The sequence below is a fragment of the Emydura macquarii genome, unplaced genomic scaffold (genome assembly GCF_026122565.2).
Source record: "Emydura macquarii macquarii isolate MOO-44397 ecotype Brisbane River unplaced genomic scaffold, CSIRO-AGI_Emac_v2 contig_2205, whole genome shotgun sequence".
Taxonomy (NCBI): Eukaryota; Metazoa; Chordata; order Testudines; family Chelidae; genus Emydura; species Emydura macquarii.
In genome coordinates this window covers 5866896-6093373 of record NW_027132342.1, presented here as the reverse complement: position 1 = coordinate 6093373, position 226478 = coordinate 5866896, and the positions used below count along the sequence as shown (strand labels likewise).

The 226478-nt window shown below is 40.0% G+C and overlaps 2 protein-coding genes across 26 annotated transcripts; one reads left to right on the top strand and one right to left on the bottom strand.

Annotated features, from left to right (window-relative positions):
• Window positions 1-667: 667 nt before the first annotated feature.
• Window positions 668-121161, bottom strand: C2CD5 (C2 calcium dependent domain containing 5). Of its 24 annotated transcripts, XM_067559228.1 has the most exons (29): window positions 120931-121155; window positions 114574-114660; window positions 112236-112407; window positions 104726-104821; window positions 103259-103414; window positions 96690-96885; window positions 93824-93975; window positions 89963-90154; window positions 87578-87663; window positions 86311-86343; window positions 79717-79825; window positions 77714-77779; window positions 56306-56420; window positions 46800-46988; window positions 44411-44602; window positions 35614-35800; window positions 32532-32696; window positions 29677-29817; window positions 28482-28545; window positions 22999-23060; window positions 22008-22106; window positions 15898-15987; window positions 14730-14817; window positions 13300-13386; window positions 7528-7578; window positions 6389-6490; window positions 5288-5478; window positions 2382-2528; window positions 668-2031 (listed from the first exon to the last, which is right to left on the bottom strand). In XM_067559228.1, the coding sequence occupies exons 1-29, from the start codon at window positions 121018-121020 to the stop codon at window positions 1900-1902; spliced, it is 3537 nt and encodes a 1178-aa protein (XP_067415329.1). In that variant the 5' UTR covers window positions 121021-121155; the 3' UTR covers window positions 668-1899. The 24 variants fall into 24 exon arrangements, 21 of the variants coding, with proteins under 21 accessions (XP_067415329.1, XP_067415330.1, XP_067415311.1 ...); XM_067559229.1 differs by lacking the exon at window positions 77714-77779 and having other exon boundaries at window positions 120931-121154; XM_067559210.1 differs by lacking the exons at window positions 77714-77779; window positions 86311-86343 and having other exon boundaries at window positions 14712-14817; window positions 15898-16017.
• A 48895-nt stretch (window positions 121162-170056) lies between these two features.
• Window positions 170057-222302, top strand: ETNK1 (ethanolamine kinase 1). Of its 2 annotated transcripts, none has more exons than XM_067559208.1 (8): window positions 170057-170337; window positions 197289-197548; window positions 198171-198311; window positions 198868-199010; window positions 206369-206452; window positions 209934-210094; window positions 213395-213468; window positions 214498-222302. In XM_067559208.1, the coding sequence occupies exons 1-8, from the start codon at window positions 170182-170184 to the stop codon at window positions 214568-214570; spliced, it is 1092 nt and encodes a 363-aa protein (XP_067415309.1). In that variant the 5' UTR covers window positions 170057-170181; the 3' UTR covers window positions 214571-222302. The 2 variants fall into 2 exon arrangements, with proteins under 2 accessions (XP_067415309.1, XP_067415310.1); XM_067559209.1 differs by lacking the exon at window positions 170057-170337 and adding an exon at window positions 179643-186987.
• The last annotated feature ends 4176 nt before the right edge of the window (window positions 222303-226478 follow it).

Below are 226478 nucleotides of genomic sequence, written 5' to 3'. Positions count from 1 at the left end.
GGCAGCTGTGCCAGGGAAGATTTAGCTTCTTACTCAGCTAAGAGTATTATTATTTATTTAAGTAATTTAGTGTTGTTATATATGTTTATAGAGGTTATATGTTATGGCTGGTGAGGGGCCAGGTGGGGGGGGGGGGTGTATGTTTTATCTAGTGTTAACTGGTGAGGCTTTCACTCAAAAAGGTTGGAAACTACTGTCTAGAACCAGTGATGCTCAGACTGAGGCTTGCAAGCTGCAAGTGGCTCTTTGCAGCACATATTAAAACACCGATTTAAATATTAACCAAATCTGAAACACACACACACACACACACACACACAGTCTAGTGAATGAAACAACGAATTCATACTACTGGGGCTCTTTTGGGTAATGCTGATCGCTAATTTGGCTCCTGAACCATTGAGGTCTGAGCATCACTGCTCTAGACATTAAAGAAGAGAGGCCTTACTTATCACTACTGCAAAATTTAAGAAAATATAATTAAGCTTGATGAACAAACTTCCCCTTAAGGGCGCCCAATTCAAAAACTAGGTAAAGAGATTACTAATCTCTGCCCGTCTTTATATTTGAAGATGAGTTTGCCATGCCATTCAAAACAAAAACTACTACCAGCAAAAACCTTAAGAATGTAGCTATTATATGCTTACCTACATACAAACAAAATAAATAGTGGTTTTATACAGAAATTTATTGAGCAAGGAGGAATGTGATTTTCATGCTCATTTACAATGGGATATTTGGGTCTGACTACACAGAATATTTACATTCAAGTTTACACATTTATTCAAGTTCTATTTTAGATTAAACTTGTCTTCAAATTTAAAAAGCCAGTCTTTATATTGTTCTGCCAAAGTCTTCAAAAGATTTGCTGGAAATGGAGTGTTTCCTTTTCCTGCAGTACCCATCATCTCCCAGTTATAGTGTTTGAAACAAAACCTGACTTGCAGACGTTAATATCTTAAAAATACTTTTCTCCACATTAGCCAGGCATTTCCAAATAGCAAAATACAGAAGGCCTGATTCTGTGTCCATATGCAGGTGACTGTCTCTTTGACTTTGTATTATTATTGCAAAAGCATGCCCTAAGAAACTGGACTTCAGTAGTTTAAGACATTATTTTGCATAATCTTTCAAAAAAAAAAATTGCACAAATGTTAACATTGAAATGAACTTAATACCTGAACCAGATATAATAATTTATTTTGTTTTACCATAGTTATGCTTAAAATGCAGCAACAATATTGAACATTTAAAATAAAAAAATATGTTGTACAATTAAAAATATTCACTAGTTCACAAACAGCTGAAAAACATTTTAGCATGCTGCTAAATTCAGACTGTCATTTATGGTGCTTTTTTCCTCTTTAAAGTCCCATGAGCTAAAGTTCGTCACACATCCTTAATTTCAGACTACTGCGTATTTGGTAATATTTGTAAAACCAGTTCATGATCTCTTGCTCATTCAACAAAGGCAGCTGATTCCAGTTTGATTTCCTTCCAGTCTTTGTTTCTTAAAGGAACTAAGAGTAAATTAACATGAATAAGCATCATCAGACTCAGCGTGTGAGTTGTTTGTTCTGGCCTTGTCAAACAACTACATACATTAAAAACAGGAAAGTTCCTGTCTATTTCAGGAGTTCCATGGAATTCCTTTAGATCAATGCCTGAACTTCTTTCTAGATTTCACAGGGGCTAGTAATTAAAAAATTGAATTACAAGGTACTCGCCAAAAATGCTGCTCTGGCTATTCTGTAAAGTTGATGGACGAAGTTTAGTGATTGTCTTAGATTTAGCTAATTGTAATATGGGGGAATTATTTATTTTGAAGAGGCAAAGCTAAACATTCCCACACTTGGAGATCTTTTTACTTCTTGCAGAGCCATTCTATTTCTTCTGGCTTCATGTTGTAACGTCTCCTCCAGCGCTTGTGGGTTGAGAGGCAGCAGCAGATGGTTGCGCTGACACCATTTCTAATTCAGATTCACGTAAAACAATCACTGCATCCCCACTGACATTTATTAGACACTGTGCCTGCAATGACAGAATGTTTTTAAATATTGAATATATCCTTTATGGAGTATATTTTTAGCCTTTGGACTAAATACTAAAATTAATGAAATTCATTCACCTAAACTCTTGTCAGAACATTCTGGTATGTTAACTCTAATCCTAAAGAAAATATAAAAAAACCCCTCTAACCAAAAGCTTCTTGTTGAGTCAGGCACCCCCCTTTCCCCCAAAAGCTTACTCCTTGTAGTTAGATGGACTGATTAGAATAACCTCATCCTACATAGATATTTTCCTTTAAGATTGGTTACATATGACATCAACTGGTCCTTTAATTAATTTACAAAAGAATTGTCATTTTAATCACAATTTACCTGATTTTTGTTTGGGTTCTCCATGAAAACACATTGTTTCATTATGTATGAGACAACTGCATTCCCCCCTAAAGCTGCAACATGAGCCCTCACCATTGCAAACACTTCAGCAATGAAAGCATGGAGAAAGCCACTGACACCGCCCTCCTAAAAAGAAAACAGACACAATTGGATTTTATGTAACTGTCACCAAATAGCACTGAATATCTGATGTTTTTTTTCTTTCAAATTATGTACTTCCAGTGAATGCTGATTGGTATATATCTTAGAGGTGCTGCATCAAGTGTCCTGTAAAATTGTGCTTCCATGTAAAATAGAAAGACTGAACTTGTTCTGATAGTTATGCATAATCTGTTTCTGGCTGAATGGATGTCTGCTGAAAATCAAATGGAAAAAATCCTGCTACATGAGTAAGCAGGAGAAGAATAAACAGGTTATTTACCTATAACTGGAATTCTTCAAAATCATTACCTGAATATATCCACACACTTAGGACACTCCTGCACTCGCCACATTTTTGCTTGAACTCCCTAGAAAACTGGCTGTTTGGAATCGTGTGCATATTCCTCAGGGGACTGGATTTTTCTGATCTGAAACTATGTAGAGCTGCAGGCAAGGCCAGCCTCTCAGTTCCTTCCAGTAACTCAAAGTCCAGACAAGAAGTTGAAGAAACAGGAACTAAGGGGGAGCTATGTGGAGCTGTGTAATCATCTTCAAGAACTCCAGTTACAGGCAATTAACCCCACTTTTATCCCATTTTAAAAGAGGAGGAGACACTCTGGCTAGTTTCCCCTTAAGATAAGAAGGTGGCTTTATCTTTCAGGGAACTTCCTCCAGAATTTCTGCAGGAGAAGCCCAGTTTGTGTGTCTATGGTCCAGCACCTGATGATGACAGCCTGCTTTTTCCAGTCTCTCCTGCATGTGGTAGGAGGAAAACCAGACATAGAAGCTGTGCTCCTTGCCCTGCACCTGGGTTGAATGAAGTCCCTACCCAAAACAGTTGTGACTGAGCTTTCCTTCTGTTGACCCCAATAGGACTCCTCATACGTAGAGCATATTTTGAAAAACTTCGGTTTTTTTGCTTGTTTATCTGTTGTGCCATGCCAACTAAATGGGGGGGGGGGGGGGGACTCTGACACAGACTGCTCCACAGATGACTCCTGAGAGGGGAAGAGAGTATCCATTAACAGCCACTTTGGAGGAAAACAGAAAGGAATGAGGAAAAAAAACTGAGGTCAATATAGCTTGCACCAAAACAGCTGCAAAAGCTAGGAATGGAAGATGAAAGGCAGGAGCACTGGACTTTCCTTGTGTCTGCACCGCTGGCAGGCAGCAAAAGGGGCGCAGCTAATCTCAGAAACCTGGACGACAAGTTTTGATTGATTGCCCCAGTTACTAATGGGTGATGCCTCTTCCAATAGTACCAGCTTGGTGTATATATATTAGGAGCCAGAAAATAGGAAATATGATTAATTGATAAAAGGCCAGAAATATTTTATTTTTCCACAATATTTCCATGCAGACAGCCTAAAGAAAGTCAACTGCAGCTAGAAACCCAAAATATGGACACCAGTTTATCATCCTACATAAGGCATAGCCTGTCAAAATCTAAATCTACACAAATTACTGCATCAGTGCAAACAGATCAATAGAATAATCATCTAAGTAAGTGGGTATGAAAGTTTAATGATACACAAAATCTTTTCCTTTCTCGGTGTATCTACATGTAGACTGCAGTACCTAAAAACACAGGATAAACCAGACATATAGCATCCTTCACTTTTTGAAGCACAAAGTTTTGCAAACACATCTGGAAGTGTTAAAGGGCCATTGAAACACTCAATATTCCATAAAGGAACTGCCAAACCATTGTTATAAATAATAAACAGAAAACACTATACATATGCTATCTGTACATCGCAGAACACTTTACAACAGTGGATATCATTACCAACCATTTTTTAGATATTATGATTATCTAACTGTATTACATTACACCCGAGGGCAATACTGTGTTAGGCACTGTGTAAATAGAGTAAAAGATGATCCTTATCCTGAAGAATTCCAGTGGGGAAACTGAGGCCCAGAGAAATTAAGACCACAAAGGTGATAGATTAAATCACATCATATATCTTTTTGAAAAACAACATGTAGTTTACAATTTAATGTTAAAAATATGTAAATTGGAAGGCCATAATTTCTAAGATTCAAATGTGAAGTTTGGCTGTTCAAAGTTTCTACAGAATAGCCACTAAGAGTAAACTGCTTCCACAGGTCATAATACACACAGTGACAGGCTTTTCAAACATTTATGGCATTCCTGAAGCAGCTCCCATACCTGGCTGGGAAAGCGTGGGAATGCTGTCTGTTCACACATAATTTGGGAATTTTTGCATCAGACTCTAAGTGAGGAACCACAAAAGCCATTCATGCTCTGAAAGCTTACCACTGACCTTTTCCTTCAGACAAGAACCAGTTTTTAGCATTTGAGGAAATCTCAGTTTTAGGGCCCAAAGGAGCTCCCATGGCTATTGAAATAAAGAGACATTTTTCCATTTTCTTCTTTAACTTTGTTTAGTTGGTGTGTTGTGTTTGGCCTATACTGAAATGGCCACCAATGATAATGGACTCACCGGTAAGCTCTCTTACCTCGAAATACTATTTTACTGGCTACATGGTTGAGTAACACTTCTTCCTACCAATTTGAAGAATAAACCAACGAAAGCAGCCCTTTTTAAAATGTGGGAGGAACAACAAATAAGAGGATCACCTTTATGTGACTCCCACTCACTTAGGACACAGTCAGCTCTCTTCCTGTGCCATATATTTATTCAGACAGTAAACTCATTTAGCTTTGTTGTTATCAATTCACAAAAAAAGTACAAAGCCCTAATATGCAAGCTCACCTCACGTAAAGAAGTGGTTTCTCGTATAAAAAACATGTTGATAATCCCAAGATACTTGGTTATTTTTGCCCCAGGGATAAAAGAAAGAGGGGTCATCTTAACAACCGAGACAGTGGAATTGGTGTATGATGGAACAGAACGGTGACGCAAGTGTCCTTCAGCCAGCGGACTTGCTTTGTCAAGAGAAGCAGCTAAAAAAGGTGGGAAAGAAAGAAAGTAAAAAGTAAGTAACTATTGAATATGATCAATGACTTGTTCTTAAAATAAAACAACTCTTCTTTATGGTTTCCAAATAGCATGGTGAATATATTCAGCTGCCTGTGATGTTCAGCCATGTCATGAAAGAAAGGAAATTATCATGCAAGGCATGCAAAAAGAGACACACAGCTGCAATGGAATTTATTTGGAAGAGTGGCATTCCTGCAAAAGAAAACATTGAGGCCAGCAGCTGCACATACAACAATCAGAGTTATCAGTGAAGGTAAAGGAAAAAAAGGTGCCAACATTTTGAAATAAATATATACTGGAGAAACAAATTATTACAGGAAGAGTGTGAAAGATGTCATGTTTCCCCAGTGCAGCATTTTCCATTAAAAATTCTTCATTGTCAACTTCCAGGTAAATTAGTCAAGATTAAGGTTAAGTAAAACATACAGACCATCGACCAAAGAACTACTGAAGAACAATTCACAATTTGCTAATTTAGTGATCACTGCCTTGACTGTTGCCTAAGTGATTGATACCTGTTTCTCACCAATAATTTTCCAAGTTTATGCATACATCTACACCCACACAGTGTATGCATGTATGTTACACAATTAATATGCCTATTTATAGCTACATACTTTATTGGTAGCTGTTTTTTAGTAAGTGATAACTTGAATAGAAATAGTATATACTGCATTTAAACTACTAACTCAAAATTCCTAAATTAATTTATTTTTAAACAGACACCAGAAATTGTCTGCAGTTTTTGTGCTCAGATATTTGTTGTGCTTTCGAATTGCAATGCTTTTACTGGGTAGGAAACTCCACCCTCCACCACTGGGAAATCAGAGATATGCCTCAGATTATCATAATGTGGTAGAAACATCCGCCTACTTGTCTTAATTGATCCGCGCCTTATGGTCTGAGCTTTCAGTTTAATGAGCTCTATCCAGCTGTTGCATCTGTCTGCAAAGGAACTGTAATCAACTGACGTTGCTGAAAACACAGACAGAAAAACAAAAGAAAAAACAAAGAAAAATATGGATGATGTCTCTTGCCCACCTCAATGCTCCTTCTGATGAAGCAATTATCTGTATCTGAGAAAGAATGAATATTCCTTTCCACATCTGTTTAAAGGAAAAATTGTAAGATACGGCTGGACACTTAGTCCAAAGCAGTGTACTGATTACTGCTGATGTCACAGCTGTGAACCAACTGACTGGGACTTCATCACTGGAAAAATGTGTAAATAAAATGACCACACCTTGTTCTAGCTCTTCACCTGAAGTTAAGGAACTAGTTTTAGTTTATTAATGTTATTTTAACTCTGTTTAATCTCAATTTGTATCCCTATTTTTTTCACAAGGAGCTGTTGATCATGAATGAAAGATCCTGGATGTAACTATCAAACACTTCCCCTGCCTTCAGCCTGAAAACTGAAAAACTGTTTGGCTTAGGGTAAAGAGTCATGAGTTGAAACAACCTCTCAGTTTTTAATGTGAAAATATTTTAATTTTAAAACATTACTTTTCCCCAAAAACCTCATTTTTACAATTAAAACGGAAGGGTTGTTTTTCTGCTATGACACTGTCTTATTTTTAGGTAAGTACCCCTGAAACTGGTCTTGTGAACAATTTGGCAAGTATCCAGGGACCCTTTAATAACTGATCATTAGCACATTACTCTGTAAAAACAAAGGAATACAAATTAACAATAAAGACAAAAAGAGTTAAACAACAAAAGTTTTCTCTGAGGAACTACTTCTCTGGGAGATATAGTGATATCAAGAAAGTCTTATTAGTGCCAATGATCCCAACTATATTTTGTGATTTTTTAAAAACATATTCTGATATGAGTTATCTGATTTATATATATTTATATATCTGATTAATCAATAAGCCATATCAGAGCACGCATTCCTAGGCAACTGGCAAACACGTCCTGGGTGAATGAAGACAAAGCCAAAGTATGAACCAGCGACCCAAGAAATATTACACCCTGTTCTGATTTATGGCTAAATTAAATAAACTCACCTCTCTGTGCAGCTGGTATACCTGTGTGGGAACTTGCACTCTCCAGGACCTCTAATAAGACAAAACGAATTCCACTCTTGTAACATATAAACAACATTAACTGCACAGATACATTGTACAAAGAATCTTTTTTTCTTCTATTAAAGGACTTTATAGATTAAACTGGCAGGAAAAAAAATCTACGGTGGTTTTAGAGTTTCATTACAAACACAACGGCAGTAAATACTACACTCTGTGGATTTGATGAATGAACTTTTGTAGCGTAGTAAAAATCAATCAACTTCACCATTAAGTCTAAGACACACACTATGATATGAAACAATTCTTACTCCTTGGCATTCATACTTGGGTACCATTTAGAGCAACTTATTAATAAAAAAAAAAGACAAAAACGAGAGAATTGACAATGGGTAAACAAAATTATAAAAATATTAGAGTGTGATTTACGAAGAAAGATTAAGTGAACCTAATCTGTATAATTTAGATAAAAGATGACAATGGTCTGGGGATGAATATAACAGTCTATATATGCAATGGAGCAGATTAATGCCTAACCTAGATAACTAGGTGCACATAAGTACAGAGAATACAGCATATGCATAAAGCGACTGTTACATAGAAGAGAGAGCAGTAAAATTGTAATACTTTAATTCAAATTAAGGTATTTAAATTATATTTAACTATACTCCAAACTTTGTAATAAAATTGTTAATGGGGAACTGGTTAAGGCTATATATTCCGACCACAAAACATTACTTTTAAAGTTTTTACATAATAATCATGTAATTTCTCATCCCCAGCTATCTGAAACTGAACAAGACTTCCAGGAATTTTTTAACTGTTGACTTTTCTTGGAGAGGAGGTGGGGGAGGATGACATATTGCACTTCCTATGGACTCAATTGTGGCTTTGTTTCAAGCCTCAAGCTATATGCAGCTATCCCTGAAGAAGGACGCAGAAAACGATGCTCAGTTCCCCCTGGCTCCTAGGAAGAAATACTCTGCACAGAGCTATACTTGGCACAGCTTACTACCCACAGCATGATGACAGTAACACCAGCCAATACTTATTATCAGCTCATCATAAAGGTGCACTCATCATAAAGGTGAACAAGACAGACTGAGGTAAAAAACAGCCCCATGAAGGCTGCTTCTTCCAATGCTGGTATCCATATCTGGGTAAACAGCTATAACAACAGACATGCCAAAATTATGAGTTGTTATTTAAGAAATACCCATCAGGGTCTTTTTAAAAATTATTCAGAATTTAATGGGACAAAAAAAGGCCCTAGTTTGAGGCAGTCTTTTTTGCAAAACAACATAGGTGTGAAAACGCCTCAAAACAGGTCTCAAAATTCTTTCATAATAGAAAGTGTTGGGCAACCTAAACATGGGGGCAATCAGTTCCTCCTAAAATGTTTTAAGCCAAGCTGTATTTGAGTTACTAGTGCATAAAAATTCAGATGCTTTAGTTGAAGACAGATAGTTTTAACTTGCATGTAACTCAAATAACCGAGTAATTTTATTCACATTTTGAAAAAAAATGTCAGGCCAAGATGAGTAATCCTTCCCTCAAAAATAAAGCAAGAGAGCCACCTAAGGCCCCAATTTTGCAATTAATTGTGTGTGAGCAGACTGTGGTGCCCATATCGAGTTCCACAGAAGTCAATGGGGCTTCACAGGGGCACAGCAATACTTCCACACACAATGAACTGCAGGATCAGGGTGACACAACCAGCGATCTCTAAGATATTTAGTCCTACAATCAATTTTTACACTAACCTGACAGTGCTTTCTTTGCTCTGAAATGGGATCGGTTTCAGGAGGACCCTACCTTCTGTCAAATTATTCATGCTTGATAAGAAAAACTGAATAGGCTAATATTCTGGTCCCAAATCACCACTGTTACTGAAGTTATTTCCTTTGGGAAAGATCCAGTTTTTGATGGCTCCTCTTGAGACTTTAAATGCCTTTGCACAATTTATTATTGCTTTAGTCCAATCTCATTTTACTCAATGGGTAATAATAATATTAATCCAAAAAAATCTGACACATTGAAGATATTCACACAGCTCTCAAAATTGTTCAGAGAAGGAATGAAACTAAGACCATAGGACTCTCCCTCTCCATAGGTTCATATACTTGTCCATTGTACTCCATCCTCCCAGACAAGATTATTTCTAGTACTTTCCAACAAATTCCCCATGGATTTTACAAGGCATTCCTTATCACATGAATTACACAAGAACAATTGTGCCTGAAAATGAATACATCATGTTTGTATTCCCATGATTTCAGATACAGTGCTTTTTCCACATGGTTCACCTTTGCTGAATTTGCCTACAGACCTTGTTGCTCTATGAAACAGTCCATTTATTTTGTTTCTCTTTTTTCTTTCTTTCGCCTCTGAGATTAGACTATGTTTTCAGTAGTATACTATATAATAAGCTATTATACAGTACTTGTTTCTAGTTTAGGCAATTTCCTGCTCAGCCTTCTGAGGAAGAATAAGACACTAACAGTAGAACACAGAAACATATTTAACTCAGCCCTACCTGACACTGGGATTAAGCATTAAAGAGCTAGTATTTAATAGGAAATTGGCAGACATCCAATACCTTTTCAACAGATACCATGTATCTGTCTCGCTCTTTCTTCTACATTCATTTGAAAGCACAAGAAGTGTTCTGCTCAAATTACAGAAGACTTCATAAAACATTTTAGAAGAAAGGCTCACTTAGCTGAACTCATCTACAAATAGCTCTACTTGAGAGACTACATGGAATTCAGCCTCCCTCCTTTTGCTGATTTTTACATTAAATTGTCATGAATGAGATACAGGAAGCAAGGCACAACAGCCTTTCCCTCCTCCCCATCTATAATTTACTCAGTAAAAGTCTGAACTGTTACTACTATAGTATCGCCAACACACAAAGTTAAAAAATCATCAGCTAGGTGTCAAAAAGTCATAATATTGGTTTAAAAATTCATGAATTTTTTGGCAGAGTGAAGAAAGGCCTTACCCTTAACTTGATGGCATTTCTGTCTGTAGGTCTGTCTGTAAGGCTGATTTCCACTGATATGAGAGGAAAATCAGGCCCACAGCTTAATATATGAGTCTCTCTCATTGGGCGTACAGCTCAGCCTACATAAGCAAGTGTGCGATCCTCTACTTAAAATATAATACATTTGGGGTTCTTTTTCTTTGCTTTCTAAGTCTTTAGGTGCATTCAGGTCACATTTTCAAACTTTTCTCTATAATCATGAGGTTTAGGAATTTATTTTTTTTAAAACGAAAGCAAAGATTCTCATATAATCACGATTCTAGGAACTGGAGCTTTAAGTAAATCCATTAACTATCAAAAGATTCATGATGAAATCAAGAAGATTGGCAACATGGCAACTATTAAGATTACTTAAACCAGGGCCTTTCACCAAACAGTAAATGCTGCAGGGGCTAAGGCCCAGATCTTGCAAGGAAAACCATGTGGGCAGACTGCGTCAGCATGTTTGGAGCTCAAGTTCACCTATCTTGTCCTCCTTGCATGATCACGGTGTAGTTATCAAACTACAAAATTAGTGGACTTTCATCTGACATTCTCACCACAGTTTTACAAAAGTCATCCAATTCTCTCCTATAAAACCTGCATTTCCAGTCTGTTAAAAACCTGTCATAGTTATAACTGAGATAGCACTGTTAACATTTGATCATAGCTGAATGGATTATCACTGGTCCCTGGCTCCTCAGAATGGCTAAAGGAAATAACTAGCACAGTACCACATGATGCCACTATAGCCTTGTCTACAAAAATATTGTATTATGAAAGCTTTAAAATGAGATAATATATAAAAGTCTGCAGGCTATTAAGTGAATATGAGTCTTTGTAGACTTCTGTTGGAGGGATGATAAAAGCACTCTTTTTTCATTAGTGATTTCATTAGTAGTATATTAAGGAAAATATGGGGGATCATCATCAGAGTAGCTAATTTACTTTTGAGGTAATTATATAATTACATTGAGACCCTAGTGCCTATATTTAAAAAGCCAAAAGAGATTAAGTAACTGTCTAGTTAAAAGCTTCCAGAACGGTGTACTGCACAATATGACAAAATGTGAAAAAAGGTGATTTACTTACATATTAGTAGACTACCCTCTACTGGCCAGAGGCTAATATGCAAATAAAGTGTTCTGATATTAACAGAGTGAAAAGATATTGAAGACTCACTAATGATAAAGCGAGTTAACAATGAAATTCATATTGAGAGAAAGCTAGTTTGTGTAATAAAATAATGGAACCCAAGAACGTACCCCTTATTTGGCAGATCAAACAGGGATGCCATCATACTTAATTTAATGGAGAATTAAGGGAGCCAGTTATCAAAAGAATAGAATGTAATCTTTGGAGAACAGTTTCCTGCTGCTATGCAAATGATGAAGGCTTCACCTCTCCCTTCAGTGTAATTACAGTTGGGGAGAGAGGCTTGAAGGGAAGAAAACAAAGGTGGAAATGGCTATGCCTGAGAATGACAATAGCAACCATATTTTCCCTTTCCTTTTCCTTCTCAACTGCTCTTTTTGTTGAACTGGATAAACTGTAAAAGCATTGACTCTCAAAGACGTGGGAGATCTAAGGCATCAACCAATGGACACCAGAACTCTTGGAAGGCTAAATAATACACAAAGCCTTAGTAAAACAATAGAAGAAGTATACATGACTTTGAAATATCCACGTGGAGCTTAAAATATAGGGAAACATCTCTATTTTGCACAGAATTTATATATGTACACAAGACTTTAAAAAAAAAAAAAAGTAACAAGGATATTGTTCTAAATTGACTGTACTGACCTCTGAAAAATCTGAACAAATCGTAAAACTTCTTTTATAGCATATGTGACATTATACAATTGTTGAACAAGGGAGCTCTCTAACAATCCAGAAAGGAATGTTCATAATAAACAATAATCTCCTTCATTTATTAAATTTCTTTCATCCCAAAACAATTTGGATTAGACTCTCAGCTACTGTACATACTGAAGTAAATGGAGCTGATTTACAGGAGCTGACAGTCTGGGCCTTTGCATATTTATACAGGAAACACGTCATCTGTTGTGGAAATGCAGCTACCTCTGGGGTAGAATGCAACAGCTCTTTAACAACTCAAAGCACCACTAAACAGCAGTATAATAACCATTTGTCAGGGAACCTTAAGTTTCCTTTCATTTGCTCTCTATTAAGTATTGAACACCCTTCATTTAAAAATTTGTTCAAGGAAAATTGTAAGCAATTTTGCTCAGCACAACAGTCAGAGTTCACAAGATAAAACATTCTTTGTCAAGAATAAACTGTGAAATGCATTTTATTAGTTATTTGAATTTCTGAGACTGGTACTGTGTGGGCAGTCATTTTACATGTGCTACTTTCAGAAGCATAGCAGCATAGGACAGGGTGACAGAAGTCTAATAAACTAAATGCCGCACTGGGACAAAGACTCCACTCATGATTATTTAAGTACAGTAAAGGAACAGAAGGTGGAAAATTCTTGGTAAGTAACAAATGAGATCAAAGGAAGGGGAGAGAAGTGTGCTAACCAATCCTTCTTATCTAATGCTTGAGAAAATCTGACTGAAAGGCAGAGCATTTAATTAAATCTGAGGTAGCACAGAATGTCAAAGCATGGTACCTAGATGCTTTCAAGAGAATACAATCCACCAGCAATGAGGGAGCGAGTGGAACACCAAATAGAAATATTTTTTTCTTCTCATTTAACCAACCTTTAGCCGGTGAGAGTGGTTGAGGCACAAGAGGATCAGAGCAAAGTTCCAGTGGAAATTGTAGCTGCTCTTCATTGTCTGTAGAGGCTTCAACAAAGAAGAAATACACACATACATTAAACAGATATTTAACTAAACCCCCCAAATCTTGCCAGTATAAATAAGCACTACAGATTTAATTTAGTAAGTATTGACTAGAACACATTTATTCAACATAAATACATAGTGATGGACTGAGTGCAGATAAGCAATTAGATGTTCGCTAATAAATACAGCTGCAAAACTGCTTGGACAGAATCTAAATTCTGCTCAATAGGACTCGACTTAAATAGGAATATTTTAGCTAAACCAGCTCACGTGCTTTAAGTCTGCCTTGACTGAGTTAACTGTATCCAATAGCCATTTTGTTCTTATATTTTATCTAATAAAAAATTCCTATTTATACATAGTTCTTATATCTATTTCTTTTTAAAAGTGAATTTAGTGCTAGTGAAAGAAGCTGAATAGGCCTGGACACTTAAGTTCTCTAACCACTTAAGAGAAAGAACACAGGTGCAGAAGAAATCCCACTTCTACCCCCCAACTGGCCAATTAATGATTTGGACTCTTTCAACCTTAGCTTTGAAGGGCCATCTCTAGAGATGAGAAAAGAATTCAAACTTCAAAGCTCAGTACATTTTTGCAGAGACAGCAGCAAGGATACCAATTGTGACCTGAACTCAACACTTCAGTGCCAGAAACTAGACTAAAATTATCATCTTAATTCAGAAATGCTACTGAACAGTCATAAAATGACAACTGCTTTCAGTTACTATTGAACTGATCTAGATTTAAACCAGTAAAGGTGCATGGCTCTGTATCTCATTACCAATCTCCATCATTAATAGTTCATTCCATAAATAAAGTCTACCTACATTTTTTAGAAAATGCATCCTTCCTCAGTTTAGCATGGGTGCTCTTTTAGCAAGCTCATACACAAATTGCATACATCTTTTCTATTCCCTTCAGAATATTTTACATTTTACTGTGTTCCAAAAAGTCAGCTAACCTGGTTTTCTAAGCACTGTGAATAATTAATTTTCCAGAATCTTGTGAAAAGATTTTGCAATTTATAAGTAAAAACACAAGCATTTCATGATAGCCTCATCCTTTTATCCAAAGCACAGTGGTAGCAGAAAAATGCATGAGTAATTAAACCATTCATTCTTTGGAGTCCATTTAAAAATTTGTTTAAAAAATTGGAGAGTTGAATAAGGCTAAGGATTTCTTTCAGATAGTTGCAGATCTGTTGATTAGAGAGAGCTGTCCAGTGAAGAAGTGTGTGGTTGAATTGATAAACTAAAAGTGATATCATCTGCTACACAGTAAACATCTTTCTGATACAAATGATTAACAAGAATTAATAATTTCACCTCCCTCAAAATGATTACCCCTTTGCAGTGTTTTTTCTGCAGGAACTTTACTGGTTTGTAAAGCTTGATTTTTGTCAAATGTTATTGCAACCGCTGTGACTGTGACCTGCAATCATAAAGATACAGTACATTTTGTCAGTATAAAATCTCTCTTGTACAATCTTCCAATAGCTTTGCCAAAATTAACACTTTAGTATGGGAAAAATCATGCAGGCTATTGGGAGTAGCAATAAGTTGTTTTTTTAGCAGCACTTACATTTTTGTTACCTATATTCAAGGTGCTGTTTTGTGAGCACAGATATCTATGAAATGCCGTAGCCCATTAATGGCAATGTATGACATAAATAACAATATTTAAGACCCTTAATCATAGTAATTAGATGCTAACAAAGCAGCTTTCATTGCTAGAATGAAGAAATACAAAAGATATCATTCAAAACGACCTTCGATAGCAGAGATGATCTGAGAGCTGATATTGTCTAGGATCTGTCATCAAAAGATCCATCTAACAATGTTGAGCCAAGTTTAAAAAACAAAAGTGTGTGTGAATAAAACCAAACATAATTAGGTCTTTAACTCTATTTTCATCAATTCAGAGGATTGCAAAACATCTTATAAACGTGAGTTAATTAAGCCTCATTGTACTTTGAGGTAGGTAAGGAGTATAAAGGAACCTTTTCACTGGCCACAGAAATGAAGCAACACTTTTGTTGTAAACACAGGGCCTGCTTAATAGCTCACACCAACAAAACACACAATGTATCAAAAGTAAGTGAATAAACATAATGCATCCTCATGAAACTGCAAGAAAAAATTAGGTAGCCAAAACGAAGTTACTAAATTTAGAATTTGAAAAGGATGTTGGGTTAAGCAGCCATATTTTTATGGTATGTGCCAAGGAGCCTTCAAAAGCAACTAGTCAGAACCTTCAAATTCATATTTCATTGGAAAGATGGAATTCCATCAGAACAATAACATGCTGTGGTGCTGTTCTATATAATCAAAGGGAGAGTGTGAATTGCTGAATGAACAACACATCTTGTGGCACATAGTTCTTCCTTGAAGCTCCCTCAGCATACTAGTGACTCAGTCTAATCTAGGCTTTTTTTGTGCATGTTTTAATGTAATCAGAAAACGAAGTGGAATGGCTGCAGGCTTTAATTAATAAATTAGCAAAATTAGTTACCTGAATTATTTCATCCTCTGGAAGAGCAACTGTAAAATTTACGTGACAAAGGCAGCAGGGAATCATAGATCGTAGCTTAAAATATAGGCTCTGTTGAATACAAGATATTATTGTGTTATTCTAAAAAAAAAAAAAAAAAGTTAATTCTATATCTGGTTTATTCTGGAAAGAGAAAAGTCTGGATTTCTTTTTTGTAGTAAATATAATTACCCTATTACTTTCTCTTACTTAAGACTCAATTAGTGATTTCACTTGAAGTTTAAGGTTTCATGGTATGTTTTCTGTTCTATGAAAAGGTTTAATACTGTTGTTTCTATAACACATTGAGTCAAAGATTTGATTCTGATCTGATGTGTCTTAGGAGCTATTAGCATCATATCCAGCATTTTAAATATTGTAGAGCTGCTCAGGAACTAATTATAGATACAACCTAAAACAAGTCTATAAGTTTGTAAGGTAATCCTGAAGAAAATACAAAATGTTGTTTGCAATATAAAAAACGGTTCCTAACCTTCTGTAACTGTTATTCTTTGAGATGTGTTTCTCATGTCCATTCCAAGTAGGTGTGTGCGTACCACGTGCACAGTCACTGGAAGGTTTTTCCACTAGTCATATCCATAGCCATAGGGCCGGCTTTGGAGACCCTGGAGTAGCATCTTTATGGCGCCATATATAGGGCCCTGCCAACCCCTTACCTCTTCAGTTCCTTCTTGCCAAATGGCTCTGACAGAGGGGTAGGTGGGTGGGTCTTGAAATGGACATGAGCAACACATCTCGAAGATCAACAGTTATGGAAAGTTGGTAACCGTTTTTCTTCTTCAAGTGCTTGCTCATGTCAATTCCAAGTAGGTGACTCCCAAGCAGATCCATAGGAGAAGTGGTCTGATTTCAATGACCTGCAGATTGCAGTACCGCTCTACCCAATGCAACATCGTCTCTGGCTTGCTGTGTAATAGCATAGCGTGCAGCCAGGTGGGCCTTAATTGACGACACCGAGAGCACCTGCTGTTTGAGATGTAACAGATAGTCCGAGATGAGAGGGAGTACCCTTCTGCATTGGCCAGCTGGATAACTTTTTTCACTTAGCTAGGTAAATGGCCCTGTGGAAGGTTTTCTGCTGCAGAGGAGGATCTCTGACTGGTTCTGGGCATTCTAGTTCCAGAGGGTTCAACCATGGAGCTTCAACCTCATGGCATGGAGAGACTCTAGAGTGGGGTGACGAAGACGGCCATGGTTCTGAATGATCAAGTCTGGAACCAGTGCCAGACTGATAGGAGTTTCCACTGAGGTGGAGGAGCATGGTGTACCAGTGTTGGTGCAGCCATGCTAGGGCTACCAGAAATACAGAGGAACTTTCTTTCCTGACCTTCAGCAGAACATTAGAACAAGCAGGATGGGTGGAAAAGTGTAGAACAGATGGCCTGTCCAAGGGATGAGGAATGCATTTGCAATTGATCCTGGGTTGTGGCTTTGGAAGGAGCAGAACTGCATGCATTTCCTGTCTTGTCGCAAACGAATCTATGTCATGCACCACATCTGGGCGGAGAGACCACTTTGGTTGGGGAAAGACCTGCTGAGGTGGCTCCACCAACTCAATCTGAGACTCGGGCAGGTAGGACACCTCAAGGTGAACTGAGTGGGCTATGCAGAAGTCCCACAGTTTGAGAGCTTCCTGGCACAGGAGACAGGAGCATGCTCCACCATATCTGTTTATATAGAACATTGCTGTTGTATTGGCCATCATGACCGATACACATTTGCCTTCCAAGTGTGCTTGGAAGGTCTGACAGGCCAAGTGTACTGCCCTCAGTTTTCTTACATTGATGTGAAGTGAGAGCTCTGACTGGGACCAGACACCTTGGGTCCTGAGCTCCCCATCAGCTCAATGCTAAGGCACCACTGACCAGGAACAGTGAGGGGTAAGATGTAGAGTAGGGGACCCCTGTGCAGAACAACTGCGGATTGAGCCACCAGTAGAATGGGGACAGATCATACACTGAGGCTAGCGGGGCCTAGAGTGGTCTGAGATGTAGTCTGGCATGCTGAATGACATATATGCATGCTGCTAATTTCAGGCAGTTTGGGGCCATGATAAGGGGGGTACTGTTTTAACTCCTTCATGGTGGAGAATATAGTCTGGAATTGAGATTCTGGAAGAAAAGCCCTGACCTGCTGTAGTGGCAGGGCTCGGAAGATTTTGTAATGTGCTGGAGATAGTGACGCCGCGGGGCTAGTCTGAACTGGTTTGATTAGAATTGCTGGCACAGCACCCTAAGCAAGTTGCAGGGCTGGTTTCGCAACCTGCTGTGTAGCTTGTTTGGGTGCCAAAAGGAGGAGAAAGTGAGGAAAGAAGGTCATGTGCTGTAAATTAGCCAATACTTGCTGTTCCCTAGAGAATGCTGTATAAAAGCTTGAAATGCAAACTGCGCAATGAGACTCGGCCATGAATCCACTAGGATTGAGTGGCACAAACCCCCTGCAGCCGACTTCGCAGAGCTCGTTAGGGTCTCCCTCTGCTGTTTGGAGCGTAAGCTGTGATTAAAGATAAGTGTACCTAACTGGTGTGGGCGTGTTTTTATTCCTCACCTGGTATCCAGAATCTGCAGGCAGCAGTAATTGGGCTCTGCCTGGCATAACACCTGGTTTGAATCTAGTTCTGCCCCTATGAACTCTATCCTCTGAGTTGGAGTTAAGGTCCACTTCTGCATATTGACCAGGAGGCCCAACTTGGTGAAGGCTGACCTTATTAATTGTATGTCCGCTTCCACCTGCAACTTGATGCAAAATTTGCCAACCAGTCATCGAGGTACAGATAAGACTTGTACCTTCTGCTTCCTCAGGAATGCGGCAACAGACGCCATACGATTGGTAAACAGTCAAGAGGCCGCAGAAAGGCCAATGAAAGTAGCGTGAACTGGTTGTGGATCTGGTTGACTATGAACCAGAGAAATCTTTTGTGACTTGGAATGATTGACATGTGTCTTTCAAGTTGAGGGCATCATACCAATCCCCCGGATCCAAGGAGGGAATAATTGAGGCCAAAGGAACCATGAGGAACCTCAACTTCCTCATGAATCTGTTGGGGTTTCATAGGTCCAGAATGGGTCTAAGACCACCTTTGGCTTTGGGGATTAGGAAGTAGTGCGAGTAAAACCTTTTGCCCCTTAGCTCCCGAGGAACCTCCTCCACTGCTCCTATATTTAGGAGCACCTACACTTCTTGGATTAGAAGTTGCTTGTGAGAAGGCTCCCTGCAGAGGAACTGGGAGGGTATGGGATGAGAAGAAGGGGGAAGCTGTGAAGGGAGTATCCCACTTCTACCATGCCTACCACCTGACGATCCAACATGAACTAGGCCCATGCATGGTAAAAGTGCTATAGCCAGTTCGAAAAGAATAGGGGTGAAGGACCAGAGTCCTGAATTTGTATGCCACCCTCAGGCACACCATCAAAAGTTCTGTTTGGAACTGGAGGATTGTCTCGCCAGTCCTGGGCCTTGGTTGATAGAAGGCTGAGAGGATCTCCTCCTGTAATTCCTGCCTCGCTTAAGATTATACTCCTGCCTCGGTTGGGATTGGTAGAACCAAGGTACGGGCTGAGGTTTGAAATGCCTCCTCTGTGGCACTGGAATATGGAGGCCCAAGGATTTTAAAGTGGCCCGAGAGTCCTTAAGGCTGCGCAGCTTCGAGTCTGTCTGCTCAGAGAACAGTGCCAGACCCTCAAAGGGAAGGTTCTGAATTATCTGCTGGACCTCATGCGAAAGACCTGAGGCTTATAGCCATGAGCTCTGAAGCATTGCTACCACCAATGACATGGTGCGAGCTGCAACATCTGTGGGGCCACGTCCAGCGCCGCCTAAAGTGAGCTGCCTTGTCTTCCTCTATTAGGACTGAGAACTGGCTGCTGGACTCTGACAGTATAGACTCAGAGAACTTTCACACAGACCCCCAAGAGTTAAAATTGTATCTGCTCAAAACCGCCTGCTGGTTCGCAATAACAGAGTTGGAGCCCCCCAGCAGAATACACCTTTCTATCGAAAAGGTCCAATTTTTTGGCATCCTTTGCCTTTGGCGTGGGGCCTTGCTGTCCTTGCCTCTCTCGCTCATTAGTCGCTGCAACTATGAGCGACCCTGGTGGAGGGTGAGTATATAGATATTCGTGGTCCTTGGAGAATACAAAATATTTTCTCTCTACCCTCTTTGTAGTTGGAGGCAGAAAAGCAGGAGTCTGCTACACAGACTTCATTGTGTCACGAATGGTTTTTATTAGTGGCAGTGCTATCCTGAATGGGCCTGCAAGGGCTAGTGTGTTTATGATAGGGTCTGCGTTGTCGGAGACCCCCTCAGTTTGGAGCCCCAAATTCTGCGCCACTCTCCTTAAGAGCTCCTGATGAGCCCTGCTGTCATCCACAATCAGTGCCGCTGAGGACATCCACTATAACTTCATCTGGAGACAAAGATGACGACGCTCTGACTGGGGCAGTCTCTTGACCTTCTGCTCCTAGAGGATCCAGCGGTGCCAGTTCCTCAAACTTGGTGCCAGCATCGACATCACGCTCGGTGCCTGGCTTGACATCATATTCGGTGCCGGTTCCAGTACCATACGGTGGCACACCACCGACTGACGTGAGTGATATCTGCTCCCAAAGGCAGGTGATAGCTACCTTTCCGATTGCTAACCCTGAGCCTGGTAGAACACCCAAGCTGTCCAAAAGGGCCATTGAGATGGCATCTGCCCCTGTGGCAGCCAAAGCATGGGGAAGGGCTGACCAACCTCAGTCCTCTGGTGTCGCCTCTCTGATCAGTGCCAGCTTGTCATAGAGGAGCAGGACTCTGCTGCAGAGTCAAAGCCCAACAATTCACTTCACAGGGACCATGGTGGTGCGGTTCCCGACGGTGCTGAGGAGCGATGCCTGGGAGATGGCAACCGTGGCATCATAGCCTGCTTTTCCCTGGGTAGCAGCAGAGTTTTTTCAGCACCGGTGGTCTGGCATCCGGGGCACACTTGCAACTGGCAAGGGATGGCAGCGCTGTGTTTTCTATCAGCTCCCTGACTGCTTCAAAAGCTTCTAGCATGGAGGGGAGCTGTAGGTCTTCCTCGCTGGTCTCCCTGGGTGGGGAGTCCGAAGGCACCAGACTTGATAGACCCCTCCCTGTGGCCGGATTCAATGGTACCACAGCCAAGAGTACGGCACCTGAGTGGCATGATGCGGGTCGCACTCACTTCAAGTCCTTACATCCCATTGTTTTGGGCATCGGAAAGCATCCCCAGTCTGTCTTTCTCTGCTTCTTATGCAGAAGAGGGGAATGCAAGCAGTGCCGCATGAATGAGGTATCTCTTGGTGCTGGTGATCCATGGTGGTGCTGAGGGTTTTTAGATGCAGATTCCTTCCTTTGCGCCATCTCTCTATGGATGCCGGTGTGCTCTGCACCAAAGCTGACATACTAGGTGTCAGCTCGCCCAGGCTTGGCACTGAGTGTTCAGGGAGCAGTCTTCATTAGGATGAACTTTAGTCTCTGACTCCTCTTTTTCTTTGTCCTAGAGTGGAATCCCCTGCAGATCTTACGGCGATCCCTTTGATGGATCTCCCCAAGGCACTTTAGACAAGTGGTATAGGGATTGCTCTTGGGCATGGGCTTTTTGCAAGCCCCATGTGGGTTAAAGCCGGGGGAACAAGGCATTCCCAGTCCCTGGAGAAGGGAAGGTGACCCCAATAAGCGAGGTCCTAACTAACTAAACCAACTATAACTATAAACTACAAACTAACTCAAACTATTTGACTATTTACAGGTATTAGTTTAAAATAACCACTAAGAAAATGCTTGCAGAGCAAAAGAAAATTTATGTTCCAGCAACCATCACGGGCGGTAAGAAGGACTGAAAAAATGGGGGATTGGCAAGGCCCTATATACGGTGCCATGAAGGTGCGACTCCAGGAGGCTCCAGAGCCGACCCTACATATACCATTAGGGGAAAAATCTTCCGGTGACTGTGCATGTGGCGTGCACACACCTACTTGGAATCAACATGAGCAAGCATTCAAAGAACCACCTAAATTTCATGTTACCTTTGTTTAAATGAATACATACATCTGGAAACTAGAATGCTTACCTTAAGTAGATTCTCACAGAGATCATTAAAGTTCTTGTTAAGTGTTTGATTTGTCAGGTTAATGTTGCTTAATCTGGATACTCTTACTGAGGTGAACATCTGAAGCAGAAACATAAAAGTTTATCTTTATCTTCCTCAATTTTAAATCCATATGTTCCAACAGTGGGAACAAAGCAATTGATTAAAGACATTAATTATCACTAGTAGCCATGGTGAATAGAGAAAAAGGAAGAAACAAAAATGACAATCTGTGATCAGACACTGGAGGAATGTATCTGTCCTTTATGAAATTTTACAAACAAAAGGAAGTGTCCAGGGAAACTCTATAAACAACTGTATATCATATACAAAAATGATCAGTGACAAAGTAGTGCTATGGAAAAAGGACATGTATTTTTTATTTGCCTCACATGTAAGTGTATGTGTGTATATAGATTTATTATCTAGCATTAATATTTTGTGAAAGCATGTGTGATACAGATATATCTATACCCTCTCACTCCCCCCCATAGGATGTCCTTCTCAAAAACACAACTTTTTTTTTTTTGTAAACATAAGCTTAGGTATTCAATCTCATCTGCAGATCTGAAAGCTGGCCCAGGTTCTAAACGTGTCACTCATCAACAGCAAACAAGGTTCTGCAGGCCAAATGATACCCGCAGTTACACCCATGCAACCCCTTTACCTTGAAAGGAATTGCACAGGTCTAACTAAGTGGACCTTCTAAAAACTATTCTGTTGATTATGCACAATACGGCTCACATTTTCTTGGCTGAAATGACTCTGCAATGCAAAAGAAGTACAAAGCAGTAAAAACTGATTTTGGTCACTATTCAGTTATCTGGTTAAACAAAAGGAATGAGTAAGGGGATGTCATTTTAAATTCATTTTTCAGAGTACAACTGCTCTCTAAAATTTATTGTAATGTCAACAGTATATTTGTATACAAGTTTGGTTAAGAAGGTCTTTTTGTTTTTAAAAGCAACTTTACCTGTATATCAGAAGTCCAGTTATTTATGCCAGGCATAATTTCTGTGTTACAACTGTAAAAACCTGTTAAAGAAAATATTCACATATATAAAGGGCTGTGCATTGAAGTAGTGCAAGGTTTTCAAAAGCTAAATTAACTTTCCACAGTACTTTTTTCAAATGTTACTACGCATAAATTGAATAATGTACAGCAGTACTACAGGAATATACCAGCATTCTAATATAAGGTATTGCATACTAAAGAACAAAGATTAAACATATTTTCTGCAAAAACCTACATAGCAGAAAAAATGTAAAGCATTAGTAAATAAACAATATTCTTAAAAGTATAAAGCTCCATTAATATAGTTTTTATATTATTAATCTTTTTTCATTTGTCAAAAATGCCTCACTGAACAAGAAAGTCAGGCCTAGAAGAGCATGTAACCTAAAAATGGGGTATTATACAGCAAGTCAAGACAAAGTGTTATAGAAGTTCTGACCATTTTGGCAAGCAGCTCCTAATTTCTATATTACATATGACTACATTAATCATATATAATTAATAAAGTATGGACAGGAACGAACTGGATGTTAAATCAAAATGGAATTACAAGTAGGTTTATTTTGAAAGTGATAATAAGTATACTTTGTTTTTAATGTAAATACAATGGCTATGGTCTTGACTAACCATGAAACAACAGACATTGATAAAACTCATATGTACATTGTCTGAACATCATTCATAAAAGTACTATGTTATACACCACAGATACAATAATTATACAAACTCAGGGTCAACTTCTACAAGGAGATGGGCACCCTCAGTTCCCACAAGTTTAGTGAAAGCTGCAGGCACTCAGCTTTTTCCAAGAAAAGCTGTCCGTTGGAAAAGAACAGAAAAGCTGTTCCCAAGAAATCAACTCTTGGGATTGGGCCCTAGGGAATTATTCCATGTCATCGTTGATGCAGAACATAATTAAAAGGAGTGCCATTTTAATGTCACTGTAAATAAAAATGAAAGGAGTAGTGCAAGTGTATATGGGCTATCAAAATATAACCAAGAGGAAAAGACTAAGGATATGTCTACACTACAATCTTAAGTCAACCTAGGTTAGGTTGACTTACAGTCACTGCAGTAATTACTGCGGTGGCTGATGTCCACACTACCTCCCCTTCTGTTGATGAAGCATGTCCTCACCAAGAGCGCTTCCACCCACTGAAGAGGGGCAGTGTGGGGAGCTGAAAGCCAGGACTTGCAGCTCCCCGCTGGGAACCCAGCTGCCCTGTCCCCCGCCCTCCTCCGGGCTTCTCACCTTCTTGCTCCCACCTGGGACCAGAGAAGAAGCCAACCGGGGCTTCTTGCTTCCAGAGGGGAGATCCGCGCCCCAAGTATGGCTGCCATGCTCCCAGCGGGGAACCAAGAGCCCGGGAGGGCAGCTAGGCTCTGAGCCAAAAGCCTTGGTGCAGCTGGGCTCTCTGCCAGCAGTGGGGAGTCAGGACCCCAGGGGGTGACAAGGCTCCCCAGGAAGCAGCCAACAGCCAATGTAAGGAGCACAGTGTTTGCACTGTGTAGACACTGTGTCGCCCTAACTACACTGTCATAAGCCCTACCTACAGCTCTTGTGGATGTGGAGTTATGACGTCAGTGTAGTAGAGCACTTACATTGGTGGGAGCAAGGCTGTAGTGTGTATCCTAACATAGAAAGGTCAACATAAGATGCCTTATGTTGACCTAACTGTGTAGTGTAGACCAGGGCTAGAACAGGACTAAAGGAACATAGCACAAGTCAAAGTTGCTATCTTGGGTATATGGCCCTCATCACCACAGTATCTGTGGGCCTCATGACCTTTAATTAATTTTATCCTCAACATCCCTGTGAAGTAGGGAAGTACTATTATCCCCATTTTACAAATGGGGAACCAAGGCATACAGATTAAGTGATCTGCCCAAGATTATACTGAACATCTGTGTTGGGGTAGAAAATGAACCTGGTTTGTTTTCTATGGCCCAGGCTAGCACCACTGGACCATCCTTCTTCTCTGCTAGACAATCAAGCAAATGGACATAGAGAATCATTGAAAAATATGGCAAAAATAAAGAAATAAAACACAATTTTTGAAGCAAGTGACAATTTATTTTGCTCTCTTAAGCATATTAAACAATCCTTTTAGTTATGTTTTTATAACTAAAATAAACTCCTCCTTTTCCCAAATACGGTTTCTTTTGTCCATCCTCTGTGTTACTGGTATTATCTATGGTAGTACGAATGTATGCCCTAAAAAACAAAACAAAACAAAAAAACCCTTCAGTTATGTATTCTCATAATAGAGCTTTTCCAACTGCCAAATTATGCTACAAAAGTGGAGCATTTTCTTTTCAAGGCAAACATTCGGGGCTTTGCCAGTGATGTCCATTTGAACATATTATCCACCAGCTCAAAACCAGGGGAAAGCCTTGATCCTCAGCAGACCTAGGTGCTTGTGATTTGTGGCAGAGACATCTATACCATTGGGAATACACTGCACCCTGTTTTATTAGTTATAAATACAAAGTAGTAATAAACACATGAAAAAAATGCTCACTAGATAACCCAGGGACCAATCCTGCACACTCTTACTCAGGTGATTAGTCCAGTTAACCTCAGCAAAAGTATTCATTGCAGGTTTGGACCCTAGAACAACAGGAAAGAAACAGCCCTCTTTCTACTTCTTTGGGCATGCAGACCGAATTAACCTTTCTGAACCAATAGATTGGACACAAAGTTAAGTTGATAAATTTGATCTTTCTGCTTTTAATACAGAAGGGATAAGAACACACTATTTTTAATAATCTTCTCCTTAAAATATTTTTTCTAGTTCAAACTGGCTAGTGGAAATTTTAGGAAGATGTTAGTTTTTGCTTTAGTTTCACAGATTCAGACCAAATGTTTTGTAAAAAGATATATGGGAAGTGCTTATTAAAACTACTGCATTAAGTAGGTCTTGCTGTATTAATTCATGCAAGTGAATTATAATTTCCAGTTTCAGTTTGGTAGACATTATGAGGTGAGAGAAAAGTGCTCTTACACTGAAGGACTGCTCACACATGATATACACAAACACAATATAGATACCATAACATAGGATAATTACCTTTATTCCTATGGTTGTCATTTCACAGGTTCAGAAGTTAGATGTTTCTTCAGATGAAGATTTCCATATGTCCAGGCATGCCGTTAGCTTCCCGAAAGAAACACAAAACCTCTGTCTTCTAAGCACATGAAAAACCAGCCAAACTTCTCTTCATAAAGTTTAGTCACTTTAGTTGTTACTGATGAACTGGATAACTTTTCACAAGAAAATACAGCAAAAGAAGTGTCCTTTCAACTAGTGCAGCCCTGCCATGATGGCATGGAAAGAATTATTTGATTATGAGATTAAAAATCTATGTCTTGTGAAACTAAATAATCATTGGAATAATCTGCTTATCACCTTGCATAATATAAACAGAATCCTCAATTATAACAAATGACTAGTTCCAAAAATGCCTTATTTTTTTTCCACCCCAGGATTCTTTTTCATAAATGTTGCCATTGTTTGACTGTTATATAAATATGATCACAGTATTGTATAACTGATAACATTTCTTGTTGCTTTCAAATAAAAGTCTGTATTTCGTGAAAGCTATACTTAAAAGAAATTAACAACAAGTTCTGTAACTGCATTTCAAAGTTCATACAAGACTGGATGCTATGGATACCATGAACATAAAGCAAGCTGGAAGACATGATAAAAGAAGACTATGTGTAACAACATGAAGATGATATTTCACAACTATGAAGAACAACTGCAGTTCTTATCTACAAGGACATTCTTGAAAGCTCAGAGCAAGTGTGTTTTAACTAACTGCTTGCTATTAAATGTAAGTTTATAATGGAGTTGGGGCCCAGAATGCTGAAGTTCCATGAGAAGCAAGGAAATTGGTCCTAAAGAATTCTGTTTTAAGCTTAAGTGTATATACATTTCTATAATCAACCATATCAATACTACACATGAAGAGAGACAAAGTTTGAACTAACAGGCTGCTACAACAAAGAAGAAAACCAATCTGAATTTTGGAAAACAAATAAGTACTGTTTCAAAAAACAAAAGGAAAGTACAAGTTCCTTGAAAAAAGATGTTGAAACCAGGGGGGAAAAAAGCAAACAAAAAGATTATTTATAAGTGCGAATCGAAAGGTAGGAATATTTTTTTCAAAGAAGAAACGGGCATAATGTTGTATAGTAGCTAGCATATTATGCAATATATACATTGTTTTTTTTAATAATGTTGCTAAATAACAAAAGTATAGGCCACTAACATCTCATGAAGTTCTAGCATCAATTCTGCTACACTGTCAATATTCATCTATGGAATTCTGAAAATCTAATTCTCTTGTTCAGTACCAAGCTTTGATGTTGCTAAAGTCCTTGTCAATCTATAAAGTATTGAAGAAATTAGTACCCGGTTTGCTATTATTTATTACACTGCTGCTTTCTAGACAAAATAAGCCTTGTGGATTTGGATGAAAAACATGATATTGTGGGTGAAATAATTAAGAAACCCACACTTTGTCTTCTTGGACTGTGTCTTCTCAACAGAAACAGACACAGTTTAGAAAGCTCCAGTGGAAGATACAGGTAGACTTTCATATGGAGAGCAGCATGGAAATGAATGCTGTCACATTGAATGGAAAAAAAATAAAAACTGTTGAACGCCACATGAGATCTAACAAGTAATACTGTTCAATTTAAACAACACTCCTGGAATAAAACACAATATCTAATGGAGATGTCATATTATATGGCTAAAAGTTACTGCAACAAGATAAACACTACCTACTCATTACAAGAGGTAAATTGCTTTGCTCACCCATTCTCACCTCCTACTCAATGACTGTCTTTAGACCTCAAGTACCTGGCTTTCATCCACCTCCCCCATTGTTCCCTATGCACTTGTATATGTATATGATGATCCTATGTTTCTCATTTCTACCTCTGCATCTGACGAAATGAGCTGAGCCTCACGAAAGCTTATGCCTGCTAAAATTAAATTTGTTAGTCTTTAAAGTGCCACAGAACTCTCGTTGTTTTTACTACTTACATGTCAGCCATCCAGAATATAGCAATCTGCAAATACTGAATTACTAGTGCAAAAACCCAAGAATTTTTAAATGTTTCACTCTACAATGAAATTACTTGATTTCTTGATAAGATATAAGATAAGCATATAACTGCGTATTGGGAAGCAATCTTCCTTATCTCAGGTTTCAATCAGCACATTCTCAAGAAAGACAAAGTATTTGTCCTCTGTGAGATTTGACCCACACTAATCAATTGCAATACAAAGAATTTTTTTTTCCATTTGTGACCTTGCATGAAATAAAAAAATTCTCTATTATCCAGTATATTGTGAAAAAGACTGCCAGCAGTTTATAAAACTATTCATTTTAACCACATAGCATTCAAATTTTGTTTACTCTACCTGGAGGTGGTGGAACATCTGTCAGTAAAGAATGTACATCTTCCATTGCATCTGTATCATCAATCTGAAACAAATCATACTATATAAAACACATACTATGATTTCAATTGGCAGTATCAATATGACAAAAATTCTATAAGGTTATTACTAGATACAAAAATGTTTTTTTTAATAGGTGAATTTATTTAGATGCCTAAATAAATGAATAATTTGGGAATTGCTGGGTAGTTGGCACTTTTGAAAATCAGTCCACTTATTTAGGCTCCTAAATAAGGGCTTTAGCTGAACCTTAGACATCCAGTTTTGAAAAAACATACCGAAGTTTTAAAATTTCATGTTTACTTCTGAAAATATGAGGTGGATCAATAAATAGGCAAACTAAACAAAATACAAACCAATTGCTCAATTTTTTTACAATAAAAAACAAATATTCCATTTCTTCAAGTTTCAGTATAATTTTCATTTGTCCACTTTCAAGTTTAAAATTCCAGAATTTTTGATTTAGCACTTTCAGGGAAACAAAATTTTATATTAATGCTTCACAATACTTCAAAGTATTCAATTTATTTAAATAAATTGCTTTTTAATGAACCTATAACTTCAGAATACACACACATATTTCAAATATTAAGTTATAACATACATCTTTTCACTCCAGGTTTTTCTGTTTTCTGAAGGCCATTTAGTCTAACAAAATTTTAGACACAAAGAATTCTAGCTTCTCAGCCATTAAATAAAAAGACACTATAATAGGAGCCTCAAAAAGTAAAGGAATTTTATTAATAATCACAAAAAATTATGAAATTTTGGGAATATAGAACTGAATGCTGAGATGCTATCATACAAACTATTTTAGGCTTGCCTCAGTGATGACTGCCTCTCTTTTAGGTAGCTGAAAAGGAATTTCCAATTAGCTTTTTACCACCATCTATGTACTGTTTGACAAAGGTGACCAGAAGGAGGATCTCTTTCGGGATGTGGTTCATATGCAGAGACATATGTGCTCAAGAACAACAGGAGAGAGGAGTAGAGGGTTGCTTCAAATTTCAATTAACAGTTTCTATTGATACAAAAATTAATGAGCTGTTCTACAATTCAGGATGCTCTGGAAATAATTAAGAAGTCCTTTGTCTGTTTTTCACACATTTTTCAGGATGAAAGGTAGGACCATGTGCATCACAGACATGGATATTACCTCCAAGACAAAAGCATCCTTTTTCCCATGTGAAAGGTCCAGTTCCATAACTTCATCAGAACTTTCTGACTGAGATCTTAGCAGCCTGGAACGCTGTCTTGGTTCTGGAAAGGGAGACCCAATGATTTCCTCAGGTATCTCCTGAAAACAGTATTAAAATAAAATTCATTTATGTATTCCATGTCTTAAAACTCATTTGAAATTTTAACAACTTGCCATCACACAGTTTTAAGACCCAAAAACATTCGGAACATCTTTCTATTTAGAACTAATTCTATTGACAATGTAAATCCTATTTTCTGTTTTTAATTCCATCTTGCCCTTTTATTTTAGTATTTTCTTTATCACTACTAGGGATATGTGCATACAGGATTTATCTCCCTATTTCAGTCATTCCTGCCACTTATACCACAGACAGGGTTACTATTTCTGGTAAGGAGTAAGAATTAGCTCCACAACAGCCAACTGTCGTGACTTAAGGAGAGTTGTATATACAAAAATTATGTTTTTATACAACTTCCCTAGGTAATGATAGTGAAAAACTAATTTTTCATTATACACGTAGATAATGCAGACGGTGACTGTAAGAAGTATGTCAGATCTATTAATAACTAGGATAGATGACCCGCTGAAGTCTATTTAAGATATAAAATCTATTCACAAAAAATGTACTTTTTTGCAATTTTTTAAAAAATTTTAATTTTTTGCCCTTGTCAGTTTCCACTCAGGTTTAAGAACTGAGATGTTGCATATTCTGCACCAAATTGAGAGAGAGGAACAGAACTTATTATCAACGTTATCCCTATCAGCGATGAGTAGTGTTAACCATCCATTCTTCCTCAGTAGTTTCTGGATGCATTGGAGAATTATATGAGATGTACTTTATTCACTTATTTCTGTTCTTATATGAGGAACGTTAAGAACAAAAAAACTGCTAAGGATCTTCTCTCTGAGTTTACTAGGAAGAGTGTCTACTGGGGAAAATATGTAGGATGTGCAATGCAGAGAGCTTCCTGTAATCAAAGAAGTGGGAAGAGCTGAAGATTCCATGACATCTATTAAGAGATCTCACTATGCCAATCTATGCCAATTAACCTACAGGCCACTCCAGTCTGGTATACACTTAAAAATTAGATCAATCTAGATACATCGCTCAGGGCTGTGAAAAATTTCACACCCTGAGCACTGCAGGTAAGGTGATTTAACCACCAATGTAGACACAGCAAGGTTAACAGAAGAACACCTCTGTTGACCTAGCTACTGCCTCTCAGAATGGTGAATTAACTACCTCTTCCGTCAATGTAGGAAGTGCATATGCTGCAGCAGCACCACTGTCATGCTTTTAGCGTAAATAACCTCTGTTACTAAGAGGAATGGGGTGCCTTAAAAAACCATCAGATAGAAATAGAGAGGGAACTTTGCATGGAGCATTTCAACTTAGAATACATTTTTTTACAAGAGCTGCAAACCATAGAAAAATGAGATTTATATTGGAATTGTTGTTACAGGCTTAAGGCCCTATTTGGCAGAAAGCGAAATGTGTTCTGCCTCTCAATGGTCAATGACACCTCCAGCTACACAGCTGGAAAGATTATCTATTTAAAAAATATATTAATTTTCCTTCTTGGTAGTGGCTATTTAGTGCTGATTCATGTGCACAAGAATGCCACTCTTGCCAAAGAGTTTCAGCTTGGTTCTTGGGCAGGATGAGTTCTTCTCTAGCTGACAGCTAGCCAGAAAAGTCATGTTAAGCCCCTTCACAGTCCAAAGATCTCAAAGAGCTCCCATATTTCCCTTTCTGGAATCTGTTTCTCTATTGGGACCAGTGAATTCCTACAGCTCCAGTTCTAAGAAAGCAGAGGGACAGCAACTGCCAGCCTACAGGTCATTTTATGTAAAAATACCTGTATGGGGCAGAAGTCTCCCACAATATCCTTCTCCAGTGAGGTAAATGGAAGGATCAAAGCAGAAAAAGAGTAGGATAAATGCTTCCAGTTTCCATAAAAAATTAAGGATTTTTTTTTCCTTATATGTGTATTTTTTTAAGTCTGCCAGGACTTGTCCCTTCCCTATTTTAGGGCTAAAGAGCTAATCCAGCCAGAGGACAGTAGGAATATCCATGCAGTTACAGAATTGCATAGTGACAGAGATGGGAATCTTATTTGTACTATTTTTTCTCCCCTTCAAATGTTCTTCAACTCCTAGCATGTAATAATAGGAGATTTCAGGATGCTCTCTGCTCAGACTAACCTTTCTTTCTAGTAGGATGGTCTGCAGTGAAGCCATCTTGTGAAGTCTGGAAGGCTATGTATATCTGAGGCTAGAGTGGACTCTTACCTATACAACCATGGTATACCATATTAATATTTAGCTACTCCATAAACAGATGTATTTAAATGATAGTTTGAGAATGCTTCCTGGCTATGAGGCTACAACTACTGCTGGAGCTAAAATCTCTAAGCCAAAGGATACATTATTACCAAGTTAACAAAGAGTACATGCAGACTATTATAGTGAAAGATGCTTTCTACTCTTCCACTGCTACACTCTAACTGGCTACTGTTCTCAGAATTGCCTAATCCTCAAAGTGCTGAATCTGATTTGGGCAAATGGATGGGGAATTCTATAGACACCAGCCATTCAGAGCATAGAGATTTACATATCTGGAATAAGGTGATTATATAAATCTCTGCTCTGATTGCCTAAAACAGAGTTCGGGGATTTTCATATTGATAAATGACCATCCCCTCAAATCAAACCTCTTCAGCTAAGGATCAGTAACCATTCCAGTTTAGTATGAACTGAATTTGATATGGAATATTCTCCTTTTTGAGAGTTGTATAAACTTTACTTACAGGAGGGTTAATCTCATAAAGCTCCTTGTTTTTTGCTATTGTCTCATTTATTTTTTTTTGCATGTGAGATATATGCTGTTCATAGGTGCCATCATTTGGAGTCTTCCCAGCAATCTGAATACCACCAGGGGTCGGCAAAGCTGTCAGATACACACCTGTGGCAGACTTTTAAAAAATAAATAAATAAGTCAGTAAGAAAACAACAAAGATGTTCAAGAACAAAATATGCCCGCTGAAGTTTAATTATAATTTATTTTACTTCTAGTAGTTTAAAATATTTATAGTTTTCCATAGTGCCCAGGATTTTAATGTATTCACCAGTACAATTTATATGTTTATGTCAAGACTTCCTACTGTGGTAAATTAATCCATCTTTATTATTTGTAGATTCAAAACAATATGCTTTGCAGCACCCTTCTCTCCATGTTAGGGAACTCTCCCTTAAGGAAAATCTTTAAATATGAATTGAAATCTCTACTTTTTCTTAAGGTTTCTTGTGTGTGGTTCCATGTCCAAAAATAGTTCAGCACTAGGAAATTTGTGACTGGTAATCTATACACAACAAATATGCAAAATACTCATTTATTGATTTTATCCTCAACTTCAACAGGTGTTATAATGATGTAGACCCTACGCATTTTGCATAAATAATTTAGAAAATCAAAATTCCCCAACATCAAAGACTTAAAATTTGTCTTTACAGTCTACTGTACCAAAAATTTGATTAGTTTATATTCTAATCTGTTATAAACCAGCTAGATTACTGAAGCATCCCTTTCACTCGTTATTCAAAAGCAATAGAAAATGGAAAGTTTTCTGGATTATTGCATAAGAATTTCTACAGTGTGAAAGCCAGACAGATATTTACCAGAACCTTACAGCTCTTTAAATAAACCAACTTAAAAAATAAAAAAAGACTTACAACACACCTGAATTAAGTTATTTCAACTGTTTTCTTAACAAAATTCAAACCTCTGACAAAGAACTTCTGTCAAGACAGCAATCTTAGAAAAGAAAACATGTTTCAGCATACACATTTTCACGTCTGAGGACAGGGAAAATTAAGTTCTCGCTTCACTACCCATGGAGATTTGGAATGAATCTGAAGATAAAATTCCTAGGATCATCACATACATACAGGTAAAATCAGTTACTATGGTCTTACCATTAACTCCTTCATCCCAAGTATACATTCATCTACTGAACACATTTGAGTATTAGATGTATTTGTATAATAAATTACTGGAATTGAATAAACTACCACTGAAGTTACTGAAGCTGACACAAGTGGGATATGGTACCGGTGCCGATGCACAAGGCACACGCATAGCATCAAAAGCTCCAGAATCAGTATCATTACAGTGTCATGATTAGTGTGATTCAGTGCCTACATCTATGTAACAGCTGAAGTAAAATAGAGAAACAAAGGCATCAGGAAGTTCAGTAGGTCCTAACATACTCCTGACCCAGTGACATGACTCATCAGTACCATCATCATCAGACATAGAATTAATGGAAGCTTTACACAGGCCAGGCCAGCAGTCGAAGACACATAAGGACTAGAGTTGTCAAGGTTGAACCGCAACTAAGGCCTAAATCCATGCTTCCTGGGAGACTGTACAATGCAATGAGTTGCCACTAAGCACCTATAGAATTTTGCACCAACCACACAAAGAACAGTGATGCCTGATATGTCTCACTGGTTCCAAACACCTTCATCCAAGATCAGACAGAAGACAAAGCAGGCATCACTGTTCTTGGCACGGTTGGTGCAAAATTCTACTGGTGCTTTGCAGGAGTACTATAGACTCTCCCAGTAAGCACAGTTTGAGTCCTGAGTTGAGTTTCAACTTTGACTCCTCTGATCCTTGTCTGTCTTCAGCTTCTGGCCTGGATAGCTGTGAGACTTCTATCAGTTGATATCTACTTAAAAGGGCTAGTGCTGGGGCAGTCTCTTGGCACCTAATGGAGTTGACTGACTCATACACATTCAAATACCTGGCCTCTGAGGTCATCTGAGCCAACGTCTCATTGGAAGTGTCAGTCAGAAGGAGGAGAGCTGAAGCGCCTCTACTCAGGACCCATTTGGTTCACTGAGATGTCTTGGCACGGACAGAATTTAGATTGGCTATCCCAACCCCACACATCACAGGCAAAGATCAGAAAAACCGTGGTGCAAAATTTTATAATTAGGCCTGAGACACTTTCAAATCTATTTTGCTCATTACTTCCCTGCCATCAAAAGACCTAATAAAGGAGGGTATGGAATTAAGAAAAAATGCAATAAGGTATGTGTTTGTGAGGGATATTTATAAAATGTTAGTGGAAGTAAAAGAGTCTGGACAGCAGAGTAGGTCTCCAAAATTCAGTTTTTTTGGTTTTTTTTTTTCAAATTGTATTTTATTTTAAACTAAATAGAAAGAAGCACTCAAATTCATTCTATGAAAAACAGTACATCATAAGTACAGTTGAAAGGGTTTAAGTACTGTGTAGAATTAAGCTAATATAACCCCACAATGCAGCTCCTTTAGAATTAATAGATAGAAAGTGATAATTAGAGGCATTAGAGGGCATCAATATTCTAACCAGAGACAATGAGGTGGGGTTTTGGGGGTGCCTCTTTTTTACTAGCTGATAGCCAAATATTTACAAATACTCAGTGAGGGCATATCCCATCTGCCATGAACATGGAATGCAGTTTAAGGAGTCGAGATCTGTTGTGACAGTAACAGTTAGAGGAATTTATGGCTTTTCTACAGCATGCCTACTGAAATATTTTGGGAGGAGCCTCCTTTCCTTATGACATTTTCATCTACTAATTCAGTTTCAAGAGAGTCCAATCTATTGTACCTAGTATTCAAGGCAAGTCTATTCTGATCTATCAACAAGAAGGTGACAGTCTCCTTTCCTTTTCACCATCTCACTTGTTAAAAAAACCTGAATTTTTTAAATGTCTCCATTTGTCTAGAATTATACTGTCATACAAAACTGGCATAAATGGTTTTGTGAAATCAGAACACAGTACAGAACAGTATCGAATGGAATGAGAGAATCCCAATTTATGCACTGAAAAAACACTTACGGCCAAGCCCATCAGCATATTTTCGCCCACTGTAATCTGAATCCTCAAACCGAACAGAGCATTCATTCCCTTCAATTTAAGTTTATTCATTAGCTGGGTGTGTACTTCATATTCCATAAATGGCAACAGATTACTGATGGATGTTGCATTTGCTTCAGCTTGAGCTTTTTTTTTCAGGCGACATAACCTGTTGATGGAAATTGTCACATAAGTAGAATTAGTTTGTCTTAAGCATGTCAGCACTTTAAATTTTTAACCATTGATAAATTACATAAGTGATCAAAAGGAAATTTGCAGGTTTTTTATATTTGGCAAAATATGCAAGGTTATTTTCTGGAATTTAATTCTATTTTTAAAATAGCACATTAACAACTCTCAGTCAGCACATCAAATTGATCCTTTTTGACTTTTAACAAGTATTTGCTGTAAATCTTTACCTTAATTTTGGTCATATTTTTAATAGGAAAATATCTGTTTAAATTGAAAACTGGAAACCTTGAACAAAAGTAACTTAGAAAGCAGAATAATCCATGGATTTTAAATAATATTAAAAAATGACCCGTATTAAAACAGGTTATAAAAACTGGAAAGCATGGCTTTTTCAGTTCTTTATATGAAATCATGTTTACGTCTATTAATCAAAATATGCATAAGGATTGCTTTCAGAAGGCAAACAATGTGCTTCACCCACTATGCCACTTTTTGCATTTGTGGACCCCTAAACATTTCAAATGGACGTGTGGGCCCCTTTGGAAATTTTAGAACACCCCCACCCTCCCGCAGGGATCCATGGAACACAGGTTGAAAACACTGTTCTATGGTAATAAAATCCTTTTGCAGACCCCTTAGAAGAAGAGCTCTATGTAGTTCTAATGCTTATCTCTTTCACCAACAGAAGATGGTCCAATAAAAGATATCACCTCACCCACCTTGTCTTTCTCATATCCTGGAACTAACACAGCTATAACGCTACTTTAAAAATATTGTACCAACACCTAAAATAACTACGTAACTGGAGAAGTGCTAACATGGTAATTTCAAAATACACAAAGATGAAGTTTGACTGCATTATACAAGTATTTTATATGGGAAGCTGATTTTGAAACTGAAAAGCCATTAATTCTGAGACACTTCTTTGCTGAGCTCTGAAATCATAACTAATGTTGCTGAGGTGACCAGAGATGCCAATGGAGAGTGGTTAAAGAAATACTATAATTCCCACTAACTGTACAGTAGCACTTCATAAAGGTATTCAGGCTCACTGTCACAGCAAATATTGAAGGTGACACCCAGCATCCTTTGCTACCTCTAAATCCTTTGAAATTTGTAAGAACAGTCTTCCCTTTCTTGCAGACTTCCAACATATCAAAAAGCTTCTTTGATTTCTCTCTCACTAAGGACAATTCAGTATGCAGGGCTCTATCAGTAAAAAGGTTACTTACCTGTAACTGGAGGTTCTTCGAGATGTGTGGTCCCTATCTGTATTTCACTGAGGATTATATGCATGTGCCATGCATCCAAAGATGGAGATTTTGAAAGCAGTAGTATTCGTTGGTCCACGCTTGCACCCTTACTCTGTCTCATAGTTTCATCTGAGGTGATGAAGAGTAAGGCAGACCAACCATACTTTCAGTTCCTTCTCCACTGAAAACCAAAGATCTGCAGCAGAGAAGAAGGCGGGCAGGATAGGAATACAGAGAGAGACCGCAAATCTTGAAGAACCATAAGTTACAAGTAAGTAACCTCCTCTTCTTCTTCGAGGGATAGTCCCTATTGTATTCCACTGAGGATGAATAACAAGCAGTACCTAGGTAAGAGGAGGGTGTGAGGAAAATGATGGAACCATGAAACAGAGAAAAGCCATACTAAACAAAGCATCTGTTGCTATCTCACACCAAGGCATAATGAGAAGAGAAGGTATGTACTAAACTCCATGTGGCCACCTTAAGTATGTCCATAAGAGGTACATCGTGAAGTGCAGCCGTACATAGTTATGCTCTCATAGAGTGGGCTCGTATCCCACAGAGGGGAGACAGCCCCGATAACGGATAGCAGAGCATAATGCACCCTGAAACCCGCTTAGAAATCCGCTGAATGGAAACTGCTTGTCCCTTAAATCATTCAGCTATAGCAATAAACAGTCTAGGGGACTTCCTGAAGAGTCTCATCCTCTGCAGGCAGAAGACCAAGGCCCTGTGTACATTGAGGGAGTGAAGGTGCCGTTCCTCCACCGAGGCATGAGACTTTGGAAAGAAAGCAGTTAAGTGTATCAGTTGCTTGAAATGAAAACGAGCAAAAGCCTTTGGCAGGAACTTGTGGTGCAAGTTCAGGGAAACTCTGTCCTATGGAACATGGTAAATGGTGGGGGAAGTCTACTATCTACTAATGGTGGGGGAAGGCTCCCAGTTTGCCTACCTGTCTCACAAAAGTAGCATCTTCCAGAAAAGCAACCTTCATGGACAGATGAGAGAGAGAGCGCATGAAGCCAGAGGCTCAAAGGATGACTCCCTCCAAGGAGGACAAGCCTGAGGTCCCAGTGGGGAGTGATGGACTGAATGGGAGGATAGGTTTGTAGGAGGCCCTTCCGAAACCTGGAAGCCAAGGGGTGAGAAAAGGAGAGCCCTTCGACTTGGGGGTGGAAGGCACAGAAAACAGCTATGTGTACCTTGATGGAGTTGGGCAAGGCCAGATGTCTTTAGGGAGAAGAGATAGTCCAAAAGAAGAGGAATGTCCATATCCTCAGGGACAAGACCCTTCTGCTGAGCCATGAGGTGAAATGCTTCCATTTGGTCCTTTAGGATTGCTTTATGAACCCCTTTCTGCTACTCAAGAGGATGTCTTGTACTGCTGAAAAACATTCCTGCACTAATAAAGGTGCCCATCCAAAAACCAGTCTCTGAGGTGAAGAGTCTGGGGATTGGGATGCCCAATCCATCTGCCTTGTTGCGTGAGGAGTTCTGGAAGAGGTGGCAGTGGACATGGGGAACACACTGACATGTGGAGAAGAAGGGGAAAACAGAACTGGTGAGGCCAGAATGGGCCGATCAGAATGACTATTGCTCTCTCCCACCTGATCTTGTATAGGACTTGCAGCAGGAGAGGAAAGGCATAATTGAGCTGATCTGACCAGCAGAGGACTAGTGCATCATTCTGGGAAAGGGTGCTGAGCTTCCCCACCCCCAGAACAATACTGGATGCATTTGTTGTTGGTGTGGGATGTGAAGAGACTCCTGGTCAGAGTCTCCCAGCGGTCAAAAATGCTGGCCATCACAATGTTGTATAGCTCCCAGACTAGATAGTGGTGGTATTGTCTGACATGATGAGGACATAACAGGAATGGATGGAGGGGAGAAACACACGACACGCTTCCCTCACTGCCCCAAGTTCCAGGATGTTGATGTGCTTCCAGGACTCCCAAGCAGTCCAAGTCCCAGGGGTCATGCACTCACCATGTGGGCCACCCCCCATCAGATGAGCGATGCACCTGTGATAACTGTGGTGGAAGGGAAAGACGGAAGGAATAGTATCCTGGTGCAGATTTGACTTGGGAACTGTTAGTAGAAAGATTATAGTGTGGCACATGGGAGAATAGACCTCTGAAAGCACAGTTATAGGCAGTGAAAGTGGAGATGAGCAAAGGCAGTCACATATATGCAAGCCACCATGTGGCCAAGAAGAGAAAGGCAAGTCCTGGCTGGAACAGAAAAACTGGAGATCACCCTGGACATAAGCTCTTCCAGGGTCTGTAACCTGTCCTCTAGTAGGTAGGTGGATACCGAGATTGTATTGATGCCTGCCCCAATAAATTCTTGTGGGATCCAAAGTTGACTTTTCGACATTTACGCTCACCTCCAGGGAGGAGCATAAGTAGCATGGAGCTCAAGACTTGATCTTCCTTTCTCAATCATGCCACCAGCAATTAATCGTTAAGGAAATATAAAGACTCCCTGACACCACAGGTGGGCCTCTATTAATGAGAAAATCTTGGGGAAGACCCACGGAGTAGTGTTGAGTCCAAATGGAAGACCCCCATACTGGAAGTGATGACAGCCTGCCATGAATCTCAGGAAATGTCTGTGAGTAGGATGGATATCCACATGAAAGTAAGTGTTCTGCGTATCAAGAGCCATAAACCACATGACTCTTTCTTAGGAAGAAAGGATGGCTACTAGGGTGATCATCCAAAACTTGCGCTTGCATATGAAGCCATTGAGACAGCAGAGGTCTAGGATTGGTCTCCATCTGCCCTTCTTCTTAGGGAATAGAAACCTGCACCGCAACAGGTTGTAGAAACAGGTTCGATTGCTCCCTTTTGCAGCAGGGAGTCTACCTCTAGGGTGACTCTAGTCTCTGAAGTAGGACCAGAACGAGGGACATAGATGAGGTAACATTTTGAACTTGATCATATAGCCATGTAGAATGACATCCAGAAACCACTTGTCTGTTGTTATTGCACACCATGCTGGTAAAAAGAGAGTGAGAAGTGCCCTCCAAAGGGGTTGAGTTGGGTGCACGGTGTGAAGCAGGGTGGTGGGTGGCTCCCTAATTGCACTCATAGATAACACTTCTGGGAAGACTGGGTAAGAGACGCAGAAGGTTGTGATGATGAACCTGAGGGACGGGGTGTGATGTTCCCCTGTGCAATCTGGACTGGTGTATTGCTATGTCACCTAAATGCCTCAATCCTGGAGCCTGTCTTGCCATGCCCTACTGTGTGAATTGCCACTGCTGGGTCAGCCCATGCATACCCTACGGCAAGCAAGTTGCTCTCAACCATGTGAGTGCTTCTGGACAGCCACTCTTGGGATCATGAACTGGTCTGACCCCAATCAACACACCAGTCCCAGATGCAACCCTAGCCTTCCATTGTTCGCTGCACTCTGCACCACTGCACACTGCAAACTCATTGGTTCATCAATTTATCAAAGAAATTGATATGCAACAGCCTGGTCACTTCAAATGGAGTCTTAACACACCTTAAACCACATGCACTGCTTTAGCTAAAACAAATTTATTAAGTACAGAAAGATTTTAAGTAATTGGAAGTCAGAAGAAAACAGGTCAGATTTGATCAAAAGTATATAAAAGGCAAATCGCATTCTAAAACTAAGCTTAACACTTTCAGCAACCTTACAGTCTTAAGATGATTCTCACCACGGCTGGCTGGTTTGCCTCCAGCCAGGCCCTCCCCCTGTGATCAGCATTTCAGTTGCTTGGTAGCGTTTGCAGATGGAGGTGGAAGAGAGTAAGCAGCAAAATGTCTCTCTTTTTAAAAAATGTTCTCCCTCCCATGCCCCTCCTGCTTCAGGGTCAGGTGACAAACAATGTCCATGTATGGCTCCCTCCATGCCCTGAGTTACTGTAGTCCTTTGTGGATTCGCTTGTTGATGTCTGGGCCAGTCCTTTGTTCCTGGAATGTTGTTCTATACAGGTTCTAATGACGTGCAAATTGCTTCTCAGCTCTGTAGAGTTTTGCCTAGATCTGTCTCAAGCCAAGAGACACATATTCGGGAATATTACATAGCAAAGCCTCATAACCACACATATGACACTGCAACAAACATATTACTATAGCAATAATGTTCAGTATGCCATGAGCATTCCAAAACATCTTACATGACATACTTTGCATTAAACAATATAAAATTACACTATAAGAGTGAACACGAATGATACACAATCACACTGTAAGGGTGTACATGGGGGTTCAGTGTTACATGGGGTCACTGGGTCTTCTGCTGTTTATGAGGAGGCTCATAGGGCCACTTGCAGAAGAACTGGAGAGCTTTAAATTACTGTTATGGGGGCAGGTGGTAGAACTTGTGTGTGGGTGCAAGTGTGTAGATACCCAACGATCACAGAGTGGCTCTGGAGTCCTTGAGGGAATGAAAGGAGTCGTCAGTTTTCTGGTTGAAGAGATGAAACTCATCGAAAGGGGAGCCCTTTATGATGGGAAGGGAAATCTGACGAATGCAGCCATAACTCCCTTCTCATGATGAGTCCCGTAGCCACTGTGCGCGAAGTGACACCAGTTGGAAAGGAGAAACGCTTCCAAAAGCTGGCCAAAACACCGTCTCCAGCTTCCATTAAAGACATCTCGTTACATTTGTCAATGTAGCATGAACACTCAGAGTTCCTGTTTGACTCCTCAAAATGATCAGATGACCAAATAGCATCAGTTTCCATAAATGCCATCTTCCAATTTGCCAGGAAGCTTCACCCCTTCCTCCTGAAGGAGGATCTGGTCACAGTAATCCATGCATATTTCACTTCTAGGCTGGTTTACTACAACTCACTGTATCTAAAGCTGAACGTGAAGACAATATACAGGCTCCAGCGGGCACAGAATGCAGCTGCCCACCTTCCCCAGGGTTCAGGCCACTATAACCACTTCAGGCTTGTGCTCAAGTCCCTCTTTTGGCTCCTAGTCAGCTTCTGATGAGTTGAAGGACTTAGTCCTTATTTTCAGATCAATTAATAGATCACGCCCTAGCTACACCAAAGACTGAATGATCCCTCACAACAGCTTTGCTCTTTTGGGTCAACAGAGATTCCAAAGCCCAGGACGAAGCATGTGAGAGCTGAGATCAAAGTATTCTCTATCGAGGAGAGCTGGCTATGGAACAATCTGCCAGAGGAGATCAGAAAAACCTAATCTGACCATCTTTAGGAAAAAGTTGTGAAGATTGCCTCTTTAAGAAAGTCTCTTCACCATAAGTGACACAATTATAATACAATTCTGACTCCATGAAGTCCTTCATGGACTTTTGTTATTGCTATTGATTTTATGTGGAAGGTGCTCAGATACTACTGTGATGGGCAGCCATATAAAACTCTTAGATAAGATACATATTTTATTACCACATGATGTAAAATGCAAAATGCTGAATTTGAACTTCAAATCAGATTTCTTTCTAGTCTACCATAAAGACAAAGAACTGGACAGAAGCAGACAGGAATCCGCTTGGAACCACATAAAAGCACTATTCTAAATTACTACTAGCTATTGTGTCTCCCTCAAACACACCCTCTCCTCACACACACAGAGACACCAATAACCTAAAGGGAAAGAAAAAAAGGCAGACGATTGGGCTTATACAGCAATCTAAATTGAACAATAGTTCTAATACCTCTGTCTGTGGTAGTAGAAAAGGAACTGAAGGGTCACAGTCCCTTATGTAATCATACACCAAATGCTCAGATATGTAAAATAAGAGATATGTGGTCATTATTTCTAAATGGTTTTGAGACTTGCAACACATCAGGCACACAGTTGCCTCAATAGAGGCATCTTCCATCTGACATTATGAAATTCATAAACCTTAATGAATTAAACTTTACAATAAGTCACAGACAGTTATGTATTTTTGTATTTCAGTTGTGTAAACTGAGGCACACACAAGGTAAGTGACTTCTTCAAGATCACAAAAGTCAGGGGAAGAGCTAAGAATTGAACTCATATCTCATGACTTTCATTTCCTGTACTTTAGTCACATCCTCTACTTCTATTATAGTCCAGGGGTCAGTAACCTATGGCACACGAGATGATTTTGAGCGGCATGCGTCAGGGACAGGGAGAAGGGCAGAGGGGGGGAAAGGGCGGGGCTGGGAGGGGGGAGCGACCGCCATGTGGAGCTGCTTGGGTCTGGGAGTGGCTCCTGGCCAAGGTGCTGGGCCTACATCAGGTAGAAGAGAGGCAGAGGGAGAGAGGCCGATGCGCAGCATTGCTTGGGACCAGGAGCGGCTCCTGGGCAGGGCCAGTGGCATACCAAGAGGGGGGAGCCATGCCCCCAGGCCCTGGCCTTTGGGGGGTTGCCGTCCGGGCCCTCGGAGGAGCCGCCCCCTGCTGACATCCCCGGCGGCTGCACCAACCCGGCCCCTCAGTCTCTCCTCTGCCCACATGCTGGACGCATCGAGGGAGCTGCGGGAAACTTGGGCGCGCAGGGGCCAGGCAGCCTCACTCTCCCTCCTAGTGGCCCGGGGGCATCTGTCCCTCTCACTCCTGCTCCCCTATGAAAATCTAGAGACATTGAATTTGCCTCTCTCTCACACAATTTGTGCTGTGCTGTTACTGCATATGTGATTGTCTAACCAACACTGCTACATTTCCGGAAAATGGTACAGTACACAGCCACCTGTGTAAGTCCTTTTTACCAATATTAAGAACACATGGATGGAATTTGAAGTTTTAGTTAAAACTTTTAGTACAATATCATAATCTATTTGTAAAGAACCACCCAAGAAAATTAGTAATGCTTTTAGGATCCTCTGACAAGAAATATTCAGGGTATATTCTTGCATTCTCGAGTATAACAGGCTAAATGAAAAATGCTATAGTAGAAATGTCTTTTCTGCGACTATGATGTCTCACCTTAGTCATCACTTCAAATGAGAATTTTGTTTTACATCTTAGTACAATTATGGGACCTCCATTCTGACCAAACTACCATAGAATCAGTCACGTGACCCACTTCAACGGTTCACTGTTTTGAATTATTTTAACCTCAGCATATGTAGCATGCACAACCTTATTCTGTACATGCAAGTCTTTGCTCCCCATACCCACGTGAGAGCTGAATACAATAATTTTAGTGGGCACTATAGACTAGTACAAAGAAAAAGCACAGAACTAAAGTTAATGACATCATAACAGGAAAAAAGTTTACATTTAGCTGTCAGTTACTTCACATAATTGATCCTAAAATATACAATTTGCTATTTTGTTGAACTATAGTAAGAGGAAAATTTCTAATGACCTCCAGCACAGTGGCAAGAAAATAAATATTTGGACAGATACCTGGCTTGAATAAGACATCCTTTCCCAATAACCATTGCCTCTGCAGGCAGATCAATTGTTGTGAAAAGAACATCAGGAACCTTTTGCTTTCTGCAGTTGTAACAGTATGTGAGGTGAGCAGGAAATGGCATGTTCAGTTCATCATATGGTATGTGGCAAAATCCACAACCTGGTGGTGAAGTTTCTTCTACCCTAAAAGTACATTTTGGAAAAATATATTTAAAACATCTGTGTACCATCTTAACAAGAAATACTATGTGCATGTGCGTATAAAATTGGCCTGTACATAAAACTACATAAGCTATACATATTGAGTCAAATTCTGTTCTACTACATCTGTACAACGGGTTAATAGGATTGTTGTATCAGTGTAACAGAATAGAATGAAGTTACATGCTATTCACAAAAATGATACATATAGTATCCAGGCAGCTAACTGTTATCCAGGGATCAAGAAACAATAGCATAAAATGGCCAGTGGTTACATTAGCCTAAGGTATTACTGCAATAGCTTTAAGATCTCATTCTTGCTAGCTGCATGTGGTCTGTGGCATACCACATCTTTACAAAGATCTCTGTTGGATAAATACATATCATATCTCTCTTACATGGACTATGTTTGAATAACCTATATACAATTAAACAGCAGAAATTAAACATGACAGTCATCCTACTGGGGAACTGTACAATACAGGTAGTCATTAAAAAGGAAGAGATCCATAGAGACCTTCCCAAGCAACAGTATTAAGAAAAACTCACTAGGAGATGAAACAAAATATCTAGTCAGAATTGTTGCAAAAACATATGGAAGACTAGAAATACAGTCTGAACAAATTATAATTTTGTAACACACTATGTGAGAGCCTCATTGTAAAATTATATTGTTCTGCAGAGTAATTTTTCCACTCAAAGAACTTTGAGTAAAATTTTCAAAAAGAACTTTAGGAACCTAATTCCCATTGACTCTGAAAGAGATTTGGGCATTTTAGAGCCTAAGTCATTTTTGAAATGAGACAGACTTTCTGTATATATTTCACATTTGGTTACTTTATTATCTGTCAGCTTTTGTTATAGAAAATGGATGTGATTCTCCCTTTAAACAACACATTTAGCAAGCTTACAAAATATATTATGATCAAAAATTGAATTTATATTTTAACATTAAGAACTTGACATTTCTTTAGATGTCAGCAGGGGAAGGAGAGGTTGAGCAACAGTGTATTAAATGTTCTGTTGGAACAGGAAAAAAAGCAAAGTAAGATTTTTTATTTTTTTTTCCGGTTGTTCCAAGGGGTTAAAACTATAATTACAAAGAACTGATCAACAAGTAGTATTTGCAGGGAAAGATAATACTCTGTCTCTTCCTATTAAAAATGGGAAAAAAAGCAAAAGCTAAATACTAAGCCCTGGTCTACACTTACCTGGAGATTCAGCAGCAGTCGACGAGAGTATCAGGGTATGTCTACACAAAGTTGCCGCCATCAGATCGACCCATCTGGATTGACTGAGCGGTCAGTGAAGACCAGCTCAATTGATTCAGAAGTCGATGCATTAAAACCACCCCCTCAAGTGGCGTAGCGCTGCGTTGACGGGAACGCAGTTCCCATTGGCTCAGTGCAGTGAAGACGCTGCACAGAAGGGAAGCACAGCAGTCGACGATAGTTACGCAAGCTACTCCGCGTAGCTTGCATAACCCCCGCCGAATCGCCCAGTAAGTGTAGACCAGGGCTCAGAATGAAGTGATAAAATGTTATCTTTTGGACTGTACTAATAATCCCTTAGGATATGAGATTATTATTCCAGCGAAGATACTGAAAAAGTCCTATTGACATGCAATAGTTTGCATATCTTGACTGCCCTCAAATAACTATTTTGCAAGCCCCTCTCTCACTCTCAAAACAAAACAAACAAAAAAAACACAGAGGTTAAACTGAGCCAACAATCCATGTCAGTTGGCCAATTCAGTTTTTTTCTTTTCCTTCATGATTTTGTTTATAATCTTCAGTTTAAACATATATTTTTTAATGCTTGTCTTATTCACTTTTGTTTTACACTCAGAGGTATTTTATTTTCCATACAGCCACTGAACACAACAAAGACAATGCTCCACATACTATAGCCAAACCAAGATTTGGCTTATATAAATTATCATATGACTGTCACTTTTTTGTAGTGTGCTATAAAGGTAAGAAAGATATGTGAAGAGTGGCAAAGAAGAAGACTGAGTTATAATTCTGTGGTTAGTAGTCAGATGTGTTACCTTATTCAGGCTGTTAGAAATAAAAACAGAATATCTAATTTGGTGCAGAGTTCCATTACTTCTGTTGTTGTTAGTGAAAATCAGTAAAGTGGTTGGTCCCGCATCCTGCACTGTAACACTGTAACCTACCCTAATAGAGAAGAACTATCTTGGTTCTGAGGAAAAAAATCAACCTCTCCCTTCTCTGACCCTATGGAAAAGAAGCCAGGCTGCCATGACAACCTTTGTTCCAAACAGCCTTCCATGGTGCCATCCTGGAGAAACCTAGGGTTCAGTACAGCTGCTGTGCCAGACGCGGACAAAATACAGACCTCTTCACTATAAAAAGAAAAGAATTACAAAAAAGTGAATTTCTGATCTTGTGTTAAATATGCTTTTAAAAAAAAGCCATACATTTAAAATGCTGGTACAAAAACCACAGTGAATTAAATATAATTGTTAACCCTTTTGGAATCATGGTACCAGTAATAACAATACCTAGCAGATTAACCAATTAATCCACAGAAACAGTCCTATGAGATATTATGCCCATTTTAAATTGAGAGAAATGGATGGAGATAAATTAAAGAGACACGTCCAAAGCTATAAAGAGAAGCAATGTAGGAGGTGGAATTCGAAAAACAGGAGTTCCTGGCTCCTACTTCTGTTCTCAGCCCACTAGATTACCCAGGAAATATAGATTTAAGAAAGCTTTTGGATTCCACAGATTAGAGTGCTTTGGAATGTTGCAAAATAAGGTATAGTTGTTTACCAATGTTAAGGGTGGAAGCTGAAAACCCCATCATCCAATATCATTCACTGTCACAATGAAGTTACAAAACAATACTGACGAGATGCTTCTTGGTAAATCAGGGGATAAAAGACAGCAAAAAGTAAGTAAAATTTTAAACAGCAACTACAGTGACATATCTTGGTTTAAATTCTTGGTTTAAAAGTTACACAGTTATCAGAAATTAAAACAGTAGTGACCACACAAAAGACAGTTACTTACCTTGTAACCATTGTTCTTCAAGATGTGTTGCTCATGTCCATTCCATTGTAGGTGCGTGCATGCCCCGTGCATGGTTACCAGAAAGTTCTTCCCCAAAGCAGATCCCGTAGGGCCGACTTCAGCGCCCCCTAGAATCCCGCGCACATGGCGCGGTATATGAGGCACAGCCGGCCCTACGCCCCCTCAGTCCCTTCTTGCCAACAACTCTGACAGCGGGGACGGGGGGGTGGGTCATGGAATGGACCTGAGCAACACATCTCGAAGAACAACAGTTACAAGATAAGTAACCGTCTTTTCTTCTTCAAGTGTTTGCTCATGTCCATTCCATTGTAGGTGACTTGCAAGCAGTACCTTGGAGGCCGGTTTGGAGTTCATAGGTTGGTTGACTGCAACACCACCCTACCGAATCTGGCATCATCCCTAGCCTATTGTACAATAGCGTAGTGGGATGTAAAAGTCTGCAAAGCTGCTACGTGGTCATCGGTTCATATGTCCTGCATAGGCACCCATGCCAAGAATGCTGTAGAAGACACTTGCGCTCTAGTGGAGTGAGCTGTGATGTTGCCTGGGAGCGGAACCTTCGCCTGCACATAGCAGAAGTGTATGCAGGCGGTTATCGAGGAGGAGATTCGTTATGACAAGACAGGTAAGCCTTTCATCCTTTTGGCCACTGTGAGGTACAGCTGCAAGGACTTACGGAACAGCTTTGTCCTCTCCAAGTAGAAAGCCAGGGCTCTCCGTACATCCAGTGTATGCCACCTCTTTTCCTCTTCGAAAGGGTGCAGCTATGGGAAAAACACTGGCAGGAAAATGTCCTGGTTGGTGTGGAATTATGAAACCACCTTGGCAAGAAGGTTGGGTGAGGCCTCGGCTGGATCTTATCCTTATAAAAAATCGTATAAGGTGGCTCCTAGGTGAGTGCCCTGATTTCAGACACCCTCTTAGCTGTTGTGATAGCTACTAGGAAGGCCACCTTCCCTCACAGTAGCAGAAGTGGGCAAGTTGCCATAGGCTTGAATAGCGCTCCAGTGAGTCTAGAGAGGACCAAATTCAGGTCCCAGGAGAGTACGGGATCCCTGACCTGTGGGTAGAGCTTTTCTATGCCCTTCAGAAATCTCACCACCATGGCATGAGAAAAGACTGAGCTCCCATGAATTGGGGGATGGAAGGCTGAGATGCACTTTTAGTGAGGCAGTAGCTAGACCCTGAAGTTTGAGGTGAAACAGGTAGTCTAGGACCACCTGGATCAGTGCCTGGTGGGGCGTAATCTGCCGTGCTGCAGCCCAGCAAGTGAACCTCTTCCACTGGGCCAAATATGATGATCTCATGGAGGGCTTCCTGATACTCATCAGTACGGTCTGCACCTGAGATGAGCAAGCTTGTTCCTCGAAGCTCAGCCATTCAGACTCCATGCTATTAGGTGGACGGACTCCAGGTTTGGGTGCACAAGGCGCCACTGGTCCTGGGAAGGTAGGTCGTGCCACCTTTATAGCTCCAGGAGAGGGGCGACCGAGAGCTCCAGGAACGCAATGAACCTGTGCTGCCTGGGCCACGTGGGTGCAATAAGGATGACCCTCGCCTTGTCTTCCTTGATCTTTAATAGGACCTTGTGTTTTAAAGGAATGAGAGGGAAGGCATACAACAGCCCCCATGACCAGGGAATGAGGAAGGCGTCTGACATGGCCCCTTCATCCCGCCCGAAAGGAGCGGAACTGGCTGTACTTGTTGACCTTGGAGACGAAGAGATCCACTTGGGGAAACCCCCACCTCTGGAAGATCATGTTGGCGACTGACAGGTGGAAAGACTACTTGTGAGAAGGTACAAAGGACCTACTGAGCCAGTCCACTGTGGCATTCTTAATACCAGGGAGGTGAGAAGCCACCAGGTGAAAATCATGGCCTACCACCAGATTCCAGAGACCCACCACCTCCAGACAAAGGGCTGAGGAACAAGCCCCGCTCTGTCTGTTGATATAGTACCTTGCAACGGTGTTGTCTGTCAGGACCTGAATCACCTTGCCCTTCAAGAAGGGAAGGAACACCGCGCATGATAACCAGATCGCTCAAAGCTCCCTGACATTTATGTGGAGACCCATGTCATCTTCCAACCAGGTCCTCTGGATACAGTGACTGGAGCTGATGTGCACCCCCAATCCCAGTCCAAAGCATCTGTCACTAGTCATTGAGGGGCCCCTGTCTGCAAAGGGCATTCCCTCCATCGCCATCCGAGGGTCTAACCACCACTCTAGAGAGGCCAGGACTTGTGGGGGCACTGTGACAATCCTGTTCACCCTGCTTGGGGCATATGCCGAGGTCAGCCATAGCTGAAGTGATCTGAGCTTCAGGAGGGCGTGGCGGAGCACATAAGTGCACGCTGCATTATGCCCCAGTAGCTGCAGGCAGACTCGTGCCGTTGTAAGGGGGAAGGCCTGGAGGTTCCTGATCAGGCCGGACATGGCCTCGAACTGGGCCTGCGACAGAATTGCTCTGGCCTGTATTGAGTCGAGGACTGCCCCGATAAACTCTATCCTTTGTACAGGCACCAGAGTAGACTTCTCCTTGTTTACTAACAGGCTCAGCCTGTGACAGGTGGCTCGGATGAGATCCAGACTGGCTTGGGCCTGAGCCCTCGACCTGCCTCTGATTAACCAGTCATCCAGCTACGGGTAGATCTGTACCCCTCAATTCCTGAGATATGCACTTTGCGAACACCCTTGGGGCTGACGATACACCAAACGGGAGAACTGTAAACTGGTAGTGGGAACCCCCCACCACAAAACTGAGAAACCTTCTATGACTCAAAAAGATTGATATGTGAAAATATGCGTCCTTCAAATTGAGGGCAGTGTACCAGCAGCCTCCTGGATCCAGGGAGGGAATAACAGACGCCAGGGAAACGATGTGGAATTTTTGCCTTCTGATGTACCTGTTTAGGCCCTGCACGTCCAGGATGGGTCTGAGTCCCCCTTTGGCCTTTGGGATGAGGAAATATCGGGAGTAGAAACCTCGTCCTCTCATGTCCAGCGGGACCTCCTCTACGGCTCCCAGTATGAGAAGATTGTGCACCTCTTGTAAGAGGAGGTGCTCATGAGAGGGGTTCCTGAAGAGGGAGAGGGACGGGAAAGTGAGGGGAGAAGGAGAGGAAAACTGGAGGGTATACCCCGTTCCAACGGTGCCCAGGACCCAGCAGTCCAGTGTTATACGGGCCCAGGCCAGGAGGAAAGGAGCAAGATGGTCTAGGAAATATGGGGATGCAGGATCCAGGTGCAAGGCTGGAATGCTGTCCTCGTGTGCACCATCAAAATGAGTGACGTTGACTGCCTGAGCATCAGGAGGTAGGTGGCTGCGTGGTCGAGGAAGAAACTGGGCCTTGCCTGTGCCGCCTAATGTTCTTCTCTCTCTCTTCTCCTGTAGGCCCCAAAGTGCTGTGCCAGGAACCTGGGCTGCAGCTAGTGCTGGTTCTGCTGGGGCTGAAACTGTCTCCTGGAAGCCTGCAGCGTGTACAGACCCAACGAGCGCAGAGCTTCCCATGAGTCCTTAAGTCCTGGGACAACGCCGCCGCTGCCACTACATTAAAGAGGTCATCCATCTGCTCCTGCAGCTCCTCCACTTCTAGTCTGAAGTTGGAGACCACCCTTTTTAGAAACTCCTGGTGCACCCGGAAGTTGTCCAGGGGAGCCACTGGGACTGCCACCAGTAGCTCGTCTGGGGAGGAAGAGGATGTCTGACCCTGTGCCAGAGGAGCTGGTACTTCTGCTGAGTGCACCCCCACAGATGTACCTCCATTGGGTCCAACTCCTCCCCTGACTCGGAGCCATGGGCCTCTGCCAGTGGTGCTGGTGCTTCCCTGACGAGAGGAGGAAGTAGGGTCCCAAGATCATCTGCAACCCCCAGCGGTTCCAGTACTGCCACTGGGGTGGCCACTGACCCTGAGGTCACCCTGGAGGGACCGGGAAGGGACCTTGCCCTTGCCCCTCAGGTTGAGAAGGCTGAATGAGGGGAGCCGCTAGGTCCTTTCTTCCCCTGGAATCGCCAGACCCTCTTGCCGGTGACCAGTGTCACCTGGAGCTCGACCGTCTCCCTGTCTCATGGTACTAAGGGTTGGGGGAGCGATGTCTGCGTCTCCTATCCCGGTGCTCTCTTGACTGACCTCTTGAGGACGGGAAGTAAGAGTTTGGTCACCAGTGGCTTCGCTGCCTGGACCGATTTGGCGAGGAGGATGTCCCTGGGCAAGCACTGCGATGCCGGCAAGCGGGTTCTGTGTCGCCCATGCGCAGGTGTACTCATCGGTGCCAGTGACCGAGAACGGAGCCGGGCTCCTGACGGGGAGCATCTGCTTGATACTGCCTAATACTGCCGTTGATCGTGAGTGACGCTTCGGACTGTCTGGGCTCCTCCAGTACCAGTGTTCTGGCCCTAGAGACCACCTCGGTGGCAGGAAATGCATCCCAGGAGATGGTCTCTCGGTGGGATCAATCTCCACTGCGGTGACTCATTTTGCGGAGAAGTGCGTCGGAGATCCGGTGAGGTGTGCAGCTATTGAGGGGGATCCATCGGAGGTTTTCCCCTTGACACGGGCATCCTACCCCTCGCCCTTTCTGTCTGGGCTGACGGGGTGCAAGGAATGGATAGGGTCAACAGGTCAGTTGCTGTCTGAAGCACCTCCAGTGTCGACGGCGCCACAAGGTGTAGTGATCCTCTCCCACTCTGCGGAGTCGGGGGCGCTGTGCAGAGGGGCTCACCATCCCGGGCGAAACCTGCCCCTGTGGGGGATTGCTCAGCACACTGGCTCTGAGCTGCCCCGGAGCTCAACCCTGCATCTTTAGCCTTCTTTTGTGTGGGACAACAGTTGTCTGCCAGACACTGTTTTCTGGGTTTCTTCCTCTGCGGTGAAGAGGAAGCCCGGTACCACAATGGAGCTGGTGCCAGCAGAGCACTCTGCACCGACCCGGCGCTCGGTGCCAAAAGGGAACGGGACAGCTCCAATGCCAGTCTCAAGGCCGCCTCCATTAACAAGGTCTTCAGACGGGTATCTCGTCCTTTTGAGTCCTCGGTCTGAACGCCTTGCATATGCGGCACTCGTCTTTTCAATGATACTCCCCAAGGCATTTTAAACAGTCTTCGTGGGGGTCGCTAATTGAGAAGGCTTTCCCGCAGGGTTTAAAGCCTGGAGATCGGGGCATACCCTGACGCCGGGTAGAGATCCCTAACTGGACTACCTTATCTACTACTACAACAACAACTCACAACTATCTAAACAACTACTTAACAAGTACTTATAAAAACAAAGGCTACAGCTAAGAGGAACGCACCAAAGCAAGTAAGAATGCAGTTCCAGGAACTGTCAGTGCCGGAAAGAAGGAACTGAGGGGCTATAGGGCCAATAATACCTCATATACTGCGCCATGCGCGTGGGACTCCAGGGGGCACTGAAGCTGGCCCTACGGGATCTGCTAAGGGGAAAAACTTTCCAGTAACCATGCACGGAGCGCACAGGCACCTACAATGGAATGGACGCAACCAAGCACTCAAAGAAGAACATTTAATGTTTCTACAATTTTACGAATGTTAGACAGTGAACAGTGAAGCCTAAGGGAAAACACTAAATCAAACACACTATGTTGAAAAAGAAAAACTAAATGATGCCCTTTGTCCATCCTTAGAATGAGAAATTTGTCTTATTTACCTGTAATTCCTCCTAATTTATTTTAATTTGCCTGCAATTCCTCCTCCTGACCCACCACCTCAGATACAGCATGTGTGGTAGGCCAATACTGCAAATATGCAAGTCCCTCTTCTTTAAGGCATGGAATCAGGTTGAAATGAAAATCAGCAGGGGACTCCTATTTAACTCTTCCACCATCAATGAACAAGTATTGTCAATTCAAAGTCCTAGCAACAACTCAATGTAAAATACACTACTAACTGATTGGTTATATAAATGTATGAAAAAATTAGTATGTTCCTGCCTCCATACTAAAACAAAATTAAGTATTAACATCCAGAAAAAATAATGGAACTGGACTACTCATCGTATTATTTAGCTGAAGACTAATTTACAATCTAGATGAACAGATTCTCATTTTCAGTACAAGCCCTACTCTGCCACAGCCTGGAGAACTTTACTCCCAAAGGCTGTATTTGAAAAGAAGGAAAACTTGTGAAAGTTAAAGATCCTTGTTTCTTCAGCCACTACACAAGTCCCCTTAGAATACAATGGGGCCAGGTATCTGGTGGAAACTGCCATGATGCTTTCAGATTGTCCATGTCTGCTCATCTTATACACTGCAGTGGTGCATCCTTTTACCCATCTTGTAAAGGTGTTCTTTGGATGCCTTTTTCCTTTTGCAGCTTACCACTGTCACTGCAAATAGAGACTGATTTTCTGTCTAGTTTTATTTTTTTAAATGCAAAATCTTAATATTGCTTATTCTTTCTGGTGGCTAGGATGGGATCATCTCGATAGTAGGATTACTTCTTGAGATCTATGCATCACCAGTAGGAAGGTCTAAAGACAGCTTTATCTTTATAAATATCCTATGGAGGGGATACTTAGTTCCAAGATCATCCTAGCTGATGCAAAAGCTATTTGGAAGGTCAATTTAAGAGCCAGGAAATAAAAAGATAGTTCAAACTGACTGTTCTGGAGCTTGTCAAACCATGCTGTAACTCCACATTGGACATGGATGAATAGGCAGGCTATGAAAGCATTGAGACCACCTTTAAAACCTTAAGACATCAAGGTGGACAAAAAGGATATCATAACATCACAAATATTTTGAGATTACTGGGGCATGGGTCCATATTCAGGCTAAAAATCCCCCAAACAAACATAGAACTGTGGTGTTCTCAACTGTGGTGTTGAGTTGGGGGGAAAGAAAAAAACCCCAGCACAAGTGCTCTTTCCTGTGACACTTTTAAGGAAAATGTTCAGACTTAGTCTAGCATTGAAAAATTCTTGTCAACTATCTTTTAATCTCTGATATAGCAATTGAACTGAAGTGAAAACCCTAACTCTCCTGTTCTGAAGATGTGAAAGTTTCCATTTCTAGTCATCCCAGGTCCCTAGTTATCCAACTGAAAACCTCCACTTTGAGACTCTATTCTCCCTTGGTTTCTTTTTAGCTTAGTCAGTCAGCTCTTATGTTTAGGATTCCTTTCAAATGCACTACTTTTATATAGAGGTTTGGTTCTGCCATATTGAACAGTATTTGAGCCATCTACGTGTGTGAGTTGCTCCTGATTCCTCTTCTCCTCCTTCCCCTCTGAATGATACTGTTTTACCATTGCATGAAATGACTAATGTTTGTCTTCGACTACGAAGGCCACCTGAAGCTGAGCCAGACAAGGGTGGTGCTTGTATGTCTATGGAACCTATGTAGATCCCTCAGCCTGTCAGGCTCAAATGTATCTGGTAATTTTCCCTCTCTGGTATTATGAAGGTGATGCCAACCATCAGCTCTTTCTGACTTTCCTTGGGAGAAAGTGCATCTCTTTTCCTTGCTCCTCTGTAATTGATCCCACTTAAATATCCTGGTATTTGGCCCATAGAAAGATTTCTGTACGGGTTGCTTTCCGGAGCGGGATGAGATATGACCTGTGAACCAGGGAGACTGGAAGTAGATAGGAGGATTCCATATTGCTCCCCACAAGGTTATGATAAACCACTTAAATACAGAAGGTAGGTGGGATAGTCTTATCCTTCAAAGGATAGGATAGGTCAGTGCAGTTCTGGCTTCTAGCTGAGCTGGTTGTACGTTCTTATACTTTCAAATAAATTGGGCTACTCTGTTTCTGTGTCCCTTGAATTCTAAGTGGATGGAAGACAGCCTACTATAGCTACTGGAGCCATAGCAGGTGACCCTAACTTCTCTCTATGGCTCAATCTCCGAGAGGCTCACTTGTCTTTGTAATTTTGGGAAACATATTACACTTGTGGAAGGAAGCCATTGCTATGACCAGTTTGATGTCTTTGTCCGGGAAAGTGCATCTACTGTGTCACGGAAGTGGAAAAACGCAATCCCTCAAATTTTGGCCCGAAAGGCTATACACATTATTTTCTCTGTGTGGTATTGGAGGAGAAAAATCATGGTCAATACATCTCAAAGAGAGATCCAGGATAGGAACACTCAGCCTGCAGTACTCCTGCTCTGGGTGGCAAGATGCTCTGGCTCAATTTACGAGTAATTCCTAGAGAAGGATGCCCCTGCTTCCATGCCTTAAAAGTGTCTCTTTTACTTCTGACCTATCAGTCATTCCTTGACAATAAAGTGTAACTATAAAACATATTTAAATAAAATGCCCAGGTATTCTGGCAGATAAAATGTAGTGAACTTGAGAATTAGACAAGTTAATGTTATTACTGCCAAAAGTAAATATGTAAATTTAAAGTCTAGCAATAGCATGCTAAGGAATACTTATGACAATGGCTATAGAATAAATTCTGAAAAGCATGTGAAAACACAGCTGTTTTATCCTAAGTTTGAAACCTAAGATGAAAGATGTTTTAGCGAACTCTTCAAAACTTGTATGCTACACAGTATCAACACCTATTTTGAACTCTCTTATCCCAATTTTTAATCCATAGAAGATGGTACAGAATTATGTTCTATGGCATTTAGAAAATCAAATCATCATGATTTACCAAATGCTAGTTGATTCACTGTAGCCCACCACAGCATGACAACCCAATGCCTTGGCATGGGATTTTATCTCTTGTCTGATTTCTGCCCACCACGCATCTCGTGTCTCTGGTTCATCTGAAAGACAAAGTATAAATCAGTTCACTATTCTGCAGCACATCAATTTAAAGAAGTATGTGATTAAACTATAAACTGTCTATTAATTGCTGTTTTTAAATTGTTACATTCATTGTAGTATACTTGCACCTTTGAATTTTTTCCCGTATCTATTTTGTCCTTTTACCAGTTAGCAAACAATGCTTCTTCTTTATGTTGCTTATTGAGCAAAAGCCAGCATGGCTCCGTTTCATTTATTTCCTTGTTTCTAACAAGTGGAAATAGGATTTGTTAGATTAACTGTGTTCTTGTTGCTATTCCTGCAGCAGCAGAAACCAAAATGTTGTAGCCACTGCTTCAAGCTTTACCTACTTGAAGGTCATATTGGTAACTTGCCAAGAGCCTGAGGACTGCAAGTAATTTACAAAAGTGTAGATTTTAGGCACCCTCATCTTTAATACAGAGCTGCAGCTTGTAAAAACAAATTATAGCATTTATCTTGGTCCAAGCAGACTTGTTATCTCTGTTGAACACATCTCCATATTAAAGAGTAGGTCATAGGCCAACACAGAGCTTTGTGGTCCACATCTCATCTGCATTTTCAGTAACTCGGTCCTAAGGAAACTGAGTGTGTTTTAAACTCTTATTTCTCAAAAACTGTTTATTTAGAATCCAGACGTTATTAACCAGATTAATTTTATAAACTTTAAAGTAAGGCCAAGAAATTAAAAAAAAAAAAATCATCTACACTTCCTGAGTACCACTTATATTAGACATTCAAATGCAGTAATAAATGCTACCAAAAAAGCTTTAGAGTAACATTCATTAACTTTAAATATCAAAACAATTACTTTTTAAACAAGGACTCTAATTCTGCAAACCCTCTACATGTGGAATCAATAGATGTTCTGGTGAAGGGTCTGCAACATTGGTCCCTGTTCTTTCAAAAGTGCATTGCTATGTCTGCAGCACCTATAATTAATAGTCATTTACATTTTTGATAAACAAAATATGGTTAATAAATCACTAATACCCAGATGCTACATAGGGATCTGTCTATGTAGACCCTTATGATTACAGAGTCCCACTGAAGTCAATGGCACTTTGCACAGGCACAAGCACTTGCCTGCACAGATCTCTTTGCAGGATCGGGGCCCAAAATACCAGTTCCAAAACCTGAGCCATACTGGGAACTGGCCAGGTAAATGCTTTACTACAAATGCAGCATGGTGAATCTTTGTATATATTGTTTACAATACCTATATACCACGTTAGGCCCATAATTGGGCTGTGATGCAACATAAATGCACCAAGTTAAAAAGGCAGCTGCTTGGAAATTTGTGAATTAAGTCCAAAATTCTATTGTGCAAACATATTTGTTTTTTAATTGGACTTCTGCATATCTAAAATAGAAACTAACAATTATTTTTTTCTATAAATAAAAAGATTAAAAGGATATTTTTTTGGGGAAAAATAGTGTACTTTGCTGAGCTTTACACTGTGTTCTCCAACTATTCCTGACCTTTAACACTTGAATCCACAGCACTGTAACAACTCTGTGCATGCTTCCTCAGCAGAAAGAAAAATGTTAAACAGCAAAAAATTACAGAGAAATCTTATAGTGAAATGTGTGTGTATGTCTGTAAAATAAATATTATATATATATACATACACACAAAAATTTCACTCTTCATAGGAATTCACTAGTCAGAAGTGCAATTTACACACTAAAGAAATTTGTTACTGTTATTGACTTAATGATAAATCAAGTTTCACTACACCCAGTTTACTAAAAGTAGGGTTCCACTGTGTTTACTAATAAAACCCCACACACTCTGCTTAGTAATAGCAGTGAATAGACCGGTTATACACTTTCAGTGACATCACTGTAAGTTTTATATGCTGTCACTAATGGGAGCATTGAGTCATCATTAAAAGCTATTTTGACTGCAAGTTTGAACACAGAAAACCTGGCTCACACTGAGGATCTGCATTCAAACACTCAACAATGTCCCATGCTTTTCACCTGTCAGAAGCTGGGAACACTACAGAGGCAGTTCTTTCAAACTCTAGGGAGAGTACTACAAGTGCCAGCCATATGGGTGGCAGGTGTAGAAGACAAAGCAACTAATACATTCTGAAAGGTGCTATCCCTAATCCTCACTAGCCTTAGAGAGGTTCACAGTGATGCAGGTGCCAAGGTTAGTAGAAATCTCAAGAGAGATCCCTCTACCCACACCCAATCAGAGACAAGTACTTCAATTATTAATGTCTATTACACAACTAAGTTTACTAACCTTGCAGTTTACAAGTGAGGAGCACAGGGCATCCAAAGCACTTACATGTGGCTAGTTAGCTACTCACTACACCTGATCAGTTAGAGTGGGCAACAGGTATGTAGCTAGATTAACAATCCTCCAATACATTATAACTTTGCACAGAGAAATATTCGCAAAAATATCTCATGATCCTAGTCTGTTCCTTTTTGCAGCTATGCATAAAGAGTTTGATGCAAAAGGAAATCAACTTGTGCTAGGATGCTGGTCAGTTTCCCTCTGCAGCCCTAAGTATGGAAAGCGTTACAGTTTGGCAGCTGCTACTGCTTACTGCTGTTGGCCTCAGACAAAAAAAGTGCAAAAGAAAAAAGGAAGGGAGAAGGTGGAGACAAAGTATTGAATAGTCAGGAGAAAAAACAAACAGGAAAAAAGAAAAAAGGTGAGAGAAGAAAGTACAATACAAATACAACCAGTAAGATGACACAAACAAGAATGGGGTGGGAACAAAACCAAAAGAGAAGGAATTGGGACAAAGAGAAACAGAAAAAGTAGAAATAATGACAGGTCCCCACATTGGTACCACATATCACTTTCCCCCATTGAGATTTTGGGCATGTGGATCACAAAGTTTAGGAGTGAGCTTCCTAAAAAATTACAAGAAAATGTATTCAACTCACCTGACTCTAAAACATTGTATATTATATTGGGAGATGATGCAGACTCAGCACCCTAGAGATTCATAGCTATTTCTTTTGGCTGTGGGGTGTTCAGACAACATTTTACCCCTGATTCTTTCCCCAGATTTTTGTCAACATGTCAGGAATAGTAAGATATAAAGTAAAAGCACTATTAATCCACTGTCATATAATGGGCCTGATCCCATTCCCATTAAAGTCAACACTTTTTTTCTCCATCACAGACAATGGGCAATAGGACTAGGACCAATACCGTGGATAAAAGTCAACCAATTGCCACTGCACAAGATTAAAAAGAAATCCCACAGGAGCCATGTTTGTCAACAAGTGTGTATGAATGAAGAGATCATCTTCTTCTGTCATTTAAATGTAGGGCTAACTAATTTTTTTTCAAAATGTGGTAAGATAATGTGAACCAAGGTAATTTATATATATGTAAATATATAAAACACTGCATATTTAGTATACACAAACTTACCTTTGCATATTAAAATACAAAATGATTTTATACAATTAAAGTCAAACACCATGACATTGGAATAGTAATTGATACAAAACACTAAATGCAGTGCAATGTGTAGGCATTCATATTTTTCAGACAAATATATTCACCACAAGCAGCCTTTTATTTTGACACATGAGCCACACAATTCCACATGGGGATGCTGTTGTAGCATTTACACGTTTGATAAAGCTAAGGATTTACATAAACATTAAAGGAGTTAGGGGAAGCAGGATGGCATGTGTCCAGTACACTCCAAAGGGGTGTCTGTGTTGTTTTTGGTTAAAGCAAAAGCTTAAAGAACTAAGGGTTCGCAAAGCAGATTCAGCAGACATTAGCCAGAAACGGTGGGTATTTTGGCGCATGCTTGGATCAGGTGACAGTACAGACTGAAAACTATGGCAGCTCACTGAAATGGTTACAGAAAGTAATGGCCCTGAATTCTAGGTGAAAGCAAAGGCAAGCATACATAGCACTCAATCACAAGCTTTTCTAGCAAATCTATTAGTTTAGCAAGGGTTTTCTAAAACTTTAAGCAAAAGGTTTGCAAAAATTTCTATTGCTATTTAACTGTCCTTTATTGCAAACCCGATGTTGTGAATATCAAGGTATTTAATTAATTATTAAATAACATATTTGTATTAATGTTTCAACATCAGCATGATGCTTATATCAAAGTGGAAGTGTAAACATATTGTTTCTAGAGCTGAAAGATTTGAAAAATGATGTAAATGGGAAGGTATTCTCATAGAGACAGTGCAAACTACATCCTGCTCCAACTGAAAAGTCTCAAACTTACTGTTTATTGAACAGTCTCGGAAAGTGCAAAAAAATGCATCACAACTGTATTATAAAAGTTATTACTTGAGCCCCATATGTTCTTTCCAGTCAATTCCAACTATAGTCAATTTAGCCCTTTTCTCCTTTAGAATGCAAGTTTGATCTCTATTAGATTGTATACAGACACAGGACAAAATCCTGTCTCCCTGGATGAAAGCCCTAGACAGAACAGAACTGGTACAGTTCTTTTATTGCGGGTGGCAAGGGGAGTATATTTCCAGAGCCCAGATTCCTGGGGGCTTCCCTGAACGAGAGCCGCATTTCTTTTCAGGAGTTAAATTAGGCCAGCTCTCAGAGGCTCAATGAGCCAGTACTATTTTCTGGGAGCTGCCATCTTGCACTGGAGAATTTGAACTTTAAAAAAAAAAAAAAAAAAAGTTTCTAGATCCTTAAGTTGCAAATAGAGCCATCAAATATCAATTGAATGTAAAATGATGCAGAGATGTCTGACAGAGAGGCTGCAGACAGCCTGAAATAATAGCTCTATGAAGTATGAACTATTGCAGTTAATTTCAGTTGTGTTAACACTGAAGTCTAATAATGAACATTTAGAATATCAGCATTAAGAAAGGAGAAGGACAATCAGATTATGAAGATTTTTACAATCTACTGAGTGGCATTTCTTGCTGATGTCTGAAAAGGGTGGAGCTTTGGAGAACAACACTATATATTTCAAATTCAACCTTTGGATTATACAGATCAACCACCACACATCTTGTGGAGCAGAGATTCAGTAGCAGTGAGGGCTACTATATTCTCAAAATTGTAGGGGTGGACAGAGTGGTTCTCTTTTGCTCTGTACTCCCTTGCTTGAACTCCCTTGCTTCCACCTTTCAGAACTCCTTTCTGGCAAATACTCCTGACTGGGCTTGAGAGTGAAAAGTAGAAGTGCGGGGGACGAGATCCTGCCTCTAGAGTATGATCCAGATCAAAGCATGATCATTCTTTTTCCATTGATAGTAGCAGTTAGCTTATCTGCTGATCTGGTACTGGAATGGATTTCCAATACAATTCAATAGTGTATTTTGCAGAGTGCATTTTTGGGAAACAAACTTTTGGTTTTTTGTACAGGAATTCTCGTCTGGTTTCCAGTCCAAGAACAGATCCTTAGGATCATATCTGATCCTCAACAGTGACCATATGCACATCTAAGACTTTCTACTGTTATTCTAAAATCTTTTGATTACTAGACACTCACCAGATGTAGACAGGGCCCAAATCTCCCAGGCCTACCCACATACAAACAAACAGAGGGTACTGTGGACTGAACCTACTGTAGAACAAGAGGAATCTAAACCTTATAGACAGAGATTTTCAAACTATCTGTTTTGAAAATCTCAGTCTATCAACAAAGCTAAAACGTGTGCGAATAAAAACATTGCTTTTGGTGAAACAGAAACTGGATAAAGTAATTTTAATTGATAAACCCAAACAACCTAGAATACACTAAAATAGCAAAGCCAGTGTAAGCATACCAGCAAATGAAAAAGCTAAGAAAATTTAATATGCTCATTTTCAAAGTTTATACAATGGACAAAATATTCAGTGCTCGACTAATGGTTTTATGGTATTCATATGGTATTCATTCATTCATATGGTATTCATTGACAACTCTTGACACACATGGACAGTATCTCTCATACCACTGAATCATTACAACAAATGAATTGCTACAAGCAAATCAGGTATAGAGGAAGAGTGGCAATTAGCTCAATTACCTCTGTTGTCACAATGGCCCCAACTAAGAGTCACCTGAGCTGTTGAACTGACCCTGTCAGTATCCTACATAATTAGGATTACCAAATTCATGGCTGTGAAAAACATATCACAGACTGTGAAATCAGATCTCCAATGTGAAATCTAACTATTGGAAGGAAAATGGGAGAGGCAGGGCTGAGGGGCGCCATAGGTGGGGGCTCCTACCATGCACCAGGCTCCAGCTGCTAGTCCTGGAGGGGCTGGAGAGGAACAGCACTTCCTCTTCCCCTGCATGGCCACTCATAGAGGGAGATCAGACCACCTTCAGAGTTGGGCTATGAAGGCAGCAGCCGTGGAGCTTCCTGAAGCTGAAGGAGGTACCAGAGAGCAGCTATGCCTCTGAAGGCAGTGAAGCCACAGAGCTTCCTGCAGCCGGGGGAGATACCTGGAGATACCTGGGTTCATCCCTGATTGGGCTGCCTAATGACTGACTGACTCTCCAGCCTGAAATGCCAAAATGGTTTCTATTACTGCCTTACCCCAATTTCACACTCTAACAGCTCTCACAGTACCTGCTCCTTGTCTCCCATGAATGCCACTTAAGCAATTTTTGACAGGATGCTTAGATACGAAAGTGATAGGCACCTTCTAAATACTTAAGGTAGGTGCTGATTTTCATTGGTGTGATAATACAGCTGTGAACTAAAATACGTTAACTTTAGAATTCTAAGCAGAATATTCCAAATATCAAAGGGAAGACAACAGTTTGACTGTTGGCACTGAAAAAAAAGACTGCCCCTATGGCTCAACAGTTCTTATATCAGCAACACTCGACAAATTACAAAAGATGTACTACGTTGGTATTATACAACCAGGAATCACCTGGACAGAACTAAGTATGATTTAATCTGTTCTGAAGTCATAAGTACTACAAATAACATTCAAAGGGATAGTTCTCCATCAATTAGCAACAGTTCAAGTAAATAATCTGTAAATCCAGTAAATAAGCTCTAACACAGGCAAGCAGTCTGCTAGTAAAAAAAAATAAATAAATAATTTTTTTAAAAGTCTACATTATCTACACACTGAGGGTTTGATAGTAACCAGCATTAGCTAGAACAAGCCAGTTACTGTTACCTATTTTAAAACAATCTAGCCCCAGCAATCTCAGCAATGCAGACATGAGTAGATAGTCTGATGATTTAGAATGCAAGGAGACTGCTGCAGGGTGCGACTGTAAGAGTACTGAAGATACAGACCCTCATGGAGATAAACAAGAAATAATTTTTAAAAGAACACAAAGTATGTTTCATATATACACACTTTTAAAATTAAACTCTCTGCTGATTAGTCCTTGAGGTTTAAGGCTGAAATGTTACCATATTATATTATTTATTATTTGTATTAATTAATGTCAAAAATGGTCATGACAATTACACATATTACATGGCCAGTATGTAATTTTTAAATGCTTACATTTGCAAACTTAAAAAAAGCCAAAAAAACACTTCTTCTCAGTGGACCAGGTCCAAATTAAGTGCCAAATTTAAATATTTAGCTCTTTCCTATTTTTTTTCAGGCTTTCAGTTATTATCTTGATCAGTCACCTATATTATACTGCTGAATGCCGCACACTCGTGCATCAGGATCCTCTAGCACAAATCTCCACAATGAAGTCAATGGGACCGCAGAGGAGCACAGGAACAGTGAATCTCAGTAGAGCATCAGGGACAAAGTTTGCAACTATTGCTTTGGAGCACAACTAGTTATTGAAGAAAGATACCTAATTTGTCATACATCTGTTGTTTTATCACCCAGGCACAATTAATAATATAATTTAAAAACACCTTTAAATAACAGCACTACCTTAAAATAGAGGTATCATCTCTATAAGAAGATAAAGCCTGTCTTCTTCTCTCCATAAAGTTTGTTAAAGTGTAGTTAGTATGTAAAGAGTATACCAAAACCAACTATATACAAGCACTTTCTAAAAGATTAAACAAATCCAGCTACGTGCACACCTTAAAAATGAACACAGACCAAGTATTTTGATATGTAATAACCACAGACCCATAGAAATGTAGAACTGGAAGGGCCCTCAATATGTCGTCTTGTCCAGTCCTCTGCATTGAGGCAGGATTAAATATTATAGACTATCCCTGACAGGCACTTGTCTAACCTCTTCTTAAAAACCTCCAATGATGGATATTCCACAACCTCCATAGGTAATTTGTTCCAGTGCTTAACTACCCTTACAGTTAAGAAGTTTTTCCAAATGTCTAACCTAAATCTCCCATAGTGTAAGGCTACGGCTACATTGACGGCGGGAAAGTCGCTGCTGTCAGATCAATTGCTCTGGATTGACTGAGCGGTCAGTGAAGACCCGCTCAGTCGATCCAGAAATTGACATACTAAGACTACCTTCGCAAGTGGCGTAGCGCTGCATCAACGGAAACCCGGTTCCCATCGGCACAGTGCAGTGAAGACGGTGCACAGAAGAGGAGCCCACAAGTCGACGGGAGTTACGCAAGTTTTTTGTGTAGCTTGTGTAACTCCCGTCAACTGCCGCCGAATCCCGGAGGTAAGTGTAGACAGGGTCAAACTTAAGCCTTTTATTTCTTGTTCTGTCCTCAGTGGATAAGGAGAACAATTAATCACCCTCTTCTTTATAACTTTTTACATACTTGAAGACTGTTATGTCTACCCTCCATCTTTTCCTCCATATTAAACAAACCCAGTTTTTTCAGTCTTTACTTATATGTCATGTTTTCTAGAGCTTTTATCATTTTTGTTGCTCTTCACCAGACTTTCTCCAATTTGTCCACATCTTTCCCGAAGTGTCCCCAGAACTCCAGCTGAGGCCTTATTAGCGCTGAGTAAAGTGGAAGAATCATCTTTTGTATCTTGCTTACAATACTCCTGCTAATATATCCCAGAATGTTTGCTTTTTTTGCAACATTGTTGATTCATAATTTAGTTTGTGAGCCACTATAACCCTCAGAACCTTTTCTGCAGTACTCCTTTGTAGGCAATCATTTCCACTTTTGTATTTGTGCAATTGATTATGCCTTCCTAAATGTAGTACTTTGCATTTATCCTTATTGAATCTCATCCTATTTATTTCAGACCATTTGTCCAGTTTGTCACGATCATTTTGAATTCTAAGCCTGTCCTCTAAAGAGCCTGGAACCCTGCCCAGCTAGGTATCGTTTGCAAACTTTATGAGGGTACTCTCTATGCTATCCAAATCACTGATAAAGATATTGAATAGAACCAGACTCAGAACAGGTCCCTATGGGACCCCACTTGATATACCTTTTCAGCTTCGCTGTGAATCATTGATAACTACTCTCTGAGTATAGTTTTCTAACCAGATATTCACCTCCAATTGTAGATTCATCTAGGCTATATTTCTTTAATTTGCTTATGAGGTCACATGAGACAGTATCAAAAGCCTTATTAAAGTCGAGATATATCACATCTACTGCTTTCCACCATCCACAGGGCTTCTTATCCTGTTGGTTTGACATGATGAATGGGTTTGGGACAGGAATCAGAAACATGCAATCCTAAAACTATTCTAAGGAGACTATACATAGAATTGCAAACACAGAGGGACTTAACTTCTCTTACTGACACCAATACAGAATAGGAACAATAAAAGTCGTATATGGAAAGAACACTATATATGTCAGTAGTCAGCAAGAAAGCGACAACTTACATCAGCACACAGTTACAGAAATAAGATGGATTTATTCACAGGGCTATGTTCCTCCACACTTTCTATTCATGTTTATGTTCCTGATGCTTTTACACATTAAGTTCACAAAGTCTCCACAATCACAGCTCTGGGTACCACATATGTTCTTGGATAAAAAAGGAAAGGACTCCAACTCTAAATGCCCAAATTTAATACCCAGTGAAATTAATGGAAGCCCTTCCATTTACTTCAATGGGAGTTGGATCAGGCTTAAGTGAGTGCATATTAACAAGCTAAATATCTTTTGCGGTTTTTTAAAAAACACTGAATAAAGTACTACCGCATAAAGTCAGAGTTACATTGCTGAGTGGAGTCTTAACCACAATTCTATTCAAGAGACAAGGAATACAAGCCTGTATAGCTACAGTATCTCTAGAAAAATTAAGGATGGGACATAATTTTAAGATAAAACAGGAATCAAAATGACCTTGCACTGGGCATTACAAATATATTTGTTTTAAAAGAAAATACAGATGAAGCAGTAAAACAGCAAATAGACAGATAAACAAGTGAAAGGAAAATCTGTTGCGTCTACTAGATTGGAAAAATTATTCAAGAATTGTTAATGTTTACATAGAGTCATTTCTGTAATGCTGCCAAAGTCAATTAGACCTTGGGTTATCTGCCATCTCAGTTCTAGCTGCATACATAAACTGCCTGTGGGTAATTTTAACTACACGCTTAGCTACACTTTCCTGAAAGTTTTCTAAGGTTTGTATTAAAAGATTTCTGGTGGGCCCATTCTAGCTCTTTTTTAATTGCCCTTTTCAGGCTTGCACATAGTTCCACCATTGCCCATCACCCTTTATCATCTTAAGCCTGAACCAAAAGTCAGAGAAGGAATTTACATGGACTTCAGTTGGCTTTAATCAGGCCCCATGTTTCCAAACCTAAAGAGTCCGTGTGTATGAATAATGATTTTGTGCAATAATAGGAGAGCAGTGATCTGGCACTTTTCCATTTAATTATGCAAACACAAACTGTGACTTTGTTATAGTGATGCAACTACACTGATTTAAAAGAATTTTGCCGGTGCACAGAAAAGAGAATTTGGCCCCCAAAGAATTTATGCAAAGTTTTAATTTAAGGATAGTTTTAAAATCAGTATGCTTAGCTCATACAAGAAATCACTTTAAGCAAAGATTAAAACCAGATAAGTGTTCTCTTTTTTTTAAGACACTCTTTACTGAATTATAAATCTTGAATGTAAACATACAATGAAATGACTAAAAAATGGTTACTAACCTTCTGTAACAGTTCTTCAATGTGTAGCTCATGTTCATTCCAAGTAGGTGTGTGCATCGCGTGCACAGTCACTGGAAGGATTTCCCCTTACTGTTATTCATACGGTTGGCTCTGGAACCCCCTGGAGTCATGCCATCATGGCACCTTATATAAAGCCCTGCCAACCCCCGCCTCTTCTGTTCCTTCTTGCTGGCTGGCTCCAACAGAGGGGTAGGCGGGTGGGTCTTGAAATAGACATGAGCAACACATCTTGAAGATCAACAGTTATGGAATATTAGTAACTGTTTTTTCTTCTTTGAGTGCTTGCTCATGTCAATTTCAAGTAGGTGACTCCCAAGCAGATCCATAGGAGAAGGGCGGTCAGAATTCAATGACCTGCAGATTGCAGTACCGCTCTACCAAATGCAGCATCGTCTCTGACTTGCTGTGTAATAGCACAGTATACCACAAATGTGTGAACAGACAACCACATCATGATTCTACAAATATCTTGGATCGGAATCTGAGTGAGGAACGCTGCCAAGGACGCTTTTGCCCTTGTGGAGTGAGCTGTCAGTGCTGGGGCTGGTATTTTTGCCAAATCATAACATGTCCTCATATACAACGTGATCCATGAAGAGATTCTTTGTTATGATACTAGATGGCCTTTCATCCTGTCTACTATTGCTATGAAGAGTTGCATTGTTTTTCTAAAGGGTTTAGTCCTCTCAATATAAAAAGCCAAGGCCCGTCTAACATTCAGAGAATGCAGCCTCTGCTCTAGGCTGTTAGATTGTGGCTCTGAGTAGAAAACCAGAAGGAATATTGTCTGGGTTTGAGTGGAATTGTGACACCACCTTCAGAAGGAAAGCCCAGTGAGGGCTCAGCTGAACCTTGTCTTTGAAGAAAACCATATAAGGAGGCTCAGATATAAGGGCCCTGAGTTTCAAGTCTCTCCTGGCCAAAGTTATGGCTACTAGAAAGGCTACCTTCAAGGACAGATAGAGAAGCGAGCATTGTCGTTAGAGGTTCAAACTGAGGACCCATCAGTCCTGACAGTACAAGGTTGAGATCCCACTGGGGAATCGGCTGACATGTTGAGGATATAACCTAGCTTGATCTTTAAGAAAATACCCCACCATGGGGTTGGCAACGACTGAACAGCCTGCAACCCAGGGATGAAAAACAGAGATTGCAGCCAGGTGGGCCTTAATTGACGGACACCAACAGCCCCTGCTTTTTGAGATGTAACAGATAGTCCAAGATGAGAGGTATTGATGACAATGCAGGCAGAGTACACTTCTGCATTGACCAGATGGAAAAATATTTTCCACTTAAGCTAGGTAAGTGGCCCTGCTGGAAGGTTTTCTGCTGCCAAGGAGGACCTCTCTGACTGGTTCTGAGCATTCTAATTCCAGAGGGTTCAGCCTTGAAATTTTCACACCGTGAGGTGTAGAGACTCTAGATTAGAGTGACTAGGGCAGCCTCAGTCCTGTGTGATCAAGTCTGGAACCAGCAGCAGACTGAAATCAGCTTCCACTCAAAGGAATGTGGTGTACCTGAGTTGTCGTGGCCATGCTGGGGCTACCAGAATTACAGAGGATCTTTCCTTCCTGATCTTCAGCAGGACCCTGTGAATGAGCAGGATTGGTAGAAATGCATAGAACAGATGACCTTTCCAAGGGATGAGGAATGCATCTGCGATCGATCCTGGGCTATGATTCTGGAAGGAGCAGAACTACAATGCACTGCCTGTTGCGTCTTGTCTTATACAAGTCTACGTGGGGAACTCCCCACCGTTAGAAGATGTCATTCGCCACATCCAGGCAAAGAGACCACTCGCGGTTGGAGAAAGACCTGCTGAGGTGGTCCACGAACTCGTTCTGCAAGCTGGGCATGTAGGATGCCTTGAGGTGAATCGAGTGGACTATGCAAAAGTCCCACAGTTCAAGTGCTTCCCGGCATAGGAGAGAGGAGCGTGCTCCACCCTGTCTGTTCATATAGAACATCACTGTTGTGTTGTCCATCATGACTGATACACATTTGCCTTCCAGGCAGGCTTGGAAGGACAAGCATGCCGCCCTCAGTTCTCTCACAGTGATGTGGAGCGAGAGCTCTGCCTGGGACAAGAGGCCTTGGATCCTGAGTCCTCTTAGATGAGCTCCACAGCCCATCGCTGAGGGGTCGGTGATCAGGCATACTGAGGGGTAACGACTGTGAATTGAGCCACTAGTGGAGGGTTTCTAACATGGGGGAGGGGAAAGCAAGACTACCCTGTCAATGTGGTCACGCAACAGATGATACACAGAGGCGAGCCAAGCCTGGAGTGGTCTGAGACGTAGCCTGGCATACTGAATAACCTATATTCATGCTGCTAAATGCCCCTGCAGTTTCAGGCAGCTTCAGGCCATGATGGTGGGGTACTGTTTCAACTCTTCTATGATGGAGCACATAGTCCAGAATCAAGATTCCGGAAGAAAAGCCTTGGCCTGGTTTGAATCTAGCACTGCTCCTATGAACTCTATCCTCTGAGTGGGAGTTAAGTTTGACTTCTGCACACTGACCTGGAGACCCAATTTGGTGAAGGTTGACCTTATCAATTGTACATCTGTTTCCACTTGTGCTTTGGTGCGACTTTTGATCAACCAGTCACGGAGGTATGGATAGACTTGCACCTTCCTCTTCCTAAGGAATGCGGCAATGGCCACCAAACACTCAAGGTACCGCAGAAAGGCTGAACGGAAGTACAGTGAACTGGTAGTGGGTTTAGTTGATTATGAACCGGAGAAATCTTCTGTGACTTGGAATGATCGACACATGAAAGTACGCGTCCTTCAAGTTGAGGGCGGTGTATCAATCCCCCAGATTCAAGGAGGGAATAATCGAGGCCAAAGAGACCATGTGGAACCTCAACTTCTTCATGAATCTGCTGAGGTTATGTAAGTCCAGAATGGATCTGAAACCACCTTTGGCTTTTGGGATTAGGAAATAGCAGAAGCAACTCACTCTTGACCCCTTAGCTCCCTATGAATCTCCTCTACCGCTGTAGGAGCGCCTGCACCTCTTGGATTACAAGTTGCTTGAGAGAATAGTTCCTGAAGAGGGACAGGGAGGGAGGAGAGGAACTGAATTGAAGAGAGTATCCCAGTTCTACCATGCATCGCACCCAACGATCCAATGTGATTTGGACCCATGCATGGTAGAAATGGGATAACCGATCCATATAGAATGGGGGTGAAGAATTTGAGTCCTGAAATTATAGGCCATCCTCAGGCACACCCTCAAAGTTCTGTTTGGGAACAGAAGATTGCCTCGCCAGTCCACAGCCTTGACTGGTAGAAGGCTGAGAGGATTTCCTTCTGTAAACATTCCCCTTTTATGATTATACTTCTGTCTGGGTTGGGATTGGTAGACTTGAGATAGAGGTTGAGGTTTGAAATGCCTTCTTTGGGGTGCTGAAGTGGGGAGGCCTAAGGACTTTAAAGTAGTCCGAGAGTCCTTAAGTATGTGCAGTTTTGAGTCTGTTTGGTCAGAGAACAGTGCCGGGCCTTCGAAGAGAAGATCCTGGATCATCTGCTAGATCTCAGGTTGTAAGCCCAATCATGAGCTCTGACACAGCACTACTGCTGATGACATGATGCGAGTTGCAGCATCCGCTATATCCAGTGCCATTTGAAGCCGGGCCCTTGCAACTGACTTATCTTCCTTTATCAGGGTTGTGAACTCTGCCCTGGAGTCTGATGGTACAGATTCCAAGAACTCTGACATAGACCCCCCTCAAGAGTTAAAATTGTATCTATTCAACTCCGCCAGTTGGTTCGCAATACAGAGTTGGAGCCCCAACTTTCTCCCGAAGAGGTCCAATTATTTTGCATCCTTTGCCTTTGGGCCTTGCTGACCTTGCCTCTCATGCTCATTAGCTGCTGCAACTACAAGCTGTCCTGGGGGCGGGATGAGTATACAGATATTCATGATCCTTTGAAGGTACAAAATATTTTCTCTCTACTCTTTTCGCAGTTAGAGGCAGGGACGCTGGGGTCTGCCATAGTGACTCTGTTGTGTCATGAATGGTCTTTATTAGTGGTAGTGCTACCCTGGATGGGCCCACAGGGGTTAGAAGGTCTACCATAGGGTCTGTGTTGTTGGAGCACTCCTCAATCTGGACCCCTAAATTCTGCACCATACTCCTCAAGAGCTCCTGATGGGCTCTGCTGTCATCTGCAAACAGTGATGCTGAGGACCCCGCAACTGCTTCGTCTGGAGACAGAGACAATGATGCTCTAACCGGGGCAGTTTCTTGACCTTCTGTCCCTAGAGGGTGCACTGTGCTGGTTCCTCAAACTCGGTGCCGGGCATGGCATTGTGCTCGGTGCTGGTTTTGGTACCAAGCGGAAGCACGTCCTCTTATTGAGGTGGGTGATATCTGCTCCTGGAGGCGAGCGATAGCGACAGCGACCGTCCCGGTTGCGACCCTTGAGCCTGATGGAATACCCAAGGGGTCCATAAAGGTCACTGAGCTGGCATTTGTCACTATGGCAGCCAAGGCATAGGGAAAGGCTAACCAGACTCAATCATCTGGTGCCACCTCTCTGACCAGTGCCAGCTTTTCTAGAGGAATAGGACTCTGCTGCAGAGTCAGAGCCCAATAACTCACTCTGCCGGGACCAGAGTAGTACAGTTCCCAGCAGTACCAGGGAGCAATGCCTGGGAGATGGTGACTGCATCATAGCTGGCTTTCTCCTGGATGGCACCGGGTGCTTCTTTGGCACCGGTGGTCTTGAGTCCGGAGCACGTTTGCACATGGGAGGGGACGGCGGTGCTGTACTCTCTATCATTTCCCTGGTCACTTCAAAGGTCTCTGGCATGGAGGGAAGCTGTAGGTCCTTCTCGCGGGTCTCCCTTGGTGAGGAGTCTAAAGGCACCAGACTCGATGGACCACTTCCAGAGGCCAGAGTCAACAGCATTGCAGCCAAGGGTGCAGCACTTCAGTGGCCCGACACAGGTTGCATTCTGCTCAAGCTTTTACACTCCATCGTTTTCAGCATCAGCGAGCACCCCGTTTGTCGTCTTCTGCTTCTTACATGGTACAGGGGAATGCAAGCGGTGCCATGTCCGTGAGGTCTCCCTCGGTGCTGGGGATCCATGATGGTCTCTATATGCAAGGGGTCTCTAGATGCAGAGTCCTTCCTCAATGCCATTTCTCTTACAGATGCCAGGGTGCTCTGCACTGAAGCCGACGTAATAGGTGTCAGTTTGGCCAGGCTCAGTGCTAACTGCAGCCAGGGAGCAATCTCCATTAGGATGAACTTCATTCTGTGGCTCCCCTCTTTTTTTGTCCTTGGGCAGAATCCCTGCTGTTCTTACAGCGATTCCTCTGATGGGTCTCCCCACAACGCTTAAGACAAGTGGTTTGGGGATCGCTCCTGGATATGGGCTTTTTGCAAGCCCCTCATGGTTTAAAGTCGGGGCAATGAGGCATGCCCCAGCTGCGGAGAAGGGAAGATGACCCCGATAAGCAGGGTTGTATTTAACTAGACTAACCATAACTACAAACTAACTCAAACTATTTGACTATTTACAGGTATCAGTTCAAAAAACCAGTAGGAAGATGCTTCCAAAGCAAGAGAAGATTGATGTTTCAGAGAGCATCATGGGCGGTAAGAAGGAACTGAAGAGATGGGAGGTCAGCAGGATCCTATATATGGCACCATGAAGCGAGACTCCAGGGGGCTCCAGAACCGACCATACAGATACCACTAAGGGAAAAACCTTCTGGTGACTGTGCACATGGCACGCACACACACTTTTGGAATCGACATGTGCAAGCACTTGAAGAACATCATCTGCCCGATAATCTAGCCACTGAGTCAAAATTATCTGAAAGGAAAGTAATGCAGATTTCCAAAGCAAGAAATAACTTCATTAATTTCAGGATACATCTGGTGTACAAATAAACATACATTGTAATTAAGCCATAAAAATTAAAGGAACACTCAACCCTCCAAAACATCTGTAAAAAACTATAATTCTTATTAAATATTATAAAAAGGTGAAAACACAAATGTTACTAATTATGGACAGCCAAAGGTCCATGTAGGCATAGAAAGGATTCTTCTTATCACTCACTCCAGTCATATAACCCTCTGACATCTGCCTCAACTCTGAATAGCCACACCAGCACACACAAGTATTACAGCTCAAATCAAGAGATTTTAAATGAAAAGGCTAAAAGTGCTTGCCATTTGTACATGTTCTGCTATTTGACTGCATTAAGACAGCTATGAATTCATGCCATTTTCTGTTGTACTGAATTTTCCATTGTCCCCTTTGAACACCAGATGGCAACATTAAATGCAATTCATATATACACTATAATTAAGTTTGATTTTTGTGAAAGAAAATCCTCTGTTTATGAGGTTAGCTACTGTATATGTGGGATCAAAACCTAGTTAAGCCATCTCTCCCATCACCTCAGACAGACCTCCCAAACTAAGCCATCTGGAGGATTTTCAAACATGAAAAGTTTATAAGGAGGTGTTTTGGGACTATAAGATAGGGGAAGCTCAGGGGATTTCTGTTTTTTTTCTAACACCATTTTCCCCTTTTGTCTGTCTTTCAAGTCACTGTTGGAGCAATTTCCTGAAGGGGAAGATGTAATGTGTGTTAAAGTGTGTTAACAAACAAACAAACAAACAAAAATGTGCATATTAACCCATATATAATTTAGTACATGGAAAGTGGTCTGTAATCAACAACTTCCTTTCTCTTAATGATGACCCCTCTTGCTTCTCATTCAGTTGGCCTCAGTGCTGCTTTTGACATGATGGATCAACCCAGTCCACTGAATCTACACAAGTGTCTTAGATTCTCTTCTGTCATAGTTCTGCTCCTACAGTACCTAACTGTTATTCCATTATCTAATGGTGCTTCCTCTACTGTACCAAGTTCTTCTTCTATGGAGCCCCTCAAAGCTCTGTTACTGGGTCACTTGTTCTTTCCCCACTTCCTTGACTGTCTTATTTCTACTTTTAATCTTAGTTACAATGTACCATTTTTGCATTGATTATAACTCAACTGTACAAAGTTTCAACACTTTTAATTGCTTCTTTTTGCCCATTTTCTTCCTGTCTTGACAAAGTAAACTTAGTCTCAATTTTTTTCAGCTCAACTTCTCAAAGACAAAATTGACTCACAGGCATCCTCTGCAACTGAGACCTCCTATTTGCCTCCAACATCATTCGTCTTAGTGCTATCCTTGATGCTAAACTCTCCTTGCTGTCCACAAATCTACCTATTTCCATGTCTGCGCACTACTTTATGATACTGCTTTAACTCTATGTCTGCTTAAATTCATGCTTTCATATCCTCATACCCGGAGTACCATATCTCCCTTCATTATGGCCTGATCAGACAGCTAGTTCAGCTGAATTAGGCCAAACTGCATAAGGAATTTGTATGGACCGCAGAACTAATTTATTATTTACCGTATATTTCAACTCTAATATTCAGTGATGAAATATCAGTGCATACTGTATCCTTTTCTCGATGCCCAATACACAAATAGACTGAATCTACAGAAACTCTCTTTATTACGAGAACAAGATCATGAATGACTTCTAGTTCTATTCTAAAATTTGAATTTTTAATGACCTGAGTATTTTACTGCATATATAAATTAGAAACTGCTTAGGATCTTAATGCACTGTGCTCGCGTCCTAGTTTGAAACTACCTTATGTTGGCCTTTTCAAAGTAGAGATTACTAATACAGATTTTCTGTGGCAATATGGACTGAAAGCATTAAGTGTTGTACATTAAGTTTTATACATTATACATATATCATTTATACATACGAAAGGTAACTCCAGTAGGAACGGGGATATCTACCTGTAAATAAACCTAGGGCTGGACAAATCCACTTGCCAACAGTCAGAAAGAAATATTCCTTGGAGACTGAGGAAGAATCTTACCAATGTTTCTGAGGAAATTATGATTTCATTTAAAAGAAAAAAAATTCTAGCCTCCTTATGGTTGTGAAGATAAACTTCCAAATGTAACCAATGCAGTGTTGTCTTCCTGAGTCAGCAGATATCCAGCATTACACCACTACGTTTCATGCTTTGTGCTGGGGAATTCTTTCAAGGCCAGAGGGAATCCTTCCAATCAAGCAACTCCATGGCAGCAGAGCTGCTCAGCATGGTCATTACTCCAGTCTCATGACTGGATTAGCCTTTGCCTGACTTGCACCTCCATTACAAGTAGTGAGATGGGCAGTAGATTTGTGTAGTGGCTGATCTGCTGTCATCCTCAAATCTTCAAAGAGCAGCAGCATACTTCGCATCCCAAAAGAAATGGGGCTTCATGATGTGTAAGTGCACATCTTTTGCACAGGCTCCTCCTATATCCTTTCCACTCTCTGAGCAACAGAGTGACACCAATATTGTTACAAGAGGATCTTTGACCGCTGCAAAGGAAGGGAAAGGATTTTCTAAGATAGGTAAGAACTGCCTCTATTCATCTCAGCAGGATGTTAACTCTAAGATCTCTGTGCTTGACTTAGTCCTATGCTCACAAATTCTGTATTACTGAAACTTCATCATTTACATGGCATCCAATATCCTATCTCCCCCCTGCCTAGCCCAAACCATGCAATGCACATACTTCAAACACTGATACCAAGTAGGATAAACATTCTAGATAGTGACCTGGATAATTTGCCAAGAGCTGAATTAAAGACTCTAGCCTTAACTCACTGTTTCTTCCATTGTGGGTCATTTCTTGAACCACAACAAAAATGCTTCATCCAAACATTTGTTTTGCATTTTGAGAATATGTACAGTATTTTGTATCGTTAGAATTCCTCCAGTGCAGCACCTCTTCAACACCCACTCCAAGAAAGCCTGTATCTTAAAACCACAATCTAGCTCTTAAACTTTTCACCACATTATATAAAATGCTGACTTCCTTCAAGTTTATATCATCTTGGATCAGGGTATGGTGCAGTAGTATTAAGTCAACATGAGAATTTCATACCCTTTGCGATCACTTTAATATTTAATGTAAACATGAATTTAAAACATTTTTATATTGGGGAGGAGGCGCATATAAAAATTGCTGAAAATAAGAACACAAATTATTAAACCCAAAACTACTTAAAGTACTTATGACATATAGATGAATAATTCTCAAAAAGAATATAAAAAATATGAGCCCATGCTTATGAGCCCATACTTATGACGGAACTATTTGTAAACCAGAGAAAACATACAGCAGTTAAAAATATATAACTGATTCATTAATTTCAAAATATAACGGGTCCACTGACATCTAGAGACGAGACTGTACTATTTAGGCACAGCCCATAACAAAGAATGGCATGGAGGTAAAATATATCCCTCAAGCTCCCAGATGTACAGAGGCTGCATGCTCACCATTACATTCTTTTATGTGGCCCATTCTACAAACAGCAGCAGCTGGCAAGCTCTGCTAGCCAGAGTATATGAGAGAGAAAAGCCATGGCTTTGTCTTCTCCAGGGCATCATGTGCCTCCAGAAGAATACAAAAGGAGTATCCCTACACTTTCAGCAGTACAGAGACTGGTATTCTACCTGGCCTTTCTGAAGGCCATGCCAGGGTGGAGGCGCAATGCAATCTTCCTCCCATTGTGCACCCATATATGGACTGGCAAAACTGGGCCCACGGTTACAAAAGAATAAGACTTTTTACTTTTGGTTTTGATTAATTAAAAATTCGAACAATTAGCATCAGGAATGCCATTTTAAAGTGTTTACAAAACAAGATTTATTAGCCAACTCACATTGGACTGCTCCTCTACCCATTAATTTCTAAGTAGTAAGTTTGTCCTCAAAGTCTCTTCTTTTAGATTTCTTTTGAGCAAACATATTCATCTAATATCTGAAGTCCTTGGAAGTTTCATCTTTGTAAGAAGGGCAGAATCAGGCTAGAAATGGTTCTGTAGACAAGAATCCATCCCCTCCCAAAAAAACATTGTTTATGACTCGTTTTCAACTGTGATTTTAAATTGAAAGCCACTAAAATCAACTGAACAACAATTTTTCAGGTTGATATTAAGTAATTCTAACAGTAGTATTTTATAATAAATCATTGTTTTGTATTTTGACAATGTATGGAAAACCTTTTTTAAGAATGTTATGACAATTAGACATTGACTTATTTGGTGGCTAAACAGATTTAAATTTGAAATATTAACCTAATTAATGATCCAAAACATTTCTAAGAACTTCACTGAGCTGCCATAATTTCTGTCAGCATATGTAGTACTGAATGACTAATAAAATACCTGAATTGAAACTATTCCAGTCTAGCAGTTTGTATGATCTTGTGTTACCCATAATTCCGACAAAGGCTGAGTTCAAAACAGCAAATTAGTAGATCAGTTATTGGAGCAGAATAGTGAAAAAAAAACACTACCAACAAGAATACAATTGACAACACCACTCCACAGGAACTGGAAAGACACAGACAGCAGAGTTAATAAGAGGTTGAAATAGAAAGGGAAGAAAGTAAGGAGCATGCTATAGCACTTAGCGTGATCCAGTGTACAGTATACAGCAAATTACCAGATTTTTTTTGTTCTGTTTTGTTTTCAAACAACCCCTTTAAATATTATTTCCTTTTCTATGGTTTCCTTTTTATTTACTTAGCAGTTTGTTTTCTTTGAGAGTATAACATTTTACAAAATTATTATTTGACTCAAAAACCACACCAGGTACTGTGGTTTCAGAATTGTTTTCCTTCTCTCTCTCTTTGGCACCATACTGAATTTGAGGGATCGTGCATCCTACATTCACTTGTCAGGAGCAATCAAAGTTCTTCAACAGATGCTGTTAGAGCCACTTGAGTGTGCAAACAAGCACCAGTAAATGCATATGCTGATTAAAATCTACCATCAGTTTTTGTCCTGCTTTCATACAGTCTGATACCAGATGTCAATCAGTGAAAATAAAATGTGCATAGTGCAAGAAGTTATTTCTGAAAATATCAGAATACACTCTCCTCCCATTCCTTCTAAAAATACTTTTTTCTCTGATGCAGCCGTACAAGTAGCATACACAACTTTTTATAAAGAGAATACTATAATGATACTTTATTTATTATACTGTAAAATAATCAAGGATTTACCATTTAAGGTAAGTGTATAAAGCCCCGAGCTAACTGCAAGTCAGGAGAGTTGAGGTCATAAAAAATTGAGTATATCTGTCCTCTAACGTGTTAAGGTACTTCTTTTCATCTTCTAGTTATTGCATACATAGGAATAAAACAAAGCCTCAGAAGATTATAGGCAGGGAAAAGAAAATGTGTGTATTCAGTCACTTCAAAAAATAGTTTTCTTACATTTATGTGACTCTCTGATTTTGTTTCACATTCACTGTTACATTTTAGAGAGTCTTAAACCAATAACTTGAAATTATCTAGACCCCCCTTGCAGAAATCAGAGATAGGGTGGGGAGACAATGAGAGGGAAAGGATTTTTTTTTTAAAACACCGATATTTGAAAAAAATGTATTTGCAAACATTTTAAAAGCTTATTACTCCTGGCTAGTGAATGCAAAATCACAGTAGATGCTATTTTTATTTAATCTGCTTCTGTTTCAGGGACACTGACCAACTCAATTTTTTTATTTTTGGACATATTTTCATTTGATTCAGTGAATATACCAAGATGAAATGTTAACAACCAATAATTGCTCAACTCTGATGCCACAATTAGAGCATGCAAAATGTAGAATTGTAGTTTCCAGAGGAAACTTATCTACAGAAAGTTGCTTTAAAAATTTTACTTGTTGCAAAATAAAAAGTTGTTTTTATTTATATCACTTAAAGTTAAAAAACACTGGATGAGTTGAACTGTGTAGCCAATCCTTAAAGATTTGAAAAACTGCTGGAAATTAAACAACGTTTAAAGTTAAACATGATGGATTTCATCTGCTTTCATGGTTTTCACATAAAAGGTTTCACTTCAGAATTGCATCAAAGTTAATATTAAACCATGGCCAAAAATTAACCCACAGCTTCAAAATTCAAAGGCATTAATTCTGGTTCTACATTATTAGGTTCATAGTCCCTTACTGCTTCATTACACCAAAAACATTAAGAAGAAATTGCTGAAGAGTTTCTCACTAAAAAACTTTTTTTCTGTATGGCTATTATTTTTCAAATTTTATTCTTATCTGGAAAACTACAATGTTGTTTTATTATTATTTTTTTTAATTTAAAAAAACCCAGAAAATCAATGTCACAAAATGAAACATGACTGTGGAAAGATTTATTTAGTAAACATACCAGGATTGTGGATGCGGTCCAGAAGCTTCACGGAGCGTGCACTGACAACACCACCAACATGGACAAGGAACCCAGGTGGAAAGGCCGTCAAAGTAAAAAAGGGAAACTCCTGTTAGGATTAAAAAATATATAAACTTCAGGTGACCATTTGAAAAACATTGGGGTCTACCAATCAACATGCAGTTATTTATTTTGCTCCTTGAAATACAGGCAAAGCATTAAAACTAGGCAAAACACTTCTTTTAAGCTTACTATGCACTAAAACACTTGTATGCCATCTAAGTATCCAATACAATGGGATATTAGCCAAAGTATTCTGAGCAGTAAAATTACTTTTCCCCCATAGACTTGCATTCAGATATGGACATTAATTAACAATCCAAATCTTCTCATAAAAATGTTGACTTTACAAAGCCTACATTAGCCTTTTTTTTCTTTAAAGGGTCACTAAAAGGGTGAAATAAAAATGTTATTTATTTTCTGAAGTGATGAGGCTTAATATTTAACTTACTTATGCCTCTGCATTTTCTAATGCTGGTTGCTACAACTGAGGGTTGTTTGGTATCCAAATTTTGAGTGGAACTAATTTTTGCTCCTGCAGGCATAAATAGTGCCTTATTATATAAAGCATATCTATAAATAAATGCCAACAAAGGCAGGACTGAGAGCACCAATGGCTCTGGATATAACAAAAAGTATTCATGTCTTTAGAATAAAAGTGATAAAGATTTTGAAGTACAATTATTAGAGCATTCTTTATTAGATTAAGGAATAGTCACTATTGCTAATCATTCTAAATTCTTTTTCTTAGACACATTTTTTACTATCTATAGCAAAAATGAAAAAGCAATACTCCCCCACGACATGACCATCTACTCAACAGTCATCTGTGAGAAAAAAGGCTAAGGGCTGAACACAAATTTTCACAATATATGTGCTGTAATAAATTCCTCACATTCAAATGTGATGGGCCCAAAATGGACAGATTTAATTTTATAATTATATAAATACATACATACTGAAATATAGCATACTTATGGGGGAAAGGAGATGGATTTCCATCTGCCAATTCTATACACAGAGAGGCAAGAAAATAAATGAAAGTCATGCAACAATGGTTATTTTATACAGTTCTTACGGCAGATTAAGTGTAAAAAATAATATTGTAATTTTATATAAGATTCTCTTTTTCACACATTTTAAGGTGATTGCCTAAATTAAGCATTCCACTCAGATTCCAGTCAACTGGCAAGGTGCAGCTTAAACAGAGACTGTCAAATCTCCTTAGACAATGAGCAGCATTAAAAAAAAATCCAAAAAACCCCTTTGTCTAACAGAAGCTAAACAGAAACTTGAAATCCCAGCACCCCAGAACTTTTATAGTCCTCATTTTATAAGGACAGAATCACAGGTTTCAGGGGCCATAAGTCTTTCCTTTGACTTCAGTGGCTTCCAATCAGTTTCTTAAAGATTAAGACAAACCCTGGTATCACCTTGTGTATTGTAGAAGACCACAAATATTGCATATCTGTTGTATGGAGGCAAGAGAAAGCAGAAAGATTACAAAGAGTGACTCTGCAACCATACATGGCTGCTTGTGGACAAGTCAGAGAACAATCAGAGTACAGATGGTGGGTTTGCAACCTGCAGGGATCCACTGGATTACAATAGTTTGTGGAGGGAGGAGCCAGACAGCCACTACTACAACTCAGTGCGTACAGGTGTGCTATGCCTCACTGCAAGGGGGAAGATTCCATGCATGCCATCAACATCTTTCTAGTGGCCTCACAAATCTCTTTCATTCTGGCTTTACATTCCCACATAATTCTGTATCAATCTACATAATATTATCTCTTCATAATATTATGTTTATAATTGACACAGACTTTTGCTCAGTTAAACTTTACCAGTATTAAATACTAATGATGCTGGATAACTAAAGTGGCAGTAGAGCTTTTCTACTGGGGAATAGACATCGCATTTTAAAACATTTCTACTGTACATGAGTTTTAAAGAGTTTTTTAATTAAATGTATCCCATACTATGTTTATGTTATATTAATACCATATATTATAAACACCAAAAGAGATTATGCTTACCCACCATTGAAGAACAAGCAGACCTTAATTATTATGCTTTTATCCATCCGGAAATGTACAAATTACTTCAGTCTTTTTATTCATTTTGATAAAGTTATTTATAAAAGGTAATTTTTAGTTTATTTACAGTGTTTCCTGACATTTCATATACAGGGATAATCAACAACAACATACTATTAAAATAAAACTATAAGTCTACTAGTCGCTCCTATATTTTTTTAAAATTCAGAAATATTTTTAGTCAATGTATGTTATTTATGCCCCCAGTTCATCAAGATACCTAAGCATGTGCTGAAACATCTGCTTAGGTGCTATAAGTTATGTATGTGCTTCGGTACCCTGCTAAACTGAGGTCTATATCCTGTCAGATGAATCCTAGACACCTAAACAAACCTAGGTAACCGCATCCAGGAACCCTCAGTATTCTCAAGCGCTCTTGTTCTGCTAAGACCTGTGTCTCATTCAACTCTTATACCACTGAGAAAGTTTCATCTCATTTGTGAGATAACTTGAGGTGCCTCCTGACTGTTTTACTGATACCACTCAAATACAACATACTGTACCAACCCCACTGTATGTATTAGTCTGTAGAGTACTGCAAAATTTTAAATATATATTTTCCACTGTACAACCCTGCCAAATATGGATCCTAGAGTAACCACTTTTTCTAATATTTCAATAGTTCTTTTTTCTATTATTTGTTACCTCTTATGGTATGTCTACACTAGGAACTAGGGGTGTGATTCCCCTGCTTTTGTACACGTACTCTTGCTAACTCAGTGAGAGCTAGCATAAGTACAAATAACAGTGTAGCTGTGATAGCAGTAAACCCACCTGAAACCAGAAAGCATGTATTTGGCACAGGACAGCAGAGATACTGGAGGAATAATAGCACAGGTTGAACGTAATAAATTCAACTGGACAGTTACTTTAAAACTGCCACTCCTGGTCAATTTGATGAACTTGCAATAAGCTCTTCATTCATACTTATGTATCATATACCATAGTTTCTCAACCTGTGGTATGTGTACCCCTGGGGGTACGCAAGACACAGGCAGGGGATACTCGAGGAAAAACAGAGTGAAGGGGAGGCGGGCGGCAGCTGCTGACTTCTGGGGAAGCTGGGCGGCAGCAGCCCGCTTCCCACCCGGTCCCATCTCCTAGCTGGGAGGCATGTGGCAGCCCCCAGTTTCTGGGGAAAGTTGGGGGAAGGTGGGTGGCAGTTCCCCCTTCCCCACTTACTGCCCAGTCATAGCTCCCAGCTGGGAGGTGGGCGGCAGCCGCCACAGTCCCGGTAAACTGGGTTGCAGCTGCCCACTTCTCACCCTGTCACAGCTGGAAGGCAGGCAACAGCTGCCAGCTTTTGGGGAACATGCGCAGCAGACCCCCGCTTCCCGCCCGGTCGCAGCTCCCACCAAGGAAGCAAGCGGCAGCCTGCAGCTTCCCACCTGGTCACAGCTCCCAGCTGGGAGCCAGGCAGCAGTCTCTTGCGTCTTGCAAGCTGGGCTTGCAGCTGGGTGGCAGCCACCTGTGCCCCGGCTCCGAGCTGAGGGACAACCTCCAGCGCCCTGGCTTGAAGACGGGCAGCAGTCGCCTGCCCACATCCCTGGGTCCCATCCAGCACAGAAGCTCCTCTACTCCAGCTCGGATTGGATGGCGGACACCCACCTCCTGAGTGGGCAGCCAGGTGGCAGCCGCCTGCAACTTCCTCAGGTGGCAGCTCCTCTCCCTGGCTCAAAGCCCAGTGCCCAGAAAACGTGTCAATTTCACAGCTGTAGCTGAGCTGTGAAATTGACAACTATGATTTCACCAGGTACTCTCTTTTCCTGTCTCTCTCTCTTTCTCACCCCTTCCTCCTCTCAAATCTATGGCAAAATATTTGGTGCGGTGCTTTATATTCCCCAGCATTTGCATGCCACTCAAAGCCTCCTACCTTTGGCCAACATCACATCTAGCCCAGGTACATACTTGAGTTGTGCACCCCTGGTGTAAAGGTGGTAACCCTACCCACACAAGATCTGACATCTGTCATATCACGGCCAGATGTACTCAGCCCTTCTTCCAACATATGGCTCACATTACTCTGTAAATACAAAAGCCTGTGGAAAATTGAGTGTTGGGATACTTATTAAAATTTTCAGAAGTTTGGGGGTACTTGCTACTTAAAAGGTTGAGAAACACTGTCATATACTACTTCTACAGTGTCTATAAAATGTAAGAGTGCATATGTACGTGTGCGCATTTCCAATAATTTATTTTAGCGTGTATACATAAAACAGAAAATACAAAATAATGGAAACACACTAGGATGACAGTTCTCTAACCGTGCTCCATGGAGACCATCTTATTAGGAAACGAAGCAGTGGTGATAGAGGGTTCAGAGAAGTGATCCACAGAATGTGAGAACCATGTCACTGGTCTAAGCTATAGTCACTGGGATTGCACAAGTGTAACAAAGCAGCACTTAGCTCTCTTTGTAAGAAACGTGGGCTTAATCCTGCACCATAAAGTCCTTTGGAGTTTGTCCATTGAGAAGAACGGCAAGAGAATCGAGTCCTATATACAAATAGACACAAATATTTGTACACAAATATGTACAAAGTATATGTATTTGTACATAAATATCTACACAAAGAGCTGTGTTACAGTTGCAATTACTGTGAATATACATCCTGACACTAAAAATATATTAATATAAAAATTAATATACATGTATATGGAGAGGATAACACAAGACAGCTATATATTTTCAGAGCAGAATTGCTATCAAGATTATCCGTGCATCAAAATCTTTGTTGTTTTGAAGTTAAGGTTAGTTGAGTAAAAAAAAAAACCCAACAATGCAATCTCTGAAAAACATGGAAATTTCCAGATTAGGGTTACCATACATCCAGATTTTCCCAGACATGACCTCTTTTTTGGTCCACCAAGCTCCGTCCAGGCGGAGTTTTGAAATAAGAGGAAATGTCTGGGATTTTTCATTGCAGAGCAGACGTTACAGTTCAGAAAGAGTCATCTCCATGCCCTGATTGGTCCCTCCTCTGCATCCGCAGCTGGTCCACCACGTAAGCGGAGCAGCCAAGCACCTCTCAGCCGGGGTGCCTGCCCAGCTGCGGGGCCCCAGAGCTTGGCTGGGAGGAGTCACAGAACCAGGCCGCAGCTCCCCGCCCTGAGAAGGAGGAGAGGACTGCAGGAAGGTGCTGACAGCCAGCTGCCCTGCCGCCATTACAGGGAGCACGATACTGCCCCCCACCTCGAGACTGATGCCACAGGTACCCCCTCGATGACCGCCAAATGCCCCCTCCCAGTACACACACGCACACACCCCTCCGGCACCCCCCAAATGCACCTTCCCAGCACATACACATATACACCCCCCCAGCATGCCCCAAATACCCCTCCAGCAACCCGCAAACTGTACCACTGACCCTCAGGTTCCCCTTCCTCTCGACAGTGTCATCTATTTGGGAACTTGAAATATGGTAACCTTAGTCCAGACAAGAGAACCTTCTTTAAAATACCTTAATACTGACACATGATATCAACTAAAATACACTAAGAGATTCTACATCTCCACGAGACTTTTCTGCATTTCCAACATGTAAACAAGCAGTGTACATGGCAAATTAACTGACATGTTTTTCTAAATGCAAAATGTTAATACCATCTTAAGCCACACTGACCAGTATTTACTGTTGAAGTGCACTAGTTAGGCACATAATCTTATACATACGTAGGACAATTTATGAACTCCTGAAATCCTTTCAGCTACAAATCTCCCTCTCTATCTGCCCTCTAGGTTTTTTGATGCTGCAGAAAGATGGGAAATGTGTAGCTAAAGGCACCTCAGTCACAAAGCTCTTAGTGGTAGAATACTATCACAGTTTTGATACTCAACTAATACTCCACATGCTCTGCTCTATCCTTAAAAACATCATTTTATATAACTCCTTTTTATAACACGATTATTCTTCACTGGGTATTATAAAGCTATGTGTTATCAAACAATATATATAATAAGACAAACTCTCACACAGAAACACTACAGGTGCCTGGCATTTTCTTGACCTTTTAAAAATCTTATTTTAAGATGCTTTTTTATGAAATGATAGCTCCACAGCCACAAAATATCTCATATGCTAGCACAAACAAGAGCACTCAGTGAAAAGCTTTTTAGAACTGTTAGTTTATTTTCAGACTGAAGCATTACAAGCAAAAGCTATGTACTTGTATTTAAATAGAAATGAAAATTTTAAGTGAAATGTACAATCATGCAAAATATTAGTTAAGCAGAAGTATGTTGGTTTGCTAAATGCTCTTGAAATTAAAAAATATATATCAAAACCCCACATCAACAAGACTGCAAAGAAATCTGGCAAAACCTTACAAAAAAACCCCAACACTATTTTAAAATGATCGTTCAAAATCAAAAAAGTTTCCAATGCAAGAAAAAAAGAACTCAAAGAAAAAGGTCACACCATGTTTTGAAACATACCCGCCTTCTACAGAACCTATGAGGCGATCCTCCCTTAGCAATGGACAACAAAAAATGAAAAGAGAATCATCCACTTACTCATATAAGTAGCTATTCATTATAAAAGTATGTTTCATACATATAATTAATTTCTGTTTTTGAATAGACATACATTTGACTTCATGTAAGTAATTCAGCTACATCAAAGCTCTTATTAAATGAAAACTGATCTCCATTCTCTCTCTCTCCAAAGACTCCCTGATAGTGACCTTGTCTACACTAGAACTTTAGCATAACTCATGTTGCTCATAGGTGTGCATAATCCACACTCCTGAGCGATGTAAATTATATCGACTTAGGCGCGGACATAGCAACCGCATCTCATGGAAGGTGGAGCAATTATGCCAATGAGAGAGCTCTCTCCCATCAGCTTAGAGTGTCTTCACCAGAAGCGCTACAGTGGTGCAGCTGTGCTGCTATAGTGCTTCCAGTCTAGATGTAGCCAGTGTTAAATTTTAAAATATGTTTTGAGAATTGCAATATAATACATAAATATATAAAGCTACAAGAAGTCATTCTGACAAAGTTAAATACACACACACCTGTTTATTTACCAAATATTTCTACAATTTTAATTGAATGCATAGTGTTGCTGAACACTGCAGAAGGTTCTTTTTAATCCAATATCCCTTATTAGGTGATTTAAATGGCCATGCCTTATAGTTTGGGATTTATTATAAAAGATTATAACTAAAAAATAGAACCCATTCATACAATAGAGTATAGGTTAAGTCAAGCTACCAGTTCTGTTTTTATCTATAAATTCAGTAGGCCACATCTTCATCGTTCAAATCTGGCCCAATGTTTCTGAATAAATCAAGTCTGTCTTCTGCCAAAATTCAATTAAGTATAAAGCTATTACAGCAATAAAATGAGAGGTGCATCGGTAAGTGTGCAAGTCATTTAAACAAACAGTCAATTCTCTTTTTTTGCCACGGTTTCTTATAACAATAACTGCAGGATTTCATTACTGTGTAGATTAGAATTATTTGTTTCAATTTTTTCATGTTGTTTCAGCAATCTATTTAATATTACACTCAGAATCATTTATCTATATAAAAGGGCTAATAAACAATGTGTTTAACTAAGGTTTATTATGGTTGTCAGAAGAATCAAATATGTACAAAATAGTTCCGTCAAAAGGAAATATTTATTTTTATTAAAAGTTAAATCTCCACAAGGATTAGATTAGAAATGTAACTATAAAATATGATCATGTATTCCTTACCCTTTGCTCCAGAGCTGTCTGGGTCTGTTGTCTTAATAGAGCTTTAAATGGTCCCCCTTCTTTTCCAGCACTCCCACTGCCCATTCCTGAAGAATATCAGCATATAAATAACATCCAGAGAAACAAAAGTTATAGTCTATATTTATTAGTCTCAGATTTTTTTAAAACTATGATTCAAATTATAGTTAGAACCTTCTGAAAGCTTAGTTTTACCGGTCAGACACTATATTATATTTCCTTTTACAACACTATCACAGTGTAAAGGGGCATTAGAGTGAACATAAATTACACTTTAAGGTCCCCTTTATTCTAGAGTGGTGTACAGGACCTTAGTGTAAATGAGAATAAGGCTTTAGGGGGCTTGAATTTGCAACTCTGAGTTCTGCAGTATGGTTTGATCTTTTTCCCACTGATGTCAAAGGGAGCTTTTTGCTATCAATTTCAACAGGCACAAGATCAGATCTGTAGTCCTTATTTTCACAAGCAGTCCCATTATAGTCAATGTTTCAATTCACATGAGTGAGGATTGCAGGATTAGTCCTAATTCAAACGTGCTAAATTAGAAATAATCCTACTGGTGCAATTGGCCAAGATTTCTGCTATAAAGCCAAGTATGGATGCTGTGTCCAAGAAGTATTTACAGTAGCAGTTAAACATTCCATGTCCTGAGGTTAATACAGTTTCAGAGTAGCCAAATCATTTTTTTTCATGAGTTGGGGCTCAAATCTCCAGTATCAACATATACATAAACTTCTACTGAAGTCACTATAAGATTTAGCCCGAAGAGAAAACAGTAAGGGTAAGCATATAACAAATGTACATCTTTTAATTAAAATTTTAACTCTTTAAAAATATTATAACTTAGAATTGAAGGACACTCTCATTTAACATTTATGTAGTGTGTACATTCACTCATCTGAATCATTCAGATCAGATAGGGACTACTGCTGAGCATTCTAAACTGCCAAATTTATCTATGATTTGCTTGCTAAAAGACATTTGTTGCTTCACAGTTACTAAACCCAGGAAGAAAACATGTACCAAAGCTTTCTTTTTCCTAAAATAATCACAATTTTGGTAAATAGGATTTACTTGGTGGTATTTCATACCTAAAGAACATACATCACAGAAATTTCTCATAATCAGATCTGCCTACATGCCTCAGTGCTAAATGGATACACTGAACAAGTAGGTATCAGGAGTCAGACCTTTCAATACTCTCATAGATATCAATGAAAACACTAATATAAATGAAGGACAAAGAACTGAAAAAAGCAACAGGAACAAGGTGAATGAAGTTATGACTGAAGGAAATATTTTTAAAATTATCTTAACTACTATTTTAAAACAGACAGTATATTGCTACTTCCCTGTTCCTTTTCTTCTATTCAAACATCCAGTAGCAGTAAAGAAGGAAAGACTTTTTCCATGTAAATGTGGGGGAAGGGCCTTTTTGTTTTAAACAAACTCAGGGACTGCTGTTGTCACTTCATGTACCCACACGTTTCAAAACTGACAAAATGCTATCATAATGTCTAAAATGTTATTTATATACAGGAAATGAAATATTTTTAGCTGTTCTTGGATAAGGAAACAAAGATTAGCATCTGCATAGTCCCATTAAATAAAATTAAGTTATTTTATATTATTTTGCATTAGAACTAAACAGCATTTTCATGGAACTATACAATACTAAAACAGACTGACATGAAATAAAGAATATTTGTTGAAATGAAACATTCTTAAAAAACACAAAATAATCAAAACACTATCTGTAGAAAACAAGCAGTGACTTCAAGTATTTAATTTAACAGGACAATCTAGTGATCTATGTCAATGAAATGAAAAAAGGGAGTAGTACAAATAGAAAATTTGTGTACTGTCAGAATGAAACAAACCAATTTAAACAGTACAACAAACTAATATGGTTGCTAGCCACATGATGGTCAGATTTCAATAAAAGAATATGAATGAGTTGATAAGGAAGATGGTGTGCTTGTTCCATCTAAAATACAGGAACATTATTATAATGAAAAGAATATCAGTATTCAATAGTTTTCTAATGGTAGTCAATTCCATTACCAATATATAATGGAGACTTTTTTGGAAAAGGAAAGAGTTCTGCAATATAAGGTAGGCTATTTGTTTCAAATATTGATCAATTTAAGGAAGAGAGTCAAGAAATTATTGCAAGCCTCCAGAGGGAAAAAAATACCCTGTAATAGTCATGTAGCCAGCAGTTTTCAGAGGCTATTTTAGCAAAAAGTTATAGATGGTTATGTATTAAATGATGTATTAAATGCCCCCCTGACTGACTAACAACAATAACATTCCATTTATTTCTTAAAAGGCAATTTAAAAAAGGCTATTATAGATTGATCCTACCAGAAGCAGCCAGAAGCAGCTCTTCAGTGAAAGAAACACTTTTCCTCAGAACTGGGCTGACATGGCTAGAGTGAAGAGGGTTAAGGCTAGACCCCGAGAGGAGGAGACAGGACTTGTTAAGATGTGGGGAACCACAAGACAGAGTAGGGGAGCTGGGAAACAGGAAAATCCTAGGCCCCTGTGGGGAAGGTGCTGTGGAGGAAAGTAGTAGAGAGAAAAGATGTAGATTCAGAAGATGACTAATGAAACAGGAGGAGGAAAGAAAAATGAAGTGTAAACAAAAGACTGTTTTTGAAATGAACAGATATACACAGCTATTACCAGCATACAAAGAAATGAAATGACAATATAGCACCACAGTGTGGATGAGAAGCATGTTATCAAAAATCTGAGTATGAACTCTTTAACTTTGTTTTAAAATGAATTTAGTTTTATTAAAGAGCCAAGGTAATTGAACATTTATTTCAAATTTCAATTAAATTTTACGCAAAGTTTTAAAGGGAATACTTCTCAATAAAATCTATTAAAAAAAAAAAAAACCCTTCCCACATGCCTAAGGAAAATCAGACTATTTAGTTGCTATAACAGGTTCTCTTCTCCATAAGTTTTATGAATTTAAGTTGACCATTATCCAGAAACCTAAAAATTTTAAAGTCTGAAATCTTATAATAGTGTGTGTGCCTCCCACATAAAAAAGGGTGCCTATCTTCTCAATTTCCTCCACATGTATATTAGTTCGCTCTCTCTTTCTATATATAATGTATGTCACATATGTAATATGTAACTACTTTTGTCAGGTACTTCTGTTAGTTTGCAATGGCATGAAAAGTAGCACTACTCACAGCAGGAAGTCTCCAATTCCAAACCAGAAATATCTTTTTAAGTGCACCCTCAACTCTTCCTCTCACCTTTTACTACAGAGAATTTGGCTGACACAATCCATTCTACTCTATAACATCACATTATACTTTATAAAAGAAATGGTGGTAGTAGTCTTCTGGTTTGGAACTGTTGGAGGCGAGATAAATAAGCAGATCCATGTTTCTATCTCTTTATACAATGGTATAAATACCTAAATATTGCTGTATATGTGCTTCTTATGAAAGTTAAATAAAGTCTCAATCTGAAGTCAACATGTTAACATTGTTTCCTTAATCATATTCTATTCCTCTTCCTTGCTCAGACAGCTTTAAAGGATCCTGATTTTTCCCTCTTCAACTGGTTTGAGTAGTTAGCACCCTGAATTTCAGATCTTTTTATATGTACCAAACCACGAATCAAATCATTCTCAGACACTGGAATAAATAGCTTGACACTAAAATATTGCCTGCTAAGCAAAACTCCCAAAAATGGAGAGAGAAGGCAAAACACAACTTTACTAAAATAATCTTTAAGAACAGTTTTCATTAAGTAAAACTAGAGCCACACCCTGTGCACATCATCTCAGCCATACTATACTTATTTCATTAAACAGTGATCAGACTTATTTTATAAAGATGTAAAAGAAAAACTAAAACAAGTTAGTCTATTCTAAGTCTCAATTTGTTTTTTTAAAAATATTACCCTTTATAGGGACAAAGCTTTAATCAGGGGTTGATGAGCCAAGAATCCTTTAAGAGTTGGTGTCCTAAGTACAGACTGTGTTCAGTTGTTCGTTTAGATTATAGAACCTTGAGAAAATGCTAGTGCCATCCTTGAAAACAATGCTATCTTTTTTATTTTAAAACAATGTACCAAACAAGTTTGGTAATGTCTGTTTAGAACTGCCATCTGCATGAAGAAAATACTTAACACAATTTATATCACTCAACAGTATTCCCTCTCCTTCTGTTGAAGACTAATTCTTATCAAAATTAAGGATATTTAAAGATAAATCCTTGAATTATCTCTAAAGATAAAATGATTATTACTCTTTCCTCCCAGAAAACTATATTATAGTTAAAGAATTATAAAAGTAAAGGTGAAATGTGACTCAATGTGCATACTGTATATTATCTTGTTAAGTGATTACTTTCTCAAAATTCAATGTGTAATTTTTATGTACATAATTTTTAGATATGACAAGCAAGCCTTCTGATTGAGACACGTTTTGGCAACAGAGAGCTGAACATACTGCCAAAACATAGCAACTACGTGATAGTGCCCTATTAGATAAAAGAATGACTGCCATTAGCTTAAATTTAAAAACCAAAACCAGATAGCTCAGTTTCCTCGACATACTAGAAAATTCCTCACCACAAAGGCCTCAATCTCGCAATCTTTTTCAATGGGGCTCTATGTGGACACAAGGGTGCATCTGTGTGGATCAGATTGCAAGACTGAAGTCTTTGTTGTGAGGGGCTCAGTGTAGATCCATCCATCCATGTCATGCAGAGGATCAGTCTAATATATAGCTGTTGCATAAACTTCTCAATTTCACTGCAGACCACTATCAGCCTGTGCCTTTGGAATGTCTACTAAGATGGCCACCTACCCTGAAATTTGATCAGATAAAAAGTATGTTTTCAAACAATCATCAGGCATTTAATAATACAAATGTATGAATTTGTGGGATGGTGTCTCTGAAAAATAAATATTGGCCTGTTTGCTTTTTAAATACACTTGCTTTCCATTTCTTTGAAACGTAAGTGGTCACCCTAGGTTGTCCACAAGACATAATCACTATTTACACAAAAGATAAGGAAGAAAAAAAGGCCAAAAAGGTAAAAAGAAATGAAGAGGGAGAATTACAATTTAGTAGATATAGCTTCTTATTTTTAGACTTTTCAGATTAAAAGTTTGAAAAATTAACTCTATTAGGAACACATTCAATCTACAACCTAATTCATTGTGTAAATCTTGAATCTGAAGTATTCCTGAGACACTGTGAAATACAATAACTGAGTCAAAAAAATTATTATGATTAGGGAGGTGGGAATGTTCTCAGATTCAAATATTATTCTTTAAACATCATATTTAGAATCAACATTTAAAATAGCAGCCATACTTTTATACATGAGCCTACAGTATTTTCACTCTGTTGTAGCAGAGCAAGACAATTAACAAATTAATGGAGAAGAGTTCAAAACTTTACTCCCAGGACTATATTAAAACAATGATGGATGCAGAGAAGAAAGTAAACGAGGCACAGCCATATTTGTTATTCTCCATATGAAATTGGAGGGAAATGGGGGAAAAGCAGCATTCAATGAAATTGTGAAAAGCCAGTTGAGAAAGATATTTTTAAGCTTTTAAAAAGGTGTTCTTAATAGCATTTTAAACTAGTTTTAAAAAATTACATGACAGTCTATATTTGATTTACCACAGCCACTTCCATAACTCTGAAGAGGTTCAGTAGACACTAGCAACTGCATATCTAGAATCAATTTGCAAACAGACAAGAGGAATCTACACAAAAATACGGATACATTTTCAGCAAAGAAGATTAGGCTTGGAAAAATAACAGTGTTAGTAAGATTTGATCACTCATTTCCCCATCATATTATGGTGAAAATGTACCCCATAATTTAAAATATGAAGTGGAGGAAATTAAAAAAAAAAAAAGACAATTCCTTAGGACTCTCTTTATAACACATTGAGATGCTTCTAGATGGCTATATTATAACTGCTATTCTTAAACCGCCATTATGGTATGGTTATAAAGTTTTAGAAAACAAAGTACAGTAAATCAGTGAGCTATACAAATCCTTTCATGCTTTGATTCTGCTATTTGAAATATCCAATTTCCACATCATTTTGATAACTTACATGCCAAAACGGAAAAAGGGTTTGAATGAAAAGATAAAACAGAAATACAAATTAACACACACAAAAAAAAAAAAAACCAAAAAAAAAAAAAAAGAGTGGGTGGAAGCACCTTACCAGTTTTGGGTGTCAAACTCAAATCTGTGTCAGAAGAAGAGGACTGTCGACTGTAGGACTTGGAAGGTGAAAAGGAATAGGTTTGATTTTTCAGAGGGGTGGAGGGTCCTGATGAATGAGTATTGGGATTGGGATCTTCATTGAAAGGAATCCTGCCAGAAGAAGGTGGAAACATATTCAGTAATCCTGTGCCAAAGGATCTGGCTGACAGCAGCATGATCCAAACACCAGGATGGGGTTGGGGAAGGGCCAGCAGTTATTTCTTAAGTGTGTTGCCGGGGATGAGGCCAAAGGCAAAGAAATGATGTTTACCCACTCAGCATTCTACAGATAGATGCTGATTATCTGCATTGAACAGTTAAGCCAAATAAAAGGCATGAAATGTCAGACCAAGAAAGAAATATATATGCAAAAGAAAACAAAACTCAAAACAATACATGGCTTTAAAAAAAATTGTTCAACTACACAGTTGTTAGATTATTAAAGAAAAATGATCTCAAACTATATTTTTGTTTATACATAAATATACATACATGTATATTTATGTATATACACATATATATTTTAAAAAAGAAAAGAATGTTTCCTTATCCTATAGCATCAGCAGCGTGCTACAGCTAAAAACAGCAAAGAGAAAAACCTTTATGAATACAACTGTATTGACAAACATGTCAGTTATGTGCAGATTGCCTTACCTGTTCTCCAGTACTGTCTCTTCCACAAAGCAACACAAACCCTTCCTCGTAGGCTTTAAAAACTCAAACAACATTTGGATTACACTAGAAAGCAATTTGAAGCCCAATGGTTTCCTATTACGACTAGTGAGAAAAACTTGTAAACTGTACTATGGTGGATCTTATTAAACTCAGATGTATGGTTGTTGGTTTTTTTTAAAGTAATCACAAGTAGTTAAAAGAAATGAAGAGTACAGCTCTGTGGAAGAGACTTTGAGGAAACACACACTCTTCGAAGTAACTATTGACTTTGTTTCAGCAGCTGAACATAGCAGTTCTTCATTGACAGAAGAAGGACTCCCAGTGAGAAAAAGAGGGAGGAAAAGATGGGTGGTACCTGCCTACACTGCCTGCCTGCCTGCACTTTGTGACCACTGTGCCTGTGGCCTGCCTCTCCCCAGCTCCTGAGTCTGAGTAGTCTCGTACCCGTGTAGATGAGAGTGGGAACAGACAGAGAGAAGTTCTGAGTAAGTCGTGAGCCAGAAGCAGTGTGAATTGGGCTGTTGTGAGTCGAACGGCATCCATGGCTTGGCGGATGAACCAGCGGAGACCTGAGAGAATGTGCAGCCAAGGTGGAAGAAAAGAAAACAATATATACAACAGATTGCAAAGTTATGTTAAAAATGATTTCAGGGAGTTCAAGTTAGCGGAGAGCTCTTATTCTTTAAGCAGACTCTAAGAGTCATAATTCCTAGCATGCAAGAGTCCAGATGAAATCAAAAGGAGCAGGGAAACAGCTAAGCATTAACTTGTTAACATATAATTGAATTTTTGGCATTAAAGGCTCAGGTTAATAAAGCCAACAACAAGACATGTGAATAGAACCTCCTGGTCTTGAAACTCACTCACAGTTCTGGGCAGGAAAATATACATTGTTTTAATCAACCTTATCAAAATTCAGCATGCAAGTTGCTGAACAATATTGCATATACATGGGTTAAGATAATGTTTTTGTCTTCTGTTCAAAATCGAATGCTACCAATTTATGGGTGGTGTTTAAATTGCTAGCTTCTGCAGCCAGTGTGCAATTTTCAACTGAGTGTGCTTTAATGTTGTAATATGCCCAGAAGCAATGTGATGATGTTTGCATGTTTCACAAGTCAATACAAATTAAATTAATAATTCTAAATAAGGACCAATAACGGGACTCCTCTGCTGAGGAAATTTTACAGTGGGTATTGTTGCTGCTTCAGAAAAGTGCTCTGATTACTTTATAATAATTACAAGATTACAATAATCTTAGTTATTGCATGATTAAAATAAAGATTATCTAATTCAAACAATATATATGTGGACATGGTACATAAGCAGTATATTTTTGTGTTCTATTTTTCTTCTAGTAATTGTGTAAAATGTAACACAAGATGAAATAACAAATAAATTGATGCATTCACAATGGTAATTTAGGACTGTGAATGGTTCTCCCCTCCGAATAATCTCACCCTGGAATTTTCCTAATTTTATTTTATTTGTTCCTGTTAAAAATTTGAATTCAAACTGTGTTATGTGTTGACTCAGCCAAAGCGAACAATTGGAATTAGGCCACACTCCTCACCATGAAACCTTTTTCAATCTACGAACAATATAGCTTAATTTGTTTTGTTTATAAAGAAAAACAAAAGACCAAAATGATTAAAAGACTTCAAGGATGTCCTTGCATCTCCTGAGCCACTCATCTATGTGAACTCAAATATACTTATCTTTCCCTAAACAAATGTACAGCAAACACACTCAGAATGCTAAAAACAGAAATCCCTGAAGAATGCATAATAATGTGAAAAGTACCGATGAACAAAAAAAGGGTTATTTGCATAAATGCAGAGATAAAATAGTGTAACTATTTACCAGCTAGACCTTGGTAGATCACAACCCAAGACTGTGCAATGCTATGGCTGCACAAATACAAGAGTTATGGAATTAATAGAAAAACATCTCTCTTGCCAAGGTTTACTGCTGCAACATCTAATGAAGCAATTCATCTTCTCAAAATTGTAGAATATAAACCAAGTTACAGAAAAGAAAACACAGTAAATAAGAAATAAATGTTGAAAAAACACACTGGATATGTAAAACTTAATGAATATGAATAGAAATGAAATTCATTCCATTACAATCTATTAACTCATACTTACTCCTTCATTTCTTTGGATGGGGAATTACATGCGGGTAAGAATGCTGTATTACTTAATTTATCCAAGGTACAGGCTGTTCCTATGGCTCGTACTACTAGTCCAGATTCTCCCTCCAGATCAAAACACTGCAAGTAACCAACAACTGCATTCCCTCTCATTTCAAGTACCTTCAAGCCAATCTTCCTTTGAAGTTCACCTACAAAAAATAAATGCAAGTTAACTGACATTTCACTTAGAAATAGGGCAAACATGTTAAAGAGGATGTTTCTTATTCTCTTCTGTGGATTTGGCCCTCTTTGTATTTGTAATAATTTCAGGGTAGGAAACTGGCCAATAGATAACATCCCACATGATTATACCATAAACATGGCCACAACCCCCACCTGTCAACTGAAGGCTCTTAATTCTGTGATCTTGTTAGAAGTACATCAGAGCCACTTACATTTAGAGCTTTTTGGAAAATGGGCAAGAACAGGAATTGGAAAAAAAAAAAAAAAAGACACTAAAATTATTTAACATTTCTTCAACTATTTATTCCCCTCAGGCCAGCTCTAACTGCCCCACTACTACAAAGAAGAAAAGAAGAGATTTAAAGAGGATTTTTCTTTTTCTTAGTGTTCATTAGGACCTTTGTTTCTCTTTTGTGGGAAGAGATATGAGGAAAATATCAAGGCTATGTTCAGACTGATGGTGGCATAATCGCCGCCGCCAGATCGATCTTTCTTGATCGATTGAGCGGTCAGTGAGATCTGCTCAACTGATCAGGAAGTCGACTGAGTAAGTCCACCCCTTCAAGTAGCATAGCGCTGCGCGTTCCCGTCGGCTCAGCGCAGTGAGAACAGCGCGCAGAAAGGAAGCACATCAGTCGACGTCAGTTACGCAAACTATTCTGCGTAATTTGCGTAACTCCCGTTGACTGCTGCCAAATCGCAGGATACATGTGAACCAGCCCCAAGACAGGTGGGTGTGCTAGAGTACACTGAAGTTTCAATCCAGGTACTGATGTGAAATGCATTCAGGCCTCAAACTTCTTTGAAATACAGACAAATAAAGGGATGCACAGACATCTTTAACCTCCTTTTTACTTTTGCAAACTTTCAAAACATATAAAAGCATATATCAACCTAATATCATGGTTTTTATTCCTTTTAAATTTCTACCTTAATATATTTATACCACATACATGATGCAAAATGTAGTCTATATTTCTACTATTCCCCGATATTAAAATGAAAAATCTTTACTGTACAAAATCAAGAAACTGAGTTGAATTTCCTGTAGAAATATGAATTTGATCCCTTTGCAAGACTGCACTACAATAGTTTTTCAGATGATCACACTATAGTGGAAATTGACATAATTAGCAAATAACATAGAACAATGGAACAAAATTGCACTTTTTTGCTTCCTTCATTAAGGCTGTAAATAAATTGAATTATGCAGTGTCAGTATTTTGATTACACCTTTTATAACTCTAGATGCATACGTGTTAATTTCTACTACCGTATATATGGTATCTGATCAAATTGGTAGGTTCCATACAGCACTATAGAAAAAATGCAGTTCACGGAACATTTATCAATTGACTTTTTACATAAATAAAATTGCAGCCCAAAGGTAATTTACATATTTATTAGAAGTCTCAGTCCAGTTCCTCATAAGCAGGAGTCAGCCTCACAAAACACACTGCTACAATTGCTACTCTTGTTAACCATAGTAGAGATGTCAGGATCAAATGGGCATGGAGAGTGAATCTTTTAAAGTGATTTGATCCACTAGATTAGGGTTAAATCATAAGATAAAAGCAGCATGAAGAAGCTTGCAATTTCCATGCCCTAGTTGTTCTGTGAATAAATGAAGTATTTCAATCTCCAAGGCTATTTGCCAAACAAAAAATTTAAAAAGGAAAAACGTAATCTAACATCAGCATGTAATGGTTAGTATATCATCATTTCATTTACATTTTTCTCTCAATGTGGTTAAGAGATTACACCGGAAAATATGTAATCGGAATTTTAAGTGCATCACATATTTAACGCTTCAGAAAATGTACAAAAAGTGTCTTTTGTAAATCAACAAGCTACATGCTATGCAGTTAACACCACCTCCTATTGATGGCACTATGGAGCATTCCATTATGCAATACAGAATGCTACTATTATGGGCTAATAACACCACAGCCATGCCAAAGACAACCACTAAGCAAACAGTTTAGTCCTATGCTTTCACACCTCATGATCTACATTTGGCGTTGTGAAGGACTTCCACCTGGCTGGGCAAGCCAAAATGACCTCTGAAGTTCCAACAGCGCCAAATGATATGTGGCTGTTTTATGATGTAAATGGTCGTCCGAGAGGAACTGAATTAAAATCATCAAACCAGCTCTAAGTAGAAACTGGACATGAGCCATATACTAACAGGCAAAAGACTGATTTATTCACATAAGCACCCACAACGTAGTTTAAATTTTAAAAAAGCAAATAGGACACGTGCAATTACAATTTGACTAACAGTGACTGGTTCCCCACTAAGTGCCTTTACTATACTAATGCTGCACACACTGCCTCTTTATATGTATCTGTTACATCTACAAAAAACACTATGCTAACATGTATTAGCCTTATCGCAATATTATTTTTCAGGTATCTCAAAAGGTCCTAGGCCCCTCACAAATAAGCGAAGAGATCACCTCTGTCCCGAAGAGAGCACAATCTAAATTTAATATGACATAATAAGTGAGAGTGGCAAACAGAAAAACAAGGTGGAATGGATGAGGAAAGAAAAGGTTAGAACAGTTATTTCATAACAACTGTGATTCTTTGAGATGTTGTTGCCTGTGTGATCCCAGGTTGGAGAAGGCTCTCTCACTGGTGGGTAGGTGCGTAGTAATCCTGTTACGGAACCAGGGTGTTGGGAAAAAAAGCTGAGCATGACTGTATAGGATGGTGGCATGCCAAGATTATTGCAAGGTGGACTTTGATGGTATTGAGAGTCCAGAGTTTATTAAATGCAGAATATAGTCAAAGATATTTGGTAGATAGGTCTTCAATAAGTGCTCCAACTTGCATCTGATCCATCTATGATCATTGTTTTTGTAGGAGCAAGGTGGTGAAGAACATTCTCAGGGTCTAACCCAGAGGTCCCCAACTGTGGGGCACGCTCCCCCCTCAGGGGGTGTGGAGGAATGTTGGAGGGGAGGGGACGGCAGGGCCTGGGCCAGCGCCCATGGTGGGTGGGAAGGAGTGCTACCCTGCCCAGAACTCTGCTTCGGTCCCGCCCCTTCAGCTGGGGCCACAGCCCCTGCTTCAGCCCCCCATCTCCCCTGGCTGCAGCCCCCAGCCCAGCCCCCTTGCCACAGCCCCTGGCCCAGCTGCGGCCCCGGCTCCCAGCCTCAGTGCCCAGCCACGGCACCAGCCTCGGTCCCCAGCCCCCCACCTCTGACTACCAGAGCCCCTGGGCATTGCAGTGCCCAGCTCCCAACCTCGGCACCCAGCTGTGGCCACTTGGCTCCCAGCTCAGCCAGGCCCTCCAGCTGCAGCCCCTGAACTGGCCATGGCTCCGGCTTTGGTTTATGGCACACACACCCCCACCCGCCCCCAGCTCTGGCTATCGCTGTCCCTGGCTGTAGACCCCTGTCTTGGCCCCCAGTTCCCAGGGAAGATGCCCTCCCTCCCTCCCCCCGGCTGTGATCTGGTCCCAGCTCCTGGCCAAGGAGTTGGCTTCAGTCCCCAGCATCAGGCCAGATCACGGTCCCCCAGCCAACCCCAGTCCCTTTTCCATTCCCAGCTTCAGCCTCTGCTCCCAGCCTCAGCCCCCGACTTTGGCCCGCTCCCAGCCCGAGCTGGAGGGGGGGGGGGCACTATGGACAGGGGTAAAAGAGAGCTCAATGTAAAAAGTTTGGGCAATACTGGTCTAACCACTTGTTCAGTGCGATAAGATCACAACTCGCATGCTCATTTGGTATCTTGCAGGGTAAGATACTGACTTCAGCCAGCTTTGTAACGAATGCCGTCTGGCTAGTAGGATCACGCACAAGCAAGCTGATGTGTGGCCTAGAAGTTTGAGGCAGTTTCTTACTGTAGTTGTATTTGATAATGGTAATTATCATCTAAAGAGAGGGAAATCTGTCCTTGGGAAAATTTGCTTTCAGTAATTTGGTATAAATTTTGGCCTCTATATATTCTAAAATCTCTATTTTTCCTGTCTTCTTCTGTCCAAACTAAAATCTTAGTCTGCCTCTCTGATATCTTCTTGTGGATGTCTAGTCAGCAACTCAACATAACTAAAACAAACCTCTTGATCTTCTGCCCCAATCCCTCCTCCCACCTACTTTTTCAACCACCATGGACATCTCCATCATTCTGCCTGTCACTCATACCCATAACCTGGCAACAGATGCCAAAGAGGCTTGAGAGCTTCAATGCTTCCTTGAATGATAAGAGTGAGACCATCTCCTGGATTTCCCAAAAGGAGGTCTCCGGTGTGCCCAATATGGCCAAAGTGGTATATTATATTGGTAAGATTGGTTGAGGTGGGGTTGACCAGGCCATTCCCATGTTGGAGATGGATGCACTGGAACTTTAAAATGAGTCTCTGGTCAGCAGAGGTATCCTGTGTGATCTGAGGGGAGAAAGCTCCTTACTGGATGGAGAAGAAAAGTCATGTCCCACTGACAGAGATGAAGAGACATGATTCAGAGAGAGTGCCAACCTTTGGGGTGACCTCAGTACTGAGAGGTCAGAAATATGCACCAATGCCAAGAGTGGAGACCTTGCTGCTGACAGCAGTGGTTCTCTCCTCCAACACAAATCAGGAGGTACCGACAGGGATTCCATTAATGTCAATGTTGGTACCAATATTTGCTGGTTATTGGCATTTTCAGGCATGGCTGCTGAATGTGGCCTATATATGCTTCAGTACCGAACCAGAGCGCGAACAGGCATCACTTTCCCGTATTTGATGAGTGGGAAAAATCATGGCTCCCAATCCCTTTCTTCCCATGCAGAACAAAGGTTTAGCCCTCTCCTCATGGGAAGAAAGGGATTGGAAGCCATGATTTTACCCACAATGATCAGACCCCCTGTGACACTGAGCCAGAAAGGGTTAAGCAACTACATGACCCAAATTCAATCTTTAAAAACATATTAGAAAAGTATGTAAATGGTAAGTGGGGCCATTCCTTATAAAAAGCTAACAAAGCCGTGTTAGACTAGAGCTTTGAAATGTACATTTGTATTGTTAGAGAAATGGAAGACCATGGTGATTGTATTTGTCTGTGTTTACTTCTATCTTGTTAGAGGATAACAATATAACCAGATGGCTCCTGTCTGTTACTATATTCTATTGATTCAAAGATCAAAAGGGGATATTAACATTTAGATGAAACTTGTGTGTAATAATATCATTGTCTGTACTTCTCTTTGAATTTTGTAGTAAACTGTGTATGAACTGCTTAATGGATAATTACCTTATGCTGATGAATGCAACTAATTAACTGTATACATAGGAAAGAAAAGGTTTTACTTCAAAACCACAGTGATTACCTATTATTCATTCAAGAAATTCCTGCTGTTAAGAGGCTATCAATAACCTGCCAGAGGTCTATAAAAGAATTCTAGAGCTCTGATTCTGTCGTCTCAAATCTGCTTGTTTGGTCAGGGAAGCTTGAGTTGCAAGAGTGAGGTCTCCAGATCCAGTCTGGAATTCTCATAGAAGAATCTGAACAAACTCTATATATAGATGTTTATTGGATTATAATCTATGGAACTGATTCTATAAGAACTTTTTGCAACTCAGCAGCTCAAGATCTCTATTATGAAACTGACCTAAGAACTTTATTCTTGTCAGTATGTATAATCTTTTAACCAATACTCTCTCTCTCTTCTTTTTTCATAAATCTTAGTTTAGTTAATAAGAATTAGGTAAGATCTGAAATATTCACTGACCTGGTGGATAATGTGTCTGATATCTTGAGGATCAACTGCCCCATTCTTTGCAGTTTGCCCTGATTAAGCAATATCTGTGTGGCCTAGCAACCATGGTCAAACACCCCTTGCCTTGAGAAGATGGTACTGGACTTTGGTGCCACAGTGGTAGCCAGTACCAAGGTGGTCTTCGATGTTGGGTCTTTATCTGATGGTGCCAAGGATTGTCTGTCAACACCTACCTTAGGAGTTATGTGTCAACTGATGGGGCACTGGCTGACACAGACTCAGGAGAGTCAGCTCTTCTAGGAAGTGGATCCTCTCTCTCTGGTGTCTTCAGTTCCTCCCTATAGATTGTTCAAGGAGGTATAGCTCTGGACACATGTTCCTGGGACTTCCTTGTCCTCACTGAGAATGACCAATAAACTGAGCTACAAATAGTCTGGCACATGGCTCTTCCCAAGGCAGAACAGATAGTGAGCATGGACATCAGAGAGTATAATTGTCCCTGATAGGGAGGGGTCAATAAATCTCAACAAAAACAAAAAAAATATACATATCCTCTCCCTTAATAATTAACAAATAATAACTACAGATTTTAAAAAATAGCAGCAAATCAATATTATAGGTTGAATTTATTACTACCTGACATCAGTGAAATAAGCCTCTGTCTAGCCTCATTTGATGCTCTTGGTGTACGGATACGGTCTATCCATTGGTATTCTGGGTCCTCATTAACGACCAGCTCTTCCACAAATCCGTGAATTACTACAGCTCTATAACACTTCGGAATAGATGTGGCTGTTGAAAAGATACATCAATATGTAAGATATAAATCTAGAAGCTAATAATTTAAAGATTAATTTAAAAAAAAATACACCTAGATAGTGATCTGAGTGATTCTCTTCCCAACAGACTGTAGGACATACCTAAAGTGTTTTACTAAGAAACAACAATCTAACTGGTGCTTGCTTGAATTATTGCCTGAAGTTATACCCTTGTTTCAACATATATGTTCACAAGGCTCTTTCACTAGTATACCTTTTACATAAAATATGCACACAAAGTAACTTACGTGCACATATTCACACAGGCTTTGCTGTGCATGTGTGCATCTTAAGAAACCAGAAAAAAAATATTAGTTGACTAAATTACTTTGAGATACTTTCAAGGAGTTGCTTAAAAAAATAAAAAGAAATGGTCTGCTGCAGATGCTCTCATATAAACCAAAGAGTAATACAATTCAGAATTCAAATTAGACTCTTAAACCTGCCACTGTCTTTAGAGGGATCTGGACGGGGCCTTGAAGGACAGTTGAGGAGTGGGAAAGGGAAATTGGAAGGATAAAAAAGCAGCCTTGAAAAGAATGACACACAACAGGAGCTGCTCAAAACTATACTTTTCAATAGTTTTGGCATACCACATAGACTTGTACCAAGGACTATCCGGGCCCCTAAATGTGTCTTCGGATTTCACTGGACTATTAGGCCCCAAATCAGTAAAACATTTAAGCATGTATTTAAATCACATTGACTTAAGTTTTGCTGAATTGGGGCTTTATAGAATAGATCAAATAAGAGCCCTGATCCAAAGATCATTGCAGATAATGAGTTTTCCACTTTCTCAATTCTCTTGATTTCAACAGGATTTGGATCAGCCCTAAATCAATTTGTTCATACACAAATGACCTGGTACTTGACTAGTTCTCATACAAGTCAAAATCTGCTGCGGTTCATTCTTTCTATCAGAAAAGAAACATCTCAACAATTATGGAGAGAAGATTGTGAAAACTACATTTTTCACAGCTTCACAGCAGATACTGCATGTTTAGTGTGATTACTATGAATAAATAATTTACTGAAAAAAGTAACACTTTGTTCTGTCTGATGGAAGGGAAAAAATGCACGTTGCATTTCCTCTCAAGAAATGTTACTTCCAAAGGTACAAATAGCAGAGCACAAGACTCAACTATTAAACATGAATCCATGTTATTATCTAGAAGAGACACTTCCTTTAATTTGGGAATATTTAATTTCTCAGGTGTCCAGTTTTTTATATTCAGAAATTAAAAAAAATATTTTCCTCACAAAAGAATTTTTTTTAAATACTTACTGCAAAAAAACTTGACTCCACAGGATGACTGCCTAAAACGGTTTAAATCATTGAAGAGGTCTACTTTCACTACCACATTGATCTCCCCACGGATACCTGTCCATTAAAAAGGTGTGGAAGGTGAAATTTATATTAGAAAGAAATAGAATTAAATCCTCTCAACTATTTAATTTGACATTTTCATTATTAATGTTAAAGTTAGGTATACTGCATTACTAATCAATATATTTTTTCTCCAAAGAACTTAAAACTAAATATTTGTTGCGATATTTTCAAACCCCATATTAGAATTTTTCCTCTGAAAAATGGTCTCAAGACCATAACAGAATACACTCTGCAGTCCATTCTAGTCAAGGTATCCAGTATTCATTTCAGAATTATAATAATACCTACTCACAATGCTGTATTGAATGTTATTTATGTTTCTACAACACTTTGAACATGAAAAGAACCATATAACCAAGAGGTATTATTTTGGCAATTGTTTTTTCAAACTAAGCTTAATTTTTAGCCATAATTTAAACTTTTTAATAAAGCTATATTTCTTTAGTGTATAACCATCATCTTTGATTTATTTTATTTTCCTACCTACCGGGCATACTTCACAGTCTTAAGCTGTTCCTCATTCTTATTTTTTTCTTATTCTTATTCTTATCATTTTGTGCAATACCACATCACATCACTGTAGATTTTCATGTGCTGAAGACATCAGAGTACAAAAAGGGGAGCAAGCTATAAATGACTGAATATTACCTTTCTGATATAGGGCCTCCTGACTCAACTCTCCCAGAAGTCACTAGATATGACTACACTGCAATTAAACACTCATGGCTGACCAGTATCAGCTGACTCGGGCTCATCCTACTTGTGCTGCAGAGCTGTAAAACTGCATTGTAGACATTCAAACTTGGGCTCTCTGGAACCAGGCGAAGGGGGAGGGTCACAGAGCCTGGACTTCAGCTAAAGCCCCATGATACTGAGTGAGCTGACAAAGGCCAGCCACGGATGTTTAACTGCAGTGTAGGCATACCCAATCAATCCGAGCTTTTTCATTGACTACTATGGGAGTTGGATCAAGTCCATATATTTCTCACACAAACATGACAAGTCATGCTACAATATTTTTAAAATTAAAATTGACAGTTTATACTGTAGATAGATTTTATTTTTAAAAGAGACTTCCATGACTGTGTGGCCATATATTCTAAGGAATCAAGACAGCTCTATTATCTAGTGACATGAGCAAGAAAATATAAAATACCTATTCAATTTGGAACAGAAGAGAAGCTAGACAATAAGTTAAGAACAGAACTGGAGAAACCTATATAATAAAACAAAGAAGTTTGACTTCATTCAGACATACAAGTTGTACATGATCTAAAACATGCAATTCTCAACTAGTTGAACTTGAAAAGAAAATGTATGATGATAAAGTGCAGAATCACAATATGAAAAGATATCATGACTTATGTCATCATATGGAGCCAAATTACAAAAAAAATATTCACACATCTCTCAGAGGAGAATCTCCAAAATAACTGTTACAGCTGTAACAGATTCTACAGAGCACCCTTCCTGGCCACCCATAAGGACTGCTGAGAGGGCAATCCAAGCCTCTGTGTGCTGAATCCCCGGGTATTTCAAGCTCCTTCAGTCAGAATGGAGCTCAGGCACTGCCCCAACCTCAGCATCCCTAGGCACACACTTACAGTGCAGACCTTTTACCTGGCAAGTGTAGGAATCTACTGTCCGCCACCTGGGACAGTGTCCTGGGTGCATCATTGACCCTTTGGACTTCATAACATTCAGACACGCCCCTCTCCCAGAACCCCACCCAACAAGTTTACAGTTTAACTTCCTCAGGGGCATGCAGTAGTTGAGAAGCAGTTAACGTGCATGCATACACACACACTTTGTTCCATCTACCAGCTTTGTACTTTTTATATTTAACTATGTAAATCACAATAAAACATCCTGAACACGATATCCTTCATTAGCTCTCCCTTCCTTTGGGATCCTTGGAGGATCATCTGTGTTCCATCAAGCAAGCAGGATCTTTCTACCCATTGCCTACAATGCCCCTACAGTAGCCTTGATCAACTTACTCTGGTGCATGATGGCTCTCACTCCTGTCCCATTTCTCCCTGTGAGTTCCTTTATAAACTCCTGCTGGGATCACCTACTTCTTTTGCTCTCTCCCTGGTAACTTTCCATTACTTCCAAACCCCTGTACCTTCAGACAAGAGGAGGAAATGTTTTCTCCCAGCTAGAGCAAACCCACTGTTCTAAGGTATTTTACTCTGAATAGATTATCATTGAGTGCTAATCACTCGCCATTGTCTCTGGCCAGGAAGAGACATGACACAATCCTACTAAGGCCTGGTCTACACTAAAGTTTTGTTGACAAAAGTCAGCTTTCATGGACAAAAGAGTAGAGGTTTACACTCTGAAATGCTCCTCCCATCGATGTAACTCCCCTGCTACACCAGCAACATAATAAAACCACTTTGATGAGAGGCATAGGGCTTTTTGCAATGTAGTTAGAGCAACACAAAATCAGTGTAGACACTGCGCTTGCTTATGTCACCCTAATTGGCCTCCTGGAGATGTCTCACAATGCCCTTCCTGACTGCTCTCGTGAGCAGTTTGAACTCCGCTGCCCTGAAGGTACACAGGTATTTGCCTCTCCCCCCTTTAAAGGCCTTGGAATTATTGAAATTCCTCTTCCTGTTTGCTTGGCATGCACAGTTCACACAGCATCTTCCCAGCTGACCATGCTGGCTTTCCACAGCAGATGTGTTTCCCACGCAGAGTACGCTGGAGCTGTTGGATCTGCTGGGTCTGTGCGGAGAGGAGGCTGTACTGATGCAGCTTTGCTCCAGCCATAGAAACTCTGACACCTATGGGCTGATTACTAGGGGCATGCAAGAAAAGTGGCACAAAGGGACATGCAGCAGTGCTGTGCTGAGATCAAGGAGCTGAGGCAGGCGGACCAGAAGGCAAGGGAGGCCAACCATTGCTCTGATGCAGTGCTGAAGACACACTGCTTTAACAAGGAGCATCTTTGGCAGCAACCCCCACCTCCACCATCAAGAGCCCCATAGATACTTCAGGGAGACTGGAGGCAGTGGCCAGACAACTCAATCCCGAGGATGAAGTGGTGGACAAAGAAGTGGAGCTGGAGGATGATGTGGAGCACACAACAGCGTTGTCCGGTGGCACAGCAACTCAGGACCTCTTTTCAACTCCAAAGGATCTGGCCAGTCACAGCATTCTGGTTCTGGTACGCATGATGCAGCAGATGGGAGCTTCAGTAAGTGCTCATTTTACTTTGATACTGCATGGTGAGAAGAGATTGAGTTCTCATATTTTTGTTTTATAGTAGAGGAGGGATAAGGGACAGAAATTAACAACAGACCCACACAGAAAAGTTTGTTAATGTATACTGGGATGTCCGGGGAATCCTCCATAGAGATCTCTAGGAAACTTTCCTGTAGGTATTCTGCAATCCTCTGCCAAAAGATCCTTGGCAGAGCTACCTTGTTTCTCCCCCAGCTGTAGGGAACTTTGCCACGTAATCCAGTAATTATTTCTGCAGGGACCAGTGTGGCACATAGGCAAGCAACATACAGAGCTGCTCTGAAGTCACACACATGCCTGAGATGCACCCTTGCATCCTGGGTTACTCTGAGAAGTGTAATATCAGGTTCAATTACCCTCGCCTGTGGAAAAGGGTGTGAATATTAAGAATAGTCTCCCTAGGCGTTTGTAGTAACCCCCTTCACAAACCACCCAGACCCTTTGTCCCTTCTTGCTAGTTCCCTCTTCCCTTCCCTCATCCCAGCGAACTCACCATATTTGGGACTCGCACAGAGCTGTGTGCGAGCCAAGGGACAATAACAAAGAGTCATGTGTAACAGCTGTAAGCACACTCAAAATACTGTCTCTGTTCCCTGTTTCTTGGTTTCTGCAGAAGTGCCCTTGAGGACCTACTCCTCCACACCAGTGGAGCGTCTCCATCAGATAAGGTTGTGAATCAGGAGCGAAGAGGATATGTTTCGCGAACTGCTGCAGTCAACAGATATAGCAAACAGTGAAACAAGAGCTTGGAGGGAGACAATTAATGAAAAACTCAGGATAGCCTGGAAAGGAGTCAGTCAGGAGTGGATAATAAAGCTTCTGGAGGGCCAGAAAGAGATGCTCAAATCCCTCATTGAGCTGCAGTCTGAGCACATCCGTGCATGATTCCCCCTGCAGCCAATATAGAATTCTATTCCATGCCCTCCACAAACTCCTTCACCACATTCCTTGCATGTTTCTGGTCCCTCACAGTATCCCAGTGCACTCCATGCCTAGGGACTAGTTTCGCAATGAAAACTGGAGTTACACACAGCTGTGAGAGCTGTAATCTCAAGATTGTTCCTCATTCCTATGTCCCCTTTGACCAAAAATTTGTGTTTTGTTCTATTATTAAACTTGAGTCTTTGAAATAAAATGAGTCTTTATTTATCTCAAACACATTACTTAATATTAACATTCAAACACAATGACTAGGCAAGAATATTTGCTCAGTAGTTAACTCCCAAGAAGCAAGCACTAATTGGACTTTCAAGGTGGCATGAAAACATTGCGTGGCCGAATGCGTCACATAAAAACACATTATTGGGAATCGTAAAAATGCTCATTCAAAGCCTCCCTGATTCAAATAGCCATCCACTGCGCCTCTCTAATTGCCCTGGTATCTGGCTGCTCAAAATCAGCAGCCAGCAGATCAACTTCAGCGCTCCACTCCTGGGGCACCTTTGCTTTGCAAATATTATGCAGAGTACAGCAGGCCACAATGACCATCGAAATATTTTCATCACTGATGTCTAACATGCCAAAAAGATGGCGTCAGCAACTTTTTAATCTATAAAAGGCACATTCAACGGTCTTTCAGCACCTATCAAGCCTGTTGTTGAAGCGCTCCTTGCTGCTGTCTAGGTTCCTGGTGTAAGGCTTCATGAGCCAAGGGAGCAAGGGGTAGACTGTGTCTCCCAGGATCACTATGGGCATTTCCACATTCCCCATTGGCATCTTCTAGTTTGAAAAGAAAGTACCAGCGTGCAGCTTTCTATACAGCCCAGTGTTCCTAAAGATGTATGCATTATGCATCTCCCCTGACCACCTTGCATTGATGAAACAGCACTAGTGATCCAGCAGTGCCTGCAAAACCATGGAGAAGTAGCCCTTCTGGTTGATGTACTCTGTCGAAGATGGTCTGGGGCCAATATTGGGATATGCATTCTATCTATCACCCCACGGCAGTTAAGAAATCCCATTGCTTCAAAGACATCAATTATTTCCCGCACATTACCGAAAGTCACAGCTCTTCATAGCAGGAGACAACTGCACACTTGCATCACCACAGTCCCCATGGTGGACTTTCCAACTCCAAACTGATTCATGACTGAATCAGCACAGCAATTGCCCCTTGCTTTTCCACAGTGAGGACAGCTCTCATTCCAGTATCCTTGCTCTGCAGTGCTGGAGCGAGCTCCACACTTAGTTCCAGAAAGGTGGATGTGCACATCTGAAAGTTCTGCAGCCACTACTCGTCATCCCATACATGCATCACAATGCGATTGTACCACTCTGCTTGTTGCCCAAGCCCAGTACCAACAGTCCACAATGTGCAGCTTCTCTGTGAATGCCAGCAGCAATCTTGAATGATTTCTTTCCATGGCAGACAGAAGGGCAGGCACCACCAATTCACTCTCTGTTTCACAGCTCATGAAATACTGCAGGACCAGACACGTTGTGTTCATAACACTCATCAGACTGGCCAGCAGTTCAGGATCCTGGCTTTCAGGCAGAGATGATGGGCACACACTTTATAAGGCTGTTGAAAAATGGTGCAAAATGAAGTAAGAAGTCCATGGAATGATGGGACAGAAAGAACTGCATCATGGGATGGCCAGCACACACCCATGATACACCACGATCCTTTCCCAGAGCTCCCAGAGGCAGAGGATGGCAGAGGTGGCAAGTTGCATAGCGGGATAGCTACCCATGATGCAATTCTCTCACTGTCAACGCAAAAGCAATGCCTGTGAATGCACTCCGCCAACACAAGAAGCGTTGTGTGGACATGCACAACAGATGTAATTAAAGCAGCTTACGATCGTTCACATAACTTGAGTTGACTTAACTCTGTAGCGTAGACATGGCCTATGACCTGAAAAAGAGATTTGTGCAGCTTGAAAGTTTGTCTCTTTCACCAACAGAAGATGGTCCAATAAAAGATATTATCTCACCCTCCTTCTGTCTCTCGAACAGCCTGGGACCTACACGGCTACAACTCTACTACAAACAACCATCCTGCTAACTCAGGATGGATCCATACACATACAGACTTTCCATGACAATAATTTCATGATATAAATACACAAAATCATTCACAATTCAGAAGTGGTACAGACAAAATCCCCACTTCGTCACTATAGCATCTTCATAAATTTTTCTTCACATAGTCACAATGACAAAAAATACAGACATGTATCTGAACTCCATTAAATTTTCACTTGGTTTACTTTCCAATGTAAAGTCAGTGATATACTGTGTATCAGACTTTTACATCAGTAATCTCCAAAAACAGTTCTCCTCATGTAACAAACTTTTGGAGGAGAAAAATAATTAGTTGCAAATTAACAATCATGTGAATCTTTTTAATGTAATAAAACAAGGCCATTAGACAAAAAATTCTACAGTCTATGCATAAATGCTTATATTTTGTTCTTGGGATGGAAACCTGGTTCCCCTAAAATCAATGGCAAAATTCTCATTAATTTCACTTTCACCACAATACTAAAATATTCTGAACAAACGCATATAGGACTGGAAAGACACTTTTTGTAAGGAAAAGGGAATTTCATCCTGTACTTTCTGTTGAAAAATTTGTCACTTCCGCTCCCTTCATTCCAAATGAAGCTTGTCCAAACATACCAGAAGGGGACACAACAGATAGCCTCCTAAAAATACACATTTTCAGCATGGTAGTTGCATGGTAATTGCAAAGGTATTGGTATTTGGGTTTTTGTTTGTTTGTTTTTCCAAGATCTAACTAACCTAGTAGTAACTATTTAAAGCATTATCAGTCAATATATTCACTTGTCTGAAATTTCACGAAGGACATTCTGTCAAATGCTATCCTCCAATAATGAATTCCTGTGACATAATTATATTATATAGGTAAGAGGTCTCAAATTATTACTGCAATCAAAAAGAGAAATAGAAAAGCAAATATCCTAAAATGTAATTTGTCGTTGGTTTTAAGTCACACATTTACTTACCAGACTAAAAGCTTAGTAGGAGACGTGTCTCAGATCATGTCAAAAGAAATAGCACTTCAGGCAGCAATGCTAGAGTATTACAAATCTTCTGAAGACATTCTTAAAAAGAAAATATTCCACTTTTTGAAGAAACTATGTTTAAAACAATTTTCTTTTAAAAAAAAGTCAATAAGGCTTACCATGTATGGTATCATAAATTGGAAACCATCCTGAGATAACTGTAGCTGCCTCACTGTAGAGCAATGGATCAATATCAATGTACACTTTGCCAATGGCGTCATTAGCACTGTAGGTGTCATGATCAAGAACCGTAATCTGCAGGGGCTCATCTTGTAGGTCTTCATCATCTACCTACAAGTTAACATAAAACTTCAGTATTTAATCAATACAAGGAGACTTTGCGGGAAAACAAAAGAATGAGAGGTTAGTTACATACAACAATATATTTATACTTAAAATTTGTAGCTATTCTGTCTTGTTTACAAACAATACACTCATGGATTCTTCTTTCCCCAAAGTGACCAGATTACTAAAGTACATCGGCGCCACTGGCAGGCAAGGCATGAATCATGCACACTTTTTAAGCCACCATATGATATTTTTTAATTATACTCTCCACCTCTCCTTTATCTCAAAAAATTATTTTTGACAGGAAACAACAAAAAGAGAAGGTTAGTCACCTGGTGCAGTAATTGAAGTTCTTCAAGATGTGTGCCCCTGTGGGTGCTCCACTCCAGGTGTCTGGCACGTCGTCACCTCGGATCCGAACACAAGAACGCGCCAGACACCTGGAGTGGAGCGCCCACAACTACAACTACAACAGCAATACTATACACCACGATAAAGATAAAAAATGTGTTCTGGTGAGCTAATTTTACACAGCATTTTTGCCTTTTTGAACCAGTCAGTGGCAAAATCAATAAATAAATAAACAAACAGCCTTTCTATACATCCTGTAGAATAACTCGAACAGTATGCTCGACATAAAACTTCACTGAACAGATGCACTTACTCAAATCTCTTCCTTTAACAGAACACAGCAATAAGATTCACAACAAGGTCATTTATGCCAATATTCTGCAAACACTTATGCTTAAACTTTACACATTTAATAAATACGTCCATTGAGTTTAATGGAGATTACACACGTGGATGAGGATTTAAGGAATAGTAATGTGCAATCCTACAAATGAACCAAAATACAGACACACACAATGTCTAAAGTAGTATTATTCCATTCTTTGAAATGTGGAATTCTACTATCATATTTTCAATGCTGTTCTTTTGCATTTCACTCCCACACACTTTTCCATGCAAAAAGACGATTTAGAAGCTTCTGTTATACAGAAAAAATTTTCACTCCACCAACCTTAGCCAATTCTTCTTCCACACACTCCAAAAAAGCAAATCCCTCAAATGAAAGTATAAAAATGAAAGCTGAATTAATGTTTGCTTCCACTTCACATAACCGCATGTTGTCAACCACCATAGAATGCATTATTTCCTCCCACTAATTCTGTTTTATATTTGTCTTAAATATTTATAACATTACCAACTACTTTCTCACTATATGTACATACAATATAGAGACATTTATGTTATGTTATCTTTGAATGACATTCCCCAACATTACTTAATATGGAAGTATGTAATGGGGTACGCTACCCCTTTTTTAAACAATTAAATACCATTGGCTATGCCAGTCAACTATAATCATGTTTTCTCTTTTTATTTTGGCATTGGTGAAATAACAAGAATGCAACACAAGTGATTTATTCAGAGTAGAATGTCAAAGGCCAACTCTGACACTGCTGTATTCAGCTTAGAGTCAAGTGATACGGTTGTGTGTGTTGATGAAGACCTATTGAAAAGTACTGTGACCTCAGCATCTTTTGAAGACAATAGGAATTGAGGGTGCTTTGATAAGTAGTAAGGGAAATACGGTGCTTTATGCAATTAGGCCCAAGCATTCCTATATTTTATTATTTTGTAACTTTTAAAATGTGATACCTGATAACAAAATAATAAAGAAGATAGACAATTCCCTGCTTTTTTCACTATAACCTTAGTAAATCTAACATATTCCAAAAGCTAACTCACTTTTCATATTCAAATTAAAATCTTCCTATTTATTACATTTTTATTAACTATGTGGGTATCCAAAAGAAGCCTACTTAATTAACAACTTGTGGTTTGTTTTCCTATTTCAACTTCACTCATTTCTAGAATTACACTGTCACTGCATAATTCTTTGGTTCAACCAGTAAAATTCATGAAGCCAATCCTGCAAATTTGTATTTACACAGCAATTCTCAATGAAGTCAATGGGACAGCTCCTGCCTTTAGAAATGTTTGCAGAAGTGGTTTCTATACTACCATTTTTACAATATTTTAACTCCCAAGCCCACGCATTTTCTTTTGAGATGTGAATTATTTGTCTAAAACTTTGCAAATCAAATATCCATATATACATATACACACACACATACACATTGGACATTTTATAAAAATACTTACCTCAAATTTAAACCATTCTGAGTTCCACTGAGGATTGAGGGATTTGGGGTACACGTCCGTCTTAAATGTGGTATTTCCAAATTTTACCTAAAAATACAAGCAAGCATTCAATTACAAATAAAAGAATATAATTTATTAGTACTCCATATTTATTCCCAAGTATACTGCTAGTTACACTCCAGCTTTTAAACAAAAAACCACTTTGGTGTTTCAGACCCCCAAGGCACCTCACTCTTCCTTCAGGGTAGGTCATGCAGCCTCCCAGCCTCAGACTGGGTCACTGGGTTCCTGCTTCACGGTGCAAGCTCTGCCCAGCTATTTCAATTTAGACAAGACTCCTGGTTAGAGACCTGTACACTCTTCAAGGACTAATGCAATTCAGGAAGTATTCATAATGACAACACACAACATTTTCAAAACAGAGGAGGCTTTGTTAGTCAACTGGAACACACCACTGGAAGCCCTTAGGTTAGCAGAGAGAAACAAAGGCACAAGCCAGAGTCATCCACCAGCCAAGCTGGAGAGGATTCCATCTTAGGCTCTTTCTCTCTCTGATTCCTTCATCAGTCCCAGGTGACAATAGCCAGCTTCTTCCAAAAGCCAGCCCTTTACCCCCTGCCTATCATATCTTAATCCTTTATTCTTGAGCTGGGGCCTCTGCTCAGCTTTCCTGCTGAGAGGTTGGGGCGGGGGCAGAAACCTCCTTCCTCTAGATCACTGATTGCTAGGTGTGAATGGACTGGTCACTGGGGCTTCCCACTGTCTCTTCTGGATTCTGCATTGATATGGATCATTTTCAGCAGGTCCCAGACAGTTGCTTAATGACTCATTCACTATGGCAACACCTACACCACATGTACTGTGCTGCCCCAGAACAGAATTAATGCTCCCCCCTTTCTCCCAGGATAGGAATGCAAAATACAGAGGGAAAATGAGGCACACATAGGAGTCATAAAAAAAATATTACAAAAAATCCCCTACTTCATCACATCTATATTAAATCTAAGCGAACTGTATGTAACTTGTTTCAGAGATATACTTCAGTATCACAGAATCCTTTTCTACTTTAAACAGCTTCATGATTCAATTAACATGGATCAGCAGGTGACTCTTTACATATCTCCATGGTCACACATCTGATAAACTTCTTTGTTTCTACTGTAACAGCTAATGTTTCTTTTCTCTTCCCTCTCTCCATGTGTTCTCTTCTTGATCACTTTATAATTCAGTTTAGGCTCTCTAGAACTTTATCTATTCAAGGTCACTTCATCACATACTCATAATTGCTTTCCTCAAATAAAAATCTTACCTCTTATTATAAGTTTAAGCCTAACAAAAGAATTCTTCCTTATTATTGTCAGTTCTACCACTAGTTGCACAGGTCCCTAAAATGAAATTAGGCCCAGCGTGCATGTTCCAGGCAAGGTGCACCCTTTTTTGGTGTAAGGAGGAGGGCCTGGCTGTCCCAGGGAGTGATAAATGAGTGATAAAAGTGATAAATGAGAGACAGCCCAAAGGCAAGGGAGAGTTCAGAATCCAGAGACTAAAGGGCTCAGAAAAACAGAGCTTCAAGAATGGAATGCCCCAGATGGAGGAAGCAGTAAGAGTTCATTAGTGAGAAATGGAGCCAGATAAGGCTGCTGAAAGCAGAAGGCAGTCAGAGGATCACCTACAAACATCCCCAAGCCGGAGAGGGCTGAAGGCTATGAGGAGCAGAGGGAGATGCCTGGTGGCTCTCTGAGCCAGGGAGCTGAAGCTGGAAGGGCAGAGAGGGCTGAGGAATAATGGAGTCACTGAGGTTTCCCAGTAAGAGCAGGAATCATGTGGAAAGGAAACAGGGCTGAGAGCTGAAAAGAACCCCCAGCTGGAAAAGCTGGGGCAATGTGTGTTGAGAAATGCTGGAGCCATACACAAGAATCCAGGCATGGTGAGAGATGTTGGAGCCATACCAAAGAACCTTAATACAGTGAGAGACACCAAAGTTGTACTTGGTGTGTTGATGGACTAGTAGGATTTGAAAGACTGAATGTACAATTGAGACTGTGCTGGGGAATTCTGGACTATGGTTATGGAACTTCTGTAATAAATTAACTCCCCAAAGGGCTATTTAGGTTCTGAACGATTGTGTGAAGTTAGAGGACTCCAGAAGAAAGGGAAAATGGAGGTACACACACCAGCAGCACCATGGCCTGATGCAGAAGCAAGCCCCAAAGACCCCCTCTACAACATATGGTGGAGAATACAGGCAGGTGATCAGCCCCTGGGAAGAGGGAGCCACCAGAAGAGGGAAATTCAGACAGGGCCACTTGCAGGACCACAAGAGGATGCCCTAAAAGAGGCTGCCTTTTGACAACCTCCATGCTCTCTAGGATTCTTACCTAAATCAGCTCAACTGCAAAGCTGTATAATGTGCATCAAAAAAATATCCAAACTTACCAGTAAATATATTGTCTCCACACATCTATGCTCCAAAATAATTAAAAATGGTCATTCTGGAACTGCACTACTGATATAAATGCAATCCAACCCAAAAGTCACAGCAGTAAGAAACATCATACCTCTCTCTTTTCAAACAACATTCAACCTATCCATAATACTTATTATCCCGAAAAGCTTCAATTTACTAAGGGTATGTCTATCCTGACGGCAGCAAACTCACCGCCGTCAGATCGATCTTTCTGGATCAATTGAGCGGTCAGTGTAGACCCGCTCAATCAATCAGGAAGTCAATGCTTGTAAACCACCCTCTCAAGTGGTGTAGCACTGCGTCGACGGGAACGCAGTTCCCATCGGTGCAGTGTAGTGAAGACTGCGCACAGAAGGGAAGCATAGCAGTCGACAGGAGCTACTCTGCGTAGATTGCGTAACTCCCATCAACTGCTGCCAAATCTCCAGGTAAGTGTAGACCAGGGCTAATACTGTGGTTTAAAAGCATAGTGCCAATGTGTTTAAGGAGTTTAAAATTCAGCTGCTTTAAGTCACACTGAACTGAAACTTGGAATATCAGTTTTCACCCTGATTATTTTGTTGTTCCAAACAGCTCTGTTTAATTCTGCTAAGTATACTTTGTTATTTTTAAATAGTATCTGCTCTTGCCAGTGGAAAAAATGATGACTAAGTTACAACTGTCAAATCTACCTCCCTGCTCATGGCTTCTTCCCTTGTGTTCACTCTGACATTTCTTCCTAGATGCCCATCCATTTAAATTCAAAATGACAGAGACACAATTCATTTCCCCCAAATCCCTCATCCTGCTCCTTTCACCATCACAACAAATAATTACACCATCCTTGCCATATCCAAAAGCAACCATTTCAATGCCATCTTAAACTCCTTTCTCCTCCTGCCTTTCAAGGCTATTGCTAAATTTTCATTTCTTCTTCTGTAAATTCTCCAAATTCTCTCTCTATAGCCAAAACCATCTTTCATATCTTGGTAATCTCCTGCCTGAACCACTACAACCTCCCATTCCTTAGTTTACACGACTTCACGTCACGTGGCTGGAAGCAAGCAGCTCGGAGAGCCACCGGCCAAAAAAGCTCCAGTTGCACAGGTAGTTTAAGCAGAGCTTAGGTGGGCCTGCTTTCAAAGTGGGTGGGCCATGGCCCACCCAGGCCCATCCATAGCTACACCCGTTTGGCACCTCTCTGTCCAACAGGCCACTGTTAAATTCATATTCTTCTTCCACTGCTCTGTCATCACTCCCAATTCAGTCCCTTCAATGGTTTTGCAATGCTAACTACATCTAATTCAAACTGCTCATCTTCACTGTGAAGACTCTAAACAGCTCTTCCTACATCTGTGTTAAATGTTTATACGAAAATCAAAAAAAGTGTAGTGTTTTACTATTACATTTTCTAGATGGCAGCTCAAAACAAATTGCATTTGATAGTAGTTGTAAATAAATGCAGCATTGCAACACTGGGTCTTGTTCCCACAATCAGCTCTACAGAGTCAAACCCATACAACCCAAAATGGAGCTTCACATGTGTACGGGGTCTGACATTTCAAACCTCACGGGAAAACCAGACTTACTAAGATTTGGTGAGCAGCATGGGCTTTGTTATGTCTGAAAAGAGAATTTTTTTCTAAAACAGGTTTTAAAATAACTAAGGCTACAGTTCTAAGAAAACACAGACAACTGACTGAAGTCTTCACTATCAATGAAGATGGAGGTAGCATGCAGGCGCATACAAGTAGTTAATTGCGCAGCTTAGTATTACCACAAATTTACAAGCTCATCTGCAGAAGAAATCATGCCAAATAAAAGATTTTACAAGCTCTGCTTGCAAAGTCTAAACATTTTTAAAATGAGCATGAGCAAGAGACAGGTTTTTCTCTTTTTTAATTCAAATTCCCAAAGAAATTAAAACCAAAAGACTAGCAACTGTATACTGACATCACAAGCACCAAAGCATAAAATAATTAAAAAGAAACTAAAGGCTTTCAGCAACATTATTTACTTGGCCAAGTTCAATATACGTAGTATTTTCTATTCCTGCCTTCCTTGTTGAAAATAAAGTTTAATGAAATTATTGTTACTAGGGAATGCCATAACATATATAAGTTAAACAGAAACTACAGGAGCATTGTTAAAGGAATACTATTTAATGTAAATTTCACCCAATATTCACATTTGGTAAGAACAGGTTTGTATAAAACCAACAGTAATGTTTCACAAACTGGTTTTTTTAAACTCCAGTAGAAATAGTTGTTTATAAATTAATCATACTCATGCAATGTTTGAAACCCAAACATTGCAGCGGGAGGAACTAGGAAGTGAAACTGACTAACTATGAACTATAAAAATGAAAGCAATTTCAATTTAAAAGAACTAAGTAGTTAATGTAACTGAACAAGTACACAAACACTATTGTGACAAGTAAACTGGATTTTAATTTTTTTCCTCCAGGATTAATTTAAGACCCTGATTCAACAAAATACTAAAGCAAGTTCCTAACTTTAAGCACTGTTTAAGCACCATATTGAATCAGGACATAAGACCCAAAGACAGTAATAAAATCCATGAGGGCAAGCTTCTGAAGTCAATGGAGCTCAATTCTGAAACAACGGTCTTTCCATCTGGATCTTATTCTGAGATCAGGGCCTAATTACAACCCATGATTTTTATGCTGAATATGTCTCTTTAGCTTTTGAAATGTCTGAGTTCTGATTCCTAGGCTTTTGGCATTTAATTATTATAAATTATTTAGCTCAGAAATGTTGAATCATACAAGAGGAGGAATCATGCTATTTTTACTAAAGAAATATATCATTGTTCGAGCATGAAACTAATTTTCCTTGTGTTTATAAATATCATTTTTCACAAAAACTAAATACTAGTCACTTACAAAAGAACAATCAAAAAGTGTACAGTTGAAGTTGTGTTGTTATATTTTCCTTCACTAAATATGAAATTACTTTATATCTCCAAAGAAGAGTACCAGCCTTAAAATGTAGTTCTACTCTGAAGTGCCTATGTAGAATTGGCACATTCTTAATTAATCTGCTCTGTATGCATATTTAGAGTGACAATGCATTAAAACATGTTTTTACTACTTCTTCCTCCTGCTTGCATAGTAGAGCCAAAATAGGTATTGGATAGTGAATCAGATTCAGTTCTGATGTATGTAGCGACAGAACTGTTCATTAAGTTCCAATCCAGAAACTTTATGACAGTGCTGCATGAGCCAGAAAGCATATACAGCTTGCTTTTCAGACTGCATTCAGAGTTGACAAGGCTGACAGGTAACACAACAAATCCTCTTACTAATCTAGAAACTGCTAAGACGACAAGAGGCCTATAACCTCACAAACCCACTTTTACAGCCACTGTAGAGCTCAGTACCACACTAATGCCAAAAGATTAGGCAGAGATGCCAGTTCATCCCATTTGGTCCAGGGTCATCTTGAATTTGTCGGACCCATGCAACAAGCCTAACTTGCACGTATTTTAAACAGCCAACAGACAGCCGTTCGGGGTCATGAAATCATCACGTCTTTCGGTGTGACAGAACCTCACATCACCCTGTCCGTGTGGGGTGACACACCCACGCAGCGTGACGGCGAAAGCCTATGGCCCGCTGGGGCATGGCCAGCGGGCGACTGTATTACACTGCTGCCACCAGCGTGACACAGCAACAGGGGCTGTGGCAGCCACACTTCGCAGGGCGGGTGCCCCCGTCCCCAGGGAGGGACACTGAGGTGTGATCGTGCTGCAGGTGCTTGGAGACCTCCAGCGCCACAGGCCACGTGGGTTGCTCATCACAGGGGCGCGTGGCCTTAGGGTCAAGACACAAACCCCCCCGTTTCCCTCCCGGGAACCACAGCAACCAGCGCCCTGCCCCTTCCCCAGACCTCCACAAAGGCGTCAGTCAGGTCACTGGCTCGGTCCATCACTGGCAAGTGGCGGCCCGCCACGATCTTGACCTTCAGCTTCCCAGGCATCTTCCTGCCCGCAGCTGCAAGGGGAAAACAACAACAACAGCAGCAGCAGCGTGCGCGCGTGCACGGACGGAACCGTAGTCCGTTGGGAGCGCTGTGTGCATGCGCGAAACTGGACAACGGTCCGCAACTCTCTCACGAGCCTCCCCCTTCGAAGCGCCCATGCGCAGTAGCATCTGAAGGGGAAGGCTAGTCGCGGACCCGCGCGCATGCGCGAACGTTTGCCGTTTGACGATTGGGAGGAAAAGGAGACCCCGGGCGCATGCGCCGACGTTGCTGCGTGATACCAAAGGAGAACATGTTAATCATGCCCAACGGTTATCGAAGGTTGCTTCTTCGCGCCGCGAAGCGCCGCTCACCATCGCCTCCTTTCGGCCTGTTCCGCAGAAGGGAACAGGAGAGGTACTAGCACTTCTCCTCTAAGCCAAAATGGCGGTCTGCGTGCGCACTGGCTGAGACACCTGGCTAGGAGACGATGGTGTCGAGTACCGAGTCATCGATGGGCCATGAGCTGGGCTAGGGCTAACGTCGTTGTGTGGAAAGCAGTGTGGGGCCTGAACGCCGCGTCATCGATTTAACATCCCATGGTGGCTCAGCCAGCCTCCACCAAGCAGGGGGGCGCGGCGTGCGCCTAAAGCGAGGGAGTCTTGCAGGAGCCGTGCGGAGGGTGGTCGCTGGGATGCATGTGGGAGGACTGGGGGTGAGGGATGTGTGGGTAGGTTCAGTAGCTGCTCCCTCGGCGGGCCCTCGCCTCTGAACTCTTCTCCGTGCTGCTTTCAGAGACGGGGTCCAGCCAACTGGAGTCCCTAAATCCCCTAGACTCTAGGGACAGCCGGGGACATTCCAGACCCTGCTTGCAGGTGCACAAAAGTAAACCCCAGGGGTTGTCCAGTCACATTTTGTCCCTCATCCCAGAGTCTACGACGGCATCAGGAGACAACAATTGGAGCTGCTCCTACTGCACCAAAAAATCCAGAACCTGGTGCATGCTGCTGTAGGAACACAGCAAACACCTTTTGCACTGAGCCTGGGTTTTTCCGGGTGAGTGGGGGGAGCAGGACGTGTGTGCTCTATTTGGTCAGAACATCTAGAGGCGGGGGACAGGGGGCAAAAAAAAGTGAGTCCAGCAGGGTGTAGGCGCTGCATATGTGTCTCTGAGGTGCTGCTAAGCAGGGGTGCATCTGGGTCTCTAATTTGCCGTGGAATTAGAGCAACCGCACTTCTCTGTTTAGCTGGTAGATGCTTTGAGGGTGAAGGTTTAATAAAAAAAAAAAAAAAAAAGTATGAGTCAGCTGCCAAAACATGTTTTGGTGATGTTACCAGGAGAATTTTAGGGTATGGAGTTACCTTAAAAACTGCCAGTCAGATGTGGTGGTCCGCCCGATTGGAATTTTTACGGTAGAACAAACAAGCTGTGATACTTTGAAAACAGGTGTTAAGTTTGTTTACAAATGAATGATTACATTGAGTAGAAAGAGAGAGAAGTAAATAATATCACAATAATACATCTATATTTTCAACACTCTATAACTTAACACTATAATACTTAACACATTTATGACAACAATTATACAGACGATACCATTATATTAACTATAATTTATAACGTTTCATGAGTGCTATCAGGCAATCACGGAATGGGTGATCACTCAGAAACATAGGCGGCCAGCTTTATTACAGATATTCCCATACATTCCTTATTTTTTTTAAGGAAGAATCATGCTTACTTTCTTTCTTCGAACTCTGAACCCTCTAGGGCTCCTTTTCTGGTCTGTCAACTGCGGTGATGGGCTGGGGCTGGCTAGTCTTCAGCTTCAGCAGGTTCTTCAATGATGGTTGCTGCTATATCTTTAAAGGACATAATTTAAAGGAATGTAGTTAAAATTGGCAGTATCCATCAGTCCAGGTATCAGCTGTCAAGATGGAATATTTTTTTAAAAGATATTCTCTAGAAATTGTTTTGGGGAAGTTCTAAAGCCTTTGTTACCCTAGATGATCACAGTGGTCCCTTCTAGCCTGCAATCTATGAATCTAAATGCTTTTTTCTGTTCTTGGACCAGGATACATCAGAGTCCATATTTCAGTGAAGTAGGAGTAGCTTCACCTGTTTTCTATTAAGATTGTACAGTTTGGGACAAAACATTTTGAAGTTCTAAATGTTGGATTATGGGTTTTGTGCTGCTCATGCTCCTGGATTCATTGGGGTTTGGGGGTTTGTTTGTTTTTTGTTTCTTTTTGTGCAATAAGAGCAGCTATACTTGATCTCTATTTTGATGGTATAATTTTAGGACTTGGAGCTAAAAATTGGCAGGATTCAGCTAGATACTATCTCTCTCTCTCCCCCTCCCCCCCCCCCCCCCCCCCCAAATTTATAAACAGAAACTAAAGGTGGTGTTTTGGGCAGAGTGGTTGTGACCAGATGGAACATCCTGGCTGAGATGAGGCAGGATGAATTGAGTCTGGACTATAATGATATGGAATGGATGCCCCATTCCATCCAGGCTAAGTCTGAGTCTTAAAGGAATAGTAGTAGCAAAGTGCCACAGATACAGGCATGGAAGCAAGGCTACACAATGAAACACTTGCATCTTAATCTGTCCACTAATAGCATCAGAGTTATCAGCAGAGAATGTATGACTATAGCATGTGCTCTGTTGCTTTTGGGAGTTGTACAGATACAGGCTTTTTGGACCATTAGTGAGTATGATCCAATATAGAACCAAAACTTCACCCTCATCCTCCTTGATCAACAGCTGCCTTCAACACCGTCAACCACGCTGCTGCTGTTTAAATTTTGTTCTTCCTTGGCTTCCTTCAGAACACCATATTTGCCACCATGGATGTCATCTCCCTATAAACAAATGTCCCTTACAATCATGGTATTGCTGCCTGCCTCAAATAGTTACAAGACAATGGACAACACTCCAATATCTTCTCCAAACACATCACCAAACTCATCCTCAGCCATAACAACTTTACATTTAACAAACACTTTATACAAACCAGGCAAGGCTCTCCAATATGCCAACCTCTTCATGAGGCACCCTGAGAGAGAATTTCTGGAAAAGTGCACCACAAAACCAGTGATATACCTGATGAAAATATCATTGATTTATCTCCTCTGGACAGAAGACCAAAATTCCCTTAGATTTCCACCACAACTTCAACAGTCACCACCCATTCATCAAACTCTGTAGAACACTCCCACATCAGCATGAACTTCCTGGACACCACAATCCGCTTTAGCAGCCTTATTGACAACTATATACAAAAAGCCCATGGATCACCACACTTACCTCCTCAAACTCAGTAATCACCCCAGACACGCCAAGAAATCTGTTATCTACAGCCAGGCATTCAGATACCACAGAACATGCTCCAAGGAGAAAGTTCGGGATACATGTCTTTACACACTTAAAACCGCCTTTGCCAAAAAAGGATGCTCCACTAGAGAAGTAGATTGCATCATAGAATGAGCCATCCAAATTCCCTGAGGAAACCTGCATCAGTGCGAGGGAGGAGGTAGTGACCCCTAGTTGTCACCTACCATTCCATACTAGAACCCATATGGGGTATCATTAAACACTTACAAAAAAGCTCAAAAATTTGTCTCTTTCACCAACCAAAGTGGGTCCAATAAAAGGGATTACCTCACCCACTTTGTTGCTTTAAAACTTACTGAGGTTTTTAATCTCATTATTTTTTAACATTTAGGATTGGCAATACTGTATGTCTGTAATTTTTTTTAAAGTTATTTATGGGATGCTCCATATTTCTTAAACAGAACCCAAGGCAATGTAGCCAAATAACTAAGAGCCAGTGCAGAAATGGGAATTGTTTCTTTATTTATGAAGTTTTCTATCATCTCATTTTCAAGATTCAGAGTTTCTGATATCATGTAATGAAGTCTTAAATGTACATTTTTTTATGTGAAAGGATCCCAAAGCACTTTATGTATATTGTTGTAAAATACCACTGCTGTGCAATTAGGTGTGTCTATGCAGCAGATGGGAAGTGTATATCCCAGCCTGGGTAGACATACATGTGCTGGTTCCACTCAAGCTAACATGCTAAATATAGTGTGTCAGTGGCAGCTTGGGCTATCCACTTGAGTACATCCCCAAATGGCCAGGTGGCATTGTACTTGGACGGCTAGCATGAGCCACTACATGTGCTGCTACAGCCATGCTGCTCTATTTCAGCTAATATGTATATGTCTGTTCTGGAATTTACACCTCCTAACTGCTGGGTAGACATATTCACTGTCTCTGGAGAGCCCAAGGTAACACAGTGAAATGCAGAGCTAGGAATAGAATCCACAACCCCAAATCCCGGTCTGTTGTTCTACCCATTCAGTCATGTTGCCTATGTGTAGTAACACTCTTTCTGTAAGTCTCTTCCATCATCAATTTAAGAATTCTTGTGGACCCTTAGGATATGCCAAATCAAGCAGTTAAATCATACATATGCATTGTCACAGCATGTATATTTTCTGTATAATTATATAGCACAGTTGATTTTTAAAAATATATGCGACATACAATCTGTGGTATTTAAAAAAAATCAATACAGTTTTGTGGAAATTAAATAGAGGTTTTATTAATATTATGCTAAAATATCCTAAAATTTAGTAGAAAAATAATCTTTCTGCAGAATTTCTAAATCATCTAGAATTTAGTTGAGTTATTCCCTGAAAAAATTCTACAGGAAAGCTTTAGAATTCTATAGGAAGGCTGATCTCTGTTAAATAAGATATTTCCCTATGCGGTATTGGCGCTGTTGTCAATCCTATGGCTGTTTTGTTTTGTGTTTCTTTCAATAAAAGACCAATTCATATTTGCATAGGCAACTTCTAAACCCATAAACAAGAAAACTCTCAGTAATTCTTATTAGTTCTTTATAGATCAGCAAACAGTTGAAGGCATATCAGCTAAAGGAATTAGTTTGTACCATAAGGGTATGTTTTGCCAGACAAAAAAGTGTTTCAATCATGTTGACTCCCTTGAGTTGAAAAGCCCTCTTAATTCTCTTTAAGATCAAACTGACGTTTTTGAAGCTATATTAGCAGGTCATGTTGTAGGCAAGGTTTCTACCCACCCCCGCAACCCAGCCCCAACATGTCTTCAGATGTGTTAAGCTGCATCTGAATAAGTAGCAAGAGGACTTTTCAGTCATATCATGTTAAGCTAACAGTAGGAATGGGGAACAAAGAATTGTGATTTAAAAAAAATTATTCACTAACATGGATATGTATATTCTTAGCTATTGCAAAATATTATCTGTACACCAAGCCACCCACACCCACTAAATAATTGGACCACAAAAGCTACGCCTTTATAAAATAAGTAGATCACCTTAATAAATCAATATTTACTTATGGAACAAGATACACTTTTTTAGCTTGTACCGAGAAGTGTGAAAGTAAATAGACTTTAGTACTAAAATACTTTGCAAAACAAAATATTTGATTTCTATCTTCCCTTTCATATTGAAGCTGAATAAGAGTTGAGCTAGTTCTGAATTCTTATGTCCGTGTATGAGACAAAAGACAATATTGTATATACTTAATATTTTGCTTTTCACTATTTATGAACAATTGAATGTGAGCAATGATACAAATGAGAAGGCTGGAGAGATGATTTATTTCTTAACGGGGGGGCGGGGGTAGTTCAGAATTCTCTACGTGCACACACACACGGTCTAAAAGGATAGTCTAAGCAATACAGTAATAATAATCATTATACAGTGCTTCCCATTTCCAAAGTTCTCAGTACAGTTATTAACATCTATGTTAATAATTACATCATATGTAACTATGTTAACTGTATTTACAGCCAAATACATGCTCATTGGTTGTTTAGTAATCCTTTAACATTGTTGCCCTTGCAACTTCTCAAGACTAATTTCTAGAAATTAACCCTTTTATGGGTATTACAATACATCATACTAAAATAACTCTTCTGCATTTGCTAGGTTTTTCTTTACTCTCTTTAGCACTGTTGATACTTTATGCTTTACTTTTTCTGTACTATTGCAAATTCAATAAAAAATTAATGTCTCCTTCTTTCCCCCAAAAAAAGAAAATTTGGGGGGTATTACTAGATCTGAAGTTTTACATTTTTAAAGTTCCATCAGGGTCAAAGATGATGATACCCCAACTTCAAAACAATGCAGTGCTTGTGAAATGTGGACAGCCCTTGTTTGTCCAGCTCACGGGGATACCATGGGTGGCAAAAGTACAGACTTACTCCCCATCTCTCACGCCAACCAGTTCTGTTTCTCAGAGTGAGGTTATTTTCAATAGAGTGGCTGTACATAGATTTATCTGTAGAGTGCATGCCCCTTCACAGGATATGCAGGTTATTTCTTAGAGCATTAAAGAGATTTAGCTTGCTCATAAACAAAACAATAAGGCTCTTATGCTAAAACTTACAATGAATGCTATTCTTAAGACCCATGTGATGGGTGGGCTTCTTAAAGAGCATTCATCAAGAAAACTCAATGAGGTTTCATTTTCAGCCATCAGACATGACTCCCGGGTTTGCAATGCCTTGTTTCCTGTCAGCCACAACTTTTCACCAGGGTATCTCATGTAAGCTTGTGTCTACACTAGAATCTTCAATTATGTTTGACAACAGATGATACACATTCTCCCACTCAACTTGGTGTTAAATTTGTGTGTCCTGCTGCTATAGAAAGGATCAACAAAGCTCAACACCTATTTTAACCGAGTGGTGTTAGCCCCTGATTATGAAAACACCAGCTGGGGAAGACAGAAGAGAGAATTGTGTTTGACACCACTCTGGAGCAGTGCTTTGAAAAGCCTGCCCTAGACGCTTTGATTGGGGGAGTGAGCAAGCTGGAGAAACTGGCCCTTTCATCCTTCCAAAGCCCTGGTGAAATAGAGGGAGGGTGATGTCCTATTGCAAACACTCCTGGGAAGAAGAAAAGGCAGTGGGAAATGGATGTGTGGTGCCTTTTGTGTCACTGGAGGTTCGGGTTGGTTAGAGAGCCACATAGCTGCTGCTGGACACAGAGACTGTGAATCAGAACTCTAGGCTAGGGAACTGTCCCAAGGGGCACCTGGGCATGTATGTGAGGTTCAGCTGGAGCCCAAAGGGGAAGAGATGTCCCTGATCTATGACTGAGTGACTGATGCTAGCGCTGGGACTCTTAGTTGCTGATCAAGGTGACTGCAGCTGATAAAGCTAAATATTTGTTACTGATAACAGTGATTTTTTGGTGAACTCCTACCTCCCCAAAGGTGATAGAAGGTGTCTTGTTACACTTATAAATGAAATAAACAGCAGGATCTTATTCAGGGGGGATAAGGCAATACGCCATGTTTATTGTGAATACAGAGATTCCAAAAAGCAATTGCCTGCACACACACACACACACAGTTCTGCAGGAGGGATATAATTACCAACCTCTGTGTTGCTCGAGCCGAGCCACTGGCCAGGTGGATCAGGCATGAGGATGGAGCCAGGTTCTGTCAGTCGTGACAGATGCTTCCTTGGAGTTTGCGGAACGAACCCAAAGTCCTCATCTTTTCACCCCATCTTTATGGTAATCCATCCCCATTCGGGTCTATGGATTTCACCATGTCAGACTGTCTCTGTGTTTGATGTGATTATCAATTACTCTTGATGTTGCAAACATGACGGCTTTCCGTTATCCTTCCGTTCCTGTTTCACACTTTGTCTTGTTCCTGTCCTTGGGTGTTAACTCCTCTGTGTTCCGGGGTTATCTTGGTTTGCGTTCTTCAGCCATCTGGGTTGTAAAAAAATGTTTTAAACGAAGCATCTTCCCTCCCTCCTGCTGCCATGGAGATTTAGTGTCGCCACCTCTCCCTCTCCTTATCTTCTACTAACTCAAACTGCATTCACTCCTCAATCACACAAACTAACTTTTTATTTTGAACAGAACATTCTCAAATTCACTAACTGGGATCACATACCCACCAAATACTACATTCTACAATGTTAGAAAGAAAACAGATACCAGGGTAGCATTAACCATCAATATGGGTTCCACTGACATTCATTATCAGAGACCTATTTACAATGGATTTTACTTGATTTACACAATAAATGTATTCTTGATAGACATCAGACACTTACATGTTATAGCAAAAGGGCCTCAGGATGTTCTGAAACAAACATACATAAGTTCTGACAAACAATGCTCCAAGGTGTTACAGAATGTTAAAGCAGGATGTTTCCCATGCATTTGTAAACACAATTACAGCCGTAGAAGCCCAGAACACTAGGATGTCTAAGTGACAGCAGAATAAACATCAGGATGTTAAGCTATCACTGCTGTTCTGCATTCTTGGTAGATTCAATGCATTAGGCCATCTCTATAGTGGAGGTCTCACATAGTGGTTTTGATTTTAATTATCAAACTATTGCTCTTGGCCTGGCCTACAGACTCCATCCTAAGGCGAGGGGTTGGAGTTTGTAACCCACTACCCAGCAGACCCACTACCACTACACCTCTTTTCACTGCAGAAAATTCTAGGGTAGACACAGCTTTAGATGTATCCCATACACCGTGGAAAAGAGTGGAGGAGGTGGCGATCTGACTTGGCACATGTTCAGCTATTGTGAACTAATCTAGCCAGCCATCCTGACTACCAGCTACCCAATGCTTCAAACTCTTTTGTAAACACTTCTCGGCATTTATGTAATGCTTACATCTTAACTGCAAACTATTGTACGGTAGAAACCTTGTTACTGGGCAGATTAAGGCAGGATACTTGGGTTCACTGCTCCTTCCTGGGCTGGATAACATCCATGCTTGTCCACCCGTTTAGTCTTAATTCATCCCTGGCAGTTATGTTCATTCAGACACATGACCCTGTTAACAGAAATTTATGGATGTTTTGAAATCTGAGCATAGTGTCCCCCAAACTGCTTTCAAAGTATGAAAAGTGCTCATTTATCAGTCCTGATTTGTCCTTCCTTTGCTTTTCTGTCCAGGAAAATTATTGGTATGATCTTGGACTATCTAAGTATTTGACAGTGGCTTTGGTAGACACTTGCTTTGATTGTATTAGCAAATATCACTAAATGGGACTGCTTCAAATACCTAAACAGGCATATAATATAATTGTCATTTAATACCTATCTAAGGTGATGACTGAGCATTATTGAAGTGGCCTACAAAAAATGCAGAATATTAAAATCAAAACTAAAGGTGAATATGTTAAGAGAAATTAATCTCTGGGATGGTTCATTTGCCCTGACTACTGGATCTATCACCGGGGACAGACTGAAACCACCCACTGGTGTTCACTCAAATAACAATTTATTAAGAAAACTGGAGTTTTTAAGAACAGACGGTGGGGATAAACCCCGGGCCCAATACCATCAACACAACCCTTTGGTCCCCTTAATGTCTGACAATATTTACAGTGGTTCTTCGCTCCACCCAAGGAGCACTGATCACAATCTGGTTACGCTGTCTGCTTCGGCTCCAGGTCCGCCGTTTCTTCTTCTCAGCCTGGTCCTCAGCTGTCTTCTTGTCGTCCTCGTCTTTGAAGCCCGTGCGAATCAAACGTCCACCCTCACCACTCTGCTACTTAGATGGGCAGCCCTGATCTAAGTCATTTGCTGCCTTAAATCACCTTGATCTGATGTCACACCCACCAATCACTGGCCAGGATTTTTCACGCTCTCCGGGTTGTGCACCCGGCACCGAATTTGTGCACACAACCCTCAAATCAGTGGCTCCCTGCCTTTTTGCCTTGTCTCTAGGCAGACCTTAGCTGCTGGCATCCTGCCAAGCATCAGCACCTCCCTGATTCCGAAATGGATTCCAATGTCCAAGATGGAGTCCGTTGAACCAAAATGAGGGGAGGGTACCAAAACATATTTACAACGTTTCCCCAACAAATAGGCCACCAGCCAGGACCAAAGGATCAAGCAGATGGACAAATCCAGGATGATTACCTGAAAGCTTATACTAAACTGAGACAATTTCTAATTAAAACATAAAATAAGAATACCAAATAAAAAGAGAATGAAGAAAAGGATGGATCCCCAAGATAGTCTAGGGTAAGGACCTTAATACGTGCCCTTAAGTGTCCCATTATACAGTCAAGGACCTTGAACTGAGAAACCTTTGTCCCTTGCATGGTCTTAACTGAACTGACAGCCAACCTGCTCTGCAGAAGGAACTATAATGATCTGAAAATTGTTTGATGTGAGATGCTGCCATAGGGTATACATTAAGCAAAACTGTGATTAGGTATGTTATGGGACAAAGAGTGAAAAGAACCCATGCCGCTGAGTGCATGGAGACACAGAGGTTTGGCCGCTTGGACAGGAGTTCCACACAGACTGCTCATTCAGAACTTCAGAGGGTTGAATTTGAAGGATCGGCAGCTGGATCCTGGGGAGCGGAAAAAAGTTCACTTGACTTCTGTAAGGAGAGGAAGCGCTACTGGCCTCTGATAAGCACAGATTGTCCCTCATGAAATGAGTAGGAGGAAAGTTATTGAACGGTATCGTTTAGTTTGGGTTATGTTTAAGGCCCTTCTTTTTCAGCATTTACTGATTTTCTCCGAAAATTTCTCATGTTTTGAAAAAGCCACTATTTGGGTTTTACCTATTTCCACCCAAATTTTGGCTTTTTTGGGACCCGCTTCCCCTCACAGTGTCCCTGCTGGACTTCAGCACAGTCCTGTCTACTTCCTTTGCTTGATGGGGAGTGAGATGGACAGGGAATCGGATCCTGGTAGCCAACACCACCCGGTGCTCAGGAAGGGGCAGGTTGTGACACCATTTTCACAGTCAGCTATGACTATTCAAGTAGATGCAGCCACATTTTTAGATGTATTCACTATTTGTGTGACTCAGTTTTAAGGTGCCAAACTTGAGACAACTTGTGCCTGATTTGCAGTGGTGCGGAACACCTACAGTTCCAACTGACCTCAGAGCACCTCTACTGAATGTACTGAGGCAAGCTAAACCCATGTATTCAAGTTTAAACAGATAGCTAGGAAGGTTGTGGAATTTCTGTCATTGGAGGTTTTTAAGAACAGGTTAGACAAACACCTGTCAGGGATGATCTAGATAATACTTGTCCTGCCTTCACACAGGGGACTAGGCTAGATAACCTGTCAAGGTCCCTTCCAGTCCTACATTTCTATAATTCTTTAAGTTTACCCACACAATTATTTGCACAGATTTAACTAAACTTGTGCCAGCTGTATGTAGACAAGGCCCAAATCAATTTGGCTATAGTGGTACAATTTGTATGTGTAGACAAGACTTCATATTCTTAGGACTTGATTCTGATTTACACTAAGACTACTTCACACTGCTCTGGCACTATAAAGAGAACTTAGAGTGTAAATGTAATTTATGCCCACTTTTGAGGATCTTTTACAGTGCCAGAGTAGTGTGAAGTACTCTTAGGGCTTGTCTACATGGTGCAGTAATGCACACTAAGAAGGTGGGTGATGCGCATTAATTGATCTGTGTAGATCCAGCTGCTGCACACTAAGTATGTCCACCCAGCAAAGAAAAACCCACGGCTGGCCTGTGCCAGCTGATTCAGGTTGCGGGGCTGTTTCACTGCTGTGTAGACTTCTGCGCTCAGACCGGAGCCCAAATTCTAGGGTCCCAGAGCCCGGGCTCCAACCCAAGCCTGAAAGTCTACACAGCAATGAAATAGGCCACAGTCTAAGCCCTCTGAGCCTGAGTCGGCTGGCATGGTCCAACCATGGGTTTTTCTTTGTTGTGTAGAAGAAATTTAAGGTTCTCTAGTGTGCTTTAGTGTAGCACTTTTTTAAACTAGCTACCCAATGCTTCAAACGCTTTTTGTGAACACTTGTTAGCACTACATTAAAGCACACTAAGGGTATGTCTATACTGATTCTGCTGCATCGGGCTCCACGGATCGACACAGTGAGATCAGTTGAGCAGCCAGTGAAGATCCGCTCAATCAATCTCAGAAGTGCTCTCCGTTTGACACAGTAACTCCACATCCCGGAAAAGAGTAACGCTGCATCGACTGGAGGGCATTTCCGATCAGCGCAGCACAATGAAGACGCCACGGTAAGGGAGCATAAGAAAGTCGACGGGATACGCAAGCTACATATTGTAGAATGTGTATCTCCCATTGACACAGCACGGCGGTGTAGACCAGACTGGAAAATTGTAACGCTGTGTCGACTGGAGGGCATTTCTCATCGGTGCAGTGCAGTGAAGATGACGCGGTAAGGGAGCGTAAGTAAGTTGACAGGAGATACGCATTCTACAGTATGTAGCTTGCGTATCTCCTGTTGACCGAGCGCAGCAGGGTAGACCAGGCCTAAGGAACCTTTGGTGCACACCGGTAGGGTCTACACAGACAACTTAATGTGCAACACATTAGTGCACTTTAGAAATCATCCCTGTAGCGTGCATTGACACACCATGTAGACACGCCCTGAGTGTAAATCAAAGTTAAGCTCTTGGAATCTTCTGAGATTCTCAGCAGAGGCAGAACATCTTCAAAGTAATATATAATGCCAACTTTTAACTACATGAAAAGGAGAGGTGTTAAACATCAAACTCCCGTTTTAGTAACAGCAAAGTTGCTTCCATGCTGTTACAATGTGCACGTTGCATTCTCACAGCCCATCCAGAATTGCATTTGAAACTCTTAATTGGAGTCACTGCATTACACCTCAAGAGTAACCTACCCTGCATGGGCCACATTCTGCTCTTCATTACACATGTAAGCAAGGTCTGAGTGTCTGAGTAAAGGGGGGCACATTATTTGCATGGGCTTTGTATCTGCATGAGTACAATTAAGTACTTAGCATAATCTACCTAGGTGCAGAGCATAATGGGAAATGGTTAGCAGGACTGGGTTTGGGTTACAAACCACTTTTGTGTTAACTGCTGGGGTAATGAAATGTTGTCCTTCAATTGTATGAACAGATGTCAGCAAAACTGTGCTTAGTCTGTTATGACAGAACACTTCACCCCAAACTAGACAGAGCTCCCCAAGGGTGGCAGGCCGATGTTTCAGCCTGGAAAAGGGGGAGGTGGAGGAGTCTCCTACTGGGATTGTAGGGGCCAAGTGAAAGGGCTGGGCTCACTCCAGGCAGGGAGTGACTCTCGCCTCCCATTTTTAAAAGGTAGACTTAATGACTCACCTTGGAGTCTTTTGTTTCTTGGAAGCAGGGACATTTCCTGTATGACAGCAGAAGGTTTACCTATGAGCTGAAATCACTAAGAGCTGAAATCATTAGGAGCTGAAATCACTAAGAGCTGAACCAGTAGAGGATCTGGAAAACTTTGCCTGACCACTAACAGAGCTGAGTGGGCAACAGGCAACTCTGGTGGGAGGCTAGTACAGTCGGTGCCAGCCCAGTCAACAGGGGGGCCGGCACAGTCGGTGCCAGCCCAGGGCGGCCAGCGGTTGGCGGAGGGGCCGGCACAGTCAGTGCCAGCCCGGCCAGCGGTCGGTGGGAGCCAGGCATGGTTGGTGCCAGCAGTCGGTGGGAGATCAGCGTGGTCGTTGCCAGCAGTGGGGGACTCAGTGAGGCCCACAAGCGATAGGAGACAGCAGCAGAGGGGGCCTGGACAAGCCTGTGTTGGACCGATGCGGCATACGGGGCGGAGCCACAACTGAGAGGTGGATATTGCAACTACGATGGTCAGTACAGGGCAAGAAAGAAGGGAGAGGCGAAGGACACGCCCTGTACTCTGGGATGGGTTTGGCTCATTGAGTTCATGAACTCTGTTTGAACTGTTTCCCAAACCAGTGCGGTGTTATCTCTGTTTTGATATTAAAAGGTTTCTTTCTACACTCAGACTCTGTGCTTGCGAGAGGGGAAGTATCGCCCTTTGGAGGGCGCCCAGGGGATAGTGTGTAATTTCCCAGGTGACTGGGTGGGAGCTCGAGCCAGTTTGGTGTTGTATCATTTACAGGGACCCCTAGATATAGAACCCGGCCCTTGCTGCTGCCGACTTGGTCTGGCAGAAGGGTTACACACATGTGATGTCAAAGGCTGTAACTAAGTGTAGAATAGAGTTTAGTATCACCATACAAGCACATCAAACCTTACTGATAAAATTCATCTGAGCTTTACTCTAGCAAGATGATTTCGAGTAACATGCTAATTTAATGTGTGTTATGGATACACTGGACAATTGAACCCTCTTATTTTCACACACATTCCACGAAAAAGGTCATTGCTAAGTGCAGTTTTTGAACTGTGGGTATGAGGCCCAGCTCACAGAGACATACTCACATTAAGTCTCTAGTTCTGATTAGCTAGCACATTAAAGTAAAATATACCCGCATTATTAAGAGTGGCAGGACAACCCAAATGTATGTCCGTCAGTGACGCTAGGCATGTGCTCAGGGTGGCTAGCCCTTCCATCGTTCACTCTATTGCAGTTGTCCTCTCCTTTTAGCTCTGATTGAGCTATCATGGTGTTGGGGGTATGTCTCTTCAAACTGGGAATCACACCCCCCATTGTGTAGACATACTGTCAATGACAGTGAGGCCTACTTTACAAGAACCCCCTTTTAACACAGTGAGTGGTAACAGGGCTTCTTTTAATCCTCTGCAGGTGAAGAAGGTATTGGCAGCTGTGGGGGTCAGATGAGACTCTTGAAGGCTGTATCTTCACTTTCCTATGTGACTAGCAGCAAGCCTTGGAGACAAAGCATTCTTCATTACTCACCTTCATGCCAACTTTAACTCTGCTTTACTTGGCCAAAGCAGAGAAAGATGTCTGACAAAACTGAGCACTTCCATGAAATAGGAATAAAATCTTTTGTAACCCTTTTGGCCCCATATTATGTGACTGGGACCAAGCAATAAGGATAGGCCTACCCTACAGTTAAAAGTTTTAGTCGTATAACCATTTCAGTTGGGGCTGGGAGTATGATTTTTTTTACCAAAATAGTTATCATTAAAAGCCTTAATCTGGATGCAGTTACACCAGTATCAATATGACTTATACCAATATAACCTATTACCCTTCCTATTCATAAATCTCTATATTACTAAAAAGCATCTTTATATGTGTATAACTGCATCCACATAGGGGGCAGTTGTACTGCTTTAACTACACCAGAGCAAAGCTTTGCTATAACCAAATTGAAACTCTGCTAAAAAGCACTGAAGCAATTTTGGACTTTCATGCTGGTTCCTCAAAGCAGAGTTCCTGGTTCAGTCTCCTCAATCCCTGTTTATGGTTTCATTGTACATTGGTCAAACTTATCTTTATTTTAGTTCTTACGGTGGGTATATCTTCCAAACTTCTGTATTTTGGCAGAAAAGTAGAAGGATGCTTAAATTATTTCATGTCCCAACACCTCAGTCACTTTACAGTTCTCTGTTTTAATTGAAATAGTGGCACAGTTATTGATCCCTAGCTGCATTTTTCTCAACGGTGCAGGAGGATGCCTATTACATAATAGCATTTAAAGAATTTCTGTGTATGCTGTGGTGATTGATAACTATACCACTGTGCCTGCTTTCATCAGCACTAGTCATTATCCCAGTTGTATTTACTTGGGCATACTTCCCATGCAGTTAGGATTTCTCCAACTTTTACATGCCTCAAAGACTGAAACAATCCCATCGTTTCCTTTGATCAACAGTCATCAAATTGTTTGGGTTTTTTTCTTTTCTTTTCTGTTACCTCTTCAACCCCCACAACTCATCTATTTCAGCTTGAGGCTGGCTTAAAGCAAGTTCTAACTCTACAACTGCCCCCCTCCCCCCCCACTTTGGATACAGAGCCCCAGTCGGGGACCAGGAGACAGTTTGCACACAGTTGTCTGTTACCCTGCACTGTGAGTATGTAGTCAAATACATCAGAGCAAGGTGAACATAAAATACAACCATTTTGCTTTGGGAATGTTTTATGAACACTTCGCAGTGGTGTAATGTAAATGACTACACAAGGGGCAGAGCATCATGCTCAGAATTTCTTCTGAGTTGTTCCATTAGAGGCAGGGGCTGGTTCCTAGCCGCACAGGCTGCGAGAGAGGAGACATTGCACTGTTTCTCACGCCCTCTTAGTCTCTGTGGTGGGATGACATCCTCCAGCAAAGCTGTCAGTGCCTCCCGGTAGCCACTGCCACCAAATTTCCCTTTGTAGGGGCAAGAAAATGTTTCATTCTACAGTGGGAGACACTGCATAATGCTGATAGGATCAGCATTGTCTTACACAGGAATTTCCCTTGGGATAGTCAGGGATGGAGAGACATAGGGCCAGATTCTCTGTTGTCATAAATGAGTGGGACTTCTTTGAAATCAATAGAGCTACATCCATTTACATCAGTGGACAATTTGGCTCATTGTTCCGAGGGGAGTGGCTAGCCCTAAGCTCTGCCTTCAGCTGCACCTCTATGCCTGATTCTTACAGTGTATTTGCAGAGGTGATTTCCAGAACAAGTGGAATGAAGAATGATGTTGGCGAGCTTCTGCACCTCTTCTACTCTAGCTCAGGCTAGGTCTGCCTAGTCCCTTCTGCTGAAGGAGGTGGAGAGAATGGTTATGCCATATCATTAATTATTATTAATCTAGTTATTGGTCAAAATTTTGTATTAGATTATTTTAAGCAATTTTTTAAGCTACTGAAGGCTTCATTTTTACAATATCCAATTTGTCATGCAGAATTAATCAAGTTAACTCAAAATTTCTGCTTTTTATCAGTGCATTTTTAATAAAAAAACAATTTCTTCTTTAGATAAAATAAAATGTCACGTTTTTACAACACCCTACATTTGCAGATCTCAAAATGTCTTATGAACTTAGTCCTCTGTCCTGCAAAGACTTATGTACATGCTTGTCGGTAAACACTGCAAGTATCCCAGTAAAGTCAATGAGACTATACACAGTGCATAAAGTTAAGCACATACTCAAACCTTTGCAGCATCAGAGAAGAGAGTTAACCCTCAAGCATCCCTGTCATGTAGATAAGATTGTTCCTATCTGCAAAAAGTCACCCAGAAAGCTTATGGTAGATCTGGGAGTAGAAATCCAGATTTCCTGTTTCCTAATGCTGTGCTTTAACCACTAAATTTTCCTTCCTTATTTCCTACGTATTGACATCCTTGTAAAGTTTATTACACTTCAGGAACTGTGAGCCTGTTATAATAATTTTAATAATTCAATCTGAGAAGATATTCATGACCTTGTTAGAAAAATATCTTCATGACCTTGTTACAGAAAAATATTATGTTTAACACCAGATTTACCCTTACGGTTTCAGTATTTTGCACAGAGTATATCAGAGTGTGTAGGGAGAATGGTGCATATTTTATAAGTCTGAAAATAAATAAAATGTGTGACAGTAATGTTATTGGAGCTCAGTTGCAGAGACCACATAAACCATTCCATGCTGCTTGATAGAGAACACAACAGCTTAAATATCATGCTGTGGTATCTCGAAGTATTTTACAACATGTAGACATCAATGATTGGATTTAAATATTCAACAGTGAAATGCTGCAGCTATGAATAGAGGATCAAACTGTTTTAACTGTCATAGATGCTTTAGAAACAACTTATTCCCTGTAGACCTCTTTCCAGCTGTAAGTTTTCCTCTATTACCTAAGTATTCTAATGCCAGTATCATGTGAACGCATTTCTTTTATCATCAGGTAGTATTGTGTAAGCAAGTTCATTTAAGCCACCTTTGGCCTTTCTCGAATTTGGGCTGCTGCAGGGGACTGTAAGGATGTGTAAGTTATAATATCCTGTCCCCAGCTGTATATGGTAGACAATGCCACCCAGAATCCCTGCAGCACTATGCTCTGTGGCCCTGCCCCTTGCCACCCCAAAAAGCCCCTCCCTCCTTCAGCTCTGCCCCTGACAACCCTATATTCCCAGATGGGTCTTCATAGGTCAGAACAAGGCTTTGCATAAAACCTGTACTCAGCAGAATTCTCCCCTGGCTGGATCCGTGGCTCTAACATCTTATATGCTGCTACAGCGGCATGACAGGACCATAGAAGAAATAAGGATCCCTTCTGTTGTAGATGCATAGCTTTCATTAGCCAGAGGGGCACTGTAGTAGTTGAAGCATCAGTTCAGAAATACCTAGACAACCTAAAACCACAGTCGTATCTCAGCCTGGGGAATGTTTCAGGTGAGACCTTAAAGCCAGAGGACTTGTCTTCTCTACATAGACATTGACAATTGCACGGCAATTTGTAAATGTCAATGTCAATTTGTCAATGTCTCAGGTTAAAAATCCATGTCCCTTACCTCAAGCGTGCCGTGGACTGACTGTGACAGACTGTACCGTTACGTTCACCACTTTTAACAAAACTACGATACATTTTGTACAAAGTATACTTTGTGAGGTATCATTTGAAAACTCATAATTCACTGATCATTATTCTCCTGGTAAAATATGTGTGGCAACATTGTATGTAAAGTTATAAGATTTATTGTCGGACATTGCTGAGACAAGCTTCAAGTTTAGAAAAGCAGCTCAAACCAGTTCTTCAGAGACAAAGGTTGGCTGGCACCTCAGCTAGGCGTCACCATAATCAGATAGACTATTTCTGAGTTAAGCGGCCATTCTTTGGCAGGCAGAAGGGTGAAAGCAAGAAATTTACATATTAGCAAATAAACAGCTGGGGTTTCGCATCCAAAACAGACTTGCTTTCGCCTGAAATGTAGCTAGAGATTATTCTATAAGAAGAGGAAAAGATATATAAATGAGGAATAGAGTGCCCAAATCCTCTCTTTCCTCCATTCCTCTCTGCTCACAACAGCAATGCCTGAAGAAACATTGAACTGGGGCAGGAGTCCTGGCTGGAGGCTTTCAGCCAGTAAAGACTGCAAAACACATGAGGTGGGAAAAGCCTTTGCTTTGAATTTATTTAGTTTGCTAAATTAGGTACTAGTTTGCATTTTATCTTTTATTTTCTTTGTAACCAATTTTGACTTTTATGCCTCGTTACTTGTAATCACTTAAAATCTTTCTTTCTGTAGTTAATAAACTTGTTTTATTGTTTTATATAAACTAGTGCATATTTGAATTGAAGTATTTGGAAATCTTTATTTGGCATAAGAAGATTTTGTGCATATCATTTTCTATTAATGAAATGATGGACTTTCTATGAGTTTGTACTTCACAGAAGGAAAGAGCAGGGCAGTACAAGACGCACCTTTCTGGGGACAAGTTTGGGACTGGGAATTTGCTGATGTCGTCCTGTAATGTAATTCATGAGTGGTTAGCTATAATACTCGTGCAATTCATCTGGGAGTGATCTTGCATGCTATAGGCTGTGTGTAAGCAGGACCAGGAGTGGTTGCTCTCACAGCAAAACAGTGTAAAAGATACCCAAGGTTGGAGATTGGAGGGGACACAGTTGTTGGCGAATGTCACAGTGGCACAGTGAGTAGCAGAGACTATGCACAGCTTTTTGTTTTGAATGAAGGTTACACTTTAAGCATTGGCATAGTGATTTTAAATGAATCTCAACTGTGGTGGTGTGGTGGCTGGAAGCAGTCAAAGAGAGTTACATTTTGTTGTTTTCTGTTTCCTTACGGATCTCGCTCCACCCAGGTGCTTGGGATTCTCGTTACCTCTGACAACTAAGGAAACCCTGTTGCTACTTACTATCTCCCCTATCCTGCTCATACCTAGAATGGTGTGGAAGGCACAAAAGGAGGATTATGCCTGAGCCCAGAAGCAATAACTTCCTAGTAGAAATCCAAGGGTTAACTGAGGAACATGCTATGGAGAGCAGCTTCCTCCCAGCTCCAACCCTTCCTGTACTATCTCCAAAGGCCTTAGAGTCTTTGATTTCCAGTGTTAGACCAGTGAGTATTCCTGGCTGCTGGAGTCATGGAAGCATAGCAGCAAAGTCACTGTTCTCAATCATCTAACACTTCTGCTGACTCATTTTGCTCCTCTTGACTGTATCTAGGTCAGGCAATGTGGCCCATCATTTTTAAAAGCTTTTGGATGAAAGATGCTATTCAATGCTATTCTTAGCTATCTTAATGGGAGTTAGGCATATGCATAAGGGGAATTTAAATACTTTGTATAGTTATACTCAGAATTCCCAAATAGTTAGGTCCAGCTGTTTATTTGGAATGAGGATAATTATAAAAACATCATCACCTATGAAGGAGAGTGTAGGAATCTCATGCAGGAGTTTGGTGTGAGTGACAGTAGAGGAAAAATGGCATGGCTATGACCCCAGCATCATCACTGAATGTGAGCCCCTGCCTCAGTGTCCCAACCAGAGGTGTAAACAGGTCCAAACAGGCCTTTCTGGTATTAAGGAATGCCCTCTTGAGGGCAGGGGAAGGGGAGATCATCTCCTTAACAGAAAAGGACAACAGAAAACAAAAGAAAGCATCAGTCAGCTACACCCGCTCCTCCCCCCAAAAAAACTCTCCACCCTATATTATTTAGTCATATCTCACCCCTGTTCTCCTAGAGCACTTTCAGACTAAATTCCATGCCTGAAACTTGGGCGTTAAACTGTATGCCAGTCTTTCCTCACAACATATCACTCTGTTGAGCCAGTCCCTTGTAGGCACACCCAGTTCCTTCCCCTGTGCCAGTCCCCAATAGGCCCCCACCCAGGGAGTCCCTAGCCTGGGACCATTTTCTCTCTCAATTCATTCCTTCTCTCCCTGAACCTCTGCTTTTCAAGAAGAGACCACTGCAACTAGCTTCCTTAGCAGCTCCCCTGGGGAGCCTCTCTCCTCAAAAAGCATCCTCTCTTCTGGAGGATTTCTGGCTGAGCACTCAGAAGCTTTTATTAGCCCCAGGTGCTCTTTACCCAATTAACTCCTTGCTGCCTAGCCACCTAGTTAATTAACAGCTCACAGGCGGATCTGGGTTGGCTCATTCTCCTTAATGGAGCCTATCACAGGTAGGCTGGTCCCCAACTTCCCTGAAAGGACCAGCTCCCATGACAAGAGTCTTTAAAATGAATGTGAAATTAGGAGCCTTCTCCAGATAAAATTGACTAGTACATGACCTCAAAATAAAACTGCTCGAAAGAAAACTTTTATGGCCTCTGGTGAAAAGCAATTTTAAAACAGTCATTTACTAGAAACACCCCAAAATCTATTTACTATAGAAGAATGTTAAAGCTTCTGTTGGGTTGAAAAATATAAGTCAGTTTTAGAGTCCCTAACTCATTAACATTAAAGTGTCATTGGTACAAAACTGTAAAAACTGTCTGATTCTCAAACACTTGCATGAGATTTTCTCTCATAATTTTTATGTACATTAAACATAAAGAAAGGAAGCTAAGGTTAAAACAGTACGCGTATCTAAAAAGCTGAAAGGGCTGAGATGCCATTTTTAACTCTTTAGGACTGAGATTCTCCCATCATGATGACTGCTGCCAGAAATACATGCAGTTGAGATCAATGGCCACAAAAGCATTAACTCTCTCATTTGTGCTTAGATGCTGTGCCTTCTTTCCAAATATTTAATGACTTCCATCACCACCATAATAGCCAAGCATTTCTCAAGTATTTCCTATGGGGAGGGAAGTATTATTATTCTCATTTTATGGATGAGGAATGGAAGCACAAAGAGATTAAGTGACTTGCCTAAGGTAACACAAGAAGTCTGTGGCAGAGCCAGGTACTGAATTCTGACTCTCAGTTGAGTGCGTTAACCACAGATGAATCTTTTATCTGTCGCATTCCATTTCCAGTGATTTGCCATTTGAGACCAGGATGATTTCTAAATACCACATGAGCTTCAATGCCTACTTCAGCAGGATAAACTAAGAGCAGAGTTTCAGCCTTAACTCAGATGTTTCTGTTTGTGGATTTGGAACAGAACTTATATTGTTTTACCCTTGATATTTTGTGTGTGTGTGTAAATAAACATGACAGCACTGATTTACATGTTTAAAAGGGCATGAACTTTTGCAGATAATATTCTAAACATCTTTCATGTGGTATCTCCTATGTTAAGGGTCCCAGTTAATGAAAACACAATATGCAGTCAAGGATTTGTTCCAGTTTGTTTTGTTTTTTTAAATAAGCCTTTTGGAAATATTATTACAATTTACTACATGTAGATTAAAAAGGAGTAGTTATATAGCATGTGATACATTTTAATTAATCTGTGGCCACTAACTAATATATTATATTTTATTATAACTCATTTGTGGATTTCCCCATTGTCACTATGCACATACAATTTTATACACATATTAGCTATTTCATTACAATATATGCTGATGTGTCTTCTTCTTTATTATAGCTGACTCAGAAGATGTTCTTGAGTTCCCAACCCAATATTTGAGGGAGACTGAATTATGGGGTGAAAGATAGTTGGCTGAAGCTCAAGTCACATAAAAGAGTACAGTGATGCTGCTAGGTTGAGGAAAGCAATGGGAGATATGGTGATGACGATTACTCCACCTGCATTTGAAGATGCCTCCCTGCCATTTGTACCTCACTTTCATGATCTGGGATTATGCTGGATGATCAAAGAGCAGTAGTGTGCAGGAATACTTTTTACCATCTGCACTTGACAAGAATATGGCAACTGTTTTGTTCAGATGCAGACCTTGTAATTATAACCTATTACTTTTGCACCTTAAGACTGGATGCTGCAATGCACTATACGTAAGGTTAGACTCTAAATCCACCTGGAAACTTAAGACGGTGAAATATTCAGTCTAGGAGCTCGTTAACGTGCAGAAGAAATGCTATACCCAATATGGAGTGTCACTTAATCCCCACGCTTCATTGGTCCCCTTCTTTGGGCCAGTGTGAAGAGTGGGTCTATGTCTTCACTTCCTCCTTGCTGTCTTTAAGATGCCCAGCATCCATAGGGAAGTAAAAAGGGAGCAGTCCTTATGCTCCTAGAGTGCAAGAACTGCAATTCTGCCTACCCCTTACACAGGTTGCGCAAGGGCAAGGTAAGGCTCCTTGGACCCTCACTGTCCACTGCACACTAGCATAGGGGCCAGAAATTACTCAGTAATTACTAGGGATTGAAAGAATATGGATAGACACCGCTACAAAGCATGTATGGATTAAGCAAGTATAGGCCTATTGCGAAAATATGTAAATTATAGCATTGTGCTGAAGAAAAAGGTTGATACAGGATGAAGGTATTCAAAACCATTTTCTAAGTTACTGTATATGATAACAGAAGGGAATGTTCAAACTGGTAAGAGAAAGGGAAACAAGGAGATTTCTAGCTTCGATTCTCAGCTGTGCAACTAAAGATGTCATGACTAAATCTGTTGACCTTCTCTTTTACATTGTGTTGCTTTTGTGGATTTTTCCTTTCTTGTGTGTGTGTAGTGTTGTGATAAGTTCCCCTGGGGTACAGCCTGGGACTGTGGAACCACTGTGCCCCCTTAACTCTCCACCCTGGGCTGTCCCTCACAATGCTTTGCTAAGCTAATGACAAGCAGCAAACCTCTCCAGGCGCTTTTATCATTCAGCACAACAACACGTGAAGTCCCACACCCACCTAGGTTGCATGAATGCTCCCTAAGCCATTCACAAATCTCACAGAGAAAGGCACCAGCCAATTTTCCCCTGCTCCCTGCTGTGCACGCTGAAGTTGTACCGCCCTGCCCTGGTCAGAAGCCTGACCAGTATGTTTATTACCCAGGTCGCCCCTACTTCAATGTGGAGAAGACATACACAAGCCTTTGTTAACTGAGCTGAGGTTTTCCAAACACTTCATCTGAAACACACTATTTCAGTTAAAATATAAAAACAGATTTACTAACTACAGAAAGATGGCCTTTAAGTGAGTATAAGTAGTAGGCATAAAAGGTCAGAGATAGGTACCAAAGAAAATAAAGATAAACAATCTAAATCTTAAACACTAGGCAATATCTAGATTAAGCAGTTTCTCTCATTCCACTGGATGTTACAGCTCTTCATAAACAAGCTTCTTCCTGAAGCTTGGATACCAGTCTCCTGTGGAAGTTTTTGTCTCTCAGCACTTTCATTGTTTTCAACATAGGTGAGGGAGGAGAAAGGCCCAGGCATGCAGCCACTGTCCCCTGTTTTATATCCATGTCCATGTGCTTGGAAGACACTAGTCTGGACGTGTCCAGGTGAACTCTGCTGAGCCACAAGTTTGCTCAATTCCCCCCAGTGTCGCCTCGTGCAACTGACTCATAGAGCTGAGCAATCTCCATTGTATAGTCTTATGGAACTGTCATTGTATTATAAATACTTTGTTTACAACTCCTTTGCTGGTTGATGGTTGCTGAGCTCCTCCTGTGCATGGTTGCCTCCTCTGCTGTTACTATCAGGCTTATAACATATTTCAATAACAGCAAAATCTCATAACTTGATACATGATAGCAATATACATATTTTGACAGAACAATGGGTTTCAGTAGGTCATGACCTTTCATTAGCTATCTCATATATTATGCTTAGTATGAACTATATGAACTATTATGACCATACAGCAATGATGAATATAGGGTTTACAGAGTGCTGCTTTGGTACAGTGTGTCACAGGTATGTGGGCACCAAATCAATTTAATTTATCAAAAGAAAGCTAAATTGTAACGCTGGGAAAATAAGACCACTGCTGAAGTAAATCATCACCCAAAATTCAAACAAAACCAAACCCTTAAGGCATCCAGCTTATTGTTTATTTGTTTACTTGCTCCCTATACAATTCTCATTTTTTCAATGAAAGCTGCAAGTGCAAATGCTGGCATATCATTACAGTGTCTTTTTATTATAATTTCATAATAAGCAAGAAGCACTGGTACTGGTAACCTTGAAAGTGAGTGATAATATATGCAGCCCAGACAAATTCAGATGCTTGATTGACTTTTGGATTACTATCCAAAACAAATTCTCTGTCTTATGAGGCTTATGCATCTCTAATCTAAATGGCAAAATGGCTCTCACTTTAAATTCTATGATCAGCCTACACTTAAATGAATCCATTCTAGATTTACACAGTATAACCAAACAGCAGAACTTTGGCTTTCACTGTATTTTAATTAAGTCAATTGAGTTACTCTAGATTTAGAATGGTGAAAAGTAGATGCTTTCCCCTTATCCTTAACAGTATAAAATTCAAATGAAAAAAAATGTTACTATACTGAATTTTTCCAGTACACATTTAATTCACAGGAAATGGAGAAAGGAAAGGATACCACAGAGAGTCAAAAAAAAAAAAAAAGGAAATGGGATGCTAGGTGTTTCCTCTTTTCAAAATACTATTGCACTTAAAAGCCAAAACTTAAACGTAAACCAAAGGAAGTTTGGGATGAATAAAATGTCCAGGATTGACCGTTTATACAGGATCTTTCATTCAAGGATTCTAAAATGCAAAAATTGGATTCTCATTTTACCCCCTCAAGGAAGTAAGCATTATGCCTCTTTTACAGATGGAGAAATGCAGTGATTTGCCCCAGGTCGCCATCGCAAGTGAATGGCAGAATCAGGAAATAGTATTTATAACTCCTGACTGTGCCTCTTGCTTTGACCACAGTATATCAGTCCTTCCATTTTCATGATGTGCTGTATCTTTAAGGCAAGAGGAAAGAATAACTGGAATATGGTTCTACCCCCTTTTGACCCAAGTAGTTAGTCAATATTCAGGGTCTTGTGGAATGTTTCTGTTAGGAGAAGTTGATGATTGAGTCAGATGTTTATTTGATGCAATCCTGTTTATTTACAAAGAATGGACACAAAGTCCTGATTCCCTGAACATAAGAGGTATCAAACAGCAGGTGGTAGTTTCTTTGCTGATACTTCCAAGGTTCTTTCCAACTAGCACTCTGCCCAAAAAAAAATTCTCCCACTTGGCTTCCTCTCAGTGCCACATTACCAGTGCTTCTCTTGCTGTCAGCTTCTGCCCACAGACATACACCAAACAATACCCCATCCCCCAGGTTTGCATTCAGTCCCCCCACTGAAACTCCTCCACTCATCTGCTTCTTACATTTATCTTTAATGAAAGGCAGCTATCATACCCACCAGCTTCAATGAGGTTTCACCCAACCTTCATCATAATAACATCTTTTGTTGAAATACGACGTGGGAAGTTGTATCAGTAACATTTTAGCTCAGTTAGGAAGACCGTCATTGCATTGCTTTCTGTAGGAAATTGGTGGAACACTTGGTTTTGGATTAAAATCTTGCAGGGAAGTGATAGCATTTTAATATCCATCATCATCATCATCATCTACAAAGTGACTGCATGAAGATACCTGCATGGTGTAACGGTGGTGTAACTGTATTGCACCCATCTGACGCTCAGCCCCAACCTCCTCAGCTCACAGGCAAGCCCCCCTGTAATAGTCACATCTAGGGATCACAGTTACATTTGTTAAGATATATGTAACTTATCCAGACAAAGATATATAATAACTTTAATGGTTAAATAGCAAAAGATTATACACATGTGATTATGAAAAAGAAGCATGGAAAGTGAAAGCTAATACGTACCACATGCAATATCACCTAAAACAATGGTAGTAGCATGCAGAATGACACAGAGAGCTAAACAACTCCCTGATAATCAGGATTTCTCCAGCTGGCACATAAGGGGCTAGCAAGCTCATTAGGGAAGACACTATAAAGTTGCATCAGTCTCAGAAGAACTCTCTCTCTCTGGTCTTCAAAATGGAAACTGGAACCATGTGTTCTGAATACGTAATGTGGAAATATATTCCAATTTTTACATTGCACTAGGATTAGAAAAATCAGTTTGCACTAAAATTGTGTGTGTGTGTGTGTGTATGCAGACTATTTCAGAATGGTAGTTTTCCTTTCACCAAGCCCTTTTCTCTGAGGTTTATTACATATGTTATTGTAGGGCAGATCTACACTTAAAACACTGCAGCAGTGCAGCTACTCTGGTGCAAACTGCACTGCTGTAGCGATTCAGTGAAGACTCTACTATGCCAACTGGAGAGCTTCTCCCATTGGTGTAGTTAATCCACCTCCATGAGAGGCAGTAGCTATGTCAATGGGAGAAGTCCTCCTGTCAACATAGCGCTGTCTACACCAGGGCTTAGGCTGGTATAATTGCATTGCTCATGGATGTGGATTTTTCACATGCCGAGTGATGCAGTTGTACTGATATAAGTTGTAGTGTCGACCTGACCTTAACATAATGTTAAAATTCTACGCAAGGGCAGCGGTTCTCAAACTGGGGAGCGGGCCTCCCTAAGGGGGCATGAGATGGATTGAGGGGGGGCACCATGGGTGGAGTTTGGAGGGGCATGCAGGTTAATGCCCCCCCAATTTATGATGATGGAGCAGTCTCTCCCTGCCGGGTGAGGGGCTCTGAGCTGAGAGCAGGGCCAGGCAGCAGCAGGGACCTCGATGCCTCACATGGGCAACCCTGGTCAGGTGTTGAGGGTGGGGGACCCTTAGGAGGGGAGTGGAGGCAGGGGAGACTGCTGCAGGCAGTGGGCCCGGCACTGCTGGAGGAGGGGGGGACAGAGTCAGTCCAGCTCCATGCTGCTGCTGCTCTGCAGGCTCCCAGAGGTGGTGGCTGAGTCCACGCTGCTGTCCAAGGATAATCCCAACGACGAGGTGTGATTCCCCACAGCTGCCGCCATTTTCGCTGGCGGGTTACATCGGACTCCAGAACTGCTGCTACCCCTTGCCCCTCCTCCCCCAAATTAAGCAATCAAACTCCACCTATGATATGTAGGCCCTGTTTTTTTTCTGAAAGTGGGGGGAGTACTGGGGAAGGGGGGGGGCACAACGGTTACACCAAAGTCCATGGAGGGGCTCCATTTAAAAAGTTTGAGAACTGCTGCGCTAGACTGTTATCCATCCTATCCTCTTCACTGTTGAATGGTTATGGCCAGAGTAGGATTTCCACCCATCTGGTTTTCACCCGAACAGTCCAGGTTTCAGCTTGTGTGTCCACATGCCATTTGAAAGCCCTGATATATGATTTGTTTGATCTGTGGAAAAAGTGGCAACCCTCAGCAGAAGGAAGGAAGCAGTGCAGCAGCAGCAGCCACCACAGCCGCTTCTGGGGCCAGGCTGCTCTTGTGTCTCTCAGCGGCTCATGGCCCTACAAGCCCGCAGGTGGCAGGCAACTCAGCCTCCACCGTGCAAGTGAAGACCCTGCGAGCGATGGGGGTGGAGCCTTGGGGAAAGAGGTGGAGAAGGGGGCATGGCCTCTGGCGCAAGGTAGGTTCTTCGGGAAAGAGGTGGAGCAGGGGCAGGAGTCTCAGGGGATAGGGCAGGGCCTTGGGATTCTGATTAACAACCATTAGGAAGGTAGAATCCCAAGGCCAAAGAAAAACTTTTTTAAATGAAGTTAAGGTTGCAGGCACATTTCAATTTTCTGACTCTATATTATCTTTCAGGAACATTAGAGTTACAAAATCTAAATAAATAAAGTTAGAAACAAAGGTAATTCAGAGTTAGGGTTCAATTTACAAGAAACCCAAACCTTTATACTAATCAAGGCTTCCAAACCAGAGATGCCAACTTCTCACCTTCCTTTCTTTGCATGTAGAGTATTTAAAACATGCACAACTAAGCATTGGATTTCTAATTTCATGTCTCCAATTTCTCACAATAAACTCAAGCAATGTAAATCACAGTATTAAATATTTGAAGTAGTAGCTAAAGGAACTTTGCAAAAATCCATGACTGTTATGGAGGGAAAATTCAGGGATCTTTAGTTTTATATTATTACTGGTATTACTAAGGCAAAGACTCCTTTAGACGTATTAGGAAATAAAACCTTTAAGGAAATTCAAGGAATTAAAAAAATGAATTTAAAGAAAATATTTCTCAAACTAATATTATGATTGGAAAAACCAAGAAAAATAATAATTTAGAGTATGGCAGCTGGCAAATGTGCCACACCCAGCTGTTTTTATGCTGTCATTTGATAACTTTATTTCATTTTGATGTGCAAAAATAATTTTTATGCTGAAAAAAAGCTACAGTATTCCCTCCAGACCAGGCCAGTTGTAGGTGAGTAATGCAACTATAAATGCAGTTCTTGTGGATTGTTAAAACTAAGAATTTTGAAGAAGCTAGAAAACAGACGAAACCTACATTATGAAAGTATAAGGATTCATATTATCTTGAGCTTTGTCCACAGGCTCAAAATATTAGAGAATTAATAGCTTAAGAAAGATATAAAACATAAAGGATTACAGATTCTTATTGTTGTCAGAAATACTAAGAGGTTTTCTTTTTGTATTTGTTTTGATTATAGATTTTGGTTGGGAGGGAAATTTTAACACACCATTCAGCGAAGTACTCTAATTGCTTGCTTAAATTCATCTGCCATTTTGTTGCCCAGTCACCCAGTTTTGTGAGGTCTATTTGTAACACTTCACTTTCTGCTTTACTGACTTAACTATCTTGAGCAGTTCTGTATCATTTGCAAATTTTGCCACCTCACTGTTTATTCCCTTTTCAGATTATTTATGAATATGTTGAACTGTACTGGTCCCAATACAAATCCCTGGGGGATACCACTATTTGCCTCTCTCAATTCTGAAAACTGACCATTTATTCCTACCCTTTGTTCCTATCTTTTAACTAGTTGCTGATCCAGGAGAGGACCTTCCCTCTTATCCCATGACCACTTACTTTGCTTAAGAACCTTTGGTGAGGGACCTTGTCAAAGGCTTTCTAAGTACACTATATCCACTGGCTCACCCTTGTCCACATGCTTGTTGACCCCCTCAAAGAATTCTAGTAGATTGATGCAGCATGATTTCTCTTTGCAAAAACCATGTTACTCTTCCCCAACAAATCATATTCATCTATGTGTCTGGTAATTCTGTTCTTTACTATAATGTCAACCAAATTACCTGCTACTGAAGTTAGGCTTACTGGCCTGTAATTGCCAGGATTGCCTCTGGAGCCTTTTTTAAAAATTGGCATCACATTAGCTATCCTCCAGTCATCTGGTAGAGAAGCTGATAGGATACATACCACAGTTAGTAGTTCTGCAATTTCACATTTGAGTTTCTTCAGAACTCCTGGGTGAATAACATCTGGCCCTGGTGACTTAATACTGTTTAATTTATCAATTTGTTCCAAAACTTCCTCTAATGACACCTCAGTCTGGGACAGTTCCTCAGATTCATCACCTAAAAAGAATGGCTTAGTTTTGGGAATCTCCCTCATACCCTCAGCTGTGAAGACCGATGCAAAGAATTAATTTAGCTTCTCCACAATAGCCTTATCTTTCTTGAGTGCTCCTTTAGCATCTCAATTGTCTGGTTGCCCCAGTGGATTCCTGCTTCTGATGTACTTAAACATTTTTTTGCTGTTACTTTTTGAGTCATTGGCTAGCTGTCTTCACTTTCTTTTTCGGCCTTCCTAATTATATTTTTACACTTCACTTGCCAGAATTTATGCTTCTTTCTATTTTCCTCAACAGGATTTAACTTCCACTTTTTAAAGGATGCCTTTTTGCCTCTAACTGCTTCTTTTACTTTGTTGTTTAGCCATGGTGGCACTTTTTTGGTCCACTTACTATGTTTTTTAATTTGGGGTATACATTTAAATTGAGCCTCTATTATGTTGTCTTTAAAAAGTTTCCATGCAATTTGCAGGTATTTCACTTTTGGCACTGTATCTTTTAATTTCTGTTTAACTAACTTCCTCATTTTTGTGTAGTTCCCCTTTCTGAAATTAAATGCTACTGTGGTGGGCTGCTTTAGTGTCCTCTTCCCACCCAAGATGTTAAATTTTATTATGTTCTGGTCACTATTAGCAAGCGATTCAGCTATATTCACCACTTAGGACTAACTCAAGAATTGCCTCTCCTCTTCTGGGTTCCAGGACTAGCTGTGCCAAGAAGCAGTTATTTAAGGTGTCAAGAACTTTATCTCCGCATCCTATCCTAAGGTGATATGTACCCAGTCAATATGGGGATAGTTGAAATCCCCTATTATTATTGAGTGTTTTATTTTTATAGCTTCTCTAATCTCCCTGAGGATTTCACAGTCACTAACACCATCCTGCTCAGGTGGTCAGTAGTATATCCGTATTGCTATATTCTTATTATTCAAGCATGGAATTGCTATCTATAGAGATTTTATGGCAGTTTGGTTCACTTAAGATTTTTATTTTATTTGACTCTATGTCTATGCTTTCTTTCACATACAGTGCCACTCCCCCACCTATTCTGTCCTTCTGATATATTTTGTAACTCTGGTATTATTGTGTCCTATTGATTATCCTCATTCCACCAAGTTTCTGTGATGCCTATTATATCAATATCCTCATTTAATATGAGGCAATCAAGTTCACCCATCTTAGTATTTAGACTTCTAGCATTTGTATATAAGCACTTAAAAGATTGTCACTTTTTAGTTGTCTGCCATTATGTGATGTAATTGAATGGGACTCTTTTTCATGTGACTGTTTCTCATCAGATCCTACCCATATTTTATCCTCTTCCATCCTCTCCTCCTTGCTAGGATATAGAGAATCTCCATTAATAAATCCTCCCCTAAGGGATGTCTCTGTCCAAACCACGTGCTCCCCTGCACCTGTTGACTTTCCCCCAGCTGTTAGTTTAAAAACTGCTTTACAACCTTTTTGATTTTACATGCCAGCAATCCAGTTCCATTTTGGTTTAGGTGGAGCCCATCCTTCCTGTAGGCTCCCCCTTTCCTAAAAGGTTCCTCAGTTCCTAATAAATCTAACCCCCTCCTCCCTACACCATAGTCTCATCCACGCATTGAGACCCTGCAGTTCTGCCTGTCTAACTGGTCCTAGTCCTCTGGTCCTGGAACTTGAAGCATTTCAGAGAATGCTACCATGGAGGTCCTGGACTTCAATCTCTTATCTAGCAGCCTAAATTTTGCCTCCAGGACCTCTCTCCTATCTTTCCCTATGTCATTGGTACTTACATGTACCATGACCACTGGCTTCTTCCCAGCACTACACATAAGTCTGTCTAGATGTCTCAAGAGATCCGCAAACTTCGCACCTGGCAGGCAAGTTGTCATGCAGTTCTCCCGGTCATCACAAACCCAGCCATCTATGTTTCTAATGATCGAATCCCCCACTGCTATTACCTGTCTTTTCCTAATAACTGGTGTTCCCTCCCCCAAAAAGGTATCCTCACTGCGAGAGGATATCATGACATAATTTGGAAGGAAGATCCCAACTATGGGATCGTTTCCCTCTGCTCCAGTTTGATGTTCCCCTTCACTGAGACTTTCATCCTCCTCAACAGTACAGAGGCTGTCATACCAGGGATGGGACCGTTCTACTGTGCCCCGGAAAATCTCATCTATGTACTTCTCTGTCTCCCTTAGCTCCTCCAGTTCAGCTACCCTGGTCTCCAAAGCCAGGGTCTTTGAGAATCAGGAGCTCCTTGCACCAAATAAGCCATCTGCCCATAGGTGCTCATACCTACCCATAGGGCAGGTAATCATACATACTGCATTCAGTTCAATGAACTGGATAGCCCCCCCTCTGTTGCTGGACTTCTGTCTGCATTCTCTTTTCACTCTTGCAGCTCTTTCTTTTATTCTTGTTTGATTTTTATCGGGGGAGGGGAAAGAGGGGGTGTTATTGTCTTTAGTTTACAGAATGTTAATGACGTGTATCTCCCCCACCCTCCCACTTCCCCCTAAACTCCTTATTAGCTGCTCCTGTTCTCTAGCTCCTCTGGTCGCTTAGGAGTGGGCTTTTTAAACCCTGGTTCTCCCTAAGTAGCCCCGCCCCTGGTTAAAAATTAATGAGTGCTAAAGGGCTTGGAAATTAAAGCCTGATCTGATATATGTAGAAATTTTGTAAGTAAGGAACCAGAGGCTGGGAAGTATGGTGCTAAGCGTTATCTTTAGTTCAGCCTTTAACCTTTAATATCTAAAGACTTGTTTAGTCTTTAATATTTGATACTTCCCTGATTCTGCTCAAATGGAGAATAAAATTACAAGAATTGATTTTAATTAGTATTTTCTGTTTCTACAATAATTTTTTTTATTGATTTTTGATTATTTTTATTGATTTTTGTTCATGTGTATTGCATAGTCATTTTTTAAAACAAATGAGAATAATCTATACCAAATAATTGTAATCTGGCTACATGCTACTATTAGTTAATGTATATTGTTAAAAATCCTAAAGATTATTCCATGCTTCTGAAATTACATTTCCTTCCTGAATTCCTGTTTTAAACAAAATGCCATCTTCCTCTTTGTATGGCTGATGTAAATGTAGAGCAACAGCTATAATTTTACATTTTACAAAATTCCGTAAACATGAGAGAGATGCAGTTTAAGACAAAATTTGGCAGGTATGTATGTGTGTGTGTGTTTTCTAGTGGAGAGGTATACAACCGGCTGGTAATGTGTACTAAAGTGTTGACACAAATGAGCTTTGAGCTAAATACCATGGGCCTAGTTCTTCTCTCATTTCTATCATTGTAAATCAGGGGTAATGCCATTGAAGTTACACCAGTTTTCCTGGATTTTTTTAAATTTGTATTTAAATAAGTGTCCTGTACAGGACCTACCTTAGTTTTCTACACCTTCAGAATAGGTCTGCATTTGCCTGTAGCCAGACTGGGATAGGCCTTTTTTGAGCAAGGAATTTACAAGCCAGTATAAAGTAACATTCCATGACTGAGCGTGTACAAAGATGGTTTAGTTGCTGGCACAGACAAAGTTAAATTAACAAAGGTTTGGGGGGCCTTGTTGGGTTTCCACTAAGGAAACCAAAATAACCAGATTCACCACATTTTTTTCTCTTGCCACCAGCAGAGTCCAGGACCAGATGCTTCAAGAGAAAGTGAAAAAACCTATAATGAACCCAAGCAGATGTGCATTGTTGCACCTAATAAATAATTGGGAGAAAAATTTCCCACTTGATTTCTGTGGAGATTAGTTTATGTCCTGAAAGAATGAGAATTAATTATCCTTATCTTGGTAGGCGCTCTGTACAGTAACTACAGATGTTATTATTGGCCATAAAATTATCCAGCCATAAAATGTAACTAACCACCGGGGGCAGTGTGTTCCACAGGCTCATGAGATTTGAAAAATGTTTTCCTTCTATTTATTCTAAGTTTGCTGGATGTTAGTTTTTCTGGAGTTAATTCTTTGCTCTCCCATTAAGAAATCCAAAAGGAGTGATGTTTTTCAAAATAGTCTTCGTGACCATCAAACAGAAACATGATATGGATTTTGCATTCTCTCTTCCAGAAAATTAGTGCAATGAATGCCAAGATCTTGGAAACATGACAGCACTTCAGCCAAAGAAGCAGCAAGCTGCAGTTGTTTGCGAACATAAACTTCAGAGACAGGGAGGCTACATCTATAAAACAATTTACATTAATTCCTATTCAAGAGGTTAATTTAGCTACAAAGAGAAATGGATTAGGCTCTTAAAACCTAATCCAGAAAAGCATTTAAATACATGCATCATTGTAAGCATGTAAGCATTGTTCTCTCAGGACCATGGTTTGACTTCAGCCAAACCTGCAATCCTTTCATTTAGCAGCCTGGAAGCTTCATGGATATGTCTACATTGCAGATTGAAGTCAATTTCTTTTAAATCAACTTTCACCCACTGATTTTTAGATATCGCTGGAGCGTGTACACACCACAGTCTTTGTGCTGGGCTCATTCATCCACACTCGCCTTGCTTGGGTTGACATTCAAAGCAGTGCACTGTGGGTGACTATCCCACAGTGCAACTAGCCATGGAGGCTGTTGGGAAGATTATCATTGTCCCATGATGCTACGCTCCTTCCCCTTCCCTTCTTGCCCCAAACAAAGAGGAAACCAGTTTTTGTGCCGTTTGTTTATGCCGCATGCTCACCATTGCTGCAGAGATATGGAGCCCGCTCAACTCTGCACTATTATTGTGAGCATCACAAATACATCGCGGTTTATCCTGGAGTATTTTCAAAGGCGAGAGAGGAGTCGAAGCACAGAAAACAGCAATGTCACCGAGGCTGCCCTGCTATAAGCCATAGAGTGGAACAATTCCTGATTACTGCAGGCTATTGTGCATCATCTGCAGTCGGTGGAGTGCTGGTTGTGGTCCCAGAAAACAAGCACAGCCTGGTGGGAATGCATCGTTATGAAGCTGTGGGATGATGACCAGTGGCTGCAGAACTTTTGTATGCGAAAGACCACTTTCCTTGAACTTTGCACGGAGCTGTCTCTGGCCCTGAAATGCGTGACTACTCGATTGAGAACAGCTCTGATGATGGAGAAGCGAGTGGCCATCACTCTGTGGAAGCTGGCAACCCCCGACTATTACCAGTCAGTTGGGAATCAATTTGGAATCGGTAAATCTACAGTGGGAGCTGCTGTGACGCAAGTGTGCAGGGCCATTTACAGACTTCTGCTCCCAAGAGTAATGACTTTGTGAAACGTGCAGGACATACTGGACGGGTTTGCCATGATGGGCTTCCCAAACTGTAGGGAAGGGGGCTATCGATAGCACGCACATCCCTATCTTAGCGCCTGACCACCTTGCAACAGAGTACATAAACAGCAAGTGATACTTTTCAATGGTGTTGCAGGCCCTTGTAGATCACAGGGATCGTTTTACCGACATCAGTGTGGGGTGGTCTGGAAAGGTGCATGATGCGCGCATATTTAGGAACTCAGGTCTGTTCACAAATATGCAGATGGGACCTTTCTTCCCAGACCAAAAAATTAACCATGGGGATGTGGAAATGCCAATAGTGATCCTGTGGGATCCTGTCTACTCCTTGCTCCCTTGGCTAATGAAGCCATACACTGGGCACCTTGACAGCGACAAGGAGCGTTTTAATAACAGGCTCAGCACTTGCAGAATGGTGGTGGAATGTGTGTTTGGGCATATAAAGGCCAGATGGAGATGTCTCCTTACTAAGCTAGATATGAGTGAAAAAAAAATCCCATTAGTTATATCTGCATGCTGTGTTCTTCATAATGTGTGTGAAGCAAAGAGGGAAAAATTCCCCCAGGGTTGGGCTCTGGAGGCTGAAAGGCTGGCTGCAAATTTTGAGCAGCCAGATGGCAGCAATAAGCTCAGAGCCAACCGCAGAGTGCTTCGCCTTCGGGAAGCATTGAAAAATCGGTTCTGCAATGACCCGCAGTAATGTTTTCTATATGTTTTGTGCCTTTCTTTCCCATCTCCCCTACAATCGATATCAGCACCCTCCAATTCCCTCCCCAACCATGCTATGAATTAATAAAGATATATGTTTTGAAATGCTGCAAAATTTTATTTATTAACATTCCTTGGGTGGGGGGGGGGGCAGAACGAGTGTTAATTCACAGTTTAAAGTGTGTTTGCTTGCAGTTCAGTTCTCAACAGGGCTGATGTGTTTTTCTGCTTGCCTCCACCAGGGTGGAGTGCACCATGTACTGCAGCCTGCCCAGTCTCCTCCTAGGCCGCTTGGGGATGGGAGAGGGCAGCAAAGTGTTAGGCAGAGGAGCGTTCTGGAGGGGCTGCAGAGGGACTCTCTCCTGCTGCTGCTCTTCCTGGAGCTCCACAAGATGCCTGAGCATGCCAGATTGATCCCGCATTATTCGCAGCATCTCCTGCTACGTACTGCGCTCCTGCTCCTGTGCAGATCTTCTATGCTCCATGTCCATGTCCAGTTTCTGGGACAAGGACATCCTCCACGCTCGGAGCTCTGTATCTGCGGCCTGGGAAGTCTGATCTGCAGCAGTTCTGGGGGGAGATGAGGGGGGGGGGGGAGGGAGGAGGGCCAAGGCCGAGGTGTCTACAGAAAGACAATAAATGCACAATGTTGCCATTGTTAGCAGACCCAAAGAACTGAAGCAACTGCTACAATGTAAAAAGTACTCTCCTTCCTGTGCACAAGGCTAAGCCAGATCCACATTCCATTCTGAACTTCTCAGAAGGGTCTGGTTGTTTTGTCGTTAAAGAGATGATAAGCCAGGGGCCTTTTCATCTGTTAGAGAGGTTTAATTTTTGGTAAAAACCACAGTCTAAAATTAATGTATGAGAGGGATCACCGGGCTCCCCAGTTATATTCAGAGGAATGATTTGGGAGGAGATGGGCAGAGCTGATCAGAGGACACCGTGGGTTAATTGTATCGTCAGATACCTTTGGACAATTATTGAAGTGACCCAGAATGCCCATAGAAAAGAGACTAGAGGAATAAAGAGTATCGACTGTATCGCCGTCTTCCCTAGGTAACCATGAGTGATATCAGTCTCCTGAGGGTAACGCAACAGGAAAGGAAACATTTGCTGCACGCATCGGGGTACAGGCCTGGCCCTTAGCTACTATGCTGTATTCCATCATGAGTCCGGCTCATTTAATTGCAGTGTGGCGTGGAAAAGTATCCTACCCTGGTGGAAGAAGCAAGGCTGCCCTCCCCAGAAACCTTGTGCAAAGGGTAACAGACTGCATGAGAGTTTCCTGGAGATATCAACAGATGATTCTCGGAAAATACCTCTGCACATAAATAATCTGTTCTGGGAGTAACCCTCCAGTCAAGTCCACTAACACCCAGAAATCCCCTTCCCCCCAAATAAAAAGGCCATTTTAGACATTGGATCAGGGACATAACTGCTAAGAAGAAGAAAAAAAATCTTACCAGATGTGCCTGCCCCGGGATCACAATCATTATTGCTGTCCTGTGTGTTGTTGGACTGTTCTGGGGTCAGGAATAGGTCCTGGCTGTCTGGGAGAATGGACACCCCACTCTCCTGCATCCTGCTCTCTTCCTCCTCCTCCTCCTTCTCGTCCACAGAGTCCTCGTTGTTCTCCCTGGACTGGGATCCAGCAGAGGTATCGATGCTGTGTGGCGGCACTGGGGTGGGGTCGCCACCAAGAATTGCATGCAGCTCCTCATAGGAGCAGCATGTTTTGGGCGAGGAGCCAGAACGGCTGTCAGATTCCCAAGCTATCTGATATGCCTGCCGTAGCTCTTTGATCTTCATGTGGCACTGCTGTGTGTTCCTGTTGTGCCCCTTCTCCAACATGCCCTTCCGTATCTTCCCATATATGTCCAAATTTCTTTTGCTGGCTCTGAGCTGAGCCATAACAGACTCCTCGTCCCACAGACTGATGAGATCCAAGACCTCTGGTCGACTGTATGCTGGAGCGCATTTGGGCCTTGCAGTCACCATGACGAGTTCAGCTACAAAGCTCTCTCCACACTGGCTAAACAGGAAATGAAAATTCAAATTTTCCCAGGGCTTGAGGGGAGGAGCTATTTCCTGTTTGTGTGGCCATGTAACAGCAGAGTGCGAATGTCCAGAGTGGTCACAACAGAGTTGTCACGCTGGTTGGCTTGGGGGTGTGTGTGTGGGTGGGAAGCATCTGTTTTATTGTTTAACATCAATATGTCAAAATCATAATAATTCATGTGAGATATGCCATGTCAGGTACTGTTAGAAAGGCTATGATGTGCTAAGTAAGATGATGATGTTTATGTTCATGTGTTATATGTGTGATGGAAGTTATGGATATGGTTGATATATCAGCATTTCAAATTGTGCTGTCTGGGTAACGACTCAGACAGGATGGCTGCAGAACAATAGCCTGCTTAATGGCCCATTAAGACCTTCCCAGGTGCAAGGGGCCCAGGGGGAGAAGCCAGGGATATACCTGAGGAGTCACCAGGACTTGCCCATGTGACTCTGGATTATTTGCTTATGTGACTCTGGACTCCATCTTAGTTCCTGTAAAACTCCACAAACAGCATGGCCAGGACCAGAAAGTATATAAGGCAGAGAGGCCTGGGGAATCCATTTTGTCTTTCAATCGGGATTCAGCTTAGCTACCAACCTACCTCTGGATCAATTCACCTGCAACTAAACTGAAGCTGTGAAACAAAGGACTGAGACCCATCCAAGTACTGGATGTATTCCAGAGGATTATATGAGCCTGCAAACTCCACAATTCTTCAAGAAACCGGATGTATATGGACTTTCAAATCATTTGTATGTATCTGATTGCTCTAATCCTTTAACATTTCTCTTATGGTTTGTTTCTTTCTTTTTATAATAAACCTTTAGTTTTAGTTACTAAAGGATTGGCTGGCAGGGTGGTATTTTGGGTAAGAGCCAAGCTTATATTGATCTGGTAATGTGGCTGACCCTTTGAGGTCAGAGGGAACCTTTTTAGTAAAGAGCATGGAGTTTAAATAACTGGTCTCTTTACTGGACCTAGTGGCTGATTGGGAGCCAGAGACTGGAATGAGTAAAGGGGGCTGTGTGTATTTGTATGCTGGCTTCTTGATAACCAGTGTGGGGAATCAAAAGCAGTTTGTGGCTGGTTGGGAAGTCTGGCTTCAGTGCCACCTACCAGTGCTGGAAGAATCTGCTCTCTTTTTACAGCCTGCCCTGACCTTGGCATTTTCAGGTGGCTGCCCTAGGCACGGAAGGGTCACATGGGCATTATGGGATAGCTCCCAGAGGCCATTAAAATTGACTTACAATACGCTCTGTCTACACTGATGCAAATTCGACCCGTGAAATTCAAATTACGCGCTACGCCAGTTGCGGAGGTGGTTGTAGTACGTCGACTTTTACCGCGCTTTGAATCAACGGAACTAATGTGCCAGTGTAGACGCATAGTTTAGGAGTTTGACGTAAGCAACGCTACGTTGACCTCCGTTGCCAGTGTAGACCAGGCCCATGATTAAATCCGAAAGAGCAGGCTTGCATGGAGCAAGTGTGCTAGGTCTTACTAGGTAGCAGAAAGTCCTCCACCAGGGTCACCTACCTGTCAAAATGGAAGCGGTTCTCTATCTGAACTTGTCAAATTGGAGTTTCACCAATGTATTCATCCGTCCAACACATACTTGACTATCTGCTGCACCTGACAGCAAGGCTTAGTGATTTCCTCTATCAAGGTTCACCCGGCAGTAATATCAAGCTTTCCATTCTCATGTGGAGAACTGTTCGGGTTTTTTCTAATGACATGACAATTAGATTCCTTAAAGGCCTGGAAAGATTGTACCCTCAGCTAAGGGAGCCTGTTTCCCCTTAGGACTTCAACTCAGTTTACTTTTCTGTATTTCTGTACACCAAACCACACACAAATAGGGATGAGAAATGGCTACGAACATTGGATGTTGGACCAGCAGTGACATTCTACAGAGAGAGGACCAAACCCCATTTCGGCTGTTCACTCAACTGTTTGTCTTCACAGTTGACAGAATGAAAGGTCTTCCAATCTTCTTCACATAGAGAATTTCATCTTGGATAATTTCTTACACGTTATGATTTGGCAGGCATCTCTCCTCTAGGCAAGCTCCATAAGATTGCAAGCATTCCCAATGCCATTCCTAGCACAGATCCCTATCCTGGACATATGCAAGGTAGCAACCTACTCACCAGTGCAGTGTCCTCCCATTATGCCATCACTCAGTAATCAAGAATCCAAGAAAGTAATGTGTTCCTGCAATAGCCACTTCCCTCCCCACCCTCTCTGTTGAACCTCCATTCACAGTTTGTCGTCTAGGGTTGGCAGAGTCCAGAGTTTGGGCAGGTCCATCTCCAGTCCCTAAGGAAAGCCCTGCCTGGTCTGTTCTAGGTGCTCTAAGAACTAATACAGCTGTAGTGATTACAGTGTTTTGAGTCAGGGGTTGGCCAAAGTTTAGGACTTACAGGGTCCTTCTAATAGAAGGAAAAATTGATGTCATAATCAGCTATCTTTGATGCAATCCTGTTTACCTACAAAAAATGTACAAAGTCCTGTTTTCCTGAACACAGGAAGAACCAAACAACAAAAGAGAGTTTCTTTGCTCACAGCTTCATATCCCTTTCACCTAGCTCACAGCCCAAAAGCTCTCTCTCTTTAGGCTTTTCTTAGAGCCATGCTTACTGCTTGTTCAGGCTATGGTTGGTATTTCCTTGTTGCCTGTAACTAAGTGTGTTGGCTCAACAGTTCACTCAGCACCCTGTCAATCAGTTTCCTGCCAGTTTATATTAATTGAGCTCTGATTGAAAGGCAGACAATTGGCAGAAGAGGCCAGTTAACTGAGTGGAGGTACGGCAGATGGGCTAATTTGGTGGCAATAACTCTAGTGGCTAGGACTATATAAGCAAACAGGAAGGAAGCCTTGGGCTGAGAGTATTGGAAGAAAGACAGGGCTGCTGTAACAACTGTACCCCTCCCCAGAAGCAAGTGGAGCAGCTGACTACTGATTGTAAATACAATATATAATTAAGGATAAGATTTTGTCATGGAGGTTACAGATTCTGTGACTTTCAGAGACCTCCATTAAATTAACCGCTTCAGCCCTAAGCCCTGGGGTGATGGGGCCAAAGTTGTCAGTTGCTGGAGGCTGTGGAGATCCTGGAGCTCTCAGCCACCATGGGCAGGGTGGGGCATACAACTCTCAGTCTCTAAAGGAGTTTGCACCCTGAATCATGAACAAGCTTACAGCTTATGATGAGCACACAGTTTTTGCTCACTGAGTCACAAATGACACATGTGATCTTGCGTTGTGGGCAGAGAGCTGCTTTGAAACTTGCCAACATGCTACAGCAAAAAAAGCAGTCTTGGAAAGCTCAAAAAAAAAAAAAGTCATACACGGACACTGACACAACCTCCTGCTTTTGCCAACCTGCTGCTGCTTTCTTCAGTGCATGCCAAAGAAAGAAGGAAAGAAGAAGGAAAACATCTTGATATTTGTGAAATCACAGTATTTGAAAATATACCATTGTTTGAAGACAACATTCCAGCCCAGAGAGAATATCGGGCTTACTGTGGAACAGCTCAAAGAATTGAGGAATGAGGACATTTTCCAGTTCTGGACAAGCATGATGGCCAGATTCCTAGGTCTGTCAGTAGTTGCCCTGCGATGCTTAGCAGTATGTTAACAGCCGAACGCTCCTTCTCATCTTAAAAAAATGTGCTTAGGGACAACAGATGCTGCATAAAAAATAGCAATCTGTCTATGTATAACTTGTTATACCAAAATTGCAAGTTTGCAAAAGGGACTTTACTAAAAAGAATCAGTCATTTTTGTTCTATAATTTTTCATTATTTTTGTTTGAAAAATTATTTCACCATATGCATATATAATTTCAAAATAGTCTACTTTGTCAAGTAAAAGCTATTGCATTAAGGTTTTGTTTCATGTACATGTTACACTGTAATACTTTATTGTTAAATTATTACACATTTTTGTTACCATGACCATATCATGATTTTGTTCATTTTTACCATGACTGTTCTGTGAATTTTTCCTAATGTTTCCATGACACAATCTTATTCATATATATAATATAAAAGCATGGCAGTGGTTAAGATGACCTAGGGTGATTATGGATGGTTATTGAGGCTGGATGGTTCTTTCAAAGGACCACCCCCATGACCCTGTCTTCTTGCTGGGTGCTAGTTTTGTGGATCTCTAGAATCTCACACTCCTACTGAAATCTTTTTGGATTAAAAATTCCTCTCTTGATCTGTGTGTAACTCACCCAAACCCCCAACTCCAGTGAAGAATGTATTCAACTAGAACCTCTGCTACTATTACCACCTCTTTGTTTCTTACTGGGTAAGTATCAGGCTATTTTCTGAAATAGGCCATAACTACCAGAGACTGATTACAGTCTCTGTCTGAGGCAAAGGCCCAAGCATGTCAATAGCAATGCTCCTCATTGGGACCCTCCCATGAGACCCTGGTGCATAGGGGCTTTCCCAGTTCTAGGGAGTCCCTTCTTTGTAATGGAAGCATCACATTTCTTGCATCAATTTTCTACATCCGGTCTGCATTTTACTCATAGATATTTTCTTTTAGCTGGGCTAAGGTTTTTGTAACTCCAAAATGTCCAGCAGTTTTAAAATCATGACATAACCTGAAAACCTCCTTTTTCTTTCCCAACGTATCTGGCGCAATGAGCTGCTGCCTGTAATTGTGACCTGCTCATTTTTTCCCAGCTGCTGTACAAAATTTGATCTCTAAACACCAAGCTTTCCTACTGTGACCAGAAAGCTCTTAGTGTGGTATTATAAGGGGATACTACAAGCCAGAGTGGCCAGGTTTACTAAATAACTTTTTCCAGTTACAAGCTATTTTGATATATAACTCTTCTTTGGTAAGCTTTTAGTTGTGCTGGACTCCATTGCTACAGCCAAACATCCATCCAGGAACATGGGCAGTTCTTGCAAATTATGGGAAGAGAGGAGAAAACCATCTCTTCTTAACTATGTGGAATATTGGAGTTCTAATTTCATGTTTCCAGTGTCTCACAATAAACTCATGCAATGCAAATTCTAGTATTACATTTAAAATGAGTTCTATGGGTGGGATTTCAAACATGGTCACTCAGCATTGGCCTAACTCTACTCCCAGTGTGGTCAATGGTAAACCTGTGACAGCCTGTGGAATCTACCATGGAACTTGAATCTTTCCTTGTAGCAGCGCACTAGAACAAGAAGCAGCTGTTAGTCAGGAAGATGGAAGTTGGCCAATGTGAGCTTTGCAAGTACAGCTCTGTGTCTAATATGTATGATGGGAAAGGGGATTCCAATCTCATTCATGACATTTTTGAACAATTAGAAAAAATGATAAATTCAGCTTCTAAAAACAAGGGAAATGAGTAATAATACAAAAATTAGTGGAAGCAGTTCAGCTAAATGCTGATACTGTACAAAAACTTGACATAAAAAGAGGGAATATTATAAATATAAGACTGGCCAGGACAGAGCATCGTAAAGATCTAGCAAAAGTTCCTCAGACAACTCAGGAAATCAGTGGGCATAAAGCTAAAGGGGCAAAGCTTAGAGTTACATGGATCAGCCCAAGAGTTTTTGTTTAGATCTGGGCAGCTGAGCAACAAAAACGGGAGTTTGGATATAGAGTGTGTAATAGGATCTGTAAAATGCCCAGGAAAAATTGAAATTGGCTCTGAGATAACAGTTATTAGACCAGCTATGCTAAAAATGCTGGGAAATAGGGGATCCAAAACTGAGCCACATAACTGGTCTCAAATCCTATTGGCACTTACTAGGCTACTAGAAAACTAAATCATAAAACTGCAAACAGTTCAAGGTCTTTTTCTGCTGTCATATGTATCTTGTGTAAAATGTATTTTGCTTGAGTTTTAATCCACAGCTCTTGAGCAATTTACACAAGAAAAGGGATTCTGCCATTCAAGAAATGGGATCCTGCAGCATTCATCTTGGAGACATTTATAGTCAGGCAAAATGAAATATTTATACAATGATATATTTTAAGTTAGTATTTAACAAGATCAAAATTAAAATTTGATCATAAAAACAAACAAAGTGATCATAAAGCTATAATATTCCTGTGTGTCTAGAATCCCAGCTGGGAAATCAATATGGATGCTAGAGTACCAGGCACTTTAGAAATCAATATAGTAAGTGTAAGAATTGAGTAAGAGTTGAATGTTGTTGGTAGAGAGATGTGAGTTAGCATGACACAGGTAACAGTTGCTGAATAATCAATAAAGATTGTAAATTCTTTAAAGAGAGGTTGTCTTGTGACTAAAATATTGCACTGGGAATCAAAGACCACAGTTCTATTCCAGCTCTATCACTGACTTGCTGTGTGACATAATGACAAGTTAACCTGTGGAAACTGAGTCACACACATCTGTAAAATCATAAAAATACTTCTCTACCCATAACTGACAGAAGTGTTGTGGGGCTCAATTCATTAGTATATATGGAACATTTTGAGGTCTTCAGATGTGCAAATTATTATAATAATAATTAATGGGGACTAGAAAGGTTAAACTCACTTGCCATCTACAATCAAATTTTGTGTACTGGGATGTCTTTAAAGCAATTTCTTTCTTATCAGATACTGGAAAACAGCCAGGAGAACTAAGTCTGGCAGGTTAAAACCAGTTCTGGGCCTGCTTCTTCTTCTTTTATTTTTTTTAAAATAAAACAGCAATTTATTGCTGGGGATCATGTAACCTAAAAGCAGGAAAGGTAAAGAGTGGATGGCAGAATGCATAAGTGCTTGCATAGGTTCTTTTTGACTAGTTGGAGAGAGAGGGAAGGAGAGTGGCAAGGTGGTGACCAGAAGCCAGTCACATAGTTACTAATACATGCCAGTGTTGCTGCTTAGACGAGACAGACTATTTTTTAGAAAAAAATATGAATCTTGTTCTTATTCTGCCCTTCCAAGAAAAGCTTCTCTAACCCAAAGACATTCAGTGGAGTGCCATTACTTTTCTCCACAAATGTTCTTATTTATAGATTTCACAGGTTAGAGAGTATAGCAGTGGCCCTCAGGATCAGGCTAAGAAGCAAAAGAAATTGCCTTTGAAAGATGCCTTATGAAAGATGCTCCAGTTTTGTGGAAAATGTTTCCTGTAAATTTATTTGGACATGCAGGGAATATACATACACTACGAACAAAAGATGGGCTTAAGGGCCAAGCCACAGCTTTTATTTAACTGATTTAACACCAGGAGTACCCCAAACACTAAAGCAAAAACCAGGTACAGTGTAGGAGGACATGACTTTATGCCGTACAACTTAACCCCTCTGCCTATATATAAACTTTAGTTCTTTCATCTATTTACAACCTGGAAACAAGGAATCAAATGGGAAATATTTAACAAAAGGAAGCTTAATTCCCACCTCCCAAATAAATTGAGCCCTCATGTCTTCTCCCACAGTACCCCGCCTGCTTAAAATATCCTCACAATCAACTTTTGAAAAGTCAGTGAAGCTTTGCAAAGTCAATGAGATTATACATAATCAATAACTGAACTTGCGGCTACTTATGATAGCAAGCACCAGGCTCAGAGTTTGCAGGACCAGACCCCTGATTTATAATGAACCCTTCTGTTGAAATTAACAATTTGTGTAAGCAAGATGGCACATTCAGCCTTTGACATTTGCTCTCTATGTCATGCTGCTCTTTAGCCCTTTTATTTTGTCACCTTATCAATTTGCTTGAGCAGAGGAAGAGGGTAACGTTCAGTACACTTGTGATCAAGCTGTATGACTTCATGCAACCATTGTAATTCCCAGATTGAGACTTTGTATGTGTGAATTATGAGATTTTCAAGTATGTTTAAAGCTGTTCTGTTGTGCTTTAGACAAAAGTTTTTCCTAGAACATAAATTTAAAGCCAGTTTTGAGTTTAGAAAATAGATATGAAGAAATAGAGGAGAAACTGAAGAGAAATGATGGGGAGGAATAACGGAGAAAAGGGGGAAATGAAAAATGATGGGAGAAGAGCAGGAAATTAAAAAAAAATCTAGTTGTGAGTGGATGTATTTGAAAAGACAAAAACAGAGAAGTAACCAAAAGGGCAGGCCAGAAGTTGATCACTGCTAGAAATGTGGTCAAACTATGACATTTGGACATGGATTCTAAACTACTCAAATTTCTGAAGTGTTTGGATTTAGATTTTGATGCAGGCCCATTTGTATCTAGTTACTATCACTGTAAACCAGAAAAGATCTCAATGTACAATCAGGACTCCATGGAAAATAGGCAATTACATGGAAATAGTATTAAATCACACACACTAAATTTTCCCTTATAACACGGCAGATGCCCATTTAGTTTATATGATGATTTATATATATAAAGATATATTCCTTGCCCTAGAGTGCTTACAATATGAACACGATACAAACGCTAGAGAAAAGTAAGAATAAAACTTCAGGTGAAGGGAGGTTACAAAGATTACTGATGAGAAGAAAAAAGGCAAGATTTAAGAAGAGAAAGATTTAAAAAAGAATGGAGAAGTCACTTATTGGTTGACAAAGGAGACCATTCCAGGTTTAGAGTGGAAAAAAGAGACATCAGGAGTAAAGTGAAAGGCTTGGGGAGGAGTAAGGGAGAATGAGAGTAAAGATGTAGATGAGGGCAAGACTATGCAAGGACATTTAGCTGATGAAAGGATTTAATCTGTTGAAGTAAGAGACAAGAGACCAATGGAGATATTAAAAAAAAAAAAAAGTGGTGATGGATGACACAGAGAGGTTACTATAGCAGTGGCATAGTGAATGGACCTGGGTGTGTGTGTGTGAGGTACAAGAATAAAAATTGTGACACAAACATGACATCTGCTGCCATCACATTGTTCACTTGGCTTGTGTTAGCCCCTTTCTTCTCCCTTGAGTCTGTTTATTAGATTCTATGCTCTTCAGAATAGGGACTGTACTACTCTGTGTTTGTACATTGCCTAGCACAATAGGGCCCTATTCTTTGTTAATCCTTAGTCACTACTGTAATAAACATGCTTTATAATAAAATTGTGCAGGTATACATGCTACTCTTTCAAGTGACAGGCTGAAGCCTACAGCAAGGACAGCCTGGGGTATAATCAAGGAGGCCGTACCTCACCCTAGGGCTGGGTATTTATATAGGAAGAAAGCAAGAAATTGAGCAAGAGAGAGGGGAGTAGAACTCATATAGACTGCAGTGGGTTGTGGTTTCTCTGGCTTCAGAGTAGCCTAACCAGACACAGAGACATTGTTTTGTGAACTTTAGGTATGGAAGGGTCATGAGGTGAGGACCTTATGAACTGTGTTTTATAATTGCTCTGAAACCTTATTAAAATAGGATGTGTTCTGAGCTGTTAAAGTAAACCTATTACTACCTCAGTTGGAGAAAACTGCCCTGGGCTACAAGATGGTGCATTGGGATGGTTCATGTCTTTATAATAGTAACAATGGGGAAACATCAATTCCTATGTAAATTTCCTAAATCATTAGATTTAAAAATGCTATGGAGATGTGTTTATGGTGAAACTTACAGGATAACATCAGAGTCAGCCTGGAAAACAGGATTACTGGTTCCAAAAGCATATTTTTTCTCACTTGGGAAAGTGTCAAGTTGTGGTAAAGAGTCTGGCTTTGAAAAGGTGCACTCCAACCCCCAAAGGCATGGAATGAACTCAAACTGCCTTGTAAATCTTGAAGAAAGCAAGGTTCACATTGCATAATGCCGCCATGTTACATAAGCAAAGGAAGGATAATTATTTTATGGGGATGTTTAAATTTCTTTCTGGAAGAGGCTTTAGGGTTGTCTAAGAGCATAAGGCCCAGATCCTCAAAAGTATTTAAGCTTCCATGGGAAGTTAGGAGCTTACATACCAATCAGGATCTAGACCTAAGTCTGTAAGCACTATTGCACATAGTTTCAGTTGAAACTACAGAAAGGAGGAAAGAGTAAGGGGAGAAAAGTTGGTTAGGAAGATAAACATCCAGGGAAAAATAAAATTTGAAAAATAGCACACAAATTAGAGGCAAAAAATGAACATGGTGCAAAAGGATAACAGCAAAGTAAACTAAGATGCATCAATTGTCCCTCATTTAATCATAAATTTACCTTTGCCCCACATACATATGCTGTTGTAAATTACCTCACATTAAATACAGCTGAACTAAGCCGTGGAAGGCAAGGTGACTTGTGCCTTAGGGTTAATCTTTTGCATTTATATAGTACCCGATTTTCCATAAGATAATGAAGTGCTTTCATTAATCATTTCCTTAGATGCCTCGTATTTTGGGCTCACTTGGGCTCAAGTTTGGGTAATAGGCCAGTAAAAAGAGGGATGTTACGTAGGTGGGTTACTCATTAAAGAACAGCACAAAAATATTTCCCTGGGGGTAATGCAGGAAGTAAACCCAGCCAGAATGATGGGGGGTGAGGGGGGGGAGAGGGAAAAGAAAAATGCAACCAAGGAGATTTTGGGATGGGGAGATGGAGGAGTGGGGAAAAGAGAAATGCAGGCAGAGGATTTGAGGGTCAATGGGAAAGTAAAGATGTAGCCAAGGAGACTGGAGGGGGGGGGGAAGGAAGATGATGGGGAAGTGGAGAAAGAGAAATATAGGCAGGGAGATTTGGGGGGCAATGGGAAAGTAAAGATGCAGCCAGGGAGACTGGGGAGACGGGGGACAGAGAGGGAGATGATGGGGGAGTGGGGAAAGAGAGATGCAGCCAGGGAGACGGGGGGGAAGGAAAGGAATTAAGGAAAGACGTAGTAACCAGGGACACGCGGAAGGTAGCCCGAGCCCTGGCCCTGGCTTCAGGAACCTGCAGCGGGTAGGGGGCGGGGGCGCCTCTCTCTGCAGCCCGCGGAGCCAGCCGACCCCGCCCACCACTTTCCCAGGCTGCCTCGCGCCGCAGACGGGGGAGGCGGAGCCGCTTTATTCGGGGGCCGAAGTGGAAATTTTTCCCCCAGTTGCAGCAGCAGGTTTCGCCGTCGCCGCCGCTCAGAGCCCGGAGACGCCGCCGCCGCCGCCACTGCCGAGCCCGCACCGCCACCCCACAGCCCAGCGCCGCCCGCCCGCCCGCCATGGCCAACTACATCCACGTCCCGCCCGGCTCCCCCGAGGTGCCCAAGCTGGACATCACCGTGAGCGACGTGGATGGGCCCGGCTGCCGCCAGGGAGCCCTGCGGCTGCTGCGCCGCCTGCGGCCCTGCTGGAGCCCCGAGGAGGTGACGCTGCAGGTAGCGGCCGGGGAGGGGACTGTGGGGGGAGGGGTAGCGGGGGAATTCCCAGCCCCCAGCTCCGGGCCCGGGGCTAGAGCCCCGTTTACTAGGGGAGCCCGCCCGGCCATGTGGGTGGGTGCAGCGGTGTCCCCCCAAACCCCCCGATCAGCCCCCAGCTTCTCCTCCCCCACCCCCCCAATCAGCCTCCCGGATCGGCTCCCGGCCCCTCCCCATTTCCCGTCCGTCCGGCCGTCTGTCCGTCCGTCTCCTGCCTCCGCCAGGCGTCGCGTTTAAAAGGCCCATCCGGTGTTCGCGGCTCAGCGCGGTAAAGGAGCGGCCCGGCGAGGGGGGGCCTGGCCCGAAACACTTGCAGGCGAAGCGTCCGGCGCCAGATCTGCTGCTCTGCCGTCCTAGCTCCTCGGAGGGGCCGGGCCGGGCCGGGCGGGTGCGTGGTGGTGGGGGGGTAAGGGGAGGAGGAGGCGGCGGCGCATCTGCAGCGTCGCCACTTCTCAAAGGCGGCGCCAGCCCCGCTCCTGGGTCGCTGAGCGGCGGCTGCAGGATGTGGCGGGCCCAGCCCCCCCCGTTCGCCCTGCACATCTCCCTCCGCAGGCGTTCAGTTTCGCTGCACTTCAGAGAAAGCGACAGGTTGTGCTGCTCTTGACAGATCTTTTGGGTTTGGGCTCAGCCCGGGTCGTCTCACCCTTCTGGCGGGTGGATGGGAATCGTCCCTCTTTGCCGTCATTAAAACGGTTACTTGCCTTCTGGCTGGGCCTACAGGCACTCTCGCCTTTAATTCTGGATTCAAAAAATTCATCGCTTTGCCTTTTGAGCGAGCGAGCCGAGTGAGTTAGATGGGCTGTGGCTTGTATTTATGACGAGCCATTTGTTTGGGGCCAGCTAATCTCAAGGAAGTTTTTGCTTCCAGAATATACTTCATCTCAGGAGTTTGCCGAAGATTGGTTTTAACGTTCTCTGCCACTGCGGTTGCTAGTTGCAGCCTGAACATGTTTCAGCAGTTCTACACGTTTTCAAATGTTGTTAATGTGTGGCAATTGCTTATTTAATTTTAGTGACCCTCACCTCCCCCCAGAGGAAACCAATAATAATAATAAGAATAAATCTCAGTAAAAGCAGACTGTTCTGTAGTAATGGACCTTAATTTGACTGAAATCATTTTATTTCAATTACCTAGTAAGGGAATAAATGTAGCAAACATGTATTATCTCAGATAGCATTAGTTGTAAATTTAAGATTAATGTATAACAGATATACATGTTGAAAATAATTATAGTGGACATGTAGGCAATTTCAAAGTCAAGTTTTGCTTAATAAATAGTTACAGTGGTTCTTCTAGGATATTGCTTCTTGGGATAAATGCATTCCCACCGAGCACCAGTATGGCATGCTTATCCCAGGAGTGAAGATCCACATGGGCAATTTTTAAAGGAGATTTAAAAAAAAAACTTTCAGTTTCATTAAATCCACAGGCAGTGAGTGCAACATGTTTTGGTCAGTTGTGCAAGGAACAATTCTTAGGTTTTTACGAATAGAAAAGAAAATTACAGTTCCTTGTTATTTTGCTTTCATTATTTTTGGGTTGAAACTTAAGAAAAAATTCTGTTGAGGATATTTTTGTTCTTACCCAAGATCATCATGGTCCGTAGCTTGTTGCTCCAAAACTGCAGCCCAAACCTAATGCTGTCACTTACCTTGAAGATTATTGTCCTCAGGAGTACAGGAAATTGAGTGTGGGGGGGGGGGGGGTTGCAATGCCTCAGGCAATGTTCATGGGTTTGCCAAGGCTGTCCACATTCACATTTGGGGCAATTTCTGAGTTTCCACTTGGTCATATTGTGACCAGTCTTTGCCACCCCAGCTCTCACTTGATTTAGAGAACGCCAGTATTTTCATATAAGGTCAGTGCCTGAAGGAGGGGGGAGTTCTAAAGGAACCAGGTTCTCCAAGATCATCAATATTCCCTTCCACTTTGTGACGCTGTAACTTTCCATAGTGGTATTTTGGGGTAAAGGATTTTCAGAGGTAAAGATCTTCCTTGATTTCAGCCTCTTGGGTGGTAGAATGTGTCCATACAGTGGATGCCTTAGATCATGCACTTGTTTTTGTCTCCTTTTTACTGAAGGCATCCCGCCTCACTGATGGTTGTGCAGTCCCTGCAAGACAGCATAGCAACTGTGTGTGTCTGTTTCAAATCCCTGTGATGATCCCACAGGATCGATTGAGTTCAGTATCAATTTTGTATGTATTGCTGGAGCATGACCATACTGGGGCGCCGTACTCCACAGTTGAGTAACATAGGGTGAGACTGGTTGCTCAGACTTTTTGGGGGTCAGCTCCACCTTTTTGTATTGGCTTGTTTATGGACTACACAGCTCCTGGAATTCACTTTTTCTTTTAGCTTCGTCTTGTGCTCTGAGTGTCAGTGTTCAGTCTGATGTGACCCCAAGGTACACCAAATGTTCATAGTGCTCAGGGATAGTTCCATCCCATGATATCTGAAATTTTTGCACGGCCTGATGGTGTTACAAGCATGCCCCTCTCACATGAATCTTGCTAAAGTTGGCATTCAGGAACCAAGTACGATAATATTTTCCAAGTGTACTCAGGGAGTCAATTAGAATGCGCTCAGTATCCCCAAATCTTTCTGATTGGGTCATGATGCTAAGATCACCTGCATAAATGAATCTTCTCATGTTGGGGGAATTCTGTGTAAACATTAAACAGCAGGGGTAATAGAACCTTGGGGCAATCCATTCTGGTGAGTATGCCATTGACTTTTTTGACGATCCATTTCAGCAAAAAAAGTCCCATCCACAAGCAGGGAGGAGATGATCTGGACCGTCTTGCTATTTCTCAAAGTTCTTGCCAATTTCAGTAGAAGTGCCCTATGGTTCACAGTTTCATCAGCAGCCAACAGATCAACAAGTTTGTCATTTTAGATGTATTAAATTAGGTTTGCAACTTTACCTTAGTATGAATGTCCTAGACAGAAACCAGATTGGTCATCAGTCATTTGCTACCCTTCCAGAGTTAAGGTCTCTGTGATTTGAGTAGTGCAGCCACTTTGGCCTGCTCCACAGCCTGGATATCTTCATGGTCTCCATGCAAGACAAGCAAGCAAGAAGTCAAGCAGACACTTTTATATTCCTGCCATCAAGTCCCGTTGCCTTTCCACATTTCAGTTTAATTTATTTGATTTCTTGCACAGGATAACAAGTAAATAAAACTGAAACCTTATTGCTCAAGGACTGACCCTTTTTCCTGATATCATTTTCATGCTGTTTATATCAGTTGAATACCACATTCATAATTCTGGTCTGCTTTTAGAAGTGAGTTTACAAAATGAAAACCCTGAAAACTGATGCTTCATTCTTTTGAGCATGGACATACTATAACTAATGTCATAAATATATATATATTTAGACAACTATAAAAATTGCTCTAAGAAACTAATGGAAATTATTTTTCAGCAAAGTAGAAAAGTCTTGGCCTTAAATAGGTAGCATATTTTGTTCTTTAGTGCCTTTGAGCAACTGAAGAGCTCTGTATTTATAATGAGATTTCTTCAATCACCATTTTCTTTTGCTGTTCAGTATATTTAAAAAATGTTGCACACAGGTAACAGTAGAAGTGAGAATGTGTGCACACACACCTTTGTTTCAAAGATCAGTTCAGTGGGGTGCTTGAGCAAAACAGTTAGAGAGAAAAGTCTGCATTGGCTTTACTGGGAAAGAGGAAAGACATATCTAGCAAAGAAATAAAAGCTGGAGATTTATATTCAATGGAATACAGGTTTGACTAGTCTGAAATGTAGCAGGACTCTGACAGAGTAGCCAAGGAATTTGCTGATGAGTGGACAGAACTATTCAGTAGGATGGATTTTTTCATAATTGAACTCTTCATCTAGCCACCTTTTGCTCTTCATATTCATATGATCAGCATAGTGTGTTGAAAAGCTCGAAAGTTCAAAGTTTAACTCTAGTAAATTTACTAACTTTTACTTGCAAGAATGTAAAAACTATTCCAAGTTACTTATTGGCTTCCAATTACCTTGCATTTTAGAGTAGTCTGCTTCCGCTTAATCCTTCCTTCATTTAAGTTTTGTAGTTAGTTGTATTTATAAATATACTTAAGTGTGTACATTTAATTTTTTTCTAAATACAATTGTTAGCTTAACATTTGGGCAAAGGAGGAAAATCTTTTAACTATTTATATGCATTTATTGTAATGCTTTAGGTTGATTACTTAATTTTATCAGAAAGCCTAGTGACTAGTGTTGCATAATACAGAGTTGGTTCAGAAATTAGTTAATAATCATTCAGTATGGCTTCTCTGTGCCCATATCCACATATGGGGAAGAATTCCAAAATAAATCATCAAACTGCCTCTTTCTTCTTGCAGTTGTGTGGAGAGACAACAATCCTCTTCTGTCTAAAATTTCTCTTCATGTAGTTGTGTTTAAATATGACGGGAAGCGGCACCTGGAAAAGAGCTCTGAACAATATAGAACTAAGTGTTTCTATTTTTATCTCCAAATACTTGAGTGCACTTCCTCTTGCTTCACTGACCTTGGTTACAGTAATCCAAAGCAATATAATCAAAATGTGTGCTGCTTGAGCTAAATTCTCTTCAGTTCCACTGGTATAACAGCAGATTTTGGTCCTTGTTTCATTCAGAGATTGGCTGCTGTCAATATATGGAATGCATTAAGGATGAAACAAGCTGTAGACAGTTTTCTAAAAGACAAGAATTTGATAATGACGTCATAAGGAAACTTGAAGTTTCACTTTTCTAGTATCTAACTTTTCACCTCTTAGACTTTGTGTATTGTAGTCACGTGTGACTGAATTAATCTTGCTACTTTCCTTTTAAGTTCTTTAATGTCTTCAGTTGTCTGGTCACTCCATTATTAGTAATGTGAAAACCTTTGTCACTGGTTTTGGTGGCCTATGTAACGTAAAGATGGTCATCTCATCTACTTCCCAGGTATCCCATCACAGGTGGAACCCGGGTTACCAATCTTAACAGAAACCAAGAATAGAATGAGTACAGGAGACCAATCTACCTTCTTATATCTGGATGGATCATGAGCTTGTTCCAATATGGAAATTCCACTGGCCCTTCTGACAGATACCAACTCAAAATTCCCATAATGTACCTTGTCAAAGACCTGTGCCATAAGTACTGGATTGTTACATAACTGGGATTCCTTAGAAGATTTGATTATTTTATCTTTGTAACCACCACTCAGTTTAGCATTCTGTGGCAGAGGGACGCTTCCCTGTAACTATCCACCATTTCTCTGTTTCAGTGTGGTTTCCCATATGTCTCTAGCATAGAGTGGTTAGGATGAGTCAATAAAGCCTCTTACATTCTGTACCCTCTAGCAGCAAGTATATTAATTAATGTAAATCAGAATGACAGATTTATTTACACTTTCATTTAGATTTACATGATAGCTGACACGCCTATCTAAGACTCTATACTCTTGTATCATATGTTACAGTCATCAACATTTTCCTCTAGATCTTCTTGAAGGCATTTGCATCTCTTAGATCTCTTCAGGACTTATAGGGATCTGCCACTTTGTAGCGCGCTGCCGCTGCCGCCCCCCCCCCCCCCCCCGCTTGATTACTTGCATTCATCAGCCTATTTGGTATTGCTGTATTTGCTTTCTTTAGGCTTGACCGTTTGTACAAGAATGTAATTCTTGTATTGTAGGTACCAAGTACAACCACTCAAGTCAGGACTCTGCTAGTAAGATTCTTACTTTTGTTATCAAAACAACATTCTTTTCTCTTTCTATTGTATACCCCATGCCACCTGTACTCCTATTCCACCTTTTTCTCCTTCCCTCACCCATGTGTTTGATTGTCAGTCTTCATTTGGGCCAGCACTTGCTTCAGACTACTTTCTTTTCTTGATGTTCTTCATCTGCATTCCTTTTCTGTTCTGGAGCTTTCTTGGTGTGTGTTAGCTATTGTCTGGTTTCAGATTTTAAGTGTGTTGCTTGTGGCTAAACTTTTAAACTTCTATTAAACAGGCTTGTTTGGAAATTTAAGAAATAGACTAGAGACAGGAAAGTGTGTGTATATGTGTGTATATATATTGTAAAACAAGACAGGCTTTTTTATTTTAATTTTTTACAAGTGTATATATTCAATAAAATACTAAAACATTTTTAAATAACAATTTGGAATATGATTTTAAGCGTGTTTTGCCTTGATTGTTGGTAATATTTTTGATCTTGTCCCTTGCAGTGCACTTGAAGATCTGCTGACGTCTCATGGGAAATCTAAACTCTAAATAGCAACGTTTCTACTAATGCATCATATTCCCCATTTTATTACTATTAAGGTCACTTCTATGAAAACAGAGTAGTGTGACCTAAGTGTTTGTCTCTGTGTCCATCACCTGAAGTCATAATCAGGGATCCTAGTTTTCTATGATTAAAAAAACAAACCAACCAAAATTCTGTAATAAAAAGCATAAAAATCCACATTTTTCCTCGATTAAAATGAAACGCTAAACGTCAGTTTCTGTAGCCACAATATATAGATATCAGTGGAACATGTTTTATTGATATATTTACAGTTTTTTAAGCAAGTTTGAAGCCTACCAGTGCCATCAGTCATTATAATAAAATAAAATTAATAGAATGATCCAATCACAGTGCATTATTTCATTAGTGTTCTCGATGGCCCTGTTGTTTCAGCCTCTTGTTTCCGTTTCTTTTCATTCAGTTTATAGTTAGTGCATTCCATGTGTTCTGCAATGTCTGCCTTTGAACGTAATCTACGGCCTTGCTGCATGCAGTACAGAACAGCATATTACTATCAACGTGTAATTTGTCCTTGCCAAACTCAGTGACATGGGCTTTAGGGGTGATTTTTAAAGTTTTTGGCATTTTTTCATAACTTTAATTACTCACATCTGGAGGCTAAAGTGAAATTTGAGAGGCACTAAAATACAAACCCCTGTACACTGAAAGCAGTTTATTGGAGTATGTTTAGCTATGTAAATTTAAAGTGCATTAAAAAAATCAACCACAAGAGGGAGAGGTTGCACGCATTGAATAAGTGACACTGGTACTTTCAGTAACATTTAATAGTTTAATACATTTTTATTTTTCACAAAATGTAAAAGCTAATGATTCTTTGTAAAAATGCAAATTCTGCCGCAAATGGATTGCTAGGATTCCTTGTCATAATTCTTTTCCTGGCAGCACAGTTAGTTACTATGGAGATATTTGATATTGCTTATAGAGGGACTGTGACTTTCTTCAGGAACTTAAATACCACAGTGATGGTGCTGCTTTAAATATTTTTGATAAAGATGACTGAAGAAAAATAATGAAGAAAATTGAAAATGTGTTGTCAGAATCATCTTTAAATAGAACAGCTTTTCATGAAGCACTAATGATCGAAGGTGTGCTTTAAAATAAATGACACACCTATTGCAGTATCTTGTTTATGCAACAGATAATATCTTTTAGGCTGAGTTAGCATGTACTTTCTGATCACCTGACAATGCTTGAATACCTGCGTAATATGACCAGATGGGTCAACAGCTGCGCACATGCTTTGAAGTCTTAGTTAAGCAAACAGCCACATCAGGGTGTGCATTCCTACACTATTTGTGTGTGCACCTTGGGTGTGTGCTGTTTTACAAGGACTTTGGCCCTATGCACTGATGGCTCAGGGATGCACTCTCAGACATCACTTAGTAGTATAAAAATTACAAAACATGGTTTGTTGCATTGTAGCTTAAATTAACACAGATTTTTTTTTATTTCCTGTATCAGGATAAACAACTTCTAGAAACATTACTACCTCAATATTTTGGGGGGTTTTTTGAGCTGTGTTTAATGTTAGTCTGTCCCGTCTTCTTATATAAGGAGAGGAGCTAGAAATTCACTCTTAGGGCTGGTCTATACTACACAGTTTTGTCGACAAAAGTCAGTTTTTGATGATAAAACAGTGGAGGTTTACACGCTGAAATGCTCCTCACACTTATGTAATTCCTCTGCTATGCAGACATAATAAAACCACCTCAAGGAGAGGTGTAGGGCTTATGTCAGTGTAGTTAGTCAGTATAGACACTGCCTTCCTTACATCAGTTGTTGGCTGTCATTCAGCAGAGCCATGAAATTGATGAGAAAGCTGGGCAGCTAGAGCCCAGCTGCCCCCTGCTCTCTTGGAGAGCTGAGCGGAGCAGCTGGATCCCGCTCCTAGCAGGAACGGGTTGTGGGGGGCAGCCCACTGGGAGCCCAAGAGCTCAGCTCCCCACACTGCCCCTCTTAGGCTAGTGGAAGTGCTTCTGGTGAGGATGCACACCACCAACCCAAGGAGAGCAATGTGGACCTCAGCCATCAAATTAATTAATGCGGTAGCTGTAAATGGACCTAAAATAGGTCTTTGTAGTGTAGACAAGGCCTTAGAGAGGCCTCATCTGTTGCTAGGGATGAAGGAAAGAATGGAAGTGTCTTCATGGAATGGCGCATGAAGAATAGCTAAAATGATTCTTCATGTGTGCTAATGTGGTTTAGGATACTGACTTTTTTAAAACAACTATTTCTTTTTAAAAAAAAAAAAAAAAAAAAAACTTTCTCACCTCAGTGTTGGGTTTAAAAGCGTCAGGTTTGGGCTTTGAGCAGGGAGGTATTGTCTACATCAAGAGGACTCTAGCTCATTCCTATTACCGAAATACAAATGATTGCTAGAAAGGGCTAGACTAGCTTTTAAATTAAATTAAAAGAAAACAGTCTTAAAATTTGACACATTTTCCCTGTTGATGAGGTTCCAGCCATATGTTCTGTGGCTGGTAATGCAGAATTATTCTGATAGCAAAATGCTCAAATAGCTTTTTGAAGTGTGGTTTTTGGATAATATTAGTCAAGTGTTATATTCTAATATGAAGTAAATTGGTGCTCTTAATCATATTCCTAATATGCAAGCATCCACATGGCAAAAATTTCCAGTTGTCATTAGACCCTGGTTTGACAGCCTTAGGAAAGAAAAAGATTGAAAGAACTACCCTCTCATCCTTAGGAATGTGATCATTAATCTAGACAAAGACCGAGCTACTCTTGTGGGATAAGGTGCGGAAGAGAGCAAAAAATGTGCCCTAGGAACATTTTAGGTGTGGTTCCTAATTCTGGTTCAGTCACTGTTGCTAGATGTCTTGAGGCAAGTCATGTTAATGTCTATGGATATCTTTTTTTTTTTTTTTTTTTTTTAAAGCCATTTTGGCAAATCCACCTTATAGAAAGAAGCTCTAGACAACTGAGCTAGATTTTTGGTACAAGCCGGAAACTGCCTAAACTTGATAGAGGAATGTAACAGGGTGTACCTTAACTCCTGTCTTCTTGAAATTCAGAAACTGCACAGACTCCACTGGTTGTGCATTCACAGTGCCATTTGAGTTCCTTTCACCAGCACTACTAAACTCCCTAGCAACAGACTATTTATCATACTCTTTGTGCTTTTAGCCCTCTTTTCAGCAACATAAAGGAGCAGAGGTCTCCCTTTCCTGAGGCCTCTGAGACTGGACTCAGCTAGCCCTGTTCCTCTCTTCCTTTGCATTTCATTATCTCTATCCTTCTGAGCTAATTGTCTCTTTATTTCACCCAGCCTGCCATCCTGATTATCTTATTATCTCAGTCAGATTACTCTGAGAGAACTAATTGGTGTCCCAGTGATCAGAGTACAGGCTCATCTGTTCACTCCCTGGACATCCATTCCTCACTTGGTTCACAAATCTGGGCAGAGTTCTTCTGGGCTGTGTCTACTAGTTCCCTAGACACGTTTGAACAACGCTCACTGTTCCTCAGGGTTCTCTGCTCAGTGTCCCCTTCTGGATCCCTGATTTTGAACCTATGACCCTCACTCCTGTCCCTGTTTTATCATTTGTTTGCCCCCTGAATTCATTTGAGTTCTTGGTTCAGTAGCTCCTCCCTTAGGCTGGGAGAGGGGCCTTCAGATTAGTGGTGTTTTGCAGGGCAGTGCTTTTTTTAAAAAACAACATGCTGCCCTAAGTCATTTTGGAAATGGGTTAAGTATGTCGATTTAAGTGGTGGAATTAAACCTATACAAGACAATTTGTATATGAACACAAGTCAGTTTCTGTTTAGAAAAAAGAGAACTTTCCCTTGTAGACAAAGTTTAGATTGCTGCATTGTCATCAAAGATCTTGGCCCAACTGAGTGGTGGTAGTTACAGTGACATGTTGGTGCAGGAAATTTATTAGGCCACAGTTCTGGGAATGGATGGGTGGTACTGTAAGAACCGTTTTCAGATGGCTATCATTGGAATTTGTTTGACAGGAGCCCATGCTTACACTTAAAAGGCCTATTTGTATTTACCCTCTCCTATCTGTTTCTCTCTTCACCCCTTCTGGAGAATCGGTTGATTTGCCAGAGGGAATGAAGGACATGAAGAAGGTATTTCAAAATCAGTAGGGCACCAACTTAAAATTACACTTTTATCTGAAATGTTCTACCTACTATTACTTACAAATGAGAAATGCTTGTTTAATTTGTGCTTTTACAACTTTGTGTATTCATTTTCTCTTCTGTTTGTGCAATTGTTTTGTACACTAACTGGAGAGAAATCCCTAATAAAACATGAAACCAAAAATATTAGCGGGAGGACTTTGGGACAAGCCTGGTATCTTAAACTATTATCTCCACCTTTTAAAGTTGCCTATCCCTTTAGACATCACTCTGCCTGTTTTCTGTACTACACGATTAAAATAGTTAAAATGTGACTTTTGGGGGACATGTAATTTCTAATGCTATATAGTATTTGTCAGTTAATATATCCAATACATACAGTTTCAAACATACCTTCTGTTCTGTGTACAATTTGCATGATTTTTGACCCTATGTTAAAATTTGTACACTTAAATGCCAGAATTCTGCCTTCTACATTTTGATATCTTTTAGTAAAGGAGGATCTTGTAGTAATTTTGGAGCAATAAAAATGTTTCCAATTGATGTTCCAAAAATGGAAAGAATGTGAAAACGTAATTCTAGACCTTGTATGTAAAACTGGTAATGTTTAGTCTCAATACAGAATAATAACTTGTGATGAATGTTTAATATCATTAATATGGTTTCCCTGATTCAAAAGATTAAATTTAAACTGAAGACAATAATGACTTACAAATTACCATTTGTTACCTGGTGCTTTATTCTTAATGCATTAGATTGAATGTGAGGGAAGAGGAGGATGTTATGGATAGAGATAGACTGAAGTGCCACCATCCCAATGGTTCTGTTAAATTGGTCAGCAGTGCAGCTGTTAAACCAAGGCCTGGTCTACACTTACCTTAAAATTCGGCGGCAGTTGATGGTAGTTATACAACCTACTCTGCATAGCTTGCATAACTCCCGTCGACTTATTAACTTCCGTTGTGTGTGGCGTCTTCACTGTGCTGTGCCACTTGAGGGGTGGTTTTAACAAGTCGACTTCCGGATCAATTGAGCGGGTCTTCACTGACCGCTCAATTGATTCGGATAGATCAATCAGACAGTGGCAAATTTGCTGCCATCAGTGAAGACGTACCCCCTAAAAATTGTTTAACTGCTGAAAGTTAAAGATAGAGGGGAATATTTAGAAAAGGGCCTAATGGCTAGGTCCAAAAAAATAGATTTAAGTGCCTAATTATCACGTTAGGCCTCTAAGTCCAACATTAATGCCACTGAGGTCCATAAACCCATGCTCAATTGCTGTCTTGCCCTGGGGGTGCCTGCATTCTCTAGGCGACCAAGCTTCTGCTATCAGTCATACACAAAACCACGTAGGTCTTGATACCGCTGAACTGATCATTATCCTGCCTCAGAGTGGCAAGATTCTCAAACAAGGTATTCCTCTGCTTTCTCACCTGTGGGGACCCTCACATGCAAAACAGCTGGAGGTGACCAGATCAGAATTTTCTGTGTGTTGGTGGAGGAGCATGTATCATCTGAAAATATTCAATATCCTGGTAATTAGGGCACTTACCTGGGATTGGGAGACCTGTTTTCATATTCCCACTCTGCTTTGATTTGGAGCATGGACTTGTATTTGAGGTCTCCCATATCCCAGGTGAGTGCTCTGATCTCTAGGTTATTTGGTGTTCTGATGTGAGTATCTGTCAGTCTCTTCTGTTGGAGTTCTTCTACTACTCATTGGGCCAGAGGGAGTATGTTTGACTCTGTATCCTGGTGGTTAGGGTACTCACCCAGGATGTAGGAGACCCAAGTTCAAGTTCTTACTCCAAATAAGGCGCAGGTGGGATTTGAAAACAGGTCTCCCACGTTCCAGGTGAATGCCTTGACTATTGGGTTATTGGCTATACTGAGATGGAGGTCTGCTTATTCCTGAGAAAGGGATGAACTGGCTTAGGCACCTGAGCGCAGAGAAGTGCCTCCCTCCAACCTGGAATTAGGTGCCTAATGACTTCCTCAGAATTTACTACTGGCTGATTTAGGTGGGTCCCCACTTAGCATGCTGGCTTCTATGAATCCCGTTCTTAGGCACCAAGCTGTTCCATGAATTGTATAGGGAACCTGAGCACCCACCTCAGGGCAGAAAAATTCATTGGGTGGCTGAGCATCTAAAAGTTAAGTGTTGCAATGCTCAGCATTGCATCTAAGCACCTTTGTGTTTCTAACCCTAAGTAACTTAATCAAAGGTCCTGTAGTCAACTTGAAGAGTTGGTCTAGAAGTGTTCTATGATCTGGATTTATCCAAGAGTGAAATAATAATGAAGGGAGATAAAGCCAAATTGGTATCTGAATCAAAACATGAAAACAAAAGCTAGAGAAGAACCTTACTCTGCAAGATATGTCCTTAATGCACCACAAAATGTACAGTATAACTAACGGATGCAGGGATTAATAGAAACTGGTTCAATTCTCTATACTCAAGAAGAAATTAGGATTTTATTTGTTGCTTTGGAATATATAATATTGGAAATATAGGCTGAAATAAATTTTGAGTGAAAATGATATAATGTACACTTGAAGTATGAAGATGACATGAAGTTTGTATGAATGTTGTCATTGGGAGCAGGGTTGTAGGCACTATATTGTTTGCCATGAAGTGCATGCAGTGTGCAATCATATATAGGGCTGGGCATCTGTTCACACACACCTTTTGGAGTCTGCAGCCAGCCAATTATTTCATCCTGTGTCCCCCACAGTCCTCTAAAGTTGGCATCAGAATGTGGCCCAGAAAGGCTGACAATTTTTCCACTGGGGATCTACCTAGTGCTTCTAAATTCATTTTGTATGTACTGGGCTTCACAACCCAGAAGCATGCAAAAACTACTTCTTTCAGTGACTGCTTAAAACAGACTTCACTGTATACTGAAGTTAAGATTATATTCAATCAAACAAAACACTGTCTTTAATGGAGCAGAGTTAGTTTGTATAGATTGTAGCAGAAATTTCTTGATTTTTTTTGCTTGTAAAATCTCAACCTTAATAGTTCAGTAATAGGGGTTCCATATTTATTAGCTTACACTGCACTACAAGGTGCTTTAAGTGCCTGGCAGATCTGATGGCAGTTATGATCTGTCAGTTTGTAGAAATATTTGAACTTTGTGGGGTTTTTATCTTTGGTTCCGCTCATTAGTTCATTAGGTATAATTATAGTGCTATCTTGCTGCTACAGGTAAGGCTGAGATGACCTTTCTAAAACATTTTTTTTGGTTGCTTATAACTCGTGTGTATAATTGTTCTGTGGGGATGATGCAAATTTCAAGTAATAATTTTCATCTGATTTAACTCCTTGTATGGCCCCTATTACAATAGTATCTAAGTATGTGTATTTATTCACATACCACCTTTCTGAAGTTAGCCCCATTTTACAGATGAGGAGCTGAGGCATAGGGAAACTAAGTGACTCACCCAGAAGCCACACCGTAAAGTCTCGTGGAGCAGGGAAATGAACCAGGTCTCCTGAGTACCACACTAGCACCTTAACCTGGCCTATTCTTTCTCTCTTGTTTAAAAGAAGATTCTTCAGAAGCAAAATCAAACATCTTTCATCTTATTTACAGATATCATGATTATGTAGTGACATTGCTTCTGGCATAAACAGAATAACCTGCTCATCCATATGCATGACCCCTTAAAGTTTAGTCAACAGAAGCATTTCCAAGGTTATATTGTTCATCTAGCAGTTGAGTTGTGAATATAAATATTGAGGGACCCGAGTACTGTATTTTAAAAATGTATTGAGTTAATACCTTTTGGAGAGTGCTGGGTAGACAAAAGTCTGGAGACTGAATTTTCTAAAAATATGTCTATCGTGGACAGCAGCAGTGCAAGGTTCCCCATGTTACTCTTCCCATATGCTGCAGTCATGATCTGAAGGGACCAATTCTACAACAAGTAGGTCATAGATTGAATTAATTGACCATAAGGCACTGATAAATTTAAGAACTGAAATTAACAGGAAGCCAGTTAGCACCAATTATAGTACGAGTTTGTTTCCACCTGTCTGTCATCATATGATACTGGGTGGATTTCAACTGACAGCCTCAAATCTGGCCACCTAAAAACAACAGGCTGTCTATTCCATTACCAATCACTTGAACTATCTATCAATCAATCCTTTTCAACTTTTTCTGCATGATTTAAGAGTTCAAATAAAAAACCCTACTTTTTTTTCAAAGCCTGTGTTGTATGTTGGAATTTACCTAGAGTTTATATTTCCCATCAGTTTGCCCTACTACTTCCTCATTGTACTAATAGCTATAGGAGGAATAGATGGCAGATAACGAGCCCTGTTTGTTGAAATAAAGCTTCTGGAATAAATATCCTTCTGGCTCTCTACGAAAAGGGCAGAGTGCCTCCTTAAGAAGATACAAATCATGGAAAGATTTCATGCTTTGAAAAAAATTAAGGAAGGTCTATAGACCCCAAACTATTTTTTAATAGTGCCAGTTAATACTCAGGCAAGTGCTAGATTAAAGATGTATGTTATTGTTCGTCTCTAAAATTTTTTAAAAAGCCATTTTTCTAACACAGTGGTCAATGACTAAAGATCTACCAATGCAAGGTTCATAACCTGTTTTACTGCAGATTGAGACCATCTAAAGTGAAATAGAAGGAGGAGTTACGTGATATCCAACCCCCACATCCTCCCCTGTATCTTCTCTTGTATACCCAAAGTAAATTCTGTCATTTATAGGTAACTGTTTGGTAGGATGAATGCTTCATACATTTATAAGATTTAAAGCACCAATTGTATTGATATCAACTTTAGCCTTTCAACCTGGCAGGGAGTCAGCTCTGCAGTAGTTAAGATGGCAGTTAGTAAGTGTTCCTACTGATCACAATGAAACTGCCAGTAATACAGCTCACTGATACAACTGTGTATTCCCTTTTAATAGCTAACTAGCAAAGTAGGACAGGGCCTCTTAAGCTTTTTAAACAGAGCTCTGTTAAATCACGTTAAAATGTCATATTTATACTGTGGAAATGATGGTCTGAGAGTTTTAATAAGTTCTCATTATTTCAGTTAGTTTCAATTTAGTAAAACTGACAAGTCATAATTGTCACAAGTTTCTTCCCTTTTTTTTTGTATGTACACACAAAAAGATGTTGAGGTTGCAAATTTAAGCACTCAGAAGTTAAGAAATCACTGGATTAAAGCTACTTGTGCAACCTTAATTTGACCCCCTTTGTGTGTATGCACTCTTTTACAATCTTGAATTCTGTGATCCACACTGTTTTCCACAGTACCCCTGCCTCATTCAGTGCACAGACCTATCTGATTCTGAAGACTGTAGATTGTACTAAACTTGGGCCCCAACTTATTTTTTTTTTAAAAAAAAACCTTTAATGCATGGTTTAATACTGGGAAAGGAAACAAGAAGATTTTGGATTATGTTCCAGCTCCTGCCTCCTTGCTTCTTGCATCACTGGATTTATCTGTTTCTCCATCAGTCAGGGTGGATAAAAAATCAATTTAAAAAAAAAAAATTTAATTTAAATCAAATTTTTTTTAAAAAATCAATAAAATCTAAAATTCTCTCTCATTTAAAAAATAAGTTACAATTAAATCCATCACAAACATGCTAACCTACACTTACAGTCTCATAAAAATGAATTAATGGCTCTAGTTTGTCTAGCCTAACTTCCAGCTCTTGCTTCTTGAAAGTTCTGGGCTTTCAGTTTGTTTGTTTTTTTCTCAGCAGGCTAAAGTCACATATCCAAAGGAAAAACACAGGCTGGATCAGATTGTTGTTGTTCTGTGCTTATGTGGTGGAGCTGGGCCAAGTAAGACAGAGGAGTTAGTTAAGACACTGTCTTAAAGACAGAGAGACAAAGGACGGAGGCAGAGTAGAAAGGACAGTGGAGTGGACTGGAAGGGAAAAGGAAGACATTATTCAGTACACACACAGCTTCCTCTATTCCCCCATACTTTTGCCACAGAAAAACTGTCACGGCTTCTGGGCGTAAGAGAGACCCTATCTAGGAATATGAAGAAATTCCTTCCCTGGGTAAAAAAGGAAAACGTGTCGAGTATAAGCAGTGCAAGAAGGAGATGCAGGGCCTATTTGCAAGAATGAAACATCGTAATGAAAACTGCTTATTGGGAAAAGATGTGGATGAAGATGTGGATATGTCTGAAGAACAATGTGGATCAACTGGTTAGTAACTTAAATAATTCACTTTGCAATGCATCATTCTTCACAACTCTCACTCTGCCTTTTAGTACCAGTGTGATTTAACAAGTAAATTCCCAAACTGTTTGCTGTGTAGGATGTTACTAGAAAAAAAAGTTTAGCTTAGCTAATCCTTATGGCTTGTTTAATTAGTTAACTAGGTTTAGAATCTATCACCCAAATATATGGTACAGAAAGCTTCAATAAGAGAAATCTAGAGTTGCCAGTTGCCACTGGGTGTCATTTTCTTATTTTTTTATACATAATACATGCCCCTTATTTTGGAACATCATGGCCACAGACCGTAATGGTGATGCCATAAGTCTATTCCCTATTCAGCATAACTCAACTTTCCCAAGGGAACCCCATCCTATACTTTGTTTTTTCAAAAACAGAATTGCCAGTGAGTTCTATGGGGCTTACTCCAAAATTAAGTGCACTCTAAGTGCAGTCAGTCTTCGCTTTTTTGGTAATTTGGAATCAGATTTGCATTGTTGTTGAAAAAAATGTAAATGATTAACTGCATAATAGAGTGAAAAGAACTGAGATGAACGGCTATTCAAAATCATTTTTGAATTTTGTTTAAGAATTCCATTTAAGCATGAGAGTTTGACTGTGATGTCTATCCGCAACAACTTCAGAGTCATTCGTTGGTGCGTTAAGTTGCAGCACTGCTGCTAAAAGTATTTCAGACAACAATGTATCAGTAGCAAGCAAAAGATTTCAATCATCCAGCAAAATCACCACCATGGATGGGGTTGTAGTAAGAACCAACAAGACACTACAGATGAAAAGATTGCTCCATTCATTTATGCCACAAATCCTTCTTTTTGCATTGTTAACAATAAACACTTCATTGACGTGGTGGTTGAGTCCTTACGACCAGGCTGCACTCTACCTGGTAGAGCAGACATTGGTGGAAGGTTGCTAAATACAGTGTATGAAAAGGAACTTGAACAGTGTGCAAGAAATACTGAGGGGAAATTTGCCAGTTTTAAGCCTTGATGGGTGGAGTAGTGTACACAATGATCCAGTAATATGTGCCTGTATGACAACAGAAGATGGGGTTGCATATCTTTCAGAAACAATAGATATATCGGGAAATGCCCACACAACAATTTTTAAAAGTGGTAGTGAAAGCTGTAATAATAATAATTCAACTGTTGTGTGCAGTTTTGTCAGACAATGCTGCAAATGTGGCAAAGATAAGATCCTTAGAAGAAACAGAACAGAGGGATGCTCCTTAATAACATATGGCTGCAGTGCCCATTTAATGCATCTTTTAGCCAAAGGCTTATGTACATCTTCTCCAGGAATAAAAGAAAATGTTGAAGTCGCAAAATACTTCTGTAACAACCATTTTGCTTCAGCTTCACTGAAGAGAGCAGGAGGATCCAAATTAATTCTCCCTCAAGATGTTCGATGGAATTCTGTGGTTGATTGTTTTGAACAATTTATTAAGAACTGGCGTATTCTCATAAAACTTTGGATGAGATGCTTCCATCTATTTTATCATGGTTTTCTTCACAAAGTATCTAACATTGGATTGTACAGGATATGCTCAGTCTATATCTGAAGTCTATATCCATAGCCTTAAACAAACTTCAGAGAAATTGTTGCTGCATTGCTGATGCTGTTGAAATTTGGAAGGCACTTCAAGAGACATTGAAGAAAGAAATACCTCACCAGAAAGATAAACTGCAGGCAATAAAGAAGCTTCCTCTGCAGGCACAGAGAGAATATTTTCATCATTTGGTATTATTTACTCAAAACTAAGAAATTGACTTGGAGTTGATGAAAAAGCAGGAAAACTCATGTTTCTATTTCAGTCTATGAATAAAAATGACACGGGAATGGGAAAGATGAGAGCTAGTTGTAGAAGTTTTAAGGTCGGCATACGTTTAGTGTTGTGGTGATTTGTCAGTTAATAAAATTGGAAAATTTAAAAAAAAAAAGTGTTTAAGGACAGCTGTCAGCTGACAGCTCAGACTGCTGCATTTGCAAATGTGTAACATTTAAGATTTAGTTTAATAAAATAGAAGTGCTACTGTGTTTTTGTGTGTGTGAGATTTAGTTCTTACCATTCCTAATGTACTGCTGCTGCATCTGCAGCTTGACACAGGTAATGAGTATTATGTACTATTTCTTAAATTAATAAAAATCAAATTATCTAAAAAATTTACATAAAGTATATCCTCCTAGATGATGTAAAATGCTGTGTTGAGTTGTAAATTAACATGTTTTAGTGATCAGATTTGCACCATTGTTTAAGAAATATGTGAAGAAGTATCTGTGGGAAACTTGATTTATATCAATGACTTTCTCTTGGTGATTTAAGTCATGATTTAAATCTATTTAAATTGCCTTCATTTAACTCAATCCACCCTGCCATCAATACAAAACTGCTTTACAAGTTCTCCTGTTGACATGCAGGAAGGAATAGAGGAATAGCTACCTGACATCATGGTAACAACTTTCAGTGCACTTAACACATGTCTATGCTGCATTTGGGTCCAAGCCTCGCAGCCTGGGTCTACAGACTCGTGCTAGTGCTCTAAAAATAGCTATGTAGACAGTGCTTCGATGTGGCTCAGGATTTCAGCCTCCCCCGGGCAACCCTGAGGTCCAGCCCAAGCTGCAATGTCAGCATGTTCTGTGAAGTATTTCAAGTATCCTCCCACACTAGGCCATGCATTGTCCTGATCACTGTGCATTTCTGTAGGCCTCTGTTTCTTTCACATGTCTTTTAGACTGCTCTCTTCCTTTGTGCTGCCCATCTGATGCTTTTCTTTGCTGTGGAATCATTTTTCCTCTTTGCATCTCATTTTAAAATCTCTAGCTAGCTTACAAATGACAGTGAGTTTTTCTAATATATTAGGGACATCATGAATAAAGAAATACACTATATATAAAATGCATTTTGTCTACATGCACTTAGTTTTTCCTTCTGTACTTGTTTTTCAGCCTTTTAATTTTGACTTTCATAATACTTTACATTTTGCATCATTCAGATGGACAAGAAAAAGACCAAAAATTTTCAAACAAGAGTTCATGAAGAATGTGCTGCATGTTAATAAGCTATCTAAAAGACTCCTGGTTGCAAATAATTATTTATAGCAGCATGTTACAAATAGATGCTAATAAAGGACCTTGAGTGGGGTTTCTAAATTATCAGGTCATAGGATCTAATTTCCTTGATGTATGTAGTTTTCATTAACATTAATGAGACTTGCACTGAGGGGGTAATACACAACGATATGAAATAATACATGACAAAACTATATAGCGGTCGAGAAGACTAAGGGACAGCAATACGAAGATGCTGTGGCACTTCAGCTACCTTCGTCGTTGGTTTGTTGGTCTTTCTCTGAATGTTAACACAGACTCTTGCATCATGTGTTGTAGGATCTTGGGGACATTCATGTGACTATACATGACTTTTAATATAATTAAAATAGCATTATATAATTTTTTGGAACAAATCAGTAGACTTTGTAGTGTTCCTGCTAATGCATACTTAAAATCTGCTGCTGCGTTTTCATTCTAATTTATCCTGATTTTATTTTTGTCAGTAACATAAATAGAATTTATGCTGTTCTGTGTGTCAGAGCTGATGGCTTTCTGCCACAGTGTTCTTTGATATGTCCTCATGAACTTGACCCATCTACTGAATGGATATTATGTGAAATGAGAAAAGCCTCATTTAAAGGTCCCCTTTTATAAAACGTAAGGATAACAAGCTCCAGTGACTTTGAGGAGTGATCTCACTTGTGGTGCTGTGCAAAATATAACTGGATTCCTTTCAGGATGAATTGATTTAAATAATGATTTCAATCATCAAGTGGAAATCGTCGATTTAAATTATCCAGTTTAATCAACTTTTCCATTTTTACTTCAGTTAGCCTGTAAAGAGAGGTGCATTTTCACTGGTTGATCTGACCATTAAAACATGCTGATTATAGAACATTTACACTGGATTTGGTACATCTTTTTGCTATCTGGGGAGGTACAACACTATAAATACATATACATTTATCTAAGCAATTATACAGCCTAATATCTTCAGATTCTTCTTATTCTTTTTTAGTATGTTTAGAAAATTGTGAATTATACATTGCTTATTTACTAGATAATTAACTTTTTTGCTCAAGATTTGTGTCAAGCTGCATTAGGATGGTAACTAGAATTTAATTAAACACACAGCAGCATGTACTATTCAATTTTATTAAACAAAACGAGCTCTTAATACAGTGCATGACCAGATGTGCCATATTTCTAAAGCTTGACTTCAAACTTCAGATACTTTTCTTCCAAAACTTTCAGTGTTCTATATAAAAAAAAGAATGTTGATAGAGACTTGTGGATTCAGCATATTTATTTTTTTTATCTAAATGTTTTAAGAGATTAGGCCTTAACATACTTTGTATTAAATTCATGTGTCATTTTAAACAGGTTTATTTTTAAAAAGAAAAAAATAATTTAAATGTTTGGGGTTTTTTTATTATTTATATATATATATTTTTAAATCCACCCTGATCCCTTTTCTTCCCCATCTCTTCTGGTAGGGAGAGAGAGGTTCTAGTATGTTCAGTGCACCAGAACAGATGTTTCTCTCTCCTTTCTCTAATGTCCAATACCCTGCCAATGCAGGATTACAGTAGACTTTCAGTGTGTGATTGTTTTCTAGGCTGGTTGTAAACATCTCAAGCCATCTAAGTGAGAACCATGTCAATAATCTAACATACCTCACTGCCACAGTGTTTCCTGATGTTCATCCCAAATATCCCTCGTTTCCATCCTGTTGTTCTTAATTATACAACCTTAAGGAACTTCTCTTCCTCTGAATTTCCCCTTCAAGTAATTGTTGTCTGTTCTGTCCAGTCTTGGACATTATTTAGCCTTGCTATATATAAAATCATATCTTTATTGCAGTTCCACCATGCCTCTTAGTTTTGTTGCCCTTCTCAGAACTCTCTTCAATTTATCTATCTCCTTAATAATGAAGAATTCAGAATTGAATCCCATTTTTCAGATGTGGTCACAACAGAGCATTGCGTTCTTTAAAGCCAAATATCACATCTACAACTTTCCTCTTTTATTTCTGATTTGTTTGGGGGGGGTAGAGGGGAACTTGTATGTGAAGATGTATTCTTCCTAAATTCATGCTTATTGCTCAAAGTTCTGTTATCTTTTAAAGAATGAGATTTTCTTGCTTTATTATTTTACTAGGGATACTGTATTGATCAGTCATTCTCAGCATTCGTCTCATATTTTAAAGAATGGTGCTATGTATTTGCTTTCTTATTGAAAATTAGGAATATTCTACAGCTCCTCCAAAACAGTATTAGTAGTTACATTCAGGGACTTGTGGAGTTTGTTTGGTTTTTGTTCTGTTTAAGTTGAAGATCTTTGAGGGAGTCCACAGTGAAGGAAGGCAGGTTGGTTGGCTGCCTGTTGTTTTACATGTCCTTCCAGAGGAACTGTGTTTTGTATCATAATAAAAATGTCTTTAGAATCCCCCAGCTGTATGTCACACTGGATTTAAAAATCTGGATTTGATTCTTAAATGTGGTGGTAAGCAAGCTAGTTGATGGAATGGAATAATAGTTTTGTGGCGAAGGAGTGGACTGGGGTTTGGAGATCTGGGTTGTATTCACAGCTCCCTGGTGTAGCCTTCAGTAAGTGTTTCAGATATCTTTATCTACTCGTCATCTGTAAAATTGGATAATTCTTCCTTTTGCAGTCTTGTCTGTTGAGATTGGAAGCCCAAGATGAAAATCATACATATCTGCTCATCCTGAAGAGACTGCCACTAAATCATTGGAGTCCTACTTGTAGTTAACTACAACTCAGATTTATGCTATTGGATTTGCGAGGGGCAGGGAGAAGAGGAGGGATAGAAGGAAGAAAGACTATTCAAAAGTCATCCACATCGTGGCAGATCCCAAAGGGACGTGGCCTCCTTGCAGATTGAGTGCCTCCTGGATCGATCTTTGGCTAGGTCCTTAACGTGGTCTATCTGGATATTTTCAGTTTGTCCATCATTGGCAATCTTATTGTTCCACCATGGCTTTTGGTGCCCACATTATTGCTGTTTGTGTAGTGGTATTCCTTGGTGTAAACCCTTCCAAATTTGTTGATCTTCGATTCTAATATGTCCATATCAAGAAAGCTGCCAAAACTAAACTAATACTAAAAGAGGCAATTGCTAGGTTTGGCTTTGATTATCCCAATTTCTGATCTTGTCCTGTCATGTCACTTGGAGCAGCGAAGGAAGATGGTGAGAAATCAAAAAGGTCAATCCAGTATTCTTCAGCCTTCCCCAGCACTCAGATTTCACTTTTGTACAAAAGCATTTGTTTTACTGTGGATCTATAGATCTGTACCTTTGTAATAAGCTTGCTGTCACAGCATCCCCACAGAAGCTGCTGAAACATGGCAGTTGCTACTGTTATACAAGCATCCACATCTTTAGAGCATCCTCCAGTACTGTCTATGATGCTGCCCATTATTCAAAAGTGCTGCCATGTAATTTTGTAGTTACAATATGTCTACAGTAATAAGACGTCATCTTAATTGTAAGAAACTAAATAGGCTGCATTTTTAAATATTTTTGTTGTGAAACCGCAAACTAATCTAGGGTTGTTTATGTAGTATCACTTGTAAGAAGGGAATTAAAAAATAAACAAACAATGAATCATCGAGATATATATGCCTTAGTGTAACTCATGCAATCTCATTATTGTAACAACCGTCCTTCCTCTTTCTTTTCCTCCTTTTTGTCAATTTATGACCCTTCTGTTGTGTTTTGAATGTAGGTTGTTCTGTTTTCCAGGTCAGGGACTATCTCTAACTTTAGAGACAACATATCTTTCCCTGCTTTTTTTTAATTTTAAAAGGTCCAGACTTTATAGGAATCCAGACATTGCAACACTGACCATTGCAGTGCCTGACTTACTTAGGCACCTTAGTCACTTTTAAAAACGAGACAGTCTCCTATGTTGCATTGCAGTGCTGAACAGAGCAACTTCTAAGTACCTTTAAAAATCTGGGTCAAAATTCCCAATTCTTCTAGACAGATGGTTGCAAACTTTTTTTTTTTTTAAGTTTAGATTTGAGAGGGGGAGGGAAGACCTTTGTTGTTGGAAAATTTAGATTTGCCCTTCCTATTAAAAATTTATACAGGGATCTAGCCTCTAAGGCATATTGCTAAAACATATAAGAGGTAGTTCTGCCTTCAGTTATTCTGAAATCATGCACAGAATTAAGTAAAACTGTTCATTTTGAAAGCTGTGAAGTCTTGCATTTTGGCCATTCTGCTAACACTTTATTGTAGCGTTCTGGTGATACTGTATTGACATTTGAGAGGGCACTTTGCATTTTAAACCATTATTTCTCCAAGTACTTGGAACATCTTGAGAAAATTACCCATGGGGCTGAAACTTTCATGCTTGGCAGAGCTCCAAGTATACATAACAACATGCACATGTGAAGCACTACAGGTGTGCAGGAAAGCAGTATGATCCTCTATCTGAATGTGGGAGCCAATATGGGTGTCAGAACTAAAAGGTGTGGGTGTTTTTAAAATGAAAAACTGTAAGGGGAACACTGTCAAATTACTGTTTTTAAAATGAATGTCAGCTGTAACCAATAAATCCTAAACTCTTAGGGTATGTCTGTACTGATGGCGACAAAGTGATCGACCTATCTGGATCGATTGAGTGGTCAGTGAAGAAGTCAATGCTGGTTAGCAACCCCTCAAGTGGCGTAGCGCTGCGTCGAGGGGAACATGGTTCCCGTTGGTGCGGTGCAGTGCAGTGAAGATGGTGCATAGAAGGGAAGTTAACTCCCGTTGACTGCCACTGAATCACCAGGCAAATGTAGACCTGGGCTTAGTTTTGATTAGTGTAATTGTGCTGGTTCTTAACTCTTTGCATTTTTCTCATCCTAGAAAATGAAATAGCTTAGTAATCAGTTTTCTTGTAAGTTCTTAGTTCACCATTGTACAAATGAATATGTAGTTTGCAAACACTATAGGAGAATTCAGACAAACGTGTTTTCACTTTCAGAATGCATGAAAGCCTTCTACTTAACTAAGGTACATTTTTTTTTGGGGGGGAGGGTAACATTACATAAATGTAATGGCATAAATAGCCATACAAAATTTTCTATAAATACAAATTATGGTTTCTGCGAGACCATAACTTCAAAGTTCTTGCCTCTCTTGTGTGTTTAAAATTTCAGTAATCTTGCACTAAGTTATTTTGTATTTATGGTAACACCCTGTTTTCAATCACTTCTCCATTTGTTATGCTGATTTTTACCTAAAACTAGGCCTGCCAGCTGAGAATTTAAAAGTTTTACATTTCAAACACAGTTCTTAAGTTTCACAGAGAAGTTGGAACTGATGAAGCAAGTCTGTCTTACTAGAGCTAGTAATTAAAAATTTCAACAAAAGATCTTGTTAGAATTTGCTGACTGGTCAGATGAAGCATTCCATGTGACCATGTTGATTTTGATGAAATTCCACTGGAAATCTGGCTGCCTGGTTTCCAGCCAGTTTGCCCACACAGCTCCTGTTTGGTAGGCTATTTCTGAGCCAGCGCAGCTTGCCACGTAGACTGCTCTGACACGGGGGTTCCCAGTAGACCAAGACAGAAAACTGTAATTCCTTTTTATGGAGAATTTTGAAATTTTTGGTGGTTCTTAAAGTGCTTATCCATGCGCACTCCGTTGTTAGCGCACATTTACCCCAAAAGAACTTGAGTTTGGATTATTTGGTATCCATGTCTGTGGAGGTTGCATCTATGTCTTGGGTATCCTCATGCCTCCCATTTTGAGCCTCCTGTATATTCTCTATTCCATCCATTGATCAGAACAGTTTTTTTGTAGCAATAATATCTGCTAGGAGAGGGAGGAAGATGCAAGTACTCCATGCACGGTATTTCGTAAAGACAGGGTGACCTTGATATCTCAGCCAAGTTCTTGCCAAATGAAGTCCCTGACTTCAATTGCATTCAGGTAATAATCTGCCTGTTTTCTTTCCCAAGTCACATTTCAGCAAAGGGGAGTTAAGCATCACATTTTCCATGTACTTTGGGCACTAGCCTTCTACTTTAACAGGACCTGAGCCATTTTTGATGTTCTAGATAGGATGAACGGTCAGGCTATATTAGCACAGATACTTTATTAGATTTCTCTCTGCTTTAAATATGGCTATAAAATAGCCAACAAAGACCCTCCATTGATGGTTACAGTGCATTCCACAAGAACTCAAGCAGCTTCTGAAGTTATTTGTTAGGTCTTCCAATACTGGAGATGTAGGACAGGTACTTGGGATTCAGTGTATACCTTCATCCAACATCACTCCACAGTAGCAGCATCGAAATCTGATGCTCACTCTTGTATGGCTGTCTTACAGTCCTTGTTCAGGTAGACTTCTAGCACTGACCACTTAGGATCTAGGTTGCTGCTTGAGTTAACAGCAGTGAACGATAAGGTGGACAAGCACTTGAATAAATGGTTGTCCGTATGTATTCTGTGACTTGCCTTTCTCCCCTGTCGTTAGAGAATCCTAAAACACCTGTATTCTGCATTGGTTGGGACCACCCTCAGGTGGGAAGCTTGAGATGCTCAAGGGGCAAGTGCAGCCCCAGCACAGACACTACTGACCAAAACAATCTGAACTGAGACACATGCACACCAACAGTGGAATATATATGGACAACACCTTAGAGTAACCGTGGTTACTTTTAGATGTACATAGCAGGTTTTTTTGTCCTGAAACGGAACAAACCAAATTCTGAATTCTTAAAATCCGCCTCAAAATGGAATTACTGTTCTCTGCCTAGCTTTCTTTTTGTTTTGAAAAACTCAGTAAAATGGCTGAAATCCTGTTTTGTTGCAGTTTGTTTTGCTGAACAGATCTCAGAGCAGTTGCTTATCTGAAAACCTACTTTGATGTATGTAGCATTGATGATAGTGTCTCTCTCCCTGTTGCTTGTTACTCAGAAAATACCTTGAAATGCCCTTTTAAAAAGAAATGTGCATCTTTCCACATTTTCCACATCTGTGTTTTTTAAAAATTGATTAAAATGTACAGACTAGCAAATGTCTTGGTTATAATTTAATTGTTTCTGTTGAGCCTGAATCAAATCATTGACTAGAAAATCCACAGGGATTAAGAATGATCCATTAAGGGGAAAAACTTCCCATTTTTCTCCAGCATGTACAAATGGGCAAGTATAGAACTGTTGATTAGCTTATGTATTATTTTTACATTGCAGCTGTTCACAGATGGAATCACCAATAAGCTTATTGGTTGCTATGTGGGCGACTCAATGGATGATGTGGTTTTAGTTAGAATCTATGGAAACAAGACCGAGCTGTTAGTAGATCGAGATGAAGAAGTGAAAAGTTTCCGGGTGTTGCAGGCCCATGGCTGTGCGCCGCAACTCTACTGTACTTTCAGTAACGGTCTGTGCTACGAGTTCATGCAGGGAGAAGCATTGGATCCAGAGCATGTCTGCAACCCAGATATATTCAGGTAAACATCTTCAACAAATATTAAAACTCTAGAATGCAATTTGGGAAACTAATGTCCTACGCACAGGAAATCAGTCAGTGTGGAGCATGCTCTTGGTAATCATCACATAAGAACTCATGGAGATGTCTATCCAGTAAGTTATTTTAGTATCCAAATGCTCTCTGTCTGCAACAACTTAGTGTACTCCCTCCATGTGGCCATGATAGCTCTGTTTCCCATCCGGTTTGGAAGGACTGGACTTGGGTCTTGTAGGTAGTCTGCTCCCTCCTAACCTAGCAGGCCAAAGGGTGCCATTTTAGGAGTAAGGAAGTGCTCATGAGCTCTGTGTGCCAGTGCTTAGCTCTTTCTAGCCATCCCCCCTGCCTCCCACTCTCTTGTTCTCCTAAATTATAAAGCATATATATATTGGGGAAACAAACTTTCTGAAGGAAATCGTTTGACCCTGTATATTCCCTGATGAAATTTTAAAGATCAGGTAAAAAGTCACCGATAAGACAAATACAAAAAAAAATTTAAATGTCAAGAAAGCAACAATTAACTGGCAAAGGCTTTTTGTCAATCTGCTTGTAACCAGCTCAAAAGTAAGAATGTAGTGTTACAGTTTAAACTTTGTATCTTACAGACTCATAGCCAGGCAGCTTGCTAAAATCCATGCTATTCATGCACACAATGGATGGATCCCCAAATCTAACTTGTGGCTCAAGATGGGGAAATACTTCTCACTCATACCTACAGAATTTACAGATGAGGAAGTAAATAAACGGTAAGTGTTGTTTTATTAAATATTTGATTACTTTTTTAATAACTCATTTAATTGTCTGTTTTTGTCACATGCCTTAACTGGTGAGGGGAAAACGGAACCAGAGTGCTTTTTAGACAACCCTCCCTCGTCAATTTCTTTGTAAATGCTACGAAGAAGCATTTCTTTATTTTATTTTTTTGTCACATTCTTCCTCTAAATCTGCTCAGCCCTTTCCATTTTGAAGAGAATATGCATTACTAATCTTGTGTTCTCCTCCCACAACGAGGACTACAATACTGTCATGTCTGAGATCCAATTTGTCCTTAAAAAAGTCACCTTTGGGAAAAATAGTAGTAATTCTTGCCTGCTTCGCATCTGATGTTGCCATGAACTCAATACGAGCGTGAGCAGAGAAATCTGGACTAAGATGTCTTACTCAATTATGTGTTTTGAAATAACAGGGGAATACAGAAAATAACTGACCAAGTGCATTAATATATACATTTGTGTATAATTCCTTTATTATTAACGCTATGTTCAGGAGAGAAACTTTTCAATTTTTTTTGAACCCCAAAAGGTTCTTAAGTGATGTTCCAAGTCCTCAAATACTTCAGGAGGAGATGGCCTGGATGAAGGAGAGACTGTCAAATCTAGGATCCCCAGTAGTGCTTTGTCACAATGACCTGTTGTGTAAGAATATTATCTACAACGAGAAACAAGGTAGGTATTGAACACAGCAGTAAGTAGTGTTTCATTCCATACCTGTGTTGTATTTATATTCTGTAGCAGTTGTCTTAGGGTAGGTATAGAATTATCATTCAAATTCATTAAATCACTGATGACTTTTTACTAATGGTAGTAGTAAGTGAAGTAAATTTACTGCTTGAAATCAAAGTTCAGTGTAATGGTAGTAGTATTTGTATAAATATATGAACTGTCTAAGTACCTATAACCATAATTTTAAAATGTTTTTAGTATGTGGAGAAAAATCTTGATGTTCTTATTTTCACTGTAATTTGTTAATTCTTAGTCTGTAATCACAGATTTCAAAGTATCAAATTGTCTTTGTCTTTTGTAATTTAGTATACATTTCTTATACATTTAGAAAAGGTTGTCAGTTATTCTACAACCTTAGGAGCTAATGTCTCCAGGTTATTTTGTATTATCAATGTATTGTTCTGATTTGTCAGATACATTGGTGCCAAGGAGGAGTTCCCCAAGGTGAAGTATCATAATGATACTTATGCTACTTTCAATGGCTCAGTTTATATCCTGCATATGAGGTACATAGGCATCTTAATGTTGAAGATATTTTTGTAAATATTTTTTAAATCAGAGGGAGGCAGTATGCTTATCTTGGAAATGGCAAATCAGATTTTTGTTCATTATTTTCAGATGTTGTAAATATTTGAACTCTCGAAAGGAATCCTTGTATTTAAAAATAAAAACAACAAAGACAGAGAACTAGCAACTATCAAAAGTTTTCATAGAAAACATTAATTCGTTTTAAGGTTTGGTTGTTTAGTGGTTTGAGGTTCGGTTACTACATGATACATTCACCAGGCAAACACCGTGAACCAGCAGTAAATTTGGGACACTGAAATCAGGAATATTATGGTGCAGAAAAATGCTTTTATGAGGCTAGTACTGTAGTCTCCTAAATCCCCACAAGTCTGTGAGCTGAACTGAAAGTAACAAGTTACTCTTGTAGAAGCATGTTGGTAGTTGTAGGAAAGCTTACAGTTGAGATAGCGAAGACCTTCTCTTTAAACAGAAGTATTTAATTTCAGACTTGTCTAAGTAATTTAATATTATCTTGTAATTTAGTACTTGTTTGACAATTAGCTTACCACTAAAGCAAACATATATTTGTTTGAAGTCATTAAATGAATGTGAGCAGCATTTGTTAAGGTGTTCTCCATCAGACATTGAACAATAATTGAGGCCTGACATCTTAGCTTACAACTTACATAAAATTAGGTACAAAAGGAATATTAAAGTTGGTTCTGATTTGAAAACTGGCTGTGTGCATAATTTCTACATCAACTATGCTCATTCAAAGTGTACAAGTGTAAAGAGGTCTTTTAGTTGCAATCCAGATATATGTGACTTCTCTTCTGAGTTAGGTCTTTCCTTCTTGCACATTAATACTAGTGCTAAATATTCTGCAGGCCAAAGTAGCCATCAGCTACACCTTTGCAGCACCATCACCTTCCACTTTATGTTCTTGGATACCTATGCAATTCTGTTAATTTTAATGGGTTTGCACAATGGCTGATTAGAAGTTAGTAATCAATTCTGTTGTTTCTGAAAGGGGGAGGGAATTCAATTCACTCTTTTAGATACATTGACTCTGCAGTGCAAATGGAAGTTAAGGGGGTAAAAATTTATTTTTGTCACTAAAGTCAACAGATCTGATTCTGAATACACAGATTAGACATTGAGAAAGGATGCTATTTTTAGTCACTTTTCATAATAGAACCATGCTTTAGTGTAATGTACTTTAAACAAAAACAAAATAATTCAATTAAATGTTCACTGTCATGGTTGATAAGCTTAACATTCCCACTTTTAAAACAAATGCTATATGCTTCTCTTTTTGTAAACAGAGTGGAGGAAAAAAAAAACAATGCCAGCAGTGCATCACTTATGAGCAAACCTACAATAAACAGTGTGTGAGTGTTTAGTGTTTGGGGGCAAGGTGGGGAGGAGGGAGGAATCTCAATGTAAAGCACTTAGGCTTCAAGCTGGTTTGTATATAACTGAATGGGAAAAGATTTGAAAGTATATGAAATAGCTAGACTGTGTCCATTAAAGCTTACATGCTTGAATATTGCAGCACATCATGTACGCTGTTGTAAGAACTCTGCAATACCGAGATACAACAGGTACTATTCTTATAGTAACCAAACCTCAATTCCATCTGCAAAATGAGTATTTGTATATTGTGAAAGCTGTGTATTTTGTACTGTATGCTTTTACAGTGCAAAGCTTTATAAACCCATGTAACATAGTACAGTCTTAGAAAGAGGGACTTCATCTTTATTTTTGAAGTGGAAACTCAGCTTTAACTTTAACTGCAAAAAACATGAACCATATCAAGTCTGTTCAGCCGAATAAAGATCATTTTAATAAAGTACTCTAAAAATTAAGCATCAGTATGTAATGAATTCTTCTTTGAAGCTGCTTTAATAAGAGCACAAAGAACAATCTTAAAGATGCAGTTCACTTTCTGGAGTTGTTACTAATCCTAAATTTAGGAAACTAGCTAAATGTTCTGATTATGCAGCAGAATTCTTATCAGTTCTTTCAAGCACGCCTTGATTTGCTCTCTAAAGAGAGACTGCAGTGATAAATGCCTTGGAGATGTCTATGGTGATCCTTGTATCTGAAAGTAGGAGGAAGAGGAAAGGAGAAGAAAAACCTTGTAACCTGGTCTGGCTTCTTACATCCTCATCTGTCTTTTTTTTTCTGGAGAGTTTACCAAGTCAGGCAGCACTGATCTGGCTTCTCAGAGGCTTGGTTCTAAACCAGCACAAACAGAACCCATAATTAACCTTTGGTTTTAGCAACACTTTCATCAGTGTGTTGTCTAATCATGCTTAGACCAAGTGTAATCAACATACTGTTTAAAAAGCCACCTGTGGTCAATTTACACTAGTGCTCTCAGGGTAGATAGGCCCACCATTGTTTATCCCAACTCTTTAATTCCACCCTTTCAAAGATTATACTTAACTTCCAGTTTACATAGAGTTTTAAAACTTGCAAGACATTTAAAAAAAGATTAACAGTGTATATACATACAGAAAAAACATTCTTTGTCACAGATGGCTTTAACAATTCTTAAACCTGAACATCATGGTTTTTCCTAAGAGAGACTGAAATAAAATGTTGAATTCTAGCATAGTTAAAAGGAGTGCATCACTCATTTGATGATGAATTCAATTTGTTCACGCTGTGGCCCTTGCTGCTTTGTTAATATCTGCTTTAATCTCGCCGGATATGAAAATTTTCAGTAGTGTTACCTTACATAACAGATTTATAATTGCCTACAAGATTTGTTCTCTGAAAGAAATAGCTCACAGTTTCACTTCATTTCTTGCCCTTGAATATATCTTGATGAGAGAACTATGGGTTTTAGATTTAAGTAACTGACAGTTGGAATTCATTTATTTATAGCCCTCTTATTCTGGTGCTCTTGGCTTTTTCTTTTTCTTTTTTTTTTTTTAAACTTGAGCGGGAGTTACTAAAGTCTTCTGGACTCTCCTAGTATGCTTAGAGACCTAATTAATTATGCTTGTCTGCATCTCAGTTTCTTTTCAGCACTTCTAGAATATCTTCTGTTCCTCTCCCCTTTCTTAATTGTGGCAAATACTTTTTAAAATAGTTTAAAATTAGGTATCTACATCAGTGGCCTGACTTTTGGAAAGTGCAGAATACTGAACAGATTCCATTGAGCGTTGTTTCTCAGCACTTTTGGAAATCAGGTCACTGTAAGTAGGTGCTTAATTTTAGTGTTTGTTTTTTGTTAAATTTTGGTGAACGTATTTTAGTGTATAATCCAAAGATATCTATTCTGTGGTCTGGGTTTTGTAGAGACACTCTCACCACAGTAAGATGATATATCCTGCTACATTTAAGTTCGGTTTAGTTCAGCTTTCTCACTACTTTTCATAGTATAGCTCATTCTTAATAAAGAGATTATCTTGCAGGGGACTTCCATTGATATTTACTATCGCATGAGTCATCTCCTCTCCTGTTCATGATTACACAATGTTCGTATAGCAGTGGCTTATGTCAGGGTAGTATTAAAGTTTGTTAAACTATCATTAGTGCAGTAAAGAGCTGCTAGAAACAAAAAAAGTAATTATTTCTTGACAGTCTTCAGGGAGCAGACAGTCAGCAAGTGTCCTATGGATCACCCAGCCTCTGATTTTAGTTAATAAACACAATTATCAAATGCACCAAGCATAAAATGACATGCTCATTGCAGATCTTATGTTAATTTTTATGAGACTAGTGAAATAGTATGTAGCCTTCAGCATTAAAGCTTTGATACAATACATATAATTGCCTTTCAGTTATAAAGTGTTGGAAAGTTTGAGAGCTTAAATACCGTGTGCTTCAATTTGAAATATCTTCTGTCCAGATGAACTCTACAGTGGACAATCGTACAGAGTTACGATATAACGCTCCAGTGAAGTTGCACAGCTCACAAGTGAACATCATGTATTGGATTTCTATTTTAGGGAGAAGTTTTTTAGTAGTACTCCACAGTGGCCTAGCTGTTCCTAGTGAAGTCAGTCGGAGCAGACATAGATATTTTTAAAATCCCAATTTAAAAGACTAGTAAACTGCTAGTAGCTCAGAGTTCAGCATACTTGGAACTAGTTGCTTTTCTGAATGAATTCTTCCTTACCAATTCTTAGAATGTATACCTATAATTTTTAACATAAATTAAGCTAAAGAGTACAGTGATAACATCAGACAAGTCAATTCACTTTCTCTTTTATCAGCTTATTTTATAGCAAAATGGTATAATGAAAATTAATGAATTGACCCTGTCAGTCCATATTGTCTTGACACAGAGAATTGAAGGGAACTGTGCATCTTTAACCTTGATTTGTTGCAAAAATTAAATTTAAGGTTGAGTTCCACTGTAGAATGGGTCTGAAAAAGGAGAGCAGTAAATGCAGAACTTTCTTTTTAAAGTTTTGTGTCATTTCAAATGTGAGTGTGCCAAATTTTCTTCATCTGCTACAGATTAGGTATGCCATTGTTGCTGCCATGTGGCGGCGTGCACCGTGCTACTTAAACGCACTGACTGGAGGTTTATCGCATCAATTGTTCACGTGCACCTCCCCCATAGGAGAGCACAGAGCCTGGTAACAGCCTCATCTGTATCTTGTTAGCTTCATATTTTATAATACCGTTAACTATAACTGGAAATAACATTTTTATATAAAGCCTAGCTATAATAAAAATAATGGCACTGCAGTCTGAGATTAAAAAAGTATTTTTAATTCAAATTTTAAGTATGTCTTAAGTTGATATTTTGCAAGCAGGCTTTTTACCTGCCATTTTTATCTACTTTATATGCAATATCCTGAATACAGGAGACTTTTTAAATGATTGGATTTTGTACTGACTAGTTCAATTGTGTGACAAAACAAATATCAACCAGGGTTGGGCTGTGCATTTTTTATTGGTGTATATTTAACAGATGAGCTTAAGTGTTACGTGCTTAAATCTACAGCAATGTTAAGGAATCAGCAAGAAACATGTTATCTGTTTCATGGACTTGCCAATCGGGTATCTCCAATTAAGCTGTGACTTTGCTATGAGATCTTGGACTGCAACTCTTGTAAAATCCATTTCAAGTGCTTTCAATACTTTTAACAACTTTTAAGTCATGAGAACCTCTTATGTACTGCTGGCTTTATATTCTCTGTGAGGGGTCCTCTGCTTTGCAGCTCACTTCCCTGCATTGGTCTGGCAGAGAGCATATTTGTTAACCCTTCAAGCAGGTTACAAAGCCCACTTCTCCCTCCCCTCTCTCTCTGTGGAGGGAAGCAAGAGGTGAGGGTTGGAGGTTTGGTAAATATTTGAGTAATCTTCTTATATTGTTATGTCTGTCAATTTTATGGGATGGGTGTCTAGACCATAGGATGGGTCCTTATTGACACATTTTATACATTTGAATAAATAAATAGGAGCCATGGGTGGCAATGTGTCACTGATTGAAATCTTAAATACCTGCTGCTGCATGCTGTTTCTGGGGGGAAAAAATTACCAAAGCATTCTGTCTGTGCAGACGCGAACTCTGGATATGCACGCTCATGGACACTTATAACACATTTTAACTTGTCCTTAATGTCCAATTTTAAACTCCTCCAGTCTTTTAATGAAGTAACGTCTGTACTGTAGTTGGGCTAAAATATTTCCCCATCTCTCTTAAAAGATTATCAAACTTATCTTAAATTAGAAAAAATATTTTGAGTGTTAAATTTGCTCAAGGTTTCAACTTCTAGTTGCAACATTTCAGGAATAGAGTTTAGTTGAATGATCATTAATAGTTTAGTAAAGCTCAGTATGGGGAAATACAAAATTGAAATATTAACGTGTTTGAGATGGTTACTGATTGAGTAGTCTGAAATATATACCACTTCCATTTAGTCAGTTATAGTAGTTGATAGTGTATTTTGTTGAGACTCCAAGAGCAATAGCAATCCAATCTAGCTTATACTTCCAGATGTCTCTTGGACTATTACTGTGGAATGGACCTGCCAGAGGAGACTCAGAGGCCATGCAATATGGATGTGATGCACTTCCTGCAACTGTCCTCCCAGGTGGCCAGATAAACTTGAAGTAAAAAGCCATTAAGTAATAAGGAAGCATTTGGAGTAGCACTACTTGTCCATGCTTACTCTATGCTCTAAAGCGTCTGTTACTTAATATCTGCAGGCACTTTGTGTGAGTGGGGCATTCAAACATAGTATGCCATTGCTTGAAATAACATTAAATTTATAAAACTATCATGAAAACCAGAAGATGGTTGAATAATTGGGGAAACGTGCAAAAAATGATGGGGCGTGTGCTACAACGTATATTCTGTAGTCAGATTGCACTATTTGCTTGTCAAGAATGGTAGTTTGGATTACTAGTATCTATAATTCTGCTAGTTAAAAAGATGGACAAGTAATCTTTATTTTTAGCTACTGTTAGAACTAAAGGAGTCTTTTTATATTGTTTCTCATTAGGACAATCTTGAGTTTCTGAGGTAACTGATGCCCTCATGTGGTAGAAATTGAAACCTGAAATAGCCATTTTGATTCTAAACTCCCTAAATTGCCTAGTAAAATACTGAAGTAAGCTGTTGATCAGACTACATATCTTCTATCAAGGGAAGCTCATACCATAAAATTCACAGCCTTACCCTGGAATTTCTCAAGAATGCATGCAACTGGGCACAAACAGAGAGACTGAAATGTTGGTAAATGTCTAGGGAGAGCACTGAATTAGGGCATTGGATTGTTTTGTTATGGACTCTTACATTTTCATGTTTGTGTCTCACATAGGTGATGTGCAGTTCATTGACTATGAGTACTCTGGATACAACTACCTGGCTTATGATATTGGCAATCATTTCAATGAGTTTGCAGGTAAAATTTGAATTTGCTCATTTAAAAGTTAATTGGTAATAAAACAGTGAATCTTTGTTCTTTTATATTGTGCCTTTTGTCTGAAGATCTCAAAACTGTGACCCTAAAAAACCCCTCAATGCCAACTGGCAAATACATCGCTTTTTTTATAACAGCAACTCCCATAGGCCTGACAAACTCGCTCCATGTAACATATTATTTTCATTGTATTTATCCATAAAGATTGTCACGTAAGATCTCAAATGAAATTCAGGATCATGCCGGTCACATATGTTGTGAAATGTACATACTGATACTTTAAAAGTTGTGCCTATATACTGAAAATATGCTCTTATTATTTGAATCACAGGAGAAGTGAAAAACTGGTTTCTTGCCAGACCAGAGATGTTTATCCATCTGTCTTTTGACATGTAAATTAAGTAGTATCTTATTCACAATCACCAGTCTGAGCTAAATGCAGATGGAGGATTGTGAGATTTAAGAAAAATAGAGCAACATCAGGGGGCATAGAGCTTTGTCTGGGGGCACACTTTAAAGGTTTATTGGAGTACAATTGGGGGACAGGGAAAGCACCCTGTTCTTGAGGCAGTGGCATACAGAGGAGGGGACAGAGGTCACCTCATCTGAGTCGGCGCCAGGCTGCAGGGCTGGCGTGGCGGGTAAGCGCTGGGACAGCCTTCGTGAGGGTGCAGGAAGTTCCGAGGAGCGCACCTCAGCACCTCCCCCTCCACAGACGCATCGTGAAGGGCCAGCCCAGCCCTGGTCGGCTGGCTGGTGCTGGACTGCAGGGCTGTAGTGGGAGAGTCGGGTGCCGTGCAGCGGGTAAGTGCAGGAAAGGGGTGGCGGAGCCAAGCCTGCATTTGTGCACCCCTCCTCCTTCCCCTGCGTGCAGCTACAGGTCCCCCCCTCCCCAGGACAGTTGGGGGGGGGGTGGCGCCAGGACCTTTCTTGCCCTGCACGGGGACAGTGAGGCCTGGGGGGGGGGGGCAGTGCAAATGTAGGCTTGGCCCCTTGGTGCTGGAGACCCTCGGTATGGCACTTAATAGGGCAGAACAGTTACATTCATGAAAACCAGGATCTTAACCTGTTCTGGTTAGAAATGCTGCAAGATAGCTTTGGGTGAGATAAGACTGCTTTTAGACAAATGGTTACCCTGGTTAAGTTAAGTCTAGTCTAATAAGGGTGTCCTGCTTTTGTTTTATGTGTAACCATTTCTGTTTCCACTCATTATCCTTATCCCTTAAATCTTAATCTTGGATGATAAACTTACGATTGTTTTAACTATACCTATATCTCAATTCTTTAATATTATAAAGAACTTGATTCTGAGTTGTATCAGTCAAGCGGTGTGTATATTGATCCTTTGGGGACAGCTTAGTTGGTAATTTCTGAGAGTGTCCAGGTGATGAGGACTGGGTACTACAGAGGAACACTTTCAGCAGAGCTCAGGGGATGGGGTATACCTACTGTTAAGCTGCAAAGCAAAGTAAGGGCTGGCATAGCCTGAGAAAATTTTTTGGGTTGCTAACAGACTGGTGAAGTCAAGGAGCGGGCACCCAGTTAAACACAAGCAAATCTTCCTCTCACTGGTGGCAAGAGAGTAACAAGATGACTTGCAGTCCTGGATACCCTAGGAAATTGTCACAAAAATGTATTATGGTCACAGATTAATTCAACTTAACTAGCCCACCCCACAGAGATTTTATGTCTGTACTTTGCTGTTGTGGCAACTAAGATGTGGGAACACTGTGATTTGGCCAGAGTCATGCAAGAAGTTTGTCAGAGCTAAAAATAGATCTAAAGGACTGAATTTCCTGGGTTCTGCCTTATCTGTGAGATCATCCTTTTTCTGTGGTATTAAAAACAATATCCTATGGGCACTGGTACTCCTTCCATCCCAGTGCAGGAAAATCCACAGTGTCAACCATGTATAATAACCTCTACTGCCAAATGACAGTCTTATGATTCCTTGCACAACTTCTTGTGGTTGAGACTTGGCTCTGACTTGTTTTTTGACAAACTGAAAAGACTAGAACAAGAGTCAAGGCTAATGTGCAGATTTGTGTGTGACAAGAAGAAGTTAAGGTTTAGGAACATGAGAGAGATTATACTCGCTCAAAAACTTGCTTATCTAGTCATGTCTAGTTCATTGAATGTCCCTTTACTCTTGTATTGAGAGTGTTTAAATAGGAGTGCCTGACTTATCTTCTGTATGCTATTTACTGTGGAAATATGGGGTTATCGTGGGAATTCAACCATAATGATGGCTACAGTACAGCAATGTAAATACAGTACAAGTTTAAGTAATCCTGATCTATTTGTCATAGTGTTTCCAAAGTTTGGTCATGGTAACTTACTTTCAAAATTCTTAATTCCTTGATGGCAGTGTAGCTTTTTCTTTAAACCTTCTTTGTACAATTTGTTTTGTACAGCTTTTTATACAAATTGCCCCCGAAACACTTCTGAGTTAATCTTGACCACTGCTGTTCTTGAAGAGGAATAGGCAAGATTTCAGTTGATTTTTACGTGATGGACTTCTGTAGGGAGACTTTTTTAACACATGGTAAAAAATGCAGAAAACTACTTTGTACGACCAGTGAGTAAATATTGCTGAGGGCTAGTGTCAGGTGAGCAGAGAGAGGCAAAGGGCAGGAACTTTATAGGAGCAAATTCAAGGAGGGTTTTAAAAAGGGTTGAACGATCCTGAAATGGAGTAGGGTTATGTTGTCATTCTTATATACAGAAGATTATATTTTACCATGTGCTGAATGAGAATTCCAGAGAACTTGGTCTTGAGAAGGGGACTTAATCAAGGGGACAGAGAAGGTATGGGTGAGGATTTCGGCAGAAGTGGAGTTGAAACAGAGGGAGTAGCACACAAGGCAAAATTGTAGGGTTTGATAATAGGCAGACTTACGATATGCGGAGAGGAAAAACTTGGATCAAGGATGATAAGGTTAGACAGTGGAGGCAAATGAAACTTCCCAGTTCCAAAGAGTGGGGAGGAAAGGGAATAGGGGTGTGGTTGGGAGCATTCATTCTGCGTAAGGAATATTCTGTCTGAAACATTAGCTTAGTTTGTGATGAAACATAGGTATACCTGAAAGTTGCATGTTTTGTAACAATGATTTCAAATTTATTTTCTTTTTACTTGAACATAGGAAAATTTGGGGGAAAACATTCATAATACAGATGCTTTGTTTTCATGGGGCTTTCCCTACACAACTGTAACTTGCTGAGGTTCAGATTATACCAGAACACAAATATACATGTGCGTTAGCAATGATCAAATATTTAAGTACAGAATCTTTCAAATGTTAAAGTCCTGTTTTGTGTTTTTATTTGGGGTCAAGGGGTATGCATTGACATGAGCATCTGAATCTGTTTATATTTAGTTATTAATGATACACATTTGCAAAGTTCCTGAAAAGTATACGTCAAACATCTGATTTTTTTAATTTATAAATCTTTTTTCTTTAAGGAGTGAGTGAGGTAGACTACAGCCTTTATCCAGATAGAGAATTACAAGAGCAGTGGTTGAGATCTTATCTTGAGGCCTACAAGGAATATAAAGGATTCGGTACAGATGTTACTGAGAAAGAGGTAGAAATACTGTATGTTCAAGTCAATCAATTTGCATTGGTAAGTTTTTCTAAAAGTTATTAATATATACAGTACTCCAGGTATGCTTACCACTTTCCAGCGAAATAAAACTGAGAGTTCCCTGTACAACGAACCTGCAGTTTTAAGATTATGTAATACCTGTAGGGAATCTTTCATATAATATTTTTCTGAAGTGTCAGTTTTTCCTTTATTATTAGTGATGGAGAACATTATGCAATTTAATGTTGCTATTCAATTTCTATTTATTTGTGCATCAGTCTAACTCAATATAGATCTTTGGAAAGTAAATGGATTCACTGCTAGGCCTATACTATTTGGATACTTCTAGTAGGTTTATTCCCAAGGGCAGGCTGTTTCTGGTGAGGTAAAGCCAACTAGAATCCATTGTCTAGAAGCAACACATTTTAAGTTTACTGCCAGTTGTTTCTTTCCACTCCTGTTTAATGATCTTCTGTGGAGGATCAACTGTTCTTCATTGGACACAGCTTTCCTTAAGTAATAGTTTCAGTAAAGTGAACTTGATTGTGAGATTTCTCAATGAAGAACCTAGGACCATGTAGGGGGTCTTTCATATTGGCCAATAAAGATGGGCTGGCATGATAGTTTCTCAACACTCCCAAGTCTTGCTGGCTTTGATCGGAAGAAATAGACATCAGGATTTGAACTGACCCTGTATATAGTGAAATGAGCCTTACCAGACCTTAACCTAGATTATTTTTAATTGAGAACCAAAGAATCTGAGTAATGGAATATTGAACTGTATAACATGTATCTGAAGTGGTAAGTATGTATCCTTTCCATAGAAATTTTCTAAATAGCCTTAAGGTTTAACTTGATAGTCTGAAATCAGTCACCTGGTATTGATCAACAAATCAACATCAATTTTGAATGTTCTATAAGTTTATCACTTGGGCTTGTAAATTCTGAGTTGAGAAAAGTGGCTTTGCCTCAAGAGTTTGATGTTGGTTTTTGTTTTTTGTAGCATAAGGGTGCGTGGGTGGGTGACTTTAAAGTAAATAACATTTGTCAAAGATCAAAATTCTGTGTTTGAAAAATAAAAGGAGCACTGTGAGGGGTGTCCACACCACACAAGGTTGGAAGGGGTTAAGATGTCCAGACAGGCCAACTAACTCCACAGGCGGCACCTGGAGGAGAAGCCAGAGGATAGGGAACTAATTGAGAGGAGGCTCAGATGTGCAGGAACAGGGAAGGCATGTATAAAGCAGGTAGCTGACCGTGGAGGGCGCTGCTGCTGCTGCTGCTGGAAAAGGCTGCAGGGAAGTAGGCTGCAGTCACTCCCTGAGTGGAGTGGAGGCTAGCAAACCCAGAGGGAGGGGAAGCCAGAAATGTAGGAAGAAGCCCAGGGAAACAGTAGCAAGGGGTAGGACTGTACAAGGATTGTGGCTGCTTGTTATAGGGTCCCTGGGCTGGAAGTAGAGGAACCCAGGCCTGCCCTCTATCAGCCACTGGGGAGTGGCAAGAGCATTGGAGGTGCTAGCCAGCACACAGGTCTGGAAAGACTGAATTCCCTAGCAGAGGAGGACGTTGGTGACCAGGCCAGAGGGCCAAGCCCCAGAGAGGGCGCTGCAGACCCAGGAGTGAGTGGGACAGCAGAGCGAGACAAGACAGGAGAAAACTCCTGAGGGAGAGTGCAAGCTGGCAGAGCTAATCCTGAGGAGGGCCAGCAAGATGTGCCGTTTGCGGCGTGTCGGCCCCGTGACCCACACTGTGTGATGCAAACAACTTCATACTTCGAAGACTATAACATAGGACATTCATGTCTTGATGTACTGCAAAAAATGAGTGTCTGTCTGGCTCTCTAGTCTAAGATGCTCTTCCTTCCTTTTCCACTGATTCTCCTCTGAAAAGCTGTATCTGCTATCATAGTGCTTGAAGATTGAGGTGAAACTCTGAGCAGCTAGTTTGGCCTTATGGTTCTAGTATTTTTTCTGGCTTTTTGGCCCCTATACATCTGACAAATCTATACGTGGCTGCTTCTCCAATTTTCTGGCAAAGGCTGGTGGTTACAGTGAGGAATATTGGTTGACTTTCAAGAGGATGATCCATTGGACAAATCTTTATTAGAAAATATTGCAGTTCTTTATTGCTCATTTGTTGCTAGCACTGTTAGTACCAGCTGTGATAATTATATTCAGCTGTCCCATTTACTTAAATTAGTAAAGCTAGATCTGCAGCCATATCATGAGCTCTGAATTTTTTACTCATATTAATGCTTAAGGGGGGGTGGGTTTCTGCTTACTGAACAGCTTAAGACCAGACTACACACATTTTACAAATACTGTAAAATATAAAAAATAAGGTTTCCTTTAATGTTGACTAAACTTCATTAATGTGTTAGGTCACATTAGAAAAAACAGGAACTAGAATAAATGAGCATTAGTGTAAAACTCCAGACTGCTACTGTTAGACAAATTGATCAAAACTGAAATAAATGCATTAGAGAGAAGTAAATATGCGTGTGCTTTGAGATATTTTCAAATGTCTGCCCACACTATACAACTTTAATAAACGAATTTAAGTACAATATTCTAATTATATGGATGCTTCAGGAAACAATTTGTCATTACTGTAAGCTTTTATTTACAAAAAAGAGGTATGAAGTATCACTTGCAACATGGGTGGGCCAAAATCATATGCATCTTTCACAAGGGGATTGTTAAGCTGGTGACCACAACATACAAGTTCCAAAGTTTAAAACACATTAAAACACATTAGTAACTGTGTAATTCATATAATCCATAGCTTCAATCTGACATTGAACATATGCTTACAAATGGCTTATCTAAACTTGAACAGGAAGTGGGGTCAGAGCAGCATTTACACAAGTCTCAAATCACTTGAGTTTTAAATGATTGTTATATAAGATTTTATTTAGTCTCATTAGCAGCAGTGGAAAGTGATGCATATTGGTGCCAAGTAATATTTAATATCTGAAACACAGTCAAACAACTATGCAGATATGTAATGGTTATACATTGCTGCAATTCTCTTAACAAATGACCTATGTCTCAGTTTGATAAACACTATTGAGCAAGACCCTTTCTAGATAGTGACTCACATTACAAGGCATTAACTCTGCGCATCTCATTGACAGTATTGGACAGTACTGACTTGCTGATATCTGGTTTCAGAAAACTTACATTGTAGAACAAAATTTTAATTATAAAATCACGTTTTTGGCTTTTTTTGATAATTGTAGAACATCCTTCAGACAAGCCATTTTGCTCATTGCTTTTAACATATACTTGTTTACAGAATATAAAGCTAATAATTTTTCACCAATTATTTTCTTTTTAGGCCTCTCATTTCTTTTGGGGATTGTGGGCTCTGATTCAAGCCAAATATTCCACCATTGACTTTGATTTTCTAGGGTAAGTGACTGCACTATCTATAACTAGCTAATCTATTTCCCTAGTGAACTCCTAACTTTCAGAACTACAATATGTCTGAGTGAATTGATCTTGTTTTGTTAAAATTTTCAAGCAGGATGCTCCAGAGGTGACAGTAGATCATTATTTGTGTAGTGAGATTCTGTCAAGATGCTTGGGTAATGTCAGTACATCCACAAAAAGTCTGGATCATATTTTTCTTTTGTGGTGGAAAATGTCAACCCTGTATCTTATAAAAATGCTTGCACTCCACTATGTAGTGTCTCCCAGGCAAGCACTTGACAGTTATTAATGGATTAAGCCGCACAAGCAAATGTGTTAGGTAGGTAAGTATTATTTGCATTGGAGAAGTTGAGGCACAGAAGTTAAGTAACTTACTCTTGGTCATAACTTACTCTTGGTGTTTGTGGAAGAGCTGGGAATGGAGCTCTAATCTAAGAACCAGATGATCTATTCCTATTTAAATTTCTTTTAAAAAGTCCTTCCTTCCAAATAGCAAGGGACATTAATCTAATTAAAAGTAAAAGTATATAAAATTTGTGTCTTCTCTTGAGATACTAGCTGATGCTGTTGTGGGGTTTCATCAAAAGAAAAATGTTTAAAATTGTAAAATGAATTCCCTTTGCAATAAGATTGTGCATCTTTTTGGAAATTTTGTTGTAGCACTTAGTTAAGATGCTAATTAGTTCACACTTAAATTACTAGTGTGAGTCCTATTGTCGCTAAACTGATGAAATATAAAGTTAAGATTATGGTTTGTTCACCTGAATTTGGTGTTGAAACTCACTGGATTAGAGAATCAGTTACAAGATTTTCAAATCTAAAAGATACTATAAAGTAACCAGTAGATGGCACAGTAAACTAAACAAAAACATCACATGATATTGTAAAAAACATGTAGCTGTTTGTGAAATTTTACTGTAAAATTTCAAGACTTGCCATAAACCTGATCGGACTCCTGTGGCATTCTCAGCTCTTTGTAACTTTGTTTCAATTCTGTCTTTTTAATAGGTACGCAATTGTTCGTTTTAACCAGTATTTCAAAATGAAGCCAGAGGTCACAGCCTTAAAGCTTCCTGAATAATGAAGAGGAGCTTCAGTTATCCTCAAGTGGATGAGCAATCCTTAAGAATCCTTTCTGAGAACAGATATTGAAAAAGCTAAACATTTGTTAAAGTTCTGTAGTATTCACTTGGTTGTTTTGCTTTACAAATGATGCCTCTAAACAAGTCTTTTTAATGTTAAATCTAATAAGAAGAGCATACCTACTGTTGATATAAAATGGATTAGAAACTTGCAAAATCTATAAGGTTGTAGAGATGGCAATTTAATCCTTACTTAAGTAATTTAACATGTTGTATGTGAATTATTTATTATGAGTTTAACATGATTCCATTGCTGCTTTCATCAATTTCTGTAAATGTTGAGTGCAGGCAGTGAAACTGTTCCAAAGGATTTGTTTTTTCACAACTTATTTTATTAGTGACATTAACTTATATAAAAAAGACTACATGGTCAGTAGAGAATCTTAATCTTTTAACTGTATACAAAAAATTACATGAATAGTGGTAATTTACTCTTGAAATGCCAATCATTGGTACAGAGTAATTGGGGAGGCAGGGAGGGAGATGAGGATAAAAAACAATTTTCCACATTACGGTACTTTAAATTTTATAACAAGTAGATCTACCTACTTATTGGGGTAAAATATCAACATTCCTTCTGCTTAGTACTACATACTAGAAATCTGAAGGCTTTATGGCCACCTGATTATTTAGGAATGTGTTTATAATGTAGACAGGAAATGTACCAACCATAACTTGTATGGGAGAGTCTTGTTTGTTAAATTTTTCCATTTTTTTTAAAGACCACTGTTCCACAATCTTAAATTATTAAATTCTTTATGAAAGAGATTTTCAAAATTCTACGAACTCTACTGCTCTGAACTCATATAATTTTTAAAAAATACTGCAATAGTAGCTAACAGGATGGACCATTGAGCTAAAACTTAGTGAACATGAAATCCTGTTGAACTTGGGAGCAAAACAAATACCACTTGGCTTAAAGGAAGGATACATAGATTGTAAACCTTTTTCCTTCTTTCCTCATCTGCCCAACTTGGATTCTTGTCTTTAAATACTTAAAAGTCCAATAGTTATAGATTCTGTTACATTTTCTGGCTTTCTTGCTGTACTGTTGGCAAAATATTAGTAGCCCAAAGTCTCAAGTTGGAGAGGATGGTCTTGAAATGTGTGGTGTTTGAATGATAGGGCTTTGATCATCAATGTTTTTTTTTAAAAAGCTATTATACCAAGAATGGTTTGAAGTACAAAATGTGAATTGAAAAGAAAATGTTTACTTTTTGACTGTATGTATGTTGTGAGAGGTTGGAGATGATGCTTTAAATCTTGAAAATTGCTGTGGAGTTGAGCAGTCACTCAGTCAATTCTGATTATTACTCTGAAAAGCTTTGCACTTTGGTCACTGAAGTGCCCACATGTACAGAGTCTGTGTGTGTATGCATATACAGTATGTGCAAACACAAACTCACCTTAGGAGTAGATTTTTTTTGGGAGTCTGGTGCACAGACTCAGCAAGAATATTTATTCAAAATTGCTTTATAGCATATTGTCAAATACAGGCAGGCTTTGCAAAAGCGTAGCTTGTTTCAGGATGCTTAAAGCAATGACATGTATGAAAAACTTTCACCTTATACACAATTTTGAATGGTGTTCTGTTATTTTACAAAAGCAAGTCTTATTCCTTAAAACTAACTTTGTATTCATCACTTGGTGGTTATAATCACATTCTTAAAATTTTAATATAAATGGATAAATTTTCATGAAAAATATTTGGACGTGGGTAAGGTTTCTTTAGTACTTGCTAAACTAGTTTATTAAATTGGACAGATTCTCTTCATAGTCTAAACAGAACTGACCAACTGACATTGCATTTCCTTCTGTAGCATTATCAAGGATGTTGCTAGAGCTCATGAAAGTGACACAGTGAACAGCTTCTTAATCTTTGTACCTGAAAATTCTCTCCTTGCTAAGAGTATTATTCTGCCACACTTCCTCATATTAAGTAGTAACTTGGTCCATAAGTTTTAATTTCAGCAAGACATCTCTTGGAGTAAGGAACTACTTAGTGTGAGTAACAGTGTTGAATCCTGAACAGTTTATTTTGAGATTTAAAAAAAAAAACCCCACCAAGCTTGCCTGATAAGTGGCAACTTTATTTCTAGCATTGGTAACACATACTCATACAAATATTTGAGAGTAAAAATGTGGAGTTTACTTTCAAACTTTTTTTTTTACCCTGGTAAATTGGAACACTTACTAGAGCCCCCTTCCTAACTATCCCAAAGAGAACTGTTTAAAAATGTATACAGTGGTGTCTGTTTATTCTGAAGTACAGTCCAGCTGTTGTTAGCCCTAATTCTCTTCAAACTCTTGCTACTCAAGAGTGATGTCCCATGCTATCTGAACAAAGAACCACAAGGTCCAAAGAAGCCCTGGTTGTTTGACCCAGAGTAAACAACTGAATGAAAGCTTCTTGAGTAAAGTGCAGGCTGAAAGAGGCTTGTAACTGAGCAAAGAAACGGCTGTTTGATTCCTACTGTGGGAAAAAGGATTTTGTACATTCTTTGTAAATAAACAGGATGACATCAAAGAAATACCTGATTACATCATCAGTCTCGCCTCCTAATGGAAACAGCCTGCTAGAAATTGAAAATTGGCTACCACTCAGGTCAGATGAGTGACACTGCAGATCATTCATTCTGCAAGAGGGAGAGTGCACAGCTAGGATGTCTCCTGTGCGGTTTATAAATTCCATTGTCTCCCTGCCCTGGTAGCTCTTTCTTGATTAGATACTAGTACTGGTTTGATTTGGAGTTGTACTATAATTTTTTAAAGGAGGTGTTTGTTTATACAGTGCAGGTAACCATAATCTCTGCAGGGGAAAAGCTTACTCCTTTAAAACCTAAGCTTTTCATGACTGGATCTCAGCCTCTGTCATGTTGAGCTGCTAAATTCCGCTGAATTCCTTTCACAGACCTCAAAAACTCTTTGGGGCAAAGATATTACAAACACAGTAATCTTTGCCTGAGTCATTTTTAAGAAGCACGAGACTTATCACAGAATTGTAATAGGAGACTTTGCAGTATAGCAGAGACTTGCATTTTCAAATCCATTTCAGAAAATGTTAAAATCCGTTTCAGAAAATGTGACTTTGCAATAGTTTCTATTGAAGATTAGCGTATGCAACAAACTTCAAATTCCTAGATCAAGTTGTTCTTGAGAGATGTTGTTATGAAATAGTTAGTTTTTCCCAAAATGAAATGCCAGTCACCTGGAGTCTCACGCCTAATAGGTTTTATCCAGAACTGCTCAAAATTTCCTCTCCTGTTGAATATGTTTGCAGAATACTCTCTAAGTGGGAACTTGGGATGGTATTGCACGGTGCAAACTTGGGTTTGTAACTGTAAATACCCTATAGCCTGAACACAGGGGAACTACTGAAGAACCAAAATAAGGAACATCCATTTTGTTACAGTTCATTTCCTCATTCTTAGTAATTTGAGGCTATTTAAAAAGGAAAATGTCTCAGAGCTCTAGGAACATCCCTGTGTAATTCTGGCTTTGAGTTGCCAAGAAGATATTCTGTTGTCTTTATGTTAAGCTAAAGGCTTGAATGCCAAAATTAATAACTTTTACTGTATAGTTAAACCTATATTGTAAATATAAAGAAGGTTGTTAGCAATGGCATTCATGCATGTGCAGCATCAGTCAATAGACCATAGTGGCCTGGTTGCTTTTGTAAAGCAGAGTTTTATGTGAATTTTTTTCTTCTGACACATTTCTACAATCAGACCAGGTTAATCCATGTCTGATCTATTAAGACACTTAAGCATCAGAGCTTTTTAAATAATAACCAATCTCATGTCATTTTAAACTCATTCATCTAGTGTTCTGCATTTTAAAGGAATTGTCAAGCTGACTCATTAACCGGGTCTGACTGGATATGTATATACAACAGTGTAAATAACCATTTGTAAATTAGTGTGAATTGTACCGTATCTTGCATTTATGGACTTGTGTATTACATTGTACTCTCCTATTTTGTAGAAATTTTGATGTAAAGAAGAAATCCAGCTCTTTGTGTGTGCTGACTTTTTTGTTAAACTGACCATGTTCAAGGAGTCTGTTGTGTGATAATTACATACATTATCTTTAATGGAGCATATGTATGTTTTATGTTAATAAGGTATCCATTATAGCTTTCTGCTGCCATTGTCTGCTTTCCATGTGTTTTTCTGTTCACTTTGCTTTTGGGGATAAATGATTTTAATATAGTAATAAGCTTAGGTGGGGAAAAAAGCTATTCTAGTAACAAGGCAAATTAAAATGCTAATTAGAAGTAAATTTATTGTCCTTCAACATAGGGAAACTTAAATCTGATACTCACATATTAAACATTGTCATATACCTGTTGTTGGCAGCTTCTGCTGAGTGCGCACACATGGAAGTGTTTAGTACCCTTACTTAAGGTGTATTGTTCATGTGGTGGCACAAGTTTAAGATAACATGTAGACAAATTCCTAAGCCAGAAGTTTCCAGTGTATATAAAGTTTCACAAAATTTCCTGTGTATTGACAGGAGGATTAATTACTGAATGTGTAACTCTGTATGGTATAATAAAAGACCAAATAATATACTTCTGGCTATCTTTTCCAGAATGCTAGAGTAGCTAAGGTACCAACTAAGGAGTAGCCCACTCATATTTATGGAAACTCATGTCCACCAAGTACATTATTCTATCAAATCCTTTCCTAGCCTGTGTGGGGAAAATACAAGACTAGTATGCAATGTCCTCCCAAAATGTAAAAGTTGCCTTTTCTGGACTGGTAGTAAAATTAAATGAAACCGTTTTTGATGTCTTGCAATCGAGTTGAACAAAAGCAATAGTTTGAAGAAGACTTGGTACCACTTTTAATAAAATAATCCACTGTTGATGCAAGTATTTTAAGTTTGAACTGAAGTTATGGCAACCTAGAGGTATCTTCATTCCCTTTGAGTGTTTACTGAAATATATAAACTCAATTCCCTTGGACATTCATTCCTTTTTTTCTTGATGAAGTATCCTTTCACTGATTGGAAACCAAAACTATTCCCATCAAACTTAACTTTATTCAAATAATTAATGGCTATTGTATCCATCATACAAAGAAATAATGACTTAGTATAATCAATTTCTGGTTTAGGAAGTCTCCTTGTGATTAGGGAACTAACTTCAGAAATGCAGTGTTAAGTTTTATACCCAAGCTTCCCCAAACATTTTGATTATATACTATTACTGTCATCCATCTTAGTTTAACAATAAGTTCTTTAGCTAGCCACAGTGAAAGCAGAAGAGCTTTGAGCTTCTTGCTGCTGCTTTGTGTAATAGATTTGCTGCAAAATGTTGATACAGAAAATATGGAGGGAGGAGGAGTATTCAAATATTTTGGTTGTCAAGTTGACAGACAGATCTTTGGTGCAACTCTTGTATCATGTTGACAGACTAAAATATATCAGACAAAAGTCATGTACACATGTATAAAAGTGATATGTTAATATTACCTAGGATCCCCAAGGGTGCTGTTTGATGGTAATTAGATCCCAAAGGGCTTTTAAGTATCAAAAGGTCAATATTTGGCAGGGGGAATAATCCTGGTAAGAAGAAATCCACTTGAAGCACATGCTGTGACTTCTGTTTTTTGACCCCCTTATGCTTAGGATGTTTACTGATTGGATCAAATTATAAAGAAAAGGGAGCTCATTCCAGCATGATGAAGCCTGGATTTCTTTAAAAAGGCAGTTGACAGCTAAGAGAAGTTAAACTATACCCTTTTCTTCCCACCAAATCTTTTTTAATAGACATAATCTCAAATTAGAACAGCACTTTCCTGGTAAAACCTTGATTCTTTGTACCAGTTGGGATCTAATTCCTTTTGTTGGGGAGGCTTGCTTTGAAGGCTATCAGGAGGGCTGGCTGCATCCTACCTGCTGTGAATTTGAGTTGGCTGATTCGTCAATGGGTTTTAATGTTTTGTATTTTGGTTAATCTGTTCTTAGATACCTTTTGAAAAGGCTCCCGTTAAAAAAAGTGCAAGCACTAAACTGGTGAAGATAGCAGCTAGCCCTATGTCATCTTGCATCATGCAGGATGTAATTACAGTTGCTGAACAGTAACAGTTGCATCATATTTCCAGAGATTGTGTTGTGCATTATCTCTGCTGATTTAAAAAAATTTTTTTTTGCTACTGTGAATTTAATGGTATTTGTGGGGTTGAAGGCTATGGCAAAGGCTGGTCATGTTCTTGTGCCAAGTAGGTGTTCCTTTCGCTAACCATACAGCTAGAATGAGGGAGGCTTCCGAGGTGCTAGAACCGCACAAGTCTAGATGGCATGTGACCTAAGCTAAACTTTGTGGCCCAAAGACCTCTGGAATGGAAAAGAAAATGTGTAAATTGCTTTCACGTGCCAGTTGTGTGGTGCCCTAGTGATGTGGTGAGACCCTGGAAATTTACTTGTCTGACTTCCAGTGGCTTTACCAAATGAGCTGTTTGTGTAGTTTGTCAGTTTCCTAGTTACAATAACAGAAGGAATCTTCTAAAACTATATTGTACTGTATTTTAGTCTGTGCACAATTGGCTAGTTTGCATAATATGAAGTGTTTGATTCTTTAAAATGCTGAATAGTCTAGAAGATACTCTTGCTTCAGATGAATACCAACTAATTCAAGACTTGATACTGATTCCCTTTGTGGCCTTTGAAAGCTGTTTAGCCTCTCTGCTTCAGTTTCCCCAACTTGTAGAAATGGAGAATAATTTACGTCTCCCGTCCATGATGTGAGCATTAACTTAATGTTTGCAAAGTGATAGGAATTGTAGTTTCCTATAATGCTCCTGACTTTTTGTTTTAAATTCACTTTTATCTTTGTGTGTGTGTGTGTGTGTGTGTGTGTGTGTGTGTGTGTGTGTGTGTGTGTGTGTGTGTGTGTGTGTAATTTGTTTTCACATAAGTGGGGAGAGACCACACAAAACACAATGTGAAACTGACTGTATAGGGGGAAACAGTGTAAATTACCAAACACAATATTATCAGATGCACAAAATAAACTGGAAAATAAAAATTCTAATCTTTGTTACAATCATTTTAGGTGTTTACTTCTCATAATAGTTGGTGTGAAATCTTCAGTGAAGTGTGTGGGGTTTTTTGTTTCAATGACCCCTTTCATTTGTGTATCTCAGATACAGTCTGGTAGTGTAATGCAGTGTTGTACATAAGAGCTTTGACTAGTCTCAGCACTGAGAATGTATCAGTATCTTGAACAAATATAACTTGAAGTAGATTTATTGGTTCATAAATCTTAGTCCCAGCTATCCAAAGCCCTGTAACACTTACAGTGTTAGGACTGTGGGATAATAGGAAAACTTTCCATTGTCATTTCATTGTTCCACAACATTTTTTCAATGTTTTTTTTTTTTTTTTTTTTTCCATTTTCACGTTTCTGTTAAGTCATATGTCCTGTCAATAAAATGGGTCCCAATCTTGGAAAAAAAAATGTTTGTCATGGAGTTAACATGTACGTTCTGTTCATCAGCTTTCACTGGAGTGAACTGTATTTCTTTTTGAGCTAAACGTTGTTGGAGCTATGTTATAATAAAGGCCTTCTACCATTGATTAAATGAAGGAATGTATCTTTCAAAGATTTATATTATGTAAATAATTTAAAACTGATTGAAACAATAAAGCTGGTTTCTAACTGCATTATTAGCATATACTTTGGATTTGCTTTTCACTTGAGCTACTGCATGCTATATTTAACTATTGTCAGGGATACATATTTCTGTTATAAACACCCATTTCCAGGTGTTCATGACTCATCTGGAAATAAAAATCCCCCTGGGGCTAGTACTTAGCTTACAAAAACTATAAGCCTGTTAACATTGCAATATTACAAATTAAACATTGCCATTAAACCAGTATAGGGTTTAAAAGGGGGAGAGAGTGGAGAAGAGGTATGAATGAACCACATAATTCCCAATGCTGCTATTAGCACTCAAGCAACTGACTAGTGCACATGCAATAGTTAGCTACCTTCCAAGAAACATCCTGTGGATTTTACTATGCAGATGTAAGGCTGGATTACCACACTAAAAAAAAAAAATAGGACCCATGTTATGTTAAGTAAATAGCCTCATTGATGTCCGTAGGGAGTACTGCCCAAACTGATGACACAGTCTTGGCCATTTGTGTTCTAAGGCTGTAACAGCAGATGACATGCTAAAACGCAGCTTGAGAGCATCTTACCATATAGAGGCGTGCCCTCACACATACAATAAAACCCTGGCATTGTTCCGTCCTAAAATGGAGTGGGATTTTTTTAGTTGTGGAGATCAAACTCTCTGCAATGAGCATATGGAGTTGGGGGGCAATATTCATTGAGCCAAATTCCGCTTTCCATGTCATGCATGCAATGCCAACTGATCAGTGGGATTTCTATTTAGAGTAAGATTGAAGTGGGCAACATTTTGCCCTCCAATTACATGCATATACCTTTAAAATAATGTCTGACACTTCCTATGGAGAGTCAATGGGGAAGATAGAAAAACAGATACATCTTCAAAACAAAACAGCTGAGTGCAAATGCAAAGTCTAGTATTTGGGCCATGTGCAGTTGTGACCCTACAATGGACACTAAATTTACATGTATATTTTGTTACATTGCTATAGCACTTCATGTGATCTCAAAGAGAACATGAAGTCACAACATTTCTTTGAACTAGGAAAGCACTAGTAGTATGTTCATACTAGTGAATGCTATAGTTGCAGTTGTACCCATTTTACAATGGCTTAAGTGAAGCAGAGAAAATTGTGCAACATACTGAAACTCATTTTGCAAATCAGCGATGGTCAGAAATTCAACAAAGGAGTGCTGCTTAACTGACGTTACGTGACCCTATCTTTTGACTTACTGAATTTTCCCTCATTTTTTACACTAATAATAATCCTGGTAATAAATACTCAGAATTAAATGGTTTTAGGTTATTAACGGCATCAGCTTCACATAGGTCTTTATTGACCTAAACAAACCATTTATCACCTCCAGTTCTTCACTTCAAATGTAGTGATATTGCAGTTTGCTACTGGATAACTTTTATAAACTTTATCCTATTTAGAATAAAATGTCCCAAATTATTGTTTAGTTTTAAATTAATTATAAACTAACTAAACAATAGTTTGGACATTTTATTCTAAATAGGATAAAGTTTATAAAAGTTGTGTTAGAGTTAAATCTACATATGAGAGGGCTTTATGAAATCAGTAACTAATTTTTTTTCTTCTGGAATCCTCATGACTTTTCTATAATCCTTCAGTTGTGTCTTGTCTTCTGTTGACTTTCATGATTTTACTAAAAGTGAGTTATCTGTACAGACCAGAGGACACTTTGAAAACCTGCTAGAATGAGTGCCCACTCCTGTAGAGCATGCCTGCCCCGAACTTGGATTGTCTTTTCTCAGGAGCACACGAAATGCAGGAGCCCTTAATGAGCCAAAAGTTGTGGATGATACTGTGATAAAGGAACAGTTTGAGGGTAGTTCAGTAAGTAACTGTTTGCCGTGACCTGTGCAATAAAGGGATATGGATAGGGCACAATGTCAAAAGATTTCTGTGACTAAGGATTTTTCTTCAGAAGATAAAGCTTGATTTTTTTTGTTCTCTTTTTGAGGGGGAGAGCAGAGAGTGATGATAGATTTTTATATTCAAAATTTAAATGAATATTTACAAAATGTGCAGCTATTGTGTTTTTAAAAAAAAAACAAAAACAAAAAAAACTGTTTTTAAACCTCATTTGCTACTTGGCAGAACTGCCCCTAATTGTATTCACAATAATCTCCGTTGAGTAACGAATAAGCTGGTATACTGTTTAACTCCTGTTAGCACAGCAGAACCAGTGCAGGTATGGCAGAGTGAGTTGGAATCTGTTTGGTTTGTGCATCAGCAGACTTATTAACTAAGATTTTGTTTCAGAACCAATATCTATTACTGGGATGATGTAGGAACCCTTAAAAAATTCCCCATAGCTTGGTTTTGTAGCACTGACAGTTAGGGAGAGAAATCTTTTTAGTTGTAAACTGGCACTGAAGCATGAACCCTGTTTTCTGTGCAGCTCGTTTATTGGTCTTTTGGATGAGACCATAATCGTCTATATTTTTTGCTGGGTATGAACAATGGAACTCCCATAAAAGAATGGGATGACACCTAGGTTTTTTACCATGACTTCTCCTCCTTGTCTCCTGAGTCTATTGCAGAGGTGGCCAAACTTACTGACCTCTCCAAGGTTCCCCTCCCCACTGGGCAGATTCCTCTAGCCCGGCCGCAGAGCAGAAGCTCTGAGTTCACCACCCCAATCTGGTAGGTGGAGAATGGGGAGGGGCATATGGAGCTCTGAGCTGAACTTTAACTGTAAAAGAGCCGCATGAACCACGGTTTGGCCATCCCTGGTTTAGCTCATTCTCCATCTGCCTGCCCTTTGTCCCAGCAGAAGCTTTCTATGGTGCTATTTGAATAAAGCTGCTTGTCTGTTTTTGGATCCTTTGGGATGAAAATTACCATGCAACTTATTCTTTCACACTGCCCTCAAATGTTAGGCGACTCTAATATTCAAGCACTTGAAACAAGGCAGGGGAAAAGCATAGTTATCCCCCCCACTCTAACTGGTGTGGCTTATAACCTGCCCTTGTTTTAAACCAGCTATTTTCTTCGAGCACCGTTTGTCTTTTCCCATCAGCTTCCATTTCAGAGAGCAAACTCCAGCACTAACCCACAGGTGGCAATGGAGCTACAGTTAATGTGTCTGATTGTTCCAGAAGCTTTCCAACCCAGCATATTTTTGTAATATGACATGTCATACATCGAGTTAACAGGAAAAGGTATTCTTTTCTCTCTCAACAAGTTGTTGCCAAGATCTGTAATTGCCTTGCTCTTAATGTTGCGTAACTATTAGCAAGACTCAAGCCAAGCATTAATGAATTTCACCAGAACTACATTTTTTAATGAGCATCATTAATCGTTAGTCATGCATGCTACAACCTACACTTTTCTAAAGTGAGGGTTTGCCAATTGTGCTGCACTATAAAAACAGCAGCATATTCTCCCTCCCCCCACCGCTACCACCAAATTTCTCTCAGTGAAAGAACAAAGAAACTATGTAGTGAGGAAGACAAAGAAACCAGTTACTTGACCTTTAAGTACTTGAGATTCTCTTTTGAAAATTGGCCTGATGCCTCAGCTTTCTAGCAGCTGCTGCCCTGCTTTCCCTTTGGGCTGTATCAGTTGAGTGAGCCGGTCTGTAATAAAGCTGGGCCTAATAACACACAGTTTAGGGTTGCTGCAAGGCAGGATTTTGGTTCAGCCCATTAAAGAGGAGCCATTCCGCTCACCTGACCTCCAGCACAAACCTGCATGTGTTTTTAGAACTGAATCTTTTTCAGGTTCTAAAATGGCTGAATACATTTATTTTTGTAAATCATTTTTGATCATCTTTGCCCTTCTGGGATCTGAAGCTGGAGATGTCAAAACATAGGACTGTTTTCCAGCCCAATTATCCACATTCGAGTCCTTGAGAAAAGCCTCCATGCCATTGAATGATTATCTGTAGCAGACCTTCTGAGCCTCACCCCAACTACTCTGTAGCCTAGTAAAAAAGTTAGTTTATATGCACTTGTTAACTTTGTGGTGTGGGTTTCAGATGGTCAGTGTCACTTGAGAAACTTCTAGAACAAAAGCCTTATTCGCCAGTGATGTACATGGTATTTGGCATGATAAATCGAGCCATTGACTCACCCTGTATTATATCCTCTCAGGTAGTGGCTGGTACCCATGATTTCAGAAGGTTAAAACAAACTAAACGTAATGCACCTATCTAAATGTGTAATGCTT

Bases quoted from the DNA above. Each gene is read 5' to 3' on its own strand.
- ETNK1 (XM_067559208.1), top strand. From the start codon at position 170,182: ATGGCCAACTACATCCACGTCCCGCCCGGCTCCCCCGAGGTGCCCAAG. The intron at 170,338-197,288 runs GTAGCGGCCGGG...TTTACATTGCAG, and splicing joins CCGAGGAGGTGACGCTGCAG to CTGTTCACAGATGGAATCAC. The intron at 197,549-198,170 runs GTAAACATCTTC...TGTATCTTACAG, and splicing joins TGCAACCCAGATATATTCAG to ACTCATAGCCAGGCAGCTTG.
- C2CD5 (XM_067559228.1), bottom strand. From the start codon at position 121,020: ATGCCTGGGAAGCTGAAGGTCAAGATCGTGGCGGGCCGCCACTTGCCA. The intron at 77,780-79,716 runs GTATGTTTACTA...TTTTGAACTCAG, and splicing joins GGACCGCATCCACAATCCTG to CCTTTGTCGGAATTATGGGT. The intron at 46,989-56,305 runs GTAAATCATGAT...TTCTTTTTATAG, and splicing joins AGTGAATCAACTAGCATTTG to TGAAGAGGTCTGTATTTTGT.